Source organism: Brienomyrus brachyistius, chromosome 5 (genome assembly GCF_023856365.1).
Source record: "Brienomyrus brachyistius isolate T26 chromosome 5, BBRACH_0.4, whole genome shotgun sequence".
In the NCBI taxonomy this organism is placed as follows: Eukaryota; Metazoa; Chordata; class Actinopteri; order Osteoglossiformes; family Mormyridae; genus Brienomyrus; species Brienomyrus brachyistius.
Genome location: NC_064537.1, coordinates 31744155 through 32017866, shown reverse-complemented (window position 1 = coordinate 32017866; position 273712 = coordinate 31744155). Strand labels below are relative to the sequence as shown.

General features: G+C 40.4%; 6 protein-coding genes and 2 long non-coding RNA genes across 24 annotated transcripts in view; 4 read left to right on the top strand and 4 right to left on the bottom strand.

Moving 5' to 3' along the window:
- Positions 1-31467: 31467 nt before the first annotated feature.
- skap1 (src kinase associated phosphoprotein 1) lies at positions 31468-167866 on the top strand. Of its 2 annotated transcripts, XM_049013650.1 has the most exons (13): positions 31471-31689; positions 34617-34722; positions 39372-39397; positions 51421-51537; positions 126745-126825; positions 129188-129271; positions 129721-129845; positions 130678-130741; positions 132130-132348; positions 143524-143577; positions 149682-149791; positions 166426-166522; positions 167070-167866. In XM_049013650.1, the coding sequence occupies exons 1-12, from the start codon at positions 31650-31652 to the stop codon at positions 166516-166518; spliced, it is 1119 nt and encodes a 372-aa protein (XP_048869607.1). In that variant the 5' UTR covers positions 31471-31649; the 3' UTR covers positions 166519-166522; positions 167070-167866. The 2 variants fall into 2 exon arrangements, with proteins under 2 accessions (XP_048869609.1, XP_048869607.1); XM_049013652.1 differs by lacking the exons at positions 149682-149791; positions 166426-166522; positions 167070-167866 and adding an exon at positions 145055-145380 and having other exon boundaries at positions 31468-31689.
- Positions 145372-149610, bottom strand: LOC125742053 (uncharacterized). Of its 2 annotated transcripts, none has more exons than XR_007397995.1 (4): positions 147886-149610; positions 147625-147655; positions 146892-146922; positions 145372-146689 (listed from the first exon to the last, which is right to left on the bottom strand). It is a non-coding gene; the product is annotated as an uncharacterized LOC125742053 (long non-coding RNA). The 2 variants fall into 2 exon arrangements; XR_007397996.1 differs by having other exon boundaries at positions 148637-149610.
- A 354-nt stretch (positions 167867-168220) lies between the features above and the next one.
- Positions 168221-177869, bottom strand: LOC125742052 (sorting nexin-10-like). Of its 2 annotated transcripts, none has more exons than XM_049013654.1 (7): positions 177723-177869; positions 176970-177025; positions 176390-176476; positions 174476-174576; positions 173553-173651; positions 172227-172448; positions 168221-170860 (listed from the first exon to the last, which is right to left on the bottom strand). In XM_049013654.1, exons 2-7 carry the CDS (start codon positions 176991-176993, stop codon positions 170476-170478), a joined length of 918 nt encoding a protein of 305 aa, XP_048869611.1. In that variant the 5' UTR covers positions 176994-177025; positions 177723-177869; the 3' UTR covers positions 168221-170475. The 2 variants fall into 2 exon arrangements, with proteins under 2 accessions (XP_048869611.1, XP_048869610.1); XM_049013653.1 differs by having other exon boundaries at positions 177683-177796.
- A 753-nt stretch (positions 177870-178622) lies between these two features.
- On the top strand, positions 178623-181396 carry LOC125742047 (uncharacterized). The gene is made up of 3 exons (XR_007397989.1): positions 178623-178754; positions 180829-181109; positions 181220-181396. It is a non-coding gene; the product is annotated as an uncharacterized LOC125742047 (long non-coding RNA).
- A 1526-nt stretch (positions 181397-182922) lies between these two features.
- On the bottom strand, positions 182923-205480 carry nfe2l1b (nfe2 like bZIP transcription factor 1b). Of its 7 annotated transcripts, none has more exons than XM_049013640.1 (7): positions 205319-205480; positions 204285-204347; positions 202424-203309; positions 193573-193803; positions 191389-191478; positions 187802-187954; positions 182923-187711 (listed from the first exon to the last, which is right to left on the bottom strand). In XM_049013640.1, the coding sequence occupies exons 3-7, from the start codon at positions 202991-202993 to the stop codon at positions 186308-186310; spliced, it is 2448 nt and encodes an 815-aa protein (XP_048869597.1). In that variant the 5' UTR covers positions 202994-203309; positions 204285-204347; positions 205319-205480; the 3' UTR covers positions 182923-186307. The 7 variants fall into 7 exon arrangements, with proteins under 7 accessions (XP_048869597.1, XP_048869596.1, XP_048869599.1 ...); XM_049013639.1 differs by lacking the exon at positions 205319-205480 and adding an exon at positions 204768-205129; XM_049013642.1 differs by lacking the exon at positions 205319-205480 and adding an exon at positions 204835-205129.
- Positions 205481-206995: 1515 nt separating this feature from the next.
- copz2 (COPI coat complex subunit zeta 2) lies at positions 206996-218970 on the top strand. 4 transcript variants are annotated; one of them, XR_007398063.1, is made up of 10 exons: positions 206996-207137; positions 209153-209221; positions 209401-209485; positions 211489-211580; positions 211717-211772; positions 213570-213647; positions 213766-213817; positions 214910-215041; positions 215838-215876; positions 218255-218970. XR_007398063.1 is itself a non-coding variant. In XM_049014203.1 (10 exons), exons 1-10 carry the CDS (start codon positions 207120-207122, stop codon positions 218300-218302), a joined length of 570 nt encoding a protein of 189 aa, XP_048870160.1. In that variant the 5' UTR covers positions 206996-207119; the 3' UTR covers positions 218303-218970. The 4 variants fall into 4 exon arrangements, 2 of the variants coding, with proteins under 2 accessions (XP_048870160.1, XP_048870162.1); XR_007398064.1 differs by lacking the exon at positions 218255-218970 and adding an exon at positions 217009-217043; XM_049014203.1 differs by lacking the exon at positions 214910-215041 and adding an exon at positions 217009-217041.
- A 13409-nt stretch (positions 218971-232379) lies between these two features.
- si:ch211-194k22.8 (uncharacterized) lies at positions 232380-237900 on the top strand. 2 transcript variants are annotated; one of them, XM_049014201.1, is made up of 7 exons: positions 232380-232968; positions 233062-233160; positions 234842-234901; positions 235066-235171; positions 235622-235842; positions 236228-236414; positions 236890-237900. In XM_049014201.1, exons 1-7 carry the CDS (start codon positions 232843-232845, stop codon positions 237051-237053), a joined length of 963 nt encoding a protein of 320 aa, XP_048870158.1. In that variant the 5' UTR covers positions 232380-232842; the 3' UTR covers positions 237054-237900. The 2 variants fall into 2 exon arrangements, with proteins under 2 accessions (XP_048870158.1, XP_048870159.1); XM_049014202.1 differs by having other exon boundaries at positions 232384-232938.
- A 26850-nt stretch (positions 237901-264750) lies between these two features.
- cdk5rap3 (CDK5 regulatory subunit associated protein 3) overlaps positions 264751-273712 on the bottom strand; it is an 11018-nt gene continuing 2056 nt past the window's right edge. The window contains exons 6-14 of one of the 4 annotated variants that reach the window (XR_007398088.1): positions 273190-273368; positions 272635-272771; positions 271515-271659; positions 270710-270826; positions 270462-270540; positions 268525-268613; positions 267765-267970; positions 266394-267191; positions 264751-266303 (exon numbers count right to left, since the gene is read on the bottom strand). Coding sequence is in view for 1 of the 4 variants with exons in the window: in XM_049014279.1 (XP_048870236.1) it covers positions 264816-264881; positions 267020-267191; positions 267765-267970; positions 268525-268613; positions 270462-270540; positions 270710-270826; positions 271515-271659; positions 272635-272771; positions 273190-273368 (1190 nt within the window). In the remaining 3 variants the exon portion in view is untranslated. The remainder of the gene's footprint in view (positions 266304-266393; positions 267192-267764; positions 267971-268524; positions 268614-270461; positions 270541-270709; positions 270827-271514; positions 271660-272634; positions 272772-273189; positions 273369-273712) is intronic. The other 3 variants (XR_007398089.1, XR_007398090.1, XM_049014279.1) reach the window with 3 other exon arrangements.

Genomic DNA, 273712 nt, shown 5'->3' with positions numbered 1-273712 from the left:
CTTCTGATGTCAGAGATAGACTTGAAGCACCAAGACTAAAAAGCCATTTCTGATACTTTTAATAGAAGCAAGTACTCAGTTACTCTTTATTTAAAAAAAATGTCAGAGTCTCTACATTTTGTCCCGACATGCCAGGTTCAGGTTCAGTCAGCTGACGATCATTTTTACTGCATCTGTTTCACTGCCGTTTGTTACAACTGCCATTCAGTGTGGAACAGCAGGATCTTAGCTGATTCAACAGGTGTTATTGAGTTGGCTCTCAGTTTCAATATGGTTATATAGTCTGTGTTCCTTTAATAAAACATAAAGTCATTGTAAATCATTTTATTAAGTCATCGTAAACAGCAAGTTGGTACAAGACCCTTGAAGCGTTTCCCCCTCTTATGCAATATTGACCATGCTATGGCAGTGTAATCATAGGGCAATTCAAGTACAACACATAATACAATCAGAAAATAGAAAGCCAGAAAAAGCTTGCAGTTTCTAAGATTCTGTTTTTGAAGACTAAGACACAAGGTGAGTGATTGTTAGTTTGTTACAAAGAAATATTCAAATATCGAAAAAGCATAAATAAATTAAGTAACATTCCTGTTCTGTATTCAACATTCCACAATGGCCTCATTTTGTGAAGGATAATTCTCTGTTCATAATCTTGCTTGCAATAAATGGCTCCACCCCTGCAATGACAGGGTTTTGCAATCGAAAGGGTTCAAATGCAAAAAGTTTCTAGCCCTTAACAAGGGTTTAGGTCCCTTAACAAAACTTGCAGACAAGTTTGCAGTATCATGGATGGAAGGTCATCGATATGCCTTGGTGAGTGTCATCACTGTAGCCCATCTTGATGGAAGGTAAACTAATGAATGAAGTTACAGAGGTTTGGGTCAGGATATTAAACTGACATAAGCTAAAGATGCATGAAAGCAACGGTTTATACATTCAGTGGATAGAGAGATAGGTGTAGAATTATGCCATAGATATTCCTTCAGCATTAAAATATAGTTCATATTTTATGGCTAGACCCTGCAAGATTGACCGGGATAAATAGTTAAAAGATTTATCGGCTTTATGGCTAGGCTATATTACACACTGCGCAACTATGACTTGGGAGGTATAAGTGTTTTGGTCTTTTAAAAATATTTATTACACACTTTCGCATTCTTCCAAATTCAATTCAACGATTTCCCAATAATATCTAATACAATATCGCAGTATCTGTGTTGTACTGGGCTTTTTCAGTAGTGGCATAATTGGTCTCCCAAAAATAGGACTACCTGAAATTTCTTTGGCATACCTACTTTCTCGTCCCCCTGGACCATTTGGTCCCTACTCTTCGTTCTTTATCTGTAATGTACTGAACATATAAACAAGAGACCCTGTTTGGCGCAGCCAGCCTCCAGTGATGCATGGAGTGTTGAAATCTATCTGCAGGAGCTGTCAGATTTCTCATAGCTATCAGTATCAATAAACAATGACCTTCCCCAATTATACTTACAGCTGAAACTCGATACCAGCCAGAGCTAAAAGCTTGGACAGAAGTGGAGAGAGACAAGGAGAGAGGTCAGACTCTGCAGTCCATTTCCCTGCTGTAAAACCCAGAGTTCACAAGACTGGACAGGGGTTGTGTTACGGGAACATTCTGGAGAATGTGCAGTTCTGACTTTGCAGGTCCTCCGTTTTTTTTCATCACTGCTTGACATGGTTGCAGCATTAGGTAATAAAAGGTCACAGTGACAGATTGGCATCAGAAGCCACACGCCGCCGATCAGCATGGGTGCAACCAGCCACCCACCTCCTCGCTTCCTTTGATAGGTATTATTTTCCAGATAATAATGCCGTCAATGGTCTGGCTTAATTTCCTCCCTCAATTTGTTTTTCTAATACCATACAAAGTGTCCAGGCAATGCCCAGAGGAAGGAGCATTAATACATAGCATGTATATGTATGAACCGTGCATCTTTAAACAGCTCTGGAGTGGTTAAAGGACTGTGCAGCGGTACAAGTGTGCACTTGAGGAGTGTAAGAGGCGGCCAAGGCGGAGTTCCACCCTCCCCCCAGTAGTGTCAGGCAATACCAAGCCTCTAATCCTCTGGCAGTCCCTCCTGGCCCAGTTTCTTACCCTGCCATGACAGGGCATACATCTTAGAATTCTGCAAATAGCCCTGGAAGATCGTACCTCCATGACCCCCCACTCCCCAGCCCCCCGGCTCGGGATTTCTGTAACAAATCGGGCTTGTCAGGAGCCCAGCGTGGGAGGACCGAAGAGCAGACTATAGAAGGCAGCCAGCCCAGAAGCTGGGATGAGAAAGATATGGTGTCCTTCCTAACCCTGCACAGCTGTGCACAGACAGGGAGACCGTACTTATCCTAGTAGAACCGGCTGGCGATTCTGTTGGATATATCGGGCAAACTTCTTTATTTTTGGCTTGTGGTTTTTGACCTAAGGCAGGAAACTGGACTCAAACCAGCCTCTCTTTCATTGTCAGTGCTTTCCTCTAGTGAGCTGTTTTGTTTTGATTTAGATAGAGAACCTCAACGGCGCTTTTTCGGTGAGTGTAGGAGAACACATTAGCAATGATGATGTGTTACATGATTTGCCCCAGAGAGGTGATCTTTTCACTCTGTCTGCTTGGGCTCCCAGCACCTGGTGCTTTTCAGGGTTCACCATCAGGTCATCCTTCCGCTTGCCCCCTCTCCCCCTTCTCCTGTGTTTGTGCAGGGTGTCAATTCCCTTGTCGTGCTGTGAGGTGGCAAAGCTTTGCTGAAGCATGATGAAAAGCTGCCCTCTGTTTGATCGCGGCGTCTGTCATGGCTGCTTCAACACTAATGCCCCATACTGTAAAACCGAGACCCAGAATGCAAGGGGCTTATTGGAAACAGAAGGCAACACACTTTAAAAAGGAGAATGCCCGCTTTTTTAACATTTGAACTATTACCTTTCAACCTCAGCTTGATACCCCCCAGTGCGGAATGCACATATACACTAAGCCGAATGTCAAAATATTTTTGGTTTGGTTTAAAATCGGCTGTTCCTGCATCTATAATATTATATCCCGATTGGTAAATCATAGCACGCTTGCAAAACAACAATGCAGAAATGGAACAATTAATGAATTAAAGAAAAAAATCAGTTACTATATATTTATGATAGTATGAATGAACAAATTTCATTACCAGTTAGCCATCATGTTTCCGAATGACCCCACTATTCAACTGCAAGATGAACAAAAATTCTTTGACAGTGGGTCTGTGTTAGACTAAATTTTGGATCGTAGATTACAGTTTGGACTTACAGTATGAGTTATGTGATCCTGGACCAGTAATTATAAATCATGTATATGAATATAGAGATATACACATATAAACAGTCAAGTATGGGTATGCTATAAATTGTTACGATAAAGATATGTTTGATAGTTTTTTTATTATATAAATAAAAAAAAGCCTTTTACAAAGAATCGAGAATAGAACCTGTCATTGTTATAACTGCCAATAATATGAATGAATGACATATTCAGCGTGCTCATATTTTAATAGCAACACTTTGTCAGTAATTCCGCAGCTCCGCACTGCTGCAGTTTTGTCTCCCCAATAATGCACTGTCTCGGCAAGACCTGTGCTCCATGCTGGTTTCAGAATTTGTTGTGTGTTATTGACCTCAGCCCAATTAACACCCTGGTTTTCGGTGATTACTTATGCAGCTGATTCTTCTGTGGCACATGCACTGGTGATGCCACTGCGATGTGAGTTTGGAAGGTATTTTCCTAGGAGGGGGAGTCGGCGTCTCTGCTGAAACTGCGCACCAGCTGTTACTCGACCACTGGATCTGGCCACGTGTCAGCCCAATCTTTTCTTCTTTTCATCACTGCCACCAGTTTAATCAGCACACATCTGCTTCCCTCGGAAGCCATTGGGGCTGATCTGCATTAATAGCAGATCGTCTCTCCCTTCAGGTTCCCCTCCGTTTCTCTCCAGGCACAGAACATGGAAAACTTGGGAGTGTCCTTTTGGAAAAGGGATTGTCGCGCATGGCAGGGAGATCTGCGATGTGGCTGCGGCACGGACGGCGTCGGCATTAGGGAATGTGAGATACTTCCGAACAAACACCGCAAGACAGGCTCATATGGATGTGAGTCTCGTAATCATTTGTAGTCACAACTGTTCGAGGTTTTTAATGCTATTCCCTAAGAGTAATTATGCAAATGAACACACATGCAGTTTAATTAAAATATCAGCAGTACGTGTATTTAACCATGTGTCATCCAGGCAACAACGGAAGCTGAAATTTGCGGTGATCTGTCCTGTTACAGGATGAGTAAAGGTTCTTGTTCAAGAATGACGGCTAAAGGCTCTTTAACTAAAACTGGGACCTAACACGCCTTTTATGGTGTGTGGCCCAGCAGGTTAGGATGCTCTCCCAAATCTGGAAGAATAGCCTAACTATTGGGCCCCTGAGCAAGGCCCTTAACCCCCAGTTGCTCTCGGGACTCTAAGACTACTTATAGAAGGTAGTGAATAACATGCTGAGGATGAGAGTTTTCATAACTTAACGAGGATCACTGTATTCCAGCAACTTATATAGAGGTTAATTGTAAAAAGTAATGTAGAAGAGTGTAGGCAAGTTTTACAACTATTTATCACGTAACTTCTTGTTCTAGTGGGGGGGCTGGAGCACACTAGACTGGGGTGCAGCAGAAGAGTTTTGAATTAGTTTTTAGGAGAGATACCAAAACACCAGCCCAATTACGGAGTACTGGAACAAAAATAGAACATTATGTGGTTTCTTGGGAAGTGCCTTCAACACTTCTGTCATGCAAAATAACAGTAACGGAAGAGCTTTGCTCTAATTATGATAAATTGTTAAAATATAATTGGAATGCGAACAACAACAGCATTCAGATACCATCAAAATGACTGGGTGGAGCAGATGTAATTTAATCAATCAGAATGCTCTCCCATTTATAACCCAGGGATATGTGTGCCAGTGGGGAAAATAAACCTAAGCCAATCCAGGAGAGCAATATATGTAGAGACACTTGATTTGTCTCAGTGCAGTATTCCTGGTGCCTGTGGTAAGCAGGGTAGCAGATCCCATGCAGGCTGCTCCTTCTGGACGTGTCAGCGCTGGTGACAGAACCCTTACTGTGGAGACAGATGTTGCACTGTGGAAGGGGGACGACGTTTCGTCAGCCTGCCAGTATGCTGTAGCTCTTACGGGAAAAATGCAGATTGCACACAGAGGAAAGACAAATAAACAACTTTCATGAAAGGAAGATATGGAAAGAAGTAGTGAGAGATAAAAATGAAAAGGAAGGAGAAAGTAAAACAGCGGTGGGTGCCCGAGGAAGCAGAAGATGGTGGCATCCATTCCTGGGACAGAGTAAATCTCATAAATGTGAGCAAGGTGTACATAGAGAGCAATGGCCAGTTTCTATAAATCAAGGGAATAATTAGGTGTAAAGATGATCTTAGGATTGCTCATCAAATTGATTAATACAGTCCATGCAACCCTCTCTGCTTGTTTATTAACAATAGCAGGGCAGGAGTACAATGACAGCACAACTAGGGTAATAAATTACTGAGGATGGCGGGCATGCAGAATCAAGCCAGCATATCCGCCCCAAACCGTCGCTGTTCCCAAAGTCGGCCGACCCCACACTAGGTCTGGCCCTCTCTCTATAGGAGGTGGTCCACCGGGGGTCGTGAGGGCCTGAGGGGCGAGCCAGCAGCTGGAAACAGCGGGTTAGGGTGACTGCGACAGAATGACAGAGGAAGTGAGTCAGATAGAGAAAGGAGAGAAGACAGTAGTCAGAGATGAAAACGCAAAACTGAAGAGGAGAAAGAGCAAATTCTTCAACTGATAATTCTACTTTGCTGAAAGTACAGTTTTACTGACAAAGTTGTTTTGTTTTACCCCTATACAGAATTTTACTGGTTGCATTTTTAGTTCTTTATATAATCCCCATTATTTTGCTTTCTCCTGGTCATGCACACTGCAGTACTCCAGGATACATAAGGCACTCCAATACAACAAACCAATGCATCTGCAATCCTGTTCAGTTTCACTATATGTGATTATAAATATTAGATATTTTATTTATTCTGCTATTAGAGTGTCTTAGATAGTCTGACCCACGGATTCGGCCACTTCAGACCTACAAGCTTGGAAGCTGCTCCTGAATGTCACATAAGCAGTATTTCTATATTTAGCGTATTTTGAAGAAGACTCACCACTGGTTCCCTGCCAATGGAAAATGAAAATCCCGCTGGATGTCTCAAAAGGTGCTCTTGTTGGTCACGATGGCAATGATATACTTAAAAAAAAATTCTAATTCACAACAATTCAGTCATTTTTCTTCATAACCTAGTAAGAGAACAGACTGGGCAATGATATATGAAGGTATTGGTTTTGTTGATTCGTTTGTGATTATTTTGTAAAGCATAGAATGCAATAAATCTAAAATAAAACCAAATAATTATAATAATTTATGGCTGGCATTTATATTTATGGTTTTGAGAAGTGCACAATAAAGAATTTACTACCACTCCTCATTTAGCGACGAGTTCTATTCCAACGACACGGTTGTTAAGCGAAATGGTCGCTGAATGAAAATCACAGTAGCTTAGGCGTGACCGCAACTGTGCTTACGGCTTTACTTCAGCCTTGCATGCTCGATTTCTTTTATCCTTCACGAAGTGGACGTTTTTAACATTTTATAAATTCTACTTCAAAGATCTCTGTCACTCCAGCATGCATTATTAGGCGTTTGAAAGTTGGATAGTAAAAAAGCACATTGGTCAGAATTTTTTTTTTTGGCAAATGGCTGCTATCCGAGGTAGGTGTTAAACGAAGAGTGGTTGTATGTAGAGATTTCCCAGTGTCATGAGGCCCGTAATGATACCCAGCAATGACTCATGCTCCAGAGTGTATCTTGATGTTCTTTAATACTTGACAGCTCTGCTACAGACAAACTCACCTCTTGATAGCCCCCCCCCCCCCCTCCCCAGGAGTTCAGAAGCCTCCGCAGATCTCCACATCTTGACCAGACTGTAACCTCACCCCAAAATACCCTTGGGGCTGCCCTGCAGTTTCCATCCTAGCTGTATGCAACCCACGCAGGCTGACCAGGTGAGCTTTGTGGGGCCCCCTGCTCACGTCCTGTTAGCAGGTTTCTTACCATTAATCACCGGCCTGACACATTCCACTCATTTGCCTGTGAGGGACAATTTGAGCCACTTGAATGAAGGCAGACTTCAGACTTACTGAGAAACTAAATTCACAATTAAACCAACATGTTATAAAAAAAATGTACAATCAAGAATATATGATTTCCCAACACAAATTCTGTTTAAAAAACACCAAAAAACAAGTTTTACTTCGCAGTGATTGTGCTAAAATATTTGCATGGCATTTGTACTCCAACCTTATCCAAATGTTTTGAAATAAGTTACCGCACAGACATGCATGCAGTGACTTGGGTAGAGTGTATGCTAAGTGGATGAGAGAGGAGGCACTGAGCCCACAGACTGGCAGGCCTGCTCAGGTGGAATTATAGCTAAGTGGATGAGAGAGGAGGCACTGAGCCCACAGACTGGCAGGCCTGCTCAGGTGGAATTATAGCTAAGTGGATGAGAGAGGAGGCACTGAGCCCACAGACTGGCAGGCCTGCTCAGGTGGAATTATAGCTAAGTGGATGAGAGAGGAGGCACTGAGTCCACAGATTGGCAGGCCTGCTCACATGGAATTAGAGCTGAGTAGATGGACAGAGGAGGCACTGTGCCCACAGACTGGCAGGCCTGCTCGGGTGGGGTTAGAGCTGAGTGGATGGAGAGAGGAGGCACTGTGCCCACAGACTGGCAGGCCTGCTCGGGTGGGGTTAGAGCTGAGTGGATGGAGAGAGGAGGCACTGTGCCCACAGACTGGCAGGCCTGCTCACATGGAATTAGAGCTGAGTAGATGGACAGAGGAGGCACTGTGCCCACAGACTGGCAGGCCTGCTCGGGTGGGGTTAGAGCTGAGTGGATGGAGAGAGGAGGCACTGTGCCCACAGGCTGGCAGGCCTGCTCGGGTGGGGTTAGAGCTGAGTGGATGGAGAGAGGAGGCACTGTGCCCACAGACTGGCAGGCCTGCTCAGGTGGGAGTAGAGCTGAGTGGATGGAGAGAGGAGACACTGTGCCCACAGACTGGCAGGCCTGCTCGGAGGGGGTTAGAGCTGAGTGGATGGAGAGAAGAGGCACTGTGCCCACAGACTGGCAGTCCTGCTCAGGTGGGGTTATAGCTGAGTGGATGGAGAGAGGAGACACTGTGCCCACAGACTGGCAGTCCTGCTCAGGTGGGGTTAGAGCTGAGTGGATGGAGAGAGGAGGCACTGTGCCCACAGACTGGCAGGCCTGCTCGGAGGGGGTTAGAGCTGAGTGGATGGAGAGAAGAGGCACTGTGCCCACAGACTGGCAGGCCTGCTCGGGTGGGATTAGAGCTGAGTGGATGGAGAGAGGAGGCACTGTGCCCACAGACTGGCAGGCCTGCTCGGAGGGGGTTAGAGCTGAGTGGATGGAGAGAAGAGGCACTGTGCCCACAGACTGGCAGGCCTGCTCGGGTGAGAGTAGAGCTGAGTGGATGGAGAGAGGAGACACTGTGCCCACAGACTGGCAGGCCTACTCAGGTGGGATTAGAGCTGAGTGGATGGAGAGAGGAGGCACTGTGCCCACAGACTGGCAGGCCTGCTCGGGTGGGATTAGAGCTGAGTGGATGGAGAGAGGAGGCACTGTGCCCACAGACTGGCAGTCCTGCTCGGGTGAGAGTAGAGCTGAGTGGATGGAGAGAGGAGACACTGTGGCCACAGACTGGCAGGCCTGCTCGGGTGGGATTAGAGCTGAGTGGATGGAGAGAGGAGACACTGTGCCCACAGACTGGCAGGCCTGCTCGGGTGGGATTAGAGCTGAGTGGATGGAGAGAGGAGACACTGTGCCCACAGACTGGCAGTCCTGCTCGGGTGAGAGTAGAGCTGAGTGGATGGAGAGAGGAGACACTGTGCCCACAGACTGGCAGGCCTGCTCAGGTGGGGTTACAGCTGAGTGGTATAACCATGCATCAGCTATCCATGTATGTTTCCTCCAGGTTCTCTGGTTTTCCCCCACAGTCCAAAAGCATGCTAAGGTCAACTGGAGTTGCCACATTCCCCATAGGCATGAATGGTGTGTGTGCCCAGCGATGGATTGGCGCCCCATCCTGGGTTATTCCCAAACAATTTTATTATCAATCCACCAGGTACTAAATCTAAACATTTGTCACCCAAGGTGATAAGTATGAATTAATGTGACTCTAATGTCCGTTTTAACTGTCGTCAGTTAGTCTACATATTGATGTGACAACTTGTTTAAATTATTTTGCACAAGGGTGTAAAACTTTGCCTGTCCAAGGTCTTCAGTGATTACTGAGGGACATGCATAAAGGTTTGCTGTTCTCTAAGCAACACATTTCAGTGACTTATATTGTACATAATCCAGCAGATCTTTAGTATTCCCTCTCATCCATATACTCATCTATGCTGCTTATTCCATATAGGATCATAGTGGAACGTAAAGTAGACAGCAAAGAGCGTGAGGCAGGTTAACCCTGGACAGGATGGCAGTCCTACACAGGGCATGTTTTGTAGTATATTATTATATTTCAAATATCTTGATTAATGAATTAAAGACAGCTACATAATCACCTTGTAATAGAAAGAGAGTGTAGTTTTCCATCTTAATTACCATCAGATGCCTTACTTTACCTTCCCCAGGCTATTTAAAATAGCACCCAACTGCCCTTAGATTTATATATCTTTTTTATCCTATTTAAACAGTGCCTGACATTCACAACCACATAAAATCAGTGCTACTACTAGAGACGTGATGATCATGACTTGGCTGTATGTGATGCATAGCGTCTAATATATTTTGGAGAGAGTGACATATAAAGTGCATATCTCTGAATGAAGTATACTTCAATGCATATACTAGAAAAACTAAACAAATCCACAAAGCCTCTTTGACCAGCCTCTTCTTAACAGTGCTCGACTCGTTACTCAGCAAAAAAGGGGAAAGGTGGTGTGTTCCTGTCACTTTGCGGGCCATATAAATAACCATGATTCTCATGCACGTCTCCCTGGCCTACTTGGCATTCTTTGGTGCTGACACCCTAAATTCCATGATATTAATACACATTCTCCTTTTTGTTTGCTTTAGTGTTACCTAACAGGAGATTCAAGATGTTTCGTTGGCCGTGTGCAGCAAACGCTTTGGAAGGGCTGCGAGGAGCGGCTGAGCAGGAGCTGCGCATCGTGCAGGGCGAGCCCTTCCAGGTGGGGGGAAGCCTGCAGAGCCCCAGGACAGATGCTTCACCCTCCCTCCTATTCTTTTCTTCATAAGGGCAGAGGATCACAGGCCAGCATGAAGGCATAGAGGGGAAGAGAGAGAAAGAGGACGACGTAATTATGTTTTGGTCTAAAAACAGCTGCACGCTCTGAAAGCAGGCGGAGAGGAGTGCTTTGGTGTCCAAGCAAAGGGGGCTTAGTTGCTGGAGGATAAAGGAGGCTGGTGTTCGGGACGCCTGTCCCTCAGCTATGTGGGATGCAAGCTGTGGGCATTGTTGCCTGATCCTGATGACAGGCATGAGGCTGGGGCCATTTTGTGCACCCTTCAGCGCTGTCACCGTGTGTGTTATTGATGGGAGAGGTAGGCAATAGTAGCCTGGACAGCATGACTGCCCTTCCCTGCTTCCACACCCCTCCCTCCTTCAAGGCAACAGTCAGAGAACAGTTCGTGAACCTTCCCAATTACATAAGAAAGAGCATGGGCCGGGTTTGCAGGGGAGATGGGTGGCAGAGATGGTCCTTTCTGCTATATTTAAATGCAACAGACTGATTGTCGTAAGACAGGGTGTTAGTACTAAAGAAAGACAACAAAACCAAGAATAGTAACAGATGCTTCAAATGTAAAGACAAAGGAAATATTATACATCATATATGTTATGAATAAAACGACGAACGAGTCCATGTTTCTTTAATTTTATATTTGCTTTTGATTTGATTTTTCATCATCGATAAACAATCCTAAAATAATTACACAATGGACTTTTCAGTGAAACGCTGGTGACATTTTACTTTCAAGCCGGATAAGCAGGTTTTTCCATATGCTGCTATAATTTCTACCTTCCACTTGTATTTGTTGTATGATTATCAGTCTCCGGATCCGGGCGCTCTGACCTGCGTCCTCCTTCTAGCCCCCGCTGGACAGTTGCATGATGAAGCTGACGCAGCGCAGGTGTTAGGCATCTGAATATTGCAGATCTTTAAAAACTTCTACTTTGAGCTCATTCCTTCTGGGCTGAAAACCAGGCCAGTATTTTTTTGATCAAAGTCTCTGCATGTGCCATTATTTTCCCCGTTTCACCTTATCATTGTGGCTGACAATGAAAAATTATTAGTCAACTTCAGTGTGCAAAGTGAGCAGTTGAACATCTGGTTTCATTGATAGTCACCATATTACTTGGCCCAGTCTTCAGATTTTTCTGGCTTGACGTTCTGTACCACTCCTGTTTGAATTTTTCCTGAATAACTGAGAGAAAATATAAAGATTTAGAATTTCCTGTGCAATATAAAGCAACAAATACACTAATTCCCTGCATTCACAATCTAAGAAGTGAAATATATAATGTTTGAATTTATATGATGAATTTACAAGTACGGTTTTCTGCATTACTCATCCTTAATTCATAGGAGCTTCATGAGAGGAAATTGTATTCTTTTTGGTTTGGAAGTATTTTAAACAAAGACACTGGAATTAACATGTACGCATTCTTCTGTGTGTAAGCCTACTCTAGTACAGTGTAAAAATTATAAATCACAATCAAAATGTTTTTATTATCCAGTAAGAAAATGAGTAATTAACGGTATCTACTTTCACAGCAGAATGGCAGGTGTTCCAAAACCATTACATGACAACTGAGATGCATGTATGGTATATAAATGGGATGACATTAAGCTGAAAATGGGGCTAATACGGGTGCCATCTTTTTATTCAATGCATCATTTCAATGGGCTTGTGTGCATTAATAGATGTTTTCCCTTACATCTCAATGTAAAACACATAAAAATAAATGTGACAGAGTGTGTAGCTGTAGGCTTATTTCTGCATTGACGTGGGGTTCAGTTGCATCTGTCAGGAGATCTGTGCAGCCATCAGAGATGCAAAGGCTGTCACCCTTGACCGCATGGCAACATGTGGAGTTCAGAGGTGCATATAAATTCCTGGGATCAATAAGCAGTATTTTTATAATTATCGTGGATCTAATTGGAAGGCTTCTCGCAAAGGCTACCAATGAAATGAAGGAAACAGACTGAACTGGAAAAAAAAGGATTATTTAATCCTGAATGCCGCCCTCCTCATAGAAAAATCTATACTTGCAAATAACAAAATTAAAGCAAGTTGCTGACATTTCTGTGCACATATTTGCGAGTGTGTTGCCCTGCATGAATTTTCTGTGTACGTTTTGTCTTCTCAATCAATGTGTTTTATGTTTCTCTACAATTAATCTTTCAGGAGATCATTTATTACCACTGAAGTAAAACGATGCAGGATTAAGACAAATGTGTGGTAATAATTTAGGAGAGGTGAAGAGGAAAGCAGACATGACTGTAAAAGCAGCACAGAGCTTGTAGTACAGGAGAATTGTAATTGTCTGTTATTTATGACCTAGCTATTGGCTGCAATAAATAATTTCGCAATCTTTGGCTTGAAAAGCTTAAATTCCACTTGAGACAGGTTAATAAAACCAGATTTATTTAATATTTAATAAAACACGTCAGCATCGTTTCTTTCTGTTTTTTGAAAGGATTTGGAAATGTTTCAGATTTCCATAGAAGAGAGAACAACTGGCCTGTTCCTATGACTTTGCATCAAACAGGCTTCCTTACGTTGAATTCTTAGTCATCACAGGTTTTAGCAACTGTATGTCTAATGGTGTTTAATTAGGATTAGTTAGGATGAACTTTGTTTTTAGTCTATTGCTTATTGATTGCTTAATAATTTAGTTTTTTCCTTAAATAAAACAAGACAGTTGTTTACAAAAAAACGCAGCGTTCCGTGATCCTTTGCTTCTGTACTTTGCTAGCTTAACAACATGTTAAAAACACAATATTTTATCTTTCCAACAAGCAAGTTTAAAAAACAGAAAGATCTGAGAAACCCTGCAGACACAGTGTACCCCCCGCTGAGTCCCGTTGTCCTGGGGTTTTTTTTACAAATGAAGTCCCTGGCTTCACTTCCTGGGCCTTAAACAGGTTCCACTACAACAGATTGTCACTCCCCAGGGAGACAAAGCTTCAAAGGGCCTTCAGATACAGTATTTATAGAATGGGGGAGAACTGAGTACTCAGACATTCCTTTATGCAGCGGCGTCTGTCCGAGATACACATATAAACACATGTGTTGCTGAATTTCGTGGAAATTGTAAAAGTGGTTTCCGTCAACAAATCCCCAACAATGCAAAACTTGCCAAGAGCCAATAACTTTTTAAAAAACATGGGTTCTGGATTTTTTTCTAGCATTAAACACGTACCTTAAAGGCTCACTATCCATACAGCTTACGATTGCTGTGTTGCGATATTTTGGTACTTTATGAGACATTCTTTTGAATACGTAACAGTTGGATGCGTATTAGAAACTTAATTTAAAGCTTCAAATTGGTTCAGAATTTAAAGTTTCATTTAAAATTTTAAGTTTCCTTTATTGAATGACCATCAGATACACAAGTTGTGGGTTATAATAGGCAACTAGTGTATGTTGTTTTGAACATAAGTCTTATAGGGTGATATAATGGAATTTGCTCACAATACATTCATATCACAGACCCTATAATAATCTGAGCCACCCCTTCTCCTTAAGAAAAGCATCTTTTTTGGAATGCTGAGGGATACTGGGAAAAAAATCTGTTTTTTATTCTGCGCTCCAGAACTTCCAAAATTAACGATAAGTTAAATGATGTTTAGATTTGGTGACTGGGGAGGCCATAGAAGGCATTTAGCTTCATTGTAATGTTCATAAAACCCTCCCTTAAATTTGGTCAGCAGCATGTAGCGGCATCGGCATCTCAGGATATGGAACATCATACGGATCCCCACTGTTATGCATTGCAGGCATCCATTGGTTTTCTGGGTTGTATTTTTCAGAATCCTCAATTCATTCAACTTTTGCTTATGAACTCCAAAGCGGAAGCTAGCAATTGTTCCACAGCTCTAGAGATTAGGATTCAAATCCAGGCTCACATTTTATACCTTCTCCCTAAGACTGTGGTAGTTCCATATATATACTACTTGATATGGTCCATCCAGACAGAGGCAAAAACAAACTGTTCATGTAAATTTGGCTATTTAGTTAGTATCGTTTGACAAAGTGCAGTGTGACAATTGCAGGTGGTAAACATGACCTTCCTAGCACCGATCCATACCCACTAACCCAATACAGCATCACTACAGACCTGGAGTCTATCCCTGGAATCAGAGGTCGCCAGGCAGGGGGCATCCTGGATGGGACGCTAGTCCATTGCGAGGGACACACACCCTCTACGGCCAATTCATACTCACGACTTCACTTAACCACCTGTTTCCAGACTACAGAAGGAAACTACCTCCTCACTCTGGGGGTGTGAGGCTACAGTGCAATGCAATGAGCCACCATGCCAGCCCACCTCCCCAACAATAACATGAGATTTCATATTATTACACACCATGTGGGTCTTCCTGTGGCTACAGCACCTCCATTAACACACAGAGCTGTGTTTACAGGCCACAAGATGATAAAAATGATAAAAAAGTAAATATACATTGAAAAAAATTCCACATCCAAATATTCATTCTATGGTAAGGCCAGAGTTTTAACCCAGGGCTGACATTGGACGTTCTTCTTCACGCCAGGAAGTATTTACTAGTGGAGAGAGTCAATAATTTGCCAGAAGAGTGTATCTTTTACTGTCCCCACAATATCTGTTTTATGGAGAACCCTTCTACAGGAAGAACATATCATCACCAAGCTAGTTGACTACCAAGACATCCATCAGTTCAATATGAAAAATGCACAATTGTTGAAATATGTGGCATGTAATATGGTGCTTAAGTTTAATTTTAGATAGATATAGATGTACTGTGGATATACAGTTAGCTTCTGCATACTGGATATGCGTCCATGCATCTCCAGTGGGTGTAGCTGTATGTCATGCTATCTTATAACCAACACATCAGAACATGCCAGATTCTCCAACTGCACCAAGTCTACCTTGTTCCTTGTGAGAAGCTTTAGCCCAGAAGTGGTGCAATCCAGAGAAGGCTTCTTTATTCCTACAAGTTCTCTTTGGGTTCAGTGGTGATTTCACTCACACTCCCACAGTCTGGGTCATTATACATGCAGGCTACTCCCAAATGAGCTCATGCCAGCTTCTTCAGCTTGCTCTGCATGACGCTGCTGTTAGTCTCCTTCTTCTCAGATTTATATGCCATAGCTCTCCAGCTTGGGCTGCTTCTCACCTACAATTAGCCCATCAGCTTAGGCACAGTAATACGCACTCAATACACAATGGCAGGTTACATTCTTCAGCCTTCTTGAAAAAAATGCCTTCATTAAACATGGAGTCCACACCTCTGTAACCACATTTCCGGATCCTTTCCCACTAGTAGGTGATTAGCTGAATATTTACTTTTGACAAAACAGAAACACAGACAGTCCTGTCTGCTTAGGAACATGCTGCACACTCTGTTGCCGCACCAATACCTGCACTTTTTCAGCCGTACTGTCCTTGGAAATAAAATAGTTCTGTATTCATCCCTACTAACACATACTCGCCATTATCTCTCCCCCTATTCTTTGGAAAATTGTTCGCAGGGCAGGTGGAGAAAATTTGCTATGGAGTGTTTTTTCCCTATTGGCTTATCAATCCAAAAATGATCCAATTTTCCATCCCTGTCCCTAAAGTGTCAGCCCTCTGGCACACTGAGAAGACCTCGAAAAGCCAACGGACCAGTTGAAATATTTTATTTCATGTTTAATGGTAAAGACCCATTAAACCACCTGTGGTTAGTGAATGCGATTTCACAGCCCATTCATCAATTTTTTATCCTCGCTTGTCCTGTGCAGGTTCACAGGGAGCCTATATCCCAGAAGCTGGAGGCACAAGGCAGGGAATAAACCAGGGTGGGGGGCCAGCCCATCGCAGGGCACATACACCATTCACACACACATGCACACCTATGGACAATTTGACAACTTCTATTCACCTTAGCATGTTTTTAGACCGTGGGGAGAAACCAGAGAACCCAAAGGAAACCACACGACGACATGGGGAGAACACGCAGATCCCTCAGACATACAGACAGGGTGGTGATTTTACAATGTAAACATTAATTAATTCAGTTTGTGATGGTTTCCTGTCACATGACTGCTGGTTTCCGCTCGGCTGCCCAGGTATGTACCTGACCGGCACTGCCCCCATCAGAACTTTCTGCTTTCCTGTATGGCTCTGTCATCCCACAAGGCTTCTCGCCCAGTTGACAGCTCTACCATCTGCATTGATCCCCATTTCCATTAGCAGGGTAACGAAGAGGGACAAGGGAATGGCCAGGGTTAACAACTTAATTCAATCCCTGGGATTGCTTCCAAGAAAGGATGGTGAAGCCGAGTTGAGGGAGTGTAGAGTGTTTATGAAATCGGACAGGGAGCACTGCCATTGGGTCCCTGCTTTGCACAAAGGCAGGACTTAAAGTGTACTTTGTCTCTGAAAGACCCCAGGGCTCTTTTTCTCTGTTCCTGCACTGATACTGAAAAGCACTGCATATATTTGTGATCACCTTTGTGAATCCAGAGATGTTTTGATTGTAATAGCCAGACCAGTTGTAAGAGAATGAGAATTGTGATGATTCTGGTTCTTTATTTTGCTTTTCACATGCATTCAAAACCAGGGATGGATTATGGGTTGTGTGGGCCCCTGGGCAAAACGTTTGTGATGGCCCCCCCCCCCCCACCACCACCACCAGCACCACCACCACAACCACCACAATTCAAGGGCCCTTGGCAGCCAAACGCCCTCCCTATAGAGTCAGGGGCCCTTGTAGGCAGAGGATCAAAGAATGTAGGCCCTCTAAAATAGACAAACGAAAACACATTGTTGATAAGCGTTGCAAATTATTTTGGGCTAGGGGCCCCACGGGCCCCCTGCACCCCAAGGGCCCCTGGGCAGCGGCCCCACTGGCCCGGTCCGTAATCCGTCCCTGTTCAAAACACTCCTACAATGACTTCTGTTTTCTTAACGTCAACACATTTGTGCTGCCTCAAGTCAATTATAAAAATATACACAGAGAAACTTTACCTGCATTTATATCTCAATATTCCCTGATAATAGATTTCATAAAAAATCTTAAAAACTATGCTGGCCAGAGTGAACAGGTATACTGTGCCATAACTTTCAGGCTTTTCCCTCATGGAGGGACAGGAAGCCAAAAAACTCTGCATGCGGCAGCCATACTGCTGTCACGATGGACCAAGGCAATTAAAGCAGCACCACAGAAATAAAACAAGACAAAAAAAATACTAATTTTCCACGTATGACAGCAGAAGCTGCAGTGTTAAGGTAAGTTAAGAACACATTAAGCTGAGGTGAGAAAGGATGTGTATTTGATGACTTCAATCAAATCTTTTGCTAAGTATCTTTATGGATATGGAAAATGCATATTAACTGAGCTGTGTCATTAACAAACAACCCTCATATTACGAGCCTCACAACAAGTAATGCGATTTCCTCCTGCACGCATGAGAGCGACTCCTTCATCTGCCGCGATGTACTGCTTCCATGCTATGTGCAATCAACATGCAAATGAGGGCCCAGCAAAGAGCAGCATGGAGGAATGATTTGGGCCTCATCCAGCCGCTCACTGGGAGCTCACTGGGCTTGGGGTGGGTAGGGGGGGGGTTCCAAATGCATTGCAGTGACAGTGAGTAAGAGCTATCACAAATTTGCGCGCAGAAGCCACGTAGCCCGGAGAGTCACTATATCTGGTCAAAGACGATCTTGTTTGCTATGGCCTATCTGTCAGACAGGCATGATGGCAGATCCGCATGCCGCAGTTGGGCATAAGAGAAGAAGATGGATGATGGAACCCGAACGGGTTAACTCCAGAATGGCCCCCACCTCCAACAAGCCCCACCCCCAAACTCCTCTACCTAAATTGATAAGCAGTGGTACATCAGTTTGAAATGAACTGGCTTGTTCACCAAGGCTTGGAGACGGCAGAACTCAATCAGTGCTGGGTCACATGGTTCAAAGCGGCAATTCAGCACCGCCAGAGCGATGAAAAATGCGAGGTGACAGTTCATTTTGCCGGTGACAGTTTGTCGGTCTCGCTCACTGGCTTCCCAGTCAATTCCACCGACGCGGTGAAGGTTGAGTCCCCCCTCCTCTTCCCCACTTTGTATTCCAAACAGCGGGATGGGGAGACAGCAATGTGCTGTTTCAGATTGAGGCAGCAACAAACGCCTGAAGGGGAGCTAAAGCAGTCAACAATCCCCTTCTCTCTTACCAGTACCACCTTTCCATAATAATTAATACCACTGTCTATTCATACGTACCTCTTTTGCAATCTCTAGGGTCGATGTCTAGTGTCTGGTTTCCTGGTGCTCACAGAAGGAATCAGCTGTGCTTGGGAAGATGTCATGGAGGAGGACATTCTGTCAACACTGGGGGGGAGGGGGGGGGGCATAATCGCGCGGCTAAACTTCATGTTCAAATGAGCCAGTCTCTAGTGGCATAGGTGTGAATATGTTGTGGCAAATACAATGGTCCAGACATTCTTGCATTACATTTCTTAATAAATAGAATGTGTCGTGAATTTAACATATGTTGAGCTGTGTGGCAACAAAAAGGGTAGGCTTTATTGGTTTTTGTTATGTTACACTGGAATTGCAGTGACACGTTGATAGTTGTACTCTTCATAGATCCTGTCATGCAGCTTGTATAGATCACTGCAGAAAAGCCATTCGTCTTAAACAAACACAACACAAAACTCATATTTGCTTCTGTCCCATTCAGCATCCCCAGATAACTGCAAGACACGTATGCAAATCCCTTACTCAGAACTTTTATATCACATTTCTGTCTTCTTTTACCAAGAACTCATTAGGTCTTAGTATGATGATTCCATGCAAAATACTGACCCTACAAGTGATCAAATCTTCAAGACATTCATTAGGAATGAAAGATTTCAGGTTCTCTTAGAATGAAACATTGTGTAAAGGGTGTTTGTGCTGATATGCTCAGAACGTTGCACGTTGCCTGCGACCCTGAGAAAGTTCGTTTTTTTTTGTGTCACTGCAGCCAGCCAAGAAAAAATGTTCTAGCACTCTTACAATTAATTACTCAAGTGAACAGCTTCTTATTCAAACACATATGGACAGCTGTAGTCCTTTTAGAAGCATATCACATTACATCATCAAGCACGATGATATGAATTAGCTTCTCTGGTGGTTCTCTAGCATGTATGTGACATCGGGAACTGTATACCGGGGAGCTGTTATTTAATTTACATCCTCAGACAAAGAGAAAAGCTTATACTGGTGAAAGAAAACAGAAAGCTTGGAATATATTTTGCAAAGGCACCTATATTTTTATCTGATTTTCTATGAAGGGTCATGGTGGTCCGGAGCCTACAGGCCCATGCACACCTATGTGGCCACTGCAATTCACCTCAGCATGATTTGGGACTGTGGAGAGAAACTGGAGACCCCAGAAGGACATGTAGGGAAAATGCCACACATATAGACCCGGAGCAGAGACTCAGACTCAGTACCTAGCAGTGCAAGACATTTACACATAAAATATCACACTGAATTTTTAAATGATGAGTAGTAATGTTATGAGACCAGACAACATAGCAACACAGGCATTTGGAAAATGTTTGACAGCTTCCATAAAACTCAGCATACTTTTAGAATGTTAGGCATGCATTATAATGAGCTGATATCTGCCACATATACAGTAAGCTACTCCTGCATTCTGGGTACATTTTAAGGACATTCACCTTAGGCAGGCAGCGTAGTGATGCTGTCAACATTCCAGCAGTAGCTGCTTTGCAGTGTTCCAGGCATAAGTCTAACAGCCTGGTGAATTTTCAGATACCATCTGTTAAACGAATAGATTGGAGCCGTCTTACATGACACGTAAAATCCTGCTCTGCTACTGAGATATAGCCATTACCAAAATGCACAATTCTTCTCAATATCTGAAATCACATTCGATGTTTGTTAATTGTGCAAAATACTCCATGTAGTGCGAACGCTGCATTGTGCCTTTACCAGGTTGGACAAATAACCGCAGGCACGTGTTTGGTGCCTGAGATCTGCATGGCATGGCGTATAAAATGAAAGCCAGTGCCAGCTGCCAGCTTCGCCGTCATGCCTCCCCGTCCGTGCCATCTGCGCTGTTATTATTTTTGCCTGTTATTTGGACCTGCACCCCCCCCCCCCCATTCAGCAGGATGGTCCCCCACTGTAATCAGAAAGATGACATCAGTTTAATTTTACCAACAGAGCTGTCCATCACTCAGATGCCCGACCACCCCGAACCCTAACCCTTCTGCTCGATTCTCAGCTCACATTCAGCTCTGCCAGTTATCATCATATGCTACATTCAAAAAAGAAAGTTTTTCCTCATCCTTCCTACAGTCCATGGCAGTATATAAAAAACATTTGCTAGGGGAAACTCCATCTCTCACATACATGTCTCTGCTGCCTCACCTTATTATTAACAGCATAAGTCGCTGGTTCTCTGACTGTGAGCCTTTCTGGTGTGCTGGCGTACAGTCTAATTCTGCTATTCTCCTCCATGACTGACTGTGTATAATAAAAACACTTTATTCTCTCTGTCCCCCATCTCTTCCTGGTGTTTTTGCGTTGTTCCATCAAACTGATTTGATTCTTTCTCTTTACTATTTCTCTCTCGGTTTTTGAGAGCAATCCCAATCTTTTCACGAGTCGCATTTCACTCTTTTCACCTACCCCATCTTGCACTCCATGACACACGTGTAGGTGAGAGCAAGCTTGGCAGCGAAGGGCAGCCACCTGCAGCGGCGCCCATGGAGCCGGGGGAGTTACGGGCCTCGCTTAAGGGCTTACAGATGTGACTATTCTGCCCAGGCCCAATCACAGATACAGGGGCGTAGTCGGCAGTGCCACCCACTGCCCACTCATAAAGGACTGATAGTAAACATTACTTTATGTAAAGAGAGCATTTGGGTCACAACCCATGGTTTGAGAATCGCTGATTTACAGTCAAAGAAAATAATCTCCCATGTTGCATGGGTGTGTCAATGCATTTCTCCCTCTTCCTGTATATTTAAACAGTTAGGTATGGTAAAGAAAAAAAGAACAGCCATCTGCAAAGGAAACACTGGGAACTGGGGACTTAATATGTGTATTTTTGTTTGCAGAACATCGCAGTGCACATTATCTACATGAATCTGACACTCATGCATCCCATTACCAGCGATTGTGATGTGAGGCTCTGTGCTGTCTGACAGCCACCCTTTTAGGCCTTCTCTGGGGCAGCCATCTGAACAGCACTTCTTATTCCTATTTGCGACTGCTGTCCCTGTCAAGAGATGACAGCATTCGAGAGGACGGCCCCTTCCAATTCGCAAGCAGCATCTGCCAGGGCTGGAACTGCTGTGGGGGTTGCCATGACAACCCCTGTAATGTTTAAGGAGTACAATTCCAGCCTCTCTCCCCCGTCTCTTCCTGGTGTTTTTGTTTTCATCCACGGGAAAATTTGATCCTCTATCCTCTTTCCTTGCTTCTGTTACTATTTTTCTCTCTATTTTTGAGTGCAATCCCCTTCATTTCACATGGCATTTTTCAACTAAACCGGTAAACTGAAAACCGTGTGCTTGTCTTTTGCCTTCCTACCCTGTGAAATTGCTGGAATGTGGGTCAAAGAGCTGAATATCAAGCATTAGCCCTTTTACCGAGATCCTGATAAGACTCAGGGACCTACGGATTGGGGCGCATTGGTGTGTCACAGTTATCTCTTGACTCAGTAATGTTTGTGGTCTCCGTGATCGCCGATTCCCTTAACTGCTACTGCCAATCCTGACCAGAAAGGTTATCAATCTGTATCAGGCAGCAGTGAAAAGAACAACCTATTACCATCCCTGTGACCATGATGTTCATCAGACAGAGCGATTTGTCCATATCTTTTGATTCTGTCATGCAGAGTGAATAAGCAAAGCATGTCCTATGTCAGAATTTCAATCAGAAGTAACAAACTCTGCTGATCTGTTTGTGAACATATGGGTAGTTTATGGATATTGATCATTTATGGGTACATGTTTAATGTAAAGTGTCCTGAGACCTGCAAACATGGTCAAAGATTTGCTATTGTCACAGAGTTTAAGGACTACATATACATTATTCAACCAGTTCTGTTTTGGAAGCAATGTGTACTGCAATACTGAAATAACACATTTGTGGGGACAGGGAGAGTATTGGATTTTAACAGATGGTAATAGATTTTAACACAACATTGACAGTTTTGCTGCCTGGTTTGGATTTTATCCTCGGAGCCATTCCAGCAATCTTTGGGACACTCTCCCAGTGTTAATAGAAATTAGGTCAATCCTAACCAAAGACATAAAAATATACACATATCCGTATAGGGGCTGTAATGGGATGCAGCATGAGTTTACATGCTAGGCGACAACCACCCATCTGCCTGCCAAGTGTCTCCCAGCCATTAGGGCTGATTTGCCTTTTTTTTTGGGGGGGGGGGGGGGGGGGGCAGTATTATGAATCCTCCTGCTAGGCTAAAGTTAAATAGTACAGCTTCAATGTAGAGACGACAGCATTTCACAGGCAGTTGTTTTTTTCTAAACCTGAGTTTAAAAACAATGGAGTGCAATTGCAAATGAATTGCAAACAGGTTTTGCTGTGTCGCGCTGCTGTAAATATAACTCGATCTTTAAAACTAATCTGCCTTTACTCGGACGTCCACTGATGCTGCAGCCGTGCTCCAAACTGTTGGATTGGTCTTGTTTTTGTATTGTCTTCTTACAGAAATTACTTCTTTGTTTCCAGTCTTTGTCTTCTGTCTTTCTTTTGTCATCTTTATCTACTTTTGGGTGGCATAATCCTAACTCTTTTGATATCTTGATTTTCTCTCTCTCTCTCTCTCTCTCTCTCTCTCTCTCTCTATCTATCTATCTATCTATCTAGCACACAAACTCCAGTACTCTGCTCTCTTATGCCATTTGTGGGTGGGGTGGAGACACTTGGGAAATCCCAACACAAATGTTATTTTTTTTAATTCTCCTTAACATTAACCATGCAATCACAGGCATTCTATCATCCTGTACTTGCAGGTACCACTAGATGTTCAGTTCCAGTAATAAATGGGAATTTAAAGAATAATATAATTATTTAAAGAAATTATAGACAGTGGCGCAAAATCCACACTTTGGACTAAGAGCAGGCGAGTGACGAGTCTAATTGCACTATGTTATGTAAAAATGTGCCGCAGAGGTGAACGTTAAAGCATAATAAAACATCAAAAAATGACCACAGTGACAATCCTCCTCTGGCCTTCTCGTAACCTCTACCCATCCTGCTGTAGAGTTCATTCTAGCCCAGCCTTTTCTGAGTGACCTTAGTTCCCAGTCAGGGAACAGGGGTATGTGTGTTATGTGTGTGTGCGTGGGGTGGGGGGTGGGGAGGCGTAATCTACATCAAATCAGAGTTAAACAGTGCCCCTCCCCGGCAGATAATGCAAATCAAAAGAAATGCAGAGATAAGAGACACTGCACCGCCAGAGAAGAAAAGATGGAGGGAGTGAATTGTAAAGTGCTCTCTGGGGGAGATGAGAGGCTGCGGGGCTGGTGGGGCTTAGCAGGTTCCACTGAGCGGCCAAGGCGCTGTGTTTGATACTGGGCCTTTGTTGCTCTTTGGTGTGTGCATTGTTGGGTGGTGTAATCCCCAGCGGATTACACAAGGCTGCTGTCTTTCATATGGGTGCCCTAGCGGGTGGGCTGAGGCCCTTGGCCCCCTATTCTGTAGATCCTCACCTGGACATTGCCAGAGGCACAGGTGAGACAAAGGTCAGAGAGCCAACTCCTTTCTTACTTCAGATCTTCACCACTCTTTTGAGGAAGGCATTCAGCCAAACATGGCTTTGCCTTCCGTTTACTAAATGATACACAGTCAGGCTAAACAAAACACAAAACCTGTTTTACCTCGAGCCATTAAATAGACAATAAGCAATAAGTAACATATAACCATCCACCAACTTCCATAACTGCTTACACAGTGCAGGGTTGCACCAAGCTGGGAACCTTAGGATGCTCTTCGGATGCCCAGGCTGAAATGCTAGTCCAGTGCAGGACATACGATCACTGCAGGCACTTTAGAGAAGCAAATTCATCCAGCCACATTTTCATCCAGCTGGAGGACACCTGCATAAACACGGTGAAGAGCATGCAGACCCAGGGCTGTGGGTGGGACCCAAGCCACCACCCTGGAGGTGCAAGCCCACAGTGCTACCTACAGACCCACTACGCCACCCACTTGGAATGCGCTTCTTATTAAAATTATATTTGTTGTGTTTACATCTCTTCCCTTTATACTACAGCTAGATGGTTCCCTTTTTACTTTGCGCATCAGCCCAAGGTCCACGAAGGCCAGTGACAGGTTTCTGTCAGCTGATGGCCACGAGATTTACGATGCCACAGGATGACTGTGAGTCCCACGGTGTGAGTCTCTACAATGGCAGCCAAAACAACCTAGCAAACTGCAATCCTGCCCCCTTCCATCAGAGAAATGTCGGCAAGTGAGTTTTATCCGCTTTTTCTCTATTTTATCAATTGGATTGTTTTTCTGTGACTTTGATTACAAGCATTCCTTCCTGCTCTGCCTTTTCCTCCCAACGTAAATATTTACTTCTCGCTCACCCCTCCTGCCCACAAACAAATCCGCATTGTTTCCCTCGCTTCCTAGGTGCTCCATCTACAAAGTTATTGTTTTTCCTGTGTTGCTGTGCAGGTGTGGCCCTCCACCTTGCACGTCCTTGAAATGCAAGAAACAAATCTTGCATTTCCTGTCTGGCTTGGCAAACACACGAGGAATGTGCCAAGCTGGACTGCTGACGCTCCCGGACCCCCTCCCCCCCCTCGCTATCTTCCTTCTGTCTCCATCAGCAGTAGGCAGTAGGCCTTTGCTGGTCATTGGTATGATCTGCCCCCCCCCCTTTCTCAAATAGTCTTGATGGAGATATGTATAGGAAAATTACAGCTCCACCCATCACCTCCAGTATCAATGCCTGTGGGAGAAAGGGGGGGGGGGGTGTTGTGAAAACAGAACTGGGGTCTTCCCCCTTCCCCACCACAGGTCCTGTGTTGAATCTTGTCCCTGGGATTGTGATGGCAATCAGGCTCCAGTGGAGCTGAAACAGTTGAGAGAGGGGAGATCAAGAGAATGTTGCTCCTGACTGTATTGGCATGCAGAGATCAGACACGTCACAAACACTGTGGATTCCTGACTGGCCGCTCGCTTTGCATTCCCTGCCTCTGTGCCCCTTCCCTCTCTGGGGGGACTTCCTTAAACTAAACTCTGCATTGCTGACAGACTGGAATATTTCATAGTTGATTTATTCCCCAATATCTTGAAACTGCACATATATCATTAGCATCAACCGATATTTAACTGCTGCAGTGAACAGCAGAAATGCCTGCTTTTTTCTTTCGCTGTGGAGGTTAAGAAAAGGTAAGGAAGCCCACCAGGGTGATACCTATTGTGTCATACTCCGCTAGGAAGTCTGAATAAAAATGACGGCATCTGTTCAGAAAAATCTTATTGGTATTCTTCATTTTCGAACACCAAACCGAGTTACCCAGCAATTCCAAAAAGAATCATTATAAAATACAAGGTTATGAGGGTACGAGTGTTTGGCACAAAACGGTAACAGTTTATTTATATAGTCTGCCTACAGTGGGTATCCCGCGTATTTGAAACATTTCAACAACTTACTAGCTGAGATCCAACAAGTACTATAAACTCAGTAGAGTGAGCCGTCAAATTCAAACAAATTATTCTAAGAATATGTAGGTATGTTCATGAATTGTTACAAATACTCTATATTCTGTTAAACATCTACAGACACAGCAAAACAGCTGAATTGTTGAATATCAACTTCGTTGCTGAAAGGCTACAAATACTCCGCAGACGAATTATCCCAGTACAGTGTTACCCACCCAATTAAAAAATGAAATGAATAAATCCTGAGTTGCCGTGTCCTCATACTGTTCACACCCTTGATTCTGAGACAATTCTCTTCAAAATTATAACCGTCAAACTCCTTTTCCCGACTTTTAGAAATAAAAGGATTTACATGATGATTTCAATATCAGCATTCACAAATAAGGAAAGTCATAAAATCTCAGAAAATCAGACTTCATGCATACGAACTTCTTATACTTATTTGGCTGGATAAAAAAATAAAAATTACAATGAAAAATATTTTAACGATTTTAGTCAGAGTTGAATCAGTTGCACGAATGAACAACGCAGCAATTTGTACTTTAATGCAAGTTATTCCTCTGCTGAGAAAAAAATCAAAAACAAACAACAAAAAAAATCACAGCATCTTACCAGCAATAGGCTATTACTGCTGTAATGGGTTAAGAATGACTTACCTGACTGTCTCAGCGGGATCATTATTTTGAGTACATGCTAGCACATTATGGCTTTTATTTCCATTGCACTGAGGGACTGATAAAATGTTATTTTATTATATATACCTCCCATTAATTCTTATTGTCTGTAATAATACCAAATAAATTATTTGTATATCTGGGATTTTAAGACCTCTCTTTCTAAATATTTCAGATACGGTTTTGCTTTAGGAGAATATGGGAAGGCATTGGTGATTCCAAAATCAAGACATATTAAGTTAAAACACTTTCCTAATTAACGGATGGGGCCATCATAACATAGATGTTTATTTCATTGAATGACGCGAATACGAGTAAGTAGACCATCTAGGCTCAATATGAGCATGCCCACTGTGCTGCCAATATTAATATTAGCTGGATTTCACAGGATTTCCAGGGCTGAAATAAATATTTTTTAACTGCTTTACATGGGACATTAATTATATTGTACAATCGTGTATGCATACTTTATAGGTTCTGATCTATATAAAATGGTTTATTTATAAAAAATAAACCATTCCGTATTAAACACAGAATCTATAGTTTTAACGTCGTGTTCCCTTTAAATCCGTTAAAGGCAGCGGTACTTTATCATTCAGTCTATGTAAAATTAAAAGCCGCAGATCGCGGACAGCGACGATTGCCCCCTAGTGGTAGATTTTTTTCATATTATAAAAGCAAAGCTCCAACCTTACAAAATTTGAACCCCAAGTGAATGGAGGAACAAGGACATACATGCATTGTTATAGAGCGAGGTAACTTTGATGTCATTGCACTTCTATTGCAATTGAATTTAAAGATCAGGACTGAAAACTATTGAGAATGAAAAGTAAGAACTTCTAAGTTTTGCCTGTATCCCATATCCGCTATACTAACAGGTCAATTCAAGTTAGACCCAACAAAATGTAAAATTTATCATAAAGGCAAACAAAATATAATAAAAACAACCAATAATAATTTGAACATTTGTTAGATATTAATTCTGCATTGAGCCCACTTCTGGCTTAAATAACTCTATATCTTTGTGCTTCCTGTCAGAAAGACGGTTATGGTTACGATAGGCTTTGCCATTCCTGCCTTATCAGCCTGTTTACAGCCTCTGTAGCTCAGGTTTTATCACTCCCGGGGCTCCTCTGCCTCCTTATAATGAAGATATGATATCTGGCCTGTATCAGCAGCTCCTTTTCACAGGCTTCACATCACCGCCTTCTGTTTTGAAGGGCCGAAGCCCTCTGAGTCCAAGGTGTAGATCTAGTCTTCGCAGCAGATGAAAGTCAAAGGCTATCAGTCCACCCTTGAAGCAGACCTGCAAGCCACACATGCATGCACACACGCATGCATGCACACAGGCATGCATGCATGCACACATGCATGCTCATAGGCATGCATGCACACACCAAGTACCATCGCAACCTCCCTCTGTCGGGTGACAATTACAGTGTTTCTTTTCAAGAGAACAGAAGATCAAAATGGGACTGAGGGAAAATATCTTATAAAAGAGACATTTTTTTTTTCATATTATTGGGCAAGACAATATTGCTGCTTCCAGAATGTTACGACTGTAAGAATTTTTATATTTTTTCATGGAAGATTTCATACCGTAAAGCAGAATTAAAACAAGCAATTAAAACAGACTGATAGAAAAATGCATGAATTAATCAATTGATTGGTTAATTAAAAAAAACACCCAAAATCCAGCAAAGCACTTTGTAGTTAAGAACCACAAAATCTAAAAGCGGTGACTGAGAGTGGTGGGGGCGGGGGCCACTATCAGAGCAGCCTGGGGAGGCATGTATCTGCATATTTTCCCTCCTTTACTTTTCTGCCATGATGTTTGTTGGCCCAGTGTGTATGTATTTTATATCCATTAATGACTAACCACCTAATCAGCACAGGAACTCAGTGAAACTGGTGCCTGTGCCAGGAAACACAAACCCGCACAGGCACACAAACCCGCACAGGCACACAAACCTGCACAGTCACACAAACCCACACAGGCACACAAACCCGCACAGGCACACAAACCCGCACAGTCACACAAACCCGCACAGGCACACAAACCTGCACAGTCACACAAACCCACACAGGCACACAAACCCGCACAGGCACACAAACCCGCACAGTCACACAAACCCACACAGGCACACAAACCCGCACAGGCACAAAAAACCCACACAGGCACACAAACCCACACAGTCACACAAACCCACATACACTTACCAACTGTGACCAACTCACAGGTGCAGTTGGCCTAACCCAAATATTTTTGGACAGTGATAGGAAGCTATATATTTGATTGTTTTCTCCCCCCCCCACCAATAAATATGCTCAGGCCCTAATTCCTGACTATACCCGTACTTGCGTAGCACCCCACTGACTTATCTGTCCTTTTGGTTTGGTTTGATTTGCTTTTTTATTTTGAGTCCTTTTTATTCAATCTATCATCACTTCCTCCCTCAAATAAAGTTGCTGTTCCTTTCTTCCATCCTCATGTTATTTAGCTCTGTTTACCATCCCACAATCTAAAAAGGGTTATGGCTCTATAACGAAGCATTATAGCACGCAATAATGCATTATAGTGTACCATATATGTATTGCATTATAACACATTCTGGAACACTTTATATGTTATGTATCATCTTTGACAATTTGACGGTAGTGTTGGCCACTGAATTGGATATAATAAACAATCAGGATCCTCCTTGAATGATTATATGTTGTCTATCAACAAATAATTTGACGGAATTATTTAAAACACAACTGAAATAGTACTAAATCTTCATTTTAAAATTATCATCATACTTTAGTTATATCTAGTCCACTTACAATAGTGGTATTGGTGCAAGTGATCATTTTTCAATATTCACGAAATATAGGCAAGAATTCACTGGATATTATCCATAATCTGCTGCAAAGGTTTACCTTCACAAGTCACCTGGAGAAAAGAATGCAAATGAAGAGGAAATACAAGAAAGGCAAAGTCAACTATTCACTTCAACATCCTCATACATGTCAGCAAAATACTATTTGTTTAACCCGAGGAGTGATAATCTTGTTGACATATTGATATGTGGGAGAAGATAATCTATGACTAAACGTCTCTTATCAAAAGTAGAGTTATTAAGGTGTTCTAATTTGCTACCACCATTTTTGTTGACTTTAGTAATACTTCAGTGGATCTATATTTAAATACCTGTAATATATTTGCTTAGCATTTTACCAGAAAACTACAAACAAAAAAAAGCATTAAGGTCAGAAACTGGACACTGGGTTAATTCCTGCAATACTTTTCATTGCAACAAATCAAAACATTTAATGCTGGATTTTAGGAACAACAATAAGAAATATTCTGATGGCTGGTAATTTGCATAATCTATATTATTGGCCATCATCATGCAAGGCACCTCCTACACTCTATTCCAGAACACTTAGATTTTATATTGCTTTACGAAGATTTGAATGGGGATTTTCAAACAGCTGAGGCGCTGCTGACTGTCCGTGCGAGTCTGGGATATGAATCCCTCCCAGGGGCTCAACTAGACATCCATTCATACATAACTCCTCCCTTTAATGGCCCTAGATGGAACTGGCAGCATAAGCTGGAGAATGACCCTCCCTCATTAGCAGACCTTAGTGGCCATCAAGCCTCATCCACACACATTGTGTTGAGAAATTCAAATTGGTTTATGCATTGGGAGAGTTGCTAGGTTCGCAGTGTGGCCTGGGTTCGCTGTACAGGACCAACTGGATAATTTTAGATGAAAAGGAAAGGTCACAGGACTGAGGCGCAGAGGTAAGAGAGGCAACAGTGCAAAAGCGAAGGCATCCCTCTCAGTATCCCAAAAGGCTCTTAAAAATGGCCCAATGATACTGCATTAAGAACGCCCTCTGTGGAGAACAGCTGAATAACTAGTTACTCAACAGGTGTCTCCCACCACAGGTCTTATCTCAAAGGGCACTCACAAGGCTGACTGCTAAATGTGATTTTTTTAGTAAATAGATTTCGACTTTTTTGCATTTAAGAGGAACAGGAACACATTCTTCAAACTATCGCGCAAACTGTTGTTAAAAAGGACGATGATTTGAATATGTGGGTAAAAACCATCCATCCATTTTCCAAACCGCTTATCCTACTGGGTCGCGGGGGGTCCGGAGCCTATCCCGGAAGCAATGGGCACGAGGCAGGGAACAACCCAGAATGGGGGGCCAGCCCATCGCAGGGCACACTCACACACCATTCACTCACGCATGCACTGCTATGGGCAATTTAGCAACTCCAATTAGCCTCAGCATGTTTTTGGACTGTGGGGGGAAACCGGACACGCCCGGAGGAAACCCCACGACGACATGAGGAGAACATGCAAACTTGTGAATAAAATTAAATAATAAAAAAGTTGTTAGAGTTTTATCATATTAGCATATTAGTACTACAACGTTATATTATTATTTGTGCATTAAATTGTTTCGTTGGTTGTGAGAGTACTACCGTTAACATAAAGTGTTCAAATTAAATTAACCTTATCTTGAATGCGTGGTAAATGGACGTTAACCAGCACATTTTATTTTTCAACGAGCAGTTTAGGGTGAAGAAAGACATAAGCATTAAAAACATCAGTTTACTTACTTGCTCACCTGATGCAAACGTCAGATTGAATGTGAGATACGGTGATGCTTTCGGTTTCGTTATTGCTAAGCAGGTGCTCATGGCCAGTGCCGTGACTTTGTGCCCTGAACGGTCTCTGAGGCTGACTTTCACGACGTAGCCAGCATTAGGTACAAAGCGGCATCCTTATAGACCCGAGTACTGTAGCTAGCTAGTTAGGTTAATCAAATATAGTTGGACTACTAACTCCGTTTTTAACGACTGACAAAAAAGGAACAATGGGAAGTTTTTATGAGGACACCAAAAGGCTTTTGGAAGGTAACGCATCGTGATTGCATATAACTAAACAAGCTAGCTATATTAATATTCTGAGCTCTAGTCAGAAAATTATGGAAATCAACTGTCAGACGCTCAAAAGGGACTACTCACAATTAAACAAACTGCATCCTTTCTGAAAATTGTGAAAGTTCTGTGTAGTTTGAACTTGTAGGCCTATGATTCTGTTCCGAAAGATACATAAAATATGCTTTAAAGTCGCGATATCTATTCATTTGCTGGTTTATTTGTGTACCTTTATACCCATAAGGAATGAAGTAAATAGGATACCTTCAGAAACATTTTGGATGGGGTGTATTTGTGGTCTGTTAGGTGTAATGTGCTGTGCTGGGGCATGCATGGCTTTAGATAATACATTTTAATAATTTTGAATATTTTATTTCCTGGATCAACTGTAGTAGTTTTGAAATGTAGAACACTATTGTTTAGTGTTGCTCAAACTGTGTATTTTGCATCATTGTCTGTTATATAAAATAGAATTTTTTTGTGTAGATGTTATACGGAGAATATTTTTTTCATTGCAAGTGAATCAGCTTTAACGCAATACTTTCGTCTGTCTAGTGTGAAATGTCGCCAACATTTGCATTGTCTGGAGAAGCATACTGTTCATCCGCAATAATTTGCATGGTTGCAGATATTTTCTAATTTCAGAATGACAGTAAGGATGTTGTGAGTAATACTGCTGACGTTTTTATTTGGAAAAATATGTTAAAGTTTACAGGATTAACCAAAGCATAAAGGTCAATTGAGACAAGTTCAAGTCAAAAGTATATCACAGGTTTCTGCCATTGTTTGTGTAGATTACTGTGGGTTTACTGCAGATAGTACAATCTAGGGGAGTACAGTTGTGTGTTCCCTGTGATGGACTGGCATATCTTCCAGGCTCTGGCCTTGCCTTGCGCTCTATGCTGCCTGGGATAGGCTCTCAGCCGCATGTGACACTGGAAAAATGTTTAGATGATGGATGGATTTAAAGATCGTTCCAATGATTTTACGTAAACATCGTCCCCAGATAATAATACAACTGTCAGCTGACAATTTCAGTAACCAAGGGTAGTCCATCCATCCATCTGTCCATCTGTCCATTCATCCATTTTCCATACTCGCTTGTCCTATTCAGAGTGGCAGCAGTCTGGAGCCTATCCTGGAAGCTACGGGCGCATGGCAGGGAATAACCCAGGATGGGGCTCCAACCCATTGCAGGGCACACTCACACACCATCCACAGCAGCAAATAATATGGCAACTCCAACTCACCTCAGCATGTTCTTGGACACCTTTACGACACGGGGAGAATATGCAAACTCCACACAAGTGAAGCTGGAGGGTTGGGGGGGGGAAGGCAATGGTGCTAACCACTGTGCCCCTGTCCCCCCCTCCAGAGGTGCTGCATTTGTCAAATGCAATAAATGCACATCTGTCGTAATGTTTAATTAGCTTAATCATAATCTGTTCCTTTTCAAATGATCAGTTTATAATGTTAACTAGGCATTTTAGATACTCGGATCAGTAAGAGAGCAAATTAATGCAATCAGTCAGACTGTAGCTTTAAATTTAAACCCACCGACTCACATTGTTTAGTCAAGAAAGCATGTTTCCATGGTTGCAATTGAAATAAAGAAACTATTAATGAAATACAATAAATACACTGATATATGTAACAGTAAGTAATGTTGCATGTAGTGATTTGTAAAGAAATGTTTTAATGATCACATGAAATGCCGCTTGTTAGCTCAAAATGCTGGCCGGTCGTGTATATTTTAGACTGGTCAGGCCACCATACTTATGAAGCCTTTGGGGAAGTCATGTGGTTTCATGCTTGTTTTCTTAAGTGAAGTGAAAAATTGTCCCTGTTGACGCACAGTGCACAATAAAACGTGTCCTTTGCATTTAACCCATATGTGACACAGCGGTATTTAATGTCCAAGGAGCAGCACCCAGCTGAAAGTACCTCAGTGGTACCTTGCTGGCTGGGGATTCAAACCAACCTTTCGATCGCAAGCATGCTTCCCTAACCATTAGGCCTCCAGTGCCCAAGCTTTGTAGACCAGATGTGTTCCCTGTTCACATTGGGTAGCCCATCTGGATGTATTTTATAAAGAGGAAAATCTCTAAGCACTCAAACTGCATCAGTGTTATTAGAGTGTTAAATGTTACCTGAGCTGCCATTTCCCCCTAACATTATACCTTAGTGTGGGATATTCAGGTGTCCCCCTCTCTTCCAAAGCTGATATCATCAGTACACATGTCTTAGATTTTGTACCTTCTACTGTATGTATCACACATCACACAGGCATTCCATGTAAACATCTTATTTTGGTATATGCTGGTCTTCTCAAACCTGCTTTATCCCTGATCAAGTATGTCTCCAGTAAAGAATGGGAACTCTTTACAAGCTTCTCATGTGTTCCTTTATTTTCTTGATTTTTGTCAGTGATTCTTAGAACTTGTGGCGAATCAAGACTAATGGGTTTCTCCATCAATTAATCAGACGTGGCATGTGCATATTTTCATATATGTATCATGTAGTTGGGTTGCCTCGATTGTGTACAAGTAATAAATCAGATTTTTTTCCCTGTGTCACAGTTTCCCATTATTAATTTGACAGACACTGATTATCACCAGCAGACAATACACATTTTATGTCATATAAACCATAGAGTGCTGACTATAACAGTGATTGTACTCAGGGTTAACATATCATTACAGTTAGTGCTGGAGATGGCGTTATTCATCTTCCAAACTAATATAGGGAGTGACTACATGTATTGACCAGAAATTGATTCAAAATCACACTTGTGTAGCATGGGCAAAAAGTTTAGAAATTTTGACCTTACTTGAGAATAACTGTTGTGTAGTTGTAGTAAGTTGACGGGGTTTTTCTAAGATGTAGCTTTTCGCTTCTTTCAGACTGTGAGCTGTTTATAACGGAGATCTTACAGGATGAGAGCCTCAGCCAGCAAGCCAGTGAGGCCCGGGAAACCCTGCTACACAACTTCCATGTGGTCCATTCCAGGTGAGGGTCCTCAGACTCTGATCTCAGGGGGGGTAAAGGGCCGAGCTTCCTTGATGGAGGACAGTCGATTCACCTCAATTCACACAGCTCATGACGATTTGTAGTGAAGAAAGTCAGACTTTCTGGTGTACTTTTTATTTTTTTCCATACTTTGAAAAATTGAACCAACCCATTTACATTGTATTCATACACATACAAAAACACCCACACGAGTTCATAAACACGCTGTTTATTTTCTTTGTCTATAAGAAGTAATGCTTGGGCCCAAAGTCAAAAAAACACAATTATATGAAAAATATTCTCATAACAGTTTATTCAGTTGGAGAACTTGTCATGCATTTTGTTAGAAATAGCATATTCTGTTGACGCCCTGAGCTGATATCAAAGATCAGAATCAGCGCTGAATCAGAATTGATGAATCAGTATTGGCAGCCACACCCCGATCGTAGACCCAATCTATTTCATTTGCTACGTCCGCCTCATTTACGTGAGTTGCACAGATAGTCAGGTTCCATCACATGCTGCAAAAAACCTGAGGCACATGGCTTGAAACCTCAAACTATCGAGTTGTCGGCCTTGTGGTAATTCTTCAAAATGGGAACTCAAAGTAGCTCAACAGCTACCTACAATGTTTGCAATGCCATCCTTTGGAGGGGTGATAGTTTAATACAATGAATCTAACTATTTGCAATAACATCATAAGGAAGTATAGAGTGAAACTGTAAGGCTTACTCAGACGAAAAATGTACCGACACCTACTGTATGTAGACCTATTTTTAAATATTTATTAAAAGATCATGAATTGGAATCAGCAGATATAAATATTGAATGGAATTTATCTGATTAGGGCGGCATGGTGGTGCAGTGGTTAGCACTGTTGCCTCCCACCTCTGGGTCCCAGGTTCGAGTCTCCGCCTGGGTCACATGTGTGCAGAGTTTGCATGTTCTCCCCATGTCGTCGTGGGGTTTCCTCCGGGTACTCCGGCTTCCCCCCACAGTCCAAAAACATGCTGAGGCTAATTGGAGTTGCTAAAATTGCCCTTAGGTGTGCATGCGTGAGTGAATGGTGTGTGAGTGTGCCCTGCGATGGGTTGGCCCTCCATCCTGGGTTGCTCCCTGCCTCGCGCCCATTACTTCCGGGATAGGCTCCGCGACCCAGTAGGATAAGTGGTTTGGAAAATGGATGGATGTATGGGTTAGGGTATCAAAAAAAGTGGATTTGGATATCTGTACTATACTCATATCTTTTCATTAATCTGTGAGGAGAATGCCTCTGTAAATTGGAATCAGTGCAAGTCATTGAGGGTGATTGCTCTGAAAATGTAGTCAATCAATCCCAATAGGCATAGGGACACTCTTCTGGGAGGAAAAGAATGGATGCCATTTTTCATGGACAGTATAAAAATCAGTCAACACTATTATAAGTTCATTGCACGTTTTATTATTAATTTATTAACATCCATGATGTTATTACAAAAAAAATGAACAATTTAATAGAAACTCATTGTATAACAGCTGAAGATTTTTTGTAGTGTTACACCCGTGGCGAAATACTAGGTTCCTGACAACATCGAAAGCCTTCATCCTAACTCTGACGAAAACCTTAAGTAAATTTGAAAGCTTGAGTTGAAAATGAAATATGTTGATCCCACATTATAAAAATGCAAAGAATCATGTAGTGTACCGTGAAAGACATTTGAAAGCACTTTATCTTTGCTTTCAGTAGATGATGAAGTTCATGTCAAGCTGCTTCACAGCTTTATAGGCCAACTGTTTCAACTCTGTAAAGACCAAAGTCAGCATCTAACCAATCGCTAACATGTCTGTAGATCCGCGCATCCAGATCCACAATGTCTGGGCCAGCTGTAGGCCTGCAGTTTGTATTCTCTGTTTTCCTCGCCTCATCAATGTTTAGTTTGTTAGAATGCCAGGGTTTCTGGGTTAATTTGATGCTCTGCTGTTTGATGTTGACACGCAGGTCGGTCTGACATCGCTGCTGTTGATGGCAGGTGGTAGAGATCGTGCCTGCTTTCTTACACAGGATCTTGAAAAACTTGTGCTTTGCCTGCACTTGTTTTCCCCGTTGTTCAAGGGAGGATGTGGTTTTGTGGCCTGTAGTTTGTATTCCGTCACACGCTCTTTGTTTTATGTTTTATTGTTCGCAAGTGTTCATTTCACATTCATTGCATCGCAGTATAGTTTTATTAGTTAAAAAAAAAAGTGAGGAAACTTAAAATTAAGTTGAAATGACAGAATAAAACATTACATCTACTGTATTATTATGACAGAGTAAAATAAAGCATTGGTTTCTAGAGAACTGCGATTGCCAATCATAATTTAGTCTTCAGTTTGAATTTTTTTGCCTATTATAGTATATCATGAAATATGTATTTTAGAGAAAATTCTAGGGTGTATAGCAGCCGTTTGATATACCACATTTGGCCTAGTTAAACTAATTAAAATGTGATTCTTCTAGTGAGGACACAGAGCCCACATTGCCTACTTTTTCCTACTGAGGTTTGGTAATATACTTTTACTGCATAAATTACTGTAGATTGAGATTTACTGCTGTTTTAACAGGTCACAGAGCAGGGTAGCAGGGTAGGGGAGAAGCTACTGAGCATTTGTAAAACATAATTTACTGTCTTCAACTTGACATTGTTCCGGAGTCAAGATGTCCATCACTGCAGTATATTCTGTAACAATAAAAAACTAATATTTCCCACGTTGAAAGAAGTCTTTTCATTTACACTGATAGACTGGAGGTAATGGGGAAAATGTGTTTGATTCACTTGGTAGTATTTCACCTGTAAAGCAGTATTTGGTAGTAGTTCGATACACTTGATAGTATTGGGCTTGTAAAGTAGTATTTAGTAGTAGTTAAATGCACTTGGTAGCATTTGGCTTGTAAAGTAGCATTTGGTAGTAGTTAGATGCACTTGGTAGTACTTGGCTTGTAAAGTAGTATTTTGTGGTAGTAAAATGCACTTGGTAGTATTTGGCTTGTAAACTAGTATTTGGTAGTAGTTAGATGCACTTGGTAGTATTTGGCTTGTAAAGTAGTATTTGGTTTGTAAGGTAACATTTCTTGAAGGGTGTTTTTCAACAGATGAAAAAGTGAACCTAAGAAGGTAGTTTATTTTTTCAAATTGGAGCTGCTTATCCTGTTCAGGGACACCGATGGGCCCTGGAGCCTTAGTCAGCAAAGGGCAAAAGGCTGGGGTCCATCTTGAACAGGATATAAGATTTTAGGCCTTTTCTTCTTGAACAGCATCATGTGTGAGTAACATCAATAATGTTTATTTTTTGTTTTCTTGTGTTATATGTATGGATGTATTCCCTTTAAGCGCACACGAGTACATGCATAGAATATAACTGCAAGTGTTTAGTGTTGATGAATGGAAAATCTCATATACAAAGCATATGCGTTCAATAAATGTTGTCTTCTAGTTTATGCTCTGGGACATTTTTTTTCCTTCAAATATAATGACATTCCATGTATATTTACATATTGACCCCTCAACTTCTGGCGAAGTACATGTCAGTTAAATGTGTCGCGTTCGTCACGTTCATAATGCACTGACACAATTACTGAGAACTCAGGCAAACAGCTGGCAAACACACAAACCTAAAAAGCAGACTGAGGCCCATAACTGATGCCACAATCAAACATGTGTGACAGAAAGGACGTTATATCCAAAGGGAAGGGCTTAAGTTGGCTGAGGCTAGCGGTGCGTAAGTGTCTCACTGAGATGGGATTTCATTGGGGTGCACTGAGAGATGTGCTGTCCTTCTCCATTTGCGTTTTGTATAAGCGGAGCAAAATGAGGGCAGCACATGCTGATTACACTTTGAAATGCAATATTACTAAACTGTGGAAACCAGCAAGCTGAGGAAGTAGCACAGTAGCATTACAGTTAATCTCCAGAGACCAGCACCCACTCTAGTTGCAGAAAACGCTTTGTAAGATCTTTAAGTACGTAGCTGATGTGCTTCTCTACCCTTTTTGCGAAACAGATTATTTTCAAATAATCTAAAAATAGTATACATAAAAAAAAAAAATGAACTTGCATTTTAGCTTTTTAAATCCATTTAGTTAATGGACCTTCAAGGCTCAATCATTAAACAGCCTGAAAAAATACAAACCAATGAAACACTTCAATAGCTTAAACCTTCATAAGAGTCCAAGACCTTCGCAGAAACACACCTCATGCCCTTAAATTCACCCAAGCTACTCAGTTAACCCAGTTTAACCCCTGGACCAACTTAAACGGGATCAGCTAGGTTTCATTAGTTAAGGTTTGTGTTAGTTACCAGTTGCCGTGGGCATACGAGCAAGCAGCTTGATTCAGTCTGTTGTGGTTGTTCACTTTCTTGTCAGCTGTTTTCTAATCACACATGTAAGGTGTATGTAAAGAACCATTACATAAGTTGCATGCATAATGTATTCCTCGTATACTCACAATCACTCAGTCCTCTTATTTTCTTAATTATATTAACGGAATTTTCTATGGCAGCTGTATGGCTGGAAAGTATTTCCGGTTGGCTATTAATAAAATGCTTCATCCGGTTGTATACAGTATAGTGTATATATAGTTAATTATAATTGTGTTATTTATAATTTTTCTGTTCTTTTCTCTTTTCTGCAGAAATCCTCTGGATTTTCCCTCCAGATGTGAGTAACTCACTTTTAATAAAAACAATTTTGTGTTTTTATTTGTACAGAAATTGAGTCGTCAGCATCGGTGGTCTTGGTGTGGAACCTGAAATACTGTATGAACCACATCAATGATATGCTGATGTCTTGCATGCTGCACCTACCGTTCAAAATGTGATTAGAAAAATACCATGAAGTCTTTAAAGCCGTTCGCTTGAACTGTTGTGCAATTTGATGTAAGTGACCTTGGCACAATGTGGAGATTTGTGTACGCTGACACAGGTGGTTATTACGGTCTTTATACAATTTATGTGTGATGCTGGTACATAGCATTCTGCTTGAGCAAAGATCTGCTGCTATGGGTATTGCTTTTTTTATACTGCATACATTGCTGGCAGGAAATGGAGGAAAAGAAATGTCATTGTCTTTTGAAAGTGAGGTCACTGTCGGCTGTGTGACAAAAATGTATCACATAACAGTGGTTTCTCTGTTCTGTATATGTAAATGCCGGCACGTCACTCTTCTCCCCACAAGCTATTTCTTGACTTTTTTTCTTTGACACATTGTGTGACAATTAACTGAATTGTATTAATATCTGTTGCAACCTCTGAAGTGTAATTTACCAGCGGGCTTTTGTCAAGTGGCTCAGCAGATCAGGTGCAGATGATTTTTGAATAAGCTCTGGGTAGCTGTAAAGTGCTTTGGTGATGTTCTCAAAACCTAATTATAGCGGAAATCCACAAGGGCAGAGAATATCTATGATTATATTGGAAAAACCTTCCTAAGGGCACCTTGTATCTGTATGTAGCACATTTTTTGTGTAATTGAGTACGTTCTTCAGTTATTCATTTGTGCAAAATTTGTCTCATGTTATTTCTTTTAATGTTACAATTGTTAGTTATTCTTGTTAGTATAAAGTGAATACTGCTGTTTTGCATGCACCTATACGCTGAGTTCGAGTCCGAGTGCACGCTCATTCACACTTATGGTCCTACTGTATGTGTGTCATATGGCTCAAATATTCAATGCAGAAGGAATGGACAGGGATAAAGATCTGAGTGACTTTATGAAGGCCAAATCATTATGGTCAGACAAATGGATCAGATTATCTGTAGTAAGGCTGGGTGGGTGGGGGGGGCTCATAAACATGGTGAGTGACTGGTGAGGAAGGGAAAACCACTAACTGCTGACAGAGTGACTGGCAACCAAGGCCATGGATCACACTTGTTGGTCCAATGCATCCCACAGATGCTCGATTTGACCTGGTCCGTCCACATGATGCAACTGAAAAGGGGATTCATCAGACCTGGATGCTTCTTCCATTGCTCCAAGGTCCAGTTCTGATGCTGACATGCCCATTGTAGGTGCTTTCAATCCAAGTCAGCATGGGCACTTTTACTGGCCTGCAGCTACCCAGCCCCATACGCAGCAGGGCTCGATGCCCTGTCTGTCGTGACGCATCACTCCCGTGAACATCATGAAAATTATCTTCCATTTGTACCACAGTAGCCCTTATGTCGGTTTGTACCAGACTCACCGTCATTCATATCCTGCATCATATATGGCTAATTACTGGGTGAATCCATTGACGTCTTCTTTTAAGATGTTGTTACACTGCAGTTGTGCTGTGATAGCGTGTTGTAATTTTTAAGTTCTGCAACAACTGCATATTCATTCACTGTAAATATCAAGTGCTCCCATATAACTGAGGTTTTCGCTCTCTTTTTATTTGGACCCTCATCTGCTGTGGTCCGTCTTTCTCCCGCCATATTGGAGTTATGAAGGCAAATCTTTCATCGATGCTTTTTATAAAACTACTAATCAAGTTTTTAATTTAACTGAAATGCAGCTACTTCGATCTAAGCAGAATCAATGTAAGAGGAACCTTTAGTTTGTTGTATATTGTTTATATTCTGTTATAGCGCATTCCTCTTCACTCTTTAGAGTCAAAAACTGAAAAATAGAAGCATCTTGGATACAGGTCTCTCAGCATATATGCCTACAATGAACTAATACCACTGGAGCTAAGTCATTTTTGTTTACCTTTGTTTTAAAACAGACACAGTTAATTTAAGGAAACCTTAACAATCATCAAAATGACTGATGGTTTTGTGTTTTTTGCTGTTGAATTTGATCCCTATATAGATACCTGGGTTACAGCCGTTGCCATCGCTGATGTTTAAGAGAATCATACTTTTGGTTGCCCTTTAACAGACAGGCTCCCTCTGAGGATTGTCTCCTTGCTTGTGCTCTGTTCCTTCTTGAATAGATTCCATTGTCACTGCAATCTTGTGCTGAATAAAAGTTATAGAATATAGATGGGCATTATTTGAGGTGTCTGCATCCATCCACCCTTTCATCCATCCATCCATCCCTCCATCCATTCATCCATACGTGCATTTTCCGTATCTGCTTGTCCTATGCAGGGTTGTGGGTGTCCGGAGACTATCCCAGAAGCTAAGGGTGCAATTCAGGGAATAACCCAGATCAAGACATCAGCCAATCGCAGGAGGTGTCAACAATTGACCATGTATTACAAGATATTTCTGCAAAACCTTTTTCCATGTTATCTATAATCTGTCTCTTTTTCTATAAGGATAAACTAAAGGATTCACATTTTTTCCACATTCCTTGAAAGCATCAAAAATGTAGTATTTTGTATCTCGCACTTCATTAATGTATCACTGTCATTGTATCAATAATTTATCATATTCAGGGTCTATAGGTATGATAACTCAAGGTAAATGCTTCCTTTCACAATAAGTGTAATTTAATCTTTTCAATAGAACAGTTTCAGTGCTTTAACTCACTGCTGTTGTCTTACGGCTTGTATAAACTGCAGTAGCATCAGTGGTCTCACCTTGCTAATAAAACTGTAATTAGAAAATAACCAGATAACTCAGTGTAAAGCCAGTTTCAACTCCAGATCAGATTAGCACATAGCCTTACAATGCATTTAAAGTCTGCCTCGAGACTGGGACTGCAAAGTTACCAATGGTGAAACCATTAATGAGGAGGAACTATATGGACTTCGGTATTTACTACTTCCCATTATAGCATAATTGTTAAAATATACTTGAAAAATGGATTTAATCATTTTATTAATTTTGCCCTGTTTTGGATGAAGGTACCAACCTTGAATCCAGAAGGTAAAAACATTTTGGTTTACCAGAGATATACAAATATATGTTATACTTATTATTGTTTTCTTTTATTCGTGCTCTTCTTTGCAGCACTAAGCGTAGCACTAATTACCCCAGAAATTCACTAAGCAATAAATTTAGTTCATAAACAATTCTTTGTTTATTTATTATTTTAGTGATAACCAAATATTTGAGGTTTTATGTGATTTGCTGGAAGTGATAAATGCAAAGCCAAGTAAAAAAAAAGTGAATCTAAAATATGATAGTTCATCCTTCTGACTTCTGACCCCTTGTCCTGGTTGGGATCTCTGAGTCTCAGAGTAGGTTCCAGGCAGCAAAGGGCACAAGGCTGGAGGTACACTACTTTATGGGATGCCAGTCTATCACAGGGTACACACAGAGACACACACACACGCACACACACATACAGATACATACAATCAGCAATTTAGGGATGCTGGTTTATCTAACTCAGTGTTCCTTAAACCCGATCCTTGGGAACCCCCAAACATTCCACATTTTTGCTCCCTTCCAGCTCCATAGGAAGTAAAATGGAGCAAAATGTGAACTGTCAGGCAGGGAGCTGGGAGGGAGCGAAAATATGGACAGTCTGCAGGTCCCCAGGGACCAGGGCTAACTTCATGGGAACCCACGCAAAATCATGCAGATTCCACCAACACAGTGCTGGATTCAAACCCAGAACCCGGGAGGTGTGAGGCTATAATGCAACCCCCTCTGTTACCATGCCATCCACTGCTTTTGCATGGGGTGTGGAAAAAGATTCAGTTTATCCACGAAACATCGGTTGTCACTTTATACCTAACCACATATTTTTGGGCTGTGGGAGGAAACCAGAGTAGCCAGTGAAAACTGATGTGAACATAGGGAGAATGTGGACCTGCCACATCAAACCCACTGCCACAGAGATGTGAAGCAGCAATGCTCCTGTCAGGTACCCATATTCACTGTGAGACATATTTAGATGTGTACATGAACAATTACATTATTATACTTCTCCCTAAGGGAGCTACCAGTGGGTGTACTGCTGCTTACCAATGAGATAGACAGAGTTAGCGATAGCATGCAGCCTGCTCCATGGTGGTAGAGACTGCCCCCGGTGGCCATGATTAAATTGAAACAAAAATGTGTGTTAAAAGCTAATTTCGTCATCTCAGTTTCCTTAGCAGAAATAGCTGAAAGAGCATTCTGTAATTACTTTGCTTATTTCATTCTACTTTGGTGCTGTGTAATAAAGCAAAGTTGTCTGTAAAACAGCGGGTCTGTAAGCTGAATTGTCTGTTTCTGTGGCAACGTACTACAACTGTACTCTGCTTGCATTTCAGCATTTATAGAAAAAGCAGGACTTGGCCAAAAAAGTACATAAAATGTGATCAGCAAATGCCAACAGTTTATTCTCTGATACGTGTCTGAGAGACGGGATAATTCATCACGACCACGGAGAGCTTTTCCTAGGCATCACTGAAAGACTTACCTAATGTAACGCTCACATGTGTGATACAGAAATGAGGTCACCAGCTCATACCAGAATATGAATAAAAGGCAGTAGCACGCAGCAGCCCTTTTCTTATTTACAAGATCGACAAATCCAGATAAAATTGTCCTCAAGTATTACGTTTCTGGTTGACACACTTCCCCTTTCATAAGGTTTCTGTAATATGTGACATGATCGTTCGGAGAGGATGCCGTATCACATGACATAGCTGTACTTTTTTTTAAGTGGAGAAATTGAGATGGAGTGTGATTTTTATCTCACGGGGAATAATCTCCCACACACACACACACAGCACGCAAAGCCTCAGGCTTCTGGGAGCACAGCAGCGCCTCCCAATGGAACAGAGGAACTCCAGGCTCACCCCTCCCCCTCCCACTGTCCGCTGCTCACTACAGCCATCGGCTCTATAGCACCAATGACTCATAGCAATAAATAGGTTTAATGGCCGCAGTAACGAAGTTTAAATAGCTGCATCTAAGTTAGCAAGACTTTAGGAACAATATAAATATAAATAAAATATTAATTAAAAATATAAATTGTCTGTGCATGTATGTATGTGTGTGTGTCTGTGTGTATATATATATATATGTATATATATACATATACATATATATACACATATATACATATATACACATATATACATATATATATAAAATTATAGATATACTATATAATTTAAATTGCTGTGGTCTCTGATATAGCATGTATACTTTGTCAGCTGAGGTATTCATGTTTTAACCCTCAATTTTAATGTTGCCGAGTTCTAACAGAGACAGTGGGATGTGAAATAAGCCATTTTAAACTGAAATAAACAAAAATAATAAAGCTGGGAGATTTCAATCATCCCACACTGAGTCCATAGGCAGACGGAGTCCACCTTTCAGAGGCCGCGGCCATTTATCACAAACCGAGGATAAAGCAGAAAAAGCCAATAAACGAGGCCTTGATGTAAGGACACAGTATAGCTGTGGACGTGCTGCTGTCATGTTACTGGCAGCTGAGCACTTCCATGGCTCTTTTGTCCCATTACAGGTCAAACTGTAATAGAATCTCTGCCCAGTTTGGCCCCACGAGGGGGGGGGAGTTTCTGTTGCAGGATGTTTGCGTCAGTGTTCTTGTAATTGACGTATTTTTGCCCCAAAGCTTAGCTGTACCCATTCTTTCTATGGGCTGGTGATTGTTTTTTTAAATGCCAATATTATTTTGAACTAATTGTATATGGAGAACCAGTAATGAGTGGTTCTGACATAACATGCATGAGTTCCTAATTTGCTCGGAAATATATACAAATTTCAGATTAGGGCCTTTGTTTAGGGTTTATATTCTATATATAAGTCTTCGTAACATTTATGATTAGTGCAGTTCCGCCATATAAACTATCTTCTGCTGATAGTGAATGGAAGCAGTGCATAGAAACATCATGAATGATACTTCTCTCTGAAGACTATGTGCATTAATCTTAACTAGCTATAAATCTGTTACTTCTTATAGTGAATTGGGAAACAAGAAGCCCTCAGATCTTCTCTGGGACCATTCTGATTTACAAACAGAGCAGTTTGCCCATGGCTGATGATATAATATTAATTCAAAATCATTCAGTCCAGTGATAAAGGGGCAAATTTTCATCCTTGAACACTTTACAATATCACCTGAACAGTGAGTTGATTCCAGGAATATAGGTGTTTTCTTACTGGGGAATAATTTAATTCCGCAAATTGGTAGCATAGTGATAATTATAATAAATTAGACAAACCACATTAGCTTTTAAACTTCTTAAATATTTTATGTGATATTTTTGCTCATAATTCATAATCAATAGGAAAACAAAACTGCATGTGTTCCTGAAGAATGGCTTTTCAGCTCCTCCGTGTTTTGACATGTCCCCAGGCCCTGTTTCTGGATGGCAGACAAAAGTTTGTTTATCCAGTGAAGTATAATTAATTTCTACCCTTATCAGTTTGAAGATAAACAGTGAATAATGGGGAAAAAGCTGATTGTATCGCGCTGCCTTTGTTGGTTTTGCTGATTAAAAAATCAGTCTTTGTACGGTCTTATTTGTGTAACGGTATACATAGTAGCAGCAAAACAAAGGCATTTCATCCAGTAGTACACTTAACTAGACACACAAACACATGCATGTAGGGTATACCTGTCCTTATGGGGCCCACTCATTCACTTCTATGGGAAAAATGCGAACGCTAACTATGACAACCTTAACCCCCACGCTGCCCTAACCATAACCATAAGTAACAAAGCAAAATACAAGAGTTTTGGCATTTTTAATTTTTTGATTGCATTCACAAATTTTTATAAACTTGAGGTGATCCAAATGGGGACCTGAAAGCTTTGGCTGTGAAAAGGCTGTCATCATAAGCGGATTTGGGCACTTGTGGGTCACTGATATCTATATAGTTTAAAGTTCATTCATTCTAATCATGAGTCTGACAGTCATTCGTGGATTACTGATATTCATTCATTCATTCATTCATTCATTCATTCATCCATCCATCCATTCATCTTTAACGCTTGTGCTATTTAGGCTCACAGGGTCATTCTATTTTAAAGTCCTTAATAATTAGAAATGCACATATTGCACAGTAATCATAATGTTAATATGCATTGTTCCATAGCTACATAATAAAATTAGGTTTTTTTAAGAGTTTACATGGAGAGGATATGTCAATAGTGCTTGTTCATGTGTATTCTGTACTATATATTAATGTGTAAGCACAAGTTCATTTTTCTGTGACAGATTGTGACTGTTCGTGGCTTGGCTTGTGATGTTTTACAATAGGGTGTGGATGCATGGTGAGTCAAGCCTTTGGAATCAGCCAGAATCCTCTCCTTAAAGAAAGAAGACGCCCACGTACTGTTAGTCATAAATCCATAAAAATCCGTATTGATGCAGTGTGTGAGGATACCGTGCCGTTAGCTTTTACTCAATGGTCCTTTTTGTGCTGCTACTCCAGCTGAATGTTAGCAAAGGCAAAAACTGGCAACACGCAATCAATCAAAGCCTGTTTAGTTTTGCACCTTCAACATACAATTTATGCAGAGTGCCTTTGTGAAGCTCAGACAGAATGACTGCAGAATGATAACCTTGATATTGAGAAAAGATAAGTAAACAATATAGAAGAAAAGACCTCTGACAAAGTAATGCAAACAGATTTTTTTTTTGCCATGTTTAAGCAAAAATATGTTTACAAATGTCGGCTTGTGCTTTTAGCCCAAGTACTTTGATGTTGTACTTAGTCCGACGGTTTTTCCAAAGTTACCTTTGGTAACTAACTAACACTTGGTTAAATGAAGGGGGTTTCTGCTCCTGTGCAGAGAATAAAAAATGATGTACAAACTATTAGAGGCATTTATTTTTTGTCTAACAAACCAAATGTTGAGGTATATAGCATGTGTTGCAGTCAGGGGGAAAACAATTACCTGGATACATTGCTAACCGTTATATAATCTCAATCAAGACAGGATTACATATTACAAACTGAGTGTCCAGTATTTAGTAAAATTCAACTTCAGCTACAGGGACCTAACATGAGTTGCTGTAATAAAGCTGTTAATCTGAGGAAGTGGATTGTGTCCTTAGACACGTTGTGTGTAGATGTGTCAGCGTGTTGGTTTCCTCTGGCCTTTTTATTTCCACGGCAATAAATGAAAACAAGCCCTATTACTTCTAGTTGTCATAGCTGCTGGGCTAGAATGCAAGCGCAAGATGTAGTCAATTAAAGTTTCACTGCTAGGAGAGAGAATTACAGTCAGTTGGAACTCGGAGCCGTTACTGGGGAGAAGAAGATGAGAAAACGATAAAGGCATCCTACCTTGACACTGGCACAAGAAATCACAGTGTCACCTGTATCTGGTCTTGAATAAAATAGTTTGTCGTTAGGATCCATTCATATTGGTAAGGAATCTGCAAATGTGTATTTAATGTTGCTGTTGAATTCTGTAAACAAGCTACATGCAAGACTCTTTAGATGACAGTTATCTTTGTGAGACTTCGTGAGCACGCGTGATTGTTTTCTGAAACTGCTGCTTCTAGATTACCTTTGCGTTACCTTGAATGGCATGAGTGCAGAAATGCAAAGATTCATTCAAAAAGGAGAGATACTCTAAGGATATATTCCTTATCCAGCTTTCCTCAGTGCATATTAAACATATTAAATTACGTTTAATTAACATAACAGTATTGACAACATATTAATTCTCAGTCATCTGTCACAGGTAGTGCAAATTATACACCAAAAGGACTGTCATTAAATACTTCAGCAGCGGACAGTCTGCCAAAGGTTCCTGTTCAGGTAGAATTTCCAGCCGCATGACGAGCCTGCTTGATTTTCTCACGTTTGTTTCAGGCTCGTCTAATAGCTGATATTCTGAGGTTTTGCCCATGCAGAGCTTTAGCTGTTGTCAAAAGCTCAGGTGTGAGAAAAGACCACATCGGATGCTGACTTATTTTCGCACGGTGCGTGCGCCAAGGTCCGGATTTCACTCTTGTTCGTCGGAAGTATCCAAAGATAGTTACCAAATCTTTATTAATAATCGCAACCCTTCTACATAGTAGACTGCCATGTATCAAAAAAACGCGGTAGTTATTTGCACCATCTTCTTTTGCTAGTATTTTAAATGGTTTTTATTTTCCCCCATAAATTTAAATGTGACCCTGGTGGGCAAACCAGATGATTGGTGTTTGTCTGTTTTTACTGTCCTGTCATATTCTTGGTTACACTCAGAACATAAACCGGCCCATGGAGACCAGCTCACTAGAATGATACATTCACTGCTTTCTACGCTTCCATCGCCTCAGTTTCCAACTGCATTCATGAACTCAACAAGTTTTATGACTTGGAAGTTAGTTTTATACATATGCATTAGATTGTGTTATTTAAAACAAACATTTTGGCTCCCCACAGACATCTTTATGAATGATCCCATTTAGAACGACCTGGGTAATAACTGTGCTTAGTTGCTCAGGTCTTATTATGCTATTAGGCTTGTTGACCTTGGAGATTAATTTAATTGCATCTCTAATGCTGTTTACTGTATGCCTAAATGGAATGTAACGGTAGCAATTTAATGCAGTGACGGATGTGATGAAAATTCTCATTTGACCTCTCTCTTTAAAAATAACAAGACCACTTGTGCAATGTTTTCAATACTTGCCAGACGGCTAATAAAAATGAAAATCCCTGGTGTTTCGAGTTAAGCAGATACATATGACTCCTAAATTCTTACATACTGCAGTTTTATTTAGTCTTTCAGAGCCATACGTATTGTTTTTTAATGATTATGAGGAACTGTGGGTATATGTTATATATTTATATATATACACACACACATACAAAATAAGAAGCATAATTCACCTTACAAATATAGTACAGTTTTTTTTAATGTTTGGAATGATTACTATCTTTTTGTTTTTTTGCTATAAACATGTAGCTATTCATTTTATAACTATTTTCTTGAAGCAATATAGAAGCTTCCCTTAACCTTTTTTTTCTGAAAAACACTCTAAATACTAATGTTGTTTATTTCTTGTGAACTATTAATGTATCTATATACAATGAGTGCATGAATGTAAATGATTCTTCATCTGCATGTTTCCTTTCTTTTAAGATCTGCATAGATCTTTCTGATTTCTCCCTTTCATTTAAGGTCCTTCCCATCCCCCACTCACTATGCCATTATCCCCTTTTATTCCAAATCAGTGTGTAGTGCCCTCATAAGGTCCCTACTAGTATTACAGTTGTTCTTGCTTCACTGGTGTAAAATGTGCTGTAAAGGGAAATGGATCAAACTAAACAGGTTGTAAAAGATTAATATACAGGTTAAAGCTCAGTAAAAATAATTATAATTATTATTTTCACTAGTTAATGTACAAATTCCGATTCATTTAAGAGCTTTTAGTTACGTTTATACAAGACTGGGTTCTTGGGGACTGGTGTCAAGGAAACCGAAATGAACTAAAGAGTGCTGCATAATCAACTGATCCCATTTCTTTAGAATGCACATTGTTAGCATAAGCTAAGTAAATGCCTGTAGTTATGGCATGTGGTCTCGGGATAGGCGGAAATGATGTTAGCGTATTTTACAGCTGTGTTCGCAGGAGTGTGTGGATCTCCCTTTGCCAGCCCAGTCGTGCCGTGTGTGATTTAAAGCTTCTGTACCAGCTCTGAAGAGGCCGGGATGCTCACACTCTGTCTGGTCCGACAGCACACCCATCTGTCTCTTTTATTTATGCCTTTGCTACATGTGGGAGGGTGGAAAAAAAAAACCTCGCGACGAAAGGAGGATCTTCCGAAATGGGTCATAATCGCATGAAATGTGTAATGTTTGCATTCACCGCTCGAACATACAAGGCAGAGGTTGGCCCAGGAAGGGTGTCCTGTTGCATTGTACGCATGTGCAAAATGGGACATTTTATATAAAGAGCCATAATCCTTTGATTTATCTTAACACATGTACGATAGGCACAGAGGGGCTTTGTGTCGAGTGGTTTTATTCTATGACTTTAAAACCACTTAGGTTAAACAGTGTGACCCGAGTGTGATAACGTAGATTATTCTTAATACCTTTGCGACATCTCAAATTCAATTTTAGGTGTTGTGGATTCTTGACTAATGAGGTTTAAATGAGTTCCAGAATTTTTGTGCTTCCGTCGTCCTTCTATACAGTTTCTGCATAGCTAATGTCTTTATCCAATGAAACATATAAGTTCTCCTGTTAATTGGCACCATGCCTGCTGTGTAAGGGCAATGTATGCTTACGGATGGTGTCAAAACAGGTTCTGCACTCAGATTCGGGACACATATTCCTCCCTCGCACCCTTCTTATACAACTGCTTTTTAGAGTCAGAGTAAACCAGAGGTAGCCCCAAACTATGTTCCTGGCAATACTTAGTTAGCCTTTGACGGTTAATACGTGTAACTTTAGTTCTGTTATTTCTCTATATGTCAAAGGCATGAACAAACTGTGTTTTTTTTTTACTGCAATGGAGCTCTTAGCGAAAAAAAAACACAATCAATCAAACAAAACCTTTATTTGTCTTGCTTTGTTAATTGAAACTCCTGTAATAATGGCCTGCTATACTTTCAGGTTGTGCATATACTTGCCTTTGCGAGTGTCCTCGTGCCTCACGTTGCCCGGCTCAGAGCTTGGGGCGTGTCATGGACACAGCGTGGCCTCCTAACCTCCTCTCCTTTGTTCTGTTTGCTTGCACAGTTCGCAGTTCTGTTTAATCCCCATGTTCTTTTAGTATGAATAGAAACCCTCATTCATTTGTATTATTCTGACATTTTCAATTATATCATTTGACGAAAGCTTATGCCCGAGACTAGATCTAACTTTTCTAATCCTGACTTTTCCCTTTATTTCAGGGGATACCAGACAAGAGGAAAGTTCAGATGACAACCAGAGCGTTGGTGTTGGTCGCTCTGTGCCATCTGACGATGTGTCAGTAGCCTCTGATTACCAAGATGAAGGTCCTCAAGAATGTGAGTTCAGGTGTTGTTCTGTGTCTGCCTGCATAAAGCAAGTACCAGTTATAGATGCGTTAAGATAATAAGATGATGCCGCATTAAAGTTACGGATACAACATGTATCAAGCATATGTTTTGGGTTTTGAGAGTTTTGGAGCCTGTTTTTGTTCTTTTTGGTCAGTCTTGAGTGCTTCTGTCATGCTACAGAAGTCTTCGCTGTGGATTTAGAGTTGCAGATCGCCCTCCAGTGGTCACCTGTGAGTTTGCTGCACAGTGCTGGCTCTGTTTCAGCTTTTGTAAGGGCATATTGTCCAATGATACGCTCAATGTCTTATGTCTAGTGGAGAGTTGACATATTAAAGTATTCGGAAAGATTAAATCATTTTCAGATGTGATCCAGTTTCACATAAATTTTTACATAACTTGACGAAATAGGATACAGGCAAGCTTTTACTATGGGGGGGAGCACAGTGAACACAGCAAATGAAGTCTGTGAAAAATTGTGGTGTGTGTTTCTTCTGCATGGCTGGGGATGTGTGGGGTAATAGCCATGCATAAGGCTATGGAAGTGGCTGGACTGGAAGAACAGATTCCTGCCTTATTTACTCTCATTCATGGCCTCTATTGCTCCATAATTTGCACCTGGAAGCATAACCCCATTATCTGCTGCACCTTCCAGTAACCACAGAAAATTAAGCTGTTCTTGTAAAGTTTAGTTATCTGTGGGTGTAGAAGAAGGTGGCCACATGCACGCCTGCATTTCCAATCAGGATCTCTCATTGTCCTGACCATTTTTTCATCATTTTAGGTTAATTTCTGCCATGTTTAGCCGTTTGTTTCCTTACGTCCGCTTCAGGTATGCCTCTTTAGTTTTTACCTTTCTGTCAGCGTTATTTATGATGCGGAGTTGTCATCTGTCTTCCCATTGGCTGTCCAGTTGTTCACCTGTATGAGTTATGGCTGCTGTGTGGACTCAGAGGGGGAGGGCTTGCAGGGAGTAAGAGTAAGCAGGCTGGTGTTGATATTGAAGGGGCAGGGAAGGGGGGTGGGGTGTCGTTAATGGAGACTGGATCTCTGCAGAAATGGGTTTTAGAGCTCTCTCTAGTGGTAAGGATTAGTGGAAGCTATGTACACATTTGTTCCGGATTTGTCCCCTTAAACTGTGATGTGAAATTGCCTTTGGTGTTTTTTCCATGTTTTTGTGTTTTTGGGGCTATAGTGTTCTCCCGTCATTTTTATATCTGTGAAACAGACATTAGCTAAAATTTATCATTTTAAATTTTGAAACTTTTGCATTTAGTGGTTAAAAAGTAAAACAGAAATCTGATATTCAGGTTTGCAGTTCCAGGAGGATCATTATCAGAGATGATGAATTAGAGGCTATTGTAGATGCTTGAATTATGTGGTAACAGAGACTTTAGTCTGTTCTTCTCTCTCTGTCTCTCTCCCCAAGTCATAATTTTGATGTGGTGAATTTAATTATGATGTCAGGACAATACTGTAGCTTATAATACTCCACTATAACTATAATCTAAAACAATATATAAAATAGGGTTTAAATAATGACTTAAAAAGTAAGTAGTTTATGTAAGAGTCTATCTGAATAGCAAAATGCTATAACATAGAAAGAATACAGTCTTGCATTGCTTCAGTGCAAGAAATTGAGTTTTCTTCCCTTAACCACTAGTTTAAGGCTGTACTTTTACAAATTACACACAACAAAATTTATTTTACATTTGGCACAGTGTACGAAGCTTTCTATAGTAAATTGTCATTTCAGGATAATGTATATGAAAGGAAATATTTTCTATAAATGTTTTTACAAAGTATAATGCCTTTCAAATGATATGTATATGTTTATTTATAGATCTTGTGAGAATACTCTTTGGGCATAAATTAATAATGAATTTAATTAATAATTAATAAATAATTAATTAATGATTAATTAAATAAATTAGATGTTTAGAAATCCCATTAGTCTTGGTTTTCCATAATACTGCAATAACATTTTCTGGAAATACACTTTTGCATTGCATTTCCTGATTCTTTGTCAGTGAACATACGATGTTTTCAATAAGGCTGTCATCTTCATGAGTATAATATTTCAATATTGGAATTAAAAATATGTGTCTCTCCCAGTATAATTTTAAATGGATTTTTTAATATAAATTCACTACGTAATATCTAGACCAACATATTTTCATTGAACCACTGTTATAAAATATCAGATATAAAATTGGTTGAAAATTTTAAATTGTAGTAAATTGTAACATTTTTGTAGGAAACAGTTTTGTAGGAACTAAGATGTCAATAACATTTGCATATAAATAGCTAAGGTATCACAAGAAGGATTTAATGTGTGCTTATAATGTAATTGTACCTTTCCATATAATCTTTGCATTAGTTTGGCTATATTCAAGAAGAATATAAAGGAACATTAAATAACAATTTCGAAAATAACTAAACAAATCGTGTTTCGTGTTCATGTTAATTTTAAAACATTTGCAGAACGTTTGCAATTTATTTACATTGGCCAAAGATGTATGCACTGGTTTACATTGTAACTTAGGCAGACCTCTGCACATTTAATTATCTGAATATAAACTCACACCAGCTTACATTACATACTTCACATTGTATCTTATTAATTATATTAATTATATGAAATATATAATATATACTTATAAATGTAACATATTTAAATGAAAGAGAATATCTTCTATTGAAAATGAAAATGCATAATTTTTTCCATTTTTAGACACTTACTCAGAAATGGTGAGTGAAAGAACGATGTATCCAGTCCAAAAAAGGGTTTGTTTGTGAATGCAAAATTATTTGGAAAATTGTACAAATGTTTGCAGAAGTCATCGCATTTAGCCTCTAATTTTTTTGTGTACAAAATGTTAGGTTCTATGATTGTATGTGAAAAAATCATTTCTTTCCCATGTTTACTTTTGGCTTCAAGAACTTTCTACCTCTATTACACACTGATGTTTCTTTGAAATAAATTGGCTTAGAAATCCAGTTTTTTCCAGTTTTTTATAAAGGTAATTCTTTAATAAAAACATAGATATGTTTTATTTCTGTGGCATAGCTGTGCCATTATTTGTAAACATCTTTGTATGGCACAATGATCATGTTTGGTAAAGAAGATCAAACATGGAAAAAAAAATAATTTAATATGGTTATGAATTAGGAAAATGTAATTATTTAACCCATTTTTGTTAGTAGTCATTTCAAATACAGTGACAGTAATATAAATGACAAGGTCGGTTGATTCTGTGAAGATGCCGGTGGTGGCCATGATTTTTTTAATTTTTAAGCAGGATTGATAAAAAAAGATAGATTTGAAAGTATTATACAGTAAGTAAAAAATTATTATGTTTTGTACTTACGATTTTCTGTTTTTAATGTGAATATTACTTTTGCAACTTATGTAAAAGGTTTGTTTACTAAAAAAAGAACATGGTTTACTCCGGTAGCAGTGTTCATGGATGGGGGAGTAGGATACATATAGTCATATACATATTCGTGGAATTCAGTGCCTTCCAAGTTTTAAGTGCTATGTGCAAGAAAATGATTAATCTTGTTTTTGTGGAGGATCATGAAGCATTCATAACAGGTTATGAGTGGGGATACTTGCAGACCTGCCACTTAAGAGGTTAATAGGGATATGAAAATAAGACCCGAACACGGAGTCAGAGAAATGGTCAAAATGCCCTGCAAAGCATGTAACAGTGATGCGACTCTCAGCCTCCCCAGCAGATAGCAGCCCTGAGAGATGGGATGAGCGAAAAGAAGTGTAAGGAGAGTGAGAGATGTGCAGAGAGCAGAGGATGGGGTCAGAGTAGGGGTAAAACTGGTGGCTTGTTAATCCTGTGTCTTGGGGTGGAGACGCTGTTGCAGGACAATTGGCATCATTATTCAGGGTGATAACGCTTTAGGTCCGGCTAATGGTCCTTGCTTCATTAGGGAAACAAATGACAGCTTCTACACCTGCTTGTGGTTGTTACTGGGCCATCCAGATGTTATCAAATGCACCGCTGACGGGGGGGGCCACGGCAGTGAGCGAGGCGGGTGTGCCGCTCGGGACGGTCATGCTGCCGCCTGGTCAATACACTGACGACGGCAAGTTTTTTTTTTTCGGAGAGAGGTTCTGCAATCCTGGTCGTGTTCCTCAGCTTGAAGTGGAAATGCATGGTCAATATTGAATTTGGTACTTGGCAAAGGAGCTTTCGGTCGGGGCTTTGAGGCCTTGGCGCTCTGCCCTCTTGGTGTATTTCTGCCACTCAGCCTGGTTGATTCAGGGGCTGTACCTCTAGGGCCGGTACCGACCTGCGTCATAAAAGCACACACTCCCTACTTCTTTATCTTTCTCTGCCTCACTTTGAAATCTAACCTTGTAGCCTAGAGGTTTTCCCCGTCTCTTTTCCCCTTTTCTCTGCATGTGTCTCCCTATGTTCATGCATGGTACAGTTGTCCATCACTGTGAAACACTGTCCTGCCTGTGCCAGGGGCTGTAGCCCATTCTCACATCTCTGAAGCCTTAGCTCCCTGAAGCCCTTGTTCGGCCAGCAAATCCAACACTCAGGAGTTCAGATGCCGTGAATATAGCTATTGCAAATTGGAAATAAATTAGAAAGACAGGATGAAAGTGTAATTTAAAGTTTGAAACCGTAGTAAAGCACTGGTAAAATTAATAGTTTACGGACTCTGTCTATTGTAATGTTTTGAACGATGGAATGGTTTTTGTTTTTGGTATAGACTGGAAACGAGGTTGAAAGTGAGTTTTACAGGTAAGAAAGTCATTCCATCAAACGTTGCTAAGTGGTAGAATAAAAAGCATGAATGTTAGAATGACTCATTCAAAGACCTGTTTGATCTTCCTGGAAGAGGTCACAAACTGAAAATGGCGTAACGCATAGTTGCAGTGGAGCATGTGATGTAGAGCATGTGCCAGGAGAAGCGAGGAGAAAGGGGCGCAGGTGATAAAATGCCATGGTGGTCACCTGCCACACACCGGCAATGTGGAGAGTCACATTTCCTGAATATAGCACTGATGCAGCACACCATGGGATTTCACATAACAAGAGAACACTCTTTCATTAGTTCACAGTATCCAGCTGACCTTTCATCTGTACTTTTGTTGCCTCTAGCAAGGTGACCTATGCCTAAGGCTCCTGGGATGTTTGTTCACCTGGGTTTGAACACAGGTGTGGTTTTTAGGTAGGTCAGAATTCTCACTGTTACTTCCATGAACTTGCAGATCTCCGTCACTTCCAGGAAAAAAAGAATTTCTTCTGTCGAAAGTGGAAATATTTTGCGGTCTTGATTCTTTTTCATAGAATAATACAGAGTCTACCATTCAGATCTGACAATTTAAAAGCAGAAATTTAGGTGCAGGACATTTCATGCTGATCTAAACAGCAGGTTTTCCTCTACAATGCTATATGTACCTGCTGAACTTACTGTGAACTCAGGTGTGTGGTTCATTAGAGTCATGCTGGCTGAAGATGGGGGACGTTATAAACGAGAGCTGCCAGGACCAACTGGATATCAGTGCCGATGTCTAAATACTGATTATGTGTATTTCTGCTGAGACGGTATCAAGGGAGTTAAATTCTGTCTGCAGTGGGGAACAAAGGGAAAATGAGTATATTTCAAGATGCAAGAATGTTGGGGGAAATTCTGGCAAAGGAAGTTTCATTTTTGTCTTAATTAAATATACAGTTTGCCATTATCTGTCTGTCCATCCATTTTCTGTAATGGGTTATCCAATTAGGGTAGTGATGGTGCAGTGGTTATCTCGGGAAGGACAGTGTGTAAAGCAGGGTGAGACAAGACGCCAAGATGCCATCCACAGCAAAAATACACAGTTTAACATCTTAAAGGTCAATTTACTATTTATTATCATTATGCTGCATAATTAATCATTCAGTAACAATGGAGTCAAGTCTGTCGACATACCTTTGATTACAGATTATCAAACTAGTTACAGCATTACCCTGCTTCACTTTCCAACATCCTTTACTTAAATGTGCAGCATAGCAACATCTTACGATTATTTATGGACAGCTTTGCAGGTGTGTATGAATTTTCGACACACCCAGCTCCACTCACAAAGGCTTCTTTGTAGGGGAATGTTTGGCCTCGGTGTGTGTGTGTGTGTGTGTGTTAAGGCTGAGCAGAGCAGCAGCAGACATCTCTCACAGCCGACCTCTGACGTTTGATGGAGCGGTTGGACAGGTGTGTAGTTGACATCTTCCCGAAATGGCACTGCCAAATCACCAAAAATGTCACGAACATTTGGCCCGCAGAGCAGACCGGAATCTTCAGCCCCCGAAAACTATGTATATTCAGCGGGGGAATGCAAACCAAAAACGGCAGCCTGCCGAACAACGCCACCACGCGCCCGGTTTACCTATTCACTTCATTACTTCCCGCTTTCTTTATCTTTGCCTCCTTTTAGGCAAATAAAATCTGACTCACGTAAAAATGCAGGAAATATGCAGTCATTATGATAATTGTCCCCTGAAAAAGGGTAGATAGAGTTCAGAGTTCATTTTCTGTTCACCACCCTCATGAAATGACAGATATGTTCCCTTTAACCCCGACTAAGGGGTGTTTAATTTCAGAGGAAGGGAGAAAAAAGAAGATGACTAAATGGGAATGAGAAGACCCCAGGTCCCAGTAATGAAATTGTCTTCACTACAGGGGAAGATTTCATTTATGGTCCAATTGGGATCAGCATACTGCATCTATACAAACTGGCCCACCACCCCCAACCACTCACCCCTCTTTACAGCCTGCTTCCCACCCCATATCTAAGTGCTGTACAAGGGTGGGGTGGGGGGGGGGCGTTAATGCAATTCTTTCTGGGTCTCCAAAATCCAACCTCTCAGTGATTTTTTTCTTTTTTGTATGGGGTAAATAAAGAAAATGTGTCCTTTGCTTCTACGCTGAAGATAATGACCCAAAAGGCCAAGCGCAGTTCACGCTTCATATTTTGAGTCTCTCATCAGTCGCCATGTTCAGTGTGATAGAATACAAAAGCTCATATCGTCACTGAGCATATTGCTACGGGACGATGCCCATTTGACAAAGTAGTTGTCCCACTTTGCAAGATTTAAACGCTTTCTGTGTTTTACACCCGCGCGAAACGTGGCTACCGTCCTTATGCAGCGATATTAATTATTTGCAGATTAAGATTCTTCGACATTTTGTTTAACTTGTTTTATTTCCCATTGCTAAATCAGATGGATGAAGAATAATAAATAGCAAATTTGAAAGAAAATTTTAAAAGAAAATGAACATTAGGTCACATGAATTTTTATTTTACAGTTATTTAAAATAATTGTGGCACTATAAATATGTCAGTTATTTTTGAGTTATTTTGCGTATATATTGATGCAGACGTGCTGCATGTCGCACCTGCATTTTTTTCAGATTACTGTTTAATTACAGTTTGTACTTCTTATTAATTTATGTATTTTTCAAACAGGAGATGCGTATTCACATGCAATGAGGGCGTACTTTTACAGAAGAGTACCTGCTAGATTAATTGATGATGGCTTTCAGAAGACTTACAGTTTCACACCTCAAGGGCAGTACCTTCTAATCATACGATCATCCAGGCATTCTTGTCCTGGATTTTTTCCAGTCATCTCACATTCAGGTGGATTGGAAGCAGTAAATTGCACTTAGTGTGTGAGCACATCCTGGGACGTGCTGGCTTCCTGTCCTGGATGTTCCCTACTGTACAGCCTATGTTTCCAAGGATGGGCTCCCAGATGACAGCAAGCGTAACTGGAGAAATGATGATAGAAATTGGGGGGAAGGATGGATAATTGCTGGACTGGGTTACCTCCTCATATAGTGATTGACTCTTGTTACTTACAGGCCATTTTAGGTGGATATAGACTGCACATCCCTTTCTGCACATCTCCGTCGCGAGCAGTGTACCAGTGGATACTACATGCGGGAGCCATTTCTGTTTTTCTGTGTTTTTTAATTTAATGGCGTGGCTTGTTGTCTCCAGCGAGGTGGGTGACACAAGATTTGTAATCTTTGACGGGAACAGATGGAGCCGCCATTGTCGCTCCTGTCTGTATGATAATGTGAACTGCATTTCACCCGAAAGCCGCACAAGTGACCTGACCGTGCTCGCGGCTTTACCCCTGCCTCGTCTAGACGCCAAGCACCCATCACTGCCAATCGCCAGCTCTCTACACCGGGACTTAGAAACAGGAAAAAAAGAATGTTTGGTTGAGGTGCCCGGGAGGGGAACGGTTTCAGGCGAGAAGAGGGGGCGCTTAGGGGGTGTATTTGGAAAAGAGGGGAGTTATGGTTACGCAGTGCTACCGCTCTTCGAGCTCCAGAGGCAGGTTAACAATTCGTCTTTAAAGAGGTAAAAAACTGCATGTTTGTTTTGGACTAGGGTAGCGCTGGCTGACGCGTGGGGGGGGGGTGGGGGGGGGGGGGTTCATTCTTGAGAGTTTGATGGGGGTGTGCTGTTTTGGGGAGGGTTGCCGAGAGTAGATGGCCCTAAATGTAAGACTCCATCACCTGATACAATCAGGTCTGTGCTGATCTGGAAAGCGCCACATCTGTCCAGTTGTGGCACTGATGCTTTGTCCAAGAGAGGCGCTGAAGGATGGGACTGGGACTGTCAGAAAAAGCCTTACATGACCAAATGGGCTTGAAGAACATCTATATCTCTCTGTGTTAGGGTGCCGCGGCACTCAGCTACGTCAGTGCTCTCCTTTAGCTTTCTCTTCAGATTTCGATAATTAAAATGTAAAAGAACTGTTTTCTGTTTGAGATGCCACATCATAAAGTTTATTCTATATATATTTAAAAAAACGATAACATCATATGCCACATTCATATGTCTATTAATCATGTAGTAAAATCATTTGCTGTATATATATATATATATATCCAAAGTTTTGCAATAAGAGCATGTTTGTGAAAACAAGTCACATCATAAGGAATTAATGACTGCTTTGAAAGATGTGGAGTTAGTTTGACTGTGAAATGACATCCTTATTAATGGAGAGTGCAAAGATTCCCCGACTCTGACTCAGACTGGCCTCCTAACAGGAAGCAGTTCTCTTTAATGACATCATGTGAAAATTGCCCAACTCATTTAGTTTGTCAGGCTACTACGCTGTCAACTTTTTAAAATTCTCCAGCGTCTTGGTCTTCCTCGGTTTCAGCTGGCGGGTATTATGTTATGAGGTAAACTGTGATTAAAGTGGAGGCTCATTCCATCTGTGTGCCCATTGTTTGCACACCATTCCCTTTTTTGATAATCATAATGAGCCAATTATTTAGCTAAAAAGCATAACAAGAAGCATTTCATCACAACTGGTAAAAGTTCAGTGATTAACCAATAATGAGTAACTGATCGTTTTACCCTACCTTTCCTCTTTACATCCATTTGATATATCCATATCTGTACATATTTAAAGAAATATATAGGATCTATAATTTTCCATTTATATTTTTTAAAAGATGCAGTTACATATTTGTCAAAAGAAAACAAAGATTTTTTTTTTTTTGGGGGGGGGGGGGGCTCTGTATTGTTCTATGCGATTGCCACTGGATTGATGAGTCTGTTCTGTCCCTGTGCCTGTCAGGTAGGGCTAGGCTTGACATCCTATCTGTGAAGTATCAGGGCTTACACATGGTGACGGTTCCTTTGTGTTGCCTGACTGTGATAAGTGTGCAGAAACAAAGGCAAGGCTGCTCCTTCTATTGTATCACAGTATCTTACATCAATTAAGACTATTGAGCGATGCTAACCCTGTCCAGTTTCTCTACAGTGATCAAAACCTTAACTAGATGCAAACTGAAATTTCTGGCAGTGTAAATCCTGTATATATATATATATATATATATATATATTCCTTACTTTGATTTAAATATAATGTTAAATTAAATTTGAACTGAAATCATTATAATTTTTAGTTGAATTAAGCAGAAAAATTTCTAGTTATTTATATGCATAACCAGCATCAAAAATATATTAAAGAATGTGACAAATTTACCAATGTGTATTTTCTAGGGTTATTGTATAATCATAAAATTTTTTACGTTATTGTTGAGCTTTTTATAAAAAGTCATATTAATTTAGTAATATATTAGTTTACCTTTAATGAAAATCATTTTCACCCTGAGAATTTAATGCTGTGATATACCAAAAATCTGCTAGAATAATTAGAAATAAATTGAAATTGAAATAGAAGTAAAAATGAAAATTACAATTATCATTATATTTGTATGAAATATTCGGTATCACTTCATATGGTGGTACTTTATGACACACGTTGTAATTGTACAAAAGGCAAAAAAGGGATCTTACTATTGTATCCTCAGAAGCAACATGCTGGATGTCAAGAAATCCCATAACTCACTGACGCCCCATTAAATGGTGCAATGGTACTTAAAATGACCACACTTGTTTACTAATAGCACAATTAAATGAGTAGTAATGTCTAACGTTAATAGCTGTGAAACAACTGCCATTGCAACAGTCATTACCTGATATGACAAAAGGTATATTTTGGAAACGTGCAACGAAAAGATAAAGGGTTGTTAATATTATTATTATTATTTACAATAAAACACTGCTTTCATTTTTACAGCACATTTATTCATTCATATAAAATTTTTAACAGTCACTTGTAATTTACGGAACATTTTATATATGCATTTTTCAATAATTTAATCCATATGAAAATGTTGCACAAATACCTTTAATGCATTTATTTATGTACAGTACATGTGTAAAATTAAGGACAAAAATAAATGTGAGAAAATCAGGGGAAAAGGGAGGAATGTGTTCTTGAGGTAAAGGAAATGCATGCAGTGGTTGCACCTTACATGACCCCCAGAAGCAGAATGGGTTTGTTTAGAGGATATTGTTGCAAGAGGCTTGGGAGTCCATATGCATCAGCTGGTGCTAACAAAATTTGCCTGCAATCTCATCAGAGACTTCTGAAGTGAATTGAAATAAATGGACGTGGAATCCTTGTGAGTGGCCGTATTGGCTTTCAAGCTTCTGGCTGGCGAACTTTTGACCCAGGGGTTTCTGGCCGGTCATCCAGTGACCTGTCTGAACTCTAACTAGTATAATCATGTCTACATTATTGACCTTGCTGCCATGGTGACCACAGAGGTCACGTAGAGAGATTCTCCAAATATGAAAGTGATTGTTTATGTCCGAATTAAGAATTTTAGAATGATTTTTAGCACTGCGTGCAAGCAAATGGAAGAGCCTACCGGTCAGCAAAACGGACTTAATAAAACAGAAGTGTTGTGTTTTCTGTGCTAATTAACTGTTCAATAAACCACTACTATGTTGTTAAGTAAAGAAAAAAAGTACATTTCTGTGATTTTTGCAGTTAAAATAATGAACATAGGACTGAAATGCTAATACGATTAAGACTTAAGAGCTGCTTCCTGTGTGCTTTATAGCACTGCCAGCGGATGCACATTTTTTAAATATTTGGGATGTTTTTACCAGTCAGCCGCACTGCAGTGAGTTGAGCGCTGGGAAAATGTCACAATCATCTGCATCTTTTGCAAACCAACTTTTTTCAGAGGCAAGATTACATATTATTTGCCGTTTTATTAATAGATTTCTGCTCAGTCCCGTTCACTATGACATAGCTTACTTACTCTCATGTCGCAGCTGTTGTAGGCAACTGCTATGCAAACTGTGTTGGCGCCTTGCAGAAGTTGGAATTGAGGCTAATTTGACAGGGAAGAATGTCATTCAGTTTGTCACGGATTATCTGTGACTGCTGTGTTTTTAATTTCAGGACAGAGGCTGACGTAGCTTGATTAATTTGTAATTGGAGTGCCACGTTTAAGCTGCGGCACACCAAAGGGTTCAGCTATGAAATGTGTACAGTCGATATAACAGTAGTCTTTGGATTTCAAAAGATTAGAAAGCAACATCCAGCCTCACATCACATCATCTTTCAATCACAACCACACCGTAATGAAACGCTCCAAAAAGAGCTGCCATTTCATTTCCATCCCCATTGCTTGATATTCTGTTGTATTTAATTTTTTATGACTTTTTACTCATACGGATTTAAATGGTATCACAATCTGCCTCATTGTGCTGTGCAGGCCTGTATATTGTGAGTCATATTAAATGTTTTGTGACCAAAACCTTGAATTCCTTTCCTCATTCTTAACAAGGCTCGTATTTTTATAGCCCTGTATTATCACGGCTATTGTAAAACAATTTTTGCACTATTTTAATGCACTGCCTCTGGAAAATGTCCCAGCTATAGCAGTTAAAATGCAAGATGATTTGTCTTGCATATGTTTTATATGATGCATACCAATCAAGGTTAAATAATTGCACTTTAAGACGTGAATGTATGTATGTTTAGCTGGCAGGAAGCGTGAACGATAGCTGTGGTCCCATAGAGTACCTGTGTGTGTGAAAAGGGCACGGCTGTATTTACGGCTCTCGTAATTGTGGCCATAAATTATATTTTACAAAATTACTCTCTGAAGTTTTATTGCAAGTTTGATTCTGGTTATTGCAGAGCTGATGCCAATTGTGATCTAAGACACTTTGGAAATTACAAGCCATTTGATTTGCACAGGACCTCTCCAGAAATACATCATTAACACTGTTACCAAAACCCACAGCCAAGGTGTCCTTGTAGAAAAACATGGCTACAGTAATGTACAAGAGTATGTCCTGTTTTTGATTTATCTACACCTGATCTACACCACAACCTCTAAACACTCTAAAACCAGTTTTGCCATGAAGCTAATAGTTATTTTTGTACACCTTTTCAATAGATGTAATGAATAATAATAATGATAATAATCATAATAATAATAATCATAATGGCATAACTCTTCAAATAATTGTATACATTTCTCTTCTGACTTCATAAGTGTTTGATCTTTCTGCCGTACATTTACGTCGTCTCCCTGTGCTCCGTCATGTATAAAAAGGCAATCACTTCATCGTAAAGAACAATACAAGATACGGCAAATCTTACTGACAGTTTTTTTTTTTTAAACCAATTTTGTGTATCATTAAAGTGATCATTTTTGATGGCATGAAAATAAGAATTTTTTATGCTCTTAAAACAGTAGGAAAGTAATGCAAAGCTTCCCCTGGTCTGGTAACGTTAAGCTTTTAAAATCTCTTATGTTGCAGTTACACCTCAATAGTTTTGTAAAGTGGCAAAAACAACAACCGTGAAATGTTGCTTTTACTCCTTTTTCTTTTTTATTATTATTAGATTAGCCTTTATTTATTAATTTGTCCCCAGTTCCACATTCCAGTCCTCTGAAGGAAAGCAGTGAGATTAATTTTCCTAGTGCATTCGTGCATAGATTTAATAAGTATTTGAAGGTAAGATCCATCTACTGCATGTTCAGAGCATGGTAAATGACTTTGGCTATGATGACGCACCCTGCACCCTCTTCGTCTTCTCTCTCCCTCCCTCCCTACCTCCATATACCCTGCCTTAATGAATAGAAAAAGACCCCTTATTAGACTTGGCACAGGCTCTGCACAACATTGCTTCTGGAATTGAGGTTCAAAAGTTCACACTATTCCCTGAAGGCTACTGTTCCGCTTCTGCTGCTGACAATTTTTTTTCTTTCCCTCTCCTCCCTCCTTTCTTGTCCTCTTTTTTCCCTTCTCTCTCACTGTCTTTATCCCCATTCTCTCCCACACTTTCGTTCCCCCCTCACTCAGTCACTCCTTGCCTGGCAAGATGGAGATATTCTAAGATGGAGGACTGGTAGCCGGGTGCATCTGTCACATTTCTCCCTCCGAGCTTCACATTTCTGTAGCTTCAGCTTCTGATATAAGTAATGCAGACCGGCCTTTCTCGTCCTGGATATATGTGTGTGTGTGTGTGTGTATATATATATATACACACACACACACACACACATATGCTGTACTATGCAGTCATGTCACTACAACTTCAGTTGTTGGGGAGTTGAAATCGAAGTTAATTATAATTACAATGCAGTCTTATTAATATGTTTAGATTTTTTTTTTGGTTTGTTTACTATCAGTTTTTATCAGTATGTTCAATTTGTAATATTTGCAACATTCTACGCCTTAAATTATAATGTGCACTTATTCATCCTGTGGTGTACAATGTATAGGCACCTTGTGGACTCAATAAGTTTATTTTTTATTGCGTTTTCGGTAAGACTTTATTTAACGAGGCACAAATGCTTAGTAATAACTCAGTTACTACTGAAGTACAAATTATAGACAAATCATGACAAATATACTTGCTACTTGAGATAAAAGATGCGTCACGATTCATTAATGATGAACATGAGATCAGTATTTCACTTATGTTATTCATGATTTGTTCCTTCAGCAGTTCACAAAGATTTACAGAATTAACAGATATAGTAACAAATACAGTAACTGCTTGAGATCAAAGATGCATCATGATTCATTAATGATGAACAAATATGAGCATATTTAACTTGTTCATGACTTATTCCTTCAGTAGTTAGAAAAGTTTACAGAATTAACAGATATAGTAACAATTAACATGAATACTATAACTTAGTTTGTGGTTAATTAATACAAAATATAGTAAGTAATAGTATGTATAATACTATGTTATTTATACCCTGTCAAGTAAAGTGTTACAGTTTTTACTATATTTTATTACATTTTACTATACATCATATCAATATATATTCCTTGTGTGTACTTATTTTGGCTGATCCTGAGATCTGGAGTCATTCTCATGCCTCAAGTGTGCAATGTCTTTGGTTTCAATTAGTTTTGTATGACTTTTAAGTACCTAAGATGTTTTAGTACAAAATTACACCACCCTTAAGCATAATTTGAAGAACGTTGACTTGTTTCCAAGGGAGAAGTTTCAGTTTAATTCTTATTATTGCTTTACTATTAATATGAATATTAAAAGTCATGTATTCCTGGATAGGAAAAAAAAATTAAATGGGACAGAGAAATGGTTGTACAGTCAACCTTCTTTGGAAGATACTGCCTTGACTGTGGATTGTATGTGGCTGCCCGGCCTCTTTGAACTTTGCCCATGCTTGTCTTGGAGGCTGTGCCTTCTGTCAGGTGCACCCGGTGGCTTTTGATAATGCTCTTTTTAACAAGCATTGCCACCTACACAGGTGTCATTCATCTCTTAGGACACACTTACTATAGTGTTAAGCCACAGTTAAAGTGCTGAAGAGTTCATTTAGCTCAGAATTTCACCCCCCCACATTGCTGCCATTTGTCCCAGTTAAGGCACCTCTGCTGGGTGTCTGTCTTTTTTATGGACAGGCTTTAGTTGATCCTTTCCATTTTGGTTGCACCTACAGTGTGTCACCTCATTTTTTGTGCAGAAAATGCATCTGTGAGTAACTTTCCTGGGCTCTGGCTCTGGCACCAGAGAGTAAGGGGCCGGTGGGCCTTTGTCCAAGGGAGGAAACTACACATCAGCCAGAAGATTGTTACCCATCTTTACAAAAAATTGTATTTCATGACTGACAACACATCAGATTATTTTAAAATAAAATTATTTAAGATGACATTTTAGTCTAAAAACAGGACTTAATTCCAGAACAGAAAACTGCATAAAAAATATTAACAACTTCTTGTATCCATCCTACATTATATACAATGTGGAAAACATAAGATGGAAATCTGGATAAATTCTGTGCAAGGGAGATAAAGAACAGACCAGCTGACAGGTTTTCCTTTCTCATTTTCAGCAGGGTGGGACTGCTTGTGACCAATATTACATTGAGTTAATTGAATACTATGGCTTAGTGTATATGGCCAGGAAAACCCTGCATTAGCACCCTCAGAAAGTTTTTTAAAAATTCCATAAACTTAGCACAGAATATTTAAGAAATCAAAGCCGGCGCTTCTAATCTGCCTGGTAGCTGTCTGCTCCTTAGACTGATAGCCGAGCCATCAGAGACTGTGGGTTCATGGAAAGGTTAGTGTTCCCAGGTTCCTCTCGCTCCCCCTTTTCCTCCCTTGCAAATGAGAATTTGATTTTTCTCTCCATTGGACTCCATTCCTGGAGATTAATGAAATTTCAATGCATGGCCCAGGTGCCTCTGCAGCTTTGTTAAGAAAATAAATGGGAATTCTATGGTCGTTACAGCAAGCATACTGACAGTGAGCAAGGTAGCACATATCTGCACATCCCCAGAAAGGGCTGCATCTGCATGGATATTTATTTATTTGTACTTTTTTTTTCCAGAGATTGTGTATTCTGGACCACAGAGAAAAAAACAAAACAATTAGGTTCTTCTTAATTATAAACAATACATCTTCAAATATCCCTCCATCACGCCATTCTCTGTTTTAATCAGAGTTAATGCAAGGTAGAACAAACGTTTCCCCTCTCAAGCGTATGCAGATGTAGTGAATCGTCGCAGATGTTTCATTTGTTTTCAGTCACTTGCGGTATTTTATGTTGAGCTGAACTTTGTTACTGTGCAGCCAATGCTGCTGGCTGTAAATCTGGGTGCCAGTTTTCCGTGACAACGCTGTTAATCCATTTGTGTATTAATTGCCTTGAGCAGCATTTTGCTTCCTGGAAAAGAGGCAAAATATAATGCCTTTTTGTACAGGAGGGAAAGTGAGGGAATTACAGGGAGCTGGGTGGGGGGAGCAAAATGAAACAGATTAAGTTCCTAACATGTAAATGTTTAATAAACATTTAACGGCACCATTTGACCTTTCCAGCCAGACGAGGGCGATAACTCCAGTTAGTGGAAAGACTCGTGGAGGTCTGGTCTCTTAGTGTAATCGCTGTTGTTCCAATTCCCTGGTTATGACATTTGGAAAATAGACAGGCATGTATTAAGCACTTAATATTTATGTAACAGTGAAATGAAGCACCTATGTGTGACGGCTTTACAATCACAGTTTGTATTAAAACAATGGACCCATGCAGTGTCAGTGTTAACATGCAGATGCTCCTGAACGTGGTGAAATTCCTTTTGCTTGAATGGGTTCAAGGATTGCCTCATACATTCTTCTCTGTCTGCTTTGCTACTGTGGGGGGGGGAAATCTTGGACATTAATTTCTATATTTGGGGTCTGTCTGCTGAGAAGATAATGTCCTCATAGGGAACCACACAACGTTCTACTCTTACTATGGATGTTGCTCGTATTTTATCATTCTGCAGATATTGCGTTGAAAAGACAATTAATATTCCTGCAATATTCATTCATGACACAGGTAGCTGTAACACATGACTTCTGTAAATCACTGCATATGCAGAATGTGTTCTGTGCTCCCTCTGTGTCAGCAGTTTGCTGTTCTACCTGTGCAGCATAGGAGAAAGGCTCTGCATGCACTGTGCACACTGGCTTTTGTAATGATGCCCTCGCAGAGCATAGGAGGTGCCCCGTCTGGAATCTCTGTTCTCACCACAATGCTGGAGTGAGTGCCCAGCTACAGCAGATCTCCATTACTCTTTATTATTGTTTGCTTAACTAATGGACGTATCCAAATGCAGTGCTCGCAGAAAGTCTTGGGATGCTTGCTTAATTCAGTAAAAATACAGACGCTTCTCTATTTACGTAGTAAGATACATTCTGAATGGCCGTTTGTAACCTTTTAATTTTCATAAGTCATTATTCAACATCATTTTAAGGGTATACACAAATACAAAGAACTTGGATGCTGGGAGTACGCACGCTACGCTGCTGCGCGGCGGGAGTAGCGGCCAGAAGTCGTACTAGGCAGAATTGGTGTGCAGAAAAAAATATATATTACGGACAGGAAACGGGAGCCCAACGAACACAATTTGGACTTACGGTCCTCCTCGTTCGTACGTCTGAAAGTTCGTAAGTTGAACGTTTGTAAGTAAAGGAGCGTCTGTATGGCAAATTTATTTGTTTTTATAAACAAAATCATTACTTTATTCATTTGTTTGCAAACAATATATGTATCATTAGAAACAACCAGTAGTTTAAAGTAAAACATTCATTTAGAGTAGAATTAAATTGAAAACCAAATTATAGTTTTAGAACAGCTGTTCTGAGTTAAAAAGTTCATTGACAAGCAGTCTCATTGGGTGCTTTTTAATTAGTAACACCTTTGCAATAACATAAAATACCAAACATTTGTGTTTAGTATCCCTTTGGGGGCCAATAGCTACAATTGCAATTAATGGCAAAATGACTAGAACAGAAATGAATGAGTCAGTCAAAAACAATTATGACACTTAATAACGTGAAAATGTCTGTGCTGAAGATATGTGCAGGTATGTAAACATTTGTTTGATCTGAGCAATGGACTTTTGTTATGAAACCAATAAATTTGCAACACTTATATAGAATTAAGCAAGCGTCCCAAGACTTTCTGAGAGAACTGTATTTATTACCATTACATGAAAAACGATTACATTGATAATTAAGAAATCAACATGAAATATTTTCTCTGGAGATGGAGGCCTTTTCTCATTACTAATATTAATATGAATGCAGAGCCTGACTTCATTCTGCGGTTCCTGCCCAAACAAACCATGCCCACTTCACCTGAATTCTACAGGCCCCATTTCTCATTGCTTGATTAACTTCTGGGAGATATAAGGACCTTCTCTGAATGAGGCTCGGTTGTGAGGTATTGAGCCTATTTCTTAATGAACCATTCATTTGATGTGCTTTTGTTTGTCTGGCATTGATCTCTGAACTATTGCCTGTTTTTCTGACCTTGTTTGCTGGACATGATTTGGACTTGGTATCCCCATTGCCCTGGATTGCTTTCTGGGTCTAGCCTGTGTTTTGACCCTGATTTTTGGATTTTGCTTTGGCGTTCATCATTCCTCACTGGGCATCAATAAAGATGCTTGCTTTGTGCTTTAGTATTGAAACTCTTCCATTATAATTTAAAAGGCTCTGCTTCTGTTTAAAAAAGCTTTGAAATCAGACAAGTTAAATGAATGCAAAAATGAGTATATTAAAATGAACTGCTTTTGTAGAAATTAAATTACAAATGTCATTCATTATTTTTTGCATAAGCTAAACTTGTTAAATAGAGAAAATGTAAATGATAAAACGATTGCTTTAGTTATTCTGTTTTCTTCCAAATATTTTATAAAGAGTTGCATAAAATAAATCTTTTTTATAAATGCTGAAATTAAATCCGAGTGAACCTATTGATGACCTACAAACTCTTGCGTGACCTTCACTAAAGGTGCTGAATATGCAGAATTCTCTGCTGCAATGGGAAGGTGATCTCAAATGACCCTAGATACCATTTCGAAAAGCTAGCGAATGTCCCTAAACACTTTCTACTTGATATGAAAAAATACATTTGTAAAGCAATAACTGTTCTCTGTTGCACATGGTTCAGTACTGTGCAGAAGTCTCAGGTAGTGAAGCGTAATGATGTTTAAAGTATATTCATGTTGGTGCAAATGTCTGTCCAAATGTGACGGCTTGACCATTTCAAAAACTCTCCTAAAATCACCCTGGTATTTGCAGGAACCGTGCTACTGTATATATCAATGCATCTTTTGACCACTACTGTACCACACCATGTTCAGTTAATCAGCACCTCCCTGAGTTTTTTAAACGAATTAAGTTAATTAATTACTTGAGCTGGGGGTGAAATGTAACAAACACATTGAATGGCTGGGTGCCCTTGAGGAGAGGTCTGGGAACTGAAGCGGTGTTCATCTAGCCATCCAACTAGATATCAGTGACTTTTGAATGAACAGAAGATATTTTTATTGTCTTACTCTTAATTTACATATGCTCCAATGTTAAGCCGTGTTTTTGTTCTGAGCAATCATACACTTACTACCCAGATAAATAGCTTTACACATTTTCTTTGGCTGCCTAAGACTTTTGCACAATATTGTATATATTTCACAGAATACTGAGCTCCAAGAATTTCTATTTAAAAATATTGCAGCAGAAATCTAGACACAAAAGGGTTAAATGTGGATGAAGACAAAACAGATTTTGTGGAGCTCTCCTTTCCTTCCTGTAAGGCCGATGAGACGACAAGCTCGGCGATACGCCTTGGCCCGGATGCTTGGGCTCCGCGTAGCTATTTTTTTCTCGAGGTCAGCTTGCCCTGTCTGTCTGGCAGGGTTCATGCCCTGGCGTGTGACTGGGAATCAAACCCCCCACCCCCCGGCTGCCGGTAGCTCTACGGCTTGTTTAGTGGTCAGTTCCCTCCCATTACTTTCCGGCCCCCGTGTTGTTGAGGAGGAAGGATGCTGAGCGGCTGGGTGTGGAGCACGTCGGGGCAGCCAGCCGTATCGCCTGCAGAGGAATGCCGACTCGGGGGGGGTCACTCCTGGGGCTAACAATAGGTGGACTGGGGCTGGGGGAGTCCCTGACTGTCACTGCTGTGAAATATGAACTTCCTGTTCGTTCACAACAGCAGGAAGGAGCTGAGGAGGTCAGACTCGGGCTCTGATATCCAGCGGCTAGGCCCATGAGCAGCAGTCGTCTGTGCATGGCAGCCTGGGCACTGAACTCTCTGCGTTTCAGCACAGCCAGAAACTCCTGCTTGTCGTATATGTAGTATATTCTTAAAGTAAATGGTATAAAGTTTTAACGCAACCACATCCATTTGTGAGAAATGCCCTCCCCCCCCCCCCAAGGAGTTTTGTTTGCATTCAAAAATTGTGAAACTTGGTGCAGTTATGTTTAACAAGAAAAACAGACGCACGCTTTGACCACTCTGATGTTCCACATATGCAGTAATATTTCATTCCAAAATAAATTTTGAGATCCAAAATCAAAACCATAACACATTTTTCAAAGAAAATATTTCATGCAGATATATATATCATGAATGTTGCCCTGGATCTGTAAATCATGGTTTACATGAACAGTTATATATTACAGATGTTGAAATGGAATTTGCCTCTATGTGGAAACCAAATGATGTACAGTAAGCGTTTCCGGTTATTAAAGACAGTTACTTGTGAGGTATTTGTTTCTTTGGAATGACCTTTATATCTTTGTACCACCTGAAGACAGAAAAAAATGGAAAAAATGATGTCAAATGATCTTTATGCGTTTAATAAAGCAAGAAGTTTTTTTTCTTGTGTGATCGTACAAGTATATATACGGTAATAATAAGTACAGGGCGTTTGTTTCATATTCCTTTAAATCAGAAGGGCCAAATCTGACATGTTAGCTGCTCTCAGCCAAGGTCACTCCTGACTGCCACAGGTTCAGGTTTAAGGGCTTGGTGAATGAGCGAGTAAGAGAGTGAGGTTGACAGTATTTGGGTGTCTCTGACTGACCTGACTATGCACTCCCGAAGCACCACTTGTTCAAACACGGCTCCCATAGACAGCCGCTGAAGCGCATGATTAGCACGGCGAATGGCTGAGGTGAAGCACTGGTCACGGTATCATGGGGTGAGTGTTAGCGCAGAGGCCAGGATGAGAGTCGTTTTTCACATTGTCACAACATCCAGCCAGTGTCCACGCAGCGCAGACTCACTTCCTACACCATGTTTATCCCCGAAAGCTGCTCCTTTTCCCCACTTAATCCTGCTGTAACATGGGGTGGCCGTAAAGTATTTCCCTATAACTTTGCAATAAAGACTTTCATTTTGTAGTTGTGTTTCAGAATCATTATAGCATGTCGGCCATCTTTGATAATACCACCAAAAATCTATTTCTTTATAATGTGAAAACTTTTAAGAAATAAACTCTACGAGAAGGTTAAACCGGGCTTAATATATTATGTTGTTTATTTTCTGAGCCTTAAAAACGTTCCACCTTAGCGATGTAGCTTACAATTTAATATGGAGCGTACATTTTAGAAGGCATTGCTCAGTCATTCAGCATTAGCTTGTCATTTGTAATTTGGTGGTCAATGACATTGAAGTTGCTCTCTATTCCTTTAACGACGCACTCTGGGGGAAAAGTTCACTGGAAGCTGAATGTCTAAGTATGAATTCAAAGTGAGGTCGGTGCGTCTCTGTCATTGTCTCTGCCCTCCTATTTGACTTTGACATCATGCCAAGACGGCCAGTTTTGCATAAAGAACAATTCTCTCACTGTCTTTGCCTGCCCTAATCTTTTGTCTGGTTCAACCAAATTGTAATCCCTTGCCATCCACCCCCACCCCCTCATGCCCCACAATGAATGAGAAGTTGGGTGTTTTAGATCTTTATTAATTCATATCAAAGGCATTTAATTTGGGTCCAGAAGGTGCAGGGAGCAGAATACATTGTAATGAGCTCTCCTCATATTAGGCTTGCAATCTAATTAAAACAGCCTTAATCTGAGTGGGGAAATTGACATTTTTTTAATGATAGCCCCTGACAGATTTTTGTTATGTAGACTTCTGTGCCAAGCCAGCAATGTGGACACTGCCTACAGCTTAAATTCCTTTTTATTTGTAGTAAATAATTGTTGTGGTGTTTATTTTTTAAGTAATTAAAAATACGAACCACCCACAATTTCCCAGCATTTGAAGGGTAATCACACATTCATGTGTGGTGGAAAGAAAAGAAAAAAGAAAGACACAAAAGCGGAAGAAAAGAAAAACTAAAAGAGCCCTTTGCAGGGTGTGAAGTGTTAGGTGTGTAATACAGTGATAACACAATCAATGGACCAAAGTGTCGCGTGCGTAGCCATGGAGACGGGACGTCCCTTTTTGACAGAAAACCCTGCCTCTTACTCCAGAGAGGAGTGCCATTTTGTTGCGAGGTGAGTTCAGATAACAGGAAATCTGGCACATCCAGAATGAAGGAGACATTGATTGCTGTCAAGTGCCGCCATTAATTTGGGCGGCATTTAGAATGCAACAGAGTACTTTTATTGCCCAAATCTAACTACATCTCACAGCATCGATCTCATATCGAAGCAAGTGTTCATGTCACCTCCATGGACAATATTGATGTTCTGGCACTTAATTTTTATTATGGATGATAATACTATTTAACGTTATTTATTAATATTATAGTTTTTACTTAATGTTACAATGCTGGGAAAAATACTATTTATTACTGGTTGTAATGCTTTATTTAAATTGGAAACGGAAACACTCGGCACAGTATGGGGTTGCTATGTTTTCAAATGAATGATTTTCAAACATTGACATTTTTGTAATTATTATTATTTATTTTTTTTTTAAAAAAGAAAAGAATCTTTGAATATTTCACCCATGGCGCTGACTTGTGTGTGTCGACATCTTTATTGATATCTGCAAACGACATCAAAGATGGCCTCCGTGATGCAGGAAGACTGCAACTCGCATGCAAGGATTTGCACCTTGCAGTGCTTTGAAGAGCACATGCCTGATAACCCACTGCTACTTTCGGCTGCATTGTTTGCACACTGCGTTAAAACAAACCAGCTGGAGACGGCCTCTCAAAAACGGCTGCCAGCAGTTTGATCCGAGGGATGATGTCATAAATCAAAGGGAAGGGGTACGGAGAAAATATCTAAAAGAACGAGATGAGTTGTTCATTCTCCATATGGAGCACATTCTTGCAGTGTCAGTCTTAAACCAACTGGTGTTTCCTGTCTGCACCTTATAGTTTGGAGTGTATATTTTATCAGGCTCCTCTGAAAAAGAGAATGAAGAAAAAAAACCCGCGAGATTATCGAGAGCAGGTGTCCGCCATTTCGCTGACAGGCTGCTTATTTTAAAAAGCAGAGAAAAGAGCATGATTTATCGCTGTAAGGATAACAATAATCATGTGAACATTAAACTTTTAAAATGGTTAATATTATACATGCCTGGATTAACTCCAACCATGAGGTGAACGGAGATGAAAATTCAATGGAGAATACAGAGGAAGCAACAGCACAATGAGAGTAAGATGAGTGTCTGTGCTTTTTAAAGTATCAGACACCACCAGAGAGTCCAGAGGAATCGAAAACTACTGGAAACTCTCTGTGTTTTAGCGTGAGTTAAATAGGCTGTGTCTATGCTGGTCACGCAATCCTTGATGATTTTTGGTTAGAGGGTCATCTATGTCCTTTGCACAGACAACAAACATTAGTTTTTTAAAAGAATCAGCTTTTAGTATGTGTTCTTAAAAATACAATAATAATAGTGACAATTGCAGATCACAGATGCCCCGTATCTACTTATTACATTTAGTTATGTTTTTACTAACCCTAATATATTAAATTCTGTATTATCCATATGTCTGCAATATATTACAGACTGAAAGAGAAATTCATTTTCAGAAAATTTGAGAATGGTGATAAAGTATGCTTCAAATTTTTAATTATTGTGAAAAATTATACTGTACTTTGAGTTAGTGAACAATCATGCAAACTGGTCCCTTTTTCGGTAAGTACAAGGGTAGTTCACCGTGACTAATGGTCGTTGTTTTCTTTTTTTATGTAAACTTCTAAATCTCCAGAACCCCAGTAGCCTTGGGGTTCTATATAAATACACGTAAGAGGTCAATACAACTGATGCATGTAAAGGAGATAGCTATCAGGGGAAATGTCACGTTAGATTAGGCTGTGCTCATCGCGAGACTGTCACAAGAACAGATTGGAGCATTCAAACACAGAGAAGCTGCACGTGTAATCATTCAGAGATAGGTAATCCCGTCATGGAGAATAATTCCTCTTTTATGCATCCAAGCCATTCAGTCCCAGTAGGGTCTGGCATCCTTTTGTACTTAACGCGTTTAAAATGCAGATTTTGCACCACTACGTTTTTCTTTTCTTTTTTCCTTACAGTGTGGTACGTTGTATAGTAGGCCTAATATTTTACGCAATAATTGGCCTACAATGTGTTACAGTATTGTGTAATATATAGTCATATTTAAAATATTTTTTATGTAAAAAAATTATTGACAATGCAATACACCCCTTTGGTTGGCGGCCGTCCTGCATCCGTAGCTTCCGCAATGGCTCCGGACCCACGCGACCCTGCATAAGACCAACGGGTGTGATATATGGATGGACGGATTAGCCCTTCAGAAATTAAGGGGAAAAAAACGCTTGCAACTAATCTGTGCCAAGTTTAATATGAACTGCAGTTTGTGAATTAGTAAAGGGTTTTCCCTTATCGATAGGCTTTGGATAAATCCAAATTTTGGTAATAAGAGGCGTCAAATGTTACAATGTACCCTATATATATATTTTTTTTTTTCAACGGTAACATGTCAGCTACTTCATCATTTAGCTGAAAAATAACATGAAGTCCATGGTTCTAACACCTGCCAGTTACGTAGCCAAGTAGCGTTTGGTAATGGGCAGCTACTGCCAAGTCCGTAAATACAATAAATATCTATACCTGTGGTATTTATAGTTATTGCGAATTCTGATTAACAAATACAATAACAAATAACAGTATTACTAGGGGCTAATAGTAATAAATATCATTTTTAAAATCTATAACAATTTTACTGCACTTTCTGTTGCCGGTGAATTGTAACTGCCCCAGCAGTCAGCGGCTTCCCATGCTTCCAAAATGTAATGTTCAATCAGAAATTAGGTAACAGAGGAGCTAAAAAGTAAAGTCAAGCATGCAAATAATGAAACTTGCCATTCGGGCCGCACAGACCACCGTATTTGCTAAAATGTATAATAATATTTTATACAGTCTTTGGTTTTATTTGCCTTTATTTTGAGCGGACTTTTTATTCTACATCAAGTTTCAGGAATGCATGAGCGTGCTTTATTAAATACAATACATGGCGCGAAATTACGCTTTATCCAGTGAAACTGGTCTCTCAAATTAACAACCAGCCACCCGTCAAAATATTATAATTATTACAATTTTGTATATTTTTTGAGAAGTACAATTTTAGAAGCTGGTTTAAGTAATTCAGGTGATTTCAAAGAAGCAGTAATTAATACAGGATGATAGTATGTTAAAATAAGACTGATAATTTGAACTTACATTGTATTGCACTGCTTACTAGGTAAAGCAGGTGTTTTATTCACATAGTGAACATTTTTCGTCCTGCTCTCAGGAGGTGATCTGGGGTTCCGTGACACAGTAGTAAGAATCATGCCAGAAGGTCTTCAGGGATAATAAAAATCAAACTTTTAAATTAATACTTTATAAAGCATTTTTAATAAAGAAGTATAAATTTTAGAATAATACTGTATAAATCAAATAAAACAATGTATGAACTGAATCGGCTGTAGTCAGGATAAATTCCACAGTAAGCAGAAGCACAAGGAATAAGGCATAATAGAAAATACCGATATTCTTAGCAACAGTATTATATTATCAAACATGACAAAACAATTTGCTTGCTTTGCTGGTTGTATGAATCGCTGAGCAGGAATTCTTGTGACTTTTATCCCAGTTTTCATGTGATTTAAGTTAACCAGTTTTTTTGGTAGTCTTGTGGAACTTCAAAAATCATCTATTGATATGGCACTTATCTATTTATTAATTATAAAGAGGGGGGTAATGACCATAACTATGGTCAATGCACCCATCTTCTGATCACATATCTGCTCAGGGTCATGTGAGGACTTGGAACCTGTCCAATGGGGTCACGGGGCGCTAAGCTGGGGTGCACTGTGGACTGGACGGCAGTCATTTACAGGGCACATACACAATGGGGATTTTAAAGACACCAATTAGTCTATCTAAATGGAACTGCCCGAGGAAATTCGTGCGACACCTGCGAACTCCACATACACACAGGAGACACCAGAGTCAAACCCCTGGAGATGTGAGGCTGCGGTTCTGCCCACTGAACCACTATGCTACCCGCATCATCACTGCGTTTTAATTACTGTTATTTAAAATGGTGTCTGTGTTTCAGTTATTCTCAGTAGATCTCAGTACCTGTCTTTTCCATCAGCTAGTCCTTAACAGTGTTTACTCAGAACCAGAACGGTTTTCACTGGGGTACTGCGGGGAACACATATGTGACTATAATCTTGTCTAGTTCTGAACAGGGTTCATTGCCCTTAATTTGATATTTGCCACATATAAACTATAAATATCTAAAAGCCATTTCAGGCGATGGCCTAAGTTTGGGTTCAACCCATTTCAGGGGGTCCAGGGGATTGTATAGGCTGGTTATGATGATATACAGCCATGATTTCAGGCCATTAACATTGGCAGGAATGTGTTATATTGTTTTGAAGTTTATTTTAGATCAAATTGTGTATGTAAATGTCTTACTGAGTGACAATCCAGCCAGTATGTGAGAATAAAAAGAACGGTGTCATAATAACGTTGCGCTAACGTTAATGCTGCATGTGTCCCCATCTTCATCGCAAACCTCTATTCAAGTGGACATACAGGTTGCGAACAAATCATGTTTTTTAATGATTTCTTTTGATTCCTTGCATATTTTTTATTACATTGATTCGAGTAGATAGTGAAAACTTTCAGAAAGAACAAAACCTTTACATGATGAGATATATTTATCGTATGTGTTTTTTAAAAATATAAAGCAAGCGTTGTATTTTATATGGTATTAATGAGGAGAATAGTCCCCCCCATTTCAACACTGGGGAAAGAAGATCATGTCCCCCCCCCCCAAATCTATGCCTATTCATAGAATTTGCTAGCTGGATCTGATATATTATGAATTATGAACTGAGAGCCACAGGGATCTCAGCCTGCAAGGGCATGATTAAAGGGAAACTGCTATGAGATCAAAACAATTAAATAGTACTGATTAGAAAGTATTCTATGTAAAACTAATAATTGTTAACACATTATATTGACTGCACCTTCATAATGCATTGATAACGCATTCATATAGCATTCATAAGCAGCATGTAAATATTCTTAATGCATTGTAGCTTTAATATACATTAATAACAAACAAACATATATTTATAACAAACATTACAATTGTATAGTCATATAACGTTTGTTATTAATGTAAAGTAAAGCTGTTAAGATACATGTTTGGGATATAAGATACTTCCATGCTGCTTATGTATGTTCCGTGAATGTATTATGAAGGTGCACTGAATGAACTAAGAATGCATTATAAAGGCATTTTGAAAGTCTTACCCAATATTTAATAACATACTTCTTCCATATTACATTTTTGAATTTTTTGTGGGTACTTATTGGTTGATTATTGGGTGTATCTGGGTAAAAGCAGGTTAACATGTGTGAGCTTCATTGGCTATTTTGCTGTAATATTAATATGTCACGATAGACTGGCATTTAGACTTGCACCTGCAGATTTACACCGGCAGATTTGCATATATTCCTTTGTAGTCCTTTCAAAAGAGCTCATGACATTTAGGGATGCTTTGAATTATGGGTGTGTACTCTGCACAGACCATTACTTTATGCTAAGCCTGTTACTTCATGTTATTACCTCATCAATGATGCAACTTATTTTCAAATTTACCTAAGTAATGGTTGCAAAATAATTCTTTGTTTTTGTCCTCAGCGCCTTGTCCATTACACAGTCTTTGTGTTTTAGAATTAATCCCAATGCCATCCATCCATCTTCCATAACTGCGTATGCTGTAGGCCCTAACCCTATCCTATCAAACACGGGTCACCAAACAGGGCCACTCTTGCCAGTCCATCACAGGGGACACTGTCACATACACAACACACAACATGAACAAAGTTTGGCTTAACTGCATGTCTTTGGACTCCGGGAGGAAATCAGAGTATCCAAAGGAATCCTGCACAGTAGATGAACAGCACAGACGCAAAAGAGTTGAGGTGGGATTCAAATCACCAACTGGAGGGAGGGAAGGTGATAGAGCTGGTCACCCTAATAAGCGATTCACCTGAAACATTTAATATGAAAGTAGAACACACCCTCTGATGTCCAAGGGCAGCTTTTCCTTTTACAAAACATATTTATCAATATAGGTTTATTGTAAGTTAGAGATGTGTAAATGGGGTCTATTAAGTGAACGTTGCACTGTTTGATCTTTTCTGGGGCTTTACAAATGTAGGGGAATTATCTATAGATGTTATTGTTTTTCTTTATGTTGATCTATGAGTCAACTTCAGGGTCTTTTCTTACAAAGCAGGATTTCTTACTTAACCAGATAACTTGCTAGATTTAAGGTAGTCTGGGCTAAATGTAAGTGGATGTAAATAAAGTCTGTTTAGCTCAGACTACCTAAAATCTGGCAAGTTATCTGGTTAAGCAAGAAATCCTGCTTTGTGACACAGGCCCCAGGTCACTTCTTAAATTTGGTTGTATGTTTGGTTGTGCCTCTTTGATAACTGGAAGGTCTGTATTTGCACTGGTATCGTGCTCTAGCAGTTTGTACTATGGCAAAGGTCCAGAGGACTGTTTAATTTGAAAACATTGTATTGTTCTCTTTCATTGTAATGGTTTGTTATTAAATTTTAGTTTCACACATTAACGATATAATATGTACTTTAATCCACCCACTAATCAAACATATCAGTCTCTATACTCATTTGTGTCTCTTACTCCTATGTGTTACCTCCTAAAATTCAAAAGAGCAGCCCTTATTATCCATGAAGCAGTTACATTGAATTTTACCCCCATCGGAATAGGTTGTCTGTAGTTATAGTAGAACATTATGGGTTATTGATTTAAGAATAAAGATATTTTATTCACTTGTTAAAATGTAAATAATATTTATTCATTAACATGATACAGAAAGCAGCACATGATCTGGTGTGATAACCTGTGTGATACCAAAAGCTCAGAAAATACACACCTCATCTTTACAGTAAGTACATTACACCACACTGTTTGCTTCAGTTACACTGTTTAATTTCATCATTTTGTGGCACATTTCTTTTGTTTAGTTTACTCATTCAGTTCTTTTGATACATTTCTCCACATCTGGATTTCTTGGTTTCATTTTGTGAACTGCTTCCAAATCAAGTTCATCACAAATATTTAGACAGGAGTATCCATGCCCAGGAGCATAGCCAGAAATTTTGCCCCCTCGGACAAAATGTGCCCCAATAATAATGAAATACTTGTCCGTCATGGATAGCTAGAATGTGGGGGTGTCCCCTCGGTAGAATTTTCTGAGCTGGGGGAGGGGTCCATCCTCCACGATAAAATTTATAGAGAGGAGGTATAACGTTTCCCCGAGTGTAGAAATGATAATTTTTCATATTCAGGGGCCCCTGTAAAGGCCTGCGCCCCCTGAATCTGCCTGAGTATCCGTGCCCCCCCCCAATGCTCCTGCCTGTACCAGAAAAACAAAGCAACTGCAAAGCAATATAGACCCATCTTCATCTTTTACAGAGGGCATCATAGTTTTGTCCACACGTGCCTGACCTTTGCTGCGCTAAGCATAACTCTCCTGACCATGATCATAAAGCCGACTCTTTGATGAATCTGAACTATGAGGCACAGTGCCAGTCATTCAGATACAGTTTGGCAAACCTGTATTGGCCCTTTTGTGTAGAGTCCTCAGCGAAGGATGCCTCCTTGCAAGTCTTGCAATACCATACATGCCTTTGATATTTGTAGAACGGATGTTTGTTGAGATATTGGACTGTCGTGGAGATCTGACATGACACATTCATCTCAAAGAACATGTCATGTTTTTCCTAACAATGAGTGTTTCTACTGTCTTAATCCTACATATAATGGACATTCCAGTGGATATTGGTAGATTCTGTAGATCTTAACAACTGCCAGCTTTCTTCTATAAGCTATTCTCCCATCGCATGCATCTCTTTGATTTCTTTGCTATTGTGTTTTTTTTTTTGCTTTTATCCCCCATGAAACTGTGGCAGTGACAGGGAGAAGCTTGGGGATGCTCTACAATGAGCACAGCACCCCATTTCTTGTAGAAATGTAGAAATCAATGAATTTCAGTGAAATATTGTTCAATGAGGTCCTATAAAGGTGATGGCACTTACTGCATTAAAGTTTTGTTAAATTCATAAGTCAGGTTTACAAATTTGCCCAAAATAGGGCACTAATCTGCCACTTCATATGAAGACAGGAATAAGCACAAAGGGTTCCTGCTCTGATAAACACATGCTCCAAAAATTAAGTACAGATATACAAACTCGTGCACACACACGCACACACACACACAGCCATACTCCACTTTGCCACACAGTGTAAACACCCCTGCTAGCATGCAGCCTTCTATCTTACATTTCCATTTTTTTAAAACATGCCTGTTATAGTGCAGCGTTTCCCAAGCATTGCCCTTTGCAGCAGTAGTGTGTTTGCTATTCTGATAAGTTGCAGGGCTGCCAACTGTCACGCATCTAGTGTGACATTCAAGCTTCAAACTGTCATGCTCATGCAAGAAATCTTAATGCAAATCAATATTATTTCAGTATAAACCTATACTTAGCCTCATTAAAAGCGTTGGGGTAGTTTGCAAACCCTAGAGACTATTTACAAGATACTACAACTGTAACATGTAATATTTTGCATGTGCGTGCAGACTTGTCTTGAAAATATAACTCCAGCCAGCTGACCAAAGTTGGCAACCTCTGAAGCTGGGAAGTTAGATATCATCACACCCCCAACTTTGGTAACATTTTACTTTAAGCAGTCATCATATTGCATTACACTTACAGTACCTTCATAATGCATTATAAGGTACTCATAAAGTATTATAAACCTGGATATAACTATTTATGAAAAGACATAACACATTACAGCCATGTTTATTATCCATTATGGATGTTCTATAAAGTTCTCATCTGTAATTCACTATAAATACTTTCATAATGCAGCACAAAGCATCCTTAATTCTTATACTTTCCATTATAATGCATTATTAAGTTATTTAAATAATCCCAACTGGGGTTGCAGCCTATCCCAGGAACAATGGGCACAGGGGGGAACCAATTCTGGACAGTGGCCAACACTCCACAGGGCACACGCTCACCAGAACTCACCAGTCAACCTAACCTACACGCTTTTAGACTGTGGGAGGAAACCAGAGCCCCCAGCAGAAATCCACACAGGGAGAGCGAGCAAACTCCACACAGAAAGGACCTAGAACCAAACCCAGGACCTTCCTGCTGTGAGGCAGCAGCACTATTATTTTAATTTTATTTTAAATAGATGGATGGATATTGATAGACTGCCTTCAGATTTCTTATTTGTAGCTTATTTTATTTATGGGAGGGAATATTCACAGGGTAAAGCCTAAACTTTAAAAAAAAAAAAAAAAAACATAAGAAAAATGAACCATTAGCAGTTTTCGAGGAACTAGGCTAGACTATGATTTAGTTTTAAAAGCTTGTCCGATGTAGAGGTCAGGCTGCCCCGTACTGGAAAATAAAGCGCCGTGTCCCTTATTGATCCACAAAAATACACAATTTGTCCCATCTATTCGTACACCTCCACCGTGCGACGTGTTGTGATCCCATTAGATAATGACACAAAACTATGTCATTAGGTAGAGTATTCAGTGAAGTTACTCAGATTGACTGGCCATTGTGGTGAAATATGATTAGAAATTTATTTAGATTTGTTTATTATCACATATTTGTATTGGTAAAAGTAATAAATACACATTTTTTTATATTCATTATTATTAATTATTGAAAAATTACACATTACACATTACTGATCTACATTTTATTTCTTTCCTTATTAAGTAGAAAAACTACACATTCTGAACAATTTTAGTTTTAATAGTTTGTTAGCATGCTACTTAACTCATCAACAATTTGCTAACAAGTGAATAGCTATTTTGCAGTGATTCATAATAACCAAGTGGATGATGTTTTGTTCCTGAGTATGTGACAGAGAAACTCGTTTTTATCATTTGAACATATGAGTGACATCAAAAGTTGCAGAATAAATTTTAAAAGTAGCTAAATTTATTGCTTGTTGCTTTTTGGAGAAAAAGTCACTAGGGAACCATGAAGAGTTGTTAAATCTAGCAACAAAATTACTAAGATGGCAACACTGGCTCCAGTACTGGGTCGTTTTGCAGTGTGATGTCTGCTGGGAATAGTAGTTTCAACCTACCTAATAGTTACTAGTCAATTCAATGTCACTAACCAAAAAGAACTACAGGTAGTGTTGCAATGTTACTGCTCAGTCCAATTTGCATAAGAGCAAGGGAATATTTCTTGCAATTCACACACATACATTTTTAGCACAAATATAACAAAAATGTTGCTCTATAGAGAACTTGAATGTAGTATACTTTTTTGTCCAAAATATACACATTATTGTATTATATTATTGTAAAATATATTTAGTATTGTATTATCCTACATAGCTTAACGTGCCATGCGCCTCTATACGTATTTTAGTCATTCACGTAACCCTGTAGTTAAATTACGGGTTTGAACGCACCCCGCTGAGAAACTTGATTGCTGCCGATCAGACACTTCATCCAGTCACAAAAATCCCACCCCTCCTGGGTCAGTGCCATGTAGCGAGGGGGAAAAGCACCCACTCTACAAATCCGGCTCCCCCAGTAGCACCTTCAACATTAAATCATCACTGCCACTGCTACCATGGAAACAGGGCTTACATTAATTTTTTTTAGAAAATTCAGAAAATTATATAAAAATGTGAAATCTTTCTACTTTCCTACAATAATATTGTTATAACAATATCCTACACCAAGTCATACTAACATATTGCTTCTGCTGTTTGAACTGCATCGATAACTGATTTATTACAAATACGTAGGGCCGTCAATGGGGGGGGGGGGGGGGGGGGGCTTGGACTTGGACTTGCTAAATTGCGCATAGGTGTGCAAGTGTGAGTGAATGGTGTGTGAATGTGCCCTGTGATGGTTTGGTGCCCCATCCTAGATGGTTCCCCACTTTGTACCTGGTTGGACCCCCCCCCCCCCCCCTGGTTGGACCACTTTTGGACCCCCCATGACCCTGAATAGGACATTGCAACATTAATAAGATGAGATTAAACCTCTGATACAATTTATGAAGCAATCTGTTACTGGACTTTCCCGCACACCAGACTCGTGTACATGACCAATCAGAAAACACCTGTATGCATTTAAACTTTCATATGCTTTAAACTGCTCGCGCCTGTATCAAGATGTGGCGTGAACTAAATTCTTGACAATGATGTCATAATGCTCCAGGTTGGGGGTGTCGTCCACGCTGCGATGCAGCAGAGGTATGAGAAGGGGACTTGATAATGAGAATGAATCACGCATACCAGCCTTATTCAGTTTTTGCTGATATCTGTTATTACATAAGATTTATGAGTTATCTAAAAGACTAGGTGTGTCACTCCAAAATTTCTCGCAGCCTAGTTCTGGACATTATTAGCCAACAGTTTGTTTTATATAGATAGAATGCCTTTATTGTCATTATAGAAGAAATGACTGCAATGAAATTCAGTCTTTGCGTACCCCATCTTGCTCTCTTATGTGCCACATGCATTTAGCTTGGGGTCAAAGTGCACGATCAACCTTTTTTTTATGTTAAAGGCCTTCTTACTGGGCCCAACACTGGCAAGATTGTTCTGTTGGCTACTTAAGGATCATCACTTATACAGCAGTAACTGTTAATGTTACTGAAGAGTCACAAACACTAGTCTTTCAATAGGGGTTTAAGCATCAAGCTAATTTGATATGTCTGCTTTGCAACCCCTGCTAGTGTGTTTGATTTGGAAAATATGCTTAACAGTTATTCATTATTATGATTTTTTTTTTGGCCTTGATAATTAAGCATATGTATTTAGTGGTGATTGGAGCTGATACATTTTATCTGCTTGGTGGCAGAAAGCACTTTCAAACATTTAAATGCATTTCAAATGGATTTTAATAACACTGTCATACTGTGTGTTCAAAAAAATAATCACCTTCTAGGAGTGATTGAAGGTTCAGTATGAAGTTTTCTTTTCTCTTAAGCATTTTGACCAATGTCCTCTCTGCTTTATCTATTTAGGACGTTATATTTGTTCTTTTTGAAACGTTAATTCTAGTGTAAAGCACAAATGTGCAACACAAATGTCGGTAAATGTGCAATATATCAAGGGTTACGCATGAAAATATGTCTTGATAAAAGCCACTAACAAACTTACCCTTGTACCAAATACCCTAATTCTCCTGGACCTGTTGCTTGTTCTTCAGTGATGGCTGAATGTTTAGTGCCTGCAGGTACATTTAGTGCTTGCATGCAAAATGGGCACATCATTTCCTAAACATTCCTCCTTACCAGTTAAATAAACTGTTTTTTTTTGCCTTCAGTGTGCTTCCATGAATGAACGATAAGGAGTATGACTACACAGAGAGGTCTGCTGTGGCCTTCCAGGGTACGATGTCCATGCCATCCCGGTTGTCGGTAGCACAGCCAAATGATAAACCTTTGGTTTTGGGTTTTTCTATCTCTGCACTTTTTGACCACGAGTGCGAGATGATTCTCACTGGTTCTGCAAATCTAGGAATACAGATCCATCTAGATCTTTATCAGAATAGTACAGATCAGTACAGGATATCTTTGAAATGCTTGTAATGAATGGAATATTCGTGTGTATGTGGGTCATGTATATATTAGGGACTAAATGTCCCCACCATGCGATATAAACCTGTTATTTTGACGTACTTTAACGTTGTGTGGAAACTTAATTTTATAAAAGTCTGTGACTGCAATCAAAAAGATAAAAATACCAAAATATCATATTTTGTTTGGTTACTTATGGTTAAGGTTAGGGCTGGGTGGGGGTTATGGTTGTCATTGTTGGGTTTAGGGTTTTTGCCACAGAAATGAATGGAGAGTCCCCACAAAGATATGAATACAGGGACTGTGTCTTTGTCCGTGTCTGTGTTTATGTTTGTATGCGTGTGTCTTCTGGGTGTTTAAGTCTGTTGCATCAGCGACTTAATTACAGGTACTAAAAACACACACTTGATATTAGCAAAGCTATTACTTTATTATTGGCACCGTTATTCTCCCTTGTGACATGCAGCATATTTTTATATTGATTCTGGTTTATCCATTGATCAGAGTATAAAAATTCAGCAATGTGCATCAACACCCTGAAGTGAAATATAAGAAATGACGTCCCTGATGGTCTGACATGTCCTGCCTTCTGTGTAGTCATGGTAACAGAGCAAAGCTGGGAAACCACAGGTCGTTTTTTAAGTGCTTGTCTCTAGACATGCACAGATACCATAGAGCAAATCCATGAGATATACCCATCCTGATCTTATTGCTAAAATGTGTAGTATTCGAGTTAAATATACATTATTAAATTCACACTAAACCACACGTAAGGAGTGTACATGCAACATAAGGATTTTTTTCTGCAGTAAAAAACTTTTATTTAACGAATGTGAATATTTCAATAACATGCAAAAAGTGAATGCTGTATGTTTCAATAAGTAGCAAACCACAAATAGTTTACATTGTCGTTAAATAAGGTGTCTGTCCGTATTATTGCCTCCCTGTAATTGCATCCGTGTCTGCAGTACTCTAGTCCTCAAGCTACTGCCCGTAGTACAAATACACTTTTGAATGGAGATCGTACAGCACTCTCGTGTTGGCAGAACATATGCATCAGAGGCGATTCCCATGGAATTCCAGTCATAGTGCAACAGGGTCACAGCTAGTTTAGGAGGTACTCTTTGGGTGAGAGAGCCTCTGTGTGGGTTGGCCTTCAAGAGAAGAATGCACCATGAAAAGAACACACACGCCCCCAGTCCCTCTCACCCCCCCCCCCCACCCCGGACTCCACTTAAGCTCAGTGTCCTTTAGTCCAGTCTGGAGGAAAGGAGCATGAAGGGGTGAAGGGATGACCAGGGTCACGGAGCGGTCAAATCCAACTCTTATCACAGAACGCCCCTACACACGGGACCTTTTCTTAATAATCACCATCCCTCTCTGCCCTGCAACCTGCCACCGGCTATTTTTAGATTGGCAGGGGAAAAAAAGCATTTCTGCTTCATAGCAACAGGGCTGGCAGGATGTGGCCATCAGCTATGCAGCAGGGCCTCAGGTTCGCAGATTTTCCATGGAAACTCAGTGACACCCTCTTATTTGATGACAGGACAAAGACTGTTCCACCAAAAATCATATTAATTACAAGAGTTGATGTCTCTATTACTGGAAGCCTTGCATTTGATCTTCTTGCACATTAAAAGCTCTATAATCTGAAGTTTTTAGAACTAAATAAGTAAACACCCCCATGGGCTTCAGCTCAACTCTCATTTTTTTTTATTTTGCCAGTAAGGAAAGCACAGCCACAAATCATACCCAATGGCAGTAAAGCACGGCAGTACAATCGTATATCTCCCAGCATGTCTGGCCTGTTTCTATATATTATCATTTATAGATCTCTATTAAACATTTATTCAACCTATAGTTGATAATGGTTGAATGGCCAAATTATCTCATATACAAAGTCATGCAAGTGCTAAGCTATATGACCTGACTGAAGCTACCCCATGTATTTTGTTGAAACTGCGGTCCTAGTACAGCAATGCCAAGGAAGTCACTGTACAACTGGAAAAAAGTGCACAGGGAATGGGCACTGGAAGAATTTGTCCAGGATCTAAATCATCTGTTTGTTCTTCTTCTGGCTTAAGTCTTGGCTGTTGGTAGGAGCCATAACAGATGATCCATTTCCAATTACACAATCTGTCAGAAATCTCTTCTGCAAGAGGTCTGCACCATGAAGAAAAATGAATGGTGTAGCTGAGATCCCTGCTATAACAATCTCATATTTATGTATTTCCGTATTACATGTAGAAAACTAGGGGAACAGAGTATTTCAATGCCATTTGTGAAAATATAAATTTCCTTTCATTCATGTTTGCTGAATGTTCTCGAGCACACGCAGGTCACAGTCTCTCTCAGATATTATATATATCTACGTCAAAAAGAGAACACGTTCAAAATATAAACTTTTAAAGCATTTCTTTTATTATAACTCTGCCAGCTTTCTGTATTTTAGATTGTTTAATATTTTATAGCAATTATATATAAATATTATGGTTCTTATAAAACACATATATAAATGTTACTATTTATATAATAAAATTTATATATTTTTATGAAATAAAAATGGAAGAAATTAGCTCTGTAATTTAATTTGACTGTTTTATATTAGAAACCAGAAGTTATATAACTAATAGTTATATATAAAGTTTTATAATATTGAAATGCCTTTTTTATTACGTTTAATCGGCTGTTCTCAAGTAACGTAATCAATTGCTTTATTTCATATTTGTCAGCATCTTGTTCTACGAGTCATAAATAGATGATAATATTTCCGTTTCCCATTATGCTTGTTACTAAGAATGACGTGTATCCTTGGAAACAGAGGGAAAGGTTGCTGTTTTGATGACTTGTAATGACTATTACATCCTTTAGCTTAAGTACACCTTAACAGTACACCTTAACAAACAAACCTTAAACTATTGCTACATCCTAAACGTAACAGTTAACGAAGTGTTTGATTTATAATGATTTATAAACGATTCGGAATGTGATGGGGGGGGGGGGGGTGCACGTAGAATACAAATTACGGAAAAGCGAATAATCATTAACATCTCAACCTGCAGCTAAAGATCAGCCTGTTCCTCCAATATTATCTCTGTAATATTTGAATTCTTTAATTTAGTCTATTTAATTCAGGTCTGTGGCCTATACACATCTCAGGTTTCTATGTGAACGAATAATCTGGAAACAAAAAGTTAAAATATTTTTAAAGCTTAAATGTTTATAATTTGTTAATTTGGTGTGAACTACAATATATTGCAATGTAACGTTCACTTTTGAAATTAATTTTAAGTAAAAACAAAAAACGATGTTGCTATGTTAATTTAGTATATTCATTCACACGCAAAAAAAATACGCAACGCTTTATGCATCTGTATAGACAATAAAGCAGAATTTGCAAGAGTGAAATGAAATTACAAATGAACTTTTGCAGTCGCTTAAAGCAAAACATGAAATAAGTCTTCCTAACTACTTACAGATAAAATCGAAGATCTGTGGACTGGTGTGCAGTGAATGATCGAGCGAATCCATGTATCGCGCCACCTGCTGTGTCTGATCCTAATTTTAATATGTTTTTAAGTCTTCTTTTAAACGCATCCGCATAGTAATCTGCACAGAACTGAATATGTAATTTAATATCAATTGTAAAAGATCGCAAAAATAGAGGATTTGTTTATTCGCATATGTAGGCTTATGTGCATTTCCGTGTTTTATCTTTCTGATGTTAATCGCTGTTATTAGTGTGAGGTTTAATATTCCAAATTCATTTTACTCTTCTGTTTATTAGGTTGTCAGAAATATTTAGAACGCGCCAGGAAGTTGCAGAATCAAAGATTATCAAAAAACTCAAATCGCATAAGTCTTCTTAAGGTCTTGCTAATATTGCTGAAGTCGTGATTTACCGTTTCCGACAAAGAACACGTGTGTTTTTTTTCCGACAATGATACAATAAATTACTGGATATAAAATCCGCACTGTTAACAGTGTATACAGTATATGGCACTTCCCATATTTATAGGATAAACTTTTGTATTTATTTAGTTCGTTGAATTTGTTTACATATTACATCGTCACGAGATTATTTAGCCGTTGTCGATTTGAATAAGGTTGTATCACGACCTACTTATGTACCTTAATGTTATTGTTACAATTGTGGCTAGTACGTTAATTATTTGATATTGATTAATGGATTCCAAGGTAAATATACTTGCCAATTGATACGTAGGTTTTTCTCAATAAAATCTTTTTTATATATTCCAAAATGTACATCTTTTGTTAAAAAAGTAATAAATTCTGTGATAATATAGTGTGACCTCAATAGTTCCTGTTTTTAGACTTACAGGTATAACTTTTGTAAGCCCAGTTGTTTAAGGTGATAAATCGAATGTTGCACGCATTAATTTTTTTTTCTACAATTAATTACTGTGTTCCGATGTATAATATATTTTTTGCCTGCTTAACATTTAGTTTACCTTGCGTGTACTTTAAAAAGCAGAACAATTGCAGGACCGCGGATATTTAAAAATATTTGCTTGGTTAAATGTGAAATTGCTTTTAGAAAGAGAGACCCGCGTTTAATGTGGAAACCTCTACTGCCACCCAGTTGTTGAATTGATGATGGCACATATAACATATACTGTACTTTATCTTTATATACCCAGCGTTTGCTATGTTTAAATTGTTTAAATTATGTTAGGCTATTTATTATTATTGCTTTTTGCCGTCATATGCATTCGCATAGCCTATTATGATATAGGTACTTTTCAGTTCTAAAAAGAAAGTCGTATTATTTAAAATAGAAAGTGCATGCGCTGCGTATGTTTACGCCCGAAATATCATATTTCAGTTTAACTAGAGAATACACTATTAACAATTCAAGTTTAAAACGAACGTTACATTACGTGTGATATTCATTGTTGCTATGAACATGCATAGATTTAACACTATATAGTGATTTTGAACGTGTGATATTTATAAGGAGGCTTGTAATTATAATGATATGGTTTGACGAAATATACGAACATTTATGCATTGTGAAATAAAATACAATTCGTATTATTAAAATAACCAAAATTTCCGTTTTTGAAGTGGGCTATAATTCGAGAATAATTTTAACTAGTTTAAAAAGTATTTTTAAATTACTATAAATACCATTTATATTATCTACAGTGACATCGTAAATTCAAAAGCTCCATAGTTAAATGTCATTGCAAATGCTTGTACAATTATCATACTTAAATACTGAATTGACAAAATGTATGAAATTTACATTCTTCTTGATATAGTTTCAGCAGTTTCAATTTCATCTTAATATTGAAATAAAATATTAACTCTCAATTAGAATCTTATCCGACAGTATAGAGCAAAGATAAAATAATAGTACCAGTGAAATGAAATATATCTATTGATATAGTTAAATAATGAGTGATGGTCTCCTGTTGCAATATAAAAGCTTTTTAAATCATTATCAACTGATTTAACAAATATTTGCAATATAAAGTTAAGTGACTTTGCATAGTATCTCATCCTTACAAAATATATTGAGTGAAAAGATATTTAATTTTATTAATATGAATTTAACCAAATTTGATATTTTTCCATTGCCTCTGTTTTAATATTGACACAGAATTCACTTTTACAGTTTCTAAAAATCGTAACGTTATTTGCAATTTGTCTGTCTTATTATATTCTGTTCTTTTTACTGTTACTGGTCAATATTTAAAATGTGCTAAATTTCTAGGTGATGAAGTTTAAAAATCTGGTTTTATTTTTTGTTGCATTATTCATTATAATCTAACCATTTCATATTTATTTAAATAGTTCTGTGCTGTGAACTGTAGTTTTATCAAACTCTGTCCTTTTTTATTATAATTTTTCCGAAGAGATGACATACGCTCCCTGTCCTGCTTGCCCAGTTTGAGTGTGATGTTGGTCATTATAACACATAACAAGTAAGTGTCATCATAGTGCTGCACTGGTACCCATTTGTGACTTTGGGCGGCTGTGTTTCTCTGTGTGGGATTCAGGTGGAATAGGAAACAGCACGAGCCGTTCTCTCCACAGTGAGCTGGTTTTGCGCTTGGCTACTTTTCCCTCATTTGTAGCATGTGTGACTTTCACCCTCTCTGATGAAAGTGATCAGAGGTTAAAGTAGTTCACTTTTAATTGATCGACTGATTGTGTCTCAAGTGTCAGGTTTCAGAAAATAGCTAAATGCAAGTGGGTCTGTTACATTTTCAGACAGGTATATTTCTAAGGTGAAAAGTGCTTTGCAAATTCCAAACTATTGATTTAGATTTTTTTTCTGTGGTAGTTTGACATTTTTAAAGTTTACGTTTATGAGGTATTGACTTACTTTGAATTGCTATACATATGTGTATTATATGCATTTGTTATATGTAATTTAACTCTTGGATTGTTCCATTAAATGTTTTTTAATCATTGTTTAGAGTACTTTGTATTGGTGAATTTGGCTTTATTAAATAATCTGAAAACTTGAAAATAACTTAGAATGCAGAAACATAATACATTTGTTTAAAAGTTAGATGTAATTTATCCTTTGATAAATTTAGATTTTTTTTTCTTTTAGTAATTAAAATTAATACCTGTTCTCGTAAATTGCTATACGTTGATAATTTTTAAATATATCTTTTAATTAACTGTCCATGTTGCTTTTCTGCAGATCTTCAGTACAAATATTACTGTCGTGGTGGCACAGCATCCACTAAAAGTTTTTTGGAAAATTTTAAAATGCTTTTTGAACTCTTCCATAAAATAATCAGGTTGTAAGATAAAATCCGACAGCCAAAGGGCGAGAAGGCAGGACCACAGGGACAGGGAAGCGCCTAGAAAGCAAGACGCTAAATTATTGATTTTATGGCAGCAGCATTTTTGATATTCTCCAAAAAGACGCTACGGAAATAGCACGCATAATGTCGACCTCCTACAGTATCTGCATCGGAATTAAACAATAGGAAAACATGTGCTGCTTCTTATGCGTGTAATGATTGGAAATTGATTGTTAAATTCCAAAACTGAGTAGGACACAAGTATTCTGGTTGTTAGCATTTATTTCGCTTAATTTTATTCCTTAATTTCAAAACAGCAAGGAATGGAGGTGTTTCATTATAAGATCAGTGGTACTTCACTGGGGAAATGGAGGAAGGTCTATTTTTGAAGATATTGTACCTTATTAGGTTAGCATCGTGTATATTTTGTGTTTCTATTGAACATAAATCATTATAGACGTAGTATTATTGGAATTGTAGAAATATTCTAATTTTCTAAACTGAATCAGGGAATTTGTATTCCAGAAAAAAAAGTAATCTTTATTCATTGTACTGTAGGTAATTTTGAGTTCATACATTTTTTAGCATTTGTGCCTTGATGGGAAATTTGACTATCAAAAATAGACTTCTGGATTATTTATACACTTTTCTTCATTTCAGGACTTAACACATTTCTTAATGACTAACACTATGAAATTGTTTTGCTATGGATATCATTACTTTTGTATTTTGTGTGTGTATATATATATATATATATATATATATATATATATATATATATATATATATGAAGAGAAGTAAACGGTAATCGCTTAATTACCAATTTAAAGTTGACAGCTGACAGATTATGAATTTCATTTATTAAAGGACTATTTTCCAGATCTTTACAGTGAGGAACACTGAAATCCTACCAAATAGATGCATAAAATAAATTCATAAGTGAATTTTAATGCCATTTCGCTATGCCATCTCTCATATCCCCACCTGAGAAACAGCAATTCTGCATTAATTAACTGTAAATGATGGAAAGGTCAGCATCTGTGTTTTTTGGTCCAGGACCATTTGAGATATGGTCAGTGAAGACAAAACATCTTTGCGCTTTATGGGGGCCAGCAGGCAGACACGATTCCTCTTTTGTTCGTGGTTTGTGCTGCTTGTCTGTCTGCGGCGAATGAAACTTTCACTTTATTGCTAACCCTTTTCCCACAGACCTATTAATTAAAATCTATTTTTCTTTCCCGGTATTAAGAAATAACTGTAATATATCTGTATTTCCTGGGTTTGTCTGGCGCATTGTGGATTTCCTTTGAGTGGAAGATAAAACAAACAGGAGGAACGGCCCCTTTCAGCGCTGCTCTCCTCTAAGTGCACCATTGTGGGCAGCCTGAGCTGCATCTGTTCATATGAGTCCTACAGTATTGTGCTCTTATCTTTCTGCGGTTTCCCCTGCAAAGTGTGAGAGCTCACCAAACGTGGCACATTTAACACTGGGACAGACATTATAACAGCCTCTACCGTTGGGTATCTAAGTTACAAATGCCAAGCCAAGACTCTTAGTCCAGCACCACTTGTTTTTCTTAGCATGTCCACTGAAGCAAACTAGCAGAGCGAGATGGTTTTTGTTTTTCTTTTCCGTTTTAATCTGAAGCTGTTTGCTGAAGCAGGGAGCATGCGCAGAATCAACTTAGTTTGTTTATTACGTTCTCCCTGATGCGCAGAAGATTATGGGTCACTCTTAAATCATCTTCTCGGGGAAACAAGCAGGCGCGTGAAGGGCAGCAAAAATAAATCCCGATGACAGTTATACATACATACGTGCACGCTCCCTCTCTGTTTGCTTTCATTGTCCTTCTGGTGGCTGTGAGGACCCTTGATAAAAGAAGAGGGGAGCCGGCAGAGGTGTCCCAAGCACTGCCACTTGTCATCTGTGATATGTGATGCTCTGATGTGGAAGATGGGGAGGAGGTTATGTTTAAGAAGAGGACTGAGTGACGGCGGAAATGTCTGAGGTTGGACTCGTGAAGATTTTTTGATTTAAGGATCCTTTGATTTAAGGATCCTATTCGGAAGCAGACTCAAAGGAATTACAGAACTGTAGGAAGTAATGATGACTGCCATCAGTTAAACCATTATTGCAATGGCAGTAGTTTAAAGAATGATGTATACCACGGACATTTTTGACACAGCAATGTATGCTGTGCATGTTATCATTTTATGTTAAATATTGTGGTATAGTAAAACAGATAGATTATATGGTGCAAAAATAGCTTCACCATTGGACAGTCACCTAACACAAAGAAAATTGAATTAATTTAGCTTGAGTCAGAAAGAAATGGGTGTCATTACAAGGACAGAAAAACAGTGTTATAAAGAAATCATTTTCATAGTTGGGTTCCATTGAACAATGTTGCTGATGGATATGGTCTTTTCAGCTTATACTGGTGATGTAAAGTGGGACATAATTCTGCAGCATTCCTTCTTTATGACAGTTTCCTATGTGTAGCAGCTGACCCTTTTGTGTGGTTCTTGCCTAATTCATTCTCTGTAATGTTAATGTAATTCAGGAGTCTAATGATAAACTTGTATTTTAGTGCAAATGGCAAAGATTACTGGCAGGATGAGAAGTTCACAATGGTCAGGTGTTACGTCTTCTGGGGTCAGGATCCCCACACGTCATCTGATCCATTATGAAGCTCTTCACACACAGTACTGTAACAAATTCAATACTGGTAAAGTTCTCAAAGCACGTCAGTTTCTCCTTATTCAGAGAGGTGTATGCAGATCCTGTGGAAAAAACTAATTGACATGTCAGGGGGTCTGACATGACAGGACAGCCTGCAGCCTCATGTACATGTGTGAACTTGTGCAGCTAGTATGTAATAATTACCCACAAGTAACTCATGTCAATGTGCCTAATAACTTTTGCAATGTTTCAATTCACTAGCTTTAGACTCGTTTATTGTAGATTTCTAGCAGTCTCAAATTAGCTGATCTTTCAATTTCTTTTTTACAACAGGCCGATTTTTATCCTCCCCCCGCAACAGATGCTGTACTATTACAGTAAAAATAACTGAATTAACAAAAAATGTCAGTCACTGCTGAGAAAAGTACTGTGTGATGTTTATGCTCCTCTTAGGCTTGAGCATTAGAGCCAGATATTGTGTGTCACAAATTTTATCCCATTCAAAATCCTAAGCCATTGACATCCAATTGATTTAAACATGTGTACTAAATTAAACCAGTGTTATAAAGGTACAGATTTTTGATTGTCTGCAAGCCAAAGATGAAGCTACTTTAACAATTGTTTTTATGCATTCTTTCTTCTTAAATTTATTATCTTGATCGGTCTCTCTCATATTGGGTAGTGTCCAAAGAAGTCCTTTTACACTCTATCCAGGTTTTTCCAAGAATAGTTTATTTAGATGATAAGAGCTTCATGTCATTTCCGCTCTGCAGCACCAAGCCATCCTTTCAGTGTGTCCTACTATTAGAGAATTATTGTATTTGCAGTAAAACATTTGAATGGGTGCTGTAAATCTGAGAGGGAGAGATTTAGAGAGCTGTAGTTACTGTTTAGGGCTGTCCGAAGGGAGTCTTTTCTTTGCCTGCCTCACAATGACGCACCGTAAATTCCTCTCCAGACCTCAGATCAAAGGCAGTGTTTCTGCGAGAGCCAAGCTACGGACTGACTGGCCTAACCTTTTCCCACTTACAAAGACGGCCACGGCGCACGGTCTCACCCAAAGGCCAGCCGACGGAGCCCCTGTGCTTCGCTTTCCAGCTCATAAACAAAAAGTCGTAAACACTGTAAACAAACCGGACACTTTGGCTCTTTTTAAAGTCAGCAGATTAAAAAGACACATATTACAGGTTTGCTGTTTGCACAAGGGTAAGAAAATATGTATATAGACCTAGAAAAAAGTTTGAAATTACTGGCATTGCTTGACAGACATCGCATATGGAAAGCAGTCGTGGACAATATACTGATTATCAGATGAAAGTCACCAGTTTATAGATGCACAAGTGCGTAATACTGGAAATAACAGCTCAGATAAAGCGGGTTCATGTTCTGTTCTCTAGCTTTACGTTGACCCTGTGGGGCTCTGAACTGATTTATGGCAACCATCTTAGTGTGAGTATGTGACATCACTGCCTTTTCCCCCCAACTAAAATTGTACATTTGACTCTTCAAAGCACATTATAATTGTGGCTTCTACTTTGTATCTTCACATCTGTGATATGGTGAGTTCTGCAGGATTTTGTCTTCATGGCTTTTATTTTGTGATGCATGACTGCAACAGCTATGAAGAACTGACACCTGAATCGAGACGGCTATGAAAATATCACGATATGCGCTAAGACTTTATTTCATTAACTGAAACAATTCTGCGAATTTGTAATGGGAAAAGAATTTAACTGGGGGGAAAGTGGATCCAAAAAGCCGTCCATTCTTTGGCAGAGTTTACGGATGGACTGTAGCCTTTAATCACTTCAATAATTGTGTGGCTCGATTGGAAGGTCATCCAATGAATTGTGACTATTTAGAAAAATTAGCTTGGTGGCTACATGCTATGCTTTTCTCTCTTATTCCCTCTCTCAGGGTTTACTTCTGATGGCTTGTTTGAGCTACCGACAGTAGCTCCGTAATGAGGAAAAATGTTGTCAATTTAACCAAGACTGTGTGCAAAGTGAAAGGGGGGTCGTAGGTGTGTCAAGCAAATTTTATTTCTCTAATGAAGAGCAGCAGTATCTCCTATTGCACTCACACTTACTCTCTGCCCAGGCTCCCCATCCACCCCCCCCCCACCCCGCCACTGGCCCCTGGGGGAGCATGCTACCTTCTGTTTCACCTCATCAGCAGGGTTCATGCTGAGGTCAGGCGTGATGGTGTCCTGCACTCTCCTTCGGCTCAGTGGCACTCCAGCTTTCCGAGGGACAGGCGTACTTTCGTGCACAGTTTTCAGGCCAGGTTGTGCGGGTCTGCGAATGCCCCGCAGCTTTGTAAATTACAGCCACTTCAGCCTGATAACCCCTATGGCCAGGCTCTGGACTGCACAGCCAACACTCTGTACAACATCACACCGGCATCATCTGAAAAACGTCCCCATCTATGTCATTTTACAATCAGCTTTCTTTGAGACTTCACACAGATGCTTCAAAGCCATTTCTGTTTGATTGTTTTCGTGTTGTGTTATGGAAGTTATGACCCCAGCCCCCATGCCCCCCTCCCGGCTAAATACGACCGTACACTAGAGCTTCGGTTCCAGTCCAGCCGCATGGAAATTTCCATCCAGACCTCTATCTGGGTTATTAGCAAAGGTCTAATCATAGCCCCCCCCCCCCCCCTCATGGCTGCCTCTACTGAGCCGGCGCCTGCTTGCTATAGCCAGGAAGCCATCGCTAGATCTAAGCCCCCTTTTTCGACACCTCAGTGGTCAGCTACTATAAATTTCTGCCACTACCCAAAACTCTCTAGACTAGCCTGAGCTTTATAGCCCTTGAATACAGTGGGAGATCTAGTTATATATGTGTTTGGATAATAAGGCTTTACCACCGCAAGCTAAGCCTGAGGAGCTGCGATTTATATTACCACTAAATTAAAGCAGCAAATTATTTCCAGTGCAGCCCTCCTAACAACAAAATGCTTAATGCTGGAATGTATGATATGGTTTTTAACAATGGGGATAATGAGAATAATGATAAAAACAAGTGTAATATTAGCATTAGAGCTGTGTGTAAGAATTAGCAGAGAGCTTCAAAATATGCTAAAATATAAACACACTTAGAATCGATTTTTGAATTTTGATGAAAAAGCACAATGTAGCTTAAGGACTTCCTTAAATCAATTGCACTACGCAAAGAGGATTTGCAGTGTTTTTATGGGCAGAGCTGATGTGACGTTGCCAGACCTCCTAATCGTCTCCTATCTGGTACTGACGCCAGTTATGTTCAAGTTACAGAACAATATTGTATATATATTGAGCGTGGTTGGCAAAGGTAAATGCTCAGCAAGCACTTTCTGCATTCACTCTCTCTTGCACACACACGAGGACAGATCATTAAGGGTTTTTATTCATTTGTTTTGTTTTTAATAATTACATTTATTTCTTATACACAATATATTTTGAAAGCGAAACTATATACATGTCAGGATCACATTTATAGACGTCTGTATTGCATTATGAATTCTAGTATTATATTTATTGGTTTAGAATAAGTTGTCTTCTGAAGACACCTGATATTCTCCATAATGTATTATTTTTCTTATGGCTGCATATGCCTGACCTCAGCACAAGTACTTTTAGGACAGAGAAGAAGATTAGTGGATGAGGACCTGGATGAGAAAATGATGAGCTTCTCAACAATCCATAAATATTGATAATACTAATACTGTAGGTACTTATGTATACCATTAATATATTTCTTCGTAGAAGTTTGTCAATAATATTTATTCACAATAGCATTTACTCAGCCGCAACTTCAGCTGCAAGTATTCGCTTTGTGAGTCGCTTAGCAAATGCTAAAATTCCAAACGGCAAAGTGTGGAATATACTGCACAGATATGTATTGTACTGTAGATATTGAGGTTAACTGCCTTGCGCAGAGGTGCAAAATGGAGCTTTGATATAGCACTTGAACCTACAGCTGCAGTGTCAAGCTGAGGTTTATCCACTGGACTGCTGCCCAGAAGCAGTGACTCCCATCCAGCACACAGCAAGACGGGGATTATCCCACTTCATTTCAGCCAGCTCAAACACAGCGATTATCAAATCACTTCTCTGACATCAACACAACTTTTTCGACGTGTTATACGTCGGCTGAGCGCAGACCTGCTCCTTGTGTACCATCCCCCTTTATTTTAATTCACTCCCAGCCCGGCCAATGATTGACTTGTAGCCCAATTAAAGTGGAATTTAATAGGAGAATACATTAACTCCCTCAGGTCACAATAACATAAATCACCTTTTTTATAGCTGGAGCAGCCATTGTACTCATAGAAGCATGCTGAGAATATTATAATAACTAGATGAAACAGAAGAGCCAAATTTACAGCTGTCTGAGTGGGTCAGGTGAGCAGTGTTATTGCGGTTCAGGCCTCCTCACAGACAGCTGAAATTCCTGCCACTGTATACTATCTGTGCATGCCATGATATATTTTCCTAGTGTTTTTCCTTTCTCTTTTAATTACTTTTGCGTTCACCCATGTATGAGAAAATATTGGCCTCCAAAGAGCCATGAATCAGAAGTATAGACAGGTTTTGTCCTTACCCCTGCTACATATTACCACTGTAAGGCTTTTGCACTGAATATTGCATCCTAAGGCAATGAGCGTTTGTGCCGTCTTGCATTCGTAGTGATAGAGACTGTTTGTACTGCTTGACAATTGTCTGTACTAGTTCCCTGAAAGTCTAGAGATCTTCTCTAAGCCATAGCAGCTACTTAAGGTCTTATTTTGCCCCACTAACCAAAATGAACAGGCACTTCAATAACAGTTTTTGCCGTCAGTATTTTTCAGGGTGGGACCGTCATTTTTCCGGGGGCAAACATACGCCCAGCCAGCCTTTTTGCGGAACCCTGTTACTACTGGTTACTGGCAAGATGGCATGTATTATGGGATGGGTGTAGAGGAGAGGAGCAGACTGCTAATTAAACCGACCACTACCCACTGAACTGAGCAACCAGAGTAAGTATGGAAGAATGGACATGTTTCCAGTTGAAGGAGTTTTTATAAGAGACTGAAGGGATTTATAGATGTGCCAGGGAGCTTCAAAACAGACGTTTTGTTTTCTCAGCCAGTACAACTGTCAGAAATTTTATCCATGCCAATGTTCCCAGAGCCAGTCAACTCAGCCATTACATGATTTAGAAATTTTATCTTGTTTTTATTACTATAATGAATTACTGGTGTCTTTGTCTGCAATGTTAATGTTTGTTCAACAAAAGGAGCAGTCTTAAAACCTGGTTTCAGCTGATTTAAGAGTGTAAACCAATATCTGTCATTGTCTTGTTTATAAAAGTAATAGGAATTCCATAAAAAGGAACGATAACGACGTTGAAACACGGAGGGATGCAAATAGTCAAATATAACACCGACAGACGAAAATCAATTAATGTTATTTGGTTAGCGGAGGAACTTGATGAGACTGCAGCAAGACCAAACAGAAGCTCGGCAGACATTCATTATATCTCATGGAGAATAACATTGTCGATATATGTAAATTGAGATGGTGGCGCTGGCTGTCAGGCAGGACAGATAGGTGGAGCTTTACAGCACCGACTGACAGCGGCTATAGCATGGGAGAGCGTAGCAGAATTACGGGCAGAGGACGCGTCTGAGCTCTTGTTAATTGGCAGTATTGAACTCCCCATGGATGAGGTAATGGATGACCCCTGCGTTACGTGATGGGAGTCCCCAGGGTAAATTCTGCAGTAGTCGTGGAACGTCACACGGTGTCTGCGCTATTGAGCGACCCGGACCCTCCTATCCCAATTATTAATCCAATCTAGTACACTATAGGATGTCAGGACATGCCGTCAGAAGTATAGGAGACTGGATGGTCAGGGTTCAACCATAGGTTATACTGTGGTAGCAGAAGCAGTTTGCAGTCTCTCAGACACAGGTAATTATATTAGTAAATATTAAGAGTAGCACTTAAGAGTCCTTAGCCTTAACAAATAATAGGTCATTCATAGGATCCCTATATATATACATATATATAATTTCATTCTATGACATAAATAAAGGTTATGTATTACCAATGTTTAGTCAAAGCGAGTATCTTTGAAACCATGAATGGTTTTTGCTGTGCAGGTGATTGATGTTTTATATCACTGTGTTACGCGTGAAGGTGTGACAGGGTCATCCTGCTATTACAGCCTACATCCCATGATTTTTAAGTTCGCATTTGTATTTACATGTATTCAAATAATCATTTAAAAATATTTTGAAAAGCCAGAGCGGCAACACTCCAGGCAAATTTGGCAGCTGTTAAATCAATCCATCAGTGGGAACGACAGTGCAATAGACCTTGTGTTTGTTTGCGCTTTAAACAATGCGATCTGACACTAGTGATTAGAGAATTAAAACTATGCAGTGAAATATACATTTAGACATCTGCCTGCCTTCACACTATTTGACAATAATGTTTTGCATGTAGGAAACTCATTTTAGCTCCCCCAGCATGCAAACAACATTGTGCTATTTCACACTCAACTTTTTGTTACACAAGGATTTATGTTTTAGGTTTAGCCACATGTTGTGTTCAGCCCTTATTAAAACATTTATGAAAATATGAAAATAGCACCAAAGATGCACAAATATATACATTCATTTTAATAAGCAAACAATTCACATGAAAAACTTACTTACGGTATCAATATCAAAACCACTCAAATCTCCTTGGGTCCTTCTACAATACTTATCCAGGATGTATTGACTTAAACAGTGGCATTATTTACATAGACCTATTTTAGACTAGTTCACAGCTTATGTAGACTGCTGTGTGATTCAAAAGAGACCGTAACACCACATCGATTGACATGAGCAACTAATAAAATGTTTGTTTCTGCTTTGTGTGCTTCTGTAGATGTTTTTCAGGTTCTAACAGGAATGTATGAACTTTTCCCTTGGATGCCCAGTATTTGTACGATATGCACAATATGAGTTTGCAAATGCAACGGTCTGTTCTTGGTAATGAGGATTGGTCTTCTTCATTGACACTAATCAAAACATCCCCCCATATTAATAGTTACATGAAAAAGAAAAGCGACAAAAAAATTCAATGCTTTGCTGTTCACCAGCGTTTCAGTGGTGGAACTTTCCAGATCAGTACTGAGGCCTACTGTACTATGGCTGCTTTTACATGTAAGTTCATGTTGAAAGTCACGTTGATACACTGTAAACTAGCAGTGTTAACTGAGAACAAACAAGAAAAGGATTTTGAAATGCATTAAAATAAAAATAGAATGTTCTTTAACAACAAATGTTTTATAACATTGACTCCTCTTGGAATGAATGAATAAAAACTGTACTTTTGTGTTCTTTTTGATAATGTACATGATCTTTTTTTCTGGTAATTAGATGTGCACTTTGTGTTATGTGTTTTATAAGACTACGGATTATGGAGAACACATTTTTGCAGTTTTGCATTTTGTAGTTTAGTAATGTACTAATTACTTAACCCTGATCTTACACCGAAAACTGCACCTATGGCTGACCTAAAAAAATAACGAATCTGTTATATTTAAATATAATTATTAGGTTATGCTTTACGTTAATTGCACCTTACGACTGCACATAGAACATTCGTAAGCAGCATGTAAGTATACCTTAACCTATCTTAAAGCATTGCATTCATACACAGCTGCATTCATATTACACAGCTATAATACACATTAATGACAAACATTACAGTATATGATTATATAATTATAATGTTTGTTGTTAATGTATATTACAGCTGCCGTGTCTTGTTCATTGAAAGTATTATGAATGCAATAATAATTTTCACAATTCTGTACAATCTGAAGTATGAGTCCTTCCTTAACACGTCCTTTAATTCAGCTTGAATTTAAATCCAAATACATCATCCTAAAATGGTATTTGCTTCCTTTTGCCAATATAACTACAGAGTATATTAGTATTTTATAAGTATCTTTGTAACAGACAAGATATAATGTGATGCTGATCATGCTACTTGCAAAATGAAGCATATATGCAGGCTATTTACTTTCAATTATTATTTAATAACTTATAAATATATTATTACATCTGTGCTTTTTACCTGTCTCTGGCCTTTCGCCCGGTTTTCCATGTACAGCAGTGGAATTTAAAAAATACCAATTAAGCCATTTTAAGAAGGTTTAATGGAGCATTCAAGTGGCTTCATGGGAAAAACAATAGAAATAATGGAAAATCAAACCTAATTTTATGAAGCCTAACAGAGGTGTCTCTCATAAATTGTCTGAAGACTCTGCATATCTAAACTGCCTGTCATGTCAGCAGCTACCTAACAATAATGAAGTGGCACCATAGAAGCCTAATTAAATTAGCCACCTCCACACAAGCAGTATGTACACATGGAAATACACCTATACTGGCTCATCCATTCATATAGGTGTACATAGTCCGGAATGGGACATTTACAAAGCAAGTACGAAGCTGAAGTCTAGCACAAGGGGCAAGTACTAGCACATCTGAATAAACTGGCTGGTGATGGTTTGTTCGAAAAACACCACGGAGAATAAAAACAGTGCTTCTGAACGTCTGAAAGTAATAATCCTGCTCTCTTTGTCTGCAGTGAGGCGCTGGTCCTGGTCGTTTTGAGACAACAGGGCCTCATTATTACAGCTGTCAGCTATACATGTCATTCATGCTCGGCGTCCGGCACCTTTGATGCTTTGGATGCAGACCAACTCCCACCAGAGGTGGAAAGTTCAGGTCCAGAAAGTAAAAATCCAGACCAAGATTTTGTTTTGACTAACCAGTTGAGTACTCTGTGACTGTGACTCTTTATACTGAACTGGTTGGTCGAAACATAATCTTGGTCCGGATTTTTGCTTTCTGGACCTGAACTATCCACCTCTGACTACTACAGTTGGAAATATATTTCTGCGGGGAGGAGATATACTGTCAGGCCTTCCAGATGGCCCTTTCACTGCCCTACCGGTAAATGAACTGTAGATCCCTATTAAACTTCTGCTGTTATCCTTTCCAACAAAACCAGGGAGGTGAGGGCAGTTCCTCCATATTCCAATACACCTTCCCTTGGATAAACACCTTTGACAGTGAAAGGAGAAGCTGGCTTCTCCGACTCAGAATCAGGTGATGTTGTGCTGCTGACGAGCTTGGAGAGTGTGCTTACAGAAAGGCTCTTCATGGCAGACAGGGGCCTCAAAGTGGAGTCTGAGAGGCTTGTGATTGATATGTCGGTCACTGGGACAAATCCACTTCTTTCTCCATCTGCCCCAACCCCAGCTGTCCCCACCCAAGTCCCTGGCCGCTTGCAGACCAAGGCAGCTTATTCCAGCTATCTCGTTAGAGGTGACAGTGCTCGTCCATCACCGGCTCGCCAGGGTAGCAACAGCTTCTGGGTGGGGAGCGCATTGGGATCAATAACCTCCTTTCCCATCTGAGAAGTACTGGATACACTGCTCCCAGCAGAGAGGGCTACCCACGCCACAGGACTGCAGCTGTGTACAGCTCATATTCCAGCACTTAAGAGGTGTAGCAGTCTTTAAAAATTCTAATTCGAAAGTGCTTTATTAGCATAAAAAGTAATGTTGTTGAAGCAATTAACGCACAATGAACAAGGAAGAGATACAACTTTTAAATAGATGTTAAAATTAACATTTACAGAGAACACTGACTTCAGTTATGTTCCTCTCGGCCTGTAGGTGCGTCACAAGAATGCACATATTTAGCTGTCGGCTTGATTGTGTTGGCATCTTCCCCAAGGCTGAACGCCGTCTTTGGCAAATCCTTCTCCTGCCCTGATTCTGTGAACAGTGGAACAGCTTAGAAGCATATAATGCGTCCTTATGTACAGCTAAGTTTTTTTTTTCCCCTACAAATTGCAATGCACAGTGGGTTTATTTCCAGAGTTCAAGTTTTCCATTTAGTTCTGTGGCATCGTCCCACAGAAAACTTGAGTTTTTGAGTTGCTTGACTCCTAGGCTTGACAATAACACATTGCCAAAAGGCTTTGACCTGTTTTGGTACCTATTAATATCAGAGCCAAACACAGTGTAATGTTCTGTAAGGAATAGTGCATGCTTTGGGGCCAGTACAGATATTTGCTAATGTACTCTTGAACCTTTTTCCTGTCGCTAAGTGGTATGACGGCAGGACATTCCCGAGACCTGGTCATCGTGCCTAGCTGTCTGTCCTGACCCCAGAATCACTCTACTTTGCTGCTGCCAGTGCGCTGATGAAAATCCCCAGCATGACCTTGCCACGACACTGAGCATATCTCCCCCAGCCTATGTAATATTACTGTGCCCCCACCATACATCAGGACCCATTCCCCTCTGTGTAGGAGACTCATGTTGAACTCCCAGTCCTCCTACTTCCTCTGCGCCTCCATTACATAACTATTTATGGCATGGTGAAGTGATTAGAAATATGCCTCGCTTCAGATTGTTTTTCTGTTTTGTTATTAGCCACTGAAACATTAATTAATTGAATACACCGGGGGAAAAACATGAAAAATACATTGCATTCTTCTTATTAACACGGGGCTGGCTTATTTCGGCCTAGCAGATTAGTAACTGATGCATGCGCAGTCTCATTATTTCAGTGGTTAAAATGTCTGTGGCGTCCTATGTGACAGTTATTATTACCATTTTTATATGACCCTCCATGAAAAAGTTGTATCTCTCATTTCCGTCAAGCACATTCTTCACACAGCGAGCCCTGACGATATAATCCCGACATCTGTGTGAGTAGAATTGAATTTTTTTATACAGTGTTTTTAATTGATGCTTTGTATTGCACACGGGCACAAATCACACAAAATTAAGTTTAGGGTCCAGTACGCTGACAAGCTAACGGGAAAGCAATCTGCCCTTATTGCACAGGATCACAACCACAATAAATAATACTGGGATTACAGCCGTAGGTAAAGATTGATGAATAACCAATATTGTGGCTTGAGAAGGCATATATAACTCGCCGATGCCATGATGTATGGTAGATTGTTACAAAAGCTACTGATATATTTGCATCTGAAGATGTTTTTGCATAATAATAATAAAATGAATGGGAATAAAAATTAAGGCACAGCATAACAATGAATAATTAATAATGGAATTTACAGCTGAATGCAAAAAGAGCGTCATAAAAACATAGCCATTTGCATTTTCAATGATGCTGTTTCTGTGGTATAATACAGTGCTCTTGAATTAGTTTTTTTAATTTTATTATTCTTATTATGCTTGGGAATCCTTTTTAGTGATGCGTTCATTTTATAGCAATGTATTTCTAATTACTCAGACAGAACCATTTAAATAGACTTGCAGTGTGTTTAATTCTGTGCAGTTCATACAGTCCAAAGCTCAGTTGATCTCCTCCTTGCCTTAAACCCTCCAAATTGCCCCGCAGCCCCGGTGTGCAGTGTTGATTGATCATGTTTGTAATAGCTAGGTAAACCTGGGCAGTGATTTGTTTGAAAGATGCATTGATAAAGATGAATTATTCTGCATGAGATGCTTTTTCAAACGTAGCATGATAGATCATGGCCTGGTTTTTTAGGGACTTGACAGCATTAGAAGACTTTCTTGCTGGTGCGACCCCTCCCCTAGCCCCCTCTGCAGGTTATCTCTAGGTTCTCATATCCCATGATTAAGAGAACATGCTCCCTACCTGGCCAGATGCCAGCTGGCCTAAGTGTGCCCTATTAACCCCTGCCTTGTTAAGCGGGACCCTATTAATAGGCCTGTGTACAGTGGGGTTTTGCAGCCATGGTTTTGGAAGCTGGGTCGTAATGATTAGTCTAACCACCTTAAGGTTTTATAAATGACATAAACTGTGATATGATTGCAGATATGTGTGTGTGTGGGGCGGGGGGGGGGGGGGGTGCGCTAAACACATACAACAGCGTTGTCTTTTTTCTTCAGTTCATCATTATTTGAAAAGTATAATAAAAACAAAACATATAATCATATACAGCAATTCATTTTCGCAATATATAGTAGGAATTTTACTCATACACTTTAACTGGTTTTAACAAACCTAAAAGCCCGGCTTGGATTGGCCAGACGGATTTCAATGCAAATATGAGCAAATGAGGGTTGTCCTGGGTGGGAATGCCTTGGGGGTGTGGCCTCGACATCAATACACATGGGAGGAGGGCAGAGCTGAAATCTGCAAAATCTGAGGTTACACTGCTACCCTGTGGAAGTAACACAGATTACAGTGCACTTTTGAGCTTAATATTCAGATGCTAGCTTTGAAATGGATTTTAAGCAATTTTGACATAATGTTCATGTACAAAAGAAAGCAGGCAGCTGAGTACCTGTAAAACTTTACGCAGCTACACAAAAGCTACACATAGAGCAGACTGACCAATGTTTTGTTTTTTAAACGTGCACCCCAGGCCAGATCAATAGCTCTCTCTTCTGGAAGTGATATGCAAGTGTATCTTTAAATTCAGATGGAATTAATTATGATTTCCCTGCTTTGTTGAGTTAAAGCACTTTATGGAATGTTGCCATGTGAAAGTGTGTGAACTGTATGTTAGTACAAAGGCTACCAACATGGTCACTGACACACAGACATACAGACTTGGGGCCAGGACCCAAGCAAGAGCAGAACTTCATTTTGTTTAATTGTTTCGTTTCACGTGCAAGAAAAAAATGATCAAGGAAAAAAAAAATCTATTTAGGTTTATGTACATTACTGCCAACTGGTGAATTATGTATTATTCCTAAGACTCTGCAAGAAAATGAATAAATTAAGAAAACAGATTAGAGGTCAGAGAAAAATGGAGAAAAGAAATAGAGAAAGTACAGTATATCCATGAATATTAAAGTGCAGGGGGCAACTGTTGTGTACTGAACAGTAGTTCTAAGGTAAGTGTGTGACAGCAGATCGGGTTTGTGCTTGGAATTCAGTTTGCATTACTGAGGCAGCATTAAAAGCTGTGGTGGCATGTCCTGGGTAAGGAGTCTTATGGTCGGAGGAGGACGGAAGCTCCTTCTACGTCTCTCTGTTTTGGCTGTAATACTTCTGAGGTGTTTGCCTGATTTCAGCTGGCGAAACAGACAGCTGCTTGGGCGAGACGAGTCCCTTACGATCCTGGCTGCTTTGCTCCTGCATCTCCTTACGCAGATGCCCTGTAGTGGCAGGATAGCTGATTCGGTGCAGCGTTCTGCTGTCTGGATTGCTCTCTGCAGGGCTTTCCGGTCCTGGGCACAGCTGCTACCAAACCAGGATGCGATGTTCGGTGTCAGGGTACTTTCCACAGCACGACAGCAGAAGGTCTTCAGGATCCCTGATGCAACCTCAAACCTCCTCAGCCGTCTCCAGTGGTAGAGATGCTGCCTTGCCCTTTTTTTTTTGGACTGGGCTTTTATATGTTCAGTCCACATCAGGTCCTCCAAGATTTAGCTACACGCAGGTATTTCAGGCTGTTCACCCTCTCCACTGCAGTCCCGTTGGTGACGAGGCTGGTGTTGGCATCTTCCCCTAGGCTGAACGGCATCGCCACGATGCCAGGGTCTCCACGTCCTTAGTGTAGGTAATAAGAATAATAATAAAAAAAATAATAGTTATTATAATTTTAGTGTTTTTGTTATATTTTAATATACTTTTCAGCAGCTTGATGAAGCAGATTATTAACGAAATTAATGAAAGTCACCTTCCTGGTGCTGTTATTGTTTTAAATAGTCATAAATCTGGATACAACAGACTTAATGGTTTTCATGCCTGGCCTATAACCCTGAAAACTAAAACTATGTGAAAATCCACTGAGAAAATATATAAAATTATCAAATAATATACAAAAGTTTAAATGCAGGTATAAATATGTAATGACATAACTACTAATGACTAGTAGTAATTTATTCATATATTTTTCATGGTTCAATAATGCAGAAACACAATAATAAAAATAGAAAATAATAGGTAAACAGAGAAAAGCAACATCCAATAAATTTGCTTTATTTTAGCTTTTGGGGTTATTAGTGGATGTTGTTCTTTTTGCTAAGAGAAGGCATTCCATAAAGTCAGTGCGTGACAGCAAAATGGAGTTTCCCACTCTCTGTGTACAGACGTTTAGGCCCTTCAAAAAGATCAGCATTTGGAGATCTGAAGGATCACTGGGCCTGGTAAATCTATAAAACTTGGCTGTGTGTTCCAGTGACAGGTCTTACTTTAATAATACAACTGGCTACTGCCATCCAGTGTAGTTGCTGATTTATATGGCAATATTGCTGGGGTTTTTTTTTGTTTGTTTTTCATCAAATCATGTTCCGTTACATTTTGAACAAGTTGCAGCTGATCAATATCTTGTTTGGAGACGATCAAAAAATCTGCCTTTCTGCATCTCCTTGAGTAATACCCTTTGTATACCATTCATTAAGATGGTTTGGTTACATTTGTAAGGTAAGACATAAAGCTCAGATTTCTATCTATACATAGATATTTCAGATTTAGCAACACAGAGGCAGCAATAATGAACAGGACAGTGTCTTTGGGGCCTGCTGTTCTAATAAGCATTGCATCTGTCACATACTTATTTAAATTAAAGTGACGTTTAATTATTCATAAATAATTACATTAATTATGCATGAATTCTCGGTTGATAGAGATATACAATTGCATGGTATGTCAAATTCAGCAACATGCTATTTTATCCTGTGGTTTATGGAAACAAATAAAGTATGTAGAGTTGCTTTTTGGTTTGATTCGGTCTGCCTGCTAAGTAAACCTGAAATCGTTCAGTACGGTTCTGCTGAATTTTTTGTTATTTTGTCGTGTAAAATATTCTTTTATTAGCCAAATTCTACTCTGTGAGAAGTAGTCTTCCGGAACCTGAAGCTGAATTTTTCTCTGTTATTATTTCCGTATTATTAATCATTAAAAAGGAATGGTATAAGGTAATACTGTAACTAGTAAGTGTACCATTCTGAAGGTCTAGCTTTGTGTTTCTTCAGTTACTTATTGCCGTATGGCCTGTTTAAGGCTGATGTATTCCTTCCTTTGTCCATAAGGCAACAACTATGCAGTCAGGATGGCGGGCACACACAATTTACACTTCTCACAATTAAGTGATTTGTTAATAATTTACAAAAGTAATAATTACTCATTAATATTAATTTTATAAGAGAAATTAATTAATAAAGTGTATAACCAATAATAGTTTCATATTAAGCTTTTCTATTATTTAGTAATTCAGCATTCAGTATATGACCCTATACAGTTTATATTTTGTATCGAATGTTTTCTGCTGTCTTGAGAAGAAAGTTTTTTTTCAGTACAGTTGATAGTGTTTCCGTAGATGTCTTGTGTTATGCTCTTAAAAACATGCATACAGTGATGTTTATATTTCCTTAACTGCCATGAGAACAACTAAAGAGTGTTGATTAGCATGAAATGGAATCGACGAGAACCATAAGCGAAGTGAAATAGCTGGTGGAAATTACCGTTTTAATTTTACCCAATTACTGTTTTAATTTTACCCATCCAAAATTACCGTCTACAAATTTACTCGTCGTATCAGGTAATGTTACGCCGTCTAGGCTGAGATGTCCCCAAGATATGTTAAGATAATTGTGTGGAAAATAACGCAGAATCACGTTATGACATCGGAGTGATAGGACACGGGGGTGATGTTGCAAAGTGATCTGACGCAGAAAGAGGAAAGCTGCTGCCCATGAACTAACCCTTCGGTGACTGTCGGCGAGTGGAGGCGGTCGTGACAGAATTTTTTCAATCAGTCAAAAAAATAAAACACCCTTATGTACTGATTCTGGTTCTCTCTTGTCGTGATTGACCACGTGCGTGATATCTGAACAGCTAAGAGCGATCAATATGGATGCAAGAATGTCACATTTTTATAGTGCTGGGCAGAAGAAGGCTCTTTTAAAACGGGTTACGTCATTCGTGAGAAAACTGAAAGTTAAGTATCTGACAGACAAATAACAAAAGGCCCTGGCGATAATTGCAGTGATCTGACGGTCCTCGAGACAGTGTCCTGAAAAGCTTTGATGTGAGCTGATTCACAGCTGAATGCGACCGGTGGAGAGGAAGCTGTTGATCGCAAAGCTGATGAATGGGAGAATGACTGTATCTATTTCATGGAAGACTGAAGAATGGAAATGGTTGAGATGGCTGGTTAGTAGGTCATTATGGCGGCAAGCAACTGTGTGTTAAAGGAACGGGATTAGCGTGGGAGTGCGTTTTCTTGAAGGAAGCACTATTTTCTCGTTCTCAAAGTAGTTGGATGGAGAGATAAATAATCATTTCAGTGACAAGCCATGGAAAGAAGGAAAGTATTATATGCAGTGATCCTTTTGTGTTAGTATGTGTTACTCTTAGCTTTGCACACTTGAATGATCAATATTAATATTATCTTTGAAATGATCTAATCACAAATACTGTCCCACAAAAGGCTTTTGAAATGTCAACTATCTCTACTCTTTATAATGGAGTTGATCCGAAATCAGCCTGTTCTCAAAAATTGTAAATGAGTTAGTTGCAGTACCACTTAATTCCCCTCCCCCCCAAAAAAGAATAAAAAATATCATAAATGTACAAAAAATCATGCATAATAAATAACAGTAGCAGTGTGCAAACAAGTTAAACCATACAGTTGACTGTAAATTATTCATGCCTCTATACTGTCCCGTATTCATGTTCCCCTGGATATGTACTGTTGCCATAAATGCTTGGTTATTTTCATTCTTTTTTTGTCACATACCAGTTTGCACATGGTGGTCCGAAGATTTTCAGAATTCCAAGGAGTAAACAAAAAGTAGATTTGTGCCTCCACAGTAACGCATTTTAGCACTAAGATTGTCTGTCAGTGGCCATGATGAACAGGGGTGCCGTTAGAAGTCAATTTTCTTGCTTTTATGTGCTTTATAAAATGTGTAGTATTTCTGTCATTTTTGAAGTTGACAAGGTAGGGTCTTAAACACAAGTTTGATATTTCACATTCTATTTTATGACAAGAGGTGATAGCTGGGTAGCAAATTTTTGTCAAAAAAGCAGTATATCTTAGGTGTTTGACCATAAATCTGGTATGGAGACCTATCCTAAGGTGTTTAGCTCGCTATCAGTGAAACGTACTTGTACTCAGTGCACTGAGTACGAATTCAGACACTCCAAGGCTTAGCTATATTCCTCCAAAACAGAATGTAAGAAAAATGAGTTTGCATTATTCTTTTTTTGCCATCAGAAAGTGCTCTAGATGAAACAACAGACATGTAGTGTCCCCATTCACCATATTGATTGATGGTTATTGTGCTACATCAGTGAACATCAATGAGAATTTTTAAGTGCTGGAGTATTTTTTATCATAAAGCATTAAACTATGATTTATTACCCCCTTCCCCACAAAATACTTCATTTTCTGTGCATTTTTTGGGTTGAGAAAATGACAAACCTGTAGACGAAGGAAGTATCAGTGTTAAGGCTAATGGAGTATATTCACAGCAAAGAGGGTCTGGCCAGTTCTGGGGGCCCAGCAGTTTACAGTGGCTTTAAAACAACCGGGTCCTCGGGGACCAGACAGCCCACTTTTTTGCTCCTTCTCATCTTCCTACCAGGTCCTCAAGGAAAAACACTGCCCTAGGATACCTAAAATTGGAGTTTGGAACCCATCTGAAATTTGCCCAGAATTTCTAGATGTGCCCAGTGTTTTCATATTTTCATTCAGATTTTGTCACTTGCAGTGCTGAGGTTCAGGGATGTGCCCAGGGTTTTATTCTACCTGAGCACTTAAGCATTCAACTGATGTAATTATTACCAGATTTTACCTAATACAGGGACTTACATTTGTCCTGAGGATGTTAAAATGGATCCAACAAAAAATCTGTACACATTACCACCCTCCACTAAAGCAACTAATAAATATCTTTGCCAATACATTGTTGTTGTTATTTATTTTGTCACCCAGATATTTTTGAAAGGAAGGAAAACAGAAGCGATAAAACAGTTTTTACCTGGGTAATCAGAAGCTTTTGTGTGATTGTCTGTTATATTAAACCTAAACATTACTTTCACGGCCATATTAAAGTGTCATGGAAGATTCCTGCTTGGTTGTACTAGGGTACAATGGCTCTCCCTCTGGACTTTAACTCCTGACAAGCCATGGCATTTTGAGATCCCCTTAAATTGCTTTGATTAGCATAATAATTAGTTTGTTCAGGTATGTGAGTGCAAGGCAGGATTGAAATCCTGAGCACAGGACAGCTTGCCAGGACATGGACTGAAAACCTCTGTGTGGCTGTGGGGTTTCTTTGATCTTTGTAAAGAAGCAACATTTTGTGTTTTAAAGACCCACGCGCTATCATATGCTATTAATCCTGAATGCTTCACTTAATGTAGAGGCACATAAAAGTCCTGGAAATGAGTTCTATTTCTGCTACACGAAGAAGTGTCATGCATAATAAAATGTTAGAAATAATTCGTTGAGACTGCAAGATATGCTGAACTTTCACCCTCTTCCACATACCCCTAACCTGCAGAATACTGTAACCTTGCAGACCTTTGCAACTTTATTACTGTGGACAAATATTTCTATTTCAACATAGGACATTATTGATAGCTTTTGAATATTTGAATTCTGATCATTACCAGAAATAGAAAACATGTTCTTTTGCTTGGTTTCCTTTGATCCTGATTATTTACGACTGATTAAATGTTGAAATGATCACCCCTTACTGTTCACTCTGTTATCTAAATGGGGCCCAACATTTTCCAAACAGATCAAGGTTGCAAAGGTCAGTTTCAGAGTGTCTGTTTATTTTAGAAAGTGCCACCATGTTTCCTTCAGTTCTGGACTGGAAGCAGTCTAAAAGTAAGAGAAAAGGGTAAAAGTTTTACTTTCTGTATGTGAGTACATAGGGCAGGAACGGGGAAATAACTTAAAACACAGACCGGAGATGAGTGATGCATCTACTGAGTTCATATGCATGAAGTGAAAGTGAGCTGTAAGTGGCTGTCTAAGAGAATAGTGCCATAAGGATGTTTTGCCAATACTGACTGGACTGTGGATGTACAGTGGGCAGGACGTGCTGCCAGGTCTGCAGGCAGCTTGTTCATTGCTCTGACTATTTAGACAATGCATACAGTACATAAGCTACAGTATACATGCACGGTGAGCTACTCTAATTCACTGACACCCCAGTGTTACAACCTTTGGCTGTAAATGATGGTTACATAAGAGTGCTCACAGGAAATGCCAGTGAAATAATACAACCAATACAACCAGATACAATATTCCACTGATGAAAAATGCAACTTAACAAGCGTTTGCTATTTCTATTTGTGACACAAATGATTTTCAAGTGAAGGTACCACAGTGCAAGTCTATTCTTTTTAGAAAAATAAATACTTGCTTCGAAATTTTGTTATATATTTCAAAAAACAAATTCATTATAAAAATAGCTGCCGTGGTATAGTATTAGTATTCCCATTTCCCTTTCACTACTAAATACTAAAACCTTCTCGAGCCCTTTGTTTCAACCTCTGGTCATGTAATTTATATCTTGCAGCACGTTGACGCAGTTCAATACAATAAACAAATGCTGAAAGAAGTTGTTTTCATAATGGAAATTCCATAAAATAGTCTAAAAGGTCAGAAGTCACTTTCTTAGCACCGCTTCTATCTAAACACATGTACATGGACGCACATTACAGGCTGAACTATCACCTCTGCCTGACCCAGTTTGGAGATCAAGTCGAAATGGATGGCAGGATTCCCCACAGCCTCCCTCGCCATCCATTAGCCACTCTCACTCTTGACTCATGTACCAACTGCAGCTTTACTCTCATTACCATTAGGATTTGCCCCCTGTAGCTAACTCTGTGTTTGATATTTAATGCAAGTAACTCTCCTCCTTACTCTATCCCCACCTCAATCTTTGCTGAGTATGCTACAGAGATTAGACAGAAGCTGTGCCTTTTTATCCTTTGGAGAAATCTATTCTTAAATTACGAAATGACCTTCTCTTAGTTTTGTCCTCGATAGCTGTAATTACAGCTTGTATCAGCAAGGATGCCAATGTGGAACTGTAGTCATTTCTGTTAGGAGACACTTTGTAAATCTTCCTGCATTGTTATGACTGCAAGGTTGACTAAAAGACTTGCCACTTATACATGTTGTTGCCCTGCTCTGAAATTAATTGGGTGAAACTTGTTGAATATCAGGCGTAGCCCTCATTTAGCGCTCATTCCTTCAAAGTTCAAAGGAAACAGCAAACCTCCCCTAACTGCTCCGGGCGCCTTGTCATTTTATGTGACGTTTTCAGTGGCTTAACGCAAATCCCTGATTTCTTCGGTTTCCACATTTAAATCTGGAACCACAAGAGGACTGAACCAAGGCTTTAAGCCTGTAATAAATCCCTGCATGTTCTACAAATCTTCATGAAATTTTCCACTTGGGAGCGAAGCTGAACTCATTCCTTGACATTTATTTACAAAGTTTTACCAAAGTTGGATCAGAATATGTTATATTTGAATGAGAAAAGAATTTAAAAAAACATGCAAAAAAATCAGGCAGATGCAAACTAACACAAAAATGTTTTAGCACTGATCTTTTTAAAGATATTTCAGGAATCGTTTTTGAAAACATATTTTGCCTATAGAAGATATTCACTTAAGTAAACAGTAATACTAAATTAATTCAAATACTTTCTTAGCTATGTTTTTCATTTAAAGATTATTACACTGTAAAATAGGAATCTCATGAGATTTTGATGGTTTTTAAATGTGATTCTTTTTTTCCAGTGACAGCTGTGATCAAGCAAAACAAAGTTCTATCATCTGTTCTTAGCTAAACAATCTGTGTGTTCACTGTGAACGGCTTCTGGTTATGCTCTAGAGAACTTAGCATAACTGAGAGAAACAATTTCAAGTCATCGGCATAGTAAATTATGTGTTTTTTTTCTAACCAATCAGATTGCAACAGATGGCTTCCAGAATAAAATAAAAAAAAACACACAAATATGCTTCATACAGCCACAGTATAGTTATCCCAGTTTCAGCAAACCACAGTACTTATACAAATAAACTCTTAGTGGCATCAGCAATGACTGATGGTATCAGCGATGACTAATAATCTCACTTGTTTACACTGCCATTGTAAGGGCTGTTAAACGGAACCCTCTCTAACTACTCATCTGTCATTTAAAGTTTGTTATTAAATACAATACTGGAATATTTTTGTTTTGTTGTCGCAGTCAAAGTTGCAACAAAAAAAGAAAAATGTAAGCAAGTGTTGAGTGTGGGTAGGTGGGAAGGCACATTAGTGCCACAGGACTGGCCGCACTTTGGCATTGCCGTGGTGATTGATCACCAGACTTGTGCCCAAAGGTAATCCCAGTAAATAAACTCAGCTGACCCTGGTTGGACTGAGTGGTGTTTGGGTCTTAAATTGGGTCAGCTGTGTGGCTTGAGGAGGGTTGTGGAATGCAGACAGAAGGTCTCTCACTGAATTTAACAGTTTCTGGAGTCTGTTCTGAAGATTGGTTGAAATGTTGCAGTGTAAAGAAGTTCCTTTGCTTGATCCTTACTGTCCCATAGCTTTATAGCCCTGTGGGAAACCTCCATCCCTAAACCTTTAATGATAAGAAATACTTTATTTATTAAGAAATCTCCTTGGCAATTTCATGGCAAGAATCGCTTGCAATGTTTACAAATATAGCATTAGAAGTGTCGTGCTATAAATATACACAGTATATTACAGTAAATGACATACAGTACAGTGCTCACAGAAAGTCTTAGGACACTTGCTTAGTTCTGTAAAAATGCTGCTAATGTATTGGTTTCATAAGAAAAGTCCATTGACAAGAAATGTTTAACATCTGCACACATCTCCCATCAGATCTGTTCTTGCCAAAGTCAATAAACATTTTAACTCAGAACAGCTTTTTTAAAACTATAATTTGAGTTTCAATTTATTGCTACTTCGAAAGAATATTTACTTAAAATTACTGATTGTTTCTAATGTGATATATATTTTTTGTTGTAAACAAATTAATAAAATATTGATTTTTGTTATAAAACAAAAAAAATAGCATTTTTTTTTTACTGAATTAAACACGCATCCGGAGACTTTCTGTCAACACTGGAGATTTTTCTTGGTTTTGATTTTAACACAATAAAAGTTTTACTACCACTGTGTTACTAACACCGGCTTTTTAATACATTGTTAAGCGCAGATTCATCCATAAGTGTCAAGTCTTGGGATTATTTAAAAAATTTCTCCCTCATTTATCAAGTTGTGAATCTCTGACGAAACCCCAGTCCCCAGAGCACTGTGCCTCTCAGTGTTGACCATGAAAGCCAATCCTGGATAATTGTTACAAATTAGGGAAAGGAGACTGTGTCTATGTCTTAAGGTGGGAAGTTATACACCCCCTAAAAAAAAAAAACTACATAAATCTTCCTCTTTTTAACTCTTTGTCTTCTTGCGGTGCACTGCAATATTTCTCTCATGTGTACATGATAGCCTCCTCAGTTTGCAGGTGAGAGAGACAACGCAGTTTGATGTTGGCCAAATAATATGCCTTGTGTAGAAGTGACAAATACCAGCCAACGCTCTTTGTGATCCATTGTTTGGAGGGTAGGGAGTCCAGGTGGTAATGGATGGGCTTTAAATCATGCCTGTCTCCTCCTCCGACGAGGCCACCTGTTCCCCCATACTCCTCTTCCTCAAAGGATGAAAGATGAAAAGTGGTTTAGTCCGGTGGGAATTAACCCTCTTAGTTCCATTCTCACGGGAGCTTATGCTGGGGTCTCTGCGTTCCATCCACCTGTGGAATTGATGTTTCGCCTGAGGTGGAAATGACCGAGGTAAAAGACATCAAGACAGAGATTACCCATCTATATATCAGCCGCGCTCACCCAAACCCTTCTTTACCTGCTAATCAATAGATAAATCTGTCTGGCGGTTCTTTCATCTTGCAGTTTTCGGATACATATCAAAGAATTGCTTTAGGCCACTATAAGTAACGCCAATTTGTTTACAGCTGTTGTGGTCGTGCTAGTCCCAAGAAGACGTCTGTGGTAAATGTTCTCTGTGAAAAGGCCCGAAGCGTGGGCTGAAAGTCAAGATCAGATCAGGAGATGAAAGGCAGTGTCTGCCGGTGGGGGGTGTCTAAGTTGAGGTGGGTCGCTGATAGGATGGTCAGCTCTACATCAGCGAGGTCACCGAGACACAACAGAATGCTGCTGACCCCCTGCCATCTGTCGGCTAACCCAAGCGACATCTATCAGAAGCTTCCCCCTCCCAGTAATAAGCATGCGGTCAGTGGGATCCATGCTGTCATCTTACCTTTATCTTTCTACCTGTGTTGCAAATTACCAAGGTGAAGGAGCATGACATGTTGTTCCCTTATGGACATCATACTGTTGGAGCTAGAGTGGAAGTACATAGATTATTATTGGGAACCGAAAAAGGATGATGTAACAACTTTAGACAGCTGGACTTTTCCAAGGCTGCTTCGACTTGTGTGGCTAAGTAGTTCGCCAATGGATGGTGTTATTTATCAGAATCAGGATCACAATTCACTTTATTAGCCAGGTACACCTGTATGCACTAGCAATTTATCTTAGCAGTATTGGTACATACTTCACAAACATAACAAACATAAATTATGAAAAATAACTTAAAAAATAGAAATAAAATAGATTTAATAGATGAGTGATGACTGCAAATCAGTATAGATCACAGTCATTAATCTATATTTAAAAAAAATGCAGTGTGTGCAAATCCATCTATCCGTGCAAGCTGGAGTAATGCCTGAAACAAGGTTCCCATGTAAATAATGTTATACTTCAGTCGTAATGTTATACTATAAGTATACAAGCGCCTGCTTGTGGCAAAAGGGCGGAGCGTCGGCATAAATGTGAGGAGTCCAAGAATGTGCAAAATGTGTGGGTAAAGGTTCAGAGATGTACAAATATGACATGCTGCCCTAATATACCTAAATGGTACAATTCCTATTCAAAAATGTTGCAACCGTGCCGGAATATTATGGTAAATGTTGCCATTTTTGTACCGAGATAAGTGATGGTTCTTTTAGTTTTAGTTCTGTAAATGAATCATCGGTAGTGGCTACAACAGTCAGTTCATTACCGGTATGGAGCTACAGGTTCCAGTGACCATTCTTTGGCTCCTTGTCAGAAACAGTCTATGTGCAAGGGAAGGACTGGCGCTCACAAAAGGTGCTGAAAGTGGTGCTGAAAGCGGCCGGATTCCTGAGCAGCAGTGGACGCCACTGATCTGTTATTGAGCTACACTGGAGGATGTGCATGTCATAGGGCTTGAGGTTCAGGAAAAGAGGGCTAGCTCCGCTCCTCCTCATTGACTTGGTAAATGGACTGTGACAAACCCACTCAGAGCCCTGGCCCTCACCCCCCGCCATCCATAATGCCACGTTCACTCAATAAGGCAGATTCACTCCTTCCTTCAGCACAGCGCAAACAGGGCGAGACATCTACGCCTCCATGAATCAGGAGCCATGTTCATGGAGACTCTTTAACCTGGTTTCAGGTGATGACACAGTAAAATACCGATGTCTGGGCTGTGAGACAGCCAGTGAAAAGGCAGATAATGAGTGCAGTGTGGACCTCCGTCCATGCAGGTGGTCCTGAATAGAGGAGCAGGTTTGTCGAGGTGGAAGAGGAACTGACAGACTGGTCAATGACACACTGTTTATTTACCAGACATTCAATGAAGGAATGTTTGGCACCAAAAGTAAAAAATTTTTAACTCGCGCAATGTCAAATGATGCCATATTATTTTTTGTTGATAGCATACTAATTTGGTGTAAATGTTTGGTATGTTGCTTGAGTGGTGCTTTTATCTGAAGCTGGCCATGTTGTTAGAGCAGTTGGGTTATTTACAAAGCAGCAAGACCACCCTCATAGTTGCATTCAGGTCACAAATCTATGTCCTTAACCATCATGTAACTTCCTGTGCATAAGTAAGCATTAGCACTGTGTTAAGCAACCATGTGTAATGATACTTTATGGGCAACAACGAAATAAAACAAGTTTAGGCTCATTCACTTTTTTTTTTTATTAATATGCATTTCGTATTACTTATCTTCTGAACTACTACATATTTGATTATTTAAATCCACCCTCTGTTTCTGTACTACTTCTGAATGAGCATTTCAGACTTATTCATAATTTACTGTCATTCTTCCTTTTCTTCTTCATTTTTGTGGAATTCCACCAAAAAAAAGGGATCGTAAGTTTGCAGCTTTGTTCTATTCATCTAAAATTATATACTAATCTATTTTGTAACAGGCTACAGTGGGGTGGGGGGGTGCGTATCCCAGCCAGCATAGAGAACAAGGCTTCAGAGTGCCGTGGACGGGATGCTGGTCCATCACAGGGCACATACTCACACACACACAGGATTGTACACGGGGAAACCTGTGCAGCAGACACAGCAGAGGCAGGACTGCAGCCCTCACTGCTGGAGGTGTGAGGCAAGAGTGCGATCCTCTCAGCTTCCAAGCCACCCTAGAATGGCCAAGAGCTTTCTAACACTTATGGTGCATAAGATCCTTTGGGGAATAAATGTGGTAGTTGGGGTGCATACTTCACAAAATATTGTGTTAAAACCTTTTTCTGCATTTATAGGAAAAAATGTACCTTAAAAGGGGGAGTGCATTTTACGCTGTAGCAGATTGCTGGCTCTTATGAAGAAGATCTATAAATCTGTGTCTCTATTTTTTCATTATACATGTTTACACGTTTTGTATTAAAACATGGTTTAAACATTCATTGCGAACATAATTCTCATCAAACAGGCAAGTGCTGACTTAATGAGTGATTGCGGCCATATGGGTGTCTGCATATCTGATGGTCAGAATTATATTAAAACGTGATGGTGAGCAGAATAATTAATCATCCCTTCCTTAATTAGAATTCTTATCTTTTTCTTGTGCACTCACATCTGCTTATTTGTAAAACATGTTCAGTGTCAACAATTTTTCCAGGCTCCTTGGTGGACAACTGTTAATACTGAGACAGGCATGACAACACAAGTCACGTTGTCACAGTCTGCACATTGACAGGGTCTGCTGAGGCGGTGTGTAATCTTCCACGTCAGGTACCACCAAAGTTTTTGAGATGACAAAAATTTAATAATGGTCTTAAGTTTAGAGACAAGTTCTAGGGTGGGGCTGAATCCATATAGCATTGTTTTTTCAGTCTATTGTGACTTATAATCTAAAATGGTGCTTTCTGTACCACACAATGCCGTAGAAAAGAGTTTGATATTGGGGGGGGGGGGGGGCAACTTAATGATTTAAGTATAAAGGTCTATTTCTTTGGGGATGGCAAATGAAGCTTAATTATTTGCTGGGGGGGGGGATGTCCCCCTCCCCCCATTCCTAGGCCCCGCTGCCTTGTCCCAGTTCTTATGCCCCCCAGTACCACAGTAGCGTTCTTCACACTGCATTTATATATTTTTGCATGCGCACAATCATCCATCCATCCATTTTCCAAACCGCTTTTCCTACTAGGTCGGAGCCTATCCCAGAAACAATGGGCACGAGGCAGGGAACAACCCAGGATGGGGGGCCAGCCCATCGCAGAGCACACTCACACACCATTCACTCACACATGCACACCTACGGGCAATTTAGCAACTCCAATTAGCCTCAGCATGTTTTTGGACTGTGGGGGGAAACCGGAGTACCCGGAGGAAACCCCACGACGACATGGGGAGAACATGCAAACTCCACACACATGTGAGCCAGGCGGAGACTCGAACCCGTGTCCCAGAGGTGTGAGGCAACAGTGCTAACCACTGCACCACCACACCGCCCTTGCGCACAATCAGACTTATTTAATTTTAGTCTGTACCACACCACTGCAACATTGATGGTTGGTGCAGTGTTTCGTGTTTTGTGACATTCCTGCAGCCAAAGGAAATGGATTGTGCCCTCATGCCATGAAAGCATGATATAGTGACCAAGAAAAATGTGGAGAAAAATCCTAATTAGTATTTCATTATTCAAAATTTTCCTTTTTACTGTATTGTGTGGGTGTCGCGGCATTTACCAGTTGTCCAATTGAGCAGTAATATAATTTTCAATTAAAATACCTCTCTACATTAATAGGTGCATTTACTAGCCGCAAACAGCGTTTAAGCTAGCTCAGTGCAGCAAGCCATTAGGCCATTGATAGATTTCAGACCATTAGGGAGGAGTACAAGGAACAAGGTGCTGTTGGTTTTATTAAATAACCTACTGTCCACGCGCCAAGTGGAACAGGGGATTCATCAGCCATTTTATTACTCAAGTCTTTATGTTTATGTTCAAACAGTGTAGGAGAGTGTTCAGTACAGAGGAAGGGTCCTGCATCTATTACCATACCCTGCAGTGTTCAGTATGCATGGGCGTAGAGTTTACAGAGGAACTCTCCAAGTCAGGTAAAAAAAAAGTCACTTAATCAGCTGTAGAGAAATTCTAAAGACTCTGCAAAATTTTAAGCTCAAGAAAATATTATCTATAATTCAATAGATAAAAAAATCAATAATGAAAGCAATTCTATGTGTTTCATCAGCGACATAAAGTCAGAAGCTGCAGAAACAGCCAATGTAAAATGTTTTGGGATGGCTGGGTCACTGTCCTCTAAACATAATGTAAAACCGAGATGGGAGGGCGAGTCGGGGTGGCGGACAGAGACCTAACTGCAGCTACACTTACTGTTAAATCATTGTTTAATTATTTGTCATTTTGAAACAATCTCTGATTTTGTTATATTTTAAGTTAGTAATTAAATGTTCATACTCGTTTGTGTGATACAGACAGAGACATAACCTCAAGTTAGCTTGGCTGACTGTGAATTTTTAATAAGGTTGTTCATATTATATAAATGCTTATTCAGCACAAAGCAAAGACTCTGCCTGCTAAGCTAAGGGTATAACAAGTTATTTTTTGCTGAACTTACTGTCTGTATGCTGTTGCTCTGAATTTAATTTTCATAATACAGACCTGTGTTTAGCCTTGAGTAGTAATTACAAACAACAATTAATAAAGTAGGGTATTTCTTAAGAATATAGATTCTATACATTAAATATCATAAGTACCATGATTATATTAAATAATTGAATTTGAAAGGTTGAGAGAGTGATAATTAATTTAAGATAACTACATTACTTGACATAATAATCCATGAACAATGGTATCATTATATCACTAGTAACTGATATTTAACTGGTGGTCTGTCCAGCCGTTACACAGACCACAGTCCATCTCCTACCAGATGCTGGTGACAGTGTACTGGGAATAATGGCCTTTTAGCTAGTGACTGGCCACCTTCTGTCAAGAGGGCTGGTGCTGGTGTTCTGCTCTCTCCTCCTCTAAAAACGAAAATTTCCGTTCATCACAGCCCCAGAAGACAGGGTGCCTGGGCTGACAGGAACATGCAGTGTCTCTCATTTCATACGCAGCCTTCCAGTTGGATTTGCACAGTCAGCAGAGGCTTGCAGCTCACTTCCTAAACATGCAGTGACTTTCCTGAGCCGACTGTTTGCTGAGAAACCACTGCTAATCGGGCTGAGTTCGTTTCCCATTGAAACTTTTGTCGCATTTCCAAATTTGAGAAATTCAGCAGCAAAATAAAAACATGGCGACCATCTGTATTTTATATGCCCTTCTATACATCTACTTGTTTGACAACAAGCATTAGCTGTGATTTGAAGCGCAAATAAACACTCATACCTTTCACTGCATTGTAATTTTGAGATGACAATCAATTTAAAATAAGTTCTTGTGCCTTTTTTATATAACACAAATAAAATCTGAATTATGAATAAATGATATATACACGAAGTTGAATTCATAAATTTCATAAGCCATGTTTGGTTCATGCGAGTAAATTCCTCTACTGTTGAGTCAAAACAACTTGCGATTTTTATTGTAACAGCAGCACATTAAGTGTGATAATTTAATGTTTTGTCACAATATTTGTATAAACTTTTCCTGTTACTGTATAGAGACACAGACTTCATGTGATGTGCTTATGGATGACTGTTGTGTTATGTAGGTCTGCCAGCTGTTAGACATATTTATTGCGATTGTTTAAAACATACCATATAAAGAAATGTGGAGCATTTTTATTAGTGAGAGAATGGACCGCATTCAAGGATCCACACCCAGTCATATGCTTTCAGTCCAAATCCATATCGCTTTGATCCTACATTAGCCACACTGACTGCGACAGAAATGTATTATGCATTTCAGGCCGGCTGTTTCAGTAAGAGTGCTGCTATGTGAGTACAGTCAGAATCCTACACCTAGGTTGGGCCGCCAGCGTAGGCCATGATACAAGCAGGGTGAGACATTTTATGGACGGGGGAGGAGCGTAACTGCAATGGGACGTATAGTCTGTATTGATTGGCCGCCCTCATAAATCCATGCATTGCACCCATATCGAGTTCACTCATCGCCGTTATTCCCATGGTAATTTTTGGGCAGTGTCACAGTTTTTCTGGAAGGTACAGCAAATAATCTTTCACGCTTAGTTGCATATAATCTAGTGTCTACTGTCATTGTAGTAAAAGAAAAAAACGTATAAAATTAGAATCTGGTACTTTAAATGTATCTGCACCCAAATTGCCTGCCTGTGTGTCTCTGCCTTTGTGCAGTCCCTGTACAAAAAAAAAAAAAAACGTTATCCCTCAAGCTGGTAATGTTCTTGAAAGCAATGAAACAATGAAATTAAACCAGTGAAGCAGCATGTGTGGCATATTTAGCCGGCCTTCCTCCCTGGGGTAATTTCATTCCAACATGCATACTGATGAAGGCTGTCGGCTCCATCCCTGAACACCCCGGTGGGTCTTGGCAGTGTAACATCTAAATAAAACTCCATGCAGAACAGTCTCCCTGTTTCCCAGCAGCAGGCTTCCCACAACTCGAGGGGATTTAGCTAATGGAATATTCATGCTGAAACAGGATAGATGCAGTGCGGAACAATCCGGTAAATTAGCTTTGAGGGTCCTTCCTCCTGATTTGTCCATTTTATGTGTTTGTGGCTTGCGAGAGACAGGCAGAAAAGCAGTGTACTGTAATTCAGTTCTGTGGTGGACAGGGATGTCTTCGGGGTCATCGCCGAGCAACGCCTCGTACACCCACTGTGCCCTTGACGGTACAGTAATACCACAGTGCAGAACACAGAAAAGCACACGTATACTGGGCAAACTGGCAAGGAAGCCATTTTTGGACTCTGCAAAACACTGAGCTTGATTTCTTTTGCATAATAAAATAAGTACAATGTAAACAATGTTGAGGAATAAGATAATTACTTTAATTACTTTAGCAAACTTTCACAGGCCTGAAGGGACATGGGTTCTGAAGTCTGAATAGCTGACTGTAATGATCCTGCAGTAATATTGAGCTTGTCTTTTATAGACTTCGAAGAGATCCCTCTGGTCGCTGTCCAGGAACTCAATAACATATTGAAACAAGGGTATTTGGAGAAGAAACGAAGAGGTAAGAAAATCTTTTATTTCTTGAATTTTTTTTCTTACTTTTACTGGCAGATTTGCCATGTTCTGCACTTGACTGTTTATTTTCTATTATTCTTCTCAATAGGTTCTTATACTATAAAAATAATTTCGAGTTAAAGCTACTTTAAATAAATCTGCGCTACTAAGCCAGGGCCCGTCTTTGATTCAGAACTACACATTGGAAGATGGATGTTGTGCACAATAGTGGGTAAACTTACAGTACATGTAGGCTAATGAACTCCGATTGTTATGTTCATTTACACGCATCATAAATAACACATATCTGGAACAAAAATCCTATAAGTCCTATAATGTAAAGCAATTACTTTGTGTGAGGTTTGTTTTCCCAGTGAAGTCTATCATATTTTCCTGCTGTTCATTCATTGGATTTAAACACGTGCTCCCTGGAAAGAGCAGGGGCTTATTGTGTCAGACCCCGTTTAGGAGGCTTCGTTCTTTCTGGCTGATCTAAGGTTCTGCTGATCTGCTGCTCCTGCTCCATCCCGTATCCATCCCGTAGGCACTCTCTCACCTCTGTCCTCTGCTGCCTCATTGGTCCAGCCTGTACCACCAAACTTCTCCATCAAATGAGGACTGCAGACAGCAGAGCTGCGCTTTTCAGGCCCCTAGCACTTAAAGGTTCTTTCCTGTTATTCAGATACCTGATAATGAAACAAAATCGATCTGTTTGCTGAACTAGTGTATTTCTGCTACTATAGTCATTCGGGGGCCGATGCTGTTAGGAACGCAGCGTAAGTGTGACAGCATGCTAGTGGATAAAATATGAAGTGATCATCTAAAAATGCTGATAACTTTAAGGGCCATTTTTAAAAAAGCATATGTAGTAATAGCCCTCCTAATGTTATGACTAGCCTCTCGTACAGTAGTTTATTATTTACCACATCATTGCTTTTGGGAAGACATAACAAGCTAATGAATAATTAACCATACAGTACGTGCTGCGCATATTTCAAGTTAACGACAAAAACCTCAAGGCAGAGAAATGTCATTAAGTATTCAGAATGAGAGTACACTGTTACATTTTATTAGTAGGAAGCAAGTCTGGCATTATTGTCATGAAAACAAACCTAAAAGTTGCATTATTATTATTATTATTGTTATTATTATTATTAGTAGTAGTAGTAGTAGTAGTAGTAGTAGTAGCAGTAGGATACAAGCTTCATTTATTCAAATTAATTGTGTATAATTGTTTAGCAGTTTGACATCATTAATTCATTGGTATAAATCAGCATATCAGCAAGTTCTGACAAAACAGCATAATAAGTTACCCTTTTGTAAGATAAAATAATGTACAATGTCATGCCAGTTGCCATAATGTCATGTTTATGCCATGTTTTTTCCACTTTTGTCGATTAATGGATGTTTTCCAGTCGTGGAGATATTGTTTAAATGCAAGCATTACTCACCAGTGGGGCATCATCTTGCATTTATGATCTTAGCCAGGTGTAGGTGAGTGTATTGAGTGTTTGTCAGAAATGCCAAGTAGACTGAGCGCAGAGTCTGTATTTGAATGCTGCCAGGTTTATTACTTGAAGCTTTATGCATGCTAGTCATGAAGAGATAATTACACCCACCTTGTAAAAACGTTCTTTATGAGAAAAATTGTCATCAATGTTTCCAGTCTATTCGTTTTGTTGTTTATCCTGTTTTCACTGTTAATATCGCATCCACTTGCCATTTAGTTCACGTTCCGCTCTTGCAACAGGAATAGGAAACATTTTATCTTGAGATTAATTGTTTGACTCCATATGCATAGTCATTTTCTTAGCGGGCTGCTGAATTCTACCAGCGCTGTGTTTCTTATGGAATAGAAATGGCATTTTGTCAATAACTTCATAGTAGTCGTTCTGCGTTTCCATGTAAGACGGCAGGTAATGCAGGGGTTAAACGCATGTGATTGCTTCCCATAATGTCCAATGGAAGAGCCCACCTGCAATAACTCCGAGTAAGATGCCCCAAGTTTACCTCCAAGCATAAAAACACCCCTTAGCAGAGGAACAGCCTTTTAGGTCATTTTACAGGAATAAAAGAAGCAGGTGTTGAAATAAACCAGTTGAATGGAGCTTTGCCATTTTAACATTTATTGGCATTAAGCACAGATGGGTTTGCGTGGGTTTTGTGGTTCCATTTTTATTTATATTTTCATTTACAGTCTTTTTAAGCTGGTAAACAAAAGGCTATTTTTTTTGTTTTCTACATTTGTACACACTCATTGTAAATGTTTTGTTTTTTTAGATAAGGTACGATTTTTGTCTTGTACTACATTTACTGTTTGAAAATGTGTTAATGTTTAATGCACTAACATCAGTTACTGTTGTGTTCAGATCACAGTTTCTTTGGGTCAGAGTGGCAAAGGCGTTGGTGTGTCCTCAACAACACCATATTTTACTACTTTGGCAGTGACAAAGGTTTGTTCGCATGTCTTTCCCTTTGCAGATATTTATAATCTCTTTAAAGGCATTTGTTTAGTTGCAACATCAAAGTTTTCCAAGTTTATATTTTGCGTATCACTGTCTAATTTTTATTAAGTATTTTATTTATTTATAGTCAGCGCCTACTTACTTTGGACCTGACTTTTTCAGGAAAATTGCAATCCAATGTAATAGACCGAAAGAGTATCACAACATATATGCAAGAACTTTTTTAAGATATTAAAATATATTACAATACTTATCACTTACATTCCGCTAAATAGTCAGTATAAAAGCTGTGGTTTCCCTGAGAAATTACCTTCACCTGAACAAATCCTACACAAACAACGTGTCATTTTTGCTATGAGGTCATTTAGCCACATACTATATATAAGTCTATAAGCTAATGAATGACAGAAAACAAAGTTGTCATTCTCTTCCACCAGAGAAACAGCAAAAGGGCTGCTTCTACATCAATGGCTACAGCGCGGAGCTGGCCACCAACCTGCGGAAAGACTCAAAGAAAAATGCGTGCTTTGTGCTGAAAGCCCCTGACCAGCGCCCATACCAGGTCTGCACCAAAGCTCCCCATTTTCTGCACTTCATATGCACGTCATCATACTAGCCCTTACAGAAATCCGCACATAATTAAAATACTGGCCAATCTGAGTGTAGTGTGAGAAGAATGTTTCCTAGGACCAAAGAAGGCATAAATCATATTTTTAACTCAAATTTAATTTACTACAGCACAACCAATCAGATCTTGTATGACATGCGTATTCCAGGCGAAAGATTCAGATGCGTTAAATGCAGCAAGTGTTTCATTTAATATATTATTACTTTCCTAATTGACTATTTGTATTCCAGTGCTATAGATAACTGTGGTACCAACAAAGAGATTAAGATTGACTCACTTTTATAGGCAATTTTATAGTTAATTTTATATTCAAAATGTACATTGGTTCAACTGTTATTTGCCAGTTTTAACAGTTTTAAATATACATAATTATATCAATGGGACATTAATTATCTTTGTTTAGGAGTGGCCAGCATTACTGCTAGGGACAACCTGGCATTATCTTGTAATTAGCTTTCTCCGCTTTAATTTGAAGTAGTCGTGTTGGCAGCTTACAGTATGTTGGCTACAGCCGAACATATTCTTATTAAGAAGTGAATTGCTGATCTTGCTGATTTATCACGTGTAATTTCACATTGTTTTATTGTACTTGGCACCCATGATTATTTTCCTGCGCATTCTTATCAGAGAATATTAACTGTATTATGGTGGAAATTAAAATAAAATGTGCTTTATATTGTGCTTTATATAACAGTCAATCTGTAGCTCAGCTCCTTGTTTTGAAAATGATGGAATTGATAACTGTAATGGAGGGTTTTCCCTGCAGTTCACAGCCAGCAGCCCCCAGGAAGCCAGAGACTGGGTGGACCAGATTAACTTTGTCCTGAAAGGTGAGCCAGAAACATATTTAATTCTGCACCAATCCTGAAGAAACACTGAAAATTTGGACTTAAGGAATGTACTATACTTAGGTGCATTTATTTTTAATGTGTTTTCCTGAGCAGAAAACGGCTTTGTATGTAGTAAAGCCATAATTTGCTTTTTTAACATTTCTTTCTTGCTTTATGAGCATCGTGTGTCTTTGTGTGTGTAACAATACAGCGATTAATTCCGGTAATAAAGATATAATGTATATCTAGAGGGAGATGATATTTGTATTGCACATATATTATCAGAAAATTGTACAATAATAATTCATATTTTATTGTTTGAGGAAGCCCTTAATGTGGTTGAGTTTCCCGTTTGCAAATTTAAGTTTTCTTGGTGTTATTTTCGTACTTTATTTTTAAAAATCCGCAGTATTCCCATCCTCATCTAATAAGTTTCCATCACAAGGTAAAAAGGGGCTGTGCTTTTCAGATTACGAGAAGTCTGTGTCACGCCATCCAATCAGATGTTCTGTAACCCTCCTCATGTCCTGCATCACTAGCTGCCCGACCAGTGTGGAGTCTCCACTCTCCCTCCCATTCCCCACTACCCCCACCCCACACCCACTATTTTCCGGAAATTGATTGGAAAGTTTTCTGGTTATCCTTGTGTGTTATTGATTTAGCAGGGTATCAGAGGGGATCTGATACCCTTTGTTTCAGTGCTCCAGTCGCCCACAATCAGCACAATGCTCCATCTGCAGGATCCAATGACTGCAGCTACAGCTTCAATATGGGCTCTAACTGGCTCGCTGATTTACGAGAAGCAACATGCATCTTTTTTTTTTCCGGCAGGATCCAAAGTATAAAATGAAAGGACCAACAATGAAACCTTTGTTTTATTTCTAATGTTCAGCTTAAAAAAAAACCTTACTGGGAGAATTCAGTACTCTCACAATTTAAGGGTAAAAAAAACACTTTTCAGCTCACTTTTCAGCTTCTGTGTTTTGTGATGTAATGCTGTTCTCAGATATAATTTTCGAAGCATGATAATGTCGTCCTTGTGTTGTTACACGGCATGCTATTTGTATTAGTCATAATAACGGCCCTGAGGATATCTGACTGTTTTAGACTTTGTCTTTATCAGGCCACATAACCCCGATAGCATAGCCGCAGCATAAATCAGGGCTCACTGCCATTCAGACGTCGTTAGTCTGTTCTGCTCATGTTTTTTTTGTTTGTTTTGTTTTTATACTTTTTACGTTTGTAAATTCAAAACCAGGCTAATATTTAACTGAATGACTGTCAGCACTTTCTGCAGTCTCCCTATAATTCCCATAGGCTAATACTAAGATGCAGATTCACAGCAGTGACAAAGTAACTTGCCTGTACTTTTTCTCCTCCCTCTGCAGATTTGAGTTCCAACTTCATTCCATTTGATGATGAGGAGGAAGATGGAGAATGTGAAGTCGAAGACACCTATGATGACATTGAAACCACTAACAGCCAAGGGACGGCACGCCCAGTGCTGCATCCCAGCATACACTCTGCGAGCAGCCAGGAGGACTGGAAGAGCAGCAGGCTGGGGGATGATGAGGATGAGGAGGACGACATCTATGAGGTGCTTCCAGGTAATGGCCACCCTTTGAGAATAATAGCAATACCAGATAAAAATTGACCCTTTCAAATGCTACCTTTTCTTGGAAATTTCCACCCATCTTGGGTAACTTCAAATAAGCGTAACCTACCCAAGCTCATTCAGAAAAATGGCTATGTGGAGAGATTATGGGGGCTCACCCCCTGTAATACGAAAGGTGGAGCTCAGGTGCGGTGGCACATGGGCAGCAAGCATTAGAAGGAGGGGCCCAGTTGGCTTTGACCTTGGCAATGGAGCCCAAGCTAGTTTGGGAGATAGAAAGATATTCAGGGTGGAGTCTCTCCTGCCGTGAAATTCCAAGCTGAGGCCGGTGCAGCTTGAGAGTTTTCTGGTGGCAAAGAGCATGACCTGTATGTGACTGCAGGTCGCTAAAAGGATAAAAGGACTTTGGTTAGTGCGTATGCACCAAAAAATCCTGCACTTCAGCTAGACTGTTGAATCGTTATAAGATTTCTGTGAAGCTATGGGTTGTCCATAATAAGCACCATGTTCAAACACAAGGATGTTCTGTGATAAACGTTATAGTCAGATAGTGTCATCTGTCTTGAATCCGTGTGTTTTGGACAGAGCTATTAACCAAGCACCACTTAGTGGTGAGGTGGTTTCAGCAGGCAGTGGTATGATGGACTGGGAAGACCCAGGTGAGCCGTCAGGGTTTGCTGGGAACATCTGGCTGAAGCCATCAGCTGACACCTCTGGAAAATCCTCTCCCATGTGCAGAGACGCTGAGTCTGAATGGACCATGTTCAAAACCTCAATCGCTGCAACAGCTGCAAAGAGCTATGACCAGGAGGCAGTCAGAGCCTGTTATGGCAGTTACACTAGGACCCCTGCTAGACACCTGCGGTGAGGGAAGCTGTCAAGCTGGAGAAGGAGGCCTTCAGGGCAATGTTTGCATGGGGGTCTCCTGAGACAGCTGAAAGATACTGATGGTCAGAAAGGCTTCTAAAAAGGCAGTCCAAGGGGGGAACTCTCAAACATGGAAGGGGTTTGGAGGGGCTATGGAAAGAGACTATCAGGAAGCCCCAGCAATGTTCTGGCAACCCGTTTGATGCATCAGGAAGGGGAGACAGAGCCTCGCTCCTTTGGGGTGGTCAGCTGTCACTGTAGTTGAAACCATTATGGTGGTCTATACTGGAAAAGCTGCAGTGATAAATGAAATCTATCCAGATGTTGAAAGCAATTAGCATTGCTAGGGTAATATAATTAATGGGCAATATAATCAATGTTGCATGAAAGCCAGCTAGAGTGGTGGTCCCTGTTTTTAAGAAAGGGGACCAGAGGCAGGGAAAAGAACAAGTAAGGAAAAGAACACTCCTTGGCGTGTCAAAGTCAAGTCTCGAGTTATGTGCAAGTCGAGTCAAAGTCTTTCCATGATTTTTGCTGTCTGGTCACAAGTCATCAAACTTGTGACTCAAGTCCGAGTTGAGTTGTGAGGTCCCTACCTATGTTAGCAATTAAAATTTACAGCAGCAAAAATCCACAGCTTGTTGTAGGTTAAGTCCTTCATAAACAGAGATTGGTTGAAAAGACCAGTGATGCATGTTTCCAACAAACTATTTCAGGAGACTTTGCATTCAATGAAATGAAAATGCAGACAGCAGAGAATTAACATACACTGAAATTGTAAAATTAACGTTATCATATCCGGGGGGGCTTAAACCTCAAATCTTCTCAGGTTATAAGGTCCAAGTAGGTTCCAAGTCTCAAGTTACCTGCCTCCAAGTCAAGTCCAAGTCTTTCCATCAGTTTTGCTGAGTCGAGGTACAAGTCATAAAATTTGTGACTTGAGTCTGAGTCAAGTTGCAAGTCAATGACTCGAGTCCCCACCTCTGACCAGAGGATGTATTCCAACTATGGAGGAATTACACTTCTCTGGCCATTCTTTAGCAAAACCCATGTCAGAGTACTAGAGGGGTGGTTGAAACCTAAATTTGACCATTTGTGTGAGGGTTCATGTAATATGCTAACACAGCCTACATGTGCTTTGTAGATTGAGTAGAAAGACCATCACCAAATGCCCCAAACATACTGTGTGAAGTGTTGCATGAATATATGAGGCACCAGGGCTGCTACTGCATGCTATTCAGTCTCTAAAAGCAGAAGGAGTTGTTTGCATACTTGGAATTAAATTTGAAGCCATATGGAATGGGACTGGCTCCCGTCAAGTGTGTGTCTTGTCTCCAGTCTTGTATGAGATTTTCAAAAACAAGATATCATATAGTACACTATATGCCACAGGTGTATAAAATCAAGCACCTAGCCATGTAGTCAGATTTACAAACATTTAAAACATTGTTCCTCTGGGTGTAATGGCCAGATGTCTCAATACTTTTGTCCAAACCAAATAGTGTAGCTGTGGATGGAAGGCTGTCTGCTATGAGGGTTAGAAGTGAGATCCCTGCTAGTTGTAGATGATATTCCACTTTTGATCTCATCCAATTAGGGCCTACAGCACTTTGATGCTGAAAGTAAAATGGCAGATATGAGAATCAGTTACTCTAAATCCAAGACTGTGGTTCTTTCTCAGAAAAGACTGGATTAATCTCTTCAGGTTGACGGTGGATTTTAACTACTTTGAGATCTTGAGGACAAGTGTTTGAAAGAGGGTACGTGACAATGATAGGCAGATTATTTCAGCAAAATACTAGAGTAAAATTAAAAACACTTTTTTAGCATTTTATAATTTTTTACATTTTTTTTATCCAGTACAATATGAAAACCAGTTGCAAGGCTTCCTCAGCATCATTTTAAATTTTTGTTGCTACTAGTGTCTGATGTGGTATAACATGATTCTTAACTAGAAATGTATTCATGTGATCTATATTCATGGGAAGATCATTCATTTATTTTTGGTCATCCATTTTCAACAATCATACATCTAAATATGTTTCCACATAGCAAAAGGCAAGATACACTTCCCATGTAATATAGAACACAGATATATAGGCATATTTATTCACACTGCCACAAAGTAAGGCCAGTTCAAAGTCTTTTTAAGCTCTCCAGTTTCCTTTGTGCAGTGCACTGCCATTCTAAGCCAGAGTTGGATATAAGGACAGAAATCATAATGAAAATGTTTCCATGTTTCCCATCAATCAGCTGGTTTGTAACTCAAAAAAACAATGATATAGCTATATCTTAATGCATCTTGCGCTCAAATAAAACTTTTTTTTCATTATCGTGTGAAATATGGTTGTTGAGAGGAGCGGTTATTAGCTGAAATGTGGTTTTGTTAGACAAGAAAAAATCTTTCAAAAGTTCTATAAGAATGAAAGGAAAAGCATTACTGTTATTCATGCTATTCTTAGCATTTGTTTTCAAGAAAGGTAAAGGAAATATATATATTTTATATTAGATTTTGTTGCCCTTAAAACAATATGCTTAATGAATGAAAATAATATAAGATAGATAACATGAGATTTACTTTATTGATCCCAGTGGGAAATTCTTGGGGAGGGGGATGTTGATAGGAAGGTGAACGTATTGGCTGATTTTTTTTTAAGGTTTAAATACTATGTGTGTTTGTTTTTAGGGGAAAAAAATAATTGCTCATAGATTTTGGGTCATTGTTCCAAAAAGTAAATATAATTTTTTGTATTTCCCAGCTGCTGTCCTCATGTACTTTACATTCTTGGCTAAGAATAATATACTTCTTCAACGTCGCATGGCAGTGCATGTGCATTATGCTGTTAGCCCTTGCACAGCAAATGACACATAGATCATAATTTAACTTCAAGGACATTTACTGCCACACTTCGTGATAATCATAGCTCCGGTGCGGTAAGTATGTCAGAGCAGTCACCAGTCAGGGATTCCTTTCACAATATAAACATGTTTCCCCTATTAATGACAGAAACAATCGATCTTGAACAGAACTAAGGCAAGTGAAAAGAAAATATACACAAGAAAATTCGGTCTAGAGGAGAACGACCAAAAGGTTTTTCGAGAAGGTGAACAGAGTGACTTTGGTGAGCTCCGTTTTTTACCCTCCCTAAGTACATTATATATATAGCGCAAGCTGTAGTTTCTAGGAGTGAGTGTATTTATTATCTGTACCACAGTTAATAAAATTGGAAGAGCTAGAGTGCATGATTCTTGTGAGCTGTCATTTTGCTCCTCTAAGCCATATGAGAAGCGAGAAAAGCCACTGGGCCACAAATGGTGTATCAGGTGATACCTTCTGTATTATATTCTTACTCTTGCTCTTCCTGTCACCACGCGGTTCCATGCCTCTCCCTCTCTAGAAATGCTACATTTGCGTGACTTTGCATATTGTTTCTCCTCTCACCCTTCATTTTATACGTTCACCCTCTAGCTTAAGTCAAAGCTTACATATCGTGAGCAGTAATAATAGCATCTACACTATAGGAGTAAGACTAACTGGTCTTGATATTGTAAGTATCTGTCACATAATCTCATAGCACATTTCACAGCATGTTTAATTCTATACTCTTAAATACCGGAGAACAATAATACAGCAAATAATATGGAAATATGAACGTCCCTGCGCCGTTTTCTTCTGAATACTCAAAAACCCAAGAAAATAAGCAGGATTTCTCCCATCTGTTGTCCATGTGGACAACTGCTGTAGCCACTTAGGCTGTAACTTAGGCATAAATTCCCCACGATTTTCTGAAAACTTGAAATATGATGACTTCAGGGTTGAAGATAATGACATTCCGATTCCATTGTTAACCGATGCATATATTTTCTCCATCAGAAAGACAAAACTCTGTTCCTCTGACACTGAATGCTGTGACAGTGACCAGATTTCAGGGGCCACCCAACGTGACATTACTGCATGACTGGCGGTGGCACAGGCATAAATGCAGGATAATTACTGCTTGTCCGAATGTCCAAGCAAATATGCTCTGCTGGCTACACTAACAAAAGTGATGTTTGTGGACAGACATCTGGGTCTGGTCCATGTTTGTTATCTGCACAAGTTTTACATAGAGTTTTAGCAGAGTTCATCATTTACACCATTACAGTAAAAGTTTGTGTACTCGCAGATATTATTGTTATCATTATTCAGAGAAGGATCCGTATTTCAAAACACTGTATCCAGCAGAGACAACTTCTGTGTTCACAATACAGTAATTAATGCCCTGTATTAGTTTAAACCTATATAATGAAAATGTAGTGTTACAGTAAATCTGTTATTGTGCAGTGTGTTAAGGTAATCAATGCTATCTGTTAACATAATGAAATTATGTTGTACCTCAGCAGGCATGCAGAATGGATTGTAACACTTTAAACCTGATTATCTTCATATTACAGGGACTTTTCAGTACATTGTCTACAGATTACCATGTGTTTGACACCAAAAACGGGGAAGTCAGAATTTGTAAAATATGTCACCGAATGAGAGGTTTGTAATGAAGTGGGTTGCTTTTAGCCTTTTAATCTAATGAGACAATTACCTAGTTTTATTATTATTATACGCAAGTAAATTATATAAGTTCCTGGAATTAAACAGTGATAAGGTCTAGGTAGAGAGGAGGAAGTCAAACCTAATGGCGGGTTAATAGATAACATTATGCGAAGGCGTGAACAAATTTAGTGAGACAGATAGAGGCTTGGATTGTTAAACTGCAGTGTTTTGAATGTCCCAAAGTGCTGCATTACAATGGAATTGCAATTGAAAGAGACCCTGAAGGGTCCAACGCAGAATCCACCATTCATATTTTTCTTCACCCCATGCAAAGTGGCATTTTTTATTATGCAAATTTCCCAAAATTAATTTCACAGGCATTCATAATTTAATGAAGTTTTAAAAAACATACAGCCAGTAGAAAAAAAAAAAAAACATTTTCCAGGTGATAAATTTTTCCAATTTTCCGAGACAAGTACATAAACTGGTTCAATTATGAGGGGAATCTGGAAATGAGGTAGTCTAAAAGGCAAACAGCAGCGCTGCTGATGGGTAATTTTATTGAGTGGAAAATTGAATCAAATTGCTGTATTGAAACATTTTGGCTGCGGTTTTCCTCCTGCAGCTTCTAAGGTTTGGCGCTGCAGCCAGATGTCTGAACGGCCCGCTGACCAAAATCCGTCGTACAGTGCACCAAAATGCCTCAGCTTCATTTCTGCTATTTATCTCAAATAAAATAGGATAGATCTGTTTCTTCTGTCTGTGCTATTGAGGCACTGAGCATGGTTACTGCCAGTGCTGATCTATTCTGCCTTCTACCGGCTACATTATGGCTACAGTACGGGAGCTTGTGGTATGGAAACAGAGCATAAAATAGCTACTCAAGACATATGAATCCAGTGAAACCAAGATGCATGAATAAAAATGTGGTATATAAGTATAGGAGTTAAACATGCATCATAAATGATGGGTTTGCAGTGAGCTGGTCTCATTACTGCGGCCCTGTGCTGCAGGCTCTTCTCATGTCGGTTATGCTGATCTTTATTATGGAAGCATTAGTCTATAGTCAAGTGTTTTTATCTTACCGAATAGTTTGTTTATAGAAGTTCATGCAGCTGAATAACAGGACAGACTCAAAGCCAGTGAAGAAGACTAATAGAGGAGCTCAGTGGGGTAGTTCTCTATCACTGAGAAGTTAACGTGCATCTAACACCTGCAGTAACATACTCCAATATATTAACTGCTCCAGTACAACACAGTGAGCATCACACAGCAGTCATTGATTTTATACTGAATTATGTGGTAATTACTAACAGAAATGGTCGTTTTCTTGAAGAGGAGTATTACTTTTTGTTTTACTTATGTACTGTGAAGAACAGAATAAATCAACTGTATATCGAACAGTAAGAAAAATGAACTGGACTGAGATTATTCTAATTTGCCCGATGCTGTGGAGCACTTGCATTTGTCAGCAAATTAACTTCCAATACAAAATCAATAGAGGATCGATGTCTGCAGTTTCTGGAGTTGTGGCAACATCAGGCATAGCTTTTTCTTATTACATTAGGCAACTCACAATACCCTTCGACTGCTGAACTGTGGATTGAAAATAATTAACATTGCTCGCACTCAAAAATGTAACTGTATGTATGTAAACGTAAAAATGAAATTCATTTAATTCATGAATTTCTTATACCAAGCTGGTATCCCTTGAATAGTCAGTCCTGTTAAATATGTTAAGCAGGAATTGCTTGAAATGATAAGCTAATTCTATTATATATATCTTTTCAATCCAGGTTTAATCATCACAATTATCATTGAAATACCAACAAAATTCCAATTGATATACTGCTAGCTATCATGGATGTTTGTAAATGCCTTTTGCTATTTATTGGTGGTATTAGCTGAAAGATAATTGTTATCCTGCTTAATATTTACATATGAGCATTTATTGTCATGTGTTGACATTTGTTTTCTTTATTTTTGTTATGTGAAAAGCACTTGAATGATCACAATGTACGAAAGGTGTTACATAATGCTGTTATATAAATACACTTGCCTTACCTTTAACTTGTGGTAAATAGCAAAGGACTAGACTATAGTCATCTAATATAGTATATGTTGTGTGTGTTAGCACATGACAATCATAATTTAATTTGATTCATTGTATATGAAAATAGTTGCAATTGGCCTTTGTGAAATAATTGAAACCCACTGAATTTACTTATATCTTTTTATTTCATGAGATATTTTTGTGTTAATATCGGTTTTTCAGTTTTATTAAGGGAACTGTCAAAAGAATTTTAGATACTGCGGACTGAAATTTAGGCAGAGATTGCAGTTAAAACAAAGTCCCTAAGCTCCTTTGTTGCCATCTTTCATCATGTTACGATGTCATTACAGAGACAGGATTTAATTAAGAATGTGCTGTTACATGAAACATGCAGCTCATCACCGGTCATATTCAACAAATGTCTGACAGATTTAAGCGTGTTCCAAAAAATAAAACATCTGTGTTTTCTTTTTGTGCTCTGCGTTGAACATAGTGGAGTTTTTCATTCCCTGTTTTGTTAAATTAGATATTTTCAGCATCAATGGCCGTCTCGCACACTCCGGCACTTTTGTCTTGTTACCGAAAGAAAACAGAATTGACAATGTGATAAATCTCCATTAAAGCCACCGGCATCATAAAGTGACTTTGAAACTTCATGTCAGTGGAATGGCAGAAGAAAAACGATGAGCTTAGCGCAGGTGAGTCGTCTTAGGAGAAGGTTAGATTCAGGAATGGGAAAATGGTGTGTAGAAGGACGGGGCATGTAGAGTGATCGTCAACACAGTGCAGTAAAAACATGGGTGTGACTCCGGCACTCGGCAGCAGTCCGAATTTGCGTACAGTTGCATGCATTGTGGGTGAACTGGTACGCTGCTTTTTCTGCTACTGTTCCTGGAAACTGTACGGTTAGACATATAGGGTTGCGGAGGAGATGCTTTATCGGCAAGCTGACAACAGCAGGATGGATGTGGGAGCACGACCAGATGGGTATCGCTGTCAGCTCCAAGAGCGCACCGTGCCACGCCTGTAATCAGAGTCCCCCTGGCCAGATATACTAGACTGTGCTCCCACAGAGCATCATGCACAATACTGAGCTGACAGCAGTGAGAGCAGCTGTGTGGAACGCTGATTAGTGCAGTGGATTGGAGACAAGCAGACTGTGTGTCCAAATCCCAGACCGGTGCAATTGTCTGCTGGAGCCAATTTATCATTTTAAAGGGAGCAAAGAATGGACTTAGGTTGCTCACCCCAGCAGAAAGATTACAATTATGCAGATTAAAGAAAAGGCTGGTCGCATTTTGCAGGACTGTTTCGCTTACGCTGTATCCACAGGCAGCCGAATAGGTACAGGCATCTCAGGTCTGGAGTCAGATTAAGCGATTTGTATTCCAGGTCACTCTCCCTGAAATGTGCATGGTAAGGGTGTCTTTGCAGATCTTAATCATAAATTTCATATAAGCATTTGTTGCAGTTGATAGGGGAAATAAAAAAGGGAAGATACCAAGATTTTCGGTTACATTTTCAGAAGGTACTATTGAGTTATGATATTCTAGCAAGATGGACTTTTCTTTTGAGTGATATATCATGGAGATTAATGCAGGGGAAAATGTATCCTGTATTACCTGTGGACAACCTGTTTTAAATATATATTCACCCTAAATGAAGGAGCTATTAATTCAAAAAACCAAAACGGGTAAAGGGAAATGCAGAAGGAGCTCAGGCCTCAGAACATGTGGAATTCACTTTGTCTCCCCACAGACTTCTTCTTATCAAATTGGCAGGCTGTGCTGCAGTTCTAACAAAATATAGCTAATAACTGAATATTAAAGCGTCACAGTATTATATAAAGTGCTGATGTGCAAATGAAATAGCATTAATATCTGAAAATTACACACACACACACACACACACACATATATGTGACATATATATATATATATATATATATATATAGAGCTTAGAACGAAAAACACAATTTAACATTACAATATGTGCAAATTAAGAGTAACACAATAAAAACTAGTAATAATTTCTTCTGTTTTCTAAAAAGTTACTGATATCTAGTTGGAAGGCCTGAACACCGCTTCAGTTCCCAAACTTCTCCTCAGGGGCACCTCAGCCGCGCCATGATTTTGTTCAGTTTCACTAACTGCTCAATTAAATAATTAAATATATTGGTTTAAAAAGTCAGTGAGAGATTGACTAGCTGTATGAGGTGTGCTAGTGGCCAAGTCAAAAAATACATGGCTGCACTGGACGGTCGCTGCAAATACTAGGTTGATTTTAGCAGAGGTTCTGAAATGGCTAAGCTGACACACTTTGACAGGCACAATATCATAATTTTACAGCAACACGAGGATAATCTAAACATCATTTTCTTTACCTGCCTAAGACTTTTGCACAGTACTATATATATATATATATATATATGACCTTAAAATGTTTTTATTTTTGCATATTCCATTACGTATACAGAGAGAGAGAGAGAGAGAGAGAGAGAGATGTGTATATACACATACACATTATAATATTATTATCATTATCATTATTATTAGTAGTATGTTATATCCTTAGCCCAACATCCACATATCATATGTGTTTGCAAAGTGTGTTTTAATACGTTTACATGTGTTTAAAGCATGTGGGAGGGGCTTAAACTATAAAAAAATGTTTATTTATATGGTCTTTCTATATCATGGATTTTCACCTATCTGTCTGTAATGTAACTTCCACTGTATTTTTCGCTCGACCACTGGCACTCCGTATTTGGGTATTGAATATCTAATTAAGGTATTTAACTAGTTTAATCAATGAATTAATTGAGCTGGTACTGAAATTTACTGAATACTAGGGAACTGAAACAGTGCTGTTCTAGCCATCCAACAAAATGATCCGGAACTCTTTTGAGAACAGAAGAAATTCTTAGATTTTAATTTCGTCACTGTTCATTTGCATATGTTCTAATGTTAAATTGTATTTTTTTTTCTGGGCAAATATCTACTTAAAAATAGCTTCAAACATTTTCTTTGACTGCGTAAGACTTTTGCACACTACTGTATATGGAGTAGCCCCTTGTTTAAATGATGAGAGTTGGAGTGATATTGATCATTATGCTTTATATTTTAATTCTTAACTGTTGTGTAATTACAGTTAGAATTGCTGTGGATATGTATGACTTAGTTCAAACAGGGCCCAGTCCGCTCCCTCTCAAACATCTCAGTCCTACAGGAAGCATGCAAGCACTTTCACAAATTTCTCAAAATCAATGCTAATACTGTCAGTTTCTCTCACGGTGCCACTTAGGGAATGAAGCCCTAGAACTGATTCTCTGAAGAAGGTCCCATCGCACACGGGTGCCTCCCTATAGGATTTACTGCATGTGTCATTATGCTTCTGTATGTTTACGCATTTGTATATATGCAAGTGTGTGAAGTCATACTCACTGAAACAATAACTGAAAAACTAGTAACTGAGCAGTAATGATGCCCAAATTCTATCTTGCCCCCTGCTTATGTTTGACACCTGCCTGCACTTTGCATTGCTGTTCAGACTCTTGTGTTGGGAGTTCATCCTTTTTCGCTGACATCACTGAAAAATGAAGGCAGGTTATGTTCTCATTGATGAGTGGCTGCCATCATTTCGAAGAAGTTAAATGTTGCTATGATTCATCTTAACGTTTTATTCTCTCTCATATAATGTGTTGGCTTCCTGTTTTACAGAGGATGACTTCCCCGATCCGTTGGATGACACTGGAGAAAAGGCCTCAAAATCAGGTCAGAACGATAGTATTGTAGCGTGAACCATGCACAACTCAGTAATGTATAGAAATGTTTTAAATAATCATAATCGTAATCATCACTTTTATTAATCCCCGTGGGGAAATTGTCGTGAAAAATATAAATTCAGCTAAAGTATTTCCTTTACACACTTTGAAGAACTCAACATGTAGAACCTCCAATATCCAATCCTCATGCTGCTTCTTGTTACACGTACAGTCTACTGTCCTTTATAAAATTACAGCCGTACCCGAATAGACTTCCAGCGACGCACGATGAGAGATGCTGGCTGAGATGTACTGTTATTGATTCCATGTGTGGATGAGAAGGAACACGCAGCTTGTGTCTCTGAATCCCCTTGGCGTTGTTTATGTTCAGAGTCTCTGACGAGGTCAGCTGTGAGCAGCAGGAGCTAATTAACAAAACATTTAGGGGATGTTCAATAGTCAGTAAAATTGCAAACTAATTTAACTATAGTTTAACTGAATTTTAATTAGCATAATTCAACATTTTTGTAGCTGTATTGTTAAGCTTTATAAAAACCATTTGTAACCATTAAATATTTTTGGGAATAAAAAAAAAAAAACTGGCAGTTTTAGCACATTTTAAATTATACAGTATGTAAATATCAGATCTTTAGCAATTATCAGTGTTAATAACTAGGGCTTCCCATGCACATATTTCAGTTCAGTGTCACCAACATATTTTCTTAAAAAATTTCAAACCACTTGTTTATCATTTAGTTGTGCTTGTCATCTCAGCATAGTCAATGTTATCTAGTTAATCAGTTAAGCATATGAAAATAACTAAGGTTTTTATTCACATTCTGTATTCATATGTGTTCGATTCTACTGATGTAAATTAAATGTAAGTACATTACATTTTATCTACTTAAAAGTATCCATAGCTGATTTATATATTTATATATATATATATACACACACACATACACACACACACACATATATATGAATTCACAATGAAAATTACCAGTTCTGGCCTGGTCTTTGAGTTCTTTATGCGAGTTAGCAGTGTGTGATGTGATTTGCGTTGATCAAGTTCCTTAGCTGTATTATAATTTGCGTTGTCCTTCCAATCTCTGCCTCCTTAGCTGTGTAGTCAAAGCTGCATTCAGCTGAACAATATAAGCAAGAAAGTTGTAGCTCATGGTATGATGAATGGATGCCAGACTTCAACTGCTTCTTATCTTATACAGTGTATCTCATATATCTTCAAATGTTATTGAAATATAACCCGAATTATACAGCTGGCAACCTTACAAGGCAGGGCAAACCAACAAGAAAACAATACACAGCCCACCTAAATTTAATGTGTTTCTGCAGCTTGTTGGAATTTGCTTATTGTGATCTGCTTAGAACAAGGGTAGGAGCGGGTGAAAACAAGCCACCTTTTTGTGCGTAACCGAGACCAGGAAACGTGAAGGCCGTTAATATGTTGTTTGTTGTGGCGGCAGGAACAGAGAGACAGGAATCACCTGCTACTCTGGAGAGAGAGGAAACAGCAGCTTCCTTCAGCCAGAGAGGATGAAAGGCACTTCGGTGGACAGTTTTAATTTACTGTCAGCTTGGAACCCTGTCCTTTACCTGGAATTAATTGTGCCCTTTGACTCTGAGCTGCTGTGTTTACTTAGCAGAGGGCAGCATGGAAAGGGAAAGGCCTAGCCAAAAAAAATAAAGTCCAATATGTTTAATGTAGTCGGTACAGAAACTTTGAAGAATCAGCCTCGTGGTTTTGTGTAAATATGGAAGCCTGAACTGTGTTTTACTGCGACTCGTAACAGTGAACAATGAAAGTGTTTTTGGAAATAAAATGAAAGAACTTTTTACTGTTTTGAGTGTGTCTGTACGTGGCTTTAATGGATGTTTAGGGAATCGCAGAAGCCTTTTAACTGGTCTCTCAGCGCACATAAGGTGTAAAGTCGTACTGTAGCACATGCCAGTCTCTCATGGGCTTATTAAAAATGTCAGCAGGTCAACGCTTGTGTTTGGAAGTTGCTTCCTGGAGATCCTGTCCTGCTGCATCTGCATAGCTCAAGGTTAAGCGGAGTTCAGCTCAATGGCAGTACAAGCATCAGTATTCTCACTGGAGGACACCGATAGGCTCCAGAGCTATAAAGTTCACCAGATGTCTTTTCTTTCACTCCAGGTAGCGTGTGAACTTTTTAGGGATCTGGCCGTCGTGGTCACATGATTTTTCACATTTTTTTTTACTTTTAGGCTTAGATCATGAAAAGGTTTTGGAAAAGACAACGTTATTATCGTACATCTCTCGACATTGAATAGGTGGTGATGTTTTGATAAAAGCATTGTGAAGACAGTTTTGAGCCAACATTTTATCAGGAAACGAAACTTTTCTTGTTTTAATGAAAGGGTGTTAGGGTTAGGGTTAGGTCTACTTGGAATTTTGGTGTGTGTGAAGTCACATGGTTTAAAATCCACACTTAATTTGTTAGTCTTGTTTTATTACTACAAAGGTTTTTTTTTATGGTAAATGGCAAAATAAAATACGTCCACAGCGTGTTTTTTGTGATGAGAAGGAAGGCATTCATAAAAATGTATGGTCTCCTTTATGAAGTTTTGTGCAGAATCATATTTTATTTATTTAAATGTAAAATATGGGGCCTCGTGGTGAAGCAACCTGTGGTACATGGTACCTGCTGGGCACGCTTGTGTAACTTGGACAGTTTTGTCTACAGAGCTAATGACCCCCAATTCATTGCAGTCAAGTAAGAGACGAGTGACTATTTGCAATGTAAACCTGAAATACCACTGGTCACCAGCAGTGCAGTTAACTCTGGTGCAGTCCGTGCATCTATAACTCAGCACACATGCATAGCCTTTGTGGTCTTGGTAAGTCAGATCAGTGCACCTGCATTTCCCCTCATACGCTTTGATGGCTGTGGGAGGGTGGGGCTCACAGACTGGCCTTGACCCCGTCTTGGAACAAATAAACAATCTGCTCATCATCACCCAGCTCCACACCCCAGTAGACCTGTGCTGTCTTGCACATGCTGATGGGTCACGATGACACAGATTCGTAATGCCATCATCATCAGAGGAATGTTTGGGGAGGATTTGATCATCAGAATCTGCGGAAGAATTTTAGGAAAAGTCATGCTGTCAGTCAGTGCAAATTATGGAAAGCTCAGTACATCTTTGTTTTTCACGAAGAACACAAAGTAAATTACGAAACCACATGAATAACAAAATAAGCTAATTTTTAGTAGTGCGATGGTTGACTTTGGCAGTATTGGTTAATGGGAGGCTTCATGTAGCAGCCTGCAGCTTCACCTTTGAGGAGATCCACTGTTGGGTCTTGGTCCTGGGTGGAGCAACAGGAGCATAAGATCAAGATATAAACTGTGTGGGAGTGGAGAAAGTGTTTGGCAGATACCCTCACAGTTGGAAATATATTCACTTGAAGGATGAAACAGCTGTGTCACTGATTTCTTAATGCCCTTCTGTCAGCTGTCGAACTTAATGCAAGATAAATGGGGGCTCCATGGAAATAAATGCAATATCAGTTAACTGTTCTTATTGGAGTGGAAAGAGTGCATGTCTGTGTCTGCACTTGAAAGAAAGAGAAAGCCTGTGAATTGTCTGCTTTGATAGATATTTGAACTACTGTCTTCGAAATAACAATGGTGGGCAAAGTAATGCCTAATGGGTTATGCTACTAATGAGTAGCTCTTAACACGAGTAGGGACTCATACCATTATATAGGGACATAGTTATCTGTGTCACATCACCGAATTCAGAAACCGTTTTGTACCACGGTCACTAAAAACAACGATTCTCACGCTAACGAACAGCTCATCTTAGTGCTTTTGTTGTCCGCTAAGTGTCATTTACTCTTTCCGCAGTGATCAAAAGGACATGTCTGATCCTTCACCCCACATGCCAGCCATCAGCTGGCTCCACATCTTTTAAGAAATGCAAACACAGGAAGTATATGCCTACCCGCTACATCGCCTTAGATACAAATGGTAAAAATGGTAGTACAATTAAGCGGAATTAGACTTACCCAATTGTTTCCTGTCTGAAAGAATTGTTTCCTGAAAAGTAATTAGCAGAGGCATTTATTATTGAGAGGGTGCTTTGTGGCACGGATGTGTAAATATTTAATATTTACTAATGAGTTTAGTTGGATGCTGAAAGCTGCTCTGTGTAGACTTTACGTCAAAGGGATGTGCTGTCTGTTGCCAGCAGACATAGTGGGTTCTGAAGTGAAAATACCTGCCTCATATTTTATCTAATTAAGAACTTTGTTTTGAAGTAGGTTTACCTCACGCTTGGCTTTGAAATGGGCGCAGGCAGGATATCGTGCGGAAATTCCACAAGCTGCAACCACAATCCTGTACGTTTTATTGAGGAAGGTGCTTCTACTCGATTGTGTCAATAGAGACGGCGACTTAAAAGTTTGTTAACATCCGGTGGAGTTTAAGTGAACTAAACCAGATTAAAATTATCAGAAGCTGATCGCACAAAGCATCATTTATTAAATAAATGGCAGTAAGGGTACTACCCTGAAATATTAGCAAGTTTTGTAGATGTACTGGAATTGTTCATTTAAAAAGCCAGGAATGCTTTTGTTTTGTAAAATATATTTGTATAAATACAAATTAAAAGCTGAAATATGCAGTAAGTAGGCGTGCAGTATTATCGGCTTTTATGCCTACATGTCTTAGTTGACATGTCTGTATCAACTTTACTAAGAAGTTGAATCTGAACATCTCAAACACATCCATCTTTTCAAGTCAAAGCCAGTTGTTTGTTTAGTAATTTGCCTGTCGTTCTCTTGTTACTGGTCTACATTCGTCTTGCATTCGGCTGCTTTTTTGAAGATTCATTCGGACCCCAATAGCCGCTTTTCATAAGCTTCCCCATTGTACCAAGATACAAGTATGAACATTTCTGTAAATTTTGATCAAAGCAAAAGCGCCTTTCATTCACGCAGAAGCTCGTCTTGGTTTTACCAAACAACAGAAACTTTTCTCCATCTGCAAGCTTCAAAGACTTTTGTTTTTTACACCTACACACATCTGTGCCTCCTTCCAGATTTTCTGGGAGTTTCTGCTCTGACACACCATGGGATCTTTGCTGAGGCAGTGGTGCTTCATAGCGTGACCAGAAAGTCCATGTCAAGAAGGACACTTTGAGCTCGGGCAGGATTTGTAAACTACCACTGCAATCAAAAGGACCTGGATTTCACTTAAACACTTAGTCCTTGCTGTGTGCTGATTGGTCAGTCTCCAATAACCCTGCATGTGCCACTAATATTAATGCAAAACAGCTGGTTGAATCTTTCAATCAAGGAAACAAACCATTTACTGAACTATTTAGCTAAGTAGAGGATGATTTTCAGTTTTAAAGTACTTTGTAACACCTGAAGTGGCTCAGCGTGTACCCCCGGGTGTCCTACCTGGTCACTGTAGGACTTCTTCTAAACTATCCTAAAGTACACCCTTCTGTAAATTAATTGAAACAAGTTCAACATATCAACATTTCAATATACATATAATATGATCTCCTTTTTTGGATGTGATTTGGCATAACATCCTACAATTTTAAGCAGTCTTTGATGATCTTGTGGTCCCAGTACTGTACTTGAATTATGCCTGAATAAGCTTATCTTTTGTGGTACCGTCCACTCCACGAAGGCGCTGCTTGCAGATTGGACACAGATTCTTTATAGGGTTTGAATCCAGAAAGTCTCCAGGCCAGTAAAGAACCTCGATTTTCTTCTCCCTGCTTTTGACATGCGGCACAGGCTAGATCATGCTGAACGACGCCTGACCCGTCGGGAAATGTAACAATGATGAAATTTCCTACATATGTAACTACAACCCACTGTAAGCATGACTCATGAAGGCATATTGTCGGCTCTCCGGAATGACACTAAAAATCAGACTGTAGAAAAATTACTACTTGTTTCAATTACTGCAGATCACGAGTATTTCCGACTGTATTGTCAATATTTATTGCACAGTTAATGTTTAACAATTGGGTCTGATCACGTACCCTGAATGTACCATAGTATCTGCCTGTCACAGTGTGTGAGACGTGCTGGTGTCTTTGCAGAGTGGTCGACCGATTATGCCAGTTACTACCAAGGCTTGTGGGACTGCGAGGCCGACGAACCCGATGAGCTGACCTTCCGACGTGGCGACCTCATCCATATTATCAGCAAGGTCAGCGCACGCTCCCTCGCAGCTGAGCACACACTGATGTCTGCCTACTGCCGCACATACACTCATCTCGTGCAGGCCAGAGAAAATCATGAACATAAACAGCACATTAGGCTGAGGGATTTCTTTGTGGCACATCGCCTGTTTGTCTCCCAGTACATGATGTGTATAGTACATAAAAAAGAGCAACCAAATCTACATCTCAAGCAGTTGTTTTTTTTTTTTCTTCCTTTACTTCAGTGCAGGGTTTTGTTATGCTACAGTGGTTTGATTTTAACTCTGTAGATTTTTATCCAAACTGAACTTTTATTTTGACACCCTGCCATGCAGAAAACCTGCCCCCGTCTCTTTTCTGTGGCTGGTGGTGTGGAATGCCCAGCAGCCAAATTTGTAATGGGATTTGTGTACGTTACTGCAGCAGTTTTATGGAAGATAATTGAGTTGTTCACCCAGGCGGAACTCCCTTTGTGTTTATTAAAACATGCAGGTGGATCACTTAAAGGTACAAGGGGCTGCCTTTGTCTCCTCATTTCAGCTATTATCTTTTATTTCTTTTTATGAGTGTGATTTTTTCTTTGTTTACATCTGCCGATCATTGCCTGGAAATCACAGTTCTATACTGTGGTCTTCTTTGTCTTATATCATTATATACACACTTTCCTATTAAACACATATACATATATAATTGTATATGTATCCTTTTGTATACAGTATGTAACAGCTATATAGGGAAATACAGAGTATTACAATGAAACCACATAAAATAGAATCTTGATACTTCTAGCTACTTGCTTATTCAGTAAATGTTTAATGACTATTTGCTATCTCATTGTGTTTAATAACTAGTTACCCAGTTCTGTGCGATTTCAGTGCAGGAATGGATATTTATACACATATTTGGTTCTTTGGGAGGGCTCTTCCATTAAGGAACAAATTTCGGACACCGGCATCCAAACAAACTAAACAGAAAAGAAATGTACAAGGTGCCGTTATGATATTATAACCACAAATTAACATGAAATATACAAGTTTTAGGTAGATAATTTCACATGAAAGTAAGTTTTCATATGAAACAAAGAACAACTGAGCAAAATGTAGACTTTCATTGTGTCATTGTGAGTGTCTGCCGGAGTACGACTCTAGCCAGCTTAATAACATTTGTGTTGCTTTCTTTGAAAATGTTTTCGATCTATATATTCATTTTTAAATGATGATCCTTCAGAATTGGGGAGTGATAAGTGACATTGTATGTAGGGCAGAATGCTGTAGGATTCCAGCTTCGTCCATGTCTACGAGCAACGCTATTTCTGTGATCACTGTCCTTCAGGCCAGAACAATAATCATTATTAAATGATTCTTCAGATTTGGGTATTGCTGTGCGAGACACTGATTTTTAAAATGATTGAGTAGCTTGAAATACGTTCTTCTGACTGGTAAGTTGCTAGAGTGTGAGGTACTCGCATGCGGGATTCTAGCGTCTTCCACAGATGTGGGACACTTGAGTTCCATTAAGGCTTCCAGCCTTAATAGATAAAAGGTTTTTTTTTCTCTCTTCCCCTGCTGGTAAGAGGGCCTGCATTGAAACGCCCCTACATTTCTGTCAGTTAGTCTGTGTGCAGCAGCTGGGCTCGATATCCCTCGATAAATACCAGTGCGTGTGCGCGCACACACACACACACACACACACACACACACACACACACACACACACACACACACACACACGCACACGCACAACTGCATTCACCCACACAAAGTGGGGAAAACAGCAAGATTTTCTCCCCACTTAAAACTGCTCTTTTGTCCGTTATAAAATATTATATATATTATACCTACATTACATTAGTATTTTTATTCATTTTTCTGTCCTTTTTCATAGCTTATGATTAAAGTAACTGTAGGGGAACATCTGTATAATTAGTTGATAACAGACTGCAGCTCGGGGTCAAACGATAGATCTGTTCAGCTCTGCATTACATAAGGGCCTTATAATACCTATAATATCACTATTATTTTGTTATTTTGGGATTGACAGTGTGACAACCTGCCAAAACAATGCAGCGTGAAGAGGAGCCACGCAGGTTACAGCTAAGGCCGGGGCAGTAATGATGACAGGCGAAGATCCCTGACCTCAATGTATTAAATATGGAGCGTCAGCCAAAATTTAAGATAGATTCAAATGACACGTTGAAATAGCTGTAATAAGCCCAGACCCTATAAATTTTCGCTAAAGTGTAGAAGTGCAGAGGAGGGACTGACTACATGTGAACACTAATCATAATGAATGAGCAGCCGGGAAGGGTTCAAGAAGTTAAATCAATGGTGCTAATAAACAGTTTTAAAATGCGTCTGAATTGATGGCTGTCAAGTGGCAAATCAGGCGCAGGATGGAGTGGAAGAAGTCATGGCGTCGTCTGGCCGCACGATGCCGAACATGCAGATTATAAAAAGCTCCCACATTGATCTGTATTGATCACTCGCTTACAGTAAAAAAAAATCCGTCTTTAAAGCTAAACTAAGTACTTGGGAAAGAGCAGAAAAGGTAAAGGATGGCGAGTAGGGTGGGATGTTTCGATAGCTGCGGCGTTCTTTGCGCAGTACTGGGGTAGATGAACAAAGAGATGTGAAGTGCCGAGGCACAGCTGAGATAGAGGGAGGGATGGCGAGGGTGGTGGGCGCCGGGAGAGTGGAGATCATTCTTCAGCTTCACCCTCTTCCCCTTAGTACCTCCCTCTATCATGCACCACATTACAAAGTCTTCTCCACGTCCCAGGGATAAACAAATTGCCCCTCTGAGGCTGATTTCCAGCAAATTAAATCTTCAACACAGTCATCAAGAGGCTGTAGTTCCCTAACGAAAGTGGGTAGCTGCTGTGCATGTGTGTGTGTGTGTGTGTGTGTGTGTGTGTGTCTGTGAGCGGATATACCTATCCTTATGGGGACACAATGTCCCCATAATGTGATAAATATCCATTTTTTTCCCTTATGGGGACCGGTTTCCTTCTATTTTATAAAAATCAGTGACTGCTATGAAAAAACTAAAAAAGCAAAAAAACGTGTATTTTGCTTGGTTACTTATGGTTATGGTTAGGGCAGGGTGGGGGTTAAGGTTGTCATAGTCAGCGTTAGCATTTTTCCCATAGAAGTGAATAAGTGGGCCCCATAAGGACAGGTATACCCTACATGTGTGTGTGTGTGTGTGTGTGTGTGTCTGTATGTGCAGGTTTGTAGCTTATGTATATAATACATTGTGGGGACCAAATGTCCTTACAAAGCGATAAAAAAACTTGTCTTTATTTTGACCTTATGGAGACATCAGTTCCCACAAGGGAAAATCTGTAACTGCAATCAAAAAACTAAAAAGTCCAAAAGTCTTTTATTTTGTGTGGTTCCTTATGGTTAAGGTTAGAGTCGGGGTTAAGGTTGTCATTGTTGCGATTAGGGATTTTCCCATAGAAATGAATGGAACGTCCCCACAAAGATAAGAATACAAAAGTGTGTGTGTGTGTAAATGTGCAAGCGTGTGCTTTCACATCCGTATATGTCCAGGCAAGCCCAAGCAAAACATTCAAATAAATTAAATTAAAAATACAGAAGCCAGGAAGCCTGTGCAGTCGGCTGCATCTTCGTCATTCTCATTCGCAGTCTAGCCCTAGTTAATTCTGCTGAGAGCGGCTGCCGCCGCAGACGAATCTGCTGCATCCCTTTCGCTGAAGCTGCCTCCCCTTCTGCTCTTTTGTACTGCTTAGTACAGTGAAACATGAAATAGGAGTTAATGCCAGCATCCATCTGGCGTCTTAACACCACCTCCCCAATCCCCTGCACTGGCTCCACGCTGGCATTTAGAGAATACATTATTTCCCCTCATAATTAAGAATTTGCTCTCTGAATTGATTAGTTCCTCTTAACAAGCGGAAGCGCTTCCTTTCTGCTCCCAGCCTGGCAACAAAAGATATCAGTGCCCTTATATATGTCGAAAGGTTGTAACTTTTTTCATTATCCAGAAATCTGGGATTTATGTTGGACATCGCGGTCTTAAGCGACTGGACGTGCGGTGTGAGAAGATTCTGCTCATTCTCAGGGCTTCTTTCCATTTCCCAGTTTTTTTAAATCCCTGCTGGGTTCTCAATAGTCAGCCGTCTACAATACACCCCCATACCCTCCTTTTCACTTTTTCTTGAAGCCTTAAGGGATAGATGCTTCTCCCGGACGCGGTCCTGTCGGCTAATGGCGATTTGTCACACCATAGGCTACATGCCGGTGTTCAGGTCAGCTCATACCCACAGGAGATGTGGGCTATCAGTGCTGCAGTCACACAAGCCAAGGTCCCCTATCCCACTTTAAGCCTCTCCCAGCCCCTTGGATAATAATCCACTTATATTCTTCTTCTTAAGATTTCTCTGTTACTCAGACAGGCAACAGCAGGAAGCCCAGTGGAAATGAACACTTGCAATCTGAAAGTTACTGCTGTTGTACCCTTGAGCGAGGTGCTTAACCTGAATTGCTCTAATAAAATTTCCAGCCATATAAATTAATAAAATTGTAAGTAGCTCACAAGCTGAATATAAGTGTCTGAGTGGGAAAGCTGTGGCGGCCAGGGAAACAGAGCAGCCAAGTGCTGGGAATTGTCAGTGGACCGCAGCTCTCTTGAGGGACTGTGGGGGCATGATACAATGAAAGACCTTGGGGTTTAATACAAAAAAAGATCAGTTTTGCCAGGAAAGACAACAACATGAAACATTGATCACGTGAACCATTTGCGGTTCTGGTGATCTGATAATCCCAGAAGCCTGTGCTCTCGGTGTTTCTGCCTGCTGAGCCGTCGTGGAGGCCCAGAACATCTCTGATGCTTAATGTCACTTCATGGAATTATTTCAAATGCCATTTTGGACTCGGTTTATTAATCAGGGTAGATTAATAAACTCAAGCATGTGACACAGAAGTAAGAAAGGTTCTGGCAGGAGAAACAAAGATCTTTTAGCAAATAAACTTAACAGCCTTTTATTGTCTCCCATTATGTGATTTTACTCTGTCGTTATTATTGACGATAATTTCATTGTTCTCTCTGTACTTTGTTAGAGACTGTACATTGTTCTGTGAAGACAACAGGTCAGCTTAGGCCCTATAGACGGCATTTCTAGAGAAAGGCCTGCCCCCCCTGTCTGGATCTTCATGCTTACTAAAGGCTAATGTTCAGTCTAGTACCTTAGCTGTTGTATAATGCTCTCCTGCAGTTTCTGTAACATTGCTGGCATCTCTCTGTTTTCTGCTTGCAGCACAGTGGGCTTCTGTGTAAAGCCACTGCTTACAAAAGCCTTCTCTGAGGCACTGGGCCCTTTTGCATGCCAGGGTCCTAATTTATGTACTGGTAATCAAAGGACCTGCTTTAAAGGTCAGCCTTGTCACATTCCACTATTCCCACAGGCACCGCTGTAAAAGCCTCGAGATTTACGACAGGGAAGCTGTTTCCCTATTGAGGCGGCAGCTTGTTCACTCAGGCCTCTTCCACACTGCTTCCTTTCTGTGCGCGATGGCCACCCCCGTGTCTGGGACTGGTAGGGGACAGCAGTAGGACAGACCCACAAGGGGCTGTAAAACAAGCTATGAAAACGTCCTACAAAACTCCATGGCCTCCCGAAATACTCCCCATTCCACACTAGACCGGAGCCCTTCCGCCACTGAAGAGGAGTCACCGTGCGCGTCCTGCCTGCGCTGTCTTTATGATGTTACACCAGAAACACTCGTATACATGTGTGGGTAGGGCTTTCCCATTGAGGGTCTCATAAACAGCTCTTGGCCTTTCCATCATTTACTTCTACAGAGTTTCTGCTTTAATCGCAGACAGAGCCATGGGAAGGACACCAGGTCTATTTTCTCATCCAGGGCACGTTACTTTGACTCCACCAACCTGCCCTCTTGTTGCCATGGTGAACTTCGCGAGAGTGAAAGAACAGTGTAAAGCAGCCCCTCTGTTCTTCTAAGGGATTTCAATGGAAACAGAAGGAACAGTGATGATGCATTTTTCTTTATGGGAACCGTTTTCTCCGATGTATTAAAGGGACGCTGACCTTCTATAGTGGCGGCATTTAAATTTCTCAAGCATTTAGAAGCAGGGTGACCGTGTCATTTTTATCTCATAATGAGTGGGTTTAATTATAGGTATATACCATGAAATATTCATGATTAAAAAAGAAAAGTTAATCAATTCAGTGATTAGGCAGACCAGTGATATGTTCATTAGACGCAGTCACGCCTGTCTGGCTGCACCCACCCCCCCCCCCCACCCCCATCTCCTGACGACAGGTTGCTGGGGCAACAGTAGAGCAGGTAGAGGTCTGCTCATGCATTTCCGGCACATGTGGCCTGATGGAGATTTCTGTACAAACACGCTCCACTGAACACAACGCCCTTCTGTTTCAGTGACACTTATCATCACAGCTGCATGTTATAGGGAGAGGGCTCACCTTTCCCTCACCGCCCGCAAACAACGAACTGTAATCGCTACTGCTCTCCATCCTGAGCTTAAGGGAAACAGAAGCCATCTTTTCAATACATTTGGAAAACACTGTCTAAAGCCTCGCGATGGACATCTCAGTTTTCACTGTGGGTAGCAGTATGTGGTAGTGGTTAGATATATTGGGTTATAATTATAGGGGTAGTGGCTCAATATATTGGCTTATAACTATAATGTTAATGATAAAATATATGGGCTTATAACTACAGCAGTATGGATAAAAATATTGCTTTATAACTATAGGAGGGGCTGGTTTATAACTCTTGCAGTGCTGGTTAGATTTCCTGCTGTATGATTTCCAGTATTGTTGGTGAGCTGAGTAAAGTGGTGTATCTTGTCAGAATGAATTTGGCTGTATGAGTATGTCCCAGAAGCAAAAAAATAAAAAATTACAGTGGTAATAACCTCCCAGCAAATTTATTTATGAAAAATGATGCTGGAATTGGAGGTTTGTAACAGTATAAGAAATAATATCTGGGACAGTAAATGCTTGGTCGGTTGCATCTAGAAAGACTTCTCATGTTTTTGTATCAGTGACTTGGGGTAATACATCTTATTCATGAATGATTTACATGATTGTTGCCTCAAAAGTGATTTTACTAAACCCAGCCCTCACTTTTACAGGAATTTTGCTCGTTTACATTTATCATGTTCATTTATTAATTTTCATAAAAAGGCTTTAAGTATCGTTTCTCAGTGCCTGTTTATATATCAAGCTTAAGCAGTTTTAGAGTGAAGATTATCTGTCGCTTGATAAGTCAGACAGGGCCATCCTGACGCGGTGTGTTATTTGTATGCTGTGTTTATGAGCATAATCTCTTTACAAAGCCACTCAGTACAGGAGAAGGAAGGTCGTAATAGAGACTTAAGTGTGTGACTTGGGTTATTTATGGCCCTCAGTGTTTCATTACACGTTACCGACATGTGGGTTGGGGTACAATGAGCAGTTGGATTCATCTCAACCATCTTCTCCCAAATCTCATACATTCTTGTACCATCACACTATTTTCCCTCCCAGTTGTATGTTAATTATTTTTCATGTTTCTCTCCCAGTTCAAAGTGTCAATATGAAGATTGAGACTCATTGTATTGTCAGTAATTACCGTGCAGCCTTTGACACTGCGAGGAGCTTGGCCGAATGGGCACTAGGCTTGCCTTGTTTGTTTTTGTGACTCCTTCTCGCTCATCATCACAGCACATCAGCTGGGCTCCACAAAAGCCCCAGACCCACAACACTGACTTAATAGCTTTTACATATTAGACGGGAACGGATGACTAAACATGTTACCAGTGTGCTGGGTGTGAGGCCCATATCACCGTAGGTGGGCTATAGTGGGGGTGGGGTGGGCTGGAGGGGGTGCACTCATGCGCAGATCGGTGTGGCTCAGGCTAAATGCATGCTCCTGACTGCAGTTCTGTGTGTTCAGCAGACAACACTGACACCTAGTGGCCAAACTGTAATACCCAGTTTCTCTTTGGAATAGAACAGAAATTTCCCTGCTGTTTCACCCATTTTAGGTGGAACTGAAAAATCACAGTTGGACAGTTGGAAAAAAAAAAAAAAAAACAGTTTAAGTAACAGTAAAGTTATGTTAATAGGTGCCAGGCCCTGTAGCACTGGGTCTCTAACGTGCGTTAGACACGTTAAGCGTAGGTGTCATGGTCGGTGAGAGTGCAGTGGAGGTCATATTTGGACTCAGGAGTTCCCACCCTGGTGAGGCTACGTCCTGGGGAAGTACAGAGGTCTCCAGCAACATCCTCACCAGTCTCAGACAAATGATTGTCCCAGCCGGCCTGGTGCCCTAAGGTCACGCTCCCTTGAAAGAGCCCAAAGAGAAGGAAAAGACTCAAATAATGGAAAAGGAAAAGACAGGAAGAGAGAGAAAAGCTCTGCTTTTTAGCCCCTAGCGTGCACCCTTGTCCTTGGCCCCTCCCCCTCTGCTTGCACGTACACATTTAAAGACCTGGCTGCTTTGTAATGATAGACACCTAAGGCATTCTATTAACCACCCTCGGTAGTGGCTGGGGGTGAGTCTGGGGTTTAGGGTCATGCAGGAGGCAGCGGTCATCTCCCGGTCAACTACAGTAGCTCATTTTTCAGCCACAGTCCCCCAGTCAATAGCCCAGAACGCGGCGCAGGCAGCCCCTATCCATTCTGTCTAATTATTATAAATGAGAAGCCACGTAAACAGCTATCATTACAGACACTCAGCAGCACACACAAATCCACTTTAAATGGCTATTAAGTTAAGGAGCCATCCGTAATCCCCAACACACTTAAGAAAAAACGAGCTCCTTTTTGTCATTTTATTTGTTTCTGGTCATCTTTTACCATCTTTACTCTCAATCAGTTCCACCCACTGCTGTATCTTACAGCCTCATCCAGCGTTTATTTATTATTAGTCACAAGAGTTCAAACTATCTCCTGATTAGTAATGTGTGTGTGTGTGTGTGTGTGTGTGTTTGGATGGTCCCGATCAAACAGAACAAGTGTTCCAATAATTCAGTGTAAACATCGTTTAGTGGCTAAATAAGACTGAAAAGCCTTCAGTCAGATGCATTTGTGAAAGCAGATGCTTATGGAGTTATTTTTTTAATGTAAGAGACAAAACTGTTTGGAAGTAGACATGTCAGAATGTGTGTGTCTGTAGTCAGTGCTGAATTGCAGTAGCACTGTGTGACACTGAGGATCATTAGTGTGTGGGACATGGGGGTGTCCTATAGCGCCTAAGCACAAGATCTACAGTAACAGCGGCGACTTCCTGTCCCCCATCCCCCCTCAGGCCCACCTCAGTGAGATGGGGGTGATGGGCCACCATGTGTCATCCCTATTAGCATTTCTACTGTGTGTGTGTGTGTGTGTGTGTGGGGGGGGGGGTCTTGTAGAGATTACATTGTGGGGACCAAATGTCCCCACAATGTGATAAAAACCTGTTGTTTTGATGTTGTGGGGACTATTTCTTCTGTCTCCACAAGGGGAAGCTCAACTTTATGAAAATGACTAAAATAAAAATGCGAAAAGTATTTATTTTAAGTATTTTGGTTACTTATGGTTAAGGTTAGGGCTGAGTAAGGTTCTGATTGTTGGGATTAGGGTTTTGCCCATAGAAATGAATGGAGAGTCCCCACAAAGATATGAATACAAACCTGTGTATGGGCGTGCGTGTGTGTCTGTGTGAACGGGAGGAATCGGCCTGTGTTCAGATGCTGCCGTAACAGGTGGGGGCACTTATGTCACTTATAACAGGCTGGTGCAGTCTTACCTTTTCAATGGCCACCACCAGCGTGAGCTTTGCGAAGAACACAGAAAGCAGAGCTGTTCTACAACACCAGCGCTCCAAGTGGTAAACAAGTGACATCACTGGCACATAGATGTTGCCATGGTGACCATAACCCCCCACCCCTCGACTCTATTTCCTGGATACCCTCTAGGGTTCTTTTTGCTCCATGGCCCCCTCTCCTCGCGCTCTCCCCCTCCCACCCAGCCAGCCCTATCCACCTGCTTTTCACCCCATCAGCAGCGGTGTCATGTGGAGGTCAGCAGGAAAAATGAAGCGCCTGTGCAGCCCTGCGCCACCCTTTGCAAACGCCGCACGCTGCCAAGCGCGCAGTCTGCAGCCACTTAACTCCACACCACCCCCCCCTGCACACAGTGCTGCATGTGGACCATTTCTCCTTACTCATGCCTCTTACAGCCCCCTCTGCATCTCCCTATCATTTACATTTCATACCCCAACCCAAAACCACAAAAAAAAAAATAATCAGTAAAACAGACGTAAATGTTTGAATTGTCAGTGAGATGGACAGCTACAGGGAGAGTATTGTAATAGCAAATATCCCTAGCAGTATTGTTCTGATTTACAGCTGCCATCGATGCTCTGTAAGATGTAAGAAAGGGACCTATGACCTTGTCAGCTTTATGGATCTTTCTCAGTGGGTGGGGGGGGGGGGGGGGATGCACGGGCTGTTTGTAATTCCTGTACTTGCTTGCGTACCCCTTGGCACTCTGGGGGGAGGTGACTGGAACAGGAAGGCTGGAAGTGCCGCCACACTCAGGGTGCAGAACTCAAAAAGGCTCTTATTAAATAATCGAATAGGGAACGAGGCCGTTAAGGAGCTGTAGTAAAAAACAAACACCTAGAACGTCGCTTACATGCTCACCTGCCAAGGCAGCGCTTATTATGGCTGAGAGATTGGTGGAGGCTCTGCCAGCCCCCCAGTCCCAGGCAGCCCCCGCCTCTCTCTATGCCACTCTGCCCAGCTGGGCGCTTTATTACCAGCAGCCTCAGAGCTGCAGCCAAAGAGGCATCATTATGCAGGGAAGTGCCACATATATCTGGTTGCCTTTGCCGAGAACCGAGCCCAGTGTCCTTGATGCACCAGACATCTGCTCACAGCTTGTGGAAAACGTTTGCCGGAGACGAGCCCGTCTCTGGTACACTCACAAGCGTGACGCTACACTGGCATCCTGAAAATGAAAATATTGTTCCTTTTAAGTGCTCAGTAAGTTTCGCTTTAGTCGCCCAAGTGACCGCTTCTACGGTTTAACAGAATTTAAGTCTGGCCTGTCCCGACTTGGGAATACTGCAGGTTTTAATTAGCATATAACTGACACCTCAAACACCAGGTGCGGTTAACATCCCTCCAAATTAACACTTTATGTGAGCGATTAAGTGCTGTTGTTAAACAAAAACCAGCACACCTGTGTGCCTCAGGGATTGGGCACTCGTGCTTTAGGGCGATAAGCCGGAGCACAACTTGGACGGGATGCCAGACCATCACAGGATACACGGGACCCACACCATCATCCACTATGAGCGGTTTAGAGATGCGTGTCTTTTGACAGATGGAGAAAATCCACCCAAAAAGGAGAAAAGATACACAGAGAGGAAGGTGTGAGATAACAGTGCCACAGACTAATAGCATCTCCGTATGTTCAAAATAAACTTTCAGGTGAATATTGTATATTTGGATTAATGTAAAAATATCGCTTTATTAAGCTTTCATATATAGTAAAACTAGTCAAATAGCTTTATTTGAACTTACTATTGCCAGATGCAGGTATTTTAATCACTGTTTTTGAATAACAAAATAATTACCAATAACTGGCATGAAAACAAACCATCTGATGTGACGTGCCAAGCCTAAACAAACGGACAGAACAAAAGGGGGAGGGCTGCAGTCGATGCAGAACACAGCCACTCTCTTTTACAATATGTGTACTCTGTTTGAACTCGTCATTTTTCCACTTTGAAAGAGAGAGAGGCTTCATGCTTGAAAGTCTCATTCAGCTGTTGGCACGCTGGTGATTTAGAAGTGTATTAAAATGGCAATGTTGATAATCAGAAAGACCTTTCTCAGGGAGAATTTAAGAAACGCAGCACAGATGGGCTGGGGAGATAAATAAAATTTTCTGTCACATCAGTTGGGAAATTGCGTTGCGACACCCCCAGGGGAGAGAGCGGTTTGCTCCCTCCTGCTGATGCCCCCCACCTTTCTGCTTCACGTTTTTGGTTTTTTTCTGTTGTTGTTTTATTGCTGTCTAAGCTAAGTGGCACAGAGCCCCTTCCCTTTAGACTCCCCGCTCCTTCTGTTTTTCGGGACAGAATGTCGTAGCAAACCCGGATTTTTTAGGTCTGAGAGCAAATTAGGTTTCTTAGGAACACAGAGGCTGCATTTCTCTGTCGATTCTCTCCGAGCAGGTCCCAGCCTTTCCGTCTCGGTTTGGATTTAAGACCGTTTCTTTGAAATATCCTCTTTTCGTCCACGTCGAATTTCTTTCTGAGAACATGCCGATGTAGCATCACTGATTTTCACTGATTTGTATTGCAGTATTCCTCAGTAACCATGGTTACATTACACATATTTCGATTTAGAATTTAGGCAAACATACATGCATGTACGCTCTCTCTTCACCACATTAAGGTTTACACCTCAGACATCGCACTGTGCCTGCAAACAGAGGTCACACATTTTCATAATACTTTTCGGAACGACATTTAAATCGAGATCCCGGCCCATGATCATTTCTGCTGGAATCCAAGCTTCCGACGTTTGAATACTGTATGTATGAAAAAAAACAAGACCGGCGAAGGCACAGGCAGTAGTGCTGAGGTAGCTTCGTTGCGCTTCCCATAAATTCACATGTGCTGAAAGGTGGAGCCATGTGTGCACGAGCGTGGCACAGACAGGCAAAGTGATGACGTTATGACGCCAGTGAGGAGGTGCTTGATGGCCACTTTGATCTCTTACAGCTCGAAGGATAGCCAGATCTACAGAGAGACAGACTTCCAGCGCGATTTAACTGGCCTGTGTGCCATCGAGACTAATGCAGTGTCACCACGTACTCTTCCTCTGACTGCCCGCCATCTCCTTAGTGACGATGTCACTCTTCCCTCTATTCATATTCTCGACAATTTCCTGAGAGTGTGCGCGTCTGTTTACGAGAGTTAGTTAGCCTGTGTATGAGTTTGTGGGCTGGTATGATAAGCTCTTGGTCCTTCAAGATGTTTCTCAATCAAGCAGAGCAGCTGAGAAGAGATATCGCAAAAGTCATGAGTGCCGCAGTTCTGAATGTGTAAGCTAGCGAGTCATTTTGGGACCCAACTGCATACAGGCTCTTGCTATACTCTGCCTCACGTTACAACTGACTACTTTGTGACATATATGCAAATTACCACAAATTATTTTGGGCCATACGTTGCTTTCATTTGTCTCCACTCAATAAATTTAAGTTTCTCCGCAAATAATTCAATAATCTTTTGAAGTGTTTGCGATTGACTGAATTGGAATAATGTAATGGATGTAATATAAACACAAATTTAGAATAAGCTAGCGAAGAACAATGCCACAAATTGGAACGGGGGGGGGAGCAAAAAAATGCCTCTAACTTCTGTGGGTATGAAGACCTGAGGGGCTGTTGGCTGAAGGTATGGGATCTACGGCGCCAGTCATCAAGCTGAGGAGGATACAAGAGATGAAGCCATCCACAGAGATTCCTCAATCCTTCACCCAGTAGGGGGTGCTATCCAGCCCACATTTTTTGCAAAAGCAGGCCTGTTTCTCATTTCTGCCCCAGAAGTTAGATGTCGTGTCGGAAAGCACGCATTTGAAGTGCCTATGCCGGCTAATCTGGGCTCAAGAAGGTATGTGATTTATGGAAGGAATATTTGGCTGTGCTAGAATCCTGCTGGACATTTCAGAAGTATATCTATCCTCTCCTTCGCTCTTTGTTGAGTTGGGCGTGTTCTGATCTGTTTTTCATCAGAGCATCCAGGTCCTGTGGTGTCAGGAACTTAGAGGAAATATATGCAGTCCATAGCATGAAAGGGCCATTGGCCCAGCACCGGGACAGGCTGCGTTGGGTACGTAGGGCCAAGTTGTGCACTCCTCTCCTGGTTCATACATGAAGAAGCACCACACAGGCATACTGGAGAAACTCATTGAAGATGACACAATGTACTCATGGGTAGCTTTCATCTTATACTGAATAGTAATAAACTATAATGTAGTAAAAAAAAAAAATTGCACTAGAAGAAATGACAATTGTCCTAAAAGCTAGAGGATGCTGATCACCTCCTTTGTGTGTCATGCCTTCTTCATGTCCACCATGCCAGAGGATGGACTGCCCTCAATCACACTTTTTCAATCAAGCCTCAAACGGGAGGGCAGATAATTAACTATACGGCCATAAATGATCCTGGCATTTTCCCTCTTATCATCCACGAAATATTTCCCTGATCATTGGCAGAGTATTGATCTGCGACTCCATTCTCATCATAAGCATGCGTTGGTGGCTTCAGATGTTCTCTCTCCTTGCTTCACTGTAAAGCGTATAAAACACAAGACAAGGCAAATTAAATCATTCGTATTGAGTGCGGGGAAGATCTCCGGTAAATCTGCTAGAATCTATGCACAAATAATCCCAAGAGAACTGCAGAAGGGTGCAATAAGCACTAGGACATCGAATCCATTATTTTTAAAATTGCCTTCAAATTAATGGCAACAAAGAAAAGCTACAACTTTCGATATGCATCTGTATAAAAGTTCACAAAATGCTTTCGCAACACATTTATTGTCTGTACGGTTAAACAGCTAATATACATTTCTGTAATTACTCCAACATAATGATAGTAATGCATGCCAGTTTTAATAAAATCAAGTAAGCAATTAGAAATAAAAATAAAACACTGACTAATAGTACTAGTAACCCCATCTTCTCATTAGGAAGATGGTTAAATGCTACAGTGGGGTAAATGTTACATTTAAGTTTTATTGTTTTGTGGTTAAGATGCTTGCTGATGGATGTTCATATTCTAAAACTGGAGAAGTCTGGTAGAATATTTACAGTGATAATAGGTACAGCATGCAACCTCATTTGATAATTAAATACTATCAAAGGATTTGTTGTGCCGCACTCACAAGATAGTCCTTCCCAGCATGAAAAAAAGGATTTACAGGCAAAAAAAGAGCAATCTTAATGCACTCTGATTCAGCTCTTGGAGTTATGTTCCGAACAATGGTTGGATGTGGACACATTTCTACGGGACATTTTGTGAGAATGACCGTGGGTCTCGGATAATAGTTATATTTGAGAGCTTACTGAAAATATGTGATAGTCCTGATGGCTGAAATATTCCATCTCTAAGAGCTTTTGTAAGTGTTTGCCAGCAGCAATCTGACAGGATCTCTCCTCCCATTGCCAACCTGAGAATGACAGCTAAAAACACCGTATGTTACTTTGTGCAGCAGCTACCAAATATCCTGAAAGAAAAAAGATACAATTTTACCACATTTCCGGAAGAAGTCCACTGCAGAGTACAGACGGGGTACATCGTTCATTAGCATTTTTGTTTTATTTTTTCGGTTTTATAAGCTACCGATTCCCTGAAGGGAGGAACATAGAACAAAGTTGCCTTCGGCAATAAAGGTTCCAACCCACAGGACCAGCATGGATCCCGCGTTGTGCAGTTAGTACAGGCTGAGGGCTGCAGACTGCCACCTGATAAATAACCAATGAAGGAGCTGGATGGCAGCCTGGGTGCACATTCCATGCTTTATTTTTAATGGTTGCATTAAAATGACCATAATCAACCAGCATCTGTACCATTCCACATGGGTGCAATTTGGCACCCAGAGATGTGGATTTAAATATTACCACTGCAAGTTTAATGTTGTTTTAATTCATTCTGGCACGCCAGGCAGAGCAGAGGAAGGCTGCTTGTTTTGAGGGCCGGGAATTTCAGCCGAAGCTGGGTCTGAGTTTATGCCCAACCTTACGCCTTTTCACGCTGCTCATCACTTTCCTTAGTTGCTTGTTAATTTATTTATTCTCCGTCAAGTGGCTGTGTCTACACTGGGCTTTGGGCATCGCATTCAGCATTTTTCCTAAATAGCCTTAAACACTGCAGTCAGTGCTTTCTTTGTCTTTAGGCTTCAACAGCACATTAGGGATCTTACGTAATATGTTCTAGTTATTGAGAGTAATGTCAACCTTCACCTTCGGCTACTGATCTGACTAGTTGATCCTCAAGTGCCGAATATGGCCGTTTCCTCCATGGTGAATTTTGAGCGTGTAATGTTTTTTGTGCCCCATTTAACTATTGATTTGGAAGTGCAGAAAAATAACTTGAAGTAAAATGCATGCACTTTCTTTTATCGCACGATGTTTCAATACACTTAGATTATATTAGTATCACAGCAGTTATGCTTCTCATTACACAAATGCCACTGGCTAATTCTATGTACAACTGTGTACAAAGTCAATGCTTCTGAAATTTCACCCAATAAATTATATGCAGTGCAAGTTGTGTGTTGTCGACACGGGCATCTGTGGATGCAGTGCCAAATTTTTTGCACTGCAAAAAGCAAAGGCAGCATTATGTGGGCTAGTGAGGTAGAAGTGGAATGTGGTTAGTGACAGGTTAACTAGTCTCCGTCTGAAAGGTCTGTAATCACTATGTCCTGTTTTTGTCGCGTATTTTCACTGTCTCGTAAAGTGCTTTGTGCCTGGGATTTTCTCACACTCCTTGTGGGAATGGCGGAGAGGTAGTTTGTGTATGTGTGTCGGTATCTGGCAGGTTTTAATTGTTCACTTGGAAGTCACAGTTCCTTTCCGTTACAGGAGTACAATATTCACGGCTGGTGGGTGGGGAAGCTGAACGGTAACATAGGGATCGTTCCCAAGGACTTCCTGCAACGCGCCTACATTGTGTGAACCTGTAAGTGTACCTGTTTACATTCTCATAACAGCCTCACAAGATTAGAATTAATATTATAACCTTATTTTAATAATCCTAATGACATTATCGCTAAATAATTGCCTGCATACTGTCTTAATTTTCAATCTGTGAATTAATTTTAAATTCTGAGCAGTACGTCAAAGAAATGTACTGTTACATACTCCATCTGGTGGCTAAAAGTAAAACTGCATCTATACATCGCGAATAACTTGCTTTACGCTACAGGAAGGGTAGGTTTAGGAACGCAGATTATGTTTAACAGTGGTTAAAGCTCTACAATGCATAAACAATGCATCAATGCTTAAACTACTTTGACACCGAGTTACTCTACAGGCACAAATATATTCCGTAGATGTATACAATCACTAATATAGACTATAACGTTTTTTCAAACCGAGCTGAAACGCTGTTGAATCACATTTTATCATTGTTGCATTTTCAGTATTTGAGGACAACATTTACAACATATGCTATAGACTTTTATTATACTGAATGTTCAAATTAATATACTTTTTTTCTATTTCAGGCACGAAGGTTGATAATGAATATTTTTATGAAGATTCCACTATACCCAGAGAATTAATACTGTATGACAAACTGAGAATTTATTGTATGTGACATGCTGATTATTTAATGGAAATTTTGTGTAAATTATTGTTCTTTATATAGTAATGCTTAGTTTTCATTGTGCATACAATTTACAATTAAAATGAAAATTCAGCTCTATTGATAATTCAGTTGATTGTTAAGATACAGAAAATATGACCGTTTTAGCACAGAAAACATACTGTATTTTCAAGGAGCATAAAGGAAAGTTACTTAAAAAGGAAAAATAAAAGTCATAGTGCCTTTTTAAAGAATTACCATATTATTGTTAGGGATAAAAACAGTGAAATCATAAACTGGGATGTACTTCACAAAGCAATTTAAACCAATGAAAGTAATTTAAAGCAACTGTGCTTTGTAAAATTAAATTTTCATGTTCTGCAGTGAATCATGTTTAAAAATTTACGAACAAACGAATCTGTAAATACAAGAGGGCTGCCGTGAAGGTACGTAGCACATCAGACAACGGTGGTAGATTTGCAGATTCAAATATTGCAGACTAGTTAAGTTTTTTGCTAAACTTGTTCTGCTGTAAAAGGAGCGTTTTACAATACTATGCAACTGTGTTTCATAAAGGCCACTAGGTGTCAGCAGTGGTCTGTGAAGTAGAACTGGCACCTTTGTAAGATGTGAAGCGCAAGTCCTGTCACCCTTTCTTAACATTTCAATAGCTCCCCTGTGCCACGTGTGCAAATAAAACTTGTGCATCAAATATGATTTCTTAACATTCCTTTCAAATGTTTTTTAAATTATTATTTTATACAAAAATAAAGTGGGCCTAACCGAGTATTATTACTGTGGGCAATGACTCTGCACTGACTCTTACAAGGGACAACAGATCCTACTAGTTTGAGAATCATGCACAAATCTACGAGACACACCATTAAATAGCTTAAAACTATCAGCATCAAAGCATGATTTAGAAACCATGAAAAGTCACAAAACTGCTAGGGGCATGAGTAATGATCAACTTATCCTAAATGCAAATTTAGCTTGAAATGGTCGGATTCTGTTAAAGCGTAGCCCCACGAGTCCATACGTCATAATCTGAACACAGTGGCCAGCAGACGGTTCATATTTATAAGGCTTTACCTGAGCTTTATTTTCTTTCCGACTTGGACACGAAACGTTACAGCAGGAGTTTGCATTTGTTAAGTCCTCTGCACTTATAAAAGCATGTTAAGGCAGCACAGTCGGGAGGGGAAAACAAAGGACACAAAAACAGCAAATAGCTAAACGTGGCTGGTGTGTTTTTCCCCGTCTTCCTCCTTCCTGATCTGGGAACAGGAAATAAGTCCAGTTTCCAGGTTACAATATATTCATATAATACCCGGCTGTAAGCTTTTCCCAATGCAGCAACACACCCTGGCAACCATGTGTGCAAAGCATGTATTATCCACCAGCAGGTGACACACAAAGTAGTACATCGCAATTCACAGAAGTCTGTAGTTCCAAAGAACTCTAATGCAGGTATGTGACATACAGTATCGAATGCTGAAATACATTTTACACGCCATGGCAAAGTGTGAGTCCGCTTTCATTACAACTGACAAATGCTGAGCAGTTAGCAAGCCCTTAAGGGAACATGAAGATAAAATTTTTTAAAAGTAAATCACAACATTGTGGCATCAAGTCATTGACTCAGAATTTAGGCCAATTTAATAAAATAAGCTGTTATGCAATTATTTTGGCTAACAAAATATAAATATAAATTCAAACAGCCCTTTAAAATCAATTCCACAACCAAATCGTAATTCTACATAAAACACACAATAATTCATCTTGTGAAAATGGGTGTGGCCAGACATATTTGACTACCTCTCTATATGATAAAAATGCACAATAAAAGGGTTCAGACAAAACAAAAAATCCTGTCTCTTCAGTTCAGAAATTTTGTACAAATACTAAGACTACAGTGGCACATATGGACATTTCCCTTTTGCAAGCAAAGTCAAAATAGTGAAACAGACATGTCAGTGAAGGAGAAAATTGACACAGTCCCTTTTAAAATGAACAGCAGTGAACTGGGTTAGCACTTTTAGCCAACATACAAGTGTTTTACCACTAGATACACATTACAATCCAGATACTGAGTACAGATGTCTGTACCAAGCATGCCCAAACCATTCCAGTAAACTGATTCCGAAGCCAGCTAGCGCAAGAGTCAGCAACAGGTCTGGTGAAAGGCATTTCAGTACAAATGCGGGGAAGGGAACCTTAAGACTGACGCGCACCCTACTGTTCATGCATCGCAAATACCCAAAATTACAGTATGTTTTTAAGCATAAGCTCAACCTGAAGTCCAACCCCTTCAACTGATGAGTGTAGTGTCCTAAAAAAACAAGAAGCAAATTTCACCCTTTTCATATTCTGTTGCTGTCAACTCTGAAGGGAAACCTGGACTCACTTTGGATAGCAGTTAAAGCCATTTCTGACCAGCAGTCCATGGACAACTTCGGGAAAGAAAAAAATAATTCACATTTTCAAAGTTATGGTGTTAAAATGCAAAGAAACTGTAGAGTTCTCTGTATGGGCAAGGTAAATATATGTCCAACTGATCAAGAAAAATTATCCAGTGTGATCACTTTCTGAAGCCAACAGGCAGAAAGCAAGATGGTCCTGGAAATTGCTTCAAATTAAAGACATTATAGCTTTTTGTTTAAAGTACCCAGACGTAATGGGTATGAGCTGCTTTCCTTAAGACAGCCTATGACAAATACTTTTACACTGGTACAGAAAACACCATATTAAGGATTAAGCATACCATATTCAGGACCCTTCGCCAGCAGTATGCGTGCTAAGTCACAGTAGAGCAAACTAAAAAGCCTAGAATAGTATAACACATTTCCTCAAGAATGAAAACTCATTCACGACACTGGATGCCTATCAAGTCATCATCCTTATATCAACTCAACTGTCAATCACCATAATAGAGCTGTTTTTCTGCTCCTGCCAACGGCAATTCTAATCACGTGTGTCGAGTTTAAAGAACTAGTCTACTTTGCCACCACTTGACAATATATGGACAGCGTGAATGAAGAAATTAGTGCAATGAAAAGAACCTAAGGAAATACACACCATCCGCACACAAGGAGGCTAACTCTGCAGAGGTGATACTTAATCGAGCATAATCAAGATGGCCTGATTACAACAGCAGTGTGCAATGCTACCAGAGAAACTGAGCCGGAACAAGAAGCAGCAAGAATCTGTAGCAGGATGAACATCACAGTACAATATTCAGAGCAGATAAACTTCACCATCCATGACTGCACATTTTACCTGACCTTCTACTCAATCTGGTAAACATGACATACGTAAGCTCTCCATTAAGTGCTCTCTGACTGGCTGTCGGTCTCGCTATGGGTATCAGTTGTGTTGGTCTCCTCTCGGCCATTGGGCTCCAAGATATCGTCCACGTCGTATTTATCACTGGTGTGATGGACATCATTCTCTTGACCGCAGGGTTCCATTGTGTGCTCAGTTTCACAAGCCCTATTCACATTGTTGCAATTGCTTATTTTGGTCACTGGGGCAGCGTCAGAGGCCAGAAACCCAACGGCATTGGTACTGCTGCAAACGGCTTTATGTCTGTTCATCTTGGGGGGGTCCGACATATAAGCATCTTCCTCACAGCTGTCAACTTCACCGGTTGTGTTTATGTGGACCTCAGCCTTACAACATCCTCGTAGCAAAGACACATGAGGAATGGGGCTGTAAATAAACGGAAAAGAATGTTCAAATGACCAAAAATGAACAATTTATTACCACTTAATGGAAGATGTACTAAATAAAAATGACTTAAGGAAACATTTTAATACCAGAGGTATACTGAGAAAGAATCCAACCATTCCATAGCTATCAACCGACCAAGAAGGACCAAGTCAAGTCGTGATAATTCATCTTGGCTGCTCTTTGTTTATGTCCCAGAGTAAGGAGGAGGGCCTCTTGATCTGACTCTAGTACCCAGCCACCTTCTCCCTGTGCTGTGCAAGGCTGCACTATTCCTGTCCCTGCCTTGTCCCTGAATACCCTAGACAGGGAAGTCCCTTTTGCAGTACCTATGCCTGCACTCCAGCCTAGAGTCTACCCCATGTCCCTTTAAAATACAACAGTAGCTGTTCACCACTGTTCTGGCCCTCAGAGTCTGTGAGCTGACTGGCATGTTGGTGACACCGCAGTGCCAGTTTAGTACCAGTCCACTTTTGACCTTTCCCTAGCTGTAGTCCGGCTATTCCTGGACAAACACCTCACCCTTTTAGTCCTTAGACTTACTAAAAAGAAATAAATGATTTCAAATGGCAAATATTTATCCTCTTTATAATGAGGTCCTCCGCCGAAGGCAAAATGACTAATTTTTAGTTCATCATGAACACATGCAGTTAGGAATGGTAAAACAAATATGTATTATTATGGGCCATTTTCTGCTTGAACGGCTATGTGCACTCTTCTGACACAGGTCCTAAATTACTGCCACAAAACCTATTTTCTGAAATGTATTATTATACTAATTATGTACTAATTATTATACCATTATACTATATTAGCATAACATCATTATACTAATATTTGCTTATCCTTTTTTGTCGAAGCAATATGTGCTAAAAACAAAACTGAATGGAACTAACTTTGCTCTAAATTTTTTTAAAAAATGGAATAAAAACAAAGCATCTAAAGTGACATTAAATAATACGGAAATTTTCACCAAGGTGCTAAATATCATAGTAAGTTTAGCAGATCGACCAGACACTATTAAAACCGACATTCAGTCACTCTACTCTTCCTTATCTGTACGCTGCTCTCCTAGGTTAAAAACACAGACTCCTGGCAGCCATGTGGCCTGTTCTGTCTAATGTAACATACAAGTTCAGGAAGCCTGGAGTCAGAAAGTGGAGTAAACGGTTGCATCATTACAGCAGCGGCCAAGGGAATTTGCCCAGAGGCGTCCAAACCAGACACAGACATAACGAAGCTCCTTCCTGGCTTATAGTAGAACCAAACAACCAGATCCGCTGCATGATTTTGTTGTCCTGTCTCGTACAAATTTATCCAGATATTTCACCCTTCCACTGTAGCATACCTGTCTGCTGACTCATAAGAAACTGTAAGCAGGCTGTCCTGCCAGGCCCCGCCCTCCTCCTGAACCCAGCCGCGATTGGAGGAGGCGTATGTCAGAATGGCTTCTGTCACTGTATAGGGAGTGAGTCCCTGCACGCAGTCTTCGATGTGTCCCAATGGCAGCTGTGTTTGCAGGAAGAGATGCAACTGGCTGTCCGACAAGCACACTGTCATGCTCAACACCCTACAGTTGCATACAAAGAGAAAAACAGGAAAAGTTAAAAAAAAATAATTTTATCTCCTTCTACGTGACTCAGCATTAGGTCTCAAGACTCTTTTTAAACAAACATGATATTTTGATAAAAAGCTGTAACAATATGAATCCACCACTCACAACTGCTGAAATCAGAACACTGGTATATTCCGATTAGTGGCTAAAATGCTAATATGTTGGTTCTTTCAGATATTTATACAAAAAAAATTACCCCTTTGCTCTTAAAATGTGTTTTCAAAACAGCTACCCAAATGCAAACAAACATGGAGGATCCTTATTACCTCACAGCTTATAGTACTAACAGAATGCCACAGTAAGCGAAAACAATTTCATCACACAAGTATAAGAAATATTGACTCATTATGCATAAATGCACTTTTACTGAAAGATGAACATTTTAATATCCTGTATATTTTGTGCTTTGCCATTGTAAAGGAGCAGGAAATCCTTTACGATGAAAGAATAACTGATCAATACAGCAAACACTAAAAAAGTGTTTTGTCTGCTGCTATAACACAGGGGGAATAAATTATTATTACTCTTTAGCTTCCATCTATCCATCCATTTTCTGTACCCATTTGTCCTGTTCAAGGTCGCGAGGGGTCTGGAGCCAATCCCAGAGGTTACGGGCGCAAGGTAATAACCCAGGATGGGGCACCGACGCACCACAGGGCACATTCACACACAATTCACTCACACAGGCACACCTACGGAAAATTTGTTATACTCTCTAATTTCTCAAAAAAAAAATATTTCCAATTATGTGCTATACATATATATCTAAAACTCAAAATTTTTAGATTTAGCTGGTTATATAGAACCAGCTAAGATAGTTCTTCATAGAGAAGATATATATTCTTTATATAGAACTGTGTTTAATGCAATTTCAAGCAATTGTCCATGTTATACATCTGTATTAATATCCCGAGTGAAATCTAATTTGCAGAAATTGTTAGCACTGATCTGAAAAATCTTTATGTGGACACAGGGCTTCATCACACTCTCCAGGTAGTTCACTGTCAGTGGCTGATGGTGTCTGAATGGGTTAAGGCTGGTAATGTAGAAGGTACCAACTTGTCCAAGAACTGTTGAAGGCCCTTCCGGCGCCTTTCTAGGAACTCCTCATTGTTGAAATGAAAGAAGGAATTCTTGCCGGGCAGCTCAGGAACAGGCCTTCAGCAAACAGAGAAAGAGTCAGGAAGGATTAATTTACACAGAACTGCTGGCACAGTCCAGTGACATTCAAACAATTAAATCAGATTGTGAAGACAATGAAAATGAAAGTTAAAAAAACGAAAGGAAAAACTGTACATGTACAAATAATCTTGATTTATAATTATATTCTGATGAATTAAACTGAAGAAATACTGACTAATAAGACTATTAGTAGCTACAAAAGAACTGTACACACGTGATTCCTGTTAATGGAATAACCACATTCTCATTCACAGGCCAGCTGCATACTCACAGCAGGCCTGCATTTCCTCTTTATGGAATAACCACATTCTCATTCACAGGCCAGCTGCATACTCACAGCAGGCCTGCATTTCCTCTTTATGGAATAACCACATTCTCATTCACAGGCCAGCTGCATACTCACAGCAGGCCTGCATTTCCTCTTTATGGAAAAATCACATTCCGATTCACAGGCCAGCCGCATACTCACAGCAGGCCTGCATTTCCTCTTTATGGAAAAATCACATTCCGATTCACAGGCCAGCCGCATACTCACAGCAGGCCTGCATTTCCTCTTTATGGAAAAATCACATTTCGATTCACAGGCTAGCCGCATACTCACAGCAGGCCTGCATTTCCTCTTTATGGAAAAATCACATTCCGATTCACAGGCTAGCCGCATACTCACAGCAGGCCTGCATTTCCTCTTTATGGAATAACCACATTCCCATTCACAGGCCAGCCGCATACTCACAGCAGGCCTGCATTTCCTGTTTATGGGAAAAACCACATTCCCATTCACAGGCCAGCCGCATACTTACACCAGCCCTACATTCTTCTGAAGTTTCTTCTTCAGCCAGACAAATTCGCTGTAGCGCCGGCGCACACAAGAAGTCTTTGCTGTGAAGGCCTTGCTGTTGGTCTGAGTAAGAGGAAGAAGTAAACACAGTACCCGGAATAAATAACACCTCAGACACTGTCACAAATTTTCTACAGGGTTGAATTAGCCGTATTAGCTCTACCAAGATCTCTACCAAGTAATGACATTTAAGAATTAGAAAAAAGAGAATAGTGGAACTTTATTCATCCCCATGAGGAAAGGGTTAGGGTTAGGGTTAGTCTTCACATATCTCAGTTCCATGAGGTCCGCCGGCGTCCAGCACTCCTGGGGCAGTTGGGGTTAAGCTTGCGCCTTGTTTAAGGACCCAACGGTGATGCTACTGCCCTACCCGCCAGGGGATTTGAACTCATGACCTTAGAGACACAGGCACAGATCCCTACCCTACTACCATTTTCATACTAGCAAGCAAAAAAATAAAATAAATAATCTCCCAGAAATCAATACAAGCACTAATGCATTACCATGTAGTGCACCATAATACTGCACATATCATTTTTTGTAGGTGTTACATATATTGTGTACACAAATTAAGTGATACTTTAGATGTTTTTTTTTTGTAACATATTAAGATGCTGAAACCTTCTCTGGCATCACGAAGTATACCCACACTGCAGTCCTTCACAGCAAAATATAAAAAGCTGGCAGAGAAAGTCTTCCTGTCTTATAGGAGCAAGCAGGAGTGAGGCCGAAGGCTGCGAAAGAGGACTGACTGCATTACGAACACGTCATGCATCTTGAGCTCTGCTCAGATATACCGTCCCCTGGCATTTGGAGATTTAAGTACAAGTCACTGGGCACGCATCCATACAGAAGATCTCATTAGGAACTTACATTGCTAAATAATCAGAATTAGCTACCAAAAAAATGGCCTGATTTGTACCACACCTGGGAACCCCTCCTCCCAACAGCTGGCATTGTCCTGGTTTCAACTAACGGCGCAAGGAACAATTGTAAAATAAATTTTAAAAAATGAATACCAAACTTAACTGAGAACAACCCTCTCAGGACTGATCTACACATCGTCATACCCTGCTGAGGCAGTAAACTGTCAGCATTATGACAAATATACAAGAGACCAGTGTTTCAGGACTGCTACTGGTACTACAACTGCTTCTCCCACTGTGTGCCCCTAAATCCATGCAGCAAGCATCTTTGAAGGCAGCTACCTACAGTGTGAATTTGACAGAACTGGGGCAAGTGCATAGCAGCACTCCCAGCTATAGCAAATTCAAGGTCAAACCCAAACAAACTCACACTTCCCCTAATGCACAGCAGGGACCTCAGAGAAACAGTCTAGATAAAAAAAACAGGGAACACCTGTGCTCACTTCCAGTCCCATAAGCACATTCCAGTGTGACAGAAGACCCAGAACCTTCTCTCAAGAAAAAAGTTCTCTCTACATGCCTATTAGCCTTTAGGTTGAAAAAAATCTAATAAAATTCCCCATTTCGTACCGCATCCCGTTTTTTTAATTATGATTATTAAAATATCTTCTTTTTAAAAAAATATATCTCCCAGCCAAAATCTGAATATATACAAAAAACCTTTTTAGCCAGTGAGGCCCATTCTTAAATTCTGATTCTTAGATCAAGGTGCACTGAAGCTCAAGTTTCTGAGTTAACATAAAAATGATCAATAAAAACAGGCACTGCCTAAATACTGCAAAGCCTTTACATTAAACCAGCCCTTTGCGATTTCATTTATTGTTGAATGGCTAAAACTAGCTTAAGAATCAAAAAGACTTAATGGATTCCAGTCCCTGGAGCAACTGGGGTTAAGGGCCTTGATCAAGGACCCAACGATGAACAGCATAGTACGACGTTAAGAGACTTACATGAAGAAATATTTTAAAATCCACGTAGGAGTTCCAGGAACCCTCATTTTGTACTCTTGGGTCTTGGACCCGCACAGCAACAAACTCCTGCAAAGACACACAAAATGGCTAGAGGGTATATGCTATTATGAATTAGTTCTGGTAAAGCAATCTTTGAATTTCAGATTTGCATATTTTAGTTTGCTTATTCAGAACAGTCATACCTCCCAATACCATGTCAATAGAATAAACACAAAACAAGCAAAAAACAGAACCCAGATTTTTTTAATCAGTTTTGCATTTAGCAATAAAACTGCTAAAAAGTACACATTACTGTAAAATTATATTGTACTTATTAGGTATACGATTCAGTAAGCTGGAAGATAATGTTATGAATTTTCACCCAAGAGTTGCTAATACCCATGTAACAGAACATTTAACAGACATAGATAAGAGACACTTTCAAGTATTACAAGACTATTCTACGGTAACAGTGTTTTTTTCGTAGTATTAAACACCCCTGGATCAACTTCAAGCGCAACAGAGAACGGTACTATCCACTCAAATGTTCTTGATTCTTTAAAAAGACGGGGCATCTTACGTCTTCCTCCTCACTTTGGATCATCCTCACCAGCCGTTGTACAGCACAGGTAACATCTGTAGGAAAACCAATGAAAACCAATACATAAAAAACGTTTACATACAATTCATGCACCAGACTTGAAAATCGTGTTATTTATGAAAGTTATATCACAGAGTAAAGTAGGTAACATAACATGTGGATGTGAAATCATGTCTCCCCCAGTTATTGTGTAGGCGTGACGCCAGACCGAGTTATGACACACATGGCTATCCGTGTGACAGCATGTGGGAATGACAAACGACAATGACCCCAAAATGCAGTGTCACCATGTCGATATTAATATTAGCTCTTAGTGACACCTCAGTCATATTTTATATGAGCAGCACTTAGTTTAGTATCTAACAATCTTAACTATATTAAAACAGTGGTCTTAATCCATGATACCAATATGCTGAAATATAACCAATACGTAGCTAATAACAATAATAATCTATTTAATAAACGAAAGTAATGCCAAATTCCTTATGACTAGGATTAACGTACTCCCGAACAATAGCTTGTGGCTAATCCTTCCTATAATGTGCCCAATACTTGGCGATAGCTCGTTACTTTCACACCTTCGACATTCTAAGAACTTGTGGGCGTTCTCTCCTTTTATTGATTAGTATCACATAATACTACAGTTCAGTTTGCATGAACTAAGAAGATAAAACAATACGAATGTATCCCACCTTTAACCGATTGTTTGTAGCAAATGTAACACACTATCACCTTTAACTCCTGAGTTGACAGCGAACACAACAGAGGACTTCCGGAACAATGCATTCTGGGACGTGTGGTCCTTCAGGTCTGTCCCCCCCCCCCCCCCCAGACCGTGAAGTTCCGCACTCTATGGTGCCGTTACTAGCCTGTATGCGTTTACTTCCCCGAGTGTAGAACCCTAGAGCTAACATTTAAGTATGAATTTAGCTTTAGTTTACCAGAGGTACTTTAGTGTACACAGGGGCGTGGTTAGATATTCTTGTCCCCTCTGACAAGATGTCACCTTAGGCCAGTGTTTCCCAACCTTTTTTGAATTGTGTACCCCCTGAGAGATTTTCTCATACCACAAGTACCCCCTTTGTCAAATGTGTTGATGATTCAATAAAAGTAGAACGTACAACTGATTATCAAATTTAAAACATTTTATTAAATCTCCATAACTTGAACATTTAATTCATTAAGCAACACATCCCAGATAGATTTTCTTTCTATACCAGGGCACAGCTAATGGAATGGCTGATAATATTTACCCATCATCAGGGAAATAAAATATAATTTTTTTTTCCACGTACCCCCTGTAATGTGCTCGCGTACCACTAGGGGTACGCGTACCCCCGGTTGGGAATCACTGCCTTAGGCCACCTGCTAGGGTCCCCTCTGTAGTTTTTTGCTTGGAACAGGGGGGCATTCCAATTATATTTTCTCAGTTGTGGGGGTGCCCTGACGGTACAATTTTGGGCTCCTTTAAAGGAAAAAAAATGTTCAAACCGTCTAAAATGCAACAGAAAATAATAATGACATTGTACACTTCCTACATATTACTAAAGTTAAACAAAATCACACAGCTGACATTTATGACCAGCACAAGATGAGAAACAAGCCCCCCCCCCCCCCCACCAAGAAAACAGGATTTGTTTGCACAGCAATTGCACCACCTTCTGCCCAGACTAATGATACTCTTCAGTATGAAATTTGGTTAAATCTCTTGCAAGAAAACAATATATTAAAATGTTCCTGGGATCATTGAAGCGCATATATCAAGTAAGTATTTCCTTCTTTTTACAATAATATAGTAACACTTATATCCTGTTATGCTACAATTTCAGGATCAGTAATATAATTATTTACTTAGATTGCATTTTAGCTTTTAATTTAACAGCTATATGGCAAAGATGCATCAGTATAAAAACATTCAGTTGATACTTCTTGTATAGTTCCTGTCTTTAATATCCAATATGCGACCTATGGGCAACGTTAGGTCCAATCACTTGGGGCTGTATTTTAAGCTGAGCCCTGAGTATTTTAGCCCAAGCAGCTTGTCCCAGGCAGTATAGCAACCTAGTTCAAGAAACAGATACCGATGGTGGTAGAGTTTGTGAGTGTTACATCAATACATCTGCATAGTTTTGACGTATGTTACACAGTTCAGCATCCTACCCTGCATTTTAAAGCAGTTCTGGAACTGTAGGGGAAACCCAAAATGATTCAGGTGACTAAGACATAGGCACGGCCCCTTAAATTTTATTTCATATATAAGAGGGCCCAGGCTGGGGCAGGGCGGGGGGGAGGGGGGTGGGCTCTGGCCTCATCCCTGGTTTAGATTATTTATCAGAGTTATTGTCTAGGATGTACATTTGGGAACGGAGAAAGGCAAATGGAGGACTTCCAGTGACTTTGGGCTTATCACTCAGGCTGTCTATTTGATTAAGCTTCTTAAGAACTAGGCATTTATAAACTAAAAGTAAACATATAATCGAAACATATACTCTGATAGCAGTTGGTATTGATATAATTCATATAATTTTTTTCATAGACTTTGGAACCATTACATTATGTGACGTTAAATTCATAGGGCTAATGTGATGCTCTGTTTTTTACAAAGCAATGTTTTGCTAAAGGATATTCTGAAGATTTTAGATGATACAGGCATAGCCTGACTGTATGTTATTACATATTTTATTATGAGGAAAATCCATTTCATATCAAGAGATAGTTGTTGACAATCCTGTATTGCATAGCTTTGTTGTGAATGTGGTTATTAATAATTTTCATGAGACACTGAGCAGGATATGTTGTGCATTGCAGAGCCTGTTTCTCATTTTGGATGGTGATAATGTTCTATTGAAGATTATAAAGGATGTGGGTTTTAGAGAATAGGAAGGAGTACATTGATAATGGAGGCTGTGGAGCTTTGAGCGCTTGTAACAGGGATTCCCAATCAACCTCATGTTTACTAATGTAGGGGCACGAGGGGGATAAGAATAGCATGAAGCCATACTGGAAATTCCATCCTGATGCAATCAACAGGCAATGGGAGTGGCAGACTCAGAATGTTAGTCCAAAGGCTGAACACTGCTCTCAGTGTCCAACCACAGAATGCTGTGGGATATTGGGGGCGGTTTGTGGCTCGGTGTTATGTGGCTCCCGTGATCTGAAAGTCAGCGGATTGAAACCTTAATCCCGATAGCTCCAAAGGGCACTGGATGCTGGCTGATCCTGCACTGCGACTCCCCAAGCTCGCTCTCAGCTGTGTGTGTCTTATGGAGGGCCAGATGGAAAGTTCCTCAAACGGATAAATAAAGTATCACCGATTTATTCATGTGCTGTTTGGGCTCGGTCACTTGTACAAAAGCCTGACTAGATGGCAGATCTTGGTCTGTACCAGTGCTTCTCTGTTCGAGCGCGTTCTTGTGGATTGTTTATTAAGGCGGTGTGTACTATAGATGAAGAGGCAAAAATAAGGAAAAACAAAGAGTGCGATTCATGACGACATTTGTACCAATTAATCTTTGAACTGATTATTAGCTCTAGCTTAGTTTCAAGGTGATAAATAAAAAATAAAGACCCTCGTATTGCAATATTGTGCAGTGTTGGGAGATTAATGAACACAAACATGCCAGCAATAAAACAACATTTTCCCATCATACTTGTATATCATCCGGGTTATGTCGCTCGAATACAAGATTCATGTTGTTCATGTTTATTTTTGTAGGAACCTGTAACAAATACATCACGATGATAGTGAAATCAGCATTTTTATCCCTTTTGCATGTGGCTTACTGCCAGGATTTTGAAGTTTAATGCAAATCCTGGGAGACATTTTATAATATTTCAGGACCAGACTGCAGTGCCATTTCACAGAAAAGATGATTCACCGGAGCCTGAGGATCAAAAACCGGAAGAATACAAGAATGATCTTTTAAACAGTTATTTTGAAACACCAATTAACTGATAATTATAAAGAATGCATGAGCTGATATTCAGACCAGAAAAATACTTATGTTTAGTGGAAATATATTAGGTTCATGATAGATGGAATTCAGTGTTTTTGTTGCATTGCCTGGCGACAAAAAATGGTTTGTAAAGTATGGAAGGATGTATTTTAAAGCTAATGAGGTATCTTGCATTGTTTTTTTTATTTCTTATGCTCGCATCTCAATACATCATGTTTATATTACATATTTATATTCAATTTTCTGCTGTTGGTCCCTGCCTTGTGCCCATAGCTTCCAGAAGAAGATCCAGACCCCAGCAACTCTGAATGGGACAAGCGGGTATATAAAATAGATGGATGGATATTCTATTTGTTTTTAACGTTGCAAGAACCACACATAATGGCTGGAACGTTTTGAATCTGTGGTAGAATCATCAGTGACTACAATAAACTGCCCGGCAGCCATGTGCTCAGTTGTGAAATGCAATTTTATTGCTCAGAGACTCAAACACTTTGTGCCTTACGTCCTGCTCAGCATCATGTTCCTACTTGCCTAATCAGTATCACACCACAAGATACCTCCTTGCTCTTCAAGTGGACTTCAGTCTAAAATTAACTTTGCCAGCAGGAGACAGGGGGAAATGAAATGTGCAGGAAGAGTGTCGTCATTGGAAAAGTGAGAACACTTTTCACTGAAACTGAATGAATTGCTGTGGCACTAGACACAATGCTATAACTTTTGATTACCCTTTTAGGGTCTATTTTAGGATGAATGAACCACTTGTTACACCAGTGCCATTGCTCTTATGGCTCTCTTAGACGACGACATGTTTATTCTTTTTGGCCAGTGTCCAAGAGATATTTATAAATTGCTAAATATTCTCACCATAAAATCTTGCATGATTATTCATTATTCTTCAGCTGGAGAGGAACAGATAAATCGCACATGAAGAACAGTTCTTAGTCTGGTTATCATTTTTCACTCCGCTCTGAAATGTCTTTCTGGTCAAATTTGTTGAAATGCCTTCCGTACTTCTCATAGAAATTCATTTGATAGTACCACAATAGTCTACGGTGAACACCACATTTCATTAGTAGGGAATGTACTAAACTGACTTCAAATATATATTGTTAAAAACAAATTAGATTTTAAATGAAAATATTTATACAAAACTGGAAGACCACTATATGAGGGAGGACTGCTACCTCACTCCTCCAGTGTCAGTGGGGCAAAGTCCCACCTCTGTAAAGGTGGAATGTTCTCCCCATACGTTTCCGACTGGAATCCAAAGATGTACGGTTATGAAACCTGGCATCCTCAGAGCGTGGGAACGTGGGTACCCTGCAATGGACTAGCATCCTGTGTTCCAAGGAGTGGTATGTATCTCAGCAGGTTAGGTCTCTGTGCCCAAACACATCTCTAGTTCAAATCCTTTGGTTGGCAGAATGATTTCACCGTTGGGCCCTTGAGTAAAGCCCTTAATCCCCAGTTGGTTTTAGGATTGGCTGACCCTGCTTTCTCATTTGGATGCCACTTTGCATAAGAGTGTCTGCTAATTGTGTTCCCATGCTTAGTGCTCTGTGCAGCCTGGGATGGGCTCCCCGTAACTCTGTCCTGGATGTGTGCTTCGAAGACAGATGGAAGGACATCATTGGCTGGTAATTCCTAATGCAACTTGCTTAGAGGATAGAACAAATCACTTGAATCCTCCCAAAGCCATATAAGCAACAGTTCATGACACTGCACAAAAATAAGAACCAGCTGGCTAATCCACTCGGCAGAATGCAGGTCTACTCTTTTTGCTGTGCTGCAACTGCATAAAATGTATTGATCTATACACACATTATCTGGGAAATATAGGACATAAGGATATACCCTTGAAGGATGCCAGTCCATTACAACAAACTATGACATACTAACGGCATAAGAGCACTTTTCACCATACTTGTTGGACTATCGTTTGATGCATACAAGAGAAAAAGAAAAAAAAAAAACACTTTTAACTGTTTATTTGCACAAACATACCCATAACATTTTTTTCTTTAAAGATCATTCCACTGTTAACAGATACAATATCTATACCTGTCCATGTTAACAGCCCAATCAATTCATGGTTGGAATAGAACTACTGATGTATAACAATTAAACCATTGACCACTGATAAATTACTACACCACCTTTTCCCTTGGTGGTGAAGATCTGGGCTAAATTATGCCACTCTCCTTTCTTCATCCCACTCTCTCCTGCACACCATTCCACACCACTACGAAAATCCAGTGTTTTGTGATTTAAAGGAAGATTTTCATCTTTGGAAGTTTGCGGTTTTTGAAGCCTTCCCCAAAAACTAAAATTCAAATGAAATTCAAAATTCAACATGAAAATACAGATGTTAGAATAATTCAAGCTAAACATTGGCTTTAACAGGGCAACTGCATTTCTGAAAAATCTGAGTCACAGCACAGCTGACTACTCATAACTGCATTAGTATAATAACTGTGAAAAAGAATATTTCTAATAGAAAAGACTCCTGTAAACCAATTATTTCCTTAGGGAATACATTTCATATTTTAACAGCACAATTCACTGGTCAAAGAAAATAAAAATTATATTAATGATTAAAACAATCCCAGATTGCCAGCAAAACATTTCAAAGTAAACCAGAAACGAAAAATGTACAACCAAAATTAAACAGAATACTTTAAGAATATGAAAAGAAGAAAACACAGAACAATAAAATATATACAAAACAAAGGACAAAGTGAACAAATGGTGACAAAATGAGGAAAAAAAATTAATTGCTTTGGAAAGTATATTGAGTGAATTCTTCAAATACACACAATTCAGAGATTTTTTTCCATTTTTGTTGGTTTTAATATTTTCATTATTTTTTGACAAAACACAAACCCTGTAGTATCCATTCATCCAATCATCCATCAATCATCCAGTGTTTTGCCTTAGTTGATTTTTTCCCCCCAAAATAAAGACAGAAACATGTGACATCAGCAATTCATTTCCTTTTACTGCAATAATTGTATTTACACTTCAGACATTTCATTTAAAACAAAAAACGCACTGACCGATGTGGGGCTGGTGATGATAATGAAGATTAAATTATGGATTTATATGCAATTCAAGCGAATGACTCGCTCTTATACTTGCTAAAGCTAATCTTACTCATTTATATTCCTTTTTTTCTTATAGCGAGTGACATAACCTCCTTAGTACTACAGGAAAAAAGCACTTAACATAACAAATGCAGGCTTGACAGACAACCTCACAATTAAACTGACGCCTATAAGTTACTGAGCATAGCTATTTGAGTGCTTGCACTGACTTTTACAAGCTATCCAAGCTAATCCTTTGGAATGCAAATATGCAGTGTAGTTTGACGACAAAACACTATTCTCAGTATCCCGCAGAACACAACACCAAGCCCTGTGAACAAAAAGTAGCTTATCCTAAACTACCACCAGGCTTGTGTGGTAGGGTACCAGGAAGTAGGCTGGGGAAATGAGAACAGACCCACTTCCAAATAACCTAAGTCACAAATTTGTTTCGTCTCCAATAAGCATGTATGTCTGTAATATGTGCCATCCTCCAGCAGCCTGTCAGCGGACAAACAATAAAATTAACACTGCATTAATATAAATACATACACTCTGCATCATGTCCTTTCCTGATGTTTCTGCCTCTACACATGCAAGCAAAAAAGTGCTTTACTTTATTTCTATCCATAACAATCAGAAGTACTATCTAGCAAAGTATCTTGAAAGGACTGACTGCCCTTTCAATCAATACAGGCTTTCTTCTCCATTTGAAAACTGGCAAATTAAATCGTTTAATATGCAGATCAACTGTTAGGTTAAAAAATAGAGAGAGACAGCCTTCATCTTCTGTATTCTTCATGTTAATTTATGGTGCATAGGTTCACTCAAAAAGGATAACATGATACAAGTACTCAATAAGGAGGCTACCGATGGAGAGATAACGTAAGGCACAGGGCTCCATGCCCCACATACAGGGAGATGGAGATGTTAGGTGGTGGTGCACTGGCTTCTATCCTAATTCATAGAAAGTATCATCACAGTATTCAAACTGGCTAGACAATACAGCAGAACGGAACTTCAGTGCTCTGGGACTAACAAACGCAACGAACAAGGGCCTGGCTGGCCATCCCCAAAAACCTCTCTCAAAAGGTGCTCTATTAAGACGTGCAACACCTTTTTAGGGTATTGATCTAAAGCACAGTCCGGTCCATTCTAAGTGGTCTGTGTGATACCGTATGGGAGATTTGCCCAAGGACCAGCGCTTGCCTTTAAATCTAGTGCAGTAAGTGCAGGAAATGCCTGATACGATGCAATAAAGTGATGGGAGTTGCGACAGAGATATGGAGAGAGACCAGCAGACCATGGTCGAAGCGGCAAACAGACAACAGTGGTACATACAAATAAACAAAGGCTTTTATATCTGTAATGCGATGTGTGCTTCCTCGTATATTTTTCCTTCTTTTAGTCCAGTCTCCAATTAAGCCATGCTTTTTCTCGGCCTAGCATGTCCATGAAGCAGTTGACTTCTCTGTTCATCTCCCCGCTTCCACATTAAATGGCCTCTGAGATCCTTGAGTCGGAGGAGCACTACATTTGAAGTCTCTGACAGAATGTCAGCATCTCTGTCCTTTTTGCAGTATTAGCATGGTTGAACCATTGCAGCATTGTCTGCAAGTTGTCCTTTTTATTTAAAAAAAAAAAAAAAAGGAACCCCATACAACCTTTGGTGAACGTTGGCTTATGTCTCAGGAGAATCACTACCTTTCGCTTCACTTTTTGAAAAGCGATTCATACAGATCTGGGTCAAACTAAATCCTTAGATCTTAGTCTTCCAATCCACCTTCTTTATGGGTGGGCATGCTAACTCATCACGGGTACCACCATAGCATATCTGCCAACTATTTGGGAGAGTAACAATTTAAGTACTCTTCAAAGCTGGCCCACAATGTCTACCCTGTTTGAAGCAAATTCAATCAAGCTGATTGAGTCTCTTTCTTCCTAAACTTACATGCCATACATTACATGACCATAGATTCTTCCGCCTAATTAGTTTGCAGGATCCAGTTACGGTTTACTCCCGAACAGTTCCACTAACTTTTGTTTTCAATTGTTTACTTCCTGTTCACTTAATTTCTCGAAAACAAAATGTGTAGGAAAACAAAGCACTTGTGCTTCACAGTTGTTTACTGTTAAGAAAGAACTGGAGCCAAAAATCCTGAAAAACTAAAAGCAGGAAGAATTGTTAAATTCCTTGTTCTTTGAGTCTGGTCAAAGTAAAAGTATTCACCCCATCAACCTTTTTGGTGGTACACGAAAGGAAAAGGATGCAGGATCACTTCTTTTTGTCTTTCTGCTTCTTATCAGGCTTGCGGGTCTGCTCGGTTACCATGCTACGGGGCATTACTAGGATGCTGCCGTCAGGGCCATACTGAAGAGAGTATTGGCTGGCAGGATAGGGCCGACCATCTTCATCCCGCAGCTGAGTGAACACCTCCTGGTACAGGCTCTGCACCTTCTGCTTCATCTGCCGGATGGAACGCACAAACTCCATTTTCTCCTTGAGAAGCTTAGCCTTGGTACGGCGCAGGTCATCAACCCCTTGTTCCAAGTTTAGGATTGTGTCCAGCTTGCGCTTGCGGCAGTTCTGTGCTGCCATTTTATTCTTCCCTCGGCGGCGAATGTCCCGAATAAGGGCCAGCTGGGCCTCACTTAAGTGATGCTTGGCAAGCAATTCATTGAACTCCTCCACTGGCAGATTGATAATCTTATCATTAGAGAAAGGTATCTTCATAGCACGAGCACGGCGCTCATCCCTGCTCGACTGCTTATCCAAGAAGTCCTGTGGGGACTGAAGCTTAGCTTGCTGCTGTTTATCACGGCTTGTCTTCTTCCCCACGGTATTAAGTGGCTGTTGATGTTCAGGGTCTGAGCTGGATGACAGGGGAAGGTTGTAGGTGTGGTTGTGGCTAATGTTTTCCAGGTGGGGAAGATTCTGGAACTGGGAGAGGTCCTGATAGCTCATACGGCAGAACTTGCTGTATTCAGGCTGGTAACCACCAACAGCACCTTCCTCTAACTCTAATGTTGCTTCCGAGTCGGTGGTATAGCCTACAGCGCCTTCCTCAGAGAAAGTGGCTGAAGTGGTCGAGGAGGAGGAGGATGAAGAGGATGAACAGGAGGTCTCCGAGCTGCTGGGTGAGGCAGGACTGTGACTGGAGTCCAAGGAGAGGCCAGAGTCTGAGTCCAGCTCATCCTCAAGCTGAAAGGCCTGGGCCTGACTGAAGCCCTCCTCCATGGCCAAGTCTAAAAGGCTAATCTCATCCAGCATGGCTTCCTCTAGTAGACTATTAAGAGGATCCTGCAGCACTGGTGTACAGGTGATGTTGCTGGTGCCATTGAGGAGGGGTGGAAGGAAGAGACCCGTCAGGTTAGTGGCCCCAAAGGTAGAATTGATGTTGGAGGAGTTGCTGGATGACAGGCTAAGCAGGGCAGGCTGATGAGGGCCAGAAGCTTCAAGTGTGGTTGGAGAATCTAACTCTGGGCCAAAGAAATTTGGGAACTCCTGGCTGCAGCTGGGCAAGGAAGCCTGATGAAGACTTACATTCTGGTTAATAAGAGTAGGATTTGAGAGTCCAAAGGTGACCAAAGAGCTTGACTCTATCCCACTGTCATTACTGCCACCATTGGTGTTATTATTGAGGAATGGGTTATCTGCAGTGGTGTTCACTTCCATGTCCTTCACAAAGCAGACGGGAAAAAGCGTGGTCAGAAACAAAATACATAAACAATGCACAAGAAAATTGCAACAGACTATATATATCATTACCTGCAGCTCCATAATGGCCATGATGTCCTGCCACTGCTGTTCCAAGTCAAGGGAAGGCTCAGCTTGGGGCAACTGGGGGGGCAGGAGGCTTTGAGAGGTGGAGGGGCCCTCATGACTAGATCCCCTTAGCTCTGGAGTCCCAGAATCTGTAAACTATCAGCACAAAGAAAGAAAAAAAAATGAAACACAATCCTAGACTGCAATGAAAGACAAACCACCTGCCGCTGTAAGACATTCATGCCTTATGCATGTAAACAGTGGTAGATAAACCTGACAATTTTCGCAGTTACATTAACCGGCAGCAACACAACGGCTACCACTGCATACTTGTTCCAGAACTGAGTGATGAACTCCAAATGAGATGATACCCGTTAGGAAGACCAACATAAACTCCATGCACAAGTAAATCCCTTCAGCAACTGCAAATTTAAGTACATAAGTAGTTATGTCATGATGGATGCAAGATGAATGACTTGATATACAGACACATTATAAATGTTTTTCTAAGCCATCTCAGTTGTGGAAGTTTATATTGAGAACTCGTTTTCTCTTAGCCAACAGAACCACTCGGTACACTAAAACAAAGCAAATGAGCTTTACTGTTCAGCCTAATCCAGTGTAATAATCACAAAACATCCAATCACAGGTTCACTTATCCTGCTTGGGATATACTGTAGAAAAATGGAGGGAGAGATGATCACACGTAAATTGTAATTATTACATTTACAAAAATAAAACAAAAACTGATACATTTTGTACGAGTATACGCATACTATATAGTTGTATACAAGTGATATAGAATTTAAAACTGAAAACATTAAACCTGTCTAAAAATCTTTAAAAGGTTAGTGTATTCACATTGCAAAAGCAAACTGCACGCACAGTGCACAAACCAAAGACCTAATTAGTGTAACAAATATATAATCGTCAAGACAATAACCTTTGTGAGCAAAACCATAGTAGTTGACATCAAATAGAACTATAAAAGCTAGTTTACAATAATGGAAAAACATGAATTCTTGGTTTAGTAATTATAGTATATGAGGTCATTTATTCAGTAAATGCAGCAGTGGGATTAAAATATGCCCTTGAAACAGAATTTATCCAGATATAATTAATTAGTAGGACCCAAAGAATATAATGAATTTTTCTTGTATTATCACATTTTAATGTCATACTCCAATCCATCAGTATGATCTTATTAATCTTTTACAAGTGTATTTAAATGAGAATATTTAACTCTTGTATATCCACCTATGTGAATCTCACAGATAAACTACAAAAAAGGTACGTGGGAAATATAGAGTCACGAAGCACTTGTAAACCTGCTTGTTCATGCAAATATCTAATGTGCCAATCATGCATCAGCAGCTCACTGCATAAAATCATGTGGACAGAGGTCAAGAGCTTCAGTTAATGGTTATATAAAACAATGAAATGGGAAAGAAATGTGATCTAATTGACTGTGATTGTCACATGGCTGCTGGTGCCAGATGGGGTTGGTTTAGTATTTCAAAAACTGCTGATCTCCTGGGGTTCTCTTTGTGGTTTTCTAGTTTATCCAAAATGGTGAAACGAACACACAGTGAGCAGCAGTTCTGTAGGTGGAAACACCTTCTTGAAGACAGTGAATGGCCAAGCTGATTCAAGCTAACAGGATGGCCACAGTAACAAACTGCACTTCACAATGGAACGAGCAGATAAGATACTTCTTTGATCCCAAAGGGAAATTCATTTTCTTTAAGCATCTCCAAATGCATAGCACTGCATAAGCTTGAGGTAGATGGGGTACAAAAGCAGAAGATCACATCAGATTACACTCCCTGTCAGGCTGAGAACAGAAAACTGAAGTTACAGTGGGCTCGGGTTCACCAAAAATTGAGAGTTTGAGTGTTTTAGATTGAAAAAACATCATCTTGTCTGATGAATCTTTCGCGCAAACATCATCAATCCATGGACCCAACCTACTTGGTACGAAGAGTTCAGGCTGATGGTGGTTTGATATGCCCTCAACCTACAAACACCAATCAAGCATCGCTTAAATACCACAGCCTCTGAATATTGCTGCTGAACATGTGCATCATCACTTCATGGCCACAAGTTACCAGTCACCTAAACAGATCTGCTTGGTGTATGACAGTAATATGAACATCGCGAGTTATGCAGATGCAATCGGCTAAAAAGGATGGCGACAGCTGGGTCAGGAGAAAAAAAAGTTACGCTGAAACATTTATACTCCATCGTAGATAACAAAAAACTTAGAAATGATCGTTCCTTTCCAAGATTATCTAGAATAGGTTAAAAAAATGCTTCTGCATGAGCTCTATGAGCCAGTCATTGCTGTCAGACTCAGTCAAATAGCACAGTGCATTTGTGATGAAATGTAACAAAAATGAGTGAGGAGGAGAAAAGCGACCAAGAACTGGTCACCAAAACACACACGACTTATGCTATATGAAAATAGTTTGGATTCCATAGACAAGATACTGAGCAAAAGCAAGCGTTCGGTTACCAATGCTGGGTGTCTTTTGGCACAACGAGGCAACAGCAACAACTTATTTGACAGACTGTATGGTAAATAAGTTCTATTTGGCTAATTTACTTCAGGTAATTTTTGTTTTATAAATATCACAATATTTAATGCAAAACATTTCACGTATTATGTGAATTTTTCCCAGGATCATGGCAGCTTTAGGGTTCAGCTGGATAATGCAACACTTCATAAACCACTTTATGTCTTCTCAAACTGCTTTCATGAACATGATAGTCTCCAGGCTTCATATCTGAATTCACTTGAGCTCCATTGCTGTGTGAGAAACAGGAGATTCACAGCAAGAACGTGCTAACGTAAGGAAATTCTGCAGCACCTTGTTGAGTCCATGCCACAAAGGAAGAATTCAAGTTGTTCAGAGAGGAATGGAGGTCTTACCTGGCATTTCTAATAAAGTGGCGGCTCATAAGGCAAATTAACAGTACAGCATCAGAGTACTAGCTTCAGTCAAGGTAGTTTACCGTGTTCACCAAGTTTCACAGCCAACCGGCAATGCAGGTTCCACAACACCTCAATCAGCCGTCTACACAACAGGGCTGACATTTAAATTAGCATTTTCCTGAACTATGCATTAAAACTGCCAATGCAGCACAAGCTAATTATTTTGTATAAGCATTATAATTTCCTATTAGTTTACTGCAAAAATTTAATTTCCCATTATAAAATAAAACCTTTTGGCAACAATGACAGCAAGCAACCAGGATCTGCTTCACTTACCAACCTAAACAGCCACAAACAGCAGGAGTTTTACAGTACTGATTAGTTTACTACACAAATAAGAATGCAAATTATTTTAGTGTTGTATGACACTCATGCTACATCAGACAATAGCGTCTTACAGCAAGCCTTTAGAAATGCCTTTGAGACTCACTAGACAATAAAGTTGAACAAATTCAAATTATGTTGACTATTTCATATAGTTTAAGCAGGTATGACTGAAGTGAATACTTAGCGTTTTCATAATTTGAATCAATATGCGATGCCTGGTTTTAGACCAGCATTCCTTAACCTCCACCGTAACCTGCAGAGGTATTACCTCAGGCTCCTCTCCAAAGGGAAATGTAGCTTCCAGCAGCCTCAGGCACTCCTGCAGGGACAGTGAGGTCTGAGCCCCCAGGCTGAGCAGCTACAGGAGAAGACAACACTGATCACTGATCTCACAAAACAAGCGGCACAGGACGGCCAACCCCGAGATGACAGGACCGACTTCCTAGGTAAGTCACACATTCATCTGTTTTGTCATACTTGCATATCTCCCAACACAAAAACACACACGCACGCCGAAAAACAGACGTACACCATTCTCTCCATCATCCCCTTCCTTTCGACTTGCACACACAGGGAACTTTCCGTTTCACTTCCAGCAAGTACCCAAACTGGTGTTTATTGCTGTTCTGAATTTCCACTATGTTCTGTCGCAGTGTTCTAGACTCTAATAGGGAAGTCTGCCAGACAAAAACAGTAGAACTCTCTACACATCTTGACATGTACATACGTACACACACACACTGATATAAAATGAATAATGTAATACATGCATCCATCCATTTTCTGAAACCACTTGTCTTATTCAGGGTCACGGGGGTCCGGAGCCTATCCCAGAGGCTATGGGCGCAAGGCAGGGAACAACCCAGGATGGAGGGCCAGCCCATCACAGGGCACACTCACACACCATACACTCACACATGCACACATACGGGCAATTTGGTAACAACAATTATCCTCAGCATGTTTTCGGACTCTGGGGGGAAATCTTAATACCCGGAGGAAACTCCACGATGACATGGGGAGAACATGCACTCCACACACGGAACCTGACGGAGACTCGAACTCAGAGGTGTGAGGTCACAGTGCTAACCACTGCACCAGCATGATGCCCCATAATTTAATTTTGTTTGTCAATTAGTTATGCAATGGAACGTGTTATGTTATTTGACTAATCTTTTTCTTAGGGACACACATACACTAAACACCTGTGTGTCATTCTTTACAGCAAAACCTTGATCTTCAATCACTCATTCAGTGTTCTTGATAATGAATATTTGCAAAACCTCATTTATTGATGATGTCAACACTGAAAATTAGCTCAAACACTAACTATTATAATTATGGTTGCCAGTATGACATGTTCTCATTAATATTTTTGCATATTTACTAAAGAAACACAGAAATATTAACTACGTGTTGGTATAAGTACTGAAGCATATTTTCCTCATATGCCCTTTGACAAATAGTTGGTGCTCAAATTGCTTTAGCAAATACGTCTTTCATTTTATGATCCGCAATGTTTCCAGATAAAAAGGAAGCAAAATAAAATACCACAGTATTTTTTAAGCTTGGAAGGTCAGAAACTAAGTAAGAGCTATTAATTCAGGTCTGAGTCACGTTTGTTTCGAAGGGGACACTTGAAGAAACAGCAGAGAACTCGCAGAACAATGTTGGCATCTTTAGAGCATTTAAAAATAGTCACCAAAGAATTAGTACTGGTGTGATTAAATATGCCAGCACATCAGTCACAATACAAATAAAGAAAATGACAGGGACAGCTCATGTTTTATAATATGCTGGATACTTTCTTACTATGAACATGGCATTAGATTATCTGGATTTACTACGTTATTTATAAAGCTGTTTTTTTTTTCATTTAAATTTGATATATTCCTTACATTTGAAAGGGGATAAAAATACAAATCCACCCCAACAGATCTGGAAAACAACCATTCATTCTAATTGTGCACATCATACTAATCGTGAACATCTAAACTGTATTATTTAGACCTGGAAATTCAGTATTTTCGCCTTGCAGATGGAGGACAACTGCCGCAAACCACAGTACTGAAAAACCGAACTAAAGGGCCATTACTGTCCAAGAAAATGATATACGTAGCACTGAATATTGGTCGAGGGGGAATTTACTATCTAAAATTTAGGAGTGTGAAGTTTTTAGCACAATTTATTGTCCTAAGTCCTGGATTTATCGCTGCAGTTGGGCCATGCAGCTGGGTGAGGCCCTTTATCTTGAATGCTACAGTAATAATGGGACGCTGTAAAACGGGGGCCACAAGCTGAGGGCGTTATAAATTGCCAGGAACGCCGAGTGCCCAACAAGAAAACAGATACTGTCCCATAATACAGTGTACACAGGAAGTGGTGCTGCATTTAATTTTGGGCCAAAGGCACACCGATATTTTCAAGCTCAGGGTGATTCATGACTTCTTACCTCCTCAGGTATGCTTTCCCCTGTCTCGCCATCCACCCGTATGCGAGTCTGCCCCCCTTGCAGGTTGAGTCCATTCCTCCAGCTCTCTTCCCTTTCCACACCCTCCTCATTCTCCTCTTGGGGGCGCTTATCCACTTCACTCTCCTTTTGGCGGCTGCTGTAGTCAAAAACCTCTCGTCCAGCACCCAGGTCAATATCTTGGCGCCACAGGATGTCAATCAGATCAATATCCTTCAAAACAAACATGAAAGCTGAGCTTCAGGCCTCTAACAGCCACTGCAGTAAAGCCATATTAACCGCTTATAACACTGTTTCCCAATCCGGTCCTTGGGGATCCACAGCTGGTCCTGGTTTTTGCTCCCCCCAACCTTCCTGCCACAGTCCACATGGTTGCGCCAAAAACGTGGACTGTCTGCGGTTCTCCGAGGACTGGATTGGGAAACCCTACATCTCTGCAGAGAGTACTTACAATCCTGAGTAAACTGCACATGTCAATATAGGGCATGTTTGACATTATTGGGGAAAAAAAAAATCTGAAAAGTTAAAATCAGAGTAAAATTTGGCAATACAAATAAAAAGCAACAACAACATAATGGCATTAGAGTTGATTCTAGAAACTGACCTATGAGAATCCATGTTTCCATCCCACAAATATTTAAAAACACAAAAAGGGGCAACATCTGAATTTTGAACGTCTGTTAGTAAATCAATATTTCTTTCAGTCATGCCAGAGTCATTAAACGTGATACTTAAGGCACAAAAATCTGCCAAATAAAATTCACACTACGCAACTTTTACAGAATTAGAAATACTCCAACAAAACACACTGTCTGAAGCAGCGGATACCAAAGGGGAGGTTACAAGATAATTAGTCAATTAATTTTGAATAAAATTTCAAAACATTAAAACGGGACAGTGTGTCATCAGCAGTGGCGCTTGTTCTCACATGACACCTGGAGTGTTTAGCCAATGAATTTTCAATATGTAGCAACACATTGCAGCTGCAGGACAATGCAGCGCCATGAGAAAAATGCGATAACAGTACGTAGGTAATATTTAGTTTTTGCAAACAAAGATAAAATGTTGGTTAATACAGAGTTTTGCCAAAAGACACTAGATATACTGATGCCGTAGGGATCCATCTACTTATGCAAAGACTAACATACATTAAAAAGCGCTAACATACATTAAAAACAGAGACCCCAACTAAACGTGCTGATCTCTGAGTGGCCATCTCCAAAATTAAACCCAGACCTGACTTCATAAAGTAACGTTATTTAATTGCGAAGCGCATACAGCGTTTCTTTTGCGTTATGAAAGCGACGAGTCTATTAGCAAGTGTGCGCCATGCGTCAACCACCTAGGGGGGCTCATGGGTCTCTGCTACTGTTACTTCGGTGGTCGTGGCTGAATAGTTTGGGAGCCCATGGTGCAAAGCAGGGGTGGCCAATCTTATCCAGAGAGGGCCGCTGTGTTGGTGGGTTTTCACTGCAACTCTCTAATTAGATTATCAATTAAACGACTGACTGGGATAAGATTGTCCATCCCTGGTCTAAGGTATAAAAACAACTCAATAATACAAGAGCTGAGTGCCACAGAAAAAAGGAACCATAAACCTAATTTCAGAACATTGATCCCTTTGTTGCAATAAGTAAGAGACAGATACTTAAATTTTGGCTTCCTTTAACATTACCAATATTATTTTCATGATAGAGGTGATAGAGGGGGAAAGAGAGAGAATACATTCATACATCCATCAGTCTTGAAACTGCTCATCCCCATCAGGGTCACATGGGACCTTGGAATTAATTCAGGCAGGATTGGAAACAAGGCAGGGGTAAATTCTGAATGGGATGCCAGTCTGTCTCTTTGTGTGTGTGCGCGCGTGCACACCCTCACACTAATAATGTATAGATAATTTACATAGCTGCACATTTGCAGGACTGTCACTCTATAATGAGCACAATACACATACGCGTTTTAAACAGTCTACGACTTACTGCTTAGGGCACAAACATAAGGTTCTCTTAGGCACATTTTACAGTACACTGTAGTACAGGAATTGAGAACTCCCTGTATTTATGAGACTCTTTACCGTACTAAGAATAATGCATTTTAATATTGAAACACTAATTTTTAATCATGCTAAAAGTATTTTCATTAATCAAAATAGCTTTAATTGTTTTTACAGAATCAAGTCCATGACTTAACACAAGTATTTCTAAGGAACTGAAAAAAATTAAATACAAACTGTTGCATTTTGTAACCGCTTGAAAAATTACACTTTAAAAAAAATTAGTGGGTTGTTGTAAGGTCCTCCATTTGCTCCTCTATACATGCGGACTACAGCTGCACTGACCCAATATTCATATCAGTATCGGCACTGATCCAGACCGACTAGACCAGGGCTGGGCAATGTTATCCACAAAGGGCCGGTGTGTATGCAGGTTTTCGCTGCAACTCCCTAATTATTTTTATACGAATATTTATGATACGTATATTCATCATATTAAAATAATGAAGCAAAAAGAGGTGGTAACATTCTCTCTCTCTCTATGTACAGGAATCGGATCGGAATTGAGAAAATGCGGATCGGCCCATCTCTAACAGAGCAGAAATTTCTACAAGGATGCCATTTTTTTTTTAAAAGAGCAAACAGATATTTAACCTCTATCAATAGCCGTAACTCTACCAGTAGAACATTCCGGAGGGATGTTACGATTCTGCTTTTCTGGCAGCAAATATTATGCAAAGGAAAATCACAACAAACCAGTAATTACATGTACAGCAATACATTTAGCAAAGCCAAGGAACTGACTGACGCACCATCAAGAGATCAGATGTAGAGTAATGAAAGGGAGTGATCATTAAACAAAGGAAGCCCAAGGTTGCCTTGGTGACAAGGGGAAGCCATGGCAATGAGGAGGCATGATTTAAGACGACAGGCATGCTAACGTGCCCTACTATAAATGCATCAAAAAAAATTACAGAGGTCCCATTATAAAACAAGTTCCAAACCAGCACAGTCACACCCAAACTGCCTTCAGGTAAGGGCCGAGTGTTCGATATCACATGACAATGTCCATCTAATTAGAAGCAGGAGCCAGAGGAAGCAAGTTGGTCGAAAAAGAAAAGATTAAGTAAATGTCAGAAGAACACAAGGTCTGATATCAAAACAAAAAAAGCTTGCAAGTGTGATCTGACAACAGTTTTGTTTCGGATAAAAACGCAAGCATAGGAACAGGAAAAAATAAATAGCTTAAACAAATTTTTCATTTTAAAATTTTAATGGCTGGGACTTTCTCTACTAATATTATCGGCAGTGTAACAAAATGTCAAGTATCAGCTGTGAGGTCAGCATAAGTGGCCATGCAGGCAGTATGGTGGATTCAGTAATCAGTGGCCCCCTGTGACAGATGGGCTATGAGCCTGCTGGGGCCAGAGGAAGGGTACCTGCGCTACGTATAAGCACGCATGCAGGGGCAGATGCAGCTTCAGATTGAATTTATTGATCCGTGTATATATAAATAATGCTGTCGACCAATAAGGAGCCTTCCTTATTACCAATCTCATTTAGCAGGCCAAGGATGGGGCAGGGCATGAGTTAAAACGCAGAATGCATTCTCTTCTACTCCAGGTGAGAGGTGCTCTCTCTAAGGTAATTGTAAAAGGAAGAGCTTTGTCCACCTTCTTGAATCTACATGGGATGCAAAATCTCCTGGTACTGCTTGGGAAGAGAAAAGCTCCACTTCGAAAATGTAATTCGTTTTAAGCCACTTTTCTCTGAATCATACAGAAACATCTACGTCTCTGATGCTCAAGGAGGCTTATAGAAATTCTGTAACGTGAGCTCAGGAGCTACACAAAAATGAAAACCAGAATCTCAGAAACACACAGATACATAGTGAATTATTACATACTGCAGGAGAATAACTAGACATCAGTTCAAACCCAGACGTTTAAGATAACCTGAGAAACCATGAATTCTACATAAGTGAAAATTGCAACACAGCTGCTGACTAGTGCAAACTAAAAGCACAGCTATGAATCATATTTCCGAGGTGCTTGATGCTGTTCAGTTACCTCTTTTCATAGTGAACAAATATGCTGATCGGACAAACACCGCCGTCATGCTAAACAATATACAGCCATACCTCGGCTCACGAACTTAATTCCTTTGAGGACTCAGTTCGCGACCTGAATCAATTTTTCCAAGTTAAAATAATGTAAATACAAAATAATTCGTTCAAACCTCAGAAACACTGAATTTTTTCAACTTCTTTATGTTTTTCGGTGACCAAGAATACAGACTTTAAATTTAACCTTAAAGAGCAAAAAAGGGAGAGAACATACTTTTAAGGAAGGCGGACCAATACACAACTGAGCATACGCTTGCTGGTGGGCTGGTCACTTGAAAGACGCCAAAACACGGAAAAGAACCACAAAACACCCACCCAAAAAAAACTGAACAATTAACATTAAAAGACTGAGTAACAGTCAAAAACAATACAGTAATTACAAAATGACATTTTATTTTTTATTACACTGCACATTATTTTCATATGCCTAAAATTATGTACAGTTCGTGATGCCACACGTTGTATGGCGATGAACTTTTGTTTGTATTGTAAACGAACAATACACAGTTGCCACTGTGTGTGAATGGAGAATATAAGACTTAAATAGGAGTTAAATTATATTGACGAAGTACTGTAATTTTATGTATAGTATAGATTGTCACGCCCACATGGGCGGAGTCCACCAGAGGCGTCGCAGCGATCCTAAGTGGCGAGCAGTCAAAAGACACAGACAGACCGGAGGACGCTGCGAAGTATTGAGCCAATGTCTTTGAGCCTTACTGAGCGTTTTCTTGTCTCTCGTCTCCCTGGTTTCCCGTACCTGGTCCGTTTGCCCTGTGTGTTTACCTTACCTTCTCCTCGTCCTCTTCCCAGACCCGTTCCCGAACCTGACCCATCTACCCTGCTGAGACCGGCACCTCCTGTTCCCGCTTCCCCGTGTGCCCTTGTCCCGTGTCTCCCTGTTGGACGGATTCCCCGGCTTCTGACCCACGCTTACGGACATCGCCCATTCTCTTTGCTTTTCCCCATTAGAGCTAGCGCTCCAGTGCTTTCATTAAAACTTGATGCAGCTCGCATATCTGGATCCCTGTCCTTCTTCATCGGCCGGCATCACATAGATATGTGACTGTTAAAAACCATCACAAACATGTTTATCAATCACTGAAAGGTAACGTTATAACAGAACATTCTCTCTCTCTCTCTATTTTTTTCTCCTTTCAGATATTCGTCCTCTGAAGAGACATAGTAAAGCCATACATCTACAAGTTCTTATACATCCCACAGCCGTTCTTGTGCATAATGTACACTTCTTCATGTTTGGGGTGGTTCTTTGGGGCACTTTTGGGGGATGTTTGTGGGTTCAGAGCCTGAAACACGGTTTGCGAACCAGTACAAAAATTTTTCGAACATCTGGTTTGTAACCCAATTTGTTCGTGAACAGGACAGTTCGTGGGTCGAGGTACTGCTGTATACACATGCCATTTGCCATTATACTCATAAGTGTGGCAATTCATTCTTAAACATGCACATTAACAACTCCTCCACTTCAGACAGCCACACCCAAAGGATTGCTGCAATCATGTACAGATCTATAACGAAAAGGACTAACAGAGGGAATATGCCATACTAGACTATCTCCGTTTGAAGTTCTGTGCAGCACAAAACACATAATGCCCTTAAATCCTTAAAGTACCTGCTGTCAATCACTCCTACCACGTACAATGACTAAAAAAAATGTTAAAAATCAGAAACATTTCTTTTACTTCATATCATCTGTTTTCTCTTTCCAGTGCTATGGTTCTCCATTTGCACTAAGACATGCCATGCAAAGATCATTTTCACTGAGTATAATGTAAGCCTCTAAGAGAGTGCGACCCCCCCCAGTGTTTTTCACTGTGGATCCTAAGTCATGCTTCCAGAAAGTGCCGCTGTTTGTTATATTATTGGACTGAAGTCTTAGTTAATACTTTGTTTCCTATTATGTACTGCCAGCTGGGAAGTCCCTGGGTTCCTTCAGAAATTCCTGAAGCAGGGAGAATGTTACCACTGCATACCTCTTTGCCTTTGGAAGTTACCCAATTAGAAAATACATTGTATAACCAGTTGTCGTATTCTACAGCAGGCTGCCTCAATTTTGGCCCTGGAGGGTCAGAATCCACCACAATTTCCCTGCTTAAACACATTTTAATCAGCTATTTGCCAGGTATAGTAGGTGTATTTCAGCAGGGAAAATCAGCAAACTGTGTTGAATTCTGGCCCTCCAGGACCGGAATTGGGGAACTCTGCTCTACAGAAATCAATTTCACTTCTTCGGCATAAACTTCAGAGAGGGAAATGAAAATATAAGGAGTATCTGATGTATAAAGTGAGCCTCTGGTCAAACATTAGTATGGTACTGACTCCACCCACAAGCGGGGGCACAGCATGTCTAGAGTGCACTCTGACTTTTTTTAGCAACTATCCAGTCTCATGTGACTCAGAGGCTTAGCTTCTGCCTAAGAGCGTCCCAACAAATAGCTATGGAAATAAATACAGGAAGAGCCGTCTGTGTACACTAGCCTGCAGACTGGACGGCTGCTCATCAGTGCGATTCATATTGTTCTGTAAAATCTGTGCGAAGAATTATCAGGCAGAGCTCAGCTGAAACTGAGAAACAGTGATGCTGGACACCACTCAGAGCACACACATGCATAACCCAGCCCACAAATCAGTCACCCAAGATGGAGTCTCAAAATGCCATCCATGCCGAATTGTGATTTTAAATCCACCACTGGAGGAACCATGAAGTAGCATAAGAATGCTTGATTTCTGTGTCAAACAGTACAATGTCTGTGGTCTGATTTTTATATGGGGTTAAAGAGGTTTCCTCCGGGTGTACTTAGATTAAAATAACTTGATACTAATCATTCAGGTCTATAGCAATATTGGCACTAAAATTCACATTCACTGAATCCAAAATACACTACTAAATTATATCCTGCACAGATAGCTTAGAAAATGGCAGACATTCATACAAGAAAAGGATTCAAACGATGACTTTACCATAACAACAGTTCTGACAAACCCCCTAAATTTTAAAATAATAATAAATCAGGTCTGGAACACCTGTCATCAAATGTCAGCTGCACTGGAAAAACAAAGACAGAGAGCCTGCGTTCTCCACAGAGGTGTCTGGGAACACATTTAGCAAATCAAATAAGGGGACTGGGGCTCAAGCACAGGGCATGTCTGGGCAATGACATTCAGAGGACAAAAAACAGGCAACCGCAAACCCTGCCAGTGTACCCTAGTGTGGGAGGAAACCATACCACCTCATGACAGGGCCAAGCATGCTGGCTAGGGAGCTTCTGATCAAGTCCCAAAGCCAAAGACACCCTGATTCTTCTGCCTCCTGTTTCCAGTTCAATTTCCTGTTCCCATCTGATTTACAAACCAACGGTGATGAGTTTTCTCCTCCATTCCCCCCCAACCTAGCCACAAAACAAGGTCCTGACATTATGACTCCAACACAGCATGCCTCTAAACTGATTGCTGCCTTCTTCAGGTACGACTGGACAAGCTCACGTAGTACACAAGCCTGAATATGGACATTCTGAACTAGAGGGAATACAGATTACAGTGGTTTATTGTTATACTTCATTTTTAAGGTGTGTGTTATCAGGGGACAACGGCATGACAGGTCAACATTACGTTTTCCTGAATGTGATTTTGAGTTAAATATAACCTAAATGATCAGAAGCATTTCAATTGTGTGTTATGAGCTTTGCAACTTCCTGAATAGTTTTACAAAATATAAACAAAAACTGAAAACCACCATCAAAAAGCAAGTCCCCACCGGTTACTCTTCCACAGAACTCCGTATGTTTGAGATGTGGCATCTTTAACTAATTAAAAATAAGCAGAGAATGTTACCTTGTTGCCTTGCTCACTTATAATAGGCTACAGAATTTAAATATTTTCTTGGTGACTTGATCCTAATCCATCCGTCAAAAGGACTCACTTTGCAAGGCATATGTAACATGTAAACAAGTATTGGTGACCTAGTATGTAATGATAGGCTTAAACATGCCAAGCTCCCGTTATCAGATGTCCATGTTGCTCAACATGGTGTAACAGAACACTGTAAAACAAATAGGCCACCAAGAGCTTCCATCACTAAAAAAATATTAGTAAAATTGCCATTTTGTTCCAGTAAGACCACAGAGAGTTATTTTCCCCTAGCTATACCAACAGCCACTGCCCCAGCAGCAAAGATTTAAAGTGAAACTGCTCAAAGCTAATCAAATGTAGGAGCAAATCCAAACACAACAGGAGAATGTGTTGGAAATTAAAACATGATGATATTCTATTAAATATTTTACTTTTGCCTTAATGATACTGCTCACCTATAGCGAAAACAATCTGTGACATTCCTAATAATCACAAACTTGATTGCAGGCCACAATTCAAGCCAACAGCTTTCATTATTTCCCAGATCCTGTCTATTTACTCAGTAACCCTCTGCCGTACTATGGTCGGTTGGTAAATAAGTCCAGCCAAGTTCGGCACATATTAGCAGTAAGCACTGTGCAGGAATGCAAAATTTATGCAGAATTAATTACTCACCTGGGTATGTGCTGTGATTAATTAACATTATTCAAGAAGCATTTTAACCATTTTAACATTTAGGAAGTAATCAGGTTTAGCAACTTCCCATGTTGTTCCTGAAAAGGCATTTAGTTCCAAGTTCTGTTACTTCCTCCAGGCTTGAAAAAAGGTTAAGGGTAACATACCTCTTTAGTGAGATCATCGTTGCTGTCTCTATCGCAGCCACCCTGGTCCTGGTTATCCTGGGGAGCCACAGCCCCTAGATTCTCCTCGCCGCTGATGATGTAGCTGGTGTCAGGTGTGCTCTCCCCATCAGTGCCTCCACCCCTCATGGCTGAGCCCTCGGGGTTGGTTACGTCCTCCAGACTGTTGCCATTGTCCAGTACGATGCTGGGGCTAGACTGACCAGCAACTGACACAACGCTTTCAGGATCACGGTGCACCAACCAGGCACTAAGCTCAGTGCTGGGTACACGCAGGTGGTCCAGTGAGCGCACCTGGTTCAGCAGTCTGCGAGTGGTGAAGAAGTAGTCCAGGTCCACACTCTTGGGATGGATCCCATAGCCGTCCAGCGTGTTGCGGAGGTTGTGGAACTGGGTTTGTGTGTAGGCTGAGCTGGGCCCCAGAATGATCTCTCGTAGTGGGGGAAACTGAGAGCTCAGGTAGGTGTCCACATCCACCCTCACCCCAATGAGACTCAACAGGATAGTGAATTGAATCAAGCCCTCTGTGAAATACTTTTTCAGGTAAAGCATTTCTTAGCAAAAGAAAAAGTGTAAAAGAAAAAAAAATACAGAAATAAAAAAAAAAGTTTTAAAAAAAGCAAGCTCTCTTAAAAAATAATTTAAAAAAAGTTTAAGAGTAGTGCCAAAAAGGAAAGTTTACTAATTAAAAATGGAAGCTAGGTATATTTAAGTGGATTTCATTTAATGTCAAAATACAAGACAATAAAAGATTGGAATCTTCCACTTCTCTCGTTTGAAAAAAACTGTATACACTGAATGGGATGAAATCAATCTGCAAAACGGCTTCCTTGAAAATTGTCTTCCTCCTTGGCAAGGTTTCATACGCCTACACATACGGAAACAACAACAAATACAAATTCAGCCTATTTTGAGGTGAACAATAAGGCATCATACAATGAAGACCTAAAGTGTCTAAATTATCCTGTGTGACTCTGAAGGCAAAAGATTAAAAAATAATCTCATCACAGACCTGATAACGAAGGATATCATTACAGGAAGATGAAGAACCACTTTCCATAGCAGTCTGACCTACTTTTAGTAAACTTGTTTGTCATAATACTTGCTTTGCTGTTGGCAGGTGCTCTTGATGATGCAATCTGACCATCTCCTATGTAATAGTCCCATCTTTCCAAGCTCAAGAAGTTATACCATGTAATGAAACCACACATGCACCACCAATTTCACTACATAAAACTTGCTTCTTTATTTCAAGTTATTCAAAAATATGCTCGATTTAAATACCACTAATATATCTATTTGTGATTTCCCCAATAAACTTCCATAACTTTCTATACAATATCTTCTTTACGAGCATTTTATTTAAGCAAGAATAAAAAGTTCTAGGCTGTGGAATGGTCATACAAGATCTACATCAACGTTTCAACAATACTTACACATAAATACAAATGTGTAAACTCCATACATACCAGGAATAATCACTTAAAACAGTGAATACTAAAAGTAAAGCAATACATATATTTCAATTACTTATAGTAACAGCTATTAACATGGTTCTTTTCAGAGGACACATCCTAGGTAGTTCAATAAAATACCAATCAGATGAAATGGAACAAGGCCATACTTTCTACATAAATTCTTTACAATAACCAAGAAGTAAATTAACTAACATCTACTCTAACAGTTGCAAACATAACCCAATGAAAGTCCTGCTAACTCTACACATCAGGTATAGTATCACTGTGCAACAAAAGATAAAAGCAAACAAATAAAACTATCAGCAGCAGGACAAATCATTTAAAATATGCTTAAAATATAAACTGAACCTTGCTGAGATTATCACCTTTCAAAGCTCGAAGGCCCCTTCTTGTTTCCGTCAAAGAAATCCTTCAAGATCCACCTTTGCCTGGAAATCGAGCATAAACGTAGAAAATCATTGTTTTCCCGTTTCGGTAGTTATAGTTCACAATATACAGCACGGATATCTAAGCTAGCTAAACTGTATCAAGCAGTTTTTTTATGCTATGTCGCAGACAAGCACGCATTAGCTTACTACCAAGACCAACAACCATGCGTTAAATGCAGAGCTTTCGATATGTTCTGGCAAAGACTAAAGGCTAAATCGTTTCTTCACAGAACATTTTTACTAGCTAGCTTACTACACTTCTTAGACGTCAGGCTCTTGTCCGTTATTTTGATGTTGCCGGAGGTTGTTATGAAGGTGAACTGGCCAGCGTGCGAATTTATTCACTGTTTCTTTCACGCTACATCCCCTCCCTCTAAGTGACGTGCAGTCTCGCTTTTATGTCCCCTACGGTCCACTCACTTCTCGCATTGCCAATGCTTTCTCTTCCGAGATTGTCCTGATGTTACAGATTCAAAGATAAATGTACCTTTCGATATGTCGGTGCAGAAGGCTATCACGACGTATATCGCTACCCCGAAACAAAACACAATTTGCCGAGGACCAGGAAGTAGTGAGCTGGGTCGCTTCCGCCATCGGCGACACGCAGCCTAGCAACAGGTGGCGACAAGGTGACATACATGCTTTCCAGCCAATCACGGTTTAAGGAGGAGAGGCATTTGCCGGATTCTTACTATTTTCGACCAATAAAGCAGCGAAAGGGGTGGGACATTACAAGTGCAATGTGAGTAACAGGGGAAACAAGGATTTTTTAAATCGTAAAAAATCTAATTATACAGTGTGATATTACTTTATGACGTAATTGTAAAAAGTTATCAACATTAGTAAGAAACGATCAATTCAGTACGCATGATAACAAATACATATTGAGCAGTTCCTGGTCGCCCAGCTAGCGTTCTATTTTCCAAAGCTACAAACAAGCAAATGTTTTACAAAGAAATTATCTTAAGTACCTGTTATATGTTGTTATTCTCCAAATATTTCCAGAAATTTAACTTATTTACATGTCGGTAGTTATTCAATAACCGCCTTGCCTGCTTGAACGGCCCACCATGACTTGCAAAATTTCCACCAACGCTCTGCCGGGCATGCACGTTTTTTAAACAGCGCATGCGTAGAATGTTCCAGTAGCTACCTTGAATGAGATCATTGCGTCAGACCGAAATCCCCGAGTCTCGAAATTATACTGTAACTAGTGGAATTAAGTGTAATGTATGTATACTGAAAGACGCCGAGCGTGAGAGCACCTCCACAATGCCGCTATCTATACATACAGTATAAAAACACACCCTGGATTTTGCATTTATTGAGCACACATATTAAAACGAACCAATAATATAACAAGTAACGGCATTGCCAGACATTCTTAAATATAACAAATAAATTTATTTAAATCAGTTGCAAAAATGTGATAACCTACTGCAAAATTTCAGATTTTTTATGAGATATGTGATTGGCAAGATAAACTGGGTAAATAAATCATCAAACTTATTTTAAGGTTAAAAGCAAAAATATATATATGCATTACTTTGTTAGTGACAGCTATTAAATAGGCATTTAAAATGTTCTACACTTTACATTTATGCAGCTATTTGTAAAAATTATAATAAATATTAAAAACCCAAGGTAAACAAGTTTCTTCCTGTCTTGGGACCAGTTCTATCAATATTAACAAACACGTTAATATTGGTCTATGCCATTAACCGATTTAAGACATACTTTTTATTCAGATAGTTGACATTGAATTTATACTTTGTACATGTATAACAAACCACTGTTGCAGAAGAAATGTCATGGAATTTCAGGTCAGCTGAATATTCAACATGCACTTGAAAGTTAGACATTCCACATTAAGTTCAAGTCAACAAAGTATATCTCCAGGTGATCATTTGAAGGTCTCTGGCTGTTACTGTACCTACAAAAAGCACAAAACAAGTTGTATATCGTAATACATTCCAAATAAGTTGCAGATTTCTCTTTTCTGTGGTTAATAAATGACGTGTTTCGCAGCTCATCCAACGAATATTTCAAGGAAGTAATTCATGGTATAACATTTACATTTACATTTACAGGATTTGGCAGACGCCCTTAGCCAGAGCGACTTACATAAGTTAAGTCTTTACATAAGTTAACTGCTTTAACTCTGGCTAACGATGTGCTGGAAATGTTACAGGCACTTATTTAGTCACCAATATGCCATGGAAACAGGTGTATAATCACCAGTCATAGGATAATGTACTGTTTCGGTCACCGTAAAGTTACCTGTCATGCATTTTTCTTATTTTAAAATAATTAAAAATAAGAACATATTTTATATATTTTACAATAAAGAAAATAATGAATATTTAAAAAGTAGTGATCGGTATAAGATGCACGTTTTTACTCAATATGTTTAATATTTGAAATAGCTTAGCGGTCATGCGCATAAAACTCAGCATTTTCAAGAAATAAAAACGTTTTGTAACCGGAAAACCGGCAGCATTTACACTAAAAATCACAGTGGAACACTGTAACTCCAGAACGACACGTGTCCTTCAATGAAAAACGTCATGAAAGACACCATTGTGGATCAGACTCGCATGCAAAAAATTGGGAAGTCTTGCGGCCAGAGCCAAAATGGCTGGCGACACAGTGCAGTTTCGCGAGAACGAATGGGCAGCAGAAGACCAGCCCACTTGTGAGTCAGAAGGGCTCTGCGTGGTCCATTAAAATGACAGGTTGAGTTTGTCCACGTCAACACCGAAATACACTATCATGGACTTTATGGCTCTGGTAGGCAATCTTTGATAATGATAACATTTTTCTTGTTGTCTTTTTCATAAAATAATGTTTTTTTGGGGGGGATGAGGGTGGAATACAAATTGCAGTTGATGGTTAGCGATCAATTTTGAGGGTTGGCGCGGCGACACAGATATCACAAAATTTGTGGAATCTTTGAGCCTGTGCTGTTACTTTATTAACAATAAAGACTAATGAAACGAGACACTTTGCGTTTGCTGCGTCTTAATGTAAACGATTTGAAAACGTAGAAGTGAAGTAATGGCAGAAGGTAGAGCCTCTCTGTGTCTCTCCTATCTTTAATATATAATATATAGTTATGTATGTATATGTTTTATAAATATGTGTATGTACGCCCAAAATTATGTATTCTACAGCTTTTTGTCTATGAGCGACATTGGTGAAACGAATCACTGAATCGCTGATAAGTAAATACACTTAGTCGGAAAATGTAGACGCAGATCTCGAATTGAAATGAGATTGAAGAAATCTTATTTTACTTCATATTTATGCTTATGCTTATGTAACGTACGTTTAATGTGTGCACTGTAAAAAGTTTGTGTACTAATTGCGTGGATGTGACCAAATTATAGCGAGACTTGTAACTTTGAGTGCCACGTCTTATAGTTTTACCGAACAGCGACACTGTTATTTGCATTAGCCACATAGTTGCAATACGCCGCCTGCTGCAACAACAGTGTGTCTTCAGTATATTACTTTCAGTTCAGTGTTACGTTTATCTTCTGATAAGTATCACATCAAAAGGATTTCATATGCTAATTTAGGTGCAATTTTTGTTTAACTCTTTTAAGGTCCATGTCATAAAATCTCACGTGGCACACAGAATTGTGAAGTATATAAGATACGCATCGATTTCGTGAAACTGAACGAAAAGATGATAATGCATTACTAGTTTTCAGACGTACAATGATAACGAGCAGGCCTAAAGTTCCATTTAGTTCGGGTATAACGTTGTACTATTGTAACCATCTATTGAAAGCTAGATGACTCGGTAAACGTTGCATTGGTCTGGACTGTGATGGTCTAGTTTTGCACTCATATGGCCTCAGACCGAAGTTCTGTGATACACTTAGACTCTGAGTCTGAGGCAGTCAGTGCATAACAGAACTTTGGTTTGGGACAGCCCAGCTACTGAAGAGAACACAGATTATCATCATTCCTATTGTAACAGCTGAGCTGAAGTCAGTTGTACTTTTGCAACAGACTTTGTGAGTAGACTGCAAAATGCTTTTAGGATAATGGTATTTTCAATGAAGTCCTTTGTTTACACATTTGTATGTTAAAATTATTTTCATTGTTAACACAGTACTTTAAGGGACCCAAATAACTTAGTAACACAGCTACTACTTGGGTACAAAACATGAATAAATATATTAACTGAATGAAATACATGAACCATTATGACTGCTTAATGATGAACAAACATGTGATAAGTTCACAACTAAGTCTTAGTTTCTGGTTAATTAATACATCAAAAGAATGTGCTACTACATTATTTGTGCCCCCACAAGTAAAATATTACCTTTTTATCTGAACATGTGACTGAACCGAAGTATGTAAATGTCAAATAAAACTGTTTTTTTTAACTGATCCAAAATTCACTTGAAACCATTTGTAGTATTTTTTTCATTTTAGAAAAATGAAATACGTTGCTATACTCTTCAAGCTCATAGAAAAGTTACAGTTATAATGTATCTGATTACATTTTAATTTGAAAGTCCTGCTCAGAAGATTACATGTAGACGTCAGTTAAACGAAGCCTGTCCTCTTTATAAACATTTTAAAAGGATAAACGTCATTAATAAAGTATTTTTATCTAATCACACACAAGTTCTTAAATATGGGTCCTGATATTTTTAAAATCAACTATTGAAGCTACTATGAATTAATACATTTTAAGATGAAAAATATTATTATTGTTGTTAGAACTGTTACTGTACTTACTTAGCTCACTTCTGATGCTACTGACGATATGCATGTATTCCCAGGAACCATCTCTGTACACGGTGAAAGCTGTTTTAATTTTGGACAATGATGGAAATAGACTCTTATCAAAGGTAAAGGACTGTGAGTTTTTTTTCTTTTTACTCGAGTTTGATATTTTACCTGTAGTTCCTAGACTCCTTTTACTTAAATGAGCAGTTAATCGTCACCCGATTCTTCACTTTATCAGTTCATTAATTGCTTTCTATTACATCATTGAATTTGTGTTTTCATGCCATTTCTCTCTTTCCAGTACTATGACACTGCACTGTACCCTTCAATGAAGGAACAGAAAAACTTTGAGAAGAGCGTGTTTAACAAATCCCACAAAGCTGACAGTATGTATCTCCTTGTGTTGATTTAGTTTAAACGACGTTATTCTGATGAAGTATGAAATTTATGCACATTATGAAGTTACGTGGCTTAAATCCCACTGGCTGAAGCAGCTAACTACAGCTACAAACAATGAAAGTAAACACTCATTTCATGAAGAATGCTTAAAGAGTTATTGTTTGTCATGTGGCCCAAATTATATTGGAACTATCATATATATATGATATATATGTTATATATATATTAGTGTTAGATGTATTATATATTTATTATTCTTTGTACCTCACTGAGAATCAGTATAACTTTTGAGAGAAACTGGAACTTCATTCAGTCTAAAAGTTTCAATTTATTTTAGATAAAAGGGCAAGACATTTTGGCTATCAGGTAGTTTTGACTAGGTTTGGCAGCTTGGAAATAAAATGCACGTCACTGATTGAGCTCTCATGGCCAGCAGAGTGATGTCACTGTTGGTCCCTTGAGAAAGGTCCTCAACTCTAAATGCTCCAGCTGTGCTGGACGCTGGCCCACCTTGTGCTATGATCCCCCCCCCCCCCCCCCCAAAGCTTGCTCTCACTTGTATATGTGTCTGTGGCTGTGGTCGGATAGTCTTTTTTTTTTTTTTTTTTTTACTTTAGGAGGGTTCCTAACTGGATGAAATGACCTGAAAGTATTTGGGGCAGCAACAATAAGAGTCGTTTTTAAAGTCTCTAAAATGCTGGGATGTTTACTTTCTCATCTCCATTATCACAGGGTACAGCGGACCATCCGTTACGGAGATAAATTGTGGGATAGGATTCTCAGAGTAGCAATATTTAAAGCACTACACCATCAGGACATATCGTAACAGATCAAAGTCAGTCAGCCTGTTAACTCTAACACAGAAGTCTGTCTTTCATGAGAAAGGGATATAAGGTGTTTTTAGCCAGATTTAGTCAGCTTTTAATTCAACGTGTTTGAAACTGAAAAATGATGATATGTAGTGGATTTATAGGCCTATCATGTTAGGCCTATCTTGCGTAATTCAATAATTATTTTCATACAGTAATTGGGATGGTTATCGATAGTGTCGACCAGAAGGAGAGCGTGAACAGCCATTCTCATTGTGGCCATCATTTCGTTTCAGTTGTGTGACTGTAGCTCCTATTTTCCTTTGAAAATTTAAATTCCAACCTTGGTAATGAAGTAATATTTTTCACAGTGTTTCCCACGTTTATACAGCTGCATGAAACAACAGAGTAAGAAGGCACTGTGTGAAGATGTGCTTTTTTGTAGTTCATTTTCGGAAACTTCACATGGCACACCCATGTCAGTGACGTCCGCCGTCACATGATTGCATAGCCTAGTGTAAGTGCAGTCAGATCGTCTCAGAATCATGGTTATATTTCCATAGGTCCTTATGACTTTTCCTTCTTACCCTTTCGTTCAACTCATGACATTCTACCAAGGTCAAGGAAAAGTTGTTAGGAAAAGGACTTGGGAGATACTATTCGACCGCAGCCTGTGTGTTGCGTGGAGAGCAAGATGGGGTGGTTGAAGGTTTACCAGAGGGGATGAAGAATGTATCACTATTCTCTTTATGTTCTGAACAATCCAGTAATTCTCTGTAACACAGACATGTGCACGCGTACACACAGATACACACACACACACACACACACACACACACACGTCGGGTAAACATATCTTTATGGGGACCACTCATTCACTTCTATGGGAAAAATGCTAACGCTAACTATGACAACCTTAACCCCCACCCTGCCCTAACCATAAGTAACCAAACAAAATACAAGAGTTTTTGCATTTTTAGTTTTTTTCATTGCAGTCACAGATTTTTATTAGATAGAGCTTTTCCCAGGAAACTGGTCCCCACAAGGTAAGGTATACCTGGACTACACACCCACACACACACACACACACACAAGTCATAAATATGTGATTTTGGTGGCAAATTAAACTTGCGATTAGCTGATGAAATCCCGCTCTCTTTTTCATTCCATTCCTTTGACAGATGAGATAGCATTCTTGGAGGGCTTAACTATTGTATATAAGAGTAGTGTTGACCTCTTCTTCTACGTGGTGGGGAGTGCCCAGGAAAATGAGGTGAGTTTTTAAGTTCATTGTTATGAGTAAAATAAGAGGAGGTTGTGATCACTCTGCTGTTAACAAGAAAAAAAATGTCACCTTGGTCTGATAGATACACATTCAACATTGACTTTCTCTTTCCCCTGTTTTGTAGCTCATGTTGATGATGGTTTTAAATTGCCTATTTGATACGCTCAGTCAGATCCTGCGGTAAGTGCCGTGTGTGAGCTGTATCTTCTACACACTTAAAACAAGACTATAAACATTCCACTTAAATGCCATAAAAATTCATAGATGTCTACAGTTTAAACAATGGGAGCGATCCGTGCATCTTTTGACACGATTAAGCACAATTGAGTTATGTTAATTGTGAAATTCCAAAAATATTCTTTCAGAAACAACATGAAATTTTATAAAGGCAGCTAAGCCAAGTGATGAAATGAATACTTTGTTTCCAGTAACAGAAAAATGGCTGTAAAATATGGAAGTCGTGCTATTTTGAATGAATGGATTCTTACTGTCTGCACAAATAGCTTTGTGCGAATGTTTTTAAGGTGTTGGCAGTAATGTCTTAAAGATTACTCGGTCAAACTTTAAATGCTGTTTTGGCCTGCATAGTTCATATTAATGATGAGGCAGAAGTTCTTCTCAGTTGTATGGATTGTTGCTGATGCTGTTTCCATAGAAACTAATGCAGCGAAGAGTACTAGTGGGTGGCAACAACCCATCTTTCTGTTCTGCCACTGAGAAAAGCTTTCATGGATTACAATAAATGTAATGTTTCAAACAGCACAGTTTGTACAACACGAAGTGTCAAACTAAGTACCCTTTCACTCGGATTGTCACAATTGCATATTCGCCTGATCGTAATTATTTGCGCTGTCAGTGATTATTTTTGTATGTCCATTCATCTGTATGAAAGTAGCATGATGACACAGAACTGTCATATTTCTGTCACTATTTCCACATCATTTTCTGCCTTGTAATGTTTGACTGGCACTCGCTTAATTACATAATCTTGTTATGCTTCTGAACTGATCTGTACATCCTGCCCAATTCAAGTATATATCGCTGCAGCTGGGAGCCGAGTAGGAGTAGGGAGGGGCAGTGCCGAGTAGGAGTAGGGAGGGGCAGTGCCGAGTAGGAGTAGGGAGGGGCAGTGCCGAGTAGGAGTAGGGAGGGGCAGTGCCGAGTCGGAGTAGGGAGGGGCAGTGCCGAGTCGGAGTAGGGAGGGGCAGTGCCGAGTAGGAGTAGGGAGGGGCAATGCCGAGTAGGAGGGATTTATGGTTGGGGTTGGGGTATCAGATGATAAGTTCCCACATTGCATTTCCTACTCCACATTGCTCCTCCTACGCGACATTCGGCTCCTGGCAGCAGCGATTATATACTTCGAGTCCGCTGTTTAAAACAAGACTATAAACATATGAATTAGAAATAATATAGGTAAAGTAATGTGGAGGGCATGTTGTTGGGGGCATGTTCTCCCCGTGTCATTGTGGGGTCTCCTCCGGGTGCTCTGGTTTTCCCCCACAGTCCAAAAACAATTTTTCTGTAGATGCGAGTGGTGTGTGTGCCCTGCGATGGGTTGGGGATTTATCTTGGTTTGTTGCCTGCTTTGCACCCAACATAGGACAAGTGGTTATGGAAAATGAATGAATGAATGAATGAATCAGTGAATAAAAGGATAGTATAATTTGAAGAAAAAAAAAAGGTGGCTCAGTAGTTAATGCAGCCTGACTCTAGTGGGATGGGAGTTAAGATTAGTTTCTCTGTATGAAGTTTCCGTGTTCTGCCTGTGTTATGCTGGTTTCCTTGGTTTCCCAGTTTCTTCCTGCAGTTATAACACATGTAGATGATGAATTGGCGATTCTGTGAATGGGTAACTCCTGTCCTTTGCCCTGTACTTCTAGTGATGGGTCCTGGCTCACTTCTGTGGCGGATAATATTATGATTTTATGGGGTATTATAAGGCGGCATAAAAACAGCTGTCTCATATCCCTTTTTCAGAAAGAATGTGGAAAAGAGGTTTCTTTTAGACAACCTGGATGGTGTGTTCCTTGTGGTGGATGAAATCATTGATGGAGGGTAAGTGTTGAAATGCGGAGGTATTTGAAAAGGAGAGATGCATTTGCATGGAATAAGAATTGTGTTATACTCATGATCCAGACTCTTTGTCTGATTGTTGGGTACTGTTTGCTGCCAGGATAATCTTGGAGAGTGACCCACAGCAAGTCATTCAGAAGGTCAATTACAGAGTAAGTGGAAAAAAACCGCCTTATGATTGGCTAGTCCTGTGCAAAATACAGTTGTTTTATTTCCTAATATTGTACTACTGTAACTTTAAAACATTTAAATGAAATATAATGAATACAGCTCTGAAAAAAATTAAGAGACCACTCTATGATTTTTTTTTCTAATCTGCATGTTTTAATCCCAGTTCTGCTGGCTGAAAGCTACATTGAATTCCAGGCTCAAAATTTACACACAATAACAAGGTAAAACAGAAGACGCTGTGAAAGACCAAAGAACAGCCAGGTAGAGGAGGGAAGTGACTTTATAATGGCAGAGATGACCGTCAGCTTGCCTGACAGCGCCTCATGAATCGTAGGATGACTTCAAGTGACCTTCACAAAGAATAGGAAACATTAAGTGATGTGAAGTGCATTGCTAGGACAGTTCATAAGAGCTTCCTATAGACAAGACTGAAGACCCATAAAGCAAGAAAAAAGCCCTTCATAAAGGAAAAACAGCGAAGAGCCAGGCTGGGGAAAAAATACATATTTTATACAGACTCGTAGCCATAAATTGAGAAATGAGTGAAACTGAAAATTTTCCTCTGATCTCTTAATTTTTCTGGAGCTGTATAAATACATAGCAGTATTTTCTCTTCTGACATTTCACAGGAATATTTCAAAAAATGAATTTGTTACCTGATTTATTGCTTTGTTTTGTCTGTAAAAGCGTTTGTTTTGCATAGAGCAAACCATAAACCAGTCATGTGCCCTACTATGCGCTATATGAAGCTAAATAAGGCATTTTGAGTTCTCTGTTTCATTTTCTTGAAAGTATTTGAAGTATATTCTACAATGAGGGAAAAAGTAATAGTTCCCAAAACTGCTTTGTAAGCTGTGTGACTTTTTAAATGACTGTACACTATATTGTGGAGCGTGAACCAGCGTTGCTGCTAATCTGAGTTGCACAGGCTGGCAGCAACCATGTCGAAGGCGAAACTCCATCCCCTGTTTAGCCCTTTGGGTTTCCACCCTCTTCTTAATTGACTGTTGTGCTTCTTCTGTCTCTTGACCAATGGGCCACCCCAATGACCTCTGTCCATCTCCATAAACCAGACTGTTTCCGATCCAGCCTATGGGTTTGTCCTCTTTGATTACATCACTGGTAACACTGAGGGTCAAGGGGACAAGAGCCAGAATGCATAGCCAATGAGAGGCAACGAGAAAAGAGAGGGGAGGGTAGAGCAGGTAATGGCATAAGAGCCACTAAGGGCCATGGTAACCCAGTCACTCTTTGTGGGTTTTCTGTAACATTAATACCAAATGAATGCATTTTCAGAGTTGATAGTGTGTTTCACAGGTGGATGATTCAGGTCCAGAAAGTAAACATCCAGACCCAGATTTTGTTTCAACCAACTAGTTGTTGTTAGTACCCTGTGACTGTGACTCTTTATACTCAACTGGTTGGTTGAAGCAAAATCTGGGTCTGGATGATTACTTTCTGGACCTGAACTTTCCACCGCTGGTGTGGTTTGTATTTTTGCCTGGCTTGCTTGTGTGATACTGTTTGCTGATAGTTTTACGACTATATGCAATTTCATTCTTTAACTGCGATGTGTTACATTCAATTATAATACCAGTAGTCTAATATTTAACTATAATTGCCAGAAAAATGCTTGTGCAAAGAAAAGAATGTTAAACAACTGCCTGTGGAAAATTGTCAATGTGGAGAAACCCGGTTTGTCTGACCTCACACGCTGATGTGTTGGCTGGAGTGCTTCCGGATGGTTCACTGCATCTTGTCTCCTATTTTTCCTGTGTTGTGTTTTTTTTCCTGTCTGAGTGGTCCTACACCTGTGCAGCCTGCTGATGTTATTTCCAGGAACTTGTCAATGTAATCCACAATTTTAGAAAATGATAGAACATTTTATAAGAAGATAAATAATAAGTGTTACATTCATACACAGATAAAAAGGGTATGTGGTTGTGATCCATTTATATGTTACTGCCAGCCTTTCCCATCTGTCTGTTCTCTTGTTTTTAGGTGGACGAAAGCCCTTTGTCAGAGCAAAGTGTAGCTCAGGTAGGACATGATTAACATATATCTCCAGATTTTACCTTGCCTTCTATATTTATTAAATACCTTTTGAACTTACTACTTATCATACAACCATTGTCCGCAGTTTTGATTTCCAATCTGCCATCCTTGGTATGTGAATTCGGCCTGCTGAAGATATGTCAGCAGCGACAGGCACAGACTTTTGAAGGGGCAGTTGCTCCAATTGGGGGCGGGGGGGACTTTTTACTGGCCTCAGTAGGTTTTTCTGCGATCAGGGGGGGTCCCCCTCCAGGGATTTTGTGTGATTGAGTAGCTGAACATCAAAGGGGGGGACTTTCATTCGTTTGGGTGAAAGGAGCAGGTTCTCAGATGCCCCCCCCCCCCACACACACACACACACATGCCTGTATGTCAGTACCTTGGAGTAGATGCAGGAGGTCAGATGCACGCTACCCACCACTGTCTCCTTAACCCGATTATGATCGAGCGAGTATGATCAATATTACCCATCAATCTTCCGGCAGAGAGTCAAGGTGAGCCCTGTGCAAGTTCCAAGAAGTGCACAGAGTCCAGAGTGTCTGTAGTAAATGCATGTGACCATGGGGAGAATATGCAAACTCCATACACACTATGCCAGTGGTGGGAATCCAACCACCAACCTGGGGCTATGCGGCCACAGTGCTAACCATTGAGCGTCTGAACGACCCTGTATGGTCAATATTATCTTCCAACCGCTTATGCAGTGCAGTCTTATTCATCCCTGGCTACTAATATATGTGTTTCCTAAGTTACAGTTAGCATGTTGTAAAAAAGTTTGCCTTCAGTGGCTGATGCTTTTTTTAACCAGGTTTTTTGTTACCTGACCACATTAAAATTGCCTTCCTTTTTGTTTACTTCCATATCTTATGCTTTCCATTGTTTTTTTTATAATGTACTCACCCCTCTTTTCTCTCTCTTTTTTTTTTTTTTTAAATCACTGCATTTTCTACCCAAAGTCTGGCTCACTGTTTCTTAATTCCTTTCAATTTTGCAGCTACCAAAATGTAATTGGGCATGAATGGATGTAGACTCACTGCTGAATGCTTTTCATAACCTGTAATTACCTGTGGGTTCCTCCGTCTTCTGACACTAACCCTACAATCTAACTTCTGTACAGCATATTTCGCAGAAACTGGCAGTGACGTCCACTGTAAGTCCTCCTTTATGTTTAGTATAGATCCACCATATACAAGTAGAATCGATTTAATTGTACTAGATTCTACATACACACATACACATACACACACACACACACACACACACACACATATATATATATGCATATATGTGTGTGTGTGTGTGTGTGTGTATACATATATACACACACATACACACAATTTCACACACATAATATCAGAGCCTTTACAATCCCTCTATCTGCCAGAACAAAAAAAAGTTAGCTTTGTGTTTAGCACAATCTTGAGAGTATTGCTTTTCTCCCCCTTGTGGTTAATTTCTGCACAAACACTGAAAGAAAATTATTTTTAATTGTATTATTTTCGGGACATATTTTAAGCAATCAGATGTTCAAATGTATATTTAATTATGAAGAACAGAATGTACAAAACTTTATTGTACGGTATGATATGCAGTAACTATATTACTTTATATAGAGTTAACTTCGGCATGTAATATTAATTTGCAATGTATAACAGACTTGCTTGGAAATGCAATGAAAGCTGATGAAGTTTTCTGTTTTGTTTTAATTTTGTTTTAAATTGAAAAATGGAACTTTCTGTTCTGCGTGAAATATGATGATATTGGTTATTTTGGCAATTAACCTGCCAGCTTCTTTGTAACTTATTGTTTCCAAGCAAGTGCTGTTGCATTAAATACTACATTACATTTTTGTATCATTAATTGGGAATAGAAGTAATTTAATCTTAAACAGATACTAAACAGATACTAACTGATGCTAATATTTATATTAAGTGAGATATATCTTATGGTTGAACTATGAATTATTATAAAGGTGATTCACATATTTAAATATAAATATTAGAAACTAAATTCTAAAAAATTAAGAATGCATATCAGATATCATTTGACAATGAACTGACAATGAGTAGCTACATTTCAGTCTAGGTTTTTTAATAAAAAAAAATAGAGATTTTCATTTGAGAGTTTTAGCTTGAATGTGTTATATTTCGTAAGGTGTAAACCACCTAATGAAGCACAGAAAGTTAAATAGTGAAGTACCCGAACTTCTCACCAATTATTAGAAGCGCAGTGCCATCTACAGGCCACTTGCTTTTACCACACGTTAGTAAACTCATTTGAAGCAATACTGAATATCATATTGGTAATGAATATTAAAATGCTAATACTAGCGTTTTTCTTTTATTACTAAAATATGTTTTCAGGTGTTGCAGTCGGCGAAGGAACAAATCAAATGGTCGATACTGAAGTAAACGTGGAACAGAAGTGGCTCTACTTCGTCGTGCAATAAAAATGTGTGTGCCTTCGCTTTTATGTGCATTTATTGGGGCTGCATATGTTTTTCATATTCTAATATATAACCGAGCAGCAAAGACAGATTTATTGAAGCAAGCTATACACACACACAAAATACAAATTTCTGTGTTCCAGTCACAGGTTCAGCTGTTTCTTGTGATTTTTTCCCCATTCATTTTTTACGCCAAAACTGTTACAGTCAGATAACCGAATGTTACACACAACTAGCCTAATTCGATTGTGTATGTTCAAATAAACTACCTTATTAGCATCACTAACGGAGTGCTGATCAGAACATTTCATAAATTTTCATGAAATTTATATAAATTTCATTTATATATCTCCATTTTCTACTTTTAGAATTTTTTAACTAAAAAACAAGCAAATATTGAGTGTCAGACAATATTTGTTAGATGCTTAGAGAATCGCATATAGACCACGCATTAACGTAACAGTGATTGTTTTTTCCATAAGGTTATGAGGTCTTCTTTGGGGGTAATTTAAAATTTGATAGCTTTAAATAAAGGGGTTTTCTTGTAAATGCAACCGATTTCATATGTAGTTGTCGGTGTATTTTTGCCTTGGTTTCCGTGAAAACGTAATAAAGAGTGGTTTATACCTAAAATGGCTGCTGTTAAATTATTTTAAATGCAAAATGACGTTTTGCATATTTCTGAAACAGTAAACGCAAAGAAATAATCGGTGTACATCTACAAAAGAATCTATTTCAACCAATCGTTTTTCCCCTATGTACCATTGATATGGTAATAACCCTTCTAGATATTTGCATATTTGAAGGAGGGGAAAGTTGGCCATTACTTTGATTGGTAGAGTAGTGACGTGAATCCGACATGTAACGCAGTCTCCTCCTCTAACAAATAACCTATAGGATGCGTCCTAGATGGAAGCGGGGTCAACGATACGATAGCTCCCACAGTGGGCGGAGTTTAGGCAACACTGGGCAACAGTGGGCAAGACCTTAAGCATATTATCGAACGCTACTTATCACTAAAAGATCTGTAATACATGTTGAGAAATTGTAACTCCCTCCCCCACACGTATGTAAAAATTAATATTTCCTAACTAGATTGTTTACATTTAAAATAATCTTTAAATGTTAAATTGGATATCACAAAATTATTATTTTAAAATAATTATTGGTGCCATGGGCAAAGAATGATACGCATAAAACTTAAATATTCGTTTTTTCCCCCACAATATTGCGTTCTGTTGAGATATTTTAAAATAATTTATTTTTATGTATAATTACACCACAATAAAATACTTTAAGATGAAGATTATTAATTAACATTTGTTCTTACTGTGTCTTATAATAACGACCTGACGTGTTAGGAAAAGATCATCTCATCTCATTAAAAGTGAATTTGGATTTCTTAATTCGGAGCAACCTAACTTGGTATTACTGGATTTTCGTCCGTATAATCAAATAACACGCTGTTTCATGGCTTTGGATGATTATATTGTATTATATTACAATGGAATGTTATGGTTATACTCACAAGTTTAAGGTTTAAATATTATTTAAAATAAATTCCGTAAATGTACAAGCAAAATAGATAAATGCGAAACGTGACGACTTTCCGTAAACGTTTCATGAATTAATGATCACGTTTGACTTGCAGTTCGTTGAACATTTTTATTGTGACTCCGAATAGGACAAGCGAGTACAGCAAATGGATATATATATATATATATATATATATATATATATACAGACACACACACACAAGCCAACATATTATCCATGCATGTTTCATCAGCTTATCCTGATCAGGGTTGCGGGGGCAGGGTGATATACTAGATGTGTACATAAAAAAATAATAATACAAACAAACAAACAAATAAATTAATTAATTAATAATAATAATAATAATAATAATTATTATTATTATTATTATTGTAAAAACACCAGGGACCCAGAAGCTATGCTGCTAGGCCTCACGTAACAGACGCCCTTTGACCATTCGAGAACGAAGTGGCAACGCTGAGAAAAGAACTACCGCCCCACCTGGTGGCCATAACTCTTAATTATGAACTGCAGGCGAAAACGTGATTTCTGCTTGCGCTACTAACGTTAGTTGATTTTCAAACATGAATAAAACATCTTAAATAAAAACGACTACAATAGTATCAAGAAAATGCATTCGAAATATTTTTAGGATATTGTAGCATCAAAATATGGATGAATTAAATGGTCAAGGGAAGCAAAAAACATTTCATTTACACTGTAATCACAATAATGTCCACGGATACGAGGCGGGGAAACGTAAATACGCATTGCAAACGTAATTCAAATAGTCAAGGCATAAGCAATAGACGTACGAGATACCGGCATTTAACATAGCATTTTAGTAGCACGGCGGTGACTTTAAACTGAGAAATCCATTTCAGAACAGGGCGTACTGTAAAGAAGTTAATATGTCTGAGTTACAGTTTTCCCATAATGCGTGCCACCGAAAACACATACAATTATGACGTATAACAACTCATAAACAGAAATTATATTTCTAGTGAAACTCTATACCGCTTATCCAGTACAGAATAGCGGTGATCCTGGAACATCTTCGAGGCAGCAAAAGACGCAAGTGAGGCGAATACCCTCGACAGGATGGCAGTACAGGGACCTTCATGATCGTAATAAGTACAAGTACAAATATAATTGTATATAATTTGAAAAATACGTCAGTTCATAATGTGTCTTGCTTTGAAATAAATACGTATTGATCTGACCTCGCTGTGATTTATTAGTTGCAATAAGTTTTCAATGAGCACTTCCAAAAGAAATAACATTATACACTGTCCACCCAACCACTGTTTGAGAGGGAAAGAGAAAAAAGACAAAAAACAAAAATGTCACTGAGGAGAATGTATTAATTGTTTTAAATGACACACGAGTATGAATTTTTCTAAGCATCTACGTCAACACCCAAATTAATACCCCTAAATACGTCCTACGTGTATGGGAAAGGTGTTTAGCTAACATGTTCACGATGACGTTTAATAAAGGGAAAATGTTTTGATTAACAGCATCATATTATTACGCAGCAAATTCTTTGTTAATACCTTGTCAATACCTTAATAACCCAAAGACTAACTTAACATTCAGAAAAAATACATGTACACTATATAGTTCACCAGCAATAGGCCTATATTTACGTAATATGCCCGGGAAAAAATGTCTTCAGTCGGGACGCAATGACCCCCTCGCCTGGCACAACTTCCCCAGTTTTCCAGCCGAAACTGCGTGCCTCCCTAACTTATTACATAACGGTATTTTCCAAATCACCATCTGATTTCAAAAGAAAAATTGCCAATAATTGAATAAATGCCATTTTTTTAGGAATTGTCGAATTAAACCCATCATTAAGGGTAATATTTAAGTATGTGTGTGGAAATGTTAATGATAATGCTATTTATCTATTTCTTCAATGTGGTTCTGAAACATATGCAAGATATAATTAATTATGGTTCCTTTACGCCCCCTAGCGTCAACATTAGGGATATCACGGTGTCTAAAAATCGACTGCAGATTAAACTGGTTCTAGGGAGTCGGTGGCACCATCGTCAGTTTTAATTTGGGTCTAATATATTATATATGAAATATTTATAAATACTGTAAAATTGTACCTCTAAAAAGCATTTCATGTGTGAATGAATGTGTAATTGACTTTCCTGCCCCCTTTTCACGGCAAATGCCGCTTTATCCATATCCCCATATTCTGTGCCAGGGTAGTGCAGGGGTAGGTTTTGAGGGGTAGGTGCTCAAAATGTTAAAAAAGGTTCACTCAGTACCTTTAAAGCTCACGCACACGTTCACATGAATGGGCAGGTACTGGGACACCCCCCCAGCCACGCCCCCACCTCCAGCACGTGCCTTATCTGGGGTGACCTACGACCTACGTGTATGCTCATGCATTGAGCTGCCATTTCAATGATGGTTCTTTAACGATAATACTCCAAAGTAACTGTTAGCATGCATTAACACTGTGCAGATGGGAAAATAGATATAAAATATTTTGGTCCATGGCCGGGTTACAGCGATACTAACTGCCCAAGTCTCTGCAAATACCGAACGGATGGATTGTTTATGAAATGAAGGTACTGCCACTGTGTTTTATATTGTACACAACATAAAATATTTACAGTGCAACTGAGTGCTTTTGTCGTTATTCTTCTATGCCAATCTTTGGGAATGGGAAGAGGAAAGAGGCCATTTGTAAAAAAAGTTCAGCAATTTTCCTTACAAATAGAATAGTTGCGATGGTGCAGTAAATGTGAAGGTATGACAAGCCGTTTTTTAAGTTTTTGTGAATATAATTAACTACGTGAATAAAAATAATTCTTTAATTAAATCGTTGAATTCTGACATTAACTGAACTTAATCAGTTTCACTCTTTTTCGAAGTTTTCCCCTTTCTTGGAGTTAACAGGCGTCACACTAGTGTGAAATATTCTAAGACGCGCTTGAAAATGTGTACTGCAGACATTCACCAAAACCCCAGGGGAGCTTTAAAAGCAGCGCCAACTACTGACCAGTGTGAGTCAGATGCATTTAAGTACCATAAATAATTATGATTTTTAAGTTAGTTTATTTCAACACGATTTCAGTTTTATGACGGCATACATGTGCCTTATCTGGAACGAATTAGCAGCTCACAATAAGCATCAAACCTTCCTAGTGTGCTTCTCAGACTTAACTCAGGCGTGTCGCTTCTTTGGTATTTATAAGCGTATGCCAAACACTGCCTTTACACTATTGGACAGAACCGAAGTCCCATGGCTCCACAGGATTGGTCTATTATGTGACATTGACAGATGGTCATTCAGTTTATTGGCTAGAAAGAAAATGATGTCATCGCCCAACTAAGCAATCGAATCTGTGTGTGTGTGTGTGTGTGTGTGTGTGCGTGTGTGTGTGTGTGTGTCTGTCTGTGTGTGGGGGGGGGGGGGGGGGGGTGTGCTGATGGGAAGTGCAATAGCCTGAAAATCAAGCACGATTCAACGGCACATACTTTATGTGTCTACATTTACAACTTGAAATTCATCTTATAAATAATATTTCTTTTTTAAAAGCATTATATTCCTTAAACTGATTACTGAAAATATAGAACGTGCTTTATGAACACTACGATGTTTTTATCGTAGTAGAAAGCATATGAACTGTATTTCTGCAACATTTAATATTGCTTTAGCTCCGCGGACTTTTTCTACCAACTTATATTTAATAATATAACGATATACATGCATTATATCACGCGCGCGCGCGCCCGTGTGTGTATGCGTCAGGATGTAATAAGTTTTATCATATCACGGTCCTTGCCACGCAGGGTTTATGAAAACGTCGGAATTAAGCATTAGACCATACTTTCCAGCCTGGCCTAACCTACACGTGAACCCCTAAAAGTAAGCACGACTGCCCCAGACTGAAAAAGGCACTGCCGACTTCTGCATCTTGTCAAAGCTGGGGCTCATTGCCTAAAGCATCCGTAATCAGTGTCGTGAGGAACACATGGCCTTCGGGATATTTCTCCGTCGCAGTGCATGCCCTATTTCAAATAAACACGCAGCCTGTTTGGCGTGCTTCAATATCGCCATCTGCTTGACAGACACTGCTGGTTATAAATGATGGGCCCTTTCTAAACAAATAAATGTTAACGCAGGCGTAGCCCGTGAACACAGTCATGAGCTGCAATAAGACAGGAAAGTCTGCTAAATTAAAAACGATCTCTCTTTATTTTCATAATAAAAATTCCGTATGTTCTCGGTAAATACAAGTAGATCAGTTTCCATTGGGAGCTGTACATTTTTAGGAGAAAGAAGAAAATGGAATTTTAATTAGCCATATTTTACTGTAAATATATTCAAGATACAGTGTACATATATAATAATAGGTTTTTGCTGAAGGAAAGGAAATACATAATTACTAGTCATAACTACTAGTCTATGAAATATCTACGCTTCCCGAGCATTTATCTCCATTTTTTAAATTTATCACTACATTTGCTTATATTTTTAACAGCCTCATTATGATATTTATTTTAGCTACCAAAAAGATAAAAATGAAATGTTAAAAGTCTTTGCTTAAACGTTTTCATTTTATGCATTACACTTACAGCAATGCAGATTAATCTTTATAAACTGGAACTTTATTTTACATTTAATATATATTTTTACAAATCAAAAAGTAAATTCCTATTTCATACTTAGAATTTCGTACCAGATATTCAAATATATAAAAATATTTTTTCATATATAAGACATATCCATTAAAGTAAAATCCCTTTTTAAAACGGCTATCAATGTAAATGTAATGTCGATTTATTCCACCAGATGGCATACCAGTATAGCGTGAAAACTGTTGTTCCAACATTTCAGAAAATAATACGTATATTAAAATGATGTGTCTGAAAAACAGATTTCAGGTTTTGTTTGAATTTTGTTTTATGGTGGCAGGTATTTTGTGACAAATTCTGTTTTTTTTATCATTTTAAATGTATAATTAAACGTTATGTTAGAATTTGTCTATGGTTATGATAGGGTAGCATTTCTCTGTATTATATTTTCAACTAAGTTTATTAAAATACGTGTTTTGTACCAAGACATTTGTGCAGGGTTGCTAACACTGGGCAGCTAACTGGCGTGAGATTTTGAATTCGAAGCAAGTCAGCAAACAAAGCTTTTGATGTAGCTAATTTTAGGTCTGTAATGAAATAATATAGATTTCCTGCGTGAGAGTCTGAAAGCATGAGTGTCACGCCAGATACGTGCATGTTGGCAACCCTGTTTATGATACAATGAGTCTGGACTGTAAGTTAACAAACGTTTTTTAGTAAAAGTATGGATAATTAGAGGATTGCATCAGCGGTGTCGCAGAAGTGAGGAGGAGGAATGATGTCATCGCTTGGGCCCTGAGGATACCCTGGTGTAGAGACTGAGGAGTGACAGGGAGGGGGGGGGGAGCCTAGGGACCTGAACAGGCAAGAATTAAAAGCTGGCCCACAAAAAGCTCAAGTCACAGGCCCAAGAAACACAATGCTGTCATAGCAACTGCTGCACCTGGGGGTCCTGGAGGCCAGGAATCGTACAGCTGGAGGCGAGTGTAGGCCACATTAGCTCCCCCCATCTGCCTGGGGGGACGTGCTTTCTTATGTCACCTTGTCAGTGGGGGACGGGGGCATTGTATGGCACAGACACTTGTGGTCTAGCCTGTTTTAGCATATGGACGACAAGGTCTTCTCCTTATTGTTCCAACCATCCGAGGAGCAAAACTGCAGACTGACAGTCAGTGCATCCTCACAGAGAGGCAGCTGGATGTTATGCGATTCTGTCCCTGTAGCACTGATAGCCCCTTACATGTCGCACCACTCAAAATCACGTCAGCCAAAGCTGATTACGATCTGGCATTAGGTAGCAGCAGAGGCAGCGCTCGCAACAACAATTATGATAAGAAGCAGTACAATCGTCACTGCTGTGGTTATTACTATAATAGTAATAATGTATGGCAGTCAAAAAGCTGGTTTGAAAATATCACATAAAGATTAACAGACTACATAAAGTGTGGGCAGAATGTTAAAATGTTTTGCAGAATGTTAACAATGTCAGCTGGATTAAAAAAAACTATTTTCTTGATATGTAATATATGTATGGTATATAGTATATATATATATATTCCCAGCAGTCTTAGGAAAAAAGTTATCTTTCCGTTACCGGTAAATGCTCATTTTCAATCCTAATTATATGTATCACGATTTAGTGAAGAATCTCGAGGAGCTGAATTTCCTAAGGACACATAGAAGTAACTGGGAGAAACCTGGAGACTCTTTACTCGGTGGTTCTGCACGACCCGCATATAAAGAGGGGGATAAAACATTCACTTTGCCATCCTCAATATTGACCACGGCACCACAAACTTACTATTACTAAGTGAATTTTTCTCGGTTGATAAATTGCCAGTGCTGGTACCGAAGTCTAATCTTTGTAAAAAGAATCGACATGGCCGCCATTTAATAACTGCGGTATTTTAAGTTTAACAGTACACTTAATAAGCTGGAGAATATATGGAGGGGCGAAACCTAAAATTACTTTAAATCAATTAAGATACTGAGGTAAACGCAATGGCTGTCGCCTGTGGCCGCTGAATTATGACACATCCTTAGCCTGCAAGCACAAGATTAGCTGCTCACCTTTCTGTCTTACAAACTTTATTTTAAAAATTCAATTAATTTCACTCTGCACAAATTTGACAAAGTGTGTTTTATTTCATCTCTCATCATTGCTGGAACAATTATGATGATTAACAGACACCCATTATGACTGCGGAATCGATGGCAAGTGTATGAAGTATATCAAGCCGTACTGTTATTGATGTCTATTAGGTAAAACAGAGTCTAATAGCATTAACACTTTCATACCCCCCATGGTATGATAAAAAAAATGGAAAAAAGCATCCAGTGTGCAAAGCTGGCAAAGATATGTTTTCAGAAACCCGCAGTAGACAGATTGTCTGGTATCACACATTACAGTGCTCAGCATAAACTCCTTCATCAGAAGTTTAGAACCATTAAACCTTTAATTTTAAGTGATTATTCTGGTGCACAGTGGGACACTTGTCTCCAGGACGGTGTTTGATAAATGAAGTGCCACAACATTGTATTAGTCTTAAAAATGATTAATATTAAACCTTTAAAATTCTTAAAATTATAATGTATATATTATAATAATTTTCCACAGTGTTGTCATGACCTAGTTGTAGTTTGTCAGGCTGCTGTTATTGTGAGGTACAGTCAGTCTAAGTGTAGTAATTTTTCACCTGATAGAATGAGCAGGTGTACTTCTTCACTCTCTCAACCGGATCCGAAAACAGCACTCGGAGCCCTGACACAGACTGAGAAAAATAGAGGGGGAGATGTGCACAGCAAATGAAAAAACATTTTATGATATTGTAAAGCTTTTTATGGTCTTTCTGAAATGTAGGCCACCAGTGACGTGCAGGGATGCTTAAATGACTATAATGAACAAAACCAAACAAACGCCCATGCTTAATATTTTTGTCTGACAGACAGAGAATGGAAGTTTTTGACAAAAAAAATGCATTCAAATGCAAATAATTAAAGGCGGAATGATTTGTGAGGGCAGTAACGCGGAGTTGTACATGAACACATTTTAAATGAATGTTACCTCACTGGTATGGCTCCTATGAGAGGGAAAGTGAAGCTTTATGCCAGGGGGGAACCATAAAATAAAGATTCAGGACTGAATCATTGATTCCACTTACTTTATATGTTCTTTTCCAATAAAGAGTGAAAACCAGACTCCCCCTCCCATACAGCTTAGTCAGTGTAAACACGATTTGTGCTCTTTCCGATAAAGTAAACCCTGTCATTTTCATGTGACATATAGATGATCAATCCACGTATCTGGCAGCGTGCATAAATAAATAAAAATCATATCTGCCTTAGAGGTGTTTAATTTTCATTTTCTCAGAAAGCAAAGAATAACAAATGCCTGACTATTTATCAAATTTAAGCACCCAGTCTCTGTCAAGAAAATTTGAACTGATTATGTTTAATATTAAACACATGGCCGGACTTCGTTTCCCTACAATCACGCTGATGGGTCTGTGACAACAGAAACGTCGGAAGCCTGGGATTTCAAACCATGCGGTCAGGCAAAGTACAGTTCAAAATCCCCGTGGGACATGAAGCAAATTAAAGTGCTCAAAACAAAGTGAAAATAAAAAGCAAAAGGTTTTACTGTAGACAAATACTGCCATCGCTGACAGATCCACTGGGAGCCAGTGTTGCTGAGCTGGCAGATCGTTTATTTATATATTTTTCGGAGAGCTTTTTTTTACGGCTCTATCAATGGCTTGTGAGCACAACAGTGCTTGCTAACTAAACTGCTCAGTTGTACAATTTCCTAACGAAGGAATCCCGTCGCCTCAGAGCTCTGTTTCATTTAACCCTATGTTGAAAAGATGTTTGTCAGCTGCCCCAGGGTTGTGTTTGACCTGGAAGTTCCATGATTGGACAGCAGGTCACTTTACAAGCCAACTCCGTGAGTCCCATTAGTCAGTGTCAGGTCATTATTAGAACTGTTGTTAGTTTTACTATCCATTTATAACATGTGCAAGCTTCCAGCTTCCTGGATGCTTTAGTTTGCCACCTGGCACAAACTATCAGACTGAGTGATTGCAGTCATATGTACTCATATGAAACTTATTAATCTGTAAATCTGTACATGTATGAAATGCATTTCTGTACTAGCGGAGACATCGGCAGAATGACATTTATTAGGGCGCTGGACCTCGACGCGCAACCAGGAAGGGATTAATTCAAAGTGACAAGTGAGTCAACATGGATCGGGGATTGCTCTGTCAGAATGTCACATCGCCCCATGACACGGAAGCATTGGAACCGATCTGTTGATGATAAAAGTAGCTATTTTCTCAATTGCTCCCTTGCATTCCGCAAAGAAGCCAGTAACAGCATGTGTCCCTGTTAGAGGAGTCACGCAATCCACGAAAATAACAAAAATCAAGATCAGAGCATAGCGTGTCACGGAACACAAGAGAATTCTAAAAAGTAACACGACGCGCATTGCAGTGATTGTGCATTTTAATGGAATAAGGGGAGGCACGCTAAGGGAGACATGAATCCGGTCTGTACAGCTAATTGGCTCCATGACCACCGTCATTGCAGCAGAGAGCCCCTCTGTGTTACCAATGTTCTCCCAAAATGCGGAAATTTAAATGAAGTACATGCTGAGTTTCAATCGACTATCACCATCACTGCCAGGCTTTGTTATATTTCTGAGGTAGGACACATATTTGAACTACAGGTGTCCTGAGTATATTTGCAAAGCAACATACCACAGTTTGATCACTCCGTGAAGTTTGCAGGCTTGTGCATAACTTGCCTGTTTTTTATACTTGGCCTGGGCTGGGGGATTAAGTCTGTGGGCCGCTGACATGTTGGCACCACTGATTTTCCTGTTTTTATTTTTGACAAACCGATGTTACATTTGAGAGAATTTGGCAACTGTCACCAGCCTTACTTTGCATCTGTCAAACAATGCCTTAGGGTTAAAGTAAATTAGATTAAATAAATATGTGGAAAGCAACATAACATGCCATTCCATTCATCTCTTATGCATGTACCTCACACTGAGTGTGTGTGTGTGTGTGTGTGTGTGTGTGTTGTTTCAATTAGTATTGTAGGGAAAAGGATTGAACAAGTCACTTAATCTGAATTGCTTCAGTAAATATCTGTCTACATAAATGGATAACATTATGGAGTTGTAAGCTGTGCAAATCATTTTAGATGAAAGCACGTAAAAATAGACCAGCTTTGTTCATCAGTCCAGCATCGAAATTGGATCTTGCTTGTCACATGCATATTAAATCTGGTTTTGTGCGTTTCATATTTTACAATTTGTGTTGCATATTCATGAGGAACAAGAAAACTGCAGAGCATTAGAAATGCAGGGGGTTGATTAGAATGGCAGACGTTTGAGCCGACTCCAAACGCAAGCCTTCAATCTGTCACTCTGCATTGTGACTCTATTTGATGTGCAGTATGTAGTTAATGATTTGCACGCATGCGTAGAAACTCATAAACTCACATGTGAATGGTTTGTCTTTCTGCTGCTCATTCACCATCCACTCCCCACACACACACAAACACACACACACACACAAAATCATTCTCTTTGTAGATGGACATAGTCACACATGAGTCCGCATAATAAACAGAGTTTTGCACACAATGATTGGACATTACTTCATTACTTCCAAACCAACCTACGTACATAATGTTTTGCAAACATTATAAACTGTGACTGGTTAATAATAAACAGCAATTAAGAACACATGTCCATCTCTCAGATTTAAGTTGGCTTCAGTTAATTTTACTGAGTGTTGAGATTTATCCAAAAAGTACTGTATCTAAAATTTCCAGAAAAAAATAATTCTGGCACTATAAAAACAATCAATTTTTATAGTGCCAAATATATAACTAAATTTTATTTCATTACTATAGAGATATGAAGTAAATATCTAAATAAATTTGACATAAAGAACTTTCCTAAAAGAACTAAGATCAAATTTTATTTGCTTGATTTTTTACTGAGGTCTTGTGTATGCATCCTGTGCATTGCATCCTGTGCGTGGCACTATATTTGCATCATTTAGATGTACATAAATACATAGATTAATACATATCCTTTAATATAAGGATACTGTTTCTATTCAATTCTACATTAGAATGTTGCCTGTTTAATAAAACATAAAATGTCATTCTTAAACTTATGTTTCATCTGATCCTGTCAATGTGGCAAAAACTAAACTTATCCTAGCTGAAGTACCACACATTTGTTCTCACGATACATCAGCTTTATAAGCCAGTATTGCAATGATTAATGGGCTTCTCGCAATTTCACCATAACTCACTACCCTCTTATACACATCCGAACATACTCAAGACACATAAAACTAGCTTTATTTTCGATTCATCAGATAAACTAAGTAGCAGTTCAGGAACATGCGTGACAGCCGCAGATTAACGGACCATGTGCCACCCTGGACGCTCCTGCTTACGACAAAACCAGATTTAAAATGCGAATACAAAAACAGGATCCATGCGCCGCATTACGCTGAGTGGGCTTTGCCAATTTCTGATGCTGTTCTTCTGAGAATCCACAGGGAATTCACCCCTGCTCCAGAAGCTGTCCATCCTCAGAATATGATGGCGTATAAGTAGACATATGTATGGAGCAGGCTGAAGGAGTGGGTGGGGTCTTCAGTGACAACCTATCCTGTGCAGCCTGGCCTAAGCAGTCACCCTCTGATCTGGCCTGCTCCTCTGCAGAGCAATAATTTACAATCCTCCCTAGAGGATACAGGGTCAAAGTTCACCTCTAATATCCCTTCTGGTCAATTAAATCCCACTCCATGCCAAGGTCCAACCTCTTTCTTTATGGGCCTATTTATCTATCAGTCTCAAACATGAAAACAATGTTGCTTCGCTCAAATGAATCAATGCGCTGTTCCTGTAGGCCGTGGTTTGATTTTCACTTGAAAAGTAACAGCACACAGATGAAAGTCTTGGATTTCAATTCACAGTGCCCTGGAGTAGAAATCGCAGACTGACGACTGGAATTTACATGTAAAAGTGGAAATACTAGAGATATATTTACAATACGCAAATTATGTACAATTATAGAATTACTCTGACAGCCACTATGGGTCCTTTGATAAGTTAGTGGATATAAAAAAAATGTCTGAGTTTTATTGGTTTTGGATAAAAATACATCCAATGGCCATTAACACCTGAGTTGGGCAAGTCACTGGCTTTGTCCGACCCCCATTTTGTGACTTTTAAAACCATCAGCTGTTTAACCCAAGTTTGATCATTTTATTGGCTTTTTGTCTCAATCACACCTACCTGTCTATCAGAACAATGTAATCACAGCCTTGCAAGTGCTGACATTATTAGGCAGCTGCAAACTGTCTTTTTTGTTTGCCTGTTTTCACTAAGACTGGAAACTAAAACCTAGCCTGTTTGCCTCTGACTGTTATTTATTCAAATCTTAAATATATAATTGGTTTTATTATTATGCATGATGCAGGGGAACAGCTATTTAAGATGATCTATTCAAGGCCGGGAACCTACTTAATCTGACTCACAGACACACAGACAATAGATAGATAGATTGATTGATTTAATAAAAATCACCGGAAAACACCCTTATTTCCCTCCTTTCCATTTAATTTGTTTTATATGTGTTTAACATAATTTGGAAATAACATGATAAAGACATTTTTTAAAAATCCTTTAAGTGTCCAAGTAAAGTTACATTAGAGAATAAATTTCCCCCATTTTCCGCCGTCTGGCTGCCCGGCTCTGATCCGATTTGCCTTTCAGAACCCCCCCCAGTCCCGTCTCAGATCCTCGCCTTTGTCTGCTGCCTTTCTGCGCTTCCAAACGGGTGACGAATCTGATTTTCTCAAAACACAGACACGCCGTGAATACAAAGAGCGCATACATAATCACACACCAAATGTTGTTTTTATTTTAAATATTAAAACTAAAAAATGAGTATCGATTAAAAAAAAAAACAATGAACCCATCTTTCCTATGGCCTTAGGTTTCTCCCCTCCCTTAAACAGCGTTGCGCACAAGTCTGTGCCACGTTACGCTACGGTGCATTTTGTACAAAATCCCTTCTCTGTAATTTCTTGCTATGGGGGGACCGCTGAAGATCTGTCTTCGCAAGGAGCGTGGAAGTATCCCTAAGTAGGACAACCGAGAGCGGTGTAGTTTTCTCCTCTTCTTTTGAAACATATTGGGGGATATCCCTAAAAGCGCCGGGGGAGAAACGGAGAAGGCTGGCAGACTTTGCTTTGGGGCGCTTAAACCGTGCAATATGCTGGGGGAGCAGCCGGTCTTTCTGCGCGCAAATAAAATAATGGGCGAGAAATGAGAAGGAAAACAAAAGCTAAACGAGTCCTCGACCGCGAAAATGACGAAGACGAAGAGGAAGAGGAGGGAGACCCCAAACGGCACGCGATCGACGTAAGGACATTGCACAGCAAAGTTTTGTGTGTATGTAATAATGTTTCCTTTTTTGTTAATTCTGTGAAAACGGCTGTTTGTCGCGCAAATAAATTATAATTACACCGACCAACTGTCTTACAGCACGCGTTGCAGAAAAGAAGAAAACAAATGTACCCTGCCAAAGAGAAAGCAGAGGAAAATTCATCATCTGCTGCCGGCCTCCAGAAGTTGAAAATGAGGGTTTGGGCTTATTATTGTATTTTTGAGGCAACGGTTTTTTCCCCGTATATGAGGGAGAGACCACGTCTGGTTAGATAATTGTATGTTTATGTCCGCAGTGCATCATTGTTTTAAGCGTGTCTAAAACTGGGATACGATTGACCCTTAATTATTTCTTGGAAATTGTTGTAACAAATATGCGTCAAAAGGCGACGCAGAGCCTCCAATGTCATCCCACTGCTGGAGATGAGGGGGGAGGTAAAGCAGTGTAAACCAGGGCAGCGAAGGTTGACTCCATTTATGCATGGTAAAGCTGGGCAGAACAATAGGGCAAAGCGTGGTAAACATCAGAAGAAAGGCGAGGCATCTTTTCTGCATGGCAGAGTACCGTCTGTACCCAAAAGCTGCTACCGACGCCTCTGAATATGAAGGCTCATTCTGGCTTATAGTGGGAGACCACAGACTACACAAACTTTTCCAGATTGCTTCTAATGTGAAGTTTTAAACTTCTCTTGTAGAAGTTTTGTACTTTTGTGTTTGTGCCTGTATTTTTTAAATATGTCATTTACTATTTTCCTGTGATAAAGTGCATGAAATGTGCACAATAAGACGTATTTGTCAGCGTCTGGGGCCTTCTGGAGATCCAGCTGCCTTACTTTAAGATATGAATAGCTTTAAAATAGTTTAAAAAATAGTTAAAAAAACACCCATACTTTTCTTTAGCCTGGAATCCTGGAACGTTTAGTGATGATACACGTCACACGAAATCACATTTCAGCATGCAGTGGTGTGCAGAATGTCCCTTTGAGCGCTAATTAACAAAACATTCTCAAATCTATATTCTTTATGGATAAAACTTCACCCCCAGAGGCTGAACTTTTTGAAAAACAGGTCACCTGATAAATTTCCAGTGAATTGTCTCACTACACATTTCAGCCAAGTCATTTGCAAGTGCTACATTTGCAGTGACACATTTTTGCAGATGTTTTCATACAGTTCTATATAGGCAGCCAGTCGGCTGCAGTGCTTGCATTACAGTGAAGTTTGCATAGTACCACGATACTATCAGAAGGGTGAGTGGGATTTGAGTGTGGAGAAGTTCTGTAGATTTCCTACACATTTTTCAGGTAGGCTTTCAGATGCTGCTGCTTTGAAGCAACAGTTGTTCGTTGAAAATTTTGGCCACTTGGAAACTTTAAGAATTCTAGCAGCAGAACTTGAATGTGATTGAGTGCAGACTAGCTATTTTCAGGAGTAATTCAACGACGACACTTTATTCATGGGCAGAAATTGATATTAACTTGACCAGCTCTCTGCGGCTCATTGAAAAATGACACGCTAATTTTTTGCTTACAAGAAGAGCTCACAAGCACAGTGTATTTGCTCAAAACGTTGCTCATTTAGAATTTATTGTTTAAACCCATGTGTTTGCTGCAATTGTGCAGAATCACTTTAATAATGAAGGCAATAAGCAGTAGGTTTATGGGAATTAGACCATCATTGCTGTATTTAATTAGCTCACTGGTCTGTAACTACAGTGAAGCGCCGTTGTTAGCAGTATGCTGACATTTCAGTTACTGAAACTTTAGCTGCTGAAGTGTCAGTGCCTGTGAGAGGCAGCTGGACGTGAATCTCAGCTGTCTCCGTAGATGAAAACTGAAACAATGAAATTCTGGTATGTTTGTCTCTGGTACCCCTGCAGGCGTTTGAGTTTGACAGCCCCACCGTGGATCACATCACAGACAGCAACTCCACTCCAGAGGTAAGGTGATGCGTGAGTGTGTGTGTGTGTGTGTGTGTGTGTGTGTGTGTGTGTGTGTGTGTGTGTGTGTGTGTGTGAGAGAGAGACAGAGAGAGAGAGCCTGTGTCTTTTTGGCTTTCCAAGCTTTTCTTCAGAAAGGACTCTGACATTCTCCCTCATTTCAGGAGTCAGACTACCTACAGTCCTGTTCAAAGGCGGAACTCGTTGCGATGGTGCTGTGCATGCAAAGGGAGATGGAGAGCTTAAAAGAGCAAATTCGGTGCCTTACAGGTCAGCTGCCATCCCATAATGATGGAACTCCAGGACTCCTGCATATATCTTATTCTCTATTTTCCATATTTGCTGGTGATGATAGAGCTGTTATTACAGATGCAATGATGTCAATTCTATGGGTCCAAGGGAGTCCCTCTAGGCCATGAATCTGAATTATATAGTTATAAGATTTTCAAATCACACCCTCACATACAGTCTGAGCTCCATTCCTGTTTTTGCTTCATGAAAATAGTTTTCTCTGTGTGAGCAAAGTTAAGAACTGATGTTTAAAAGTAAAATAGCAAATCTGATTTTAGGGTCACAGAGTCTTAATTTGGCAACTTGGGATTATTTGCATTGCACTGCACACTAACATGAGCTGCCAGATGACGTGACAACACATGAGCGCCGCTGTAAATTGACACGAAAGTCAAACATATGTCAAGGATGCTTGTGGGCCAATCGCAGCATGTGGGAAGCTGGCGAGAAACCTCGAGGCGCTAATCGAGAGAACCCAGGTGTGGTCAGGCGGCGACGCCAAAACTCCCAGCATGCCTGCCGTGGCCGTGGAGGGAGATGCCCTGATGCCAGCGTTACTAAATGGGCAGTGGGTGAAACAAGATGCCTCGTCGCTGGACCACAAGCCGGAGCCAAACGAAGATTCTCAGAGGAACGGGCTTCATTCCGAGGTTCGTGCCCCTTCAAGGATTCTGGAGTTGTATCCGTGACCTTCAGCCACAGGGTATAAATTAAATGTTAATTTTAAATCATGTTAATGATACTTTGTGACTAACTGGAGGGATGTATGGATGCAGCAAAAGTTGTTCATTTATATTTACATTTATTGTGTCAACCATCTGAAAAAAAAACAGGTTAAACAGATTTTCTTTTTGGTTCTGCTGTACGTTCAGCTGTAAACGGTGTCAGTGAACAAGTTTATCCTTGACAGTTGAAATATCGCCAGTGTTTGGGCGATGTCTGTAAAAATCGGTTCTGCCGTTTGCTCGCCCGCTTTGCTCGGCCGCTTTCTGTGCTTAAGGGCCCCCGCGACTCCCCGTCTGCTCGTGTCCGCAGTTCATTACCCCCCAGTTGCTGGAGCGCTGTAACACCGGAACCACGGCCCAGAAGCTGACCAACGACCTGCTGCGGGGGCTGTACGAGAGGGAGTGCCTGGCGTCTCACTCCATCTCGGGCATCGTGTACAACAAGCGGGGGCAGCCCAAGCCCGCTCTGCCCGCTGACGAGGTCCAGGCCATCCTGAGTATGCAGTTTGCTCTGGCTCCTCCTCTCAGAGCCCTGATCATCTCTGATGATTGACATGCCCTTATGACTTCATATTTAAGCTTCAACACTTCTGCTTTCTTAAGTAATACAGTTCTTATTGTGCTCTTACCAGTAGTGAACACTACTACTTTCTGTTTAAGTTTAGGGTCCTGAGAGTCATGTGACCAACGTGCCAATGAGAGCCGGCTCACAGATGACCTTTAATCAGCATAAATGTTTTATAAACGTTAAGATTTACTACACCTGGAAAGTTAATTTGGCAAATGTGAGTATAAGTATGAAAGGGCTTTGAGAATCCAGCACCTGTATCCAAGTTATGAAGCCAGCAGGTCTGTTGAGCGCTGAAGCTGCTCTCTGCTCCGATGCCAGCGACGTGAAACCACGACCCGACAGTGTGAGAGGACGAGGCAAACCGCAGCGACCCTGACGCTCCTGTGCAAACTTCTCCCCAGGAACGGTGCAGTACTTCTTTCCGGGGAAGACGGACGCAGAGATCAAGGGCTACATTCGGCAGAAGCTTCAGAATGAGGCCAAGCGACTGCGGAGGAAACCCCAGCTGTCCGTGAAGACGGAGGCTCACGCGGAGCCCAGGGAGGCCGAGAGAGCGTACACGTAGATGTGGTGACCCGCGGGGGCCCGGCAGACCCCATCCCATCCCGGCTTGGGGCGGGCGAAGCAGGTGCTGGACAGGTCCATAGCTAGAAATAAATTCTGGGGGGGGGGGGGTCCAGCATCCCTACTGATAGGTAGATGTTGCCAACTGGGGTGGTGGTCTCCATTGGCAGAGTTCTCTGCCTGGGGGAGAGAAGCAAAATTTGAGAGGGATTCAAACTCTCATAATATTGCTACCTGGCTACATGTCTCATAGGTTGCAAAAAAAATTTTGGGGGTGGGGCCAAACCCATAATTTAAGTGCGTGGCTACGTGCCTGGCGATGGGGACGTACATCTCCACAAATTTGAAGCAATTATAAAATGAAACCTTTGTGTGATAGATGACGAGCCTCATTTTTGCCCTGTCGAGAGGTGGAAATAGCAGTGTTACGTTTATATTGGCATGAAAGGAAAATGATACCACTTCCTGCCTTTCCTCAGTCCACATTCTTCATAGTTTGAGTGAAATCCTGTATTTCTGTTTGACACCCGAGCAGATGCTTTGGGGGTCATTCATGGGTTTCATTTAAACACAAGCTTCAGTCTCGCCTGGTCCTGTGGCTTGTTTTTTGTCAGCAGTAGATAAGCAGTGTTCTCTTACGAAGATTAGCTGGTGAATCGAACTTAAAAGTTCTGTCTTAAGATGATGATTCGTGCTTCTGAGTTGTGTGTGCAGTGACAACTTATGATGTGATCATGGGTTCTGATCTGATGTTGTACTTGTATGACTCGTTGAACTAAACCTGTCTTTCATTTGTTCGTTTTTTTTAACAAAATCCTCTTGATTAAATTACATTTTGATTTTCTTAAGCCCTGCCTCTTACTTTGTGTTTCTTAGAAGAATAATGTGTCCGTATTCCCAGTGCTTTATATGATCAAGTAAATATAAGTGAAGTCAGTGTGTTTCAATCTGGACTCCTGGACAGGTGGAATATGGGGAAGGGAGGGGTCAGAGGACCCCACACTGTAGGCCCCCCCCTTGCTGTTCTGGCCTTTTTTTTGTTGTAGTGATAAGATAAAATGTCCATTCCAATCCATTTGTATAAGTATTTTGTAGAAAAATACAAAAACATATTTCAAATTTGGCCGATCAGTCCACCAGGGCGATATCCCCAACAGCACTCCCCCCCACCGTGATTGGTTAATTTAACATTGATTAGCATATTATTGATGCTCCCCTACCCATCTCAGCCTAGGGCCCCCAAAGCAGTTGGTCCTCCCCTGCCAGGCAGTTCATGTTTTTCTTCCTTCACAGCTCCTAGTAGGGAGCTGGGAAAAAGAAAGAATGTGGACCGTCTGGCAGGAACTGAGAGGGAGCAAAAACACGGACCGGCTGCAGGTCCCCCGAGGACCGGATTGGGAAACGCTGATCTAAGTGTCTTTCAGGTTCTGCGCATGTTTTAATTTATAAAGTTGTGGTTTTAATGCTTGACCCCCACAGCTGCACCCACAATATGCCGCAGCAGGCAGAAAAATGCATACTAGTGTTCAATTTGTAATTAATATCACAGAGATGATAAACAGACATTGAGAGGCCAGGAGAGAGATCCTTGGACTTTGAGGTAAGAGCGACGTTTGCCGCCTGTCTTACATAACATAATGCTCATCCATTATCTGTGTGACTTGGTGTAGGTCAGTCAGAAAGTATGTTGTCAGGAACTGGATTACATACTAGATAGGAGTGGCGTAGGAGTGCAGTGAAACAGAATGATTAGTAGTATCTCACCACCAGAGGACATAGGAACAGGGACGAAGTCCACAGAGCCATATGCGGGTTCTCTTTGGGTTCTAAAGCGAATGACCTGACCTTCTGAAGGTGCAGAGCCACATGCGGGTTCTCTTTGGGTTCTAAAGCGAATGACCTGACCTTCTGAAGGTGCAGAGCCACATGCGGGTTCTCTTTGGGTTCAAAAGCAAACGACCTGACCTTCTGAAGGTGCAGAGCCATATGCGGGTTCTCTTTGGGTTCTAAAGCAAACGACCTGACCTTCTGAAGGTGCAGAGCCACATGCGGGTTCTCTTTGGGTTCTAAAGCGAACGACCTGACCTTCTGAAGGTGCAGAGCCATATGCGGGTTCTCTTTGGGTTCTAAAGCAAACGACCTGACCTTCTGAAGGTGCAGAGCCATATGCGGCTTCTCTTTGGGTTCTAAAGCAAACGACCTGACCTTCTGAAGGTGCAAAGCCAGATGCTGGAATGAACTGGACCCAGAATGCCGATGACTCCCTGGGCTGTGATCTTTTACAGATGTCAGCTGGAATATTTTCACAAGCTAGTTTTCAAATTAAAGAACAGAGGCAAGATTTTTTTGCCACCCCATTGACCTTGAACAGGAAAGCATGTGCGAATGTGTGCTTTGGTTTATGCTTCAGGACAGCGGAGGGTTGATTAAGTTAACGTGTGTTTCTATGAAATTCTAAAAAAAAACAAGGAAAAAGATTTTATGCACATGAGAAATTTGGGAAAATATTTCATTAGTTTTTAAAAACTGAAGGCCATGTCTATATTTCCAAACGTCTTGTAATACGTATATCATTCTTAATTACATTCCTCATATATAAAATACAATATTTGGATTGATGAGTTTATATTGTATTTGTGTCATTCATCGTTTAACGAATGTATAGATTACTGCGTGAGTAAGGGAACTGCTTTTATGTTTATTCAGCAAGCTAAAGTAACAGTGTAGTAAAAGTGCAGTAAAAGACCTCTTGCTTGGCCTTCCACTATGGCTCCTTCTGCGATTATCAGTTTATCGTGAGGATTGCCGATGTTTCACCTCGGCCCACCTTACAATAGCCTCCTGTGCTGAAGTGCAAACTGTACTGCTGGATTTGGTGTTGTGGTGAGGTGCGCAGCAGGAGAGTCTGTGGGTCGCAAATGTCATCGCTGTGCTGCGATTCTGCAAGGGAGCATGAGGGTCATGGTGCAGACGTGCCTGACGAGAGTACAGACACACGCTGTCTGTTTGCTCCAGTCACATGATGTCTCGCTCCGCTCCAGGGCACCCAGAAGGGCAAAGTTCACACAGTTTTACACAACAAACTTTTATGCAACAGCACTGGGGAAACGGGGAATGAATGCAAATCTGGCGCGTGTTCACTGCAATGTACATTCACTGTTTACAAACTAACTGTAAAACTGTTTCCATACCAGATTAAGTTTGTACACCAATTGAAACATCGAATTTGCAAGGATACGGCAGCCTTGCTCTTTATTTTTCTTTCAGGACCATCTTTTAAAACGTAAAACTATTCCCCACTTCAGTGCTGCATTGCACATCTCCCACATGGGGCTGCTAACTTACATTTTGAAAACACATTTAAAGTCGGGCCCCAGTAGCTGCGTGGCCCCCCTTCTGTCCCTGCTGGTCCCAGACACACTCACTCTCAGCAGGCCCTTTGCTGGCTTGTTTTAAAGCTGGCAGGGAGGGAAATTGAGATTAAACAGCCCCCGTCGAGACTTAATATATTATTTATAATGATCCCCCATGGCATGTGTCGGAAAAGACACGTTCCGACGTGGGCACCCTAGAGCGTCACCACCCGCCGGCCCGCGCCACAACATTAATTCTTCATTCATCTTCCCCTTTCTGTCAACGCAAAAGGCAGAAGCAGAACAGGCGAGCCCGGCGAGATCACCCCAGCTCCAGCCGAGCACGTTGCACGTCTCTGCTCTCGAACCCGGCGGCCCCGTCCTCACACACCACCCAGCAATAACCTGGGCAAACGTTCGACCGGGGGTGGACTCTCCATGTCTGCCGCCCCCCCCCCCCCCACCCCCACCACCTTCCCCGGGCCAGCGGCAGTGACATTTCAGTAGTTAAGGAAGCATGTCTGGCACGAGAAATCAAAATAAGAGGGTTTATTGGAAGATCGAGTCTGTTGTGGGCCGCAGCCAGTAAAAGGAGTCAAGAGGAATGTTTGTCATTTAGTCGTTTATATGGGGAGCCAGTCCCCAGTCGCTGTGATGGGTAAATTATACAAGCGGTTTACATTTCCTCTGTGAACATTTAATAAGTGTGTGCTTTTTTTCACTTCTGTGGGCTGCCTACTCTGCTTGCACGCTAAACGTATGTTTGCTGAACAGAGAACATCTTCATTTGTGCGTATGTGTGTGTGTGCATGCATGAGCGTATGTGTGTGTTAGTGGGGGGGGGGTCACATGGGAAGGGGGTGAGAGAGGTGGGATAACAATGTGCACCGTATGTCGACATTGGGGGAGATGGAGGTAATCAATGACCGAGCGAGACAGGCAGCGTGCTGACAGCAGGGGTCCTGGGCCGGTTTCCTTGGCAACTCGGCCTACTGGGCCTCTGCAGCCTGGGCCTCTGCTCAGCTCTCATTGCCTAACATCTGCCCACCAGTGGGCAGTGGGGAATTGTGGCAGAAAGCAGATGAGGACCCTTAAAATGAGAAGAGTGGAGAGGGAGAGCGAGAGAGCGAGAGGAATGGAAATTGACTGTGTGTGTGTGTGTGTGTATGTGTGTGTGGCGGGGGGGGGGGGCAAATTAGACCAGCTGCCCAATGAGAAGAGTGGAATTTATTTATTATCAGGAGGAAGAGGTTGTTCCACAGAATGGTTTGATTAATGTCCAGGCCTCCATCTTGTCAGTCTGTTTTTGTCTCCTGAAAGAAAAACAAAGCGCAGGGGGGGTGGCTATTTTAATGGGAACTGCTCCAACTCCTTTTCATGTTGCCTGGGCCTGTCAGGCCTGATTGATAGCTCAGACAATGATTGGACGGAGCGGCCCGAAGCTTATCGCGAGCATAATCTGAGGAGGAGAGAAGGAGACGGGTACAGCGAGTCGCGGAGAGAAAGAGGCAGGACCAAGGAGAAAGGACTCGGCTTCCGTCTCACAAAAAGGAAATAAAGTTAGCGGGAAAGAGAAAGTGACAAAGCCTTTATCATCTGCGGCGAGCCTGAATTTTATCAGCCTTTTTAGTGTACAAGGGAGCCTGGGCGATGCGATCACAGAAAACAGCAGGAAATGTCAGTCTTAGCTCATACAGACCCCAGAAAAAAAATAACCGCGCTTAGTTTTGCTGTTAAAATGAACACAAGTTATCGGGACATTAAAAGGCCTGTTTAACCTTCCTCGTCTGTTTATCTTTAGTTATAGCAGGAGAGGGTTATAATCTCTGCTGTTATTTTAAGCATCCATACACCAAGCTGAATCTCATTGACAAACCTAAAATCTGCACTGTTATGCACAAGAAATATGGCTGGAATCTATATGTTTTTACACGAGTAAGATTGTGCTGAAATGAAACTTTAGTTATAGCTGTCGTGATCTTTACACTTATTGTTTATTAAAAACAAACTTCAGCAACAAAATGGGCAAAGGTTCATTCATAGCACTGGGGTTCCCTCCCAGTGGCATCATGACACCAAACAGTTGCTGGCAATAACTTAGCTGATGGCAGCTACGTGTTTTAAACAGTCTGTTTGACTACCTTCATGTGTATGAAGATGCTGTAATACAGATGCCTTTCTGTTAAAAAAAAAAACCCTCTGAATACATCTGTAAAGTGGCCAGAAAATAGCCATGCATTATTCAGCCACTATTAGCGGTTTATGCTTTAGATGTCTCTCATTAGATGAAACAAAAGAATAGCAATATTTTAGCTTTAAAGTGCTAAACTGGATGTAACAGTTGCATGAACAGTAAAAAAAAATGCAAGAAAAAATCTCTTGCTATGATACAATGAATATTTGATGCATAAATGCAGATAGACACTGTATATTTCATATACTACAGGGATCATACATTTATGCGTTGTTGGTGCAGAAAATATACAATATTCCACAGTATATGGTATAGTACGGTTTTAAAGGAGAGGGTAACCAGTAAGGGCCTAACTCATGAATGATGGACTCTCATATTTGATTAAGATTTGCAGAGCACATTTTTGCTGTGAAAAAAAGGAATTGCAATAATATATTATAAACTGGGATTCTCATCTCCAATTATTTTTAAAAGAACCAGTCTTAACACACAATATTGCTGCAATTAAACTGATCTGTATACAAAGATGTTCTCTTATAACAAATGTGCATCAGATAAAACTATATCTTATTTTAACCAAATTACAGCTCCTCAGTCGATCATCTTCAATGTGGCTTTTCACCTCCTGCAAAGTATTCTCTTGTTAATACCATACAAGCTGATCAATGCTTTTGGGCTGATTAACTGTCTCTGAAGAATGATGCTATCAGTTCTCCGCAAAAACATCAATATGGTCTCTCAGTTCAATATCTCTTTTGCATAATACTAATACCATATCTAATGTACCTAATTCCGTGTAATGTGACATTTGTGGTATTTATCCAACGAAAATGCATTCTACGTGATAAAGATTTAGTTGGAAAAGCAAAGGAAATTAGGGAGCCACAAAAGCTACTTTTTGAGTAGCGTCACTTGTCTTGTAACCTAGACTGGAACACTTCAGACCATGGAAACATGCATGATCACAATCGACCTGCAATCAGCCCAGCGGATTTCAGATTGAATTCTCATTGAATTAAGGAGTCATGAACAGGACGACATACTTATTTGAGGAGATCACAGGCAGCCCCTCTGCATGTTAGAAGATCCCTCTGATGCTGCTGCCCTTGGTTTTCAGGTTCTCAGATTCATCTTTAAGGCGAGTGGCAGAGCTTAAATGATCAGAGTGCCGGATGCGTTATTTTATTAGGTTGGGGGCATGTTCAGGGGAGCCGCGGGGGTGAGGAGGCCCTGGTGTCCTCCAGGAGCTCTGCCAATGTCCAGCTCCACTCCCCTAGCTAGTGGGGCAAATGTTTCCGCTAATTGAATTTGGCCTGCTTTGCAAATTGAATTTTCGAGGCAGGAGACCCTCCAAGACCAGAGTTATATGCCTTTGTATGGTTATTTATTTTAATTGTGGAAATTGATTTTTTTTTGTTGCTCCCCCATCCTCCCTGTTACCCCCTCCTTTCTAATTTCTCTCCATTTCTCCCCCTCCGTCTTTCTCTGTCAGACCCTTTTTTCTTGGCCACTCTGACAACTTGTAATGATGACTGACAGACAAAACAAATACCTCGGCCTGGGAGACCGTGCTTGGCTCTCCATGACCGCTCTGTGGCGAAAACACGACCGCGGCGAGAAATGGAGACGTGCTGTCGGAAGCGGGGGTCCGCTACTGTGGCGGGGAGGGACTCGGCGCCGTGGCGGGCCATGGGCGGCGGGCGGACGGGAACCAGGCTGTTCCTTCAAACGTTCTCCGTTCTCTGTTCTATGTGAGCCTGACAACGGCAGGAACGTTTGCTTGTCAAAGGGAACCATTCACTATGGCAGCACGCAAGGAAGTTAATTTTAAAATATTTTGCGGAAAACAGATGACGGGAGGGCAGCCATTAAAAGTCAGAGGTCCCGGGGCCAGGGAGGTCTTTCGTGACCCGGATCAATGTGGTATTCATCAGCATTAACGGCTCAGTGAGAGATGCTGGGAAACTATGTGTGTAAAAATGGTCCCCTTTCCCAAGGACCTTTTAAAAGTTTTACACCACTTTGCTACACAGTATTAACATATGTGCTGCCCACACCTGGCCCCCCGCTGTTTGCACCCCCCCCAGCTCTGCTCTCCTCTATTTCCATGTTGTTGTTCCCTGACCTTGCCTATCCATCCAGCATGGTTTACTTTCTATATTTTTCCTCTTTTTTCCTTCCTAGCGCCCCCCCCCCGCCCCCCCACCATCCTGTCCCTCCTCTCTCACGAAAAAGCCTTCCACCTCTATGCCACTGCTGTCGAGCGCCCAGCTGGTTTCGGAGGCATATTTGTACAGCAGCTTTCCCCAGCTCGTCCTCCTCCTGCTCGATGAGCTGGTGCCTTGGCTGGGAGGGGGCAAGGCGGAGGGTCAGGCATGACTTCTGTCCCAGCCCTCCCAGCCATGCACACAATGCAAGATTCACCCCCCCCCCCCCCGGATACCAGGGGTCCCTTTATCCCAGGGGCCTGGGCTCCTCTGGTGTTGTTAACTGAATCCTGAGTGAGATTGATGGAGGTCAGGACCCTCTCTTGCCCAGGGCCAGCCTGCGCCCCCCCGTCCTGCTCCCCCCGCAGGGCTCGTCTGATTCAGCTGCACCCCTCCCAGCCCCCCCAACCCGCCACACACGGCCTCACTCCTCCCAACTCTTGCAACTTTCATTCTCTTAGGATTTATTTGAATAGGACTGTAGTTTATTGCTTCTTGCTAGTAAGACCAAATAACAATAAATTATACCAGCAGGAGAGAATCACGCATTCTATCATTCTTTCCCTTCACTGTGGACAATTAGTCTGAGCCGACAATGCTGGCGTTCTTCCAGACTCTGGCAGTGAACCTAGAACGTTCGATGCTTACGACTGTGACATCATCACAATGGGCCTAGCGCATTTCATCTCTTTTCATAGAAATTGAGCTATGCGAAGCTCTGTTTTGTGTTTTGAGCAGTTGTCTGTTTAAAGCAGCAGACACTTCTTTAATTTTCAAAAAAAACATTGGGTCACATACACTGTAGCGAAATCTATTGCACTCTTTTGAGAACTGATCATGAGGTCTAAAAGCATTTATCATTTGAGTGAAAACAGCAATCACAGCACAGATAGTATAGTATAATTGTGACTTCAGGCTTACATAGCAATAACGAAAATGATCCAGGAATACAAACTATGTACAATGGGGCAGTAGTACGATGAATTTTTATATAGGAAGGACAACTTAAGTAGCTAAACTAGGCACATGGTAATGAGATTTGTGTCTGTTTTTGTTTGCCAGTTTACGTCTCTAGGCTCGTAGTGTACCTATTTGTACGCCAATGTAAATATTTACGATCGCTAATGAAAGTCAACAAAAGACACTTAACAATTAATTTTTTTACTGCTTAAGTAAACACAATAAAAAACAAGCCTTAGATCCTGTACTGTGAGAGTGATGTGGACCTAATGGATCAATGGCAGCTGGTTATATATGGATTCGCATGGTATCAGTGTTCTGATACATCTAGATGGTGTCTAGATTCCCCCAGTGGCTACACATATATCCATTTACAATGTGTGTGCAGGTCTGACTCTACCTGAAGTATGTGAGGATAGATTTGCCTTTTGGTTTATCTGGGGTAGAGCTGTGGAGGAAGGCGGCATGAGGGATGGTGTTTATGTCCCGGCTGCTCACAGGACGTCCAGGCCTTTCTGAAGTCGCGGCTCCCTGCTCACGTTCGCTCTCCCTCTCCCTCGGCACTCTCTCCCTGCCCCCAGATTGGACCAGACCGGTCCTCGCCGGCCCCACCGTCCAGTTCGCATAAGTGACCAGGGGCCTGAGAGGAAATGCTGAGCTGAAACGTCAGCAGAAATGAAAACAAATGGAGTGGTGGACAGCACCCCAAATGGAGGGGGGGCACCCAGTTTAATTAGGTGCACTCGAGTCCCAGGCCTCCAGCTTCCCCCGTGGCTCCCTGTCCTTCGCCTATCTGTCTTGTGCTACCCGCCTGTCCCAGCAGTGGGCGTTTGTCTGCAAAGGGCATCAATCTGTATTTATCTTCCTTTCATACCTGGACCAGGTCATCCTCAAACATGATGCTGCCTTTTCCTTACAATGCTACTCCATCGACAAGACGGTCTTCCGGTTCCCAGAGCCTCGGCCCGCGTGATCATTTTATTAACGTGTCACAACTTTCTGTGTTCAAGCAAATCTTTCATATCAATGCTAATATTCCAGGAACAAAACATCAAATGAACATGAACAATAGATTCAAAGCCATCTTAATGTCAGTGAGTGAGAGGGAAATGACTGAATATGCAATGGTTAAATGATTCGTACATTTTGAGTGACATTGAAGAGTATTCAATATGCAATACTTAGATGCTCACTGGGTTACAACGGTCCATGGTATGATATTTTAACTTCATAATTTTCATTATAAGTGTTTTTCAGTTTCAGTACATTATTCAAAAACTTACATAAAATATTCAACACTTCATTATAAAACAGGCTTTGTGTTAATGATTTTACCCAACTGTAGGCTAATGTAAGTGTTCTAAGCATGTTTAAGGTAGGCTAGGCTGTTTGATAGGTTAAGTGTACTGAATTAAAATGCATTTTCACCTTACAGTATTTTCGCCTTATGATTAAGGTTTTTCGGAACGTAACCCCATCGTAACCCAGGGAGAGGCTGTATATTTGTTACTGAAAACGGTGAAAAAGGTGAAACGGTGTCTGTTTTGCCTTATGCGTCACAATTAGACTGTTATGGTTTATATTTTGTGTATTTTTTTGGTTCCCTGCAGGTGGAATCCCTTTTAGCGGCGCTTAGTTTGATGATCTTACGTTTAGTCTGCAATATAGCTTCACAGCTGGAGCGGCCCGTGACCCAGAGCAATTATAAACATACAATAATCACATTTAGTTCTTCGTACAAGCCCCTGTTCTCCCATGTGAGTATAAAGATGACTTAAATAAATAACAGACAGAGGGCTAAGTAAGTGAACAGATAAACAATGGTGTGACGTTAGGGCCCCTCCCCCTCTCTGAAGGAGGCCCCCTAGCCCTGGGCAACCTCCCTCAGCCACCAGCAGTCTATTTCCAGGGACGGATCTAATTAGGCTGTTGAGTCATTTCATTCTGCACTGGGGCACATCCGTCTTGCCTGGCAGCTCGGCCGCTGGGCCGGCTGCCTCCCTGCTCATGTTGGCTGGCCGGCAGACCTCGGGGGGTCACAGGCGGAGTCTGGGGCAGCCGAACACCCAGCCGGACAGCAGCCTTACGGCGGGTCAAGGGGCCAGGCTTATTTGGGAGGGTGTTGCGGGGCTGGCAGCGATCGCACGACCTTACCTTTGATGCAGCACCTGTGATGCATGGCGCAGGCCTTGCAGCAAGAAGCCCATGTTGCACTGCGAAATAAGACCTACAGCACTTGACTAGTTCTCTACTGTTAGATGATACAAATAGGTTAATTTATTCCTTTGTCATGCTATATTGATTTCTGAAATTAATTTCCATGAGGGAAATTAGCACTTTTTTAGAACCATTATTAAAAAGATTTTGTGATTCTTATTTTCTGGTGGAAGGGTAAACACTTAATGTGTATTTAATTAAAGATTGAAGATTTATTTATTTCTGGTTGTGGTTCCACCTATTCCACCGGGAAAACTCTTGCAGAGTCTCAGTTTATTTTTGTTTCGATCATCTTAGGCATGTATACTAGGATATCAACACAACAATAGCCCAGTAAATTGCAAGATACTTGTGTCGGTGGAAACTATCCAACGCTTCTGTCAGGGTGACAGCAATAATGTGTCAACCCAGAAAGTGAGGTAGCCTGTGCTGCATTTACTCAAACAGACAGTTTTCATTCGTCATGAAACCTCTTACAGCATGGAACAATTCAGAAGTGTTCAAATACCCTAAATATAAATGTTTATACATATCATTGAAAAATCTTGGATCTACTACGACCTTTGGGCAAGATTAGTTACTAAATAATAAAGTACTGTGTAATTACAAAAGTTATTAAATAATAATGTAATTGTGGGTTATGGTATCAATGGTGATAATGGTGTCTGTGTTATTATGATAATAATAATGGTGTACGTGTTATAATGATAATAATAATGGTGTACGTGTTATGATGATAATAATAATGGTGTATGTGTTATAATGATAATAATAATGGTGTACGTGTTATAATGATAATAATAATGGTGTACGTGTTATAATGATAATAATAATGGTGTATGTGTTATGATGATAATAATAATGCTGTACGTGTTGCTTCCATGCGTATTTTCCAGTTTCTGATGGTTCTTAGTGTGGACTTGAAGGGTCACCGTTTGGCACGTAACTTAAATAACTAACCTTTTGGCTGAATGCCCATTATATCATTGTAGAAATCTCTCATGTTCATGTTTTCTATCATCCATCAGCAAATAAATGGGAGGTGGCAGTTGTGTGTAATACTTTTAATTCTGATATCTCAGAAAATACTCTATGGCTTCCAAGTTAATTTACATCACCACCCTCTCACTTCTGTATTATTTCATTGTATTACGTTTATTTCGTTTAATTAGAATGTGTTTCAGTGCAATAAATTGTGAGTCGTAGTTTGGGCGGTCATGGCATTTGAGTAATAAATATCATTTTGTTGAGACTGATGAAGTTTGTCTGATACGATATTTAATTAGCGCACTGATATTAAAACAACTAGTGATTCATCTCCAAATTTCATTTACACACCCACATATGATCTCAGTGGAAGATCCGGATTGTTTATTTGCATGCTGATTTGTTTATTTTTTATCGATTATAAAACATTTCGAATGGAGTCCTGATTAATTGCTGATGTAATTACTGTATTAGTTTTAACTGGATTTAATAAGAATTTTGAGGGCAAAATATTATCTGTATCTGACCCTAAGCAGTTTGAAAATAGTCTGAAGGTCTAGTTAAATTGTGTACAAAGTTATTTTTGGGATACAGATTTTATAATGCTGGAGAGTTCGTTACTTTGTAAAATATATATTATAGGTATGTTACACCTGTGTCTCAGGCAGCTGAACATGTTTGATTTTGCTGCAACGTGCATCTTGCTTACTGTCACGCTGGGTCAGTGATTAATATCTGAATGTTCACATTTATCATGGTTTGCGTAATGTATGTTGACCTGACTGATAAATGAACTTTCATAAAAATGATTTTGAAATATATTTGTGAAGAAAAGAAATAATAATAATAACCAAGAAAGAGGAGTTTAGAGCGAGAGCAGGGAGGACAGAGCCTATGTTCAGGTAGATCACCCTGGTCGGAGCAGAATTGGAGTATAGATCCTATACCGTACTGGATCATGGCGCTTCTCTGCATCATTCTGTCACATACTCAGGGGTAAGGTCCAAATAAGCATCCCCATTGCATGACAACTACACATTACATCCAGGTTGGAATTATATTAACGTTAATCACATTAATATAATACTTTAAATATGCTGATTTGTGATCCAGCATTTGTATAAATTCAACTGGCCTCAATGTTCTGCGCTTTACACATTAAAAAAACATACTTCACATTTCACAGCAGAATTATTTATTTCCTGCTGGTCTAGAAGCCTTTACCTTTAATCTTCTCTAAATGTTTTGGCATCACTGTGGCATCGTTGTCTTAACAATACAAGGTCACTGACTGAGAAGCTTACAGATAAAAATATGGGATGCAGGAGTGTGGAGGAGCATGAGTAATGAGACTGAGGCCGAGCTCTCCTGGACTCTGCATCATGCTTTGTGCGCTGCAGAGCTCTGTCGGACACTTCAGTTCAGTACAGGCCTCTGCGCCTTTGAATGATTCCAGCTCTCCAGTACTTTCCCCATCAAACTTTGTCTTTACTTTTGCTTTCTTGTCCTCCACCCCTTTTATCTCAATCCTTCCTTTGCATTTCTTGGTAGCTTTCTTTCCATCCTTCCCCTGCTCCCTCTCTTTCCCCCTTCCTCAATCTTTTTTTTCTCCCATTTCTCCCTTTATCTCGGCCCCTCTCTCTCTCTCCCTCTCCCTCCCCCTATCTCTCCCCGTAGTAAGAGTGCCAGGGATGCGCTGCAGCACAAAGATAATGGCCATTAGCTCCTCAATCTTGCGAGCATAATGTGTTTTTGACGTGTGATTACGCCGGCGGCCCTGGGGTGAGCGGGAGATGACACCATGATGGAGTGTCAGGTGTTGCCGGTGGATTCAAAGGAGCTCCGGAGGAGAACGGAGGGGGGGGAGGGGGGGGGGGGCTGGGTGGCTATGTGTGGGAGAGGAAATGAGACACGTGGGACCGTATCTGCTGCTAACAGAACAACGAGGTAGGGGTGGGGGTAGGGATTGGATATACAATAAATACCACTAAACTGGCTGTAGTTTTCTGTGTCTTCTTTGTGCTTCCTTCACAGACGACGTTTGACATTCTGCTCCCTTACATCTGATAGGTGGCAAAAACATCATAATAATGTGCCCCCAGTACCGTCAGGAGACGGCCAGGGATTTGAGTGTCCATGTCCAAGCCACGCCATCTCAACCGCGGTGAAGCGGACGGCGATCTTTATTCACTAAGCACAGACGTAAACATTCACTGTCTGCACGGTCCACTCGTTCACAAGCCTGTACAGATTTTGTCAGCCCACTGGTCCTCTCCGAAGGCGCGGTCGCACCCTGGAGACCATCTCCACATAAAGCCAGCTGTCAGCCGCTCTCCTGCCTTTACAGCTGTACACTCTCTGCCCTTCATAAAGGTGCCATCCTGATAACAACCACGGTGACCCTATTCGGGCGAGTCATCCCCTGGCAGCCTCAGTGATGCTGATGGAGTAGCCTGCCCACAACCCAACAGGCTGCCGTGGACACCTGGTCCGCCTCAAGTGAGCAACCCCAAGCAGCTCTCAGCACGCACGCCTGGGCTTATAAAGCGCTAAATTACTACGGTAAATCTCACGGAAGCTTTAATGTGTCTAAGCACAGCTTTAATGTGGTTTACCACAATAATTTTAACTTATTGCCAAATATAAATTTGAGGGAAAAAATGGCTGTCTGAAACGACTACATTTCTTTGATACAGTGGTGTTCATAAACTGAACAAAGGATATACAGACTGCAAACACCTCAGTGTAATAAATGAGCAGGGGGTCTTTGGTGAGACCTTGTCAGAGGGAGGTCGTGCCACAGCTGTTTGTTTATTGATTGCATTACTTTTTTGGGGTAAAATTAGGTTCCAGCATGAAGCACAGCACACTGCACAAAACAGCATGGACTAGACATCAAGGAAGAAACGTGCTCGAGTTTGTATTGTAGGGGAAAGAGACAACATGCGGCCAGCACCCAGGAAGTAGTCAATACTGCCCTCTTGCCAGATGAGATATCGCCCCGAAACCGCAGCATCGTATCATCATTACCACAAAGAACAATTTCACTCACTGTGACTCATCCATCTCTTCTGGCCACTATTTTTCTCTACATGACCATGATTAAATATCCAGCGAGAAGTCTAAGTGTGTGTGAGTGTGTGTGAGTGTGTGCGTGTGTGTAAAAGAAGTGGCAGGTGTGTACAGTGTAGGTGTGCACTCCGCAGCAGAGAGGAAGCTAGCTTTAAAGCTCACAGACAGAAAAAAAAAATCATCTTTTGAGAAAGAATGAGTAGTGAGTAGTGAGTATCTGTGTATATATCTGTGATACAGACTAGCTGGCTAAGATTTGGCTGGTCAGCTTGTAGCATAATGACTGTTGCTTAAAGATCATGAATGGATGGTTGAAAATGTGTGGGTGTGTGTGGTTGTGGGAGGGGCTGGGGGGGGGGGGGTTAAGTGCTATCCAATGGGCCGGCGTGAAGAGTGCTGTTTATCCAGGGTTACGGCAATTATAGCGGGTCAGGCGAGTGGAGCGGAGAGCAGCCTGCCGCGTCAGTCACTCAGGTCCGTCCCAGCTGGGCTCCCTTACATTAAATTACAGCGGTGACATGGGTCAGGTCTCCCCACGTCGACCTCCATCAAGCCTGTTCCCGCGGCAACCGCACTGCCCTGCTCTCATCTGATCCCTGACCCAGTCTTCACTGCCTACCCCTGGGCCTGATTACAAAACCGGACACCAAATGGATCATGAAGTGTCCTCCCCCCAAGACACTTGTATCAAGACATTATGGTCTTTTTGAGTCTACTGTCGAGCCATTATCCTGAAATTATACCACAGATAGCTACTGTCCATATTTATCAGTGCCGTATTTCATCTAAAAATCTAAAAAACAAGGAATGAAGTTAACTATTTTAACAACCAATGACCTTGTGAAGGAAAAATACTTTTCAACTCAATTTTTTTTGCTTTGTAATTGCATATTTACATAATATTCTTGCGTTATTGTCACATATTCCCTTTGTTAATATGCTGTGTAACAATAATTAGTTTTATATATATATATATATATGTATATATATATATATATATATATATATATGTGCGTGTGTGTTTTGTTTGTGTGTTATAATGTAGTAGTTATATAGAATATAGTGTTTCTTACTGTTTTATTGTTGCACTGGAGCAGCCATTAAATAACACTGTGATTTGAGTAGAAATACCCAGCTGTGGATTTGGTGCCTCACAAACCTTGTTGATGCGGCCTGGCAGAAGAATCGAGGTAGTTTTGTTGCAACCGAGAGAAGGGAGAAGAACCACAGCTTGAGTGTTCCCTCGCCTCCTGCTGCTCACTGAATACCACCTGACTCTCCACACAGTCATGTCCGCTACATAATGCAAAGCCATTTCCATCTTAATACAGTGGATTTGCCTGGTCTTTACCTGGGGCTTCACTCTTACAGCCTCACACTTCACTGCACTTCAATCTTAGGCTGCAGTGACTACAGGCTTCTTCCCCTGAATGTCAGGCAGTGACTAATGCATGATGCAAACCAAATGTGCACACAAGCACTTGTGTCACAAAACTTGACTACCTTCATGACACTTTTTTAAAAAAAATATAACCTTCCCTTGAAGGTTTTCTGAGACTCCAGGCTTTGTGAAGATGCAACATGTAGAAAACTTCTTCAAAGGAGCAAAGTTACTGCAAAAGGGCCTTAGGGAAAACCCACGAAGCAGCATCTCAATGGAGTTAAAAGAACATTCTGCAGAGCACAGGACTGAAGGCCACATCAGGAGAAAGAAGTGTGAGAAAGAACAAGGAATTCCAGTTTGCTGGTTCAAAATCAAAGCCCATTCTGGGCCACGTCGCTATGGCTACATCAGTCTGGGAACATGGCCTTTGGCCCTAACCTCTGTCCCTCTGAGGGTCACCCATGACCCCAGCTGTTTGGATAGGCCTTCCCAGCAGCGGAGGAACATCTGCAGGGCCCTGGAGGGCTGGAAGTGGGACCTGCATCACTGCGGCGGGGTAACCCGGGGGTGGGGGGGGGTGGGGGCTATCTGAAAACCAGTGCTGTCTAATGTGCCGCCAGCTTTGTCTGCGAGGGCAAGGCAGAGAAAGGCCCGAGGTCCCCGTGCCCCCGGAAAGGGCCTGTCCCTGGGCCTCTCATCTCTGTGTGCAGCTCGGCGCACATGTCACAATGTGCCAGTGCGGCATGTACACCAGAGACTCGCACAAAAGCTGCCGGCAGATCAAGATGCTCGTGCGACAGCCCCCTCGCTTTCCCATAGCCTTATCGGTGTCTTTGTCAGCCGTGTCACTGTTACTCAGCTGCTGCAGAGTGAAGAACAGCAGAGGAGAGGAAAAAAAAAACACACAGCAATGCTATCTCCCATAATCCTCCCCTTGTTTTACAACATACAACCCTTTTCCAATCAGTTTTAAGGTCTCAGTATTATAATTATGCTTCATTGAAAAGATGGTAAAGCAGTTAAATTCTGAGAGGGCAGAAAAATGATGCAAAAACCCTGCAAAAACCCCTGCAAAAATGATATGCGCATATGACAGCTGTCTTAGTATATATGTATGGCACAACTGACTAAGTTGATGTGTGACGGTTCTTTAAGTTCATATGATGACAGCTCATAAATCTCGTCTCACAGTTTAACGGTGGGTTCACTTCTTTGCATAATTTTACCACAAGTTCTTAGTGCTACTGGGATAGAAATGTCTCCTGTTTAAATCCCCAAATTAGAAATAATAATTATAGCACTTTGCATTTTCCATGTCTTTATTTTATTGTCAGTACTCACTCCTATAGGGTCTTAAATGGCATGTTCCCTTATGAACAGCAGAGGGCGACACATGCTCATCTGGAATAGAAGAATTCATTACATCAGCGTTTCTGGGAGAAAAAAAATCGTTAGCCTGCCACATCAATCTTGTACAGCCTGAAGCTGGAAACTTCTGTGAGAGTCTTCAAATCACCACCTCCCTGGAAGATGCACTTGTGAGAAAGTTTATAAATCGTTTAGAATGACCGGCACTCTAATTTGCTGAACCTTTAGAAATAGTCACCCGAGCTGCCTCCATGCAATAACCTCAGACCTTTAACTGCTGATCAGACCTGCATAACAATTAGGAGCCATTTTGACCCATTCCTCTTCATGAGAATGCGTAATTTCATTGATATTTTTGGGATAGCTCGCATAAATGACTTGCTTTAGGTCATGCCACGGCATTTCAGGAGGGTTAAGGTCAGGATTGGGCCATCTTCTTGTGATTTTAATTCTACGTTTAAGGTCATCATGATGCCACAAGGCCTATCTTCTATTAGGCTTCAAACCACAGAGTGATACACTTACACCCACTCCTGGAAATTCCTGATATAATTGGTAATTCATTACAAGCTGTCTACATGTGGGATCGGCTTCACACGTTGGATGAAGTTTTACAGCGTACTCAGACTAAGCCTAGTTGTCTTGTACCATCCCCTAGCATGCCGGTCCCCCTCCCCACTTCCCTGCTGTACTTAACGTCCGGGCCTGAGCACCCTTTCGTCAGCACTGTATTTCGTCAGCACTGTATTTCGTCAACACTGTATTTCGTCAACACTGTTGTGCAGCACGTTGGAGCTGATGATTAATGCCTTATTTGGTGAGCTGCCATACATAGCACATTCCGTACCATCCGGTACTGAACCCACAGTTTTTTCAGTTTGCCACACCACTGTTGAGTTGAACGTTGGCATGCATGAGCACAAAGACACAGATATTTGATACAATAGGGGCTGTGCTTTTGTCTGTTGCATCCAGTTGTTCCTCTTGTCAGCGCAAATTTCCAGCAAACACTGCACCTCGGCCAGAGAGCAAAGTGATCCCTTTGCTGCCTTACCGTGTCCAAGTCCAACTAAACTGTGCTCAGGTCCACCTCTTTAAGCAGGCCTGGACACAGTTTAGGAGTACTGAGCGAACACACTAGTCAAATGAATTGGACTTAGGAGGTCAAACATGCTCGGGCACAGTACAAATCTCCTCTTGTGAGTAAGCCCCAAGTATGGCTCCTCCAGGCAATAGCTTAGAAGTTGTTGCCAGAGATTTGTTAAACATTAGCACATGTAAGAGATGCCTACAGGATCTGGGCTACTGTAGGGTTGTCTGTTACTGCCTTGAGCACTGCATGGTGGACTCTTTCTTGCAGAACACCCACTCACAGGAGAACAGCCTTGGTACTGAATGTCTTCCATTTGTTCACTATCTGCCAGACTACTGACTGATGGAGGCCCAAGTCTTAAAAATGTTTTTGTGGCCCTTTCCTCTGTGATGAACATCAACAGCTCTTCTGAAGGCTCTTTTGATTGGGGCATGTTTCACTTCACCAGATGTCTGTTGTGAAGAGCAGACTGTTGGTGGCTAAACTTTGTGGGTGTTTTTATAGGACAGGGCACCTCAAACCCACACCTGAATGTCATCTCATTGATTGGAACACATGACTCCAATTACCCCCTTTCATAGAATTCATTATCCTGGAGCCTCCCTGTTTCCAGTCTAGATCGCAAATGCTTAAATAAAATTAAAATTGATGGATGGATCACAAACTACAACAGTTTGTGTATTATTTGTTTAATCAGAATGTCTTCATCTATTATTATGTCTTACATCAGAACACACAGTAGGCCAAATTAATACAGGAACTTAGATAATTCCAATGGGTTCACAAACTTTTTCTCACCAGTAAAAGGGAGGGCAGTCAAAGCAACAAGCTTTTCCTGCTGGTAATTACAGGTTCAGGTTCAGGTTTCATGGAAACCATGTGAGTCCCACCAACTTTCTCCAAGTCTGTGCCAGAAGACCTGGAACGACCACCTGCAGCCGTTTACAATCAGCGTCTATGAAGGTCCCACATGATGTAGAAGTAGATTGTGCCTGCTTGTCACCTCCATTTGTTAAAGCAAGACAGATACATCCACTTTTCACCACACGTTTTGAATGAACAGGAAATAAGTGCAATGATGACATTGGACAGACGTGAGGAAATGAGCTGAACAGGATCCGACTCTTTAATTAACGGAGAGGTAAAGAGGACTGTGTGGATGGGTAAAAGTTGTACGGTCACCTGTTTTGGATGCATGGAGATGTAAAAAGACAGCTCTGTTACTCTGAATGCAGGAGGCATCTCGACAGTCCGGCTGCAGCCTGGCAATGAATCACACTGGGGCAGTGGAGGAAAAGGCAGAGAGCCGTTTCACTGCTACAGCAGTCCTGGGTTTCAGTTAATTAGTGTCTTAAACAGAGAGCCAGATTTTTAAAAGTATCTGTTCTGCTTTATGCAAATAAAGCTTTTAGATTTCATATGTATTTACTCCTTTTGAAATGATAATTAATCTAAAAGGGTTTGTATCTGCTCTGAGCAATGCATCATGAGTCACTTGTTGTTTTAAAATCCAAATACTGAAATATTTATGCAACAAATAATTTCACACTGAGGCTAGTAATTGGAAATGAGGAGCACAAATATATATATATATATATATATATATATATATATATATATATATATATATATATATATATAATACTCTATTTAATTTCATTATACAGATGAAACATCTAATGAAGATCGTGCGTCTTTTGACAAATATTTAAGCCAATAAAACTGTATATAGGCCCACTTAAATATATATATATATATATATATATATGTGTGTGTGTGTGTGTGTGTGTGTGTGTGTGTGTGTGTGTGTATTTGTAAACATATACAGCCATTCTCCAAATCAATCAACATCTATGGAATATGGAACATTTATTAATTACAACATTACCTGAACAATATATTATGCAGAATATATGTGGTATAGTGTAAATGCGGCCAGTTATTAAAATCTAAATTATTATTTTAAAAGGTAAGATCGTTTAAACAAATGAATGTCGACCTAAAGAGCCTCCCTCAAATAGCCTGCCAGCCGTAAACAGCGACATAAAGTGTTTAGTGGGGCATGTTACTAAAAGAGAACAATACTGCAGCGCAATAACTACGCGACGGGCTCTTAGAATTGATGACGGCTGCTAAGTAAAAAATGAATGAATGGAAGACAGACGTTACGCATGGCTTTTCTTCATTTTCTTTCATTTCATTTCTTTTTAAAAGTGAAATACGATTACACCGGAGGGAGAATAAAATGCTATGTGGCCATGCAAGGAAATAAGACGGCTGAGTAGAATTGCTCTAGAATATAAATATACTGTAGATTACTTTTCTCATAGTCCTCTTCGCGGAGTATGTCCCGGTCCGTGAGATGTATTTTATTATTGTTTTAAGAGGCTGTGACACAATGTTTTAAAATCCGTGACAAATGTATGTGTTTTAATAGCTCCAACAGACTGCCGCTACTTACGCGCGATAATATAGATAGCGATGCTCTAACCCTGTCACAGGGAAGACCTATTATAACACTCAGCTGGCAAGAGATGAAGTGACGGGAAAAATGTATTGGATCGTGCCCCCTCCGTTTAATGCCCCTCTTCATTCTCGCTCCTTGCGTATTCATCTTCTAAAGGCCGGGCTGTGCTGCATCGCGTGTTTAGTGCGTGCAGCGTGGTAAAGATTTACAGGCAAGGGTCCTTACGGGGCAGGCTGTGATTTAATCACTCGGGACTTTTGTACAAGATAGAGTATTCAATAACTGAGAAGCAATTTCTTTAGAAATACATATTCAGATGCAGGGGGATACGTTTTTAATAGATTAACGGCATGCCAGCTGCAGACCAGGTTAATATTTGAAGCCTTAGTTTAGTATAGCTAAGGCCTACAGTTTTTATTTACACATCCTTTTTGTCATTTTTCCAAACACATTATTACATGGTACAGTAATATTAAATTGATCAAAAGTCATGCTAAATGTAAATTTTTTTATTATTAACTTACTACATCAGCTTATTCCTGTCACGTCTCCTAACCTTAACCATAAGTAACCAAATACAAGACTTTTGGCTGTTATTGTGTTTCGGTCACATTCGCAGCTTTTGAGGTGACCAAAAAAAGGTCTGCACAAGGTGAAGTGTTGCTGGTTTTTTATGACATTGTGGAGAAATCTGCTCCCCACAATGCAATAATTACAAACACACACGCACGCACACACACGCACGCACACACACGCACACACACACACGAACGCACACACACACACACACACGCACGCACACACACACACACACACACGAACGCACGCACACACACACGCGAACGCACACACGCACGCATGCACGCACACACACGCACACACACACGCATGCACACACACGCACGCACAGGTGCAGCTGCTATCACAGCTCTGTTACTGTACTCAGTGCCCACAGGATGGCTGAGATGTTGGCTCATCTCAATTTTCACCCCTAGATTTCACTCAGCTTTCCAGGGGTTCCATAGATAAATAAATGCTTCGTGTTCCAAAATCTGCACTGGGATCAGAGTAGTTTCAGATGTTCAGAAACCATTTATGAATAATTTCCCTATTATGCATGCAAATGCACTATCATAACAATCACTAACAAAACAGATGAACAGATAAGCTGAAAACTGAATGTTTTCGTCTTGCTATAGTTTTGCAACTAAAACGTCGATACTACGATTTCCATCACAATACCAGAACCTGTTCCCAGGCCTCGATAAGCCCACAGGAGTCCGAGTTCTAATAAGGAACACGGTCCTATACAAAATCATCCTTCGTGGTTCTGACGCGAATCAGCGGGACGAGAAAGAAACCCCCAGACACAGACACAAACACGCTTCTGGTAGACGCCAGGCCAAACCTTGGCCTCTGTCCTTGTACCCTGAAACATAATGGCCTATTCAGGGAATCTGGAGAGCAAAGAGTTAAAGCCAATCGGCAACCATCAGTTAATCAAGGCTAAAGAGGAGTAATGGCGCCCACGCTACAAGCTGCGGTGTTTTGGTGCCGATTAAGTGGCAATTTGCATAGTACCTTTATTCATTCTCATCTGCCACTGAGACAGTTTGTCCTTTTTGGACACAGTCAAGCGTAGCCTCCAGGCGAGTTTGACAAATGAATTTCCACGGTGCTGTTTTTAGGGTAGAGACGGGGCACACTGCTGACAGTAATTGATAGCCAGCGTGGTAAATAGTGCAGAACTTTTTTAATAGAAGTACAAGAGGTATTTAAATATTGTAGTAATGGAGAAATATTAAGCAGGGGAGGGAGAGGCTTGAGGGTGTGTGTGTGTGTGTGTGTGTGTGTGTGTGTGTGAGTGTGCATGTATGTGGGTGTTGGGAAGTGAATTAGCTGGTCTGGCCTGCAAAGGTCCCTTTGCAATGCTGGATATTAAACAGGTTTTCTATTTGCTGTCCATTTGGGTGTTTGGGTATGTGGGTGTGTGGGGAATGTGGGGGGGGCAGGTACCACATACCAATGATCCCCAATCAACACAAATGATCCCCACAATCAAGAATTTTACTGCAATTTTACTCTGCACGATCAGTCTGAGGAGCAGAGCTCAGTTCTCACCCTGTCACTCCAGTGCGTTGTGGGCAGGAAATAATCAATACGTTTAGCTCTAAGGGGAGTTTAGTGTTTCACACATGAGCAGATGAGTCATGAAATTACACAGGCAGGGAAGTTTGCCTGCTGAAGAAATTGCAGAGCAATTCACTAGCATTTAAGACTGTGTGAGCTGGGACAAAAGTAACCCAACCTCACAGTATGTGGCTACAGCAAATTAAACTAATATGTTCTAATTTGTTTTTTGTTTTTGTCCATTCCTTCATTTTTCACAGACATTTTGTTATTGTAGTATAATGTTTTTGATAGTGCTTTACCCCCCTCAAACTCCTTTTTTTGCCAAGAACCATTTTCTGTCAAATAAAAATTCATTAAGTGAAATACGACCATAAAAATGACTTTAAGGTGTGCCTTCTAAAAAAGGGGTGGGGAACCTGATCCGTGGAGGGCCGGTGTGGGTGCAGGTTTTCAGGATGGCCTCTCAATCAGCCAATAACAGCGGGACCCCAGGACGGGAGCTGAGAATCACTGATTTACTATTGGCCGATTGCGAGGTCATCCCCAAAACCTGCACCCACAGCATGTTCCTCGCCACTGATCTAAAACCATGTAGCCAACCTCCTCTCCTGACAGAAGTTGGCACAGTTCACAGTTCAAGCCAAAAGAGCAGAACCGTGGCCTAATTGGCTACGGTTAGCAAGTTGTGGAGTTTCCAGGATGATAAGGAGACATGAAAGAAAAAAACACACTTTAAAGGCCTTGGATAAACAAGATGTCTTCTGAACGGCAGGGGGACGGGAAGGACGCGGCACGTACATTTGGAACAGCAGATGTAGGAGAACAGTGGGGGGCATTTGGAGGAAGAGCCGAGACCCTGGGTGGGGGTAGTAGTGGTTGCACTGGGGCAAAAGTTGGGGGCAGGCAGACGGAGGGGGGCATATTTTCAACCCCAGCTCCCCTACCTCAATTGAGATTCCTCACCTGTGGCAAGAGGAAACCTGGGTTTGAGGCGACCCTGACGTTAATTGATCGCAAACGTTGTAAACAGTTCATAACACCTTATCTGCTTCCTGGTGCGAGCGCTGTCCCCTCGGACGAGGACGGGGGTGATTAATAGCGGCTATCACTCAATGTCCCGGTGCGCTGAAAGGCAGCCCCACACTCGGCCCTCCTCTGCCGCCCCGATAACAAGCGGCAGGAATAATGAGGGGTGTCATTCCACTTTTCATTCTGATGGAAAGTCGTTACGGGAGTCAAAGCCGGGGCCATGCAGCCATGAATCAAGTCCGCTCTGCTATGAAATTAAAATGAAGCCGGGCAGACTGCCTGCTCTACCTGTGCCGGCCACTTAAAGGGACAGCGGCCTCCCTTTCCCTCCCTCCCCACTGCCTCCCCATCAGCCAGGTCTCCATCTCTCCTGTCCTGCTCCCTTCTTTTCCTTGGGTGGCATGGGTGTGTTTGGCTTGTAAGGGGTGGAGCCCTGACTTCCTTGGGAGAGATCGGTCATGAGGAAGAATCTGGTGCATTGTCCTTTGGTGGCATTACTAAGCAGCTCTGTGGCACAGAAGCTGTCGTTCAGAATCCAAGGCTGGATTTCCAAAGCTTCTCTGTAGCAGGGCCAAAGATCAGGAGCAATCCACATGAGAGGTCGCTTTGTGTGCCAGGAGAACCTGTGGTCATGACATCCTTGGACACATTGTGCTGGGTCAGCTATCACTGAGTCAGGGCTGGTTAGGACCTTCAAAGGATTGCACTGGGTCAGCTATGCCTGCTGTACGCTCACTCAAGGCTGGTTAGGACCTTTGACGTTCTGTTCTTTAATCATCTGAAAGCCCACAGTGTGCCAGTGTTGCTGACAAGCATGCCGGCCGACTCACGGCCGTCTGCAGATTAAGCAGTCATACTTCCATTGCGAGAGTTCCATTGATGTATCGAGGTGCACAGCTGTGAATGATGGTAGGTGAAACCTTCAGGCCGTGGGGACACTGTGAAATGGAAGGTCTGGGAGACAGACCTGATAAGCTGTGCCTTTTCACTTGGGCACTGAAGCACCAACCATAAGCAGAGAACAGGGGGTCGCAGTGAGCCTGGAGCCAATGCTGTTGGTGCCATTCAGGGCACAAGGATGGGATGCCATCCATCACATGGCTCGCACGCACACGCACACAGGTTTGTAATTATATCTTTGTGGGGACTCTCCATTCATTTTTTTGGGGAAAACTCCAATCCCTACATAACGACCGTAACCCCCACCCAGCCCTAACCTTAACCATAAGTAACCAAACAAAATACGAAACTTTTGGCATTTTTAGTGTTTTGATTGCTTTCACAGATCTTTGTGGGGACCTGAAAAATCATCCCCACAACGTTAAAATAAGTTTTTATCACATTGTGGAGGTTGGTCCCACAATATAATATAAACATAACCCACACACACACATACATACAAAGAACAGTAGATGATGACAATCAATTAATGAAATGAAATTAATTACAAGATGACAAGTTAAGAATGCCGTTATTCAAATTTCTGTTTGTTCGTACTAAGAGTAAATACAATGCTGTGAAAGTCGGGGAGATGCACATCATGAACACAGCAGTTTTTATCCAACGGTTGGTCATTTCCAGTTGGGCATGCCTATCATTTGCCACCAGGGGGCAGTATTCCTACAGAGCAAAGAGACCAGAGAAAGTTCATACAAGGTGAATCCATACAACTCCCATTCTATCCTGGTTAGATAAGGTGGTCCATTAGTGGCTGAATTTGAGGCTTTGTGGGTTTGTAGCGTATGTGTTTATTCGCAGCCTTGCCACAACTTTAAAGCACCTGAAAGGTGAACACAGAGAAGATGGAGGTTCACTTTGATATTTCCACCACAGATAAACAAACGTTCCTCAAGACTCCCGCCTCATTTTATATCATGACACCATGTGTTCAGCGAGTAGTTCTTTTGCATTGCTGCTCTAGTTGCACTTTTATCTTTTGAAACCAAGTAAAGTAGGTCCATCTTTTTATTTTTCGTCTTATACAGCCATCCAGTAAACAAATCTAAACAAAGGCAAAAATAGTTAAGTAAATAAATGGTTTGTGTTTAATTCTAGGATTTTTTTTATTACTGTAAAAAAATACTGTACGAGGTCCAAGAATCCGAAATGCGAAGCTCAAATTGGCGTCATTTTTTAAAAAGTCTTCACACAACACCTGCCTGTAGGTGGCGCCATTACTTTTGTGGCACTTATCTTTCTGCAGGTTTATGAAACTTTCTACCATTAAGAGCCGTTTATTCTCTGGCGTAAACCAGTATCTCTCCAGCAGCCTGCAGGTTGGGCCCACAACATGGCCTCACAGGCGGGGGGGGGGGGGGCGCCCACAGAGTCCCGGCACTGGGGGGGGGGCGGGGGGCTGCAGCAGCACATTAGCCACTAGATGAGCTTCTTGAGGACGGGGGACATCCAGCTGGGCGGGGGAAGAAAATAGCTTGAAGCCACGCCGGGCACATCAGAGTTACATAGGTGGCACTGTGCCTACACAGGGCACAAGAATGGCGCCAGCCTGGAGGAGCAGGCACGGTGGGGGGGCGTAATGAACCTTCACTCCCACCCTTAGGCTCGCTCACTCTTAATGGGAACGAAGGGGCAGTGAGCAGGGCGCTCACCGCTATAACTAACAAGTTTAATGTTATTGCGAAAACAAGGCTCTCACAGACAGTTAGGAAGCAGCGACAGGCAGAATAAGGGCTCTCTGTCGCTCGTTAATACATTCATTAAGTTTAAGTCCATAAAACTTAGGCGGCAACTGTAGGAAGAGCTCCCCCTACAGAAGGACCAGAGAAATACGATTACGCGTCTGCTCCTTCCACAGAGATGGCTAAACAACATCGACAGCGACAGCCCGTGTGCACTGGGGCATGGCGTTGACATTCAGGAAATGAAGATGGCCTTTGGAAAATGAGTTTGAGCTGCTTAGTAACAATATTTATCCAAACAGCTCACGGCTGCCTTTGCTGTTGTTTACACTCCAAATATCCCAATCCCCAATATCTGACTGGGTACAAAGCTTGTTAGAGCAATGATTCATGTTGTCTTTTTGCAAAAAAAAAACTAAAAAACTTTATGTTTCGCCTTGTAGTGTCGGCAAAACTCAAGCTGCCAATTTAATACGACAGCACAAATTATTAATTGAAGGCATTTCTTAAAGAATGCCACCATCTTCTTGGGGAACCTCCTGAAATTGAGATGCCTAGGATGCACTGGGGGAAAAAAAAAAGATAATCAAATGAGTATGTCTGCACGTGAAAATAATTTATTAGTGGGAGAAGGCCGGGCGCTGTGAGGGATTCCCGCTCTCACACGTTGACGCCCATCAGATTGACGGGCCTATCGCTGTAGCGTTTGGAGATGTCAGCTTCGATCTGCAGAGCACAAACACAGATCACAGGAGAAGCGCGTTAGATGTTTCATCTGAAGGCATCGAAATCAGAGCTTTGTGTTCCTATTCTAACATTACGCTCCGCAAAGATGTCAATGAAGCGATTCCGGCCGGGTGAAAAGGCTCACGTTACATTTTAACGGCACACAAATGATTTAATTGATGATTTTTATCTTTCTTGCCAAACTCTACGTCATCAAACGAGCTCTGGCAGCAGTCGAATCATTTTCATTAAAGGCAGCGTACACTAGAGGTGGGCACCAGTAACCCATTAACAGGCTGACTGGGAAGTATTTCCATATAAAGCAGCTGCTTTTCGATGCAAATTGGCACTGCAGCATTGCACTGCTCCTGGAAGACGTTAATTTTCTCGGATGGTTGGGATGGAACTTCCTTCCCTACCCTAAAACAGCAAACGCAGAGTATAGTAAGACCGGTAGTGTGTTTTACTCTCCGTCTGAAGTCCACATATGCAAGAAATAAATGTACTTGGTTATATCTGAATGAATCGGCAGACTGAATCGTATGCTGATATAATATCTATTAATAACTGTCTGTTCTTCCCTTCAATGAAATTAACAAGCATTATTTATCAACTGTGCCAAGGGCCAAATACAAATTTAATGCGTGAGGTTTCCTGGTATCGTTCTCAATCAGTAAAGAGTCAGTTTCGATGGCTTGGCGACATCGGAGGCCTGCTTTAACACCACTGTTATAATAATTTGTACTTGTTTTGCACGCTTCCGTGGCAAAGAACACGAGCGAGCTGGGTCCATATTGAAGGTAGGCCTGCTGCGGTGTCCTCTTCGTTTCCTCTGACAGGAGGTGAGACACTGACAAGTTCTGTATAATGCAGAGGAGCTGAAAACAGGAGCATAAAATACTCCTCACCGCTACTGTGGGTCGCTCATCGCAAATTTTTAATGGAGCCGCAGTCTAGTCCGGGGGTAATTCCACATAAGCGATGTAGCTGTAATCTCCATATACCTGTTATTTTAACATAATGTTCCTATTATACTGTGATAAATTTTACTCCACTACACTGATTCCGGCACTGAGGAATTACTTTTAAAAAACATATAAGTAACATATAAGCAAATATTGTGAAGCCATGTTCATGTCGGATCATACCAGCCTCTACAGCTGTCCTGTGCATGAGGGGAGAGCAGGCCGTACCAGCGTCTACAGCTGTCCTGTGAACGAGGGGAAAGCAGGCCGTACCAGCCTCTACAGCTGTCCTGTGAGCGAGGGGAAAGCAGGCCGTACCAGCCTCTACAGCTGTCCTGTGCATGAGGGGGAAGCAGGCCGTTCCAGCCTCTACAGCTGTCCTGTGAGCGAGGGGAAAGCAGGCCGTTCCAGCCTCTACAGCTGTCCTGTGAGCGAGGGGAAAGCAGGCCGTACCAGCCTCTACAGCTGTCCTCTGAGCGAAGGGAAAGCAGGCCGTACCAGCCGCTACAGCTGTCTTGTGCATGAGGGGAAAGCAGGCCGAACCAACCTCTACAGCTGTCCTGTGAGCGAGGGGAAAGCAGGCCGTACCAGCCGCTACAGCTGTCCTGTGCATGAGGGGAAAGCAGGCCGTACCAGCCTCTACAGCTGTCCTGTAAGCAAGGGGAAAACAGGCCATAGCAGCCCCTACAGCTGTCCTGTGAGCGAGGGGAAAGCAGGCCAAACCAGCCTCTACAGCTGTCCTGTGAGCGAGGGGAAAGCAGGCCGTACCAGCCGCTATAGCTGTCCTGTGAGCGAGGGGAAAGCAGGCCGTACCAGCCTCTACAGCTGTCCTGTGCATGAGGGGAAAACAGGCCGTACCAGCCTCTATAGCTGTCCTGTGCATGAGGGGAAAGCAGGCCGTACCAGCCTCTACAGCTGTCCTGTGAGCGAGGGGAAAGCAGGCCAAACCAGCCCCTACAGCTGTCCTGTGAGCGAGGGGAAAGCAGGCCAAACCAGCCCCTACAGCTGTCCTGTGAGCGAGGGGAAAGCAGGCCAAACCAGCCTCTACAGCTGTCCTGTGCATGAGGGGAAAACAGGCCGTACCAGCCTCTACAGCTGTCCTGTGAGCGAGGGGAAAGCAGGCCGTACCAGCCGCTACAGCTGTCCTGTGCATGAGGGGAAAGCGGGCCATACCAGTCTCTGCAGCTCACGCGTGCGGGTGGCCAGCAGGTCGATGCGTGGCTCCAGCTTGGCCTGCTCCTCCAACGCATCCTGCCTGCGCTCTGCCTGGGCGGCCTGCTTAAGCACCAGAATGTCTGCCTGCTTCAGTTTCTGTCTTAGGACATCGGACACGCGCCCCACATACCTGCGGGACAGACACAGGCAGAGAAAAGCTCACAGAAACAACTTTTAAAGTACAGCACACACAAGCTGCTACAATATGTATATAATTGCATATGCTATGTAAATATAAAGACGTTAAAATCAGGAAGAAAAAAAATGAAACAAAGAAAAAAAAAAACAGGGCTGTCAATCAATTTAAAAAATGATTTGCACATTTTGCAATGAAGTAATCGGTATTATTTGCGATTAAAAACTTTTTCTTCCTAAGAATAAAATCAATCATCAAATAAATGTAGAATAATCACGAAGGATTACAAGGATTTCAGATATAACAATGTTGAAGGTCATGAATGACAACAATACAAAAAAAGTCTTTCTTGCTATTATTTACATGGTTTATAGGTTTGCCCCATAATGCACTACACGATGTCATTAAATCGCATTAATTTATTTTAATGCGTTAATTATATTTAATCAATCAAAACAATTAACGCGTTAATTCTGACAGCCCTTGAAAAACTCAACACAAATTCATTATGAAGAGTCACCGTCACAATCACATCTCCACAGGAACAGCGTGCGTGTAATGACTGACCGCGGCGAGGCCTGTATCATGAAGAGATGCTGCATGCGCACACAGGTCAGCTGCGCGAGCAGGCTGCGCAGCTCCAGGAGCATGGCCTGCACGCGCTCCCGCGTCTGCCCCTGGATGACCGAGTGTGCCAGCTGGAACTGGCTCATGGTGACCACGTCGCCCTCCTCAGACATCTCGCTGATGCGCTGGCACAGGAACAGCTCTAGCTGCACAGTGTCCGTGGCGGGGGGGGGGGGGGGGGGGGGACAGTCACACGTCACTCAGCTGGCAACATCAGTGCAGTGACAGCTCCATCACTCTCTACTCACTGAAGCCCCAGCCCCCAGACAACACTCAACTTAATCCACATCCTAATTTAACACGCTAACTAACTACAACCGCGTTGTTGTTTACCAGGCATTCCTAGTTCACAGAGGAGATCAGGTTAATAAAAACCTTAAGAGAGCATGTCACATGACATTTAAGGGTATGATCCTGAGGCAGCAGCACATCATCATGGACCATATAACAAGGCACATTTTTGAGTCCGGGCATAATTAAAAGGGCAGGGTAAGATCAGAGTGAAAAGAGGAAATGTGGACAGGCAAAGGAGTACTGGCTTCCATCCTCTGGTTTAAACCGACACGTCCCTGGTTCATGGGACACACTGATACATCACGGCTCAGCATTTATTAGCAAAAAACATGGGCATGACTGCAAAGGGCAGCAACACCGGGAGGGAAACCCGAGACCCAAAAGGTGAGGAAGGCGGAGCTCCCACCTCCATCAGCTCGTCAATAAACTGGGTGCGTGTCTGGGGGTTTTCCAGCAGTGACAGCGCGTCCTCTCCCTTGGCCACGCCCTCTGGACCTGCCGGAGCACAAGGGCACCCAGGGTTACAAACACCATGGCGACGGCCCACCATTCATCACCATTACTGTCTCCACTGGGTTGAACTAAACTTTTATAAAATAAGGGCATAAACAAGACACCAGGGGTAACTCATACGAAGATATATGAGAGACCAGGTTATCGGTTACATAGGCTGTGACTGGAACAGGACTGTAAAAGGAATAATAGGGAAAGAACAAAAAGTTAATTTAGTACAATACTAAACAGGACCATTTTAATGACTTTATATGGACAAACAGGCACATTCATGGTATATGCATCATGAAACACCACCAAAGTTCAGGAACTTAGTTCCTGGTTCTGAGTTCTATATCTCTCTATATCTCTCAAGCGCTGGGGCTTGAGGTCAACCAACCAGTGAGTTAACTGCTGTAAGTCCCACTCAGTTCATGGTCAAGCAAAAGGTACGTAGTCAGGTGCAGGGAATAAAAAATTGGGGTGTTTCTCAATATCAAGAAAGCAAAGACCGTACTTGTGCACTTAGCAAGAATGGTCTCGCTAACTTGCCTCCCAAGAACGAACTTGAGACACACTGAGGTTAAGGACTGTTCTCCTCGGGCAAGAATGACAACTGGGGATTTTCACCATCCTATGTGTTTCTGTTCTTAGTACTGGAACTAGTTTTCAGCAAAGGCAGGTGACGTAAAATGGGTACACAAGAACACAAATACTGCGTAACATTAAAGTTCTGTAACAACCTCTGAAGAACTACAATGGGTCTGAGTTCCTGCGGTAGGAAATGAGACAGAAGTTCTTCGTTCCAGAAAAAAGTTCCTGCAATGGGAAAGCGATGCACACTGATGAGTCAAAACATTACGACCATGCCCACGTGAAGCAAATAATGCCTACTGGGTTTACTGTAAAAACAGTGCATTTCAGAGATGTACTAACTTAGGCTGCTGACGTTAATGATTTGGCCCTTGTCAAAGTCACTATATCTTTATTCATGGTAATTTCTTCTGCATTAAACCTGTCGACTATGAGTACCAAATGTTGGCTGACCTTCCTTTATATCCCAGACCTTGCCACTGCACTGTTTTTAACAAGATAGTCAATGTTATTCACCTAATGTTTTGGCTCATCGGTGGGCTTATCCAACATACGCATTCTAAGGATTATTAATATTACTTGTGCCCTTTTACAATTATTAAGATTCTCTTTCTCTTTATCTCCGCCTTTGTGGCAGCTGCTCTGCTGACGCCAACCAGGCCTGTTGCAAGGCTATTGTGTAAACAAATCCAAAGTGCCTGTCTACAACCTCAGCATGGGGCTTTTAACACCCCGGCTGAAAAGCAGGTTGGCCTAATTGCTGGAAAGTTCCTGTTGGCAGCACAGCATTTACCAGTGTCCCTCCAGAATACAAACTACATAGGCACCGTGCCAGCACTGGCCCTCTGCCTATTGGTGCTCCACAGAAACACACAAAGCTATTGGACTGCTCGACAGACTCAGTGCTGCCACCAGCTGGTGACTGAATGAGCTACACCTCACAAAATATTTATGCTTACAACACACATTTTCATTTAAAGATTACATTTGAATAAAAGAACCATGTAGATAACCGGATATTTTGATGATATCAACGTATGTTTCAACAGTGTCAATTTTGTCATCATTTTTACACACAAATGACTTTAAACTCTTAGTGGTGTTCATGAGTGTTTGTGTTTGCAGATAAGGCCTGGGCACACTGCCATCTAGTGGACAAGTTCTGAATACCTTTCCCTAATTTTTTGGAAACTTACAAACTCGCGGCAAGTGTTTGGTAAGAGAAAGACCACGCAAAGCAGTTTTAAGGAGACTTACAATCAGCACCCACGTCCAGAATTTCGATTTCCACTGGGCAAGCAGTGTCCTCCCCCCAGTCAATGCCATTTTCAGCACTCTGGGGAGAGAGACAGAAAATGGGGAGAAACTGGGGTGTAACTACAGTGTGCCAGTTAATGGCTTCACTGCTGTACTGTCAGTGAAAAATAGATCTGCACTGGATATGGACAGTGAATTCTTATCTTATCACTGGCTTTTGGCTAACAGCCCCTGCTATACCCACGTACTTCAGCACCGGGCTCTGAGCTTACGCCCCAATCCACATCGCCCTCCATGCTGATACCAAAGTCCAAGGCCTGTGTCCCGCCAGTTTCCTCCAGGCTGTCCAGAGCACTCCAGTCAATCTGCGGTAAGTTAACACACCAACAAGCTGTCAATCGCCACAGCAAATACCACCACACCTCACTGTAAAGCTGAACCACATGCTAGGAGGTATGTTTCTGGGCATACATGCTACATACCTAAAAACCAGTTCATTTTGATTGCGTCACATATCCAACAATGAAGGTCAGTTAATGTTTAGTCACTGAACTAAACTTGCATACGGCTGTCCAACAAACGCTGATGCAGGTGTAAATGAGCTCTGTCTGATGCAGGAGAGGAGGGATACATTCTGGTTTATGATGAGTAACATTTGATATTTATATATTATTAGACTAATGACATTAGAGAAGGATGTATTCATTTGGACTGTGAAATCTTTTGTAATCGCCCTTTTCAGTTATTTTTAATAAGGAAATTAAACCAGCATCTTACACTCTGCTAGGTTTAAGCATCCAGCACAAACCATTATGAAAGTGCAGAGATTCCAGTGCTTTTAAATTATAATGAAAACAAAGCCTGACAGTCCTGTAATAATTACTATAACCACACAGATGAACCTATTAAACAAGAAGTGCACCTAAAAATGAGAGTAACTACAGGAATATCAACTAGATTGTAAATCCACAATGTATGAAGAATAATAAAAATGAGTATGGCCTGAGATTGCAGAATACAGAGGGGACAGGTGACAGGTCACTGCAAACCGACCGCCTCCTCGGTGACAGTGTCCAGCGGGGCCTCCTCCATGGTGGGCCTCTCGATGACACACGGGGCGCCCCCGGTCCTCCACTCATAAACGGTGGTGTTCCCCCTCTGCTGGATGAACGTGAGCATGGGCAGCACTGGCTCCGACCTGCAGAGAGAGTCGCCGCCAACTTTCTTACGCACCAATTTATTCTCCAGTACGATTCTGAACTGTTGTACCTCATGGGCATCAAACCTATGTCCCTGCTGTAGGACACACCTTGATTTTACCATTCTTGGGTTTATTGGGCTGTTTGAACTCATCCTTGTCAGCTGTCCTGTCTTTCTGCACTGCCCTGCAATGTTTGCATATACTGCACACTATATCAGCGATTCTCAATCCACGGGTTGCGACTCAAATTTGGGTCGCAGCAAGATCTGAAAGGGTCATGAGGTAGAGTTGGAAATGTAAGCATTTTAATACCAGCAATCCTGATCCACGATCAGATTCCCCGGCCCAATTGTAGAATTAACATATGTAAACGGATCTTGGGTCCAAGAAGCCAAACCACAGATGTGTAATTTAAAATTCACTGGCACATCCCATCAGATCTGTGCAATATGCATTGATTGGCAAAAGTTGCAGTGCACACTGCGCGTTTGATCACAGCGTTAATATAAACATATACTTCATATAGAGTCGTGACTGACCTGGCATGATAAAAAAAAGGTTGAGAACCACAGCTCTATGTTGTTAGGTTATATGCTAAACTTGTGTTAATCTACGTAGTACTTTGGTCCGAGAGAAACTCTGTTTCATTTTTAACTGTGTTCTGCACTAACTGTGTATGGTTAAAAATGACATTAAAGATCTACTTGACTCGACTCTTGCCAAGGCTCCTCTGCACATACGTAAGGACACCTTGGGCCTGACAGAATGAGCTGAATAATAGACGGATGTCCGGGGTAGTTTGGCAGGGGTAGGTTGTGCCCCCTTATGAGGTGGCTGGCGAAGTTTACAGGGGTGCCCTGGCATGCGGCTGCGGTTCTATGACGCCCGCCTCTGTTTGTGCTGTGCTTTGCCAACAGGCTTCAGGAGTGCAGCTCTGAACCACCTCACACGTTAAAGGCGCTCTGCACTCACCAGTCACACACGAACTGCGTGAACGCTTTGTACAGCTGAATGGGCTCCTCCAGACCGGCCACCTTCCTGCCCACCTGCTCCAGCACTGAAGGCAAGTCCTTCACCAAAGCCTGCAGCTCCCGTGCCACATTCTCCCCCTGGACGGGAGAATGCCATCAGGACAAACTGCACCAGGCCCGGTGCAACATGATAAACCGCATGTGGTCAATGAAAGGGGAAGGTACAAGCAGCCAGCTAGCCAACCAGGAGAGGGATGCAGGACAAGATAAGCAACTAATCAAAATGACTGTTTCAGCACTAACGCAAGGATTTCATGTGTTTGTTGATTAAATATCTGCTACAACACTTGGTAGCTAGATGTATAAAAACCTTGCAAGTGTACTCTAAACGAAATATTAGGTCTGCAATTTCATAGATTTAAATTAAAAAAATAATCTGTGACATAGTAACTGTAGCCCGACTCAAGTGGCAGCAGTGAAGGCGCTAATCCACAATGGAGCTCCCTTGTTTCGTATTAGCGGGTACACTCACTGTCACCATGCACACTGTCCTCACCTTGATGCCATACTGCTTGCAGGAAGCATAGAATCGCTCCCTCATGTCTGCGGCCATGCTTTGGCACTCTACCTCCCGCCGACTCAGCTCGTTCTGCAGTTGCTGTGCCTTGGCCAGCTGCCGGCGCAGTGCAGGTCCCTCGTAACTCACGTTACGCACCAGGAAGCTGGCCATTTCCGCTGCAACAACAACATACAACAACGAAGGCACATACCAGCATTTAGTAATTCCAAAGATTGTATTTTTAATACCAAATATACAGATGTTCCTCTTTCTATCAATCATACAGATACGGAGATGCTGTACTGAGGCGAAATGTAGCTGTTAGCGGTAACTGGAGCCTCACTTAAGTAAAAAACAAATAAAAAAAGTGCATGTGTAGCTTAACGGCACAAAAACAAAATGCGCTGTGAATGCGCTGTACATTGTTGGAGCATGCGTGGCATACGTGAAACCTAGTGCACATGCGACCGCAGATCAGGGACACTGGGGCCGGTAAACGAAGGGTGATCGTTTTCTCTCT

What these genes read in the sequence shown, in the direction of transcription:
- skap1 (XM_049013650.1), top strand. Translation starts at nt 31,650, where the DNA reads ATGGGAAGTTTTTATGAGGACACCAAAAGGCTTTTGGAAG. An exon ending in TTTGGAGAAGAAACGAAGAG is followed by an intron (nt 126,826 to 129,187) that starts GTAAGAAAATCT and finishes TGTTGTGTTCAG; the next exon opens with ATCACAGTTTCTTTGGGTCA. An exon ending in TCATCCATATTATCAGCAAG is followed by an intron (nt 149,792 to 166,425) that starts GTCAGCGCACGC and finishes TTTCCGTTACAG; the next exon opens with GAGTACAATATTCACGGCTG.
- nfe2l1b (XM_049013640.1), bottom strand. Translation starts at nt 202,993, where the DNA reads ATGCTTTACCTGAAAAAGTATTTCACAGAGGGCTTGATTCAATTCACT. An exon ending in ACGATGATCTCACTAAAGAG is followed by an intron (nt 193,804 to 202,423) that starts GTATGTTACCCT and finishes TTTGTTTTGAAG; the next exon opens with GATATTGATCTGATTGACAT. An exon ending in GGGAAAGCATACCTGAGGAG is followed by an intron (nt 191,479 to 193,572) that starts GTAAGAAGTCAT and finishes CTTCTCCTGTAG; the next exon opens with CTGCTCAGCCTGGGGGCTCA.
- si:ch211-194k22.8 (XM_049014201.1), top strand. Translation starts at nt 232,843, where the DNA reads ATGAGAAGGAAAACAAAAGCTAAACGAGTCCTCGACCGCGAAAATGAC. An exon ending in ACAGCAACTCCACTCCAGAG is followed by an intron (nt 234,902 to 235,065) that starts GTAAGGTGATGC and finishes CCCTCATTTCAG; the next exon opens with GAGTCAGACTACCTACAGTC. An exon ending in CGAGGTCCAGGCCATCCTGA is followed by an intron (nt 236,415 to 236,889) that starts GTATGCAGTTTG and finishes ACTTCTCCCCAG; the next exon opens with GAACGGTGCAGTACTTCTTT.
- copz2 (XM_049014203.1), top strand. An exon ending in GGAGTGCCCAGGAAAATGAG is followed by an intron (nt 211,581 to 211,716) that starts GTGAGTTTTTAA and finishes CCTGTTTTGTAG; the next exon opens with CTCATGTTGATGATGGTTTT. An exon ending in ACGCTCAGTCAGATCCTGCG is followed by an intron (nt 211,773 to 213,569) that starts GTAAGTGCCGTG and finishes TCCCTTTTTCAG; the next exon opens with AAAGAATGTGGAAAAGAGGT.
- LOC125742052 (XM_049013653.1), bottom strand. Translation starts at nt 177,776, where the DNA reads ATGCATTGTTCCGGAAGTCCTCTGTTGTGTTCGCTGTCAACTCAGGAG. An exon ending in TCCAAAGTGAGGAGGAAGAC is followed by an intron (nt 176,477 to 176,969) that starts GTAAGATGCCCC and finishes GTGTCTTTGCAG; the next exon opens with GAGTTTGTTGCTGTGCGGGT. An exon ending in ATTTTAAAATATTTCTTCAT is followed by an intron (nt 174,577 to 176,389) that starts GTAAGTCTCTTA and finishes CCTCTTACTCAG; the next exon opens with ACCAACAGCAAGGCCTTCAC.